This window comes from Zootoca vivipara, chromosome 10, assembly GCF_963506605.1.
Source record: "Zootoca vivipara chromosome 10, rZooViv1.1, whole genome shotgun sequence".
In the NCBI taxonomy this organism is placed as follows: domain Eukaryota; kingdom Metazoa; phylum Chordata; class Lepidosauria; order Squamata; family Lacertidae; genus Zootoca; species Zootoca vivipara.
The window spans coordinates 1,698,188-1,954,337 of NC_083285.1; the positions used below are offsets into that span (position 1 = coordinate 1,698,188).

At 44.5% G+C, this 256,150-nt stretch overlaps 7 protein-coding genes across 12 annotated transcripts; 5 read left to right on the forward strand and 2 right to left on the reverse strand.

The window, feature by feature from the left end:
- Positions 1-7,553: 7,553 nt before the first annotated feature.
- Positions 7,554-32,634, forward strand: SEPHS1 (selenophosphate synthetase 1). Of its 4 annotated transcripts, XM_060279478.1 has the most exons (10): positions 7,555-7,692; positions 10,620-10,754; positions 11,020-11,288; positions 17,696-17,799; positions 19,266-19,373; positions 20,633-20,787; positions 23,788-23,878; positions 25,701-25,800; positions 26,184-26,396; positions 30,450-32,634. In XM_060279478.1, exons 3-10 carry the CDS (start codon positions 11,096-11,098, stop codon positions 30,662-30,664), a joined length of 1,179 nt encoding a protein of 392 aa, XP_060135461.1. In that variant the 5' UTR covers positions 7,555-7,692; positions 10,620-10,754; positions 11,020-11,095; the 3' UTR covers positions 30,665-32,634. The 4 variants fall into 4 exon arrangements, with proteins under 4 accessions (XP_034983889.1, XP_060135461.1, XP_034983888.1 ...); XM_035127998.2 differs by lacking the exon at positions 10,620-10,754 and having other exon boundaries at positions 7,554-7,692; positions 30,450-32,633; XM_035127997.2 differs by lacking the exons at positions 7,555-7,692; positions 10,620-10,754 and adding an exon at positions 7,874-8,744.
- Positions 32,635-35,310: 2,676 nt separating this feature from the next.
- On the forward strand, positions 35,311-54,984 carry PHYH (phytanoyl-CoA 2-hydroxylase). Its single transcript, XM_035128181.2, has 9 exons — positions 35,311-35,498; positions 40,756-40,811; positions 42,226-42,336; positions 43,753-43,921; positions 44,455-44,536; positions 50,722-50,903; positions 51,580-51,729; positions 51,964-52,098; positions 53,444-54,984. Exons 1-9 carry the CDS (start codon positions 35,358-35,360, stop codon positions 53,495-53,497), a joined length of 1,080 nt encoding a protein of 359 aa, XP_034984072.2. The 5' UTR covers positions 35,311-35,357; the 3' UTR covers positions 53,498-54,984.
- An 18,785-nt stretch (positions 54,985-73,769) lies between these two features.
- Positions 73,770-80,582, forward strand: LOC118091093 (phytanoyl-CoA dioxygenase, peroxisomal-like). The gene is made up of 6 exons (XM_060279414.1): positions 73,770-73,790; positions 74,629-74,710; positions 75,847-76,028; positions 77,349-77,498; positions 77,748-77,882; positions 80,496-80,582. The coding sequence occupies exons 1-6, from the start codon at positions 73,770-73,772 to the stop codon at positions 80,580-80,582; spliced, it is 657 nt and encodes a 218-aa protein (XP_060135397.1).
- A 9,414-nt stretch (positions 80,583-89,996) lies between these two features.
- UCMA (upper zone of growth plate and cartilage matrix associated) lies at positions 89,997-99,851 on the forward strand. The gene is made up of 5 exons (XM_035128134.1): positions 89,997-90,064; positions 90,440-90,508; positions 90,669-90,764; positions 95,079-95,177; positions 99,085-99,851. Exons 1-5 carry the CDS (start codon positions 89,998-90,000, stop codon positions 99,180-99,182), a joined length of 429 nt encoding a protein of 142 aa, XP_034984025.1. The 5' UTR covers position 89,997; the 3' UTR covers positions 99,183-99,851.
- Positions 99,852-101,911: 2,060 nt separating this feature from the next.
- Positions 101,912-137,072, reverse strand: MCM10 (minichromosome maintenance 10 replication initiation factor). Of its 3 annotated transcripts, none has more exons than XM_035127655.2 (20): positions 135,732-137,072; positions 133,352-133,398; positions 132,608-132,925; positions 131,402-131,506; positions 130,452-130,580; positions 129,405-129,576; positions 128,635-128,800; positions 127,889-128,056; positions 125,786-125,902; positions 124,629-124,828; positions 124,033-124,133; positions 115,467-115,577; positions 115,263-115,380; positions 112,135-112,363; positions 110,907-111,045; positions 109,806-109,924; positions 108,126-108,239; positions 105,931-106,076; positions 105,030-105,072; positions 101,912-104,155 (listed from the first exon to the last, which is right to left on the reverse strand). In XM_035127655.2, the coding sequence occupies exons 2-20, from the start codon at positions 133,356-133,358 to the stop codon at positions 104,072-104,074; spliced, it is 2,586 nt and encodes an 861-aa protein (XP_034983546.1). In that variant the 5' UTR covers positions 133,359-133,398; positions 135,732-137,072; the 3' UTR covers positions 101,912-104,071. The 3 variants fall into 3 exon arrangements, with proteins under 3 accessions (XP_034983546.1, XP_060135464.1, XP_034983548.1); XM_060279481.1 differs by having other exon boundaries at positions 133,352-134,721; XM_035127657.2 differs by lacking the exons at positions 101,912-104,155; positions 105,030-105,072; positions 105,931-106,076 and having other exon boundaries at positions 109,682-109,924.
- Positions 137,073-137,250: 178 nt separating this feature from the next.
- OPTN (optineurin) lies at positions 137,251-153,234 on the reverse strand. Its single transcript, XM_035127658.2, has 14 exons — positions 153,080-153,234; positions 151,663-151,824; positions 150,004-150,206; positions 148,889-149,053; positions 148,382-148,458; positions 148,106-148,234; positions 144,432-144,513; positions 143,324-143,439; positions 143,031-143,183; positions 142,347-142,440; positions 141,479-141,637; positions 139,949-140,079; positions 139,666-139,739; positions 137,251-137,600 (listed from the first exon to the last, which is right to left on the reverse strand). The coding sequence occupies exons 2-14, from the start codon at positions 151,811-151,813 to the stop codon at positions 137,476-137,478; spliced, it is 1,659 nt and encodes a 552-aa protein (XP_034983549.1). The 5' UTR covers positions 151,814-151,824; positions 153,080-153,234; the 3' UTR covers positions 137,251-137,475.
- A 39,000-nt stretch (positions 153,235-192,234) lies between these two features.
- Positions 192,235-243,089, forward strand: CCDC3 (coiled-coil domain containing 3). The gene is made up of 3 exons (XM_035127661.2): positions 192,235-192,614; positions 195,859-196,033; positions 242,143-243,089. Exons 1-3 carry the CDS (start codon positions 192,241-192,243, stop codon positions 242,416-242,418), a joined length of 825 nt encoding a protein of 274 aa, XP_034983552.1. The 5' UTR covers positions 192,235-192,240; the 3' UTR covers positions 242,419-243,089.
- Positions 243,090-256,150: the final 13,061 nt, after the last annotated feature.

A 256,150-nucleotide genomic window follows, 5' to 3' on the forward strand; every position in this document is an offset into this window, starting at 1 on the left:
TGCTCTTCAACTATTGCCATCTTGTGGCTTCTGGCCTGTTACACACTTTCATTTTATCTGTTAATGGTATTAGTTTGAATTGGAAACACACACAGAGGCAACCTTAAAATTAAAAGTACTGTAAATGAATTAGAAACGCCTACAGGAGATGCATTAGCATAAATCCAATCAAGGAAGTTTATTTAAGTTGTTATAAACAGCTTAAAATTTTAGTGTGTGTTGGGGGTGCTAAGTAGCTTTTGCTTATGTTCCTTAACTTTTAGAGTCACCACTGCCTCTAGCCAGGACATCTCTGTGTGTTTTTAAAGTGTGCTGCATCCAAATAAAAATGCTTCTGAAGTAATACATCATATTACAGAAACATATTTACTCATATAGGAGGATCTGTGTTGATAACACCGGCCCCTGGTAAACAAAACAATTAATAAGAGTAACCAATCCCAGGTAATAGAGTAACAGTATAGGATTGACAACACCAAGTAGAGCTTGCTGGGAAGCCCTCTGGCAGTAGCTTGCTTCCACCCACTGTTACAGACACCCACTTTTCCCTAACCCCAAGCACAGGCCCTTCCATTTGATGGCATAGTTCTTTCCTAAACTTTCACCCTGCCCCTCAGTCAAGGCCACATCTTTTTCCTGCTCCATTTCTGATTCTAGACTTTTAATCTCTTTTGTATTTCACAGAACTTCAGGTTAACAGTACTAAACCTTATACAAAAGCTATAAGGAACACAACTGCAAGGTAATGAATCCCAGTTTTAACTACTGTATATGCTTTGTTTGTTTGTTTGTTTTTACAATATGTTGCTCTTAGTTTTCAGTTTATGGTAAATCTTTTCACAAATTAAGGTAATAGCATAAAACTATTGCATGCACCGCCATTTTCTGAGTTGTAAAAAGTTCCAGGGGCAACAATATTGGTTTTAATTTCTTTTGGATAATAGAGCATTGAATACTTAAGGCACCTTTGAAACATTTGCTTGATGTGCAGAGCTAAAAGCAGAGCATAAATGAATGTGAAAGAGCAGTCCTACAAGGCAGATACTCCTAACTATTAGCACCCTTTGATGAAACATCAACGGCCATCTTTGATTCTTAGCCAGCAATCTGCCTAACAAAAGAACAACAGTGGTACCTCTGGTTAAGAACTGAATTCATTCCGGAGGTCCGTTCTTAACCCGAAACTGTTCTTAACCTGAGGTACCACTTTAGCTAATGGGGCCTCCCGCTGCCGCCGCACAATTTAGGTTCTCATCCTGAAGCAAACTTCTTAACGTGAGGTACTATTTCTGGGTTAGCGGAGTTTGTAACCTGAAGTGTTTGTAACCTCAGGTACCACTGTATTGGTCAACAGTCATAACAATAGTTAGACCTAAAAAATAAAAATAAAATCATGTCAGAAAATGCCTAAATAAGAATTTGTTACATATTATGTTTCAGAACATAATATCATGCAGTAATATTTCCAAAACATCTCCCTCATAAATGTTAAGCATCTTAGCATATTTGGAAAATGGATTCAGCATTCTCAAATCCTTTAAGAGGGGAGGGGACTATTTGCTTTTAGTTTAAAAAGTCCTAGGTTTCTGTTCAGGTTAGTTTAGGGGGGGAAGTTGTTTTTATTTTTGGCATTGAAGAAAGACTGAGAAAATAATGACTAAAACTTGCTAAAAATGTCATCTGAAGCAGGTGGTTTAAGCTTACAGGAACACGAGATAGATTCTCAAGCAGTTTGCAGGGAACTGTGTGTGATTATATAAAAAAGAACAAAAGAAGAGCAAGGCAGATGTTTTGATGGCTGCCAGTGACTGCAATATGACACCTGCTTTATGACACCTCCCTTGCTACTTGATATGGTAATTCAGGAAGCTAATGCTGGACTTGAATCCTCAAGAAAGCGAGGCCACAGATCAGGTATCAGCAGACCTGGTGGTAGAACTAAAGCTCCTCCCTTCCAAACAAAGGTCGGAGCAGGAACTCTTTCTGACCAATTTCAGAGAAAGAAAATATTATGGTACATAACTCTATACAGAGCACAGGCTGGGTGAAAGAAAAGTCAAACAGTGAACTCTTCAGTAAAATAAAAAAAATCATTCAGTAGCACCTTAAAGACCAACTAAGTTTTTGTTTTGGTATGAGCTTTCGTGTGCATGCACACTTCTTCAGATACAGTGAAATAGAAGTCCCCAGGCACTTATGTAGAGAAGGGGTGGGGATGGGGAGGGGAGGGGGGATCACTCAGAAGGGTGGTGGAAGTGGGTGATTGACTGACTGATAGCTGTTGATGACCGAAAACGACTGCAAATGGTTTTGCATTAAAAAGCAAGGGTTGAGATGGCTGAAGATCGCTTATCATGTATAATGAGATAAGAATCCGATATCTCTGTTCAAACCAGGTCCCTCCATGGTTTTGAGCTTGGTGATAAGTTGTAATTCAGCAACTTCTCTTTCCAGTCTATTTCTGAAATTCTTTTGTAGTAAGACAGCTACTTTGAGATCTTGTATAGAATGTCCTGGGAGATTGAAGTGTTCTCCTACTGGTTTTTCTGTCTTCTGGTTCCTGATGTCAGATTTATGTCCATTTATCCTTTGGCGTAGGGTTTGGCCTGTTTGTCCAATATAGAGAGCTGAAGGGCACTGTTGGCATTTGATGGCATACACAATGTTAGAAGATGAGCAATTAAATAGTCCTGAGATGGTATGTTGGATGTTGTTGGGGCCAGTAATGATGTTGTCCGGGTGTATGTGGCAGCAAAGTTGGCATCTGGGTTTATTGCAGGCTCTGGTACCAGTGTCCATGTTAAGTCTGGTGGTTGTATTATTGTGGGTGAGGAGTTGTTTAAGATTGGGTGGCTGTCTGTAGGCAATGAAAGGTCTTCCTCCCAGAGCTTGAGAAAGGGAGCTGTCATTGTCCAGGAGAGGCTGTAGATCTCTGATGATGCGTTGTACTGTTTTAACTTGGGAGCTGTATGTGATGACTAGTGGTGTTTTGTTATTTTCTTTTTTGGGTCTGTCTTGCAGCAGGTTCTCTCTAGGTATCAGTCTGGCTCTGTTGATCTGTTGTTTAACTTCATCAGGTGGATATTTTAGTTCTAAAAAGGTTTGCTGTAGATCTCTTAGGTGAGATTCTCTGTCTGTAGAGTTGGAACAGATGCGGTTGTAACGTAGGGCCTGGCTGTATACGATGGATTGTTTGGTATGTTTGGGATGGTAGCTAGAAGCATGTAGATATGTTTGTCGGTCAGTTGGTTTTCTGTATAAGGTGGTGTCTATACGTCCATCCTGTATTTTTATAGTAGTGTCCAAAAAATGTATTTCTTGCATAGATTGGTTCATTGTTAGGTTGATGGTGGGGTGAAAGTCATTGAATGTCTGGTGGAAGGTTTCCAGGGTCTGTTGTCCATGTGTCCAGATAATAAAAATATCGTCAATGTATCGCAGGTACAAGAGAGGTTTGAGTGGGTAGGAGTTTAGGAAACGTTGTTCTAAATCTGCCATGAAGATGTTGGCATACTGTGGGGCCATGCGGGTGCCCATGGCTGTGCCGCTGATCTGGAGGAACAGGTCATCACCATGTTAAACTGTCCATCACCATGAACTCTTCAGTGAGCAATCTGATTCAGGAACTATTGAACAAGCTGCTAAAAAAGTGAACCTTCTCATACTCGGGTATAATAAGCAACTAATACAACTTGGGTCTTTCAGCTGGCAACCAAGTGTTTGTATACACTGGTATAAAATATCAACACCTGGGGAGGTAGAGCAATCCTAAAAGGGCAGAGACAGGGCAGAAGGTGGAGGGTCCAGAGACTGGGGGAGTTGGTTGATTTGCAGAGCTTTGCCTGGTGCCCTGGCCTGACCCTGCAACACACTACTTCAGGACTTTCTGTTCTGCTCAGATCGCCTCTGCTTCTAAGCAATATGTAGTAAAACATTTATTTCAGCAATACAACAAATATATATTAAAGTCTTTTAAAACCGTAGTGATACAATAATAACAGTTTAACAATTATATATTTTTAAAAGGTATCCCCTGGTATTGAAAAGATAGCCAAGGAGGCACCAGGCAAGCTTCCTTGAGGAGAAAATTCCAATAATGTGGTGCTACAATTTAAAAGACCCTCTCTTCAATCACCACCCCCTTCACTTCCAATAGTGGGGAAACTTGGAGATGGGCCTCTGATGATGAACTAAGCAAGCACAGGCTGCTTTGGCGGCAGGCATTCCTTCAGGCATATTGATCCCAAGCTAAGAACATGTTCAAAAAGAGAATAGCAACTAATGCCACTACTTAAGATTAAGAGAGATGTGTTCCCACCTATGGATCCCAATCAACAGCCTTGCAGCTGAAGCTTCTGAGCAGCATTCAAAGGAAAACCCATAGTCTAACCTGGATGTTACCAGAGCAAGGATAACTGCATCTAGGCAGCCGGCACATAAGCCTTAGCTAAGGGAAGGCGCTCTAGAGGCCCTGTCACCACTTGCACCTGGAGGGCCAAAGGTGGATCTAAAAGCACCTTGACCCCTCATGTTGGGCGTGGTTGTTTTGGAGAGCCAGTGTGGTGTAGTAGTTAAGAGCGGTAGACTCGTAATCTGGGGAACCAGCTGCTGGGTAACCTTGGGCTAGTCACACTTCTCTGAAGTTTCTCAGCCCCCCTCACCTCACAGAGTGTTTGTTGTGGGAGAGGAAGGGAAAGGAGAATGTTAGCCGCTTTGAGACTCCTTAAAGGTAAAGGGACCCCTGACCATTAGGTCCAGTCATGACCGACGGGTTGTGGCACAGGTCCAGTCATGACCGACTGGGGTTGTGGCGCTCATCTCACTCTATTCGCCGAGGGAGCCGGTGTACAGCTTCCAGGTCATGTGGCCAGCATGACTAAGCCGCTTATGGTGAACCAGAGCAGCGCACGGAAACGCTGTTTACCTTCCCGCTGGAGGTAAGCACTTTGACGTGCTTTCGAACTGCTAGGTTAGCAGGAGATAAGGTAGTGATAAAGCGGGATATCAAATCTAAACTCTTCTTCTCAGGGCCAGTGCAATCTCATCCACAACAGATTGAACTCCACCTCCTTGTCACCTCCTGCCAACAGTTCTTACACAGTAATACTTCAGTGTGTTCACAAGACTAAAGTTTCCCTTATATAAAAGTTAAAGGGCAAATTTGGACTTTCATTAAATTAAAAAACTAACAGCCTACAGAGAGAGAGAAAGCAAAATGTGTCTTTAGACGTTTTCCAACATTTCCATAATTTTATTTTATACTAGCTGGCCCTGCCACGCGTTGCTGTGGGTTATTTGTGTGTTTTCCCCTACCCTGTGCCGATCCATGACGTATCCCTGTGATTCCCCCACTCCTCCCCTCACCCCCCGGCTTATCCCTGTGATTCCCCCCTCATCCCTGCGAATCTCCCAACTCTGTCCTGATCCATGACCTATTATGCCCCCTCTTCCCCCCACCCAACTTACCCCTGTGATTTCCCCCCTCTCCTCCACTAACCCCCCCACTTACCCCTGTGATTTTCCTCCTCTCCTCCGTCCAACCCCCGTGACCCGTTTATTTTGCACACAATCATTCCCCCAATGCGCGTGTTCTGTAAAATTTTGCCCTGTCCCAACCCTGACTCCCCTACCCACGTGTGTTATGTGAAATAACATTTATTATACCCAAAGGCATGGCCCTGTAAAAGGCCCATATTCAGTTGATTCTATGCTGCGGCCTATTCGGGGCCCCCCACCCCCCACCCAGGCAGGCCCCTAAATCCACTCAGCCTAGTCTGCAAAGCCGAGGCGAGATACTGTGGAGAGGGCAGGTTTCATCCCTGTGTCCCCCCCCCCCGTTCTGACCCATTACCTATCCCTGCCCCCTATTCGCCCCATCCCCCCCCAGGCAGGCCCCTACCTCCACTTGGCAATGTTGGGCCTTGTTGCTGCAAAAGGCCTGTTTTCAGTTGGTTGCTGTGGAATTTTGTGATGTCATCTGGTGGTGCGGCTTTGGAGGCAGCAGTGTGCGATCTGCCTTTCTATTGGATGCTGCTGGAGTCTTCAGAGCTTCTGCTGGTGACGTCTAATTTGGGCGCCACTTTTTGTGTTTAATCATTATTTTAGGTATGAAAGGTTTGCTTTTTTGGAAAAAAAATTATGCCAGATCCCTCACTGATGGGCATGGAACGTTGTGGCCAAATTTGTTACATTACAGTTCAGCGGTTACGGAGAAAGGCTGTTACATCTGCGCGCGCAATGCCTACATTTTTATATATACAGTACTGTATAGATAAACTGATTTCTCTTATGTGTAAAGTATCTTAAATTAAGTTTCTTTGTTCCGCAACTGAGATGAAACATTGTAAAAGGAATTTTGAAGCAGTTTGTGAGGAAAGTAAAGCAATAGTCACTCCAAGTTATTGCTCAATAAATCCACAACTGAAAGGGGAAAAATCAGTCCTACTAGCAACAACATGGTAAGTGGCGTCCATACTTTGTGGGTCCTCATGCAAAATACATTTTACATGCACACAGCCCATTTAGTCTGATTATACATCAGCATCTAATCAATACCTTCTGAATGGAGATGAAACATTATTTCAATATCTTCTAGTAAGACAAAGAACATATCTTCAGAATGCATAAGAATTATACATGCATGTTTTTTAGACATTATAGTATATATTGTATATTATACACTTTGCCCATGTTCAGAGGCGATTTAAAAGCTTTGCCCAAGATTCTAAGACACACATAGTATGCAGTGCTACATTAAAAGAAAGAGAACAAATGGCATCCCTACCTCTCCAGATACACCTCACAGATGTACAAGCCCTTGCTCTCTCTCTGGGTGTCTTTGGAGAATATACAAGACTTTAATGTCTGCCCGTAAAGCGCCATTTTTTATATAAATATTTTTTATTAAAGGTTTCTTGAATTACAAAGGTGTGTGCAGTGTCTCTCATATTTTAACATGTATCATTTTTGCAAATCAGTTTCATTTGTTAAGACACTAAAGTGTCATTTTGTGCTTCCCACGAGACTGGAGGCAGGCATCCTTGGGAAAGGGGGGGGGGGGAAGACGGGCAAATCTGCCTCAGGGGCAAATATTAAAATACACCCCCCCCTACACACAAAGCCCCTCACCCTCTTCTCGCACCTTGGCACAAAAGGAGGCGCACCTTCCCTCCCTATCGCACTTTGGGGTTAACTCGGGGGGGGGGGGAGGGATTCAGCTTCGCACTCGGTTTGGGCGCCACCTGCACACCTGGGGAGCAGCCCCTCGTTTCCCTCAGCCATGATGGGGAGGGGGGAGGGGGGTCCGAAGGCCCCTCTTGGGCCAAGACCGTGACCGGGCTGAGAGGGGGCGGGGTCTGTGTCCGGCTTCTCCCCCCCCCCACCCGAGCGCAGGCGGAGCGCGAGGCTCCCTCCCCTTAAAGGCAGGTAGCGGCCCTCGCTGCTCGCCCCTCCCCTCCCAGGTTCCCTGGCGGGCGGGGCCGAAGCGGCCGTTGAAGGAGGCAGAGAGGAAACGCGGGAAAAGGGGGGTGGCTTAACCCTCTCGCTGCCGCGGCGGAGCCTTCTGTGCTGAGAGAGCGAGCCGGGCCGGCCAGACGCCCGGTGCATTGTGGGACTGGCTGGCTGGGCTGGGGGGGCGAGGAGGTGGAGGGGAGTCCCGTTCGCGGGCGAGCGAGGAGCAGGCAGGGAGACGCGGTAAGAGGCCTGGGCGGGCGGACTTAAAGGGGAACGCGGCCCCCTTCCCGCAGCCGCCACCAAGCTGGAGGGGCTGGGCAGGAAGAAAAGGCCTCTCCGCGGGCTTGAGGGGCGCGGCGGCGGCCAAGGCAGAGAGGGCCGGGCGGGCAGGCGGCGGAGAAGGATGGCTTCGGGCCGCTGTGGCCCAGAGCGGAGTCTGCGGGGAAGGCGGAGGAGGGGATCTGCGGGCGCCAGGGCGGGGAAGGGGTTAACTTTACACCCGCCGACATTTTTCCTTGAGAGGAGAAAGAGGGAGCGCTCGCTGGCCCGCCGGCCGGCCGCGTGGAGCCCGAGTCCCCTCCCTTCCCTTCGGAGAAGCCGCCCCGAGGCCCCTCAGCCCGGCCGCCTTCGCTTCCCGCCCGCGTCGCGCTTCCCCGCCCCCCCCAAATGCCTTTAAATTCACCCGGCGAAAGGGTTAAACCTTTTCCTGAAGCGCCTCGGCGCGCGCACACGATGCCTGCCTGCCCTCCCTCCCTCCCTCCCACCCACCGCGGCCCCTTCCCTTTTAACTTCTTTTAACTGCCCCATAGATGTGTAGGGCGCATGGCGGCGGTGGCCCTTCCCCGAGGATTCCCTGTTTCTGTTCGCCAAAGGGCAGCGAGGGAGGCGGGAACCCTGCCGCCGCCTCTGCACAACAGCCAGTCGCTAAGGGCCCGGCGGGCATTACGGGAGGGTGGGCGAGCGGGTGGGCGACGTGAAGGTATGCGGGAGCCGGGGCTTCCTGTGCTGCAGGGCAGAGTCGCCCTCTCCGCTCCCCGGGCCAGGCATGGTTGTGAGCCCTTTCTGCACGTGGCTAGGTTTCCTTCCTGATAGGCGTGTCGGCCTAAAATGTATGTCCCTGCGCAGAATCTCAGAAGGGGGGTAGAGTTGGAAGGGACCGCGGGGGTCACCTGGCCCAAGGCCTTGCAGTGCAGGAGTCTCTTGCTCGACGTGGGGCTTGAACCCACGACCCTCAGATTGAGTCTCGTGCTCTACCAACTGTGCTCGTTTGCCAGATCTACGGTGAAGCAAAGGTTAAATTCTCTGAGCAGTGTTGATTTTTGAACTAATGGAAACTGGGAGCTTCGTTTTTTCCGGACTGACTTAATGCAGAACTTTAACTCTGTGTTTTCAAAGTTACAAAACAAAATTGCAAGAAATTGTCCTAAAGTGGTGGATAAAGTATGGTATTGCAAACACTATAGTTGTTTGGAACACCTCTGCGCTCTTCTTTCCTCATTTCAGAAAACAGAAAAAAACATGTTCAGTCGAGATTCAGAATTTTGCATCTTTCCATTATATAGGAAGCTGCATTAAGTACTCCCAACTCTTTGCGTGGCTTATAAGGCTTATAGTTTTCCATGGGGAAAATAGGTGTCTGTTTCTCATTCAAAATCACTGAGCCTAGGGCTTGCTGATCAGAAGGTCGGCGGTTCGAATCCCTGTGACGGGGTGAGCTCCCGTTGCTTGGTCCCAGCTCCTGCCAACCTAGCAGTTCGAAAGCATGTCAAAATGCAAGTAGATAAATAGGAACCGCTACAGCGGGAAGGTAAACGGTGTTTCCATGTGCTGCTCTGGTTTGCCAGAAGCAGCTTTGTCATGCTGGCCACATGACCGGAAGCTATACGCCGGCTCCCTCGGCCAATAATGCGAGATGAGCGCGCAACCCCAGAGTCGGTCACGACTGGACCTAATGGTCAGGGGTCCCTTTTCTCATTCAAACTAGGATGGGTGGACTTGGTTTGCATTGTTGGACTCCCAACAACCCCAACTGGTTTGGCCAGGGAGGATGGAAGTTTGTTGCCCAACAACATCTGGAGGGAACAGAATGAGGAGAAAGCTCCTGTTTTGTTTGTGGGTTAAAGTTCAGTTCTTAACAGGAAACGTAGAGGAATCCATAACTTTTTACTGTCTATTAAATACAGTGGGCACAATTCCATTGAAATTGATTTGTTGATGTTACTGTTTCATTTTCGTAGTGTCATAGGTGCTTAACTTTGCTTGGGACTGCTTCAGACATAATGAACTCAGCTACAGATTTTCACTAACAGAAATTCCCTTTATGAAGTTTACAGCGGGTTAAACGAATCACTTTTTTGATGTGTCTAGATCCAGCCAATGTTTATCTTCTCAACTGCATCCCACACAAATGTCCCATTTTTTCCTGGGTACCCAGAGAGCGCAAAATCAAAATACATGTGTCTTTTTGTTTTACGCTCTCTTGGTTCTGCACCTTTGCTGGCCACCACTTGCTACGCACATATGAGGAGGGCTACAGCTTCTGGAAGAACGGTGCCACTTCCGGAAGTATGTCACTGTGGCCCTTCTCTGTGTGGTAGCAGGCGGATGCTTAGGCAGCAATGGGGAGGGCGAGCAGGCAGCAGCAGCAGGATGGTGTGTGTGTGTGTGTGATGTCCCAATTTCTTCTTGGGAAATGTTGGAGCATATGCAACTAAGGGTGGAGCAAAGTGGGACATCTTGGGCTGAATACACAGGTCAATTTGCTATAAACATAGCTGACCTTTTAACGCCCTGGTTTTCTGTAAGCCTGTCGGAAGATCATGTACATGCTACTATTATGCACTGAATTCAGTCCAGTTGGCTCGGCGCAGCACTTCTAAACTCATGTTTGGCATGTCATTAGAGACATAAATTGAATTCAACCATGGTAAACGTTCCCTTAAAGTCGTCCAGTTGTGGACAACTCTGGGGTTGCGGCACTCATCTCGCTTTATAGGCCGAGGGAGCCGGCGTTTGTCTTCAGACAGCTTCTGGGTCATGTGGCCAGCATGACTACGCCGCTTCTGGCGAACCAGAGCAGCATGCGGAAATGCCGTTTACCTTCCCGCCGGAGCGGTACCTATTTATCTACTTGCACTTGATGTGCTTTCGAACTGCTAGGTTGGCAGGAGCAGGGACCGAACAACGGGAGCTCACCCCATTACAGGGATTCGAACCGCCAACCTTCTGATCAGCAAGTTGAGACCACAGCGCCACCCGCGTCCAAACGTTCCCTTGCCACTTGTCAAAGTGACCTAAGGAGGGTGGGTAGTTTTATATCCATCCCCTGCTACAAAACTTGCAAGAAAGTGATTATGCAGGGGCTTTATATGCAAAAATGAATGTTGCCTTTTTTAAAAAAAAAAAATGTCAAGAGCTGGTAGCCTTAGTGAAGGAGGCATCTGTTCTTGCAATGTATGGTTGCAGCTCAGATTTTTACATAGAAGGGAAAAGATATATATGAGAAACTATTCTGCATAACAAGCTGAGAAAGTCTATATTGTATTAATACTTCTTTCTTCAAACTAGGATAATTACCAGGAAAGCATACCAACAAATTTCCTGAAGAAGAGAAAAAGCTTCTGGTACTTATTGTGTGGGAATCATGTCTGTCCGGGAGTCCTTTAACCCAGAAAGTTATGAACTTGACAAGAGCTTTCGGCTAACAAGATTCACTGAACTTAAAGGCACTGGCTGTAAAGTGCCTCAGGACATTTTACAGAAATTGCTTGAATCTCTACAAGAAAATCACTTCCAGGAAGATGAACAGTTTTTGGGAGCTGTTATGCCTAGATTGGGTAAGCAGTAGTTCTTCAATGATATTTAATGGTTGTACCATGTGTTGGAGAATACAGAAAAGTAATGTACTCTGTGTGTGTACAAGGTTTATTTCACCAACAACAAGGTTAGTTATTTCACCAATCAAAAATGCGTGGTCAATGGTGTATTTACTGCATCTGTATAGTCGCCCCATAACAGTTGCCCCATAACAAATTTTCTGGGCTGCTCCCAATGCAAAACAACAGTAGCAACATTAAAATACAGTACAAAAGAATGAAAATCATAACAGATTAATTAAAAAACAGAAACACAAGTAAAACTTCAAACAGAGAGGCTCAAACTGTGAAATGCAAGTTGTTTAAAGGGTTTTTACATTTATTCTTATTCTTTAAGTTTTGTATATAACTTCCCTTAGAGGTATGTAAGTGAAGGCAGAGCATAATTTTAAAAATAAAAATAAAATCAAGACACAAACAAGAAAGAGAAACAACCCGTGTAGAAGGGCAAACAAAGGGGAGGGGGGAACCCAAAATTATATACAGTGGTACCTCGGTTTTCGAACGTCTCCATTGAACGTTTTGGGAACTCGGACGCCATAAACCCGGAAGTAAATTCTTTGGTTTTTAAACTCGTCTCAGAAGTTGAACCGGAAATGCGGCTTCCGTATTAAGTTTTGAGTTCTCAGTTTTCGAATGTTTTGGAACTTAAATGGTCTTCAGAAATGGATTACAGTGGTACCTCGGTTTATGAACACAATTGGTTCCGGAAGTCTGTTCATAAACTGAAGCGTTCATAAACTGAAGCGAACTTTCCCATTGAAAGTAATGGAAAGTGAATTAATCTGTTCCAGACGGTCCACGAGTACTTAAACTAAAGCGTTCATAAACTGAAGCGAACTTTCCCATTGAAAGTAATAGAAAGTGGATTAATCCGTTCCAGTCGGGTCCGCGGAGTACTCAACCTGAAGCGTACTTAACCCGAAGCATGGGTGTAATTGGTTCCGGAAGTCTGTTCATAAACTGAAGCGTTCATAAACTGAAGCGAACTTTCCCATTGAAAGTAATGGAAAGTGAATTAATCCATTCTAGATGGGTCCGCAGCATTCGCAAACCGAAAATTCGTAAACCGAGGTGTTCATAAACCGACGTTCCACTGTATGTTTGAAAACTGAGGTACCACTGTATTTTACAAGGTTGTTATTGTACTTCACCAGATCTTAACCTATTACAGTATTTGTAAGAATGGACTCCAAATATCATTGAATTTGTCCATTGTGAGTCTGCGTTTATATCCAAGTTGTTTATATGTTGTGAGTTTGTATATAAGGCTTCAATCCAATCATAGAAGGGAGCCACATTCCCCCCTCCCATCAGTCTTTTTGCTGTGCTAAGGGCATGGAGAGTCCACTCATATTGTCCTTTTGTAAGATTCCATGTGCTGGGTATATAACTCAAGAGGATATTTTGCTCTGTAAATGTAAGGTTGTTCTATACATTTATGTTGATGGTTTGTTACCTTCTGCCAAAAACCTTTCAATGTAGGACAATGAAAAAACATACAGTATGTTTTAGAAAAGCATTATCCCTATTTCATCTCCAACAGCCCCATTTTTAAAAAAACAAATGTAATGGGGTCCAGTATATTCTAAATATTATTTTTTGTTGTATGAACCTCAAATTAAGATCCAGAGACACCCTTGTTATACCAGTGAAAACCGTTTCCCACTGTGTGGTTGAAATGGAGACCTCTAATTCTTTATTCCAATCCTCCCTCAATACCTGTATATCAAAATGGTTTGCTAATAACAAATATTTATATATGTTGATGGCCGTTTTTTTGGTTCCGTAAGAATTAATCAGCTGTTTCAATATCTCTGGGGTCTCTGAGGCTGTAAAAGCTGCTGGTCCGTAGATGGTGGTTAGCAAGTGTTTTATCTGGAGATATTGCCATTGAGCATTTGTAGGTAATCTGTATTTGTCTCTAAAGATGGAATATGTATAAAATTCATCCTCTTCGTTTATCAACTGGTCTGACGTTAATGTATCCAAATTCATCCACCTCTTCCACACGACCCTTTCCCCATTTTTAAAGACTGGTTTCCCCACAAAGTGGACATATCTGTTGTGCCATAATTACAAGCCTCAGGACTACTACTACAGCTCCAGGATGAAAAGAGGTGGGGTTGGCAGCTTATCAGCTTGGCTCGGCATTTCTGAGGTGCTCAGAGTGCTTTGGAACTGCATGGCCAAAACAAGTCCTAGCCCCATTTTGCAGCTCAGAACATTTTGCAGCTCATGCTTCACTTCCATGTTGTATGATCCCCTTCTGCAGCTCCTCATAATGCTTCTAAGTTGGTGAAAAAAGGATGGTAGACCACAAAAACAAAAATGTATGCTTTTTCTGCCAAAGGGTACGTTTGTATTCTTTTAATCTTTGGTTCCTGAGTATTTTACTTTTTAATTTTCAGAACTCTTGTCATGTTATGCGATCAATTTCAGAATGGGAGCACCAACATTTTCATTGACTGAGATTTAAGTATACATGCAAAAGCAAATTTAGAAAGCTAATAATTTGAATCAACAAATATCACCATTTTCCTTTGGGTTACAAGCCTGTACCATTCTTTCCTACTTTGCTGGTGCACTTACTACTGCTACCATCACACAGAATGCTCAGAGGCCATTTTTGTTATTTATTATTAAAAAAATTTATACCACCCTTCATCTGTAGATCTCAGGGCTGTTCACAGCATAAAATATAAGATTTTGTGTTTTTACACAAAATACATAATAAAAAGAAAGCAAACCAATAACCCCACCCCCTCCCAAATAAGTTTTTGGGGCATTCAATACTTTACATGGCTGGATCACTCAGGCATTCCAAGCCCTGTTTAAAGTTCTTTGAGAGTATCAACAGGTATGTGGATAAGAGTGATCCAGTAAACTATGTACAGTATACTTGAATGTTCAAAAAGCTATTGATAAAAGCCTTTGTTGAGGAAATTTAAGTAAATTTGGCACAATGGGATTAGAGGGCTGGCATCTTGTGAATTTGTAACTGGCTAAAAAAGAGAAAGTAGACCACAGGAATGAATATAGTTTTCACAAGAGGGGCACAAGAGGATCTATATTGATCTATATTGAAACTAATTCTTTTTCGCGTGTTTATAAATGATCTGGTGTTAGGCATGAGCAGTGAGGTGACCAAGGATGGACGAAATCAAAAGAGTGTCTCCAAATTGGGTGAAGGAGCAGCAAAATGGCAAATGCAGTTCAGTATAAATAACTGTAAAGTCTTGTACATTGGAACGAAAACTCCTAAATTTACATGCACACTGATGGGATGCGAACTAGTAGTAACCAATCAGCAAAGAGATATTTGTATTGAGGTGGACAGCTCACTGAAAAACCTGACATAATAATAGAATTTGAGGCCATTCAGTGAAACTGATCTTTAGGAGATTCAGGATAGAAGATACTTTACACAGTGCACAATTAATTTATGAAATTTGATGCTGCAAGATGTGATGATTACTGTACTAGAATAGTTAACTCTGAAAGGGGATAAGATTTTTACTCATGGGTTATATAGCAATATATTGATTGATTTTCCAAAATGCAAACATATATTGCCTACATTGGGTTCCAAAGTATTGTACTTGTACATTACATTTTTGACATGAAGAAGAGTAACAAGAACCTGTTAACCCTCCCTAAACAAGTCAGGTAATCAATGTAGACATGTTGTTGTTTGTTTTACTTTTTTGGTATTGTATAATATTTCTTTTTCCAGTTCATAGGTAATGTTATAAGGACAATCCATAGCCGTCCATGTGTGGCTGGTGGATTATTTGGATGGTCATGGTTTATGTGCTGAATAAAGGAATACCAAGTACAGTGGAACCTTGGGTTATGTACCGTCCTCCTTACGAATGCTTCGGGTAACGAGCTCCGCTAACCCGGAATTAGATTCTCCTGGTTGCAAATTTTGCAAGCGGATGTTGCGCAGCAGCAGCAGGAGGCCTCATTAGCGAAAGCGCACCTCATGTTAAGAACGATTTTGCGTTAAGAATGGACCTCCGGAACAAATTAAGTTCATAACCAGAGGTACCACTGTATTCCTAAGAATTACGTTCCTTAATCTCAGTCTCAACAGCAGGAGAGAGCTATTACCTTCACTTCTTGCTTGTGGGTTTTCTTCAAATGCCTGATTTCACTATTGCAGAAGCAGAATGCTTGGCTTGATGCACTTTGTTCTGTTACTCTGCTGCAAGCAGGGCATGATGAGGCAAGCCCAAGGGTGGTACTGGGCAGAAAAAAATGGCATAGTTGTTCACAGATTTCCCTCCTAGCTATGAACTGAAGTGGCCATCTGTCATGGATGCTTTAGTGGAGATTCTTGCATTGCAGGGAGTCCGACTTGATTACCCTGGGGACCCTTCCAACTCCTACAGTTCTATGTTTCTATGACTTGGGTGAGGAGTAATGCATATCTTTGTGCCACTGCTCCTTTGGTCTACAAAGAGAGTTGAGCTGGGAGTGTGTGGCGCCACATTTAACTTTTTTCCAAGTACCTCATTGATGGTGTAGGTACAGCAGAACTGGATTCGTGTGTGGCATTGTGCATTTCTGTGAAATTTTATAGACATTTTGATTTTCAACAAATTATAAATATAACAAAAATTACCCTGTTTTCCTCCTTCCCAGAAGAGATGATCAGTCTATCAAATCTTGCTATAAACTTGTTTGTGAGCCCAGTGGATGGCAACCTGAAATTTTATTCAATAATTGCTTCACTGTTTCTTTTTGTTTTTTGTTTGGGGAGTTGTCAGCTGCTTTGGGGATTTTATGGTTGAAAAGTGGAATAAAATATAGATACAAAAGAAGTTTGTAAATTTGGGAGACTTACTGAGAAACTGGCACTGTGTGCTCTTCAAAGGTTCTTGGAGCCAGAGAGTAGTCTGATGGAACATATTTGCTAAAATTGTTGAAGCTATACTGGTCTTGTTGAAGACTCTTTTGGTCAGAACACTGCAAAAGTATCTCTAACTTTTAAGGAAGATCAAGGGGGAAATGGAAAATAGGGGTTAGAAAGAGGTCCCAAGTCCTGGTATCATTTGGTCTTTAAAGCTGAGAGAAATGTATGGAAAACCTTTCTGAACAGAGCAGGAGACTTGGTCTACTACCTCCCAGTGGCATCGCAATGGGGGAGCGGGGGGAGGCAGTGTGCTCCCGGTGCCACGTCTCTGGGGGTGACAAGGCGGCACCCCACCGCGGCAGTGCGAGCAGCCATCACACAGCTGCATGCGGAGGATCCTCCATTCGCGGCTGCAGCCACGAGCAGAGAATCCCAGCACCATCAGTACAGCGCTGGAGTGGCGCTGTGGTGCTATGTAGCGGTTTGCCGGAGGTGGCGCACCAGTGCCGTACGAATGGTGCCAGGATCCTCTGCTCACGGCTGCAGCTGCATGTAGAGGATCCTCCGCAGCTGCAACTGCGAGCAGAGGATCCCAGCACCATTCGTACGGCGCTGGTGCGCCACGTCCGGCAAACCACTACTGGAGCAGTGCCACCAGCAAACTGCTATGTAGCGCGCATGTGCGCCGTCGCTACATACGGCACATGTGCAGCGTATGTAGCGATGCCACACATGTGCGTTACGTGGTGACGCCCCGTCCCCGGGTGCATGTCATGTTTGCCGCTCCGGGTGCCTGAGTGGCTTCCTCCGCTATTGCTACAAGTTTATCTTGGAGGTCATGGGGGAATTTATAAATTCTGTGGGAGATTCACCCTAAATTATATGGTTGAAGCCAAGGAAGTATCAGAGCACCCATGTCATTTGTTCCTGACAGTTCAACTACAAGTTTCTATGGAAGCTCTGAATTCAAAGGACCAGTCTTGCACAGCGCACATTGCACGCACTCTCTCTCTCTCTTCCTCCCTCCCTCCCTTTGTTAAATCAAAAGTATGAATGGCAGCTTTTCATCTACCAGGTTCTTATCCACTAGAGAAGGCCACTGTATTTTTGCAAGAGAGATAGTAAAAAGCTCTTAGGTTCTGCAGCAATTGGATGGTCAGGCAGTCTTCATAAGGCTGCACACCACAGGAGGAGACTGAACCTCATGAATGGCTGCTGGCTAATGTGCAGATCTGCTATCATTATTTTGTCCTAATCAGCTTGTGTGTCAGTCATTTTCTGTAGGCAGACATGCTTTAAAGACTAGGGTTCTGGGCTGATGTTTAATGAGGAGAAACAGACTGATGTACGTATCTGCCCAAACCTCACTAGCTGTTGCTTCCTTTTGAATTTCATTGGTGCGGAAGGAGTCTTTGGGTGAATGGGGTGGGCAAGGATAGAATATACTTTGAGAAATTCAAGGAAATGACTTTTATTAATTGGTAATTAACTGCCATTGTCTTTACAGGAATTGGAATGGACACTTGTGTTATTCCTTTAAGACATGGAGGCCTATCTCTGGTCCAGACAACAGATTACATTTATCCTATTGTGGATGATCCTTATATGATGGTGAGTTGCCTAAACATATGTATGGGGCGGGGAAAGGTGCCTATTGGCTACCTAAATTGTGATGGGCTAGCATTGTTTCAGGCTGTTCTAGACTTTCTCAGTTGTGATTGGACAGTTGACCTGCCGGTTTTGTGAAGTCTTTCTCCTGTTAGAGGCAGAGCTTTGTATTCCAGTTATCTTGGGTTACTTTGAATCAGAATTGTACAGTGGTGCCTCAGGTTAAGTACTTAATTGGCTCTGGAAGTCCGTACTTAACATGAAGCGTACTTAACCTGAAACGAACTTTCCCTTTGAAAGTAATGGAAAGTGGATTAATCCGTTTCAGATGGGTCTGCGGAGTACTTAAATTGAAAGTACTCAACCTGAAGCGTACTTAACCTGAGGTATGACTGTAATTGGTTCTGGAAGTCCGTACTTAACCTGAGGTATGACTGTACTGTATTAGGATCACTCTTGGACTCTTAACTAAATACCTGCTCTCCATGAAATTTATTGCCCAAGGTACTCCAACCTACTGTATTGATACAAACACATTCAGAATAGCAAGTATGAAGTCTGCAACTGGGTGCTGCAATCCAAAGAATCAGTATATACATATGGAATATATCTGCAGGTACAATCACAAGCGTGTATGGTGTTTGTGCTACAGCTGTTCCTATTACTGAAAAGATGAGTTGCTTTTTAAATGAATATCATTATACTGTATCTTGCTTATAATGGAAACTGCTGGATGCTGACATCAAATGAAACTCCAGCTGTATGTGCAGTTTTGTGTCACACATGCCTGTTGTTTCTTTATATTGCAGACAAGCTTTCTGGTGTTCTGTTATGCTTTGTGGGGCTAGGTTTTTTTTTTTTTTGCAGATGTGTGTAACTTGAAAATTACCAGTAACAAGCAATTTGTGTCCAGTTATGCCTGGGACAATTTAAAAGTCCTGGTTTGTGAGCAATGGCCACATTCTTTTTAAAGGGGGGGGGGGTGGCACTGCCACTTTCACTTAACTCTGATACATTGACAATTTGACACTTCAGCCTAACTCTGAAATGTTGACACTGGTTAAATATCTTCCTGAGCTTGTCTGCTGCGTCTCTTAAAGGAAGAAATACATAATCATTCACCAATGCAATATTAAAATGTTTATTGAAACAAAAGAATTCTAATTGTAGTAGACCTGACTGCAAATGTATATTTTTGCCTGGAGGTGGTACCACATATATTACAGAATTCTGGACATTATTGGCAATACAGTACACTAGAAGCATGTTTTAATATAGTTGTATATTCAAAGGAAAAAAATGTTCCCTTTGAAACAGAGAATAAAAATCTTTAGTTCATTATCACTGCCTTCCTTTCCATTGTTGAAAAGTTTGGGAAAAGGATGTATCTTTTCCCCCTACCTTATTTTGTAAAGCAGCACATGAATTGATGATGCGTTGTAAATTCAATATTTTTTTTGTGTTTTTAGGGACGTATAGCCTGTGCCAATGTTCTTAGTGATCTTTATGCTATGGGAGTCACTGAGTGTGACAACATGTTGATGCTGCTTGGAATAAGTAATAAAATGACAGATAGGGTAAGTACTGTAAATACTGCTATAGGAATGCATCATGCTAACATATTGCCTTGTGTCCCTGAAAATGAACACCAGCTTTCATAGAGAACAATGCAACTTTTATTTCAAGCATCTACAAGAGAATCCCATGTTTGTTGTTGAACATCTATCAGTTATCCTAGGATAACAAAAACCATTTTTTTCAGCTTCCGTTGTTTCATGCTCAAAGAAAAAAAAAAGAGGTCATTTAAAAAATAAATTTATATACCACCTTTTCCTCTGAGTTCAAGGCGGGACACACAGTTCTCCCCTTCCCATTTTAAAATAGTTGTAAAAAGAGTAAGCAAGCCTAGGGGAGATCAGAGGCTGGCTGAGTGTTGTGTGAACTGGGCCAGTCTGCAATTACCAGGGCCAGGTGAGACCAGACAATTTTTACAGTCAGACTAAAACATGCAAAAAGGCTTTTGCGGTTCATACCACAATTGAGGTACAGCAAGGTGCTTAAAGGTAGTTGGAATGCTTTTTCTCACACAACACTTTGGCGAGTGCATAATATCAAGCAATATATAATTTCTGTTTAATCTGGAACTCACAAATATGGGATATTTACTTGCCCAATCTTTGTTTTGCATTTTCATCTCATTATTGAATGGCACAATGTGTGGGAGGGGTGCTTTTTTGCTTGGCATGACTTGTACCATACAGAGAAGTGTTCTGCTTTTCACAATGTACATTTGTATTGTTTTGTGTTCTCCTGTACATACCTTTCTGTATGCTTTTTATTAAAAGTTTTTGATTCAGTGGTACATAGAGGAGGCAGAGCTTTTTTTGGTCATTTCCCCACATTCCCCTATACCACCTCCCAAGCTGCCCTGAAAGGTCAAGCAGCTCCCAAGTGCAAACATTTTAGGGGTGGGGTAGAATGAGGGGAAAGAGAAAAGTTACAGAAATCTCTTCCCCTCTCCATTGATGGCAGTTGAAAGCCTCCACTTTCACAAGTAGAGCACTCCAATCTCTACATCCAACCCGTTTAAGCATAGGTTTTGAATCCAAGAAATTGTTCTTAATTGTACTTGTACTTTTAAGTTTTTGGAAAATGTGTCTCAAAGACTTTAAAATAAACTGTGAAACATTCTGCTCTGGTTTTAATTTGACCAGTAGCTCCTATGGATGGTTTGTAAGCTAAAAATGGATTCAGCAGGTGCTGGTTTGCACGTCCAGACTGGAATTTTTAAAATTGATTATAGAGTTTTTCTGCTTGTGTTGTTTCTGATCTCTAGGAAAGGGACAAAGTAATGCCTCTAATTATCCAAGGTTTCAAAGATGCTGCAGAAGAGGCAGGAACATCAGTGACTGGTGGTCAGACAGTATTAAACCCTTGGATTGTTTTAGGAGGAGTGGCCACAACAGTCTGCCAGCCTAATGAGTTTATAATGTGAGTTGAAGTATTTAATCCTATGCGAAAGGGGTTGCAAAATGTTAAAAGGGGTAGCTACTGTTGAAATTCTGGCTATTTCCGTTCTGTAACGTTATCTGTAAGAAAATTTATATTATTTAGGCCTTTGGGTTCTTGGATATTAATCATACATGTCTAACTGTAGAATCCTATACATATTTTCTTGGACATAAGTCTTGCTGTGTTCAATGAGGCTTACTCTCTAGTAAGCGTGTTTAGAATGGCAGCCTCAGAAACCTTTAAAATGAGTTACCCTTTTCATTTGGAGAAGAATGAAAGGTAAGCTTCTGTTTTTCAAAACTAAGAACTCTGGTGTCACATTCTAGATTAGAATGTTAATTGAATGTGAACATTACTGATTTTTTTAAAAGGTCCTTGAATAACATGTATAAACACTGGCTACCTTGTTATATTGTACCCTACAATGTAGAATGAACATGCTTGGAGCACTATGTGGCTGTAAATCCTTCCATGATTGCAGTTGTTGGCTTTGAAGTCTGCTTACTATGTTTCTCCTTGATACAATAACTTATGCTGAAGTCCTAAACTCTTGAAGTAGGAGGAATGAGATTTCCTTCTACATACAGAACTGAGACCAGGATCCTGCTATGGAAGCTTGACATAAGATCTACAGTACTATTATAGGTAGCATGAGTGGCTATTTCTCATCATTCAGCACTTTAAAAACAATCCTCTGAAACATGAATCAGTGTCGCACAACTTATTTATGCCACCTAAACAAGCACATTTCATGGGGTTTCAAAAAGTATTTTTGTTATTTAAAAATATAATCTTTGACCTTTTCTTTTACTTTGTCTTTATGATTATATTCTTTTTTAAAACAAACACGCACCACAGGTCTAGTATTTGTGACTGATTCACAGTATAGTTCTGAAGATGTTTTTTCATTGGTTACTTATACAGTGAGGGAAAAGTATTTGATCCCCTGCTAAATTTGCCTGTTTGCCCTTCTCTGACGAAGAAATGACCAGGTCTTAATTTAAATGTTAGGTTTATTGTAGCTGTGAGAGACATAATAACAGGAAAACCCCCAGAAACCCAGAAGACAAAAGTCAGAAATTGATGTGCATTATAATGAGTGAAATAAGTATTTGATCCCTTTGCAAAAGATGACTTAGTACTTGGTGGCAAAACCCTTGTTGGCAATTACAGAGGTCAGACGTTTCTTGTAGGTGGCCACCAGGTTTGCACACATCTCAGGAGGTATTTTGTCCCTCTCCTCTTTTTAGATCCTCTCCAAGTCAGTAAGATTTTGAGGCTGATGTGTACCATAGCTACTTGAACCTTCAGCTCCCTCCACAGATTTTCAATTGGGATTAAGGTCTAGAGCGGGGTCCCCAAACTTACCTTGCCGAGGGCCGGTGCTGCCAGTGCCAGTCGCGCTGCGAGCCGGAGCACGCATCCATACGCGTGCGCACAAGCAATTTCCGGTGCACTTCCAGGTTGCTGGAACGCCGGAAATGTCTCATGCGCATGGGCCTCCTCCGGCCTGGAAGCGCACCGGAAATGACGCTTGCACATGCGCACAAGCTATTTCTGACGCTCCCGGCGACCTGGAAGTGGGCAGCCGCACCGGTAAGAGCAGGCGCCAGGGGTCGCATGAATGAGCATCGTGGGTTGCATCTGGCTCGTGGGCTTTAGTTTGGGGAACCCTGGTCTGGAGACTGTCTAGGCCACTTCAGGACCTTAATGTGCTTCTTCCTGAGCTACTCCTTTCTTGCCTTCGCCATGTGTTTTAGGTCATTGTCATGCTCGACCCATTTTCAATGCCCTGGCTGAGGGAAGGAGGTGCTCACCCAAGATTTGACGATGCATGGTCCCGTCCATTGTCCCTTCGATGCGGTGAAGGTGTCCTGTCCCCTTAGCAGAAAAACACCCCCAAAGCATAATATGTCCCCCTACATGTTTGACGTGGGGATGGTGTTCTTGGGGTCGTAGGCAGCATTCCTTCTCCAATCACGGCGAGTTGAGTTGATGCCAAAGAGCTCGATTTTGGTCTCATCTGACCACAACACTTTCACCCAGTTGTCCTCTGGGTCATTCAGATGTGCATTGGCAAACTGAAGATGGGTCTGTACATGTGTTGTCTTGAGCAAGGGGACCTTGCGGGCTCTGCAAGATCTCAGTCCCTCACGGCGTAGTGTGTTACCAACTGTTTTCATGGTGACTATGGTCCCAGCTGCCCTGAGATCATTGACAAGTTCCCCCCGTGTAGTTCTGGGCTGCTTCATCACCGTTCTCCTGATCATTGCAACTCCACGAGATGAGATCTTGCATGGAGCCCCAGACTGAGGGAGGCTGACAGTTATTTTGTGTTTCTTCCATTTGTGAATTATTGTACCAACTGTTGTCACCTTCTCACCAAGCTGCTTGGCAATAGTCTTGTAGCCCAGTCCAGCCTTGTGCAGGTCTACAATCTTGTCCCTGACATCCTTGGACAGCTCTTTGATCATGGTCATGGTGGCAACTTTGGAATCTGCTGGATTGATTGCTTCTGTCGACAGGTGTCTTTTGTACAGGTACCGTAATGAGCTGGGATTACAGGTAAAACATCTCCCTTACAGCAGGTGCTTCTAATCTCAGCTTGTTACATGTAGTGAAGATACCAGGTAGCCTGACATCTGGCTGGTTGATAGGGGATCAAATACTTATTTCACTCATTATAATGCACACCAATACAGTATCTGACTTTTGTCTTCTGGGTTTCTGGGGGTTTTCCTGTTATTCTGCTTTATCTTTCCATAGCCTGCTGTAGGTGGACAGAGGGCTACTGTTACTCAGTTTGAGATGCAAATTTCATAAAAATTGTGGTCTGGCATTTCACTTCTCATAGTCCTCAGTTTTAGAGTAAGCTTTTTTGGTGGTTGAGCATTGCTGTACCGGTATATATTCTGTGGAATTGTGATTGGGAAATAGTCACATCATAGGTATCTTTTTATATGGGTGTCTTGTTTGCAGGCCAGACAATGCAGTGCCAGGAGACGTGCTTGTGTTAACTAAACCCTTGGGAACGCAGGTTGCTGTAGCTGTCCACCAGTGGCTAGATATTGTAAGTAAATGCGTCTGAATGGGGTCGGAGTAAAGGATCAGAGAAATAATATGTGTAGTTTTTTATCTGAGGCAGCTATCTTAACCTTGAAAATATATACCTGTTTAATCAGTATTTGAACCAGTGAATAGGCATAGGGTTAAACCTATTTACATAAACTGCTAGCAATTTGCTATTGAAATCTTTGAAACGGGGGTTTTGCTCTGCAAGTATAGATCAGTTAATTATCTAGAAATTTTAAAACATATCTCTGAAATGCAGTATTAGTGGTAGTATTGAAACTTTTCACTGTAAAAGCACATCTTTATGTATATTTAAATAGGGCATCTATTTTGATAATGTGCTTTGCATTGTGCTTGATGAATACTCAGTTTATTATTATTATTATTATTATTTAATTATTTAATTAATTAAAATTGGTATACTGCCCTTCATGCAACGATCGCAGGGCAGTTCACAACATAAAAACAAAATGAGAACACAGAATACATAACAAAACAAAAAGAAACCAATAACCTCCTCCCACAAACACATTTAAAAGGCCGTAGACTGTGTTCAATCAGTCAAAGGCTTAAATATATGTGATGATGGCACTAGGTGAGCTTTCCTGGGGAGACCATTCCACAGGGGGGAGCCACTGCAGAAAAGCCCCATTCTCATGTTGCTGCCTCTTGTGGAGGTGCCACATGAAGAAGGGCCTTAGATGGTAGTTGCAGGGTTGGTAAACCACTAGTAAACTATATATTGACTGTTTTTTTAGGTGTGTCATCTTTTTAAAAAAGGTAACATATAAATAAAAGCAAGTTGGGCTATCATGTATGTTACATGCAAAGGCCAGGAGTTTTCTTGGCACATTTCCTACCGTCTTAGGATGAGGAGACATGAAAGAACAATTCGGGAGATTCCTTAGTTATTTGAATGTGGGATATTCCTTTTCAGATCTTACAATCCCATTTGAGTATTCAAGTACTCACAACCTAATTGAAAATGAATACAGATTGTTTAGAAACCCTTTGCTTTGAGGTGGATTAGGGCATTCATTAGACAGATTTACTGTCCTCTGCCCACACTGTTAGGCAGACTTGAAATGCTTCTTGATTAATTGTTGCACCTGGATTCCCAGGTTGCATCCGTAATTATGTGTGAATTATGTATTGCGGTTCATATTTGTTAACTCATTTTAAATATTTTTGACATTAAGGCTGCAACCCTACACACTTACCTGATAGTAAGCCCCATTGAATACAGCAGAACTTTCTTCTAAGTTAATATACACAATAGGCCATTATTAAGGATGGTAGAAAGCCAAGCAAACTGTAAAGAGCTCCAAAAGCAGTTCTTTAATGTGGGTGAATGGATAACATTATTGCAAATGCAGTTCAGAGAAAGTAAATGTGAAGTGATGCACATTAGGTGAAAAAAATCCCATCTTCATTTCCACTAGCTTAGACGACTTTAGAAAGGAATTTGCCTTGAGATATGTTTGGAAGGCAACAAATAAATGACACTTGACTCCTGTTGGAAGCAAGATGCTGGACTATATAGACCTTTCGTCTACTGCACTTTAAACAAACTACAGTGGTGCCTCGGTTTAAGTACACAATTGGTTCTGGAAGTCTGTACTTAACCTGAAGCGAACTTTCCCATTGAAATTAATGGAAAGTGGATTAATCCGTTCCAGACGGTTCCACGGAGTACTTAAACTGAAAGTACTCAAACCGAAGCGTACTTAAACCGAGGCATGACTGTAATTGCACCACATGCAGAATTCATGTAGTTAAAACATAGAGAGTTTGATCTTGTTTCTTCTTCAACATACTAGCCAGAAAAATGGAATAAAATCAAGCTGGTCGTTACACAAGAAGATGTGGAGCTAGCCTATCAAGAAGCAATGATGAATATGGCAAGACTCAACAGAACAGGTATGAGAATGGGGTATACATGCTTCACGATAAAACTTTTTGGAGTTAAACATGGCTAAATAAGTCACTAAGAGGCAAACAGTTTTTGAAAAGCATGGACACTGTATTAGAGCTAGAAAAATATTAGTGTTGCAGTAAATCAGATTTTCAAAGTCCTCCAAGGACAAGTTACAACAGTTTCAAATTCAATTTGGAAAATAATTCAGATAAATTACAGTCACAGGAATAGGGTGGGTCCTGAAACCACATATCTTGGGTCAAAGTTCAGAGTAAAGTGATGAGTCTTGAAACTTCACAGTACATAACTCTAAACTGGTTCACATAGTGGTGGAAAAGAAACTCCAGAATTCATCGTAACGTTTTCTCCTGTTTTCCATTTCCAGCTGCAGGACTGATGCACACATTCAATGCACATGCAGCCACAGACATCACAGGCTTTGGAATCCTGGGGCATGCACAAAATTTAGCCAAGCAGCAACGCAATGAGGTTTCTTTTGTTATACACAATCTTCCTGTTCTTGCCAAAATGGCTGCAGTCAGCAAGGCGTGTGGCAACATGTTTGGCCTTATGCATGGGACGTGTCCTGAGACTTCAGGTAAATCTCCCTTTTTAAAATCGGGTATTTTCTCCTAAGAATGTCATAACATACCATATCTATAGGAGGAAACTTAATATGAATTTGTGTCAGCAGTGTCTTGGCTAGGCAAATGCTTTCTTAATGTGACTGGGCAAATTTCCAAACTTTGTGCACTGCATTTTTAACAATATTTGAATCATTGCATGGAGAGCATAATACATATTGCTGAGATTTATCTTTATAGAATTAAATGGCATTTGTATATTTGTGTTAAGTGCAGCCTGCATTACAATTGATGGAGACTGCGAATCAATTCTAGGTAGGTTGCATTTCTGCAATTGCAAATATGCCTTCAGTGAGACAAATAGAAAGGAAGGTTTGCCAAATTGTAGGGGAAAAGACAGGATCCTGATTCCAAGTTTTTAGGGCTTTGTACACCAAGTCAAATCATTTTCTTATGATCAATGACCAGTATCAAGACAGACACCAATTATAAAATATCACCATCAGGGGCATACCCAGGATCAAAACTGGGGGGGGGGGGAGCATAAGAGAAAGAAAGAGAGGCGAGTAGTTGTAATCGGTTTCCAGCTGCTGTTGGACTACAACTCCCATCATCCTTAGCTAACAGGACCAGTGGTCAGGGATGTTGGGAGATGTAGTCCCAAAACACCTGGTGGGCCGAGTTTGCCTATGCCTGCCCTAGAAGTTTGCTCCTATGTCCAGTTCCAGCAGAGGTGCGTTAGAATGCCTTCTCTGCCCCGCCCCTCCCAGTCCACCCGATGTCCACATCTCTCTCTCTCCAGCCAGAGTTGCCCGCTCGGTTCCGGGCCGTGCTTCGCTTATTGTTCATTAATCCGGTGGCATCCCTGCCTCCCTCCCCTGCGCCCGGTTTGCCTTGCGGCGGTGGCGTACCAGCCCTTTCCCCGCCGTCGCCTGGTTACCAGCACTGCAGCGCATGCGGGCACCGTCAAGTACCCTGCCGCGGGTGGCTCCTCCTCCCTGGAAAAGGGTCCATACCGCCTGCCTGCCTGCCTGCGGAAGACCCCTCCCCATCCTGCGGTTATTTATCTTGGCTGCCCCCCTGCCAAGGCGCATGCTCCCTGCCCGGGAGGAGGAGGCTTTCTGCTGCTCCTCCACAAAGATCAGTAGCAAAGCAGCAGCAAGTGCCATTCTTTCAGTGGCCTATTAGGATGGTAATATTCTGCCCCATGGAGCTGTCCAGCTGTTGCATTTTGCACCAGCTGCAGCTTCTGGGTCAGCCTTGAGCAGTCCTACACAATACATTGTAGTCATCCAATCTTGTCTCCTGTGCATCTTGCCACCTGCACGAAAATGCTGGGAGAAGTCACCTGGGAATTTAGAGTGGGTGCCATGAATACAGTGATTACGCTCAACACTCACTCAATCTCTCTCCCTCCCCCCCCCCCCAAGTGGGTTGAGGTAGTGGAAGAAGTGCAGAACCAGTTTTCAGAATTGGCACTGAGCCAGATGCAGACCAATAAACTGAATCAAACTCCTGACAAATGAGGTTCTATCAGTACTTTAGTTGCTCAAGGACATGATGTTCAGTCTGCTCTAGACTGAGTTACACCCTCCCAAAGGATCGTGTTTGCAGTTTGGCGATACTGTTGTGCCAGAGGTGGGTCAAACTTGGCCTGCGAGGCTCTTTTCTTCAAACGCTGCCCACCTGCCATCATATGTCACATCAGGTGGAGCCTTGGGCACAATGGGGCACTCCTGGTCATGCACTGGCAAGTGAAAGCAGCTTTGGCTCTATTGCCCCTAAGCTGATGGACAATTGAGCCAAGGCACGCTGGATCAGGTGTGGGAGCAACTTCCCTGTAGAGAGCACCCCTGCATGCCGCAAGGCTGGGCTATGCATGGTGTTTGGAAGTCCTGACTTCAGACCGCAAGATGCCCAGTCCCCCAAGGTTTAATTTTGCAGCAAAGAACTGTTGAGAAGAGCACGCCTGGCAGTACTGGGCAGCACAATATGGGGTTAGCCCATTGGCATACAAACACTGCATTTTGCACAAGAATTACTTAAAGAACTTCTTCCAGAGGTCAGTAGATGGTGCTCTTTTCCCAGAGAGCTCAATTAGCTACTGCTGCTGTGTGTTTCGTGCAAGTTCTAGTCTGGAATAGTCTCCCAATGTCCACAATGTCGTGGCTGTAGACCAGATGTGTGTTTTGCAAATTACACAGAAGGGTAAGAAAGCAGTATTATGTAGGGAGAAAAAATATTCATGGAGTAACATTTCTGAGTATGCACTCCTAAGAGTTGGTTTCTCATGTTGGCCTGCTTCACATGGTCACATTAAACACCCTTAAAGTAAGCACATATGAACGCTAATGTGAACAAGCAGTGTGCTGGTGCACACTGCCAAAATTGTGCTTCACTGTTCCCCTGATGCTGTTGTGCTTCCAGGAAAGAAGCCATACTCAGGCTTGTTGTGTGGGCTGAGCATGGGCTCCTGGTTTCTTTCCTCGTAAGGCTGGGCCGTTCAGACAACACAACAAGCCAGACTTGCCTTCTTGGCAGCCGGGGAGAACAAAGTGGGCATTCCCATTATGCCATAGTTTATTTTAAGTATGGTTTGATGTAACATAATTCACACATCAGGATAAGTTAATAAAGGGTAGCTTGCACAATTAGGTACTGTTTTTGTACATACTCATCAATATTAAACGTATCCGTTTACCTGGAGTTCTTTTAGGTCATGCTTTGTACATCTCTCTGTAATGTGTAAATAACCGCACAAATTAGCCTCCAATTTTCAAACACCTTCTGAAAGGAACTTTCTGAAGATCCTTTTGGAAATCGAATTTGAATCAAATCAGGAAGAATAAAAGGCTAGGACAATATTTTCCAGCACAAATTATTGAGACTGCTTTTACCATATGCATCAGGGATGGGGAACCTGTGACTCTCCAGGTGTTGGTGGACTCTAATTCCCATCAGTTCCAGCTAGTATGGCCAATGGAAAAGTATGATGGGATCTGCCATCATCCCTGGTACCCACTAACAGTATCCCTAATTAATGAACAACATTCATTGATATACGTCAAAATTGTATCTGGATTCTTAGTTTAAAAAATGGAGTAGAACTCCTTCATGGATCACTGCCTTGTCATGGCGAAGGGGCTTGAATGCAGCTATGAGCTATGCCGTGCAGGGCCACCCAAGATGGACAGGTCATAGTGGAGGAATGGTGGGGGCAGAAGGGCAGGGAGGTGACCAAATAAAATAGGATTAGATGCCTGCAGTATATGTAGGCAAGACAACCTGCATGTGGATGAATCCCCATGGAGAGCATTCTTGTAGAAATTTTATAGTGTGCTCTGTCTCCAAGCACCATATTTGTCATCTTTATTTTCTTCACCACAGAAGTTCTTGCTCACACTTGGTAGGAAGGATGCTGATAAATATAAATAAATTTTAGTTCAAAAGGTTTTGCTGACTGATAACCATGTATTGTATAGCAGTGTCTGTTGATTTGGCATGCTACTCACTCCAAAGAAGCTGTTTTTCGTTCTGGAGTTGATGATACAGTATAAGGACCAGCATCTTTGATGCCATTGGGTTTCCTTTATTCATTTATGTATTTTTAAAAAAATACATATAACTATGTCTGAAGAGAACTTGGTTGAAAAACTGTTATATCAGATTTGTTTAAGAGCAGGAGTTCTCAAATGGTTTTCATGGTGAGCCTCCCCAAATAAAATGCTGAGCTTTTCCTATCTTGACGCAGGGAAAATTGCTGGTGGCTTAGGTCTATTAGAAGGCATATGAAATAAAAGGAAAGAATCAGAATTACATGGAAGAGTGTTTGAAGAACCACAAGACATAGATGGGGAGGGAAGCAAAATCTCATGGAAAATACGAGCCTACCGGTATTCAATTGTACACAGGCATCATCAGTCAACAAGGATGCCCAGACTTGCATCCTTTGTAGCTGAAATAACTTTTACCAACTTCCATTTTAGGAATGATGGGATTTAGATTGGAGTAATTGAGAAGGTTTGTAGTGACTTCTGACCTGAACTGTCAACTCTTCTTCCTTTCAGGAGGACTCCTTATTTGTTTACCACGTGAACAGGCAGCACGTTTCTGCGCTGAAATCAAGTCTCCAAAATATGGTGAAGGTCACCAGGCATGGATTATTGGGATTGTAGAAAAGGGCAACCGCACTGCCAGGATTATAGACAAACCTCGAATCATTGAGGTAGCACCACAAGTGGCTACTCAGAACGTGAACCCAACGCCTGGAGCAACTTCTTAATCTAGATGAAATAGCTTTTTTTAAATAGATCTATTCCTTTACCATTTTACAGCCTAAAGAACTGTAAAAAAGAGAAAAAGAAACACATTGTGTCTGAAAATCTGGTGGCCTTAGGTCAGTTTGAGTGGATGCGTTTAATAAAATAAAACCCATTGCCTTTTTTCCTGTTACATTAACTGAAGATGCACCTAATCTTGAGGCAGCTTCTGAGTTGAGAATTATATTGTTATCCAATACTGTTGATTCATTTTGAATCTTTAGACACTTATCTCTCGCCGCATAGGCTCTTTTTAAAAAAGGTGCTTTCACGTAGCACAGACATTACCAATAGTGGTGTCAAATAGCAGTTTATGTCCTTTTTCACTATGTGTATATTTATCATTAGGTCTAATTTCAGATGCCTTGAATGAAATTCCAGGAAGGCAATAAATTTGATAAAGTGATGCACAGAGCTTTTATCCATTAGCCAAGAGGGTTGCATGTCTACAGTCAATCTTTGATTTGTAAAAGTCTTATCCGTGCGCATCTAAAACCCTGGACATTGCTTGGTTATACATTCTGCTAAAAACAAGCAAGTGCTGACTTTGCATGGAAGCACTTCAGAGTTGAAGGGAAAAAATAATTTTCTTCTTTGTAGATCAGACAATATTTACCTGTATTATCAATAATTGTTTCCTTTATTGATAGCATAAATGACAATTCTCAGTTTTGCAATGTGATTGGGTGTGCTATAGAGCAACAAGGTATCGCCAGCCAAACAGGTTATTGTATAATCATTTACAATTCACTATATGATTAACTACACAAATAATTTTTAAATATAACCAATTTAAAAAACTGTTTTGTGGATGGTAGTGTTTAATACATTTTATATTTTGTATAGTGATTATTATAAATCTTTTTGTTTTTTGTTTTCTTAAATCAGCTGTCTAGTATAATGCCTAGTATTTTTGTTCTCTGCTCAAAATTCATTTTTGTGCACGCTTTTGTGATGTGTTTAATATCTGCATTGCCAACATTTCAGCCTGAACTTAAGCTTATTATTTGAATAAATATTTAATTTTTTTACTGCTCTTGTACAAATCGATGACTTTTAACATTTTATGCCTAAGCTTACTGTGGGTGAAAGGTGGCGAGTAGGTTATTATGCCATTTAGAATTATGGTATTGACATTTAATAATCCGTGAGAAGTGAAAGCAGTTATATCCAATAGCTATTTTGGAGTTAAATTGCCTGTAAAAGTGCAATCCTATACTCGTTTACCTAGGAGCTCCAGTGAGCTCAGTGGGACTTGTATTCAGAAATAGACATGCATTGGATTATAAATTCTAGAATGCGGCATCTAAAGGGGGTTCATTTCTTTTCAAGAGAATGAATGTGGAAGCCATAGGGCTGCATACAGTTATGGGTGAGTTGGCTAAATTACATCCTGCCATTATAAAGAGGGAGGATGGAGAGTAAGTTCTATAGCTTATGGTTGGAAAAATAAATGATTTCAAAGGAGAGGTAAGACTGAGGGTGATTGGTGCATGTGAGTGTGGTTTATCTCACTCACTACTGGCATGCAGCTCTTTTGCAAAGGCGGGTAAGTAACCAATGTTTTAAAAATATTCTATATTGAATACCATATACAGTGGTCCCTTGACTTACGAATGACTCGACATCCGTAGGTTTCGACTTACGAACGGGACAAATGGCCGCACGCTTACGAATTTTTCTACATCCGAACGGAAACTGTTGGCGGTTTTTTATGCGGTTTCCTCGACTTACAAATTTTTTCGAATTTTTTTTTCCTATGGGAAGCCGCGCTTTGACTTACGAACTTTTCAACCTATGAATGTGCATTCGGAACGGATTAAGTTTGTAAGTTGAGGGACCACTGTACAGGACAGTTAAAAGAAAACTACAAAATGGTGTTGGAAAGTATTTCCTAAGACCCAAGCCCCAGAGGAGGCTTTAATTTTATTCTGTTTTTCCCTGTACTCTAGCACCCTCCCCCCCCCATCATACAGTTGCGTGATTTTTATTTCCAAGATAGCCTATCCAAAGGTCACTCATGTATTGCGGCTGGCTTTAGTGAATTAGGTTGCAAAGGTCCTACCATAGTTTGTTAGCCACATCAGCTTTTCATAAAAACATATGCAAAATGCGAAACTTAATTCTGCTCCCCTTTCCTAACCACAGCCACCAAAGTGTTACAGTACTTACCTCATTGGGGAAAACTAAACATAAATTCATATACCATAACTGCAGCATGTTGGGCAACTGTTCATTGAGATGGAGAAGCCCTGTACAGTGGTACCTCAGGTTACAAACGCTTCATGTTACAAATTCCGCTAACCCAGAAATAGTACCTCGGGTTAAGAACTTTGCTTCAGGATGAGAACAGAAATTGTGCGGCGGCAGCGGGAGGCCCCATTAGCTAAAGTGGTGCTTCAGGTTAAGAACAGTTTCAGGTTAAGAACAGACCTCCAGAACGAATTAAGTTCTTAACCAGAGGTACCACTGTATATTGCAAGAACTTGGGGTGAGAGTACACCCCTTTTCAGGATCCCTGTCACTGAAGTTTGGGCCCACCCATATCAGATATTTGTCTCAAAAGTCCAAAGGTTCTTAACCTTTCTACCCCCAGGGCCCACTGGGAATGGCCAAAACTCAGAGGCCCACCAGTCACAAATTGACAGCAGATAGTGGCAGGGTTTGGAATAATCAGCTGGCAAACGTTGACATTATTTTCTACTTCTGTCTAATCCCATTTCTGGAAATGGCTGAGTTATTTGCTACAGTGTGGTAGGGTGTTATGTTACCTAGCTTTCTTCAAGCCAAGTACAGTCCTTTGCCATGGAGGTATTGTAACTCGGCCTCCCCTGATGCAGAGGTGCCCAAACATTGTTCAGAGAGGGGCAGATTTGATGAAGCGAACATGTGTGAGGGCACAACCAGAGTTGTAGACTTTTTAGGATTGAAGTTGTTGAGCTTTGGACTTTGGACATGCCTGCTCTAAGTGGGAGCTTTTTCTTTTGCAGCTTCTAGTTCCCACTCCTTTCGGCCCCTCAAAAGTATGTTTACCCATCTCCTGTAACTTACTTCCCCCAACTGACAGTTTCTTCCCCTTGGGTTCCTTTAAGCTCACTTCCTCCTCTAACAGCTTTCCACTCTTACCCCTTCCAATTCCCAGTTTTCATTTGTTTCTTAGTAATGACACTAACCTTTCACTTTCTGATTTCCTTTAACAACCTCTTGCAAGACAGTTACTAGTGCTGGCATTCGTCTGTCTGTGCCATGGATGGCGAAGGGACAGGTCAGGCAAGTGAGGAGGCCACTGGGCAAGCTGTAGCCACGAGGGCCAATGTTTGGGAAATGCTGCCCCCAAGTGTATTGGTTTACTTTCCCTCATAGGAAGGAATGGCATGTACTCTACCAGTGCTCATTTTCTGGTTACGGAAAAAGGAAATCTCACTGAGTTCAAGGTGAGTTGGTCCCAAATCTTGTGTTTTTGGCTAAGAGGAAGGCTAGAAAAAGGTTACCAGTCCCCATTTCCCGGGGACAGTCCCCGGATTTACAAATCAGTCCCCTGGCAAAATCCATCCCCTTCAACTGAAGTTGGATTCATTGAAAAAAAATCTGGTAACCTTAGGCTAGAAAAGTTCTAACACCAGGCAGCCTGTGGCCCTCCCCAAATTGGTTGGGCTCCAGCATAGCCTGGGGTGATGGGTGTTTCAGAGACCAGTCATCAGTACTGTAAGCAAGTTTGAAAGCAGATTTGTTGTTACATGATATTAAAGTATATTAATACAAATAATGAAATTAATGGCTGATTAAGCAATCTGGCCTTTTTGCATGTGTCGGTTACCTTGTGAGATATTCTGGAGAGAAGAAAAGGCTCGGGAGTAAACCCTACGCAAGTGGAGTCCCTAAGGCGGTTGGATGGTGCCTTTTGGCAACTCCTGCAGCCAAGCTGGTGCTAGACGTCTTGCTCTGCTTTCCTTTGGACCTCATCAGAGGGGCTGAGTCTTGCCGTCTGGCCAGCCCAGGACCCCCAGACCCACTGCCGGGGCTTGCGTCCCAGAGAGGTCACTTGGGTGCTGCTGGCGCAGCAAAAGCGGACCGGGAGGCCGGTGCTGCGATTCTCCAGTGGTTTGCCTTCCCCCTCCCGAGACAGAAGGATGCCCGCTAGTGTTGTTACGGTAATTTTGTGTTTTTATGTTGTAAACTCCCCTGCGACCTATAAGTTTAGCAAATCTTGATAATAACCACACCAGTTGTATGTAGCTTGCCAGCACTATTCTCTAAAACGAGCAATACTTTCCCCTTGGGATGGAAATGTGAACCTTGTAAAACGTGCTGCAGTTCCTAATTCCCCCGCGGAATCTCAGGATGGGCGACTGGGGAGGGTACACCGGGGTCATCTAGTCCAACCCCTTGTTGCAAGTCATGACTCGGAGCGGTTTTTTCACACGTGACGCCTTCGAACCTCTGCCCGCCTTCCCTGCCTGCCACGAAGCGCTTGCTAGTCGCGCCGGGTCCTTCCTTCCGGTGGAGAGGAGTACGGGGGGGGGCGGCCCTCTCTCCCTCCCTCCCCCCCCGGTAGGAGGAGCCCCGCAGGGCCCGGCCTCTTCCCCGCCCTGGGCGGCGCTCCTCCGCTCCCTCAGAGACACCGAGGCAGAGGAGGAGTCCGCATTTGAGGGCGCCATGGCGGAGGCCGAGGCCGAGGGACCCAGCCGCGCCGACCCCGCCGCCTCCACCGCCTCGGTCCGGCTGCGCGCCCTGCTGCGCCACGTCCTGCCCTCCTCGCTCGGCGCCCGGCGGGCCTGCGCCTCCTCGCCGCGCCCCGTATCCTTTGGGCCGAGCGGGCAGCCGGGGAGGGAGCCGAGGCCGGCCGGCCGGGAGGAAAAGCACCTGCTCCGCATAGCTGCCAAGTTTTCCCTTTTCTCGTGAGGAAGCCTATTCAGCATAAGGGAAAATCCCTTAAAAAAATGGATAACTTGGCAGCTATGGCTCGGCGGGCGCCGGAGGGGAGGTCTCGCCCGGCTGGGCCGGCCCGGAGGTTGCTCCTCCTCGCCCAGGTCCAGGAGCCGTGGGGTTAAATGGTAGAGCTGGAAGGGACACCCGAGGACCATCGAGTCCAGCCCCCTGCTATGCAGGACTCTTTCCCGACGGGGGACTGGAAGCCACGACGCTCAGGTCCAGAGACTCGCCTGTTTCTCGTGGGGTTCATTTCTCGGACAAGCTTTCTAACTCCATCTGACCCTCATACAATCGAGAGGGTTGGAAGGGTCCCGAGAGGCATCTAGTCCAGCCCTCCTCTGCAAGGCAGGAATCTCAACTGAAGCCCCTCTCTCTCTCTCCTTCGCCTTTCTGTGCTCAATCACTTCCAGGTAGCTGCTCCCTTAACCTGCGTTTCCCTTCCGCGTCTGCAGACAAACAGAGCCATTGAAACTGGGGCTGGACACAATCTCTGGAAGACTTCTTGAGCATATTGGACAACTGCATAGCAGCAGAACTTTTTTTAAAAACCCCATATTTTCATCACATTCAAATGGATAATGGGAAAAAGCTTCACCTGTCAAATTGCTGCTTTTCTGACACTTGTTAGAAGTGCATAAACCTCCTATGGGGAGAGGGCAGAGAAGACCTTGGTAACCGCCTCTCTCAGACATGGCTGACCATGGCTGACCTGGGACTTAATTCTATTTCCCCGACCAGGTGCCTTCTCAGGCCTCACCACTTTTTGGGTTTTGTTTGTATACTGATTAGAGAGCTATGTAATTCTTTCATAACTTGATGGGCCACTTGAATGGCTGTGTGTCTATCATGCAAAGCAGCCCTTTTAATTATAAATCAAATTATCCTGTATCTAGTCAAGATTGCATATGTCTGAGCAAGGCTTGTACAGATTTTAGCCCCGGTGAAGCTGAAACTATTTAAACGTTTGAAGCATTTCAGGGGTTGGACTAGATGACCTTCAGGGTTCCTTCCAACTGTACAATTCTGTGTTTATATAATTTTATCAGTGGGTGACAAATTACTGCAAGTGTGTTTAAGCAAAATTGTGCACAGCACAAAGAATTCTGCAGGAATAGGAAAATACCTGCAGTGGCCTTTGCCCGCCCCCCCATCCTGATGATTTGGACATGTATCAATCTAATTTCTGTTGTCTCTCCATTGTTATTCACGACTTTGCAGGGATATATTTTGACGGAAGAAACATTTCCCTATATTGCATATTAGATCTACAGCTCTGATTGCTGCTAACCTTTTTATTTATTACCATTTTTTTAACTACCAATCTTGTTTTTGACCTTTGTACCTGGTACTGTTACATAAGGTATATGTGATTATCTAATACTTTTTCCTTGATTCTGTTCCTTCCCCTCTTCCCCACTATTACTAATGTGTTTCAAGATGAGGAACAATAGAGAAGTCTGAGCATTTTCAAGGTTTCCTGAAATTTCTTCTATTTGAATACAGACTTAGCAACTCCCTTTAATTCTGTCACTAGTTATGTGTATACAGTGGTACCTTGGTTTACAACCACAATTGGTTCCGGAAGTCTGTACTTAAACTGAAGCATACTTAACCTGAAGCAAACTTTCCCATTGAAAGTAATGGAAAGTGGATTAATCTGTTCCAGACAGGTCCGCAGAGTACTTAAACTGAAAATATTCAAACCGAGGCGTACTTAAGCCGAGGTATGACTGTAGTATTATGCATCCATATACAAACCAGGGACAGTTGAATCAGCACCTGTCCTGGCCCTTCTACTTTGGAGAAAATACTAAAAATGATCAGAATATTGATAGCAACAACAATGGATGTTTCCCTGTTAGAAGTTCCTATTGATGATCATTCCAGACTGAATTCTCTGTGAAAGAAATGAACATGAAATGAACCATGATTGTTCTTTCAGACTGGGCACCAATTCTGGAAAAAAATAGATTGAAAGAGTAGCATGTATGCCTTGGTCTTTTGACTCGTATTTTTGTAATTTTTGTAGATTGGAATGTGTGGCACAATGCGTTTAATGTTGTTGCAAAAATACTTTTTAAAACTGAATAGCGTTAATATCACAAATGGGTTCATCAGTAAGCTATGGTTGTCCACAGTTACCAAAATATACATACTTGCAAAACTGCCTGTGTGGAATGCCTTATTGGATAAATGAGCTTACTTGTATTAATATAAAACACTTTTTTCATTAAAAAAAAGAATGTCAAAGTCAAAATGCATATTTACATTATTACAATCATGAGCATCATAGTCTTGGAATGGATTAATAATTTTGTTGTTGTTGTTCAGTCGTTTAGTCGTGTCCGACTCTTCGTGACCCCATGGACCCCATAATTTAACCAAGTTTAAATAAAAAGGGGGGGGAACCCCAATGTTCTTCCCCTGCTATTACGGCATTTGCAACAAATGTATTTTCGGAATTACATAAATGGCATTTCCATTCTAAAATATATCTCCAGTTGCTATGAAAGACTTATTTACTTTTATTTGGCCATACCAAAGCTGCAACTTCAGAAAGGCCTTCAGTGAAATTAATTGCACTACTTGAGTATGGAAGAAGTCTGATATCCATTTGGAATCTTGCTCTTAAGGGAATACTTCCTGCTGTCAATTCAGTTTTTGCACAGTTCTTTGATATTTCCAACTAAAATTGTTCTATGATTTAGTGGAAGTGCATATCCAGTTCAGCTTATTTCTTCATTGAATTATTTCTTATTTCTATATTTCCATCCAACAAACCTTCATTTTGAAAGTGTTATTCCTACAGTTGTTTCCAACAGTTTCCTTTTTTTATTCTGTAGATTTTTCTGACAAAATGTTATATCACTGGTATTTTTTCTTAATTTTCTTGGAAGACACCACTTTGTGTTTGGCAATTGTTTTCCATCTGGTGTTTTTGTTAATATTTAGAAAGTACAAATATGGAAGGCACTATTGTAAAAAAAAAAATGCTTTCCCCAAATACTTTTCCATTTGTCACTTTAAGTTGCCACCAAGGTGAGAAATAAAAACTTAAAGCAATCAATGTTTGTTATCTAAACTCTGTTAACTGTAATATTTGTTATAGAGAGTTTAGAATGCAGTCTATGGGTTACATTAAAATTTCCCCTTCCTATGCAGTTAACTTGCATCAGGGAAGGGAACCTTTGGCTCCAATCCTGTGCCTGATAAACTTCTTGCATTGCACAAGATGATAGATTGCATAACTCAGTTTAAAAAGAGTGAAAACAATGGGGAGTGTGTATGAGGAGAATCACTTCTTTTGTTACAATCTGTGGAGCGGATCCATCCATACATTCTATTCTATCTTCATATATCCATACTGCATCCCAGGCTTAATAATTTGCCAGTGTGGTGTAGTGGTTAAGAGCGGTAGACTCGTAATCTGGGGAACCGGGTTCAGGTCTCCGCTCCTCCACATGCAGCTGCTGGGTGACCTTGGGCTAGTCACACTTCTTTGAAGTCTCTCAGTCCCACTCACCTCACAGAGTGTTTGTTGTGGGGGAAGAAGGGAAAGGAGATTGTTAGCCGCTTTGAGACTCCTTAGGGTAGTGATAAAGCGGGATATCAAAGCCAAACTTCTTCTTCTTCTTCTTCTTCTTCTTCTTCTTCTTCTTCTTCTTCTTCTCTTCAATTCTTATTTCAGCAGAAGGAGCCCTATCCAATGCTACTACTATTCTGCTAGCACAGCAGATTTCTACTGGAACTAAACTTTCCCTCTTCTCCTCTCTTTCTGGCAGTCCCCCTTGGACCCTCAAAATCTGCTCCAAAGGGTTGCAGAACCCTCCTCAGTAGATTGAGGGTGTGCAGGGAGGTCCTGTTATGTCACTGCAGCATTGGAATGTATCATATAATCCAAATATTCCTTATTTGCTCTCCCCTCCTTTCTAATATCATAGTAAGTATTTCAATAGGATAGTTCATCTTCTTTTCTGTTTTTAACCAGCAGGGTTTTTTCATTTCTGAAGGGCCATAATAATCCATATTTGTGAGAGAAGACACAAAGATCATAAACTTTTTAATAGATGCATCTTGTTTCAAATTAAAGTTGTTTGTAGAATCCTTTCCTCAGGTTTCTTTAGAAAAGAGAAGTGGTATATTTCCGGGGGGGGGGGGTATTAATAAAACATTCATTTTCAAAACTACAGTCTTTCCTTTCCAGGAAACTTGTAAGAATAGCAGTTTGCCAGGAAACAGGGAATTATGTCCACATGTTTAAATATGTACTTTTTTTTGCAAAGGGTGTTTAAGGAGATAACAAATCACTGGATTAAAGCTGACCAAAAGTCCAGAGATAGCATTATTATCAATATTATCAATTTATGATGGGGTGGAAGGTTCACAGGCTATGAAGGACTTGCTCACAAATTTATTGACAGCTGTTGCGCAAATTATTATAGGTAGGAAATGGAATGGGCAAGCAGAATATAAAATGGAAGAATGGTATAAAGAGGTGTGGGATATAGCTATTAATGATAAATTAAATTGTCATTAAGGTAAGACGGGGAATATTTTGAGGAGATATGGAGGGTGTTTGTAGAATTTGTACTGTTAAATCTGAAATGGGTCAAACCATCGCAAGAGGTGTTGAAATTTTGGGAAGTTGGATAGTTACAGTAGAATGGTCTCAGTGATGGGGTGCACATTTCAATTCTTATTTATTTATGATTATTGCTTTGTCAAAAAGTGGCAGTTTTCATAATTATCTTACAATTAACATGGAAATTTTTGTTTTATGTCAGGAGGGGAGATAAATGCTTAGGTATTTGATATTGGGTTGCATGAAAATCCCCATGTCTTACTATTTTTTTTAAAATCTACCTTTTTCAACTGTTGCTTAAAATAAATAATAATAATAATGTAGAATGGCTTTCTTCCAGTTGTGCTGCATGCAGATTTAAATTATTAGGAAAACTTGGGAGGTTAGTGGTATACATCAGAATAAAACTAATGTACATTATATTTCCTCCTCCATGTTAATAGTTCCTATGATTCAAAACAAGTTCTGAGTTTTTATTTCACCCCATAAGATATAATATCTATTCAAAACCGTATTTAGGTTCCTTAACTTATGCTCAAGACACAATTTACTACTTCAGCCCAAGTAACTACGGTGAAATATCCAATTCAGTACCGGTAGGTAATTTTTCTTTTTCTGTGTAAACAAACAGATGTGTTATGGTGATCATGGCAATGCTAGGAAACCATATATTTATTTTTGGCTAGAATTCCAAGCTTGGATTTGGTGAAGTTTTGATAATTTGGGGTGGATTAACCATCACATTGCTCTGAATTCCTGCAGATTTTGCAGTCCTGAAATAGTAGACTAGCAAATGTTGGGATGCAGGATTGCCCTCTGTTCCCCAGTATTTTGCTATCTTTTTTTTTTTTACTCCTGCTTTCCCAATAGCTCCCTGCAACATCTTTGTGTGAAGTACAGTAAAGATAGGATACATAGTATAAACTAAATATACTAAATAGTTCAGTCTTGTAACAAGTCCCTTTGCATTCTGTGAGGGACAGGGGATATCGCGAAGTCCCTCCCCTCCTGAGTTCCATCCCATCCCCGAGCGCAGGGGAAAGCAGGGAGAGCTCCGTCTCAAGTGGGGAAGCAGGAAGTGGGGTCCGAGGCTCAGGCAGGGTAGCGGAGCCATCGTCCCAGGTGGGACAGGAAGAGGGAAGAAAGGGGGGCAGACCTATTCCCCCAACTCCGGAACTGCGCCGAAAACGTAGGGGGAAGAGGATGGGTCTCCCCAAGTTGTTGTGTTGGAGGAAAACGCGCCAAACGCCATTCGGAGGTTCTGATTCTAGCGGATAAGATGTGTCTCTGTAAATAGCACTGCCTTCAGCACTGTAAATACGCAGCACCAATAAAAAGATAAAATGCAGAGCGGTGTAGAGTCGTTACTCTGAAGTAGCCCACTCCAGCCACTGTGACACATTCATTATGTCAATGCTAAGGATATTTGGATTGCAACCTAAATAGTTTTATTTCATGCAAATATCCCCTTTTTGTTTGTTTCAGATGTTTATATGCCAAATTATCTGTCTCAGCAGCACTCAAAAGGGGCATAAAACATGAAATACAAACATATTTTGCTGATGTGGTTGTTTCTTACCTACTTTGGGGGGCAGGTTACAGTTAGCAATTGCAACACCTAAAACTTAATTTAAAAATATATACATTTATTATTTTGTAAATATGTATTTTTAATTTTATTTTTGTAATGGCATTTCTGGGCATGATTGCATCTGTGCATTTCTGAATTAGTAGAAACTTTTGTGCCTCTATTATCAAGAAGCAAACAGCAAACTAACTTTGTGCTGATTTCATGGAAATAAATACTTTCACGGCACTGCAGACTTTGAACTTCAGGGGACCCCCCCCCCCAAAAAAAAATGGACCTGCCTGTTTTCCATAGAGCTCCTCTGTGCTGCAGGAGACCCCAAGGTGTGTTGTAGGTTGCATAAGAGTTCCCAGGGAGCACTTGTCTCCTAGACCTCATCCTTGTCCTGTGAACTTACCCAGTGTCTGTTCTTATCTCCGCAGTTACACCTTAGATAATAATGTTCTAAGCCCAGAGCAAAGGCATTTCTATGAGGAGAATGGCTATCTCGTCATAAAAAATCTGGTTTCGGATGAGGATGTTGAACATTTCAGGTAAACTGTAGCCATGTGTCCTAATCACATATACTATAGTGATAGGTATCTGAAGAAGTGTGCATGCACACGAAAGCTCATACCAATGACAAACTTAGTTGGTCTCTAAGGTGCTACTGGAAGGAATTTTTTTATTTTGTTTCACATATAGTGAGATTGTCTAAAACAAGTATCTTCAATCTTTTCAGACCCAGAACTCACTTTTCACCCTAACATGCATTCAGGACCCATTTCTTAATCTCTTTTTCCATATCTTTGCAGGGTGGTAGTGCTCTTGTTACAACCCACCTTGGGTCAGTCTTGACCCCCCCCCACTCCCAGTTGAAGACCAGTGATTTAAAACACACTGGTTGCAGTCCAGAGGTCTCTCTTTCTGGAGGTGGGCCCAAGAGCTTGTGTTTGCCAAGTAAGACCTGAAAGCCACAAAAAGGGCCCCACTCCATGAAGGAAATGAAAATTCCCCCTGGATTTACAAGAACATTCAGCCATTCGATACGAGGCATAATTCATTTCCAGCTTATAAATATAAACCCAAAGCCTCACAGAGAATGAATTATGTGGATCTCTAGATTCTAGTTATAGGGACCCAGGTGGCGCTGTGGTTAAACCACTGAGCCTAGGGCTTGCTGATTAGAAGGTCAGCGGTTCGAATCCCTGTGACGGGGTGAGCTCCCGTTGCTTGGTCCCAGCTCCTGCCCACCTAGCAGTTCGAAAGCACGTCAAAATGCAAGTAGATAAATAGGAACCGCTACAGCGGGAAGGTAAACGGTGTTTCCATGTGCTGCTCTGGTTTGCCAGAAGCGGCTTTGTCATGCTGGCCACATGACCTGGAAGCTATACGCCGGCTCCCTCGGCCAATAATGCGAGATGAGCGCGCAACCCCAGAGTCGGTCACGACTGGACCTAATGGTCAGGGGTCCCTTTACCTTTACCTAGATTCTAGTTATTACCCATAAACTTCATACCACTGCTGTCCACACACTGCTTTGTCACGGGAGGGGGGCAGGGAATCAAGGCCAAAATTTGACACACACACACACCCAGATAAGTGAGGTGCTGGACTTCAGGAAGGAGGCAGAATGCTCTGGCAGAGTTCTAGAGCTTTCCCACCTCTTTTCCAAAGCTGCGATTGTGCTAACTAGGCTTTGGGAATGAGGTGGGAGGACTTTAGGACCCTGTCTGAACCCTTATGCCTTCTTCCCACAGCCCGAGGCCTCTCTTACCTGAGTTTGGGAAGGCAGTCCGAGGGGTGCTGAAAAAGGCCTTAAGGGCTCTTTGTGCTCCTCAGGCTGCGCTTTGAACAGCCTTGTTTTGCGCTATGCAGTAGAAGTATCCAGTTCATTTAGCAAGGGCAATAACATGGTTAAATAGCCTAGTAAACTTTGCCGAAGTAAATTTTTAAAATTCCCTCTTCAGAAATGAGTTCGTGAAGATCTGCAGACGGGAAGTGGTCGTCCCTGGACTGTTGGTCATGAGAGATGTGTCAATTGCCAAGTCTGAATTTATTCCAGATCAAAAAGCAGTTTCAAAACTACAGGATTTCCAGCATCATGAAGAGCTCTTCAGATATTGCACATTGTCTCAGGTTAATTTTTTTTTTAAAAAAGAATATCCTCATCCCATTGAATGAAAAAGTCATGGGCCTCTGGCATCATGTGTCATTTTATTCTCAGGGTCTCTTAAATTTTGATAGATGGTGCTGTTCAATGCCATCCTATGTTGGCAACGTAAATAACGAAGGTGTCTGTTTAGTGCAGGCTTTGCCTGTGGCTAAAGAGCCGTGCAGCAATTTTCTAGAGCAGCATAGTGCAATATCTAGTAGATTGCATATAGAGCTTACAAGTTTCTTCTGAATTAATATACTGTAGTGTGAAGGACCACATATTAAAAAAATGCAGATTATTTGTGTCATAGGGAGACATTGCTGGTGGATTCTGTCAGTAACTTGGATAATGGCAGTTTTTGCACAGGGCAGCGATTTTGCATAAAACTGGTTGCTTCTTCAACACTGGTGTGTGATCATCCGTATTCACTTGAGTCTTGCCCATGAAATATAAGGGGTAATATGTTTTTAGCATGTTTAAATATGCATCTCATGAGAAACTTTCTTCACCTTAGATATTGAAATATGTCGAATGCTTCACAGGACCAAACATCATGGCCATGCACACCATGCTGATAAATAAGCCTCCCGATCCCGGTAAGAAATAATTGAACAGACGAGAAATAAAATACTCTGTTCAAGAATGCAAGTGTGTATTTAAATGCTGTTGGACTCGCCCTTTTTCTTTTTCTTCTGCAAGGTCCGGTAGGTATAATTAGCAAGTTAGCTGCTGTGATGCAAGTCTAAATGAAGATATATACCACTAACATGGTTAATATACATCAGGTTTGGTATTGATACACTCTAAACATTGGGACCTTTTTTCCTGTTTACGGCTTCGTTTCCTCAAGGTAATCTGTGAGCATAGAATCATAGAGTTGGAAGAGACCACAAGGGCCATCCAGGTCATAGAATCATAGAATCGTAGAGTTGGAAGAGACCACAAGGGCCATCCAGTCCAACCCCCTGCCGAGCAGGAAACACCATCAAAGCATTCTTGACATATGCCTGTCAAGTCTCTGCTTAAAGACCTCCAAAGAAGGAGACTCCACCACACTCCTTGGTAGCAAATCCCACTGCCGAACAGCTCTTACTGTCAGGAAGTTCTTCCTAATGTTTAGGTGGAATCTTTCTTGAAGTTTGAATCCATTGCTCTGTGTCCGCTTCTCTGGAGCAGCAGAAAACAATATTTCTCCCTCCTCCATATGACATCCTTTCATATATTTGAACATGGCTATCATATCACCCATTAACCTTCTCTTCTCCAGGCTAAACATACCCAGCTCCCTAAGCCATTCCTCATAAGGCATCGTTTCCAGGCCTTTGACCATTTTGGTTGCCCTCTTCTGGACACGTTCCAGCTTGTCAATATCCTTCTTGAACTGTGGTGCCCAGAACTGGACACAGTACTCCAGGTGAGGTCTGACCAGAGCAGAATACAGTGGTACTATTACTTCCCTTGATCTAGATGCTATACTCCTATTGATGCAGCCCAGAATTGCATTGGCTTTTTTAGCTGCTGCATCACACTGCTGACTCATGTCAAGTTTGTGGTCAACCAAGACTCCTAGATCCTTTTCACATGTACTGCTCTCAAGCCAGGTGTCTCCCATCCTGTATTTGTGCCTTTCATTTTTTTTGCCCAAGTGTAGTACTTTACATTTCTCCTTGTTAAAATTCATCTTGTTTCCTTTGGCCCAGTTGTCTAATCTGTTAAGGTCATTCTGAAGTGTGATCCTGTCCTCTGGGGTGTTAGCCACCCCTCCCAATTTGGTGTCATCTGCAAACTTGCTCAGGATTCCCTCAAGCCCATCATCCAAGTCATTGATAAAGATGTTGAACAAGACTGGGCCCAAGACAGAACCCTGTGGCACCCCACTAGTCACTACTCTCCAGGATGAGGAGGAGCCATTGATGAGCACCCTTTGGGTTCGGTCAGTAAGCCAGTTACAAATCCACTGAATGGTAGCATTGTCTAGCCCACATTTTACCAGCTTCTTTACAAGAATATCATGGGGCACCTTGTCAAAGGCCTTGCTGAAATCAAGATAGGCTACATCCACAGCGTTCCCTTCATCTACCAGGCTTGTAATTCTGTCAAAAAATGAGATCAGATTAGTCTGACATGACTTATTTTTCAGGAACCCATGCTGACTTTTAGTGATCACAGAGTTTCTTTCTAGGTGCTCACAGACTGTTTGCTTAATGATCTGCTCTAGAATCTTTCCTGGTATTGATGTCAGGCTGACTGGGCGGTAATTGTTTGGGTCCTCTCTTTCCCCCTTTTTGAAAATAGGGACAACATTTGCCCTCCTCCAGTCTGCTGGAACTTCGCCTGTTCTCCAGGAATTTTCAAAGATTATTGCCAGTGGTTCTGAAATCACCTCTGCCAGTTCTTTTAATACTCTTGGATGTAGTTCATCTGGCCCTGGAGACTTGAATACATCTAAACTAACCAAGTATTCTTGTACTACCTCCTTACTTATTCTGGGCTGTGTTTCCCCTGCTGAATCATCTGCTCCATATTCTTCAGGTCAGGCGTTGTTTTCTTTCTTGGAGAAGACTGAGGCAAAGAAGGCATTGAGGAGTTCTGCCCTTTCTCTGTCCCCTGTTTGCATTTCACCATCTTCTCCTCTGAGTGACCCCACTGTTTCCTTGTTTTTCCTTTTGCTACGGACATACCCATAAAAGCCCTTTTTGTTGCTTTTAACCTCTCTAGCGAGCCTGAGTTCATTCTGTGCTTTAGCTTTTCTGACTTTGTCTCTACACGTGCTGGCTATATGTTTGAATTCCTCTCTGGAGATTTCCCCCCTTTTCCATTTTTTGTACATATCCCTTTAAAATTTTAACTCAGTCAAAAGTTCTTTAGATAGCCAGCCTGGTTTCTTTAGGCACCTTCCATGTTTCCGTCTCATTGGTATTGCCTGAAGTTGTGCTTTTAATATCTCCCTTTTAACAAACTCCCAACCATCATAAACTCCCTTCCCTTTTAGTATTACTGTCCATGGGATTTCACCCAGCGTTTCCCTAAGTTTTCTGAAGTTGGCTTTCTTAAAGTCTAGAATTTGGACCTTAGTATGCTTGGTTGCTCCTTTCCGCTGGATAATAAACTCCAGAAGAGCATGGTCACTCCCACCTAATGATCCTGCCACTTCTACCCCACTAACCAAGTCATCACTATTGGTTAGGACCAGATCTAAAATGGCTGATCCTCTTGTTGCTTCTCCCACTTTCTGGACAATGAAGTTGTCTGCAAGGCCAGTGAGGAAATCTGTTCGACCTTATGCTCTTGGCTGAGTTTGACATCCAACAAATATCAGGATAGTTGAAATCCCCCATTACTACTATCTCACTTCCTTTGGAATGCTTGGCCATCTGTTCCAGGAAGGCATCATCTGTGTCCTCAGTTTGGCTTGGGGATCTATAGTAAACTCCCACAATGAGATCACTGTTGTTTTTCTCTCCCTTAATTTTGACCCAGATACTCTCAATTTGGCTTTGAAGTTTTAAATCCTGGATCTCTTCACAGGTATACATATCCCTAACATATAAAGCTACTCCTCCTCCTTTCCTGTTTGGTCTATTTCTCTTAAATAGATTGTATCCCTCTATTACTACATTCCAGTCATGAGACTCATCCCACCAGGTTTCAGTGATGCCTATTATGTCATATTTAGTTTGCTGTACCAAGAGCTCAAGTTCATCTTGTTTATTTCCCATGCTCTGTGCATTAGTATACAGACATTGAAGACCGTTGATCATTCCCCCATGTCTCTTATTTAAGGATATTTTCGTCCCACCACTAGGTCTGCATGCTGCTTGCTCCATTTGGTCCTTGACATTTGGATGATCATCTTCAGCATTTGATAGACTCCTACCTTCAGGACCACTGTCTCCCTCCCCCATATAAGTCAGTTTAAAGCCCTCCTGATGAGGTTTTTGAGTTTCGTGGCAAAAACATTCCTCCCAACTTTTGTGAGGTGCAGTCTATCACTTGCCAGAAGTCCATCTTCAAGAAACTGCAGACCGTGATCTAGGAATCCAAACCGTTCCTGTTTGCACCATTTGCGAAGCCAGTTGTTCACTTCCCCTATTTTTCCCTCTCTCCCTGGGCCATGTCGTTCAACTGGGAGGACAGAAGAGATGACAATTTGTGCATCTAATTGCTTCAACTTCCTGCCCAGAGCCTCATAATCATTTTTGATCTTCTGTAAGCTATGGCTTGCAGTGTCATTGGTTCCCACATGCACCAAAAGGAAGGGGTATTTGTCGGTGGGTTTTATGATTCCTTGCAGCCGTTCTGTTACATCTTTGATCTTGGCCCCAGGTAGACAGCACACCTCTCGAGACATCTTGTCAGGCCCACAGATCACTGCTTCTGTACCCCTCAGTAGGGAATCCCCTATCACCACTACACGCCTCTTCATAGGCTTGGTTGGGATTCTTCCATGTGCTGTCCCTTCCAAGGTTACCTGCATATTCCCGGAGGACTGACTTTGCTGCTCGTCTTCATATTCCTCATCAACTGTGATGAGGGAGAGATCCTCAGGTGGAGTCTGTTCCTCGTCTTCCATGAGCACTTCAAAACGGTTGTGTAATTCTAAGCACTCAGAGCGATCCCTGGGCCTTCTACTTCTATGAGTCACGTTCCTCCATACATCTGGCTGCTGTGTTGGGGAACTGACCTCCTCCTCAGGGAGGTCCCCTGTCTCCTCCTTGGTGCAGACAGTGTGCTCTGCTGCATCCAAGTAAAGCTCCAGTTCTTTAATTCTCTGGAGCGTAGATACACGCCCCTGAAGCTGCTGCACCTTCTATTCCAGAAGGGCAACCTTGTTTTCTAGTAGGGCAACCAACTTGCAATTGTTGCAGGTGTAGCTACCCACATCATTTGGCAAGAAAACAAACATTGCACAGGAATTGCAGGTGACAATGGTTGTTCCCTCCACCTCCATCTTGAAAACCTTGAAGTCAAGGGGGAAAGAGGAAGAGGCCTAGGTCCCCCCTAACAAACGTGTGAGACTTGCTGCCCTAGATAAAAAAGATGGGTCAAACTGCGCGCGCCACTAGGCGCGCGCCGCTGCACTCCAAGCTCTGACTAGCTCCGCCCACAGCTAATCACCTGACCCTCCTGACTCACACTTCTAGGTGAAAGGTCACAGCCAGAAACAAACAAGGTCACAGCCAGAAACAAACACCCACACAAGCCTGGACAGTCACCCAAATCCAAGAGGCAGCAGCCCTAGAAAACCAGCACAAGCACACAAACAAGTAAGAAAACAAATAAGCACACAAACTTACTCACACACAGCCCCAAAAGACAAAGCCACAAAACCTACAGAGTGTCTCCCAAGCTCAGCTCACCTTCTGCTCCTTCCTCAGTCGCTGCACTCCAAGCTCTGACTAGCTCCGCCCACAGCTAATCACCTGACCCTCCTGACTCACACTTCTAGGTGAAAGGTCACAGCCAGAAACAAACAAGGTCACAGCCAGAAACAAACACCCACACAAGCCTGGACAGTCACCCAAATCCAAGAGGCAGCAGCCCTTCTGCTCCTTCCTCAGTCGCTGCACTCCAAGCTCTGGAGTTTCATACCTTACAGGCCTTCAAAGTAGGTCCCCTCTGATACAATGCACCATTGACAATGTTTGTTGAATTATTGGAAACTTCTGGAGAAGTCTTCTTTCTGCTTTCAGTTCCCTCATCACAGCAGCTTGGACGTGTGAAATGTTGGAAAATCTGTGCCCTTTCAGCGCAAATTTCAGTTTTGGAAAAAGAAATCCGATGGGGCCAGATTGGGAGAATATGGAGAGTGGGATAACTCAGTAACCTTAGTAACAATTTCACATGGAATATGCAGTTATTCCGCCATCATTCGGATGGACAGACGCCGATCCCGCATCTGCCAGACCGAGGGTCATCTTTGATGGTTTGCCCACCCTTCACGGAAACGCTTAAACTACTCATACACTGTCTTTCAAGTTACAGCTTCATCTCCGTACACAATTGTGACCATTTTGTGGGTTTCCGATGCCGATTGTATGTTCGAATATTTCTCACTGTCCAATTTCTGTGACCATTCACCGAACTTTCCAGTCATACCTTGTAAAACATTTAATGTAGCTTATTCCACACCTGCCCACAAAAACAAGCTGAAATGCAGCAATCGTCTAATTGAGTGTGGTTTAAAACACGCCCACACATAGCAGTGCTATTGCAAATCCCAAACCGATATAGTTCACTGTTCCCATATTGCTGGTTGGACGGATAATGTATTATGGCAGCTTTGTGGTATAACCATTTGAGCATCTTGCAACAATCCTGCCATGTTAATCCATTGTTTTTTCTCTCCACTTTGTGGATTAAGAAAGAGAGTTGTGCACAACTGCACCCTATTGCAGGCATGAGGACTGTGTTGTGATAACAGCAGTCCTGCCACAAAGTCCACTGTTAATATTGAAGGCCAGAGGCAGGGCTGCTTCAGTCTTATCCTAGGCAAAAGCCAGAACTCAGCTGCAAGATCAACTTCACATTTCATGCAGGTAGACCAGATACATTTTGAAATGTAAAAAAAAAATTAAAAATTGCACACAAAGAAAAACAAGTTAGTGCAGCAAGTCCTGTTTGGGATGCAAACTTTTGTTCTGTAAACCCCCAGCTATAGACTCAGGTAAAACACACACAGCAGGGCCACACTCTGACAATTTTTTGTCTCATTGTGCTTGTATTTTCTTAACTAATTCTGCAGCTGTACTATGAAAGCTAATACAAATAATTTTTGCAGGAAAGAAGACCTCTCGCCATCCAATGCACCAGGATTTGCACTATTTCCCATTCCGACCTGCAGATCGCATTGTTTGTGCCTGGACTGCCATGGAGAAGATTGATCGCAGAAACGGATGCCTGGTAGTTTTGCCAGGAAGTCATAAGGGGTCTCTGAAACAGCATGATTATCCTGAGTGGGAGGTAATTTCTTTATGACTTCATCACAGGGAGGAACGGAGGGTGGAAGTATCTGCAAATTTGGAGGTAGCCAATAGCAGTTTTGCTAACTGAGTAGTATTTTCAGTGTCCTTACAAATAAATAAGAGGGCATTAAATTGAACTCGGCTGAATGGGGAGCCAGGGGATTTGAGTTACATTCCGAACACCAGGAGTAGGAAAAGCAAAGGCAAGAAAAATTAATTTCCCTATTTGGGAAAACCTGCAAGGTTTGGAATGGGGAAATCATGTTAGCTCTGAGTCTGGAGTTGCTGTACCACCAGGTGTGGGGAGGGCCATGAGCTCAAATGGCTTAGACAAAATGAATTAGACACGATCCTGGGAAATAGGCTTCTTAAATGCTGTGATAGGAAGCTAGGACATCCATGTTTCATTGCGGCATGCATCTCCATGCAAGATGCAAGGGAGAAAAGAGGCAGGGTGGCCATCAGCTTCACATTCAGCTTGTGAATTTCTCAAGGAACATTGCTGTCCTTTGTTGGAAATTGAATCCTGGGCTACATAGGCCTTGCTCTCATGTAGCTATGGTATGTAAACCTTTTGTATGAAAATAAGTTCTAAAAGTTTTTGAAGCTTGGATGATTGAAAATATTAAGCTTTTTAGGATAAAGAATATAATTCAATGCATTGATTTTTCTAGGGTGGTGTAAACAAGATGTACCATGGAGTGCGTGACTATGATAAAACTATTCCGAGGGTTCACCTTGCTATGGAGAAAGGAGACACAGTGTTCTTCCATCCCTTGCTAATCCATGGCTCTGGAATGAACAAGACTGAAGGGTTTCGTAAGGTAAGCACCTAGTTAAAGTTGCAGGTGTTGGAACACCTGGATTGTGTTCCTCAAGCAAAGTCAAGTCAAAGCTTCCCCATGTTTTTAATTAACATTTGATGTTTCTTAATCCTCTTGTTTAATTTGTTTTCGAGAGTGACTTAGACCTACATATTTTTAGTTTAAAGCTGGTATACAAAATTAGTGAAGTGCTTACAAAAGAGAAAAAAGTAAATAATTTGGGTCTTTTTACAGGCAATTTCTTGTCATTATGCAAGTTCTGACTGCCACTATATTGACGTGAAAGGTACAATTCAAGAGAACATTGAGAAAGAAGTTGTGGAAATTGCAAGAACAAAGTATGGTATAGACTCTCCTCTTCCTCTGAAGGTATTGTTTGTGAATGTCCTGTATCAAAAACTTTTCACGTCATATGTCGGACATAATGGTATTGGGAATAATTATTCCATTGGTGGTAGTCATGTACAGTGGGACCTCGACTTATGAACTACTCGAAATCCGATGTTTTCGACTTACGAGCGGAAAAAGTGGCCGCACGCTTACAATTTTTTCGACATCTGAACGGAAACTCGTTCGCGGCTAGATGCGGTTTCCTCGACTTACGAGTTTTTAGATGCGGTTTCCTCGACTTACGAATTTTTCCGTTTCCAATGCATTCCTATGGGAAACCGCTTTTCCTATGGGAAACTCGACTTACGAAGTTTTCAACCTACAAGTGTGCATTCGGAATGGATTAAATTCGTACGTCGAGGTCCCACTGTACTTTGATTTTGAGCAGGTCCACATATTACAATTCTCACTACCATACCACACCATTGGGGGACAAGCACTAGGCATGCTGTGTGATTTGTGTTGCTGGCAGTGAACTGAGGTGTTGCCTTGCTCAGAGAGATTATTGGATGAGTACAAAGGCCTCTAGCTGGAGGGTAAGATGTTCCTCCTCTCAATAACTTCTGCCGCACTCCGTGCCAAGAATAGACATTTATCGTTCTGCATGAAGGTCCCTACTGGATCCATAATCAGGACAGTGGAAAACATGCTTTAAAATGGCGTTCTGTAATGAATTAAATATATTGCTATTCACTTGTTCTCTTTATGCAACTGCCCTAATATTTTTTTTACTGATGGCTGGCATAGAAATTTCTGCAATTGTATCAACCTGTAATACTGGTTGTTCGTGGAATTACATAGTAATTCTGCTCACCATGAAGAAAGCAGTGTAGAGAATTAAATCACCACAACCCCCAATATGGAAAATTCAATTCAGCTGCCTCTTTGGCTTCTAAGATTTGAGCATGCATTGCTCACCTTTTTTGAAACCATATTTCTGCATGGTACAGAATGTAGAAAATCGCAATGTAACCAAAATACACTGGTTCTCTCTTCACTGAAGCTCTCGTTTCCCCTGTTGAACAGAGGATCAGCACTGTCCGCCCCTGAAAGGGGGAATAGGCGCCTTGGGCAGGGCAGGAGGCTCCAACTGTGCCATAGTTAGCCTGTTTGCTGCTGCTGCTGCTGCTGCTGCTGCTACTACTACTTTTCACTGAGATCTTGCAAAGCCTTGTACAGAACCCAAACTACTGGGTGTTGTGGGGTGTTTCTTCCATATACATACAGCTGTTTCTATGTACAACGGGAACGATGTACAACGGGCACAAAACAAGGTTTTTCCTGTCCCACACCATAACTTTATTTCCTTTTTTTCGGTCTTTAGGATGTTTGGATGTTGCGAAGTCGTCTTGTTAAAGGAGAAAGGAGAAGTCTGTAGAATGTTATCTGGATGCCAAGGCTTAGTTCATGAACCCAGCATATCATTTTCTAACTGGGAGAAACCATGATCCTTTGGTTGGATGTGTTCAGAATTTTTCTTGCACTGAATATTTTTCAATTACTATGCAGTAAAACAGTTCTGAGGTATGTTTACTTAGGTATGATGCTTAGGCGAGAATTCTAGGCACACCTACTTGAACACGCCTACTGTTCTGAGTAAACAATATTGTTAAATTCAAGAATAGTTTTAACTATTTTAAATGATGCACTTTATGATCTACCGTACTTTATCCAGTATTGAATGGTAGACAGCTGCCTTTATGCAGTGATTTAGAATCTTCAAGCCATATCCTATATTCTTAGTAGCGTAGCATTATTCTCTCCAAACTAGGTGAATAAATGAACAAAATGGCAAATGCAGTTCCATGTAAGTTAAAGCAATATACTTTGGGGCAAAACTAACTAAATAAGAACTTCATGTATGCTGGTAGACTTCTCCCTGGCAGTGACTAATCAGGAAAGGCCTCTCCATTTCCGAATGCCCCATCTCGAAAGGCTGTGGCAGAGTTGGAAGCCATGTAGAAAAGCCCCCCCCCATGACCAGAATACTGTCTTGTGTGTTCTCCTCTCACATTCTCCACTGAACAGAGCTAGGCTCAGCCTCCAACAGTGTTTCGCACCAATGGGATGCACCAATGACATACACAGGCTCTGCATAGGGGCTACATTTGTTACCAAAGCCGTAAAGGTAAAGGGGCCCCTGACCATCAGGTCCAGTCGTGTCCGACTCTGGGGTTGCGACACTCATCTCGCTCTATAGGCCGAGGAAGCGGGCGTTTGTCTGCAGACAACTTCCGGGTCATGTGGCCAGCATGACAAAGCTGCTTCTGGCGAACCAGAGCAGCGCACGGAAACACCTTTTACCTTCCCACTGGAGCGGTCCCTATTTATCTACTTTCACTTTGATGTGCTTTCGAACTGCTAGGTGGGCAGGAGCTGGGACCGAGCAACGGGAGCTCACCCCCGTTGCAGGGATTCGAACCACCGACCTTCTGATCAGCAAGCCCTAGACTCTGTGGTTTAACCCACGGTGCCACCTGGTTCCCTTACCTAAGCCGTACAAAGCACAAACTAAAAGCTGTGTATTAGACTGTCAAAAGCCTATTGCAGTCAGCTTCATCGGTTTTTTCAAGAAATGACTAGTGGATTTAATCTCATTTGGAAAGTGCAATGTTACCCATATGACAGACACATAATGTAATGCATAGAGCACAACATTTTTAAAAATCAACTAAAGAGATTCAACTTAAATAGAAAATTAAGAAAGACAAATGACTAAAAAATAAAGTAATTACAATAATGAAAAAGAAAACCAGCCTTATGTCGTTTGGAATTATGTGTGAAAATAATATATAAGATTGCGTGCTTTCTTGGTTTTTGTTTTGTATTCTCAGAGTTAATAAATAAATGTTGTGCTTCAATGAATATTTCTTGTGCTTCTCCTTTCCTTCATTTATAGTATGTAAGCTTAGTCCAAAACACTACCACCCAGACATGTTCATAACAGTTCAAGGGAAATAGACTTTGGAGTTTTCCATTGCAAAGCTATTTGTCTTACTGCTATGAGTTAAGAGTAGTCAATTCCAGTTCTAAATCTTTCTTATTAGCAATATTTTCCAAGTACACAATAAGAGTTGGAGGGATATTGGTCCTAGTTATATCTTTTATAACTGCAAGTGCCCCTTTTCCAAAGTTACAGTATTTAGGTCAGGGCCAGAAAATATGAACTAAATCATCTAAAGCTTGATGCCTCTCATCATCTCTTCTGTTGGAGGCTGTAGATTTAGTTTAAGTAAATTCTGATCGATCTGGGCGAAGGATCTTGAAAGCCTTTTTGGGGACAAGAGTCTCTTCCCCCCAAAAAAAGATGATAGAATAAACTTCATGCTAGTACTACACCTCAACATTGTAGTGCTCCCCTGCTGTGTGCTTTTTACTAAAAAGCATTAGATTCAGTAGAATGGAACCCTTTGATTCATGGCAAGGGGCTTCAGTCTAGGGAGGGTTCCAAAAACAAAAGGAGGGGAGCCATTTTTTGTCATTTCCCATTCATTCTGCTATACCCCCTCTCATGTTGTCCTGGAGGGTCAGACTTTTTGGAGGTGGATGTGAACAAGAGGTTCTAGGGGGAAGATGGAAGTTGCAGAAATCTCCACCCCACTTTTTCCATTTCCTTGATTTATTCTGAACATTTTGTAGATGGCCTCACCTATTGTACAAGAGGAAGTAATTGTTCATGCTGCAAGGCACACAAATGATTCAAACTATTGGCAAATCAATGACCCTTGCTGCTTCTGTATGTGTGTGATGCATAACTGTTCTGTTCCTCAACAAAACTGGACGTAAAGCATGACCTATTCTTGGAATCGGGATAAATGAAGGGCCGGTTGCTTAGAGGGGAGAATTTTCTAATCCATTAATAAACATGCAGTCCCCCCTTTACAGCTGATAAAAGACTGGATCAATGAGATAAATAATGTTTAAACCAAATTAAGTTCACCCAAACATCCTTTCTCAAGCTGTTGTGATTTTGATTTAGGTTGTTGATGCCATGATATCAACATCTACCCCACCTACAGAAGGCTATTTCTCATCACCAAACACTTTAAACATATTGTGAACAATGCTTGGACACGAATTAATGTCACAGGAATTATGTATATTACCTAAACAAGTGCATTTTATGGGATTTCCTAAAAAGTGTTTTGTTTTTTTAAAAATGACCTTTGAGCGTTATTTTACTTTTTTAAAAAGAATATCAACACAAATAATCTAAATTACAGGCTAATAATAATAATAATAATAATAATAATAATAATATAATTTATTATTTATACCCCGCCCATCTGGCCGGGTTCCCCCAGCCACTCTGGGTGGCTTCCAACAAAACAGAAATTCTAAAATACAGAAATCCATCAAACATTAAAAGCTTCCCTAAACAGGGCTGCCTTGAGATGCCTTCTAAAGGTCTGGTAATTGTTGTTCTCTTTGACCTCTAGTGGGAGGGCATTCCACAGGGTGGGTGCCACTACCGAGAAGGCCCTCTGCCTGGTTCCCTGTAACTTGGCTTCTCGTAGTGAGGGAACCGCCAGAAGGCCCTCTGAGCTGGACCTCAGTGGCAGAACGATGGGGGTGGAGACGCTCCTTCAGGTATACCGGACCGAGGCCTTTTAGGGCTTTAAAGGTCAACACCAACACTTTGAATTGTGCTCGGAAACGTACTGGGAGCCAATGTAGGTATTTCAGGACCGGTTTTATGTGGTCTCGGCGGCCACTCCCAGTCACCAGTCTAGCTGCCGCATTCTGGATTAGTTGTAGTTTCCGGGTCACCTTCAAAGGTAGCCCCACGTAGAGCGCATTGCAGTAGTCCAAGCGAGAGATAACTAGAGCATGCACCACTCTGGAGAGACAGTCAGTGGGCAGGTAGGGACTCAGCCTGCGTACCAGATGGAGCTGATAAACAGCTGCCCTGGACACAGAGTTGACCTGCGCCTCCATGGACAGCTGTGAGTCCAAAATGACTCCCAGGCTGCGAACCTGGTCCTTCAGGGGCACAGTTACCCCATTCAGGACCAGGGAGTCCTCCACACCCGCCTGCCTCCTGTCCCCCACAAACAGTACTTCTGTCTTGTCAGGATTCAACCTCAATCTGTTAGCCGCCATCCATCCTCCAACCGCCTCCAAGCACTCACACAGGAACTTCACCGCCTTCACTGGTTTTGAAAGAGAGGTAGAGCTGGGTGTCATCCAGCATGGGGGAGAGGACAGAACCCTGAGGCACCCCACAAGTGAGAGCCCAGGGGTCTGAACACTCATCCCCCACCACAAGTCCAGTCTCTGTGGCTAATGCACATTATAATTCTGAATATTTTCTCTCTCCTCAGTGGGTTGAGGTAGTGGAAGAGCAGAACCAGTTTCCAGAATTGGCACTGAGCCAGATGCAGGCCAATAAACTGAATCAAACTCCTGACAAATGAGGTTCTATCAGTACTTTAGTTGCTCAAGGACGTGATGTTCAGTCTGCTCTAGACTGAGTTACAAAGGATTGTGTTTGCAGTTTGGCGATACTGTTGTGCCAGAGGTGGGTCAAACTTGGCCTGCGAGGCTCTTTTCTTCAAACGCTGCCCACCTGCCATCATATGTCACATCAGGTGGAGCCTTGGGCACAATGGGGCACTCCTGGTCATGCACTGGCAAGTGAAAGCAGCTTTGGCTCTATTGCCCCTAAGCTGATGGGCAATTGAGCCAAGGCACGCTGGATTGGGTGTGAAAAGTTGGTACAAAAAAAATGCAGTCTACTTTTCAAACACCATCTAAGGAACTTTCTGAAGATCCTTTTGGAAAGTGAATGGGATACCAACTTGATACCATCAACCTTCTGACGCGCCTGTCTGAGTTAGGGGAGGGTGGCATCACTTTACGGTGGTTGCAGTCCTACTTGGATTGACGTTGCTGGATGGGTGGTACTTTGGGAGTGCTCTTCAACCCCAAGCAGCCTTCAATGGGGGCGTTCCTCAGGGTTGGATTTTATCCCTTATGCTGTTTAACATCTACATGAAACTGCTCAGTGGGCTTATGAATGCATTGTCAGCAATATCCTTATGGCACACAGCTCTGCTCCTTTACATCTGCACACAGTGAATGGCTTGACTGTTGTCACGCTTCAGTAGTAGACTGGATTATTGCAGATACTAATAGTGTGCCGTTTGAAATGATGGGATGCTTTAAAAACTCTTCCTTTTGGAACGAAGCATTGTCCAGACCCATAAGTTATTATTCAAAATTTTACTTGCAGAACTTTCTTTTAAAATAATTAAAACATCAAATGTACCTCAAAAATATGTCCAGCACAGGCTTAGCATATTAGAAAATATGAAATAATCCAAACAGACCTATAAGCAAAGGTCTTTCTCCTTCAGAATTCATTTTTCCCAAAGCTGTTTTCCTTGAGAGCTTCATTTACATCTTCGCTCCACAGAGTTTGAGACAAAGGACTCCCTTCAAAATGGAGATTTGCAACCAAATCCCTTTGTCACAAAATCTAAGGTTACTTACTGACAGTTTAGCTACTAGGAAACAACAATAGTTAATTATCAACTAGTTAAAGCTCAGAGACTCTTTAAAGCTCTTTTTGCTTTTAATATAGTCCCATGGGAAACCTCCATGTGTCAGGTGTGGAGAGTCCTCCTCTCCTTTTGGTAACTTCACAGATAAGAATTAATGCGCAGTTGATACATTTATAGTCCTTTTATTACAGATTCAATGTTATTACTGATTCAATTAGCAGATTATTTTATCTCTCCTAGTTCAGAGAATGCCTGTTAATTAAGTCTGAATTTCATCTTAAAAACAGGTATCCTCCACTCATGGGAACAGCTTTGGAGAGTTGCCAAAACGCTCAGTGCATTGCACCCAGCTCCCCCTGCCCCCGCATTCCTTTGGGGCAGGTGGTAGGTATCACACGATCTGCAGGTGAAGCAGCCCCTTCCCAACCCTGATTTTTTTGGGGGGGAGGATAATTACTCCCATATTATCCTCATTAGCTGCACGGAAAGGCACTTATGGGTGCAGCTGTTCGCCATGGCAGTCAGTCCCGCCTGTCGACATGATTTAATTGCTCCTCCAGCAATTGGCGTAATTGGAGAGTAGCCAAGCTGTCAGGCGTGGAGAGTCCTCCTCTCCCTTTGGTAACTTCACAAATAAGAATTTACCTGCAGTTGATACATTTATAGTTCTTTTATTACAGCATCACGTTGCAAGCACAAATACACAGCTCTCCGCAAGGACAGCATTTGGCTACTCTAAATCCTCCTTCTGACTTCTGCAGCATTTTAGGTGCCAACGGAAGTTCATCCCTCCCTCTGACTCCTTTTCTCTCTGACACGTTTGGACCTCCGAGCCCAGGGGGGGGGGGTTCCCCACACTCTCAAGTGATGTCTCAACTACAGGTAGATGCCCCCTCCCTTCTGGTTCCCTTGTCATGATCTCTTAACTGGGTAAAGGTAAAGGGACCCCTGACCATTAGGTCCAGTCATGACCGACTCTGGGGTTGCGCACTCATCTCACGTTATTGGCCGAGGGAGCCAGCGTACAGCTTCCAGGTCATGTGACCAGCATGATAAAGTCGCTTCTGGAGAACCAGAGCAGCGCACAGAAACTCAGTTTACCTTTCCGCTTGGAACAGTACCTATTTATCTACTTGCACTTTGACGTGCTTTTGAACTGCTAGGTTGGCAGGAGCTGGGACCGAGCAACGGGAGCTCACCCCGTTGCAGGGATTTGAACCACCAACCTTCTGATCAGCAAGCCCTAGGCTCTGGTTTAACCCACAGTGCCACCTGCGTCCCTTCTTAGCTGGGTAACTCCTCCCTAAGCTGTTCAGCTTCTGCCTGTCTCTCTGCTTCTGAACACACTGTGTCAGGAGTATGGGCAGGAGTCAGGCTCTGGGGCCTGTAGTGCTTTGCAGGACTGGGGCATGCCTCAACTTGTGCTGGAGAAGCAAGGCGTGGCCACACAGGTGAAGTCCTCAGCTTGTTCTGGAGAAGCAAGGAGTAATCACCCAGGTGAGGCCACTTGAGATCTCACTGCACCTGGTGGCAGGAGCTGGGAGGGATAAAAGCCCAGCATTTCCCTTCAGCTCTTTGCCACAGCAACGCTATCGCTGCGTGGTTGCATCTGGCCTCCTGTTCCTGGGACCCTTGCCTTGTTGCTGCCGTGCTTCTTGGACCCCTGCCTCGCCTTCGCCTTGCTCCTGCCCCGTGGACCTTCGCCTTGCTTCTTGTTCCTGGATCCTTCGCCTTGCTCCTTGCTCCTTGGACCTTTGCTTCGCCTTCGCCTTGCTCTTGCCCCGTGGACCTTCGCCTTGCTTCTTGTTCCTGGACCCTCGCTTTGCCTTCGCCCTGCTTCATGCCCCGTGGACCTTCGCCTCTGCCTTCGACCCTGCTTCTTCACCACCATCTTGCCTCTGGTCCTGACGCCCGCCGACCGGACCGTGACAGTTTGCTGTGGCCAAACCCCGTCCCGGCCAGGGTGCAAGATGGACGAAGCCTGGCCTATAGACCTCATCGCTGTGCTGCAGAACCTCCACACACAGGTAGCTACACTTCAGGGGGAGGTGCAAGGACTTCGAGCGGCCCTTGCTGCAGCCCCAGCCCAACGGGCTCCCCCAGTCCCATCGCCAGAGAGGTTAGGGGGAGAGCGTGGCGCCCTGCGGGGTTTTGTAAATCAGTGCCGGTTGTTGTTCGCCACCTGTGCTGCGGACTTTCCAACTCAACGGAGCCAGGTGTGCTTTATGGTGGGTCTGCTCACGGGCCCGGCCCTTGCTTGGGTTACACCATACCTTGAGGCCGATGACCCTCTGCTGGGGCATTTGGACAATTTCATTGCCGCCCTGGAAGGCATGTTTGGGGAACCGAATCGTGCTCAGACGGCTGAGATGGCCCTGCAGAAACTCCGGCAGGGGGCCCGCCCGGTGGCTGAATATGCCGCCGAGTTCCAGCGCTGGGCTGCGGACACTCAGTGGAATGAGGCAGCCCGTCGGTTCTATTTTCATCAGGGACTTCATCCCCGCATCAAAGACGAACTGGCGCGGGTGACCTCCCCGGCAGCCCTGGCAGACTTTATCACGTTGTGTATTAATATTGACACCCGCCTTTCTGAAAGGGATTCTGAATGCGGGTTCAGGAACCCTCCGGGGGCTAGCGCTGCAGGGGGGTTGGAAGAGGAGCCCATGCAACTAGGCGCAGCCCGCTGTTCCCTCTCCTGCCAAGAGAAGAGTCGGAGGCGGACCCTTGGACTATGCTTGTATTGTGGGGAAAGGGGCCATTTCGCAGCAGAGTGCTCGGCGAAGAGGTCCGCACCGAGAAAATGTCAGGCCCCGGCTGAACTAGGAGGGGTTCAGCCAGGACCCAGTCTTCGCGCACCCCACTTCCTGCTCCGTTTGCTTCCTCCTTCCCCAGGGAGGCACGCTGACCCTGGAGGCGATGATCGACTCTGGAGCCTCTGGCGTTTTCATGGACATAAATTTCGCCAAAAAATACCAAGTACCGTCAGTGGCGAAAGCCTCGCCGTTTCCAGTGGTTGGGTTGGATGGAACTCCCCTCGCTTCCGGCCCCGTTACCCGTGAGACCTGCCCGCTGGCCATGTTAGTGGCACCCCGACATCAGGAACTATTAGTCTTTGACCTGATCCAGACGCCTAATTTCCCGGTGGTCCTGGGTAGTCCCTGGTTGATCCGGCATGACCCCACCATTTCATGGGCACAGCGGACACTGTCTTTTTCATCATCCTTCTGCCAGGATGTCTGTGCTCAACCCCCAGTGTTACCTCCATTGCCACCAGCGCCGGGGGCATCTCACCAGCCGACTCTTACTTCTTCCACCTTACAGGGGACTGCCCCTGACGGAATAGCATCTCCGGATGTCCGGTTAATCCCGGAGCCCTACCAGGACTTGGTGGACGTGTCTGAGAAGAAAGGGGCCGAGACTTTGCCCCCCCCATCGGACTTATGATTGCCCCATTGATCTGCAGCCGGGAGCAAAGAGACCCTTTGGCCGCATTTATGCCTTGTCGGCCCCTGAACTTGGGGCCCTCCGAGGGTGCCACCCACGCACTCATCCCTGCACCCCCGTGGCTTCTCTTGTGCCTTCCGCCAATGATCGGGTCTCCCACATCCAGGAGACACAAGCCGACCTGGCACAGCACCTAGAGAGGGCCAAAGCGGACTATAAGGTGCAAGCGGATCGACTGCGGTGGCAAGGGCCTGCGTTCCAGGTTGGGGATAAGGTTCAGTTGTCCCTGGAACGATCTTGGGAACCAGCTGACTTTGTGCACGCACCCGCCAAGGTTCGGGCCTTCCATCGGAAGTTCCCAGATAAACCTGGGCCATGACCGGGGGTGGAACCCCGTATTCCTATGGGGGGGAGTACTGTCAGGAGTATGGGCAGGAGTCAGGCTCTGGGGCCTGTAGTGCTTTGCAGGACTGGGGCATGCCTCAACTTGTGCTGGAGAAGCAAGGCGTGGCCACACAGGTGAAGTCCTCAGCTTGTGCTGGAGAAGCAAGGAGTAATCACCCAGGTGAGGCCACTTGAGATCTCACTGCACCTGGTGGCAGGAGCTGGGAGGGATAAAAGCCCAGCATTTCCCTTCAGCTCTTTGCCACAGCAACGCTATCGCTGCGTGGTTGCATCTGGCCTCCTGTTCCTGGGACCCTTGCCTTGTTGCTGCCGTGCTTCTTGGACCCCTGCCTCGCCTTCGCCTTGCTCCTGCCCCGTGGACCTTCGCCTTGCTTCTTGTTCCTGGATCCTTCGCCTTGCCCCTTGCTCCTTGGACCTTTGCTTCGCCTTCGCCTTGCTCTTGCCCCGTGGACCTTCGCCTTGCTTCTTGTTCCCGGACCCTCGCTTTGCCTTCGCCCTGCTTCGTGCCCCGTGGACCTTCGCCTCTGTCTTCGACCCTGCTTCTTCACCACCATCTTGCCTCTGGTCCTGATGCCCGCCGACCGGACCGTGACACACTGTGGACAAGGGGGGGCACTCTCCCCCCCCCAGCTTTCCATCGGAGAGAAGCTGGTCTGCCATAGAATGCATTCCCCAGTCCCGTCTTCAGACCATTCCCTGACACCATATTAAAACCGATTCCCCAATACACAGGCATTCTCATTTTCAGTGTGAATTACGTAAATCAATTATACTTAACATGGATGACAGCCAATCTACTGAAGCTCAATCCACATAAGACGTTGTTAGACTGGATGGCTGGGAGGTTGCCTGCAGTTGAAGGGGTGCCACTCCCTCTGAAGGAGCAGAGACGTAGTTTGTGGGTCCTCCTGGATCCTCTGCTGTCCCTTGAGGCTCAGGTGGTGTCAGTGGCGCAAAGTGCCTTCCTTCAGCTGGTGGCTCAGCTATGCCCCTATCTGGACAGGGATAGCCCAACTTCTGCTGTCTCTGCTCCAGTAACCTCTTGGTTAGATTCCTGCAATGCATTAAAACCAGGGCTGCCCCTGAAGATGGTGCAGAATTCAGCCGCCAGGTTGCTCACTGGGACAAGATGGTTTGAGCATGGAATGCCACCCCTGGCCCAACTGCAGGGGCTGCTCATTAGTTTTCAGGCCCAAATCAAAGTGCTGGTTTTGACCCATAAAGCCTGTCATTAGTGTGCTGCCAAAGGTTTATGTGGCTGCTATAGGGGGTTGCATTGTTATAGGAGGTTGTGTGTACAAGCACACATTGACAGTACATTTACCCCCCCCCCCAAAAAAGAAAAAGAATACCAGAAACTGTATTCTACAGTTACAGGGCTACAATTCCCAGAGCCCAACTACAGTTCCCAAGATCCTTCTTTTGAGGCAGGGATAATATACTTTAAATGTGATTTAAATGTACACAGCCTTGGTTTTCAATTGTGTTGTCAGTCACTTGTAGACCTTCGGGACAAGTATAACAAGTAAGAAGAAGGACATAAGAAGAACCTGCTGGATCAGGCCAGTGCCCCATCTAGTCCAGGATCCTATTCTCGCTTGCAGTATGTGTGTTCATGTGTGCTAGGTTCCATTAGCCCTGGCTGAGCCAGTTGTTGTTTAATGTGGCGAGAGAGAGGCATTATCGCTTATGTATGAAAGGTCAGGATGCAACCCTGTGACATGGACGAAGGACTTTGTTGGGCTGGACGCCAAGTTCTCAGGCTGTCTCTGTTTTTCTCCCTCACTTGTTTTACTTTGTCTGTTAATGGAGCTGCTGGCCAGTGTACCTATCTGCAGGGACCAAGCACGTTTAGCAAGGGAGTCAGAACAAATACAAGCAAGAGCTCAAGAGAGGACAGGCATATGACTAGAAATCCGTTTCATCATTTAGGGTGGACGAACCATCAATTTCACTTTCTGTTTCTCGCTTTCCTAATTGTTAGCATCACATTTCAGTATCAACTAGCAATTAATTTTTGTTTTTAATTCTCATGGGACTCTTTCTCTCCCTAGCAACATTATTTGGAGCAAAATTCTAATACAGTAGTACCTTGGTTTTAAAACAGATTAGTTTATGAACAACTTGGAAACCTGCAAACCTGGAAGTAGGTATTCTAGTTTGTGAACTTTGCCTTGGAAGCTGAACATGTTCCGCTTCCTGTTGAGTGTGTACCATTTGTAAATTGAGTCCCCTGCTGCTTCCTGTTGAGTCTGTTGGCTGCTGAGTCCCGAGCACCCACACAACACAGAGGTGATATTTGGAGCTTTTGTTTTTGCTAATTTTTTGCATTTTGTTTGTGTGGCTTTTTCGGTTTTTTGACTGTGACTTGTTCTTTGTTTTGTGGGACTAACTTGTGACTGTGGCTTGTGACTTCGTTTTTGTGACTTGTTTTTGTGACTGTGTGGAACCCAGTTCAGCTACTGATTGATTGATTGATTGATTGTGTGACTGCAGAAATGGATAAAAGCAAACAACAACTATCATCAGTGGACGTAAAAAAAATTTTGAAATTATTTTATCATCTACAATACTGTCTTATTCATTTTATAGTACAGTACATTGATTATTGCTTTCATTTTATGGATCAATGGTCTTGTTAGATAGTAAAATTCATGTTAAATTGCTGTTTTAGGGTATTTAAAAGTCTGGAACGGATTAATCCATTTTGCATTACTTTCTATGGGAAAGTGTGCCTTGCTTTTGGAACGATTTGGTTTTGGAACAGACTTTGGGAATGGATTAAGTTTGGTAACCAAGGTAGCACTGTAGATCTGTACAAAACCGGACCAACAAATGCAAAACTCTTACCATCACATATGTAATGGTCATGGATGTCCTTAATTATGCTATGTATTTTTGTTGTATGTTATGATTTTAATCGTTGATTTTAAAATAATGATTTAAAATCAATGATTCAAAATACTGATTTAAACATATCAGAGATTTAAATCATGATTTTGAAATCGATGGTTTGAATCGTGATGATTTTGAAATCAGTGATTTTTTAATGGTTTTTGAAATCTGATTCCCCCCCAAATAATTTTTATTCGTTTTCCAATCTTGCCAAAATACAAAAACAACATTGCAAAAGCAAAAACACACACAAAAAACTGCTGCGCTGGAGCAGTCCCCCCCCCTCCTCGAAGGCACCGTGTTCTCAGCCGAGGAAAACAGCGCCCACCATTGCTCCGCGGTCGGCCGGAAGTCGCTGATTTTAATCATGATTCTGAAATCGATGCTTTAAATCATGATTTCTGAAGTGATGATTTAGAATTTAATCGTTGATTTTAAAAGCATGATGCTTCAAACCATTGATTTTGAAATCATCATAATTCAATTCCTCGATTTCTAAAATCATCATGATTTAAATCACTGATTTTAAAATCATCATGATTTAAATCACTGGCTTTAAAAAACACCACGATTTAAATCACTGATTTAAAATTACAGTGATTAAAATCATTGATTTTAAAATCACAATGATTTGACATGATTGATTTTTAAAAATATTGATTTAAAAATCCCCTTCGCTATGCCCATGACTAGGAACCCTAGGGAGCTGCTACCAAGGCATATCCATATGGGTCAGTTGTCTTACTCAGTAAAAGGCTTCCCCCTAGGGGCCCTTGAGCCTTTGGCAAAGAGCCGTATTGGCATCCTCCCCACCTTGCCCCCCCCCAAATCTGAGACACAGTCCAGGTTGCTTGTACAGGAGGAATGCGTCCTCATGCCTGGACGGGATGCCTGCACTGGTCTCTTCCTGGAAGCTGCTCCAAGGACCACTTTGTTCCCACTCTTGCAGCAGATCTCAGCAGAGTCCTTCCAAGAGCAAAGCAGGTGCTGGAGTCCTGAGCTGGGGGATGACAACACTCCAGGTGTTGTGGGAGGGTGCCGATGCCTGATAGGTGAATTTTGCATCCCTGGCGAACCCCTATGCAGCCACCTGTGTTCATGAAAAGCATCTGTAGCTCAGTGAACATCTGCCTCATGTGTGGAAGGCCCAGGTGCATTGGACAAGTGGTCTGATTCTGTACAGGGAAGCTTCCTGTAAATGGCTCAGGATCACCTCTCCCTATATGAATCGGCCCAGACCCCGTGACCATCATATGTTGGCGTCATTCGTAAGGTGCCTCCTATGCCAAAGGTCTGGAGAGCAGCAACACAAGACAGGCCTTTTCTGCATTCCTCTTCTCCTAGGCCTTTGGCTATTTAAACAATATATGGTCTTTTACCCTCGTTTTTGTTAGTTATTGTGTTATGCATTTTTGTATTTTTATACTGTAAACTGCCCTGTGATCCTTGGAGAAAGGGGAGAGAATGATGATGATGATGCCTAATATTTTTGTTCTCTGCCTCAAATTCATTTTTGATCAAGCTTTTGTGATGTCTTTAATATCTAAATAATTATTTCAGAATATACATGCATTGGATTGTCACTTGTAGAATGCAGCATCCTAGGGGTTTCCATATCTTTTCAAGAGCATGAATGTGGAAGCTAAAATGATAGGATTTATAGGGTTGCAGTGGGTCTCTGTGCTACGCATGAGGGAGGATGGATAGTAAGCTCTGTGGTTCATGGTTAGAAAAAAGGTTCAATGAACTGATTTGAAAACTGGCAGTGTAGGAGAGGCAAGTTTAAGGGGAATATGTGCGTCGAGTGACTTGGGAAAAGTGAGACAGGAGGTGTGTATTTTTCTTCCATAGCCTTTGTTGGAATGGTTTGGCAGGCATTTCTCCATTGGTACTGTGCCTTTGGGGCAACTATTGCATTAGGTTGAGGAGAATGGCATATGCCATAAATTATGTAATACATTTGCAGTTTTTATTTAAAATGAATTTATGTGACCTGTATTAACCAGCCAGATTTCATGTCCCACCCACATGTATGAACCTGTTGTGAAAAAGGTGAAGCAAAGGGGGATGGTAGAACGTGGAGTTGAGTGAAAGTGAGTGATGGGGAGAGAGGTAGCATTGCAAAACAGCCAGGAGTGTGACTATGTGAGGGACTGAAAGGGGGCTTGGTGGGCGGGGAGAGAGAGAGGGAGCTGAACCGTTGTCCGGATCAGCAAACTTTTTCAGCAGGGGGCCGGTCCACTGTCCCTCAGACCTTGTGGGGGGCCAGACTATATTTTGAAAAACATATATAAATGAATTCCTATGCCCCACAAATAACCCAGAGATGCATTTTAAATAAAAGGACACATTCTACTCATGTAAAAACATGCTGATTCCTGGACCATCCGCAGGCTGGATTTAAAAGGTGATTGAGCCGCATCCGGGCCCTGGGCCTTAGTTTGGGGATCCCTGTTTTATTCCTAGCACAACTTTCGTCTTACGGATCTCAAGGTGGCAAACATGGTTCTCTTCCTCCACATTTTATTGCTGTAATAACCCTTGGAGGCAACTTGGGGTGAGGGGCACCCTATGAGTTCCGTATTACCTGACGGCTTTACTTTTAAGTAGACATGCAGATGGTAGCACTTTTTGTCTCAAAAATCTTAGCAAACTTTCCCCAGGCCTTTTTATAACATAAGCCATTTCAGTATTTTTTAGTGTGCAAAGAGAGAATCAGAACAAAATACAAGCAACAAGCTGGGCAGGGGCAAAAGTAGAGTAGAAGATTAATTAAATAAACGTTTGACATTGATAATGTTAGAATGAAGCAGGGGCAGAGCATTGCCGTATGTGATGCGTATAATGAATATATAATGAATCTCATTCTGACAATATAACCAGGAAGTGGGGGGGGGAGGGTCATTTCTCTCAGTTCCTCATAGGCTCTTCAGGAGGCAAGATCTCAGTGAGGCTTCTGGACTGAGACAAGGCTTCGTCGGATCAAGGCCTCCAATCGAGACACTCAGGTATTTTGATAATATTACTATTACTACTTGTATTGTGCTCTCCACCACCTTCTGGACAGATACTATTGTAAATTCATAAACAGTTCCTTATTATAGAGAACAGCTATGCATGCAGAACATATTTTTGAGCAGCCATTTTGTGTAGAGACTCAGTTAGCCTCCAATATATGTACGGTATCATAACAGAAGATACTAAAAAGAACTTTGAAATCGGCCATGACCGTTTTGTCATGGAGGACAAATCCTAACCCCCACTATGATAATAGGGATGTGCTCAGCCCCTTCAGTTATGCTGTCCGTGATGGAGAGAGAGATGGAGGGAGAATTCAAAAAACTTCAGACTTTAAGGCAGAGCTTTCTAAACTTTTCATGTTGGTGACACACTTTTTCAACATGCATCATTTCATGACACAGTAATTCAGTTTTACTGGCAAATCGGAGGTTAAACTAGCTCCTTTCCAGCCCCGGGAGGAGAGTGAGGAGCATTCGAGGGACACACCTACACACTGTGGCCGACACACTAACACACAGTTTGGAAAGCTCTGGTTTAAGGTGTGGACTCTTCAGCATCTTCATCAGAGTTTGGTTCTTTATTTTTCACTTCACAAATTAGCCACTTAATTAGACATAAGATAAATTGCATGTGGCCTCATATTCACAAAATTCCATGCCTTTAACTTCCTGGTGTGTTGCAGCTTGAGGGAACCCGGACTTAACACATGCTCATGGGAGCCAACGGGGGGGGGGGCTGAGGTCCCTTTGGTCCCCCCAATAAAATATTTCAGGGGGCTGAGGCCTCCCAAATTGATGGGCACCGGTTGCCATTCAAATGGTGTGCATGTGCCACATCTTGTGGTTGATGATGCAGGGCGGGGCTTACACACACCCCAAAAATTTATTCGTTGGCACCCCTGCACGTGTTAAACCAAGAGGTTTTAAAAACAGTATTTTAGTTCCTTGTGTAGAAGTAATAATTAAAAAGTGCCAGTACTGGTATGTAACCCATTTTCCGGGATGCCACCACCTGAGCAGGCACACCTGTAGGGTAGTATTTGGGTCATGCGCTAGAATGTCTCAGGCCAGAACTCTAGTTACAGGTAGGCAGCCGTGTTGGTCTGCCGTAGTCGAAACAAAATAAAAAAAATTCCTTCCAGTAGCACCTTGAAGCTCATACCAATGACAAACTTAGTTGTTCTCTGAGGTGCTACTGGAAGGATTTTTTATTATTATTTTGTTTCATACCATAAGGGCCGCCTTATGTCTCTGGAGCAGTGTCGCCTTGGGCTTCCTCTCTTGGTGGGGATTTCTCTCTCTCTCTCTCTCTCTCCCTCCGAAACTGCTGCTGCTTCTGCTGGCGGCCCCTGTCCGTCGCTCGCTCTTCTTTCGCCCGGCAGCCCAGCGATGCCTCTCTTATTCTCGCCTTCAGAGACGCACCGAGAAGGAAGGAAGGAAGGAGCCGCGAGAGCCACGCCGGCCGGGCTCATCTCCGGGGCCTCCTCGCCATGGCCCGCGCCACCATCTCCGCCTCGGTCCGGCTGCGCGCCCTGCTGCGCCACGTCCTGCCCTCCTCGCTCGGCGCCCGGCGGGCCTGCGCCTCCTCGCCGCGCCCCGTATCCTTTGGGCCGAGCGGGCAGCCGGGGAGGGAGCAGGGCAGACAGAAGTGTGGAGAAGCCCTCAGACTTGCCTTTGCCCCACAGCTTCCCCCCAGGAAAACCTGATCTTTACAGCTGAATTGGAGCAAACACCAATCAGGTTTGCTTTTCCTAATGAAAGTGGCAGGACAGGGGCAGACTGCTCAGCCCCGTGCCTAAAAAGCTTGGAACAAGCAGGAAACTGCTCAGCCCCATGATTTCTTGGCACATGGCAAGCACAAGCCTGTCGCTCTTCTCTTCTTGCACTGGAATCTCCACATGCATTAATAATAAGCACCAGCTTCCCAGCTCTCCAGGTTGTGTTTACTGGATAGTTTCTTTACCCCAGAAAGTCCTCAGATGCCATTGTGGCCGTATACATATCTATATATCTATATGTCAAATATCTTTTTTTTAAAAGACAATTTATTAAATTTTCCAATTAAACACATTAAACAAAAACAAAACATTCAACCACACACACAACAACACATAATAAACACAAAATTTCCTCTTTTTAGCATCTAATCAATTATTACAATTTACTTTGCTCTGCCGAGCTTTGGCTTCCCTCCTTCCCCCCAATCGGTTTTCTTATCCACTCCTATCTCACAGTTTCTGTATTCCTTCTACTTAAAGTCAATTCGTAGGATTTATTTCAGTCCTGCAAGTGATCTATATGTCAAATATCAAATAATGCAGTACAACCCAATACAAGGGAAAAAGGAGGAGTGGAGCTTTGGTCTGTTCTAGTAAAACAATTACATCAGCCATGTCTGTCTTTGAAAAGTGTCCTGTCAAAGGTTTCCATGAAGCACAGTGGTCTATATCTGGTTCTGTAGTTGCTGCATAAGAAATAAAACCTGTCTAAATATTCTAAGTATTTCCAGAATATTTAGAGTTAGCTAAATTGACAGATATAGTAAGACAAAAACCAAAAAGTGAAGTGAAAAGGGAATAGGAGTGCCTAAACGAATATCTTAAAAGTCAAGGTTTGAGGACAGAAATCTGGCTGAGTCTGGAATAGCCTTGTGAAGTGAAAGGATAAGAAAGAGGGATTTATATCTAGATGTTCGGATTGAGAGGATAAGGAAAACAGAAAAACAGAAAGATACAATGAGAGGTAAAGGAGGAGCTATGGGAATGATGGAAATCAATGTTTGTTTTCTTTTTAAGTGTTTATAATATTAATTTGTAAGACTTGGATTTGTTTTTCATATGTGTGTTTTTGTATTTGGTGTATTGTGATTTTTCTTTTTTCTTTTTCTTTTTTTGTTATGTGGGAAATATTAATAAAATTTACTATTAAAAAGAAATAAAGAAATAAAACCTGTCTAAATAGCTTAAAGAATTGTCTGCATCTTTCTACAAGCTCAAAGCTAACAGGTTGATTATTCCATGACTGCCAAGTCCCAAAGTTGCCGATACCAGACATCCATAAAATCAGAGTCCCAAGTTCTCCGGAATCTAGTTGTTGTGAGTTTTGTTGCAATAATTAATGATGTGATTAAGCCCTGGTGGCCCATTCCAAGGCTATGATGCTCATGACTGTAATATTGTAAATATGCCATTTGACTTTGACACTCTTTTAAAAAAAAGTTTTTAGATTAATACAAATAAACTCATTTATACAGAAGGGTATTTAATGCATCACACAGGGGCAGTTTTACCATTATTTGTGGCTTCCAGCAGTTTCCATTTTTGTTTTGTAGATTTTTCATCTCAGTGTTACAGTATATCACTGGTATTTTTTCTTAATTTTCTGGGAAGACACCACTTTGTGTTTGGCAATTGTTTTCCATCGGGTGTTTTTGCTGATATTTAGAAAGTGCCAATATGGAAGGCACTATTGTAAAAATATTTGCTTTCCCCAAATAGTTTTCCATTTGCCATTATAAATTGCTGCCGGGGTGACCTTCGGAGTTTAATAAAAACTTAACAAAGTTTTGATAACAAACATTGATTGTTTTAACTCTAATATTCATTATACAGAGTTTAGAATGTAGTCTATGAGTTACATTTAAATACCCCCTTCCTATGCAGTTAACTTGCATCGGGGAAGGGAACCATTGATACAAAAGCTTGGATATAAATTTGAAGATTAATTTAAGCATAATATAGTACAGTACATTAAATTTCCTCTACCATATCAATAGTTATTATGATTCAGAATCAATTCTGAGTTTTTATATCATCCCATAATATATAAAAATCTAAATAAAACAAATGTAAGTTCCTTAACATGTGGTCCAGACACGATTTCCTACTTCAGCCGAATTTACTACAGTGAAATACCCAGTTCAATACCAGTAGGTGACGACTTTCTTCTATTAAAAAATTAGATATGTTGGTTAATTTCTTTAGAATTCGATCATTGAGTGTGGTGAACCTTTGAGAATTTGGGGTGCATTAACCATCAAATTGCTGCCTCACAAGAGTCCTGTAAAATTTGCTATTCTGAAGCAGTGGCTGCTTCTGTGTATTTCTGGATTAGTAGAAACTTTTGTGCCACTATTCTCAAGAAGCAAACAGCAAACTAACTTTGTGCTGACTTCATGTAAATAAATACTTTCACGGCACTGCAGACTTTGAACTTCAGGGGACCCCCCCCCCAAAAAAAATGGACCTGCCTGTTTTCCATAGAGCTCCTCTGTGCTGCAGGAGACCCCAAGGTGTGTTGTAGGTTGCATAAGAGTTCCCAGGGAGCACTTGTCTCCTAGACCTCATCCTTGTCCTGTGAACTTATCCAGTGTCTGTTCTTATCTCCGCAGTTACACCTTAGATAATAATGTTCTAAGCCCAGAGCAAAGGCATTTCTATGAGGAGAATGGCTATCTCGTCATAAAAAATCTGGTCTTGGATGAGGATGTTGAACATTTCAGGTAAAGTGTAGCCATGTGTCCTAATCACATATACTACCGGTATACTGACAGGTATCTGAAGAAGTGTGCATGCACACGAAAGCTCATACCAATGACAAACTTAGTTGGTCTCTAAGGTGCTACCGGAAGGAATTTTTTTTATTTTGTTTCACATATAGTGAGATTGTCTAAAACAAGTATCTTCAACCTTTTCAGACCCAGAACTCACTTTTCACCCTAACATGCATTCAGGACCCATTTCTTAATCTCTTTTTCCATATCTTTGCAGGGTGGTAGTGCTCTTGTTACAACCCACCTTGGGTCAGTCTTGACCCCCCCCCCCACTCCCAGTTGAAGACCAGTGATTTAAAACACACTGGTTGCAGTCCAGAGGTCTCTCTTTCTGGAGGTGGGCCCAAGAGCTTGTGTTTGCCAAGTAAGACCTGAAAGCCACAAAAAGGGCCCCACTCCATGAGGGAAAGGAAAATTCCCCCTGGATTTACAAGAACATTCAGCCATTTGATACGAGGCATAATTCATTTCCAGCTTCTAAATATAAACCCAAAGCCTCACAGAGAATGAGTTATGTGGATCGCTAAATCTATGGATGATGGGTGGTATACAAATTTAATAAATTAAAGAAATAAATTTATTACCCATGATTTTGCACAGTAGAAGCATCCAATTTTATTTACAAAGGCAATCACATGGTTAAACAGCATAGCAAACTTTGCCATGAATAACTTTTTTAAAATTCTCTCCTCAGAAATGAGTTCATGAAGATCTGCAGACAGGAAGTGATTGTCCCTGGTCTGACGGTCATGAGAGATGTTTCAGTTTCCAAGTCGGAGTTTGTTCTAGATCAGAAAACAGTTTCCAAAATACAGGATTTCCAGCAACATGAGAAGCTCTTCAGATATTGTAGATTGCCTCAGGTCAAAAAGGGGGGGCAGGGGAATATCCTGAAGACCACAAGTAGTCTGCATTTTTTTCATATGTGATCTTTATATGTCTTCTATGTTGCTGCCGTGCTCTTCAGCCACGGGGAAGACCTGCACGAAATAGGAACCTTCATTAGTAATTAACTTGCTAGCATAGTAAGGCAGTCATTTTCTATCAGTAACAGCACAATATAACAAAAGTTAAGTGACACCAAGGGTGAAATGATGCCAGAGATGCATGAACAGGATGTCCCATGGCTCCTTATTTTTTAAAATAAAGGTTGAAAGCAGCCAGAGGTGTGAAATGAAAAAACCAAGCAACTTCCTCCTGGTACCAGAGTCCTTCCGTATTTACCTCGCCCCCTGTGTAAAGAGATTTACACTGAGAATATGGCCTGGGGAGGAGCAAAGTATGACACCCATCACTTAGTGCTGCAGTCCTATTCAAAATATGTCCTCTTCACTTCCATATGGTTGCTTTTAAATTAAGGAAGCAAAAACTGCAGTAGATTTGATCTCCTATTTTGTCTCATTCAATAGATGCTTTTAAGCAGAGCTTAACTTTTGCAGATTGTACCCAATGTCTAGTGAAATTAGGCATCTATGTAGTGATGATCACTGTGTGTGATATTTAACCAACTTTTTGTGCTAGCTCAAGGATTAGCATTAGCCCAAGGGAAGTGCATAGCACTGTTTGCTTCTTCAACACTGGTGTATTGATCATGTGTATTCACTTGGGTCTTGCCCATGAAATATAAGGGGTAATATGTTTTAGCATGTTTAAATATGCATCTCATGAGAAACTTTCTTCACCTTAGATATTGAAATGTGTCGAATGCTTCACAGGACCAAACATCATGGCCATGCACGCCATGTTGATAAATAAGCCTCCAGATTCTGGTAAGAAATAATTGAACAGATGAGAAATAAAATATTCTGTTCAAGAATGCTAGCGTGTATGTAAATATTGTTGGACTTGCCCTTTTTCTTTTGCAAGGTCCTGCAGGTATGTATACTTAGAGAGTTAGCTACTGTGATGCAAGTCTAAACAAAGAAGTATAGTTGTATACAACATGGTTCATTCTGATATACATCTTGATTTAACTTCTCTCAGATTTTGTATTGGTACTCACTACATTAGAGGTGGGACCTTTATTTTTCCTGTTTACTGCGACTGTGGCACACTTTTCTCCCTTGCCATCCTCTCTTCCCCATTCCCCACCTTTCTGGCAGACCTCTGCCTGATTTCATTCTTTAAAAGGTTTTTATTCATTTTCCATTGAATATCACATGTACTGCACATGTCACAACACACCAACCACAATGTCACAGAAGATCAGATCTTTTAATGTTCAACAAATTAGTGTATTTTAATGTTTCTGTTGGAAGCTGCCCAGAGTAGCTGGGGAAACCCGGCCAGATGGGTGGGGTATAAATAATAAATTATTATTATTATTATTATTATTATTATTATTATTATTATTATTATTATTATTATTATTATTCACACTGAGAATCTTCCTGAGAAATGGAAGTCCGAGATACCCAGATGCACTGTGGAGAAAGTCCCTCATGCTGCTGTCCACAAAAATGAACAACAACAACAAACCCAAAAGGGAGCAAAGAGGAGAGTTCCTCCTGTAATTTAGTGTGGTTTAAACACACACAGCACTATTATTACTAATTCCAAAGGAGATACAGCTCACTGTTTAAATACTGCAAGTTGGAAGGGGAATATATTGTATTATCACAGCTCTGTGGTGGAGTTCACACTGAATATAACAACCTCGTGTTGTTCTTGTAGTAGTTGTAGTAGTATTTGGTTAGAGGAGATATGGTATAAAAATTGCACACAAAGAAAAACAAGTTAGTGCAGCAAGTCCTGTTTGGGATGCAAACTTTTGTTCTGTAAACCCCCAGCTATTGACTCAGGTAAAACACACACAGCAGGGCCACACTCTGACATTTTGTTGTCTCGTTGTGCTTGTATTTTCTTAACTAATTCTGCAGCTGTACTATGAAACAATTTTTTGCAGGAAAGAAGACCTCTCGCCAACCAATGCACCAGGATTTGCTCTATTTCCCATTCCGACCTGCAGATCGCATTGTTTGTGCCTGGACTGCCATGGAGAAGATTGATCGCAGAAACGGATGCCTGGCAGTTTTGCCAGGAAGTCATAAGGGGTCTCTGAAACAGCATGATTATCCTGAGTGGGAGGTAATTTCTTTATGACTTCATCACAGGGAGGAACGGAGGACGGAAGTATCTGCAAATTTGGAGGTAGCCAATAGCAGTTTTGCTAACTGAGTAGTATTTTCAGTGTCCTTACAAATAAAAAAGAGGGCATTAAATTGAGATGAATGGGCAGCCAGGGCAACTGATATGGACCTGATGTATTATAATTAGAACAAACACATCTCCAAGCATCTTGGTGACTGCATTCTGCACCAATAGGAAGTTTCCAAACTCTCTTTGAAGGCAGCCTCACAGATAACATTTTGTTGTTACTGGGATCCACCCGTCCAGGAGACATACACAAGTCCAACCAAAGTTCTTGAATGTCCATCATGAAGTTAACTATGAAAAGTCTCAGCTAGAGATCAGTGCACTTACAGGCAATTGTATCATGCTCTCTCCACAAGTTGCATTTTTTTAAAAAAGTATTTTTAATGATTTCCCCCCCATATAACCAAAATAAGAAGAAAAATTGTGAGACAGACAATTTAAGGTAAACCTAATCAAATCAGGGCAAGCATGGGATGTTACATTCAGAAGACAAATGATAAAGCTGGTTAGCGAGATTTTCGTGACAAAATAAGTGGAGAGTACCACAAAGTGCAAGTAGATAAATAGATACTGCTACAGCGGGAAGGTAAACGGCATTTCCATGTGCTGCTCTGGTTTGCCAGAAGCGGCTTTGTCATGCTGGCCACATGACCTGGAAGCTGTACGCCAGCTCCTTCGGCCAATAATGCGAGATGAGCGCTGCAACCCCAGAGTCGCTCACAACTGGACCTAATGGTCAGGGGTCCCTTTACCTTTGCCTTTACTCTACCATAGAGACAATGTTTTCTATCTTTGGGTAGTCAATATACATGCAACAATAAGGGTAACGTAGCAAATCTTTTCATTTTATCATTTTATTCTCTCCCTTTGAAAAAGATACCAACGTGGGTATGAATACAATATTTTCTTTTAGTATCTTATTTATTTAATCAAATAAACATTCTCTATTTCAGCGCCACCAGTTGGGGGCAGGGCCATAAGCTCAAATGGCTTAGACAAAATGAATTAGACAGGATCCCGGGAAATAGGCTTCTCAAGTGCTGTGATAGGAAGCTAGAGCATCCATGTTTGGTTGTGGCATCATGCATGCATGCTCCTAGAAGATGCAAGGGAGAAAAGAGGCAGGATGGCCATCGGCTTCACATTCAGCATGTGAGCTTCTGAAGTTCTAAAAGTTTTTGAAGTGTGGAGGTTTCGAAAGATTAAGTTCTTTAGGATAAAGAATATAATTCAATGCATTGATTTTTCTAGGGTGGTGTAAACAAGATGTACCATGGAGTGCGTGATTATGATAAAACTATTCCGAGGGTTCACCTTGCTATGGAGAAAGGAGACACAGTGTTCTTCCATCCCTTGCTAATCCATGGCTCTGGAATGAACAAGACTGAAGGGTTTCGTAAGGTAAGCACCTAGTTAAAGTTGCAGGTGTTGGAACACCTGGATTGTGTTCCTCAAGCAAAGTCAAGTCAAAGTTTCCCCATGTTTGAGCTATTAATATCAAAACCTGAAGTTGCACCTTATTATTTCTATGTTTCTTTGTTGGAGGGCTGGAGGTGAGGGGTAAAACCTATCCTCCATATGGGGTGCATGCCTTTGCAGAAAGGCACTTACAAATGAAAACAAATAAGTTATATTGGTCTTTTTATGCAGACAATTTCTTGTCATTATGCAAGTTCTGACTGCCACTATATTGACATGAAGGGTACAATTCAAGAGAACATGGAGAAAGAAGTAGTAGATGTTGCAAGAGCAAAGTATGGTACAGACTCACCTGTCACCTTGAGGGTATGTATTATTGCTTCCCCTGCCCCATAGTTTTTATTAAAGTTTGGAAAAAAGATATATAAAGTAAATATTGAATATAACGTTAATATTGAATGCCCTATGGGACCTAGGTGGCGCTGTGGTTAAACCCAGGTGGCGCTGTGGCTTGCTGATCAGAAGGTCGGCGGTTTGAATCCCTGTGACGGGGTGAGCTCCCGTTGCTTGGTCCCAGCTCCTGCCAACTTAACAGTTCGAAAGCACGTCAAAATGCAAGTAGATAAATAGGAACCGCTCCAGCGGGAAGGTAAACGGCGTTTCCATGTGCTGCTCTGGTTTGCCAGAAGCGGCTTAGTCATGCTGGCCACATGACCTGGAAGCTATACGCCGGTTCCCTCGGCCAATAACGAGAGATGAGCGCTGCAACCCCAGAGTCGGTCATGACTGGACCTAATGGTCAGGGGTCCCTTTACCTTTACCTATTGAATGCCCAATATACACAAAGAAAAAGAGGAAAAGAAAAAAAGAAAAAAGAAACAAAGGAGAAACTTCCGGGGGAGGGATGATGGCCGATGGACCATCTCCATCAGCTCATCTGTCTCTGATATGGTAGTTGTGTGGTGTTTGATAATTGTTGTGTTTAGTCGTTTAGTTGTGTCTGACTCTTCATGACTCCATGGACCGGAACACGCCAGGTACTCCTGTCTTCCACTCACTGGTGGAAGAAGAGGAGTGCGGGGGGAGCCCACCGCCCCCAGCAGGGAAATCCCGGTGGGGTGCCATCGCGGCTGGGCCCCCACCCGCACTGTGTGCCACGCCTGCGCGGGTGGCGCACCACACCCCCAGGATGCGCGTCACGCCCCTGCGGGTGGTGTGCCATGCCCCCGAGCAGTGCACCAGCCCCGCCCCTGCCTGCTCTCCACCCCCCACCCCGGTGCTGGAGCATGCAGCTCCGCCACTGCTTCCACTGCCTCCCGCAGTTTGGTCAAACTCATGTTCGTAGCTTCGAGAACACTGTCCAACCATCTCGTCCTCTGTTGTCCCCTTCTCCTAGTGCCCTCAATCTTTCCCAACATCAAGGTCTTTTCCAGGGAGTCTTCTCTTCTCATGAGGTGGCCAAAGTATTGGAGCCCTCAGCTTCAGGATCTGTCCTTCCATTGAGCACTCAGGGCTGATTTCCTTCAGAATGGATAGGTTTGATCTTCGCGCAGTCCATGGGACTCTCAAGAGTCTCCTCCAGCACCAGCACTTCCTGGAGGCCCTGGTAGGTTGAGAGACTTGGAAGCTGAGGAAATTTCACCTTGCCCAAACCATACAACAACAACAACAACAACAACAACAACAACAACAACAACAACAACAACAACAAATTATTATTTGTACCCCGCCCATCTGGCCGGGCCTCCCCAGCCAAGAAAGATTTAAAATACATTAACATGTCACAGATTAAAAACTTCCCTGAACAGGGCTGCCTTCAGATGTCTTCTGAATGTCAGGTAGTTATTCATCTCTTTGACAGCTGATGGGAGGGCGTTCTACAGGGTGGGTGCCACTACCGAGAAGGCCCTCTGCCTGGTTCCCTGTAGCTTTGCTTCTCGCAGTGAGGGAAGAAGGCCCTCGGTGCTGGACCTCAGTGTCCGGGCAGAATGATGGGGGAGGAGACGCTCCTTCAGGTATACTGGGCCGAGGCTGTTTAGGCCTTTAAAGGTCAACACCAACACTTAGAATTGTTTACAGGTAGGTAGCCGTGTTGGTCTGGGTCGAAGTAAAATAAAAAAATTCCTTCAGTAGCACCTTAAAGACCAACTAAGTTTTTATTTTGGTATGAGCTTTCGTGTGCATGCACACTTCTTCAGATACAGTGAAATAGAAGTCCCCAGGCACTTATGTAGAGAAGGGGTGGGGAGGGGTGGGGATGGGGACTTAGAATTGTGCTCGGAAACGTACTGGGAGCCAATGTAACTCTTTCAGGTGTTATATGGTCTCGGTGGCTGCCCCCTGTCACCAGTCTAGCTGCCGCATACAACAGCCAATATGGACACTGGATCCTCTTTCTTAATTATTTTTGGAATAAAATAATTTACAACTTAAGTGAGTTACTTCATCTGCCAGTGAGAACTTCTATCCAGTGAACTAGCTACTTTCTACAACTTAGAAGGGAGGAGGACTGCTGTTTAAGCTGTTGAGTGCAAACAAAAGGCTTGATTTATGGTCTGAGATAAGAAAGCTTTAAACAGACAAAGGAGTTTCTGTGTTAAGTTCTAAGTGGATTATTTTTATTTATTTATTTATTTTCTTGACAAAAGTGTGCCTAAGAATATAAAAGCTACTTTGCCAGTTGAAATTTCCTCTGTGAGAATGGAATTGGTTTATCTTATATGGGCTACATTTATTGATGCTGCAGCCAGAACAAGATATCTGGGGAAGCTGTCCTGTTGCTGAAGTTTTTATGAGAGCAGTAAAGAGACAGAAGGGCTGACATTCTTATTAAGCGAAGCAGAAACAGCTGGTGAAAATAGAAATTGGCTTTAAAAGAAAGACGGTTTGTTTTTATACTCCCAATACTCAGCAAGAAAAAGGCAGCAGAGGAAATAAAAACATCTTTTGATACCTTTTGACCCTTTTGACATTTTTCAGCAGATGATGGCAGAACAAACAAAATCTCTAAAATTAGAGACAAATGAAATTAAAAACAATATGGACCATTTGGATAAAAATAGATGAAAAACCGGCAACATTTAGAAGGAACAGTTAGTAAAATAGAAGAATCCTATACCCTGTTGTCTGGAGAAATGAAGCAATTAAATGAAAACGTGTAGGCTTTGGTGTCAGGGGCTGGTCTGACTCAGATGCCAGAGATGCCCTGACTCTGAAGATGAAGGAATGCAGACACAGACAGAGCAGCCTCTGACAGAAGAAGAAGGGGAGAGTTTGCCCCCCCCTTTCTTCAACTTTCCCAGCAGCTGATTCAGAGACGGCACAGTCGGGGGAAGAGCTAGATAACTCTGAGTCAGAAGCTAGGCAACCAGGAGGGAGCGACCGCTTGGGAAACTCTTCCTTCGAGAGCGTCAGGGGCCTCCCTCCCTCCTCTTGTACTAGGAGGGTTGAAAGGGTGAAGGCTCAACAGAAGCACCGGGGTGGGAGAGTGGTGCGGTGGTGTGCTTCTTGCTGCAGAAGGGGCGGGATTCAGAGTGAAGAACTGAGATCCTGAAGGAGGGTGGCTCCATGCCTCTGTCTAAATAAAATGGACTATAAACTTGTCAGAGGCTCGTTGATTCTTATCGGAAGCTCCCAGAGAGAGGGGGAAACTCCCATGTCTGCCAACATCTGGAAAGTAGAAATGAAGCTGCAAACAGATATTTGGAGAATTTGGCATTAATGGAGTTGAGAGAAAAAAAGATCTATCTACAATTCAGAGAGATTCCAGAAGAGGATAGTAAAGATATTAGGGGTAAAGTCATTAATTCCCTGACATGCTTTTTGAAAAAGGATGTGCTTGATATGGAGGCAGAAATAGACAAAATAGACAAAATTAATACATGTTTTGCAAAACTAAGGTTCCAAGAGATGTTTTGGTCCAATTTGCTAGAAGGAAAACTAGAGACGAAGTCTTACAGTAACATTTTCAGACAAAGTTGAAAATTGATGATATAGATGTGATTGAAATGAAAGAAATTCCACTGAGGGTACTGCAAAAAAGAAAAGGCAACTATTTTTTGACAAATAAACCTTAGCAGAAAAGAATTCAATCAAGATAGGACATACAGGAGGGAGTGATTTTTATCTTTAAGCAACAAACATTTCAACTTGATTCAATACAGAAAGCAAGAGACTTTGTGGAGAAATTTAAATTTGAAATGGAATAAATACAAATGGATGAGACTAAAGAAACAGAAATGGGAGCTGTAGGTATGACAAAATAACCTTCTCAGCTATGGATTACAAGTACAGTCGTACCTCGGTTTACGACCCGCTCGGGTTGCGAACACTTCGGGTTACGAACTCCACACCCCCAGAAGTGTTTTCGGCGCGCGTGCGTCCCGCGCATGCGCAGAAGCGGCGCGCACGCGCAAAGCGTGAAATTCACGAAAATCGCGTTTTGCGCATGCGCAGAAGCGGCGCTCGGTTTGCGACCTTTTCGGGTTACGAACCGCGATCCGGAACGGATCGTTTTCGTAACCCGAGGTACTACTGTACTTAACATGGAATATAAATGGAGTAAATGCTCCTCAAAAGAGAAAAAATATATTTCTTGAAAAAAAATTGGATCTAATTTGTTTACAAGAAACACATATTAGTGAAAAGGATATAAAATATTTGACAAAAAAATTTTTGGTGAGGAATTGATCTCTGCAGGATTGAAAAAAAAATGGAGTTCTTTTGCTCAAAACTGATAATCTCTGATGAACAATGTAGATATGTTGGGGTGGAAGTTAATATCCAAGGCTGTAAATTTTTTTTATAAAGGACTTGTGGGCTTGTGGTTGATGAACTTTTCATCTGAAAACTGGTGCCTCATGGGAGACTGGGATGGAGTGGTCTTTCCAATGCAGGACAGAACTTCAAAGAAAAATATTAAAACTCCCCAGGATAAAGTACCTAAGGTTTTCTTTGAAATGATGGATAATTTGGAACTTGTTGTCATCTGGAAATATAAATATTTCTCTGAAAGACACAGATGCTTCTCAAGAAAAATATGATTTGGTTGACTAAGACATTGGCAACTCCATAGACATATTACCAAAGACTTTCTTAGATCACAATTCAGTAATTATGACTTTTAAAAAGAACCTCCTGCATCAAAAACTTTTCACGTCATATGTCTGACATAATGGTATTGGGAATAATTATTCCATTGGTGGTAGCCTACTCAATCACGTGCTTTGGTGTTGAGCAGGACTGATCCTGATCTCTCTCCCAGCTTCTACATATGTAAAGGTAAAGGGACCCCTGACCATTAGGTCCAGTCGTGACCGACTCTGGGGTTGCGACGCTCATCTCACATTATTGGCCAAGGGAGCCAGCGTACAGCTTCCAGGTCATGTGGCCAGCATGACTAAGCCACTTCTGGCGAACCAGAGCAGCACATGGAAACGCCGTTTACCTTCGTGCTGGAGTGGTCCCTATTTATCTACTTGCACTTTGACGTGCTTTCAAGTTGCTAGGTTGGCAGTAAAGAATGTGTTTTCATGCGGAAAGTGGTAAGACAATGGGGGAAAAGTTGTCAGACCTGGAAAGCTCAGACCTGTGGCTAGAAATTGAGCAAAAGTGTGGATGAGCCCTCAGTTCAGAAGCAAAGCTTCATGCAGAACCAAAACAGCTGGGCGTGGTGGGTTTCCTTCCATATACAGCTGCTTGTATGTGCAGTGGGAATGAACTTGTGCACAAAACAAGGTTCTTTTCTGTCCTTAGGATATTTGGATCATGCAAAGTCGTCTTGTTAAAGGAGAAAGGAGAAGTCTGTAGAATGTTATCTGGATGCCCAGGCTTAGTTCATGAACCCAGCGTATCATTTTCTAACTGGGAGAAACCATGATCCTTTGGTTGGATGTGTTCGGAATTTTTCTTGCACTGAATATTTTCAATGACTATGCAGTAAAACAGTTCTGAGGTATAGTATGTTTATATTTGATAATGATGCTTAGGTGAGAATTCTACTGTTCTGAGTAAACAATATTGTTAAATTCAAGAATAGTTTTAACTATTTTAATTGATGCACTTCATGATCTACCGTACTTTATCCAGTATTGAATGGTAGACAGCTGTGTGATTCAACAAGGCACTGAAACAGCTGCCTTTATGCAGTGATTTAGAATGTTCAAGCCATATCCTGTATTATTAGTAGCGTAGCATTATTCTCTCCAAACTAGGTGAATAAATGAACAAAACGGCAAATGCAGTTCCATGTAAGTTAAAGGAATATACTTTGGGGCAAAAATAACTAAATAAGAACTTCATGTATGCTGGTAGACTTCTCCCTGGCAGTGACTAATCAGGAAACGGCTCTCCATTTCCAAATGCCCCATCTCGAATGGCTGTGGCAGAGTTGGAAGCCATGTAGAAAATGGGGCCCCCAATGACCAGAAGGCTGTCTTGTGTGTTCTCCTCTCACATTCTCCTCTGAGCAGAGCTAGGCTCAGCCTCCAACAGTTTATTGGGGCTACATTCATTCAACAGTGAAATGGACCCCCTTGGAAGGTAGCGGACTCTCCTTCCTTGGAGGTTTTTAAGAGGTTGGATGGCCATCTGTCATGTATGATCTAGTTGAGATGCCTGCCTTGCAGGGGGCTGGACTAGATGACCCTTGAGGTACCTTCCAACTCTATGATTCTATGATTCTGTGCTTTGTTACTCAGCCTTATAAAATTCTTTTTAAAAAGTTTTTATTGAACAAATTTAACAAAATACATTATTGATCATTGTAACCAATTACATTTCCCCCCTTTTTTATACCTTCCCACCCTCCCGAGACTTCCCTCAGCTCCCCCCTCTGGTTTGTTTGCACTTGATATTCTCTGCATGTTATGTCAGCCTTATAAAACTCGACCTAAAAGCGTTGTACTTGACTGTCAAAACCCTATTGCAGTCAGCTTTGTAAGCTTTTGTAAGAAATGACTGGTGGATGTAATCTCATTTGGAAACTGCAGTGAAACTAAACAGAAGATCAACTTACATAGACGATTAAGAAAGAGACATGACTAAACAAGAATGTAATTGCTATCATGCAAAAAGAGAAAACCAGCCTTATGAACTGTGTCATTTGAAACTGTATGTAAAAATATATATTATTGAAGAACACGCAATTAAATATCTGTTCCAAAGAGTGTCCTGCTCCCAGACCCTCTAGGTGGCGCCCTTGAGCAACATCAAAATATAAAAGTCCATAACCAGGGACGTGGCGCGTGTGTTTTGGTAGCGGGCAGCCGCGATGGCACCCCTGGGATCGCACTGCCCTTATCTTCCTACGCTACTGTCCATAACAACAGAGTACGGTACCATCTACCATTTTCATTGAAATTAAGAGGATGTAATATTTTTGAGGAATTGCTACCCTCCAGTTCCAATCCCCACTAGAAATCCATTCTCGACCAGCCCCTGGATGCTCAGGCTGCTCTTCAGACCTCTCCGCCATGAGGAACCTGGGCAATACAAAGTGCCTCCAGCAGAATGTCCTGGCAGGCAGGCTCAACCCACCATAAGGAGAGAAGCCAGCATACCTAGCTGGGGGCAAGGCTTGCTTGTGTCTCCGTGCCCTGGCCACATCCATAGTGTAAACATTAATCCTTTGGGTGCTCAGACTGATGTCTGAACCTTTGTGGTTTCTTATGGCAGAAAAACGTGTTAAAAATTTGTTTGGAACAGTTTCCTTCCATGTCTCCAATATATCTCTGTCATGTTTTAGTGGCAAAGTTAAGAGAACAATTTTATCTTGAGCATGCCAATTTTAGTTAGCCAGCATAGTTAGCCAGTGATTCAGCTTTCCTAAAACTCCCAGCTGCTCCCAAATAATAAATTTGGATTATTACTCTGTGCTATGAGATCTAAATTATTATGGAGCTGAATCCCAAGTTATTGAGTTGGTTTACAGTGCAATTCTATACACGTTCACTCAGAAGTAAGCTTCACTGGATTCAGTAGGGCTCCTTTTAAGGTAAGATGGTATAAAATTACAGCCTAAATATTATTTGGGGCAGAGTATTCTTTAAAAATACTATTTACCACAGGTTTTTCTATATTAACACCCATCCATTCAAAATGGTTTTGTCTTGTCTTGTAACCGGAAATTAAGCTGAATTGAGAGAGAAAATTTGAAACAGTATTGAAAATGATTTTTTTCAGGTGGGTTAATGCAAGTGTCACATTATCAACAGACAGACAGATCTTCATATCCTGTTTTACCAATAGAACCTCAGTAACTTCCTTATTTGTTCCAATTTAAATTACTATGAGTTCAAAGTCTAGAGCAAATAATGAGGCCATCAAGACCCGCCCCCCCCCGTTTAATTGCACAACCAAGTAAATAAACACCATAAGATCTACGGATGAAGGGTGGTATACTACTGTTAATGCTAATGCTAATGCTAATAAGTCCTAACTGAATGGTCTGTTGGTTGATGCTTCATTTCCTCTTGCCATGTGGCTGAGGAGCTCCTCCATGTGAAGGAATAATTAACACATATATGAACTTTGGCTAAGATCATGAGAAAAATAACATCCTTAGGTTGCAAAAAGCATTCTTCCATTGTGTCCTACCACTCACTCTATAAAATTATCCCTTCAAAATCCTTCACCAGCTTCCCCTGAAGACGGTTGTAAAGGTAAAGGTAAAGGGACCCCTGACCATTAGGTCCAGTCGTGACCGACTCTGGGGTTGCGCGCTCATCTCGCATTATTGGCCGAGGGAGCCGGCGTATGGCTTCCAGGTCATGTGGCCAGCATGACAAAGCTGCTTCTGGCAAACCAGAGCAGCACATGGAAACGCCGTTTACCTTCCCGCTGGAGCGGTTCCTATTTATCTACTTGCATTTTGACGTGCTTTCGAACTGCTAGGTTGGCAGGAGCTGGGACCAAGCAACGGGAGCTCACCCCGTCACAGGGATTCGAACTGCCGACCTTCTGATCAGCAAGCCCTAGGCTCAGTGGTTTAACCACAGCGCCACCTGGGAAGACGGTTGTAGCTCGTGCTAAATCCTTGGATGCAAGGTCACTTGTGTTCTCCCAATTCTTCATAGTGTAAGTGTAGAATAATTTGGAAGCTGACACACATTACGGCATAAACTCTGTAAACTCTGGTTTGGGAATCACCTGGGGATAGGTGCACTTTAAGAGGACACAACCGACCACAACAAAAATAACAGAAAAATACTGAAGGGGCAGAAGAGCCCTTGAAATCTCCATCACAGGGTGAGAAAGCAATGCTGTTTAGCATTTTAAATTAAAGCTTAAAATGAAGAGTTGCTATCCTCTTCAAGCGGGACAAGCAGCTGCAATGAAAACCTTGGTTCGCCCTCATGCTTGAATACAATGTGTTGTTGCAACACAGCAGCTAAGACAACTTCAGCTTTAATCAGAAGCCTCTCAAATGCTCTTCCACTTCGTGGCCATATAGTATGAAGACATGATGAATAGCTTCCTTATTGGTTCCAAGGAAAGCAAAACCACCCTGGTCCACCCCAGTCAACATAGTTCCAAGAGCCACTCAAGTAGAGAAGGAATAAGGTTAATGACTAGATGACCCTCTGGGTCCCTTCCAACTCGACAATGCTATGAAGGTGTGTCAATTTTTGTTCAGTGTGGGAAAAATATCCTTAGACACTTACACATTCAGTAGTTTTATGGTATCCTGTGTGGTACATGAAGGAACATCATGTGCTGTTTGTGGCAGAAGCATCAGAAGTGGCAAAGACATCTTCAGGGCATAAACCCCCATTCATCCGATTCACAGGCTACTCTGCCAGGGGAACAAACTCAGTATTTACTTTCAAGCACTCCTGTACATTCCATAACTTGAGTGCTGCCAAAGCAGCATTTCAGGACTGAAGTGGTAGTTTTGAACATGAATGTTTACACCTCAGTTCTGCAGCATTCAGATACAGCTTCTCTTTTAGACTGCCCTCTTAACCCAGTCCTTCTCCAATCTCTTTCCACTAGCTTTTGGTTATTTTCTGTTAAAACAGTAAACTTGAATGAATGACACTGAATCTTCACTGGAATTACTTAATGGATAAAAGCCTCATCAAATCCAGCATTCTTTTTTGTTATGTGTCCCAGTTATTGAATGCTCCCCCAGGAAGGAAGGGACCTGCCTGGAACACTCTTGGATGTATTTTTGGCACCAGGTGAAGATATTTTTTATTTTCTTAGATCTCCCGCCCCCCCCCCTTTGGATTCTCTGCTACTTGATCATTGATTGTTTAGTTTATTTCATTGCTTAATGTTGCTCATTCCACAGCTTGCTTGGAGGGAATATCTATCTGTCTGTCATCTATCAATCAATCAATCATCTATCTATCTATCTATCTATCTATCCATCTATCTATCTATCTATCTATCAATAATCTGTCTGTCTGTCTGTCTGTCATCTTTTTAGTTACAGGTAGGTAGCCATGTTGGTCTGGCGTAGTCAAAACAAAATAGAAAAAAATAATTTTTTTTCTTCCAGTAGCACCTTAGAGACCAACTAAGTTTGTCATTGGTATGAGCTTTCGTGTGCATGCACACTTCTTCAGATACAGACTTCTGTTTAAGTGTATCTGAAGAAGTGTGCATGCACACGAAAGCTCATACCAAGAACAAACTTAGTTGGTCTCTAAGATGCTACCGGTACTGGAATAATTTTAATTTTTTTAAATTTTGTTTTGTCATCTTTTAAAAAGAGAAGTTATTTTACTCTCACCACCACAGATGTGCTTTGAACACATATTTGCTGCTTTGTTTTCAGGGCACCTAAAATGGAGCTTAGGTCTTCACCCTCAAGTTGTCTGAGAGCAAAGTGCCCACCTGGACACAAGTTTCTCTAGCCCAAGTGAAACATCATCAACCTCACTTGTTCCTGTTAAGAAAGATACTTAACTCTTAGTTCAACATTCATTTTTGACATAAAAAATGATAGCTATAAATACCAGTAAGTCAGCTGTTGAGGAGGCTTTAATAAGAAACATTCACTGAATGGCATTGGTAGAGTGCACTAACATCACAATGTGATTTTTTGTTGTTTAGTCGTGTCTGACTCTTCGTGACCCCATGGACCAGAGCACGCCAGGCACTCCTGTCTCAGGGCCAGCTCTAAGGCAAGGTGGCGCAGGGCGCCAGGGTGCCGGGCTGTCAGGGGGGCGCCGTGCAGCTGCGCCCACTGTGGTGAGAAACGGGGCGGGCGGGGGGCGCCGCCGGAGCGACCATCGCACCACGGCGCCCGGGCGCTTGATATGCTTAAGACGGCCCTGTCCTGTCTTCCACTGCCTCCCGCAGTTTGGTCAGACTCATGTTGGTGGCTTTGAGAACACTGTCCAACCATCTCGTCCTCTGTCGTCCCCCTTCTCCTTGTGCCCCTCAATCTTTCCCAACATCAGGGCCTTTTCCAGGGTGTCTTCTCTTCTCATGAGGTGGCCAAAGTATTGGAGCCTCAGCTTCAGCACCTGTCCTTCCAGTGAGCACTTGGGGCTGATTTCCTTCAGAATGGATAGGTTTGATCTTCTTGCAGTCCATGGGACTCTCAAGAGTCTCCTCCAGCACCATCTACATTACTCCATCAAAAAAGGAATCAGGTCTTCATAAAGAATCATTAGCAAAGCATCATCAGCATCGTCCATATGGGACAGACATTTACTCCCAGTCTCTGCTGTTTGCCTCCTCCAAGAAAGTGCATCTTGATTGTACTAAATTGCAGTAAGGCTCTACCCCTTCCACCTTCTGCCTGAAAATAGTGAGCTCACGAAACTCAGTAACTTACTTTCCCATTCACCAGGTGTGTTCTTTTCAGCAACTGTGCCTGGTACCTACCTTTTGCCTTAGGCACAAGTTCAAAGATGTGATGGGGTGGGGGAGAGGGAAAGAAGTTACCTTCATGCCCTGCCCTGGCTGGTCACTACTGGAAACAGTTGGAAGCAGAGTACTGGATTCGGTGGTCCTTTGGTCTGATGCACAAGGTTCTTCACATAGTGAATTCAGTTGCTACTGAAAACTAGATGCAATCAGACACATATATTAGTTCTGCCACCACCCTAAAGTTGCAGCTGCTGCTACTGCCCTTGCCACCCAGGTGCCCTTCAGCATTCAGACTGTTTCTTGCTTAAATCTGTACTTCCCTGTCACCATTTTTGCAAATAATATGTCTCGTTTCCATGAATCTCCCCACTTTGCCTGGCTGTTCACAACTCATTCCCCGCTGGGCACAATGAGTGTGTGTCACAGAGCCAACATGTTTGCTACACAATAGTTCCTATGCTGAGTTTTCCATGCTCCCTTGAACCTGTCTATACAGCCAAGTCAAGTGCCATCCAAGGTTCCTCCTCTCTCCCTCCCACCCTAAGGGAAGAGCATCACTTTCTGCTTCATTTCCTAGAAAGAGAACAGGACTCTTTTTACTCTTTTTTCTGTGTGCAAAAGTCGCTGGGACATTCATTACTGTGCCGGCTGGAACATGGCAAAGATGAACTGGAAGCAAGTGCTTTTTCGTTCCTGCCTCGTGGCTTTAGTGCTTCTGATTGGTATGTATGATTTGCAATAATAACTACAAGGAAAGGTTGAATTTCAGCAAGGAATAATAGGGCAACAAATGGGAGCATTTGTCAGTTAATGGGATGAGAGAGGCTGCAGTTTCCCCACCAAATCACCAAATGCTAAAAGATACTCAGTTTCCAGCTACTACACCAGCAATGCTGCTTTTAAGCTGTGTCTAGGATATAGACTGGACCTTAGTGCATTGGCATGTTAAGAAGAACAATTACCTTTGCCAGGTTATAATATAAGGCTGGCACGGCTTTAGCAGGTAACAGTTTTAAAAAATTATCTGTGATTTTCACCAAGATTCTGTACTTACTCTCACTAAATCCAAAACTGGCTTTATACTTCACCTTCTCTAGTTATTGAAGAAGGTGATGCTGTGGCTGTGGAGTCCAAGAAAGCAGCAGCTGGAGAACTCAGCAAGGAAAGTAAGTGGGGAGATTCAATATTATTCATTAACTGGCTTTGGAAAGGGATAAGATAAGATAAACTAGACACATACTTACTTTAAACATTTTTGAAAATAAATAACCCAATAGCCCATTTCTCACCAGTGGTCAGACTCCCCCCTTTTTTCCCTACTTCCAGGTGTTAAAAAAAGAGTCTTCGTGAAGGAATCAGATGCATCTAACTTTTTCAAGAAAAGAGGCAAAAGATCTACCAAATCGAGAGACGAGCTCAATGGTGAGACTGTTTGGAAGTTGTTTACGGAAAACTGTGATTAATTTAATGCTCCTTTAATCTCGTGTTTTTTGGGCACATTCCTAAATTGTCTGCCACGCTGTGAAAGATTTATTAACTGATCAGAGAAGATTAGAACAGGCTCCTTACTCTTCTGATTTTCATATCGAAACACATGTATGCAGTGGTCACCACTATCCATTTATCCAATTGAATACGACTACTCTAGAGTAATAGGCAGTGGGATGTCAAAGACTGGCACAAGGGTGCGGAGGAGTGATAGCAGGAGGCAGCAAGAAGGAAAAACAAGAAAGTTTGCTTGTGTAAGTCAGCATTGGAAAAACTCTTCGTAGCTGGGGGTTTTCATTTAATTTCTTAATATGCATATTTATTGGCTGCATTTCTAAATTAGCTAAGTTGTTGCTTTGGAAACTGAAATGTATTTGAAAGTATGAGATGTTTCTTAATTAGTTTAAACCACATGGTGGTCCAGGGAGTGATTAGGAGGACAGAGTGGGAGGTGCAGGGCATCACGGTGAACGAAAGATACCTGCGTGCAATGCAGAGACCTGCTCTGTCTCCTTTTGCAGTTTAGGGAAGAAGCTGAACAGGCAGCAGGTCTGAAGCACAGGCTTGGCCACATTCAGATGTTATTTAGCTGTTAATCCTCTTTGCCCTCATTGGAATTAGACCAGACCAGATTTTGTATTTGTATATGGGGAGCAACTTTGGCCTTTTTGTGTTTGTCCCTGCCTTTTAATCTGTTGCCTTCTAATCTAATACGCCAGTTGAGTACCGACAGGCTGTGCGCAGATAGCTTTGCGTGCCCCTTGCATTCTTAAGAAAAATCCTGACCCAAGTCGTATGCAAAAGCATGCAGCCAGGCAATTGAAAATTTGCTTGTGCACTTTCCTGGTTCTGTAAAAATGTGCAGAACCAATATGTATATAACTAGACTGCATCATTCAGGAGTGTGCAGTTACACGCACATTCAGAAGTAATGGGTGTGGAAAGGGGAGTGACAGGAAATGATGATTGATCTACCCACTTAGGAATACAGAACAAACCATCTGCAAACATGAGTAGAGTGGTTTGGAGCCCAGTTCACCCCAATTTACTAGATTATCTCTGTTTTGGTTTTCCCAAAACCAAATCCTTTCTGATTTTACAGAGGGGGAAAAGCACTGAGAAGACATCTGAAGGCAGCCCTGTTTAGGGAAGCTTTTAATGTTTAACAGACCAGTGTATTTTAATATTTTGTTGGAAGCCGCCCGGAGTGGCTGGGGAAACCCAGCCAGATGGGCGGGGTATAAATAAAAATTATTATTATTATTATTATTATTATTATTATTATTATTATTATTATTGGATTGGTGCTGTTTGATAGTCATGTGGACTATGCAAATTAAATGGAAACACAGCTGCAAGCACACAGGAAACTCTGGGGTGGACAGGCCCTGCAAGACCAGTTTCACCCCTCCTTGGTAGAACTGAAAACAGCATTCAGTTCTGGGCTGCATCAATAGGAGTATAGCGTCTAGATCAAGGGAAGTAATAGTACCACTGTATTCTGCTCTGGTCAGACCTCACCTGGAGTACTGTGTCCAGTTCTAGTCACCACAGTTCAAGAAGGATACTGAAAAGCTGGAACGTGTCCAGAAGAGGGCAACCAAAATGGTCAAAGGCCTGGAAACAATGCCTTATGAGGAACGGCTTAGGGAGCTGGGTATGTTTAGCCTGGAGAAGAGAAGGTTAAGGGGTAATCATAGAATCATAGAATCATAGAGTTGGAAGAGACCACAAGGGCCATCCAGTCCAACCCCCTGCCAAGCAGGAAACACCATCAAAGCATTCCTGACAGATGGCTGTCAAGCCTCTGCTTAAAGACCTCCAAAGAAGGAGACTCCACCACACTCCTTGGCAGCAAATTCCACTGTCGAACAGCTCTTACTGTCAGGAAGTTCTTCCTAATGTTTAGGTGGAATTTTCTTTCTTGTAGTTTGAATCCGTTGCTCCGTGTCCGCTTCTCTGGAGCAGCAGAAAACAACCTTTCTCCCTCCTCTATATGACATCCTTTTATATATTTGAACATGGCTATCATATCATGGAGAAGAGAAGGTTAAGGAGGGAGGGAGAAAGGTTGTTTTCTTCCAATTCTATGATTCTATGCTTCATAGAAATGCACACCTGACTTAATTTAAAGTAATTATTGAAAAAGTATGGACTAAGATAAATTTTTTTATCTGTAGTGTACACTGGAAGCGGTATTGTCAGTTAGCGATTGGCTTTGCCTTCTAGCAACCAGGGCTGGCTCAAACTGTTTTGTCACCTCTGGGCAGGCAGCATTTTGCATCCCTGCCTCCTGCATTTTTTGTCACTAGCTTAATAACACAAAGTGCATTGTGTGCAGGCAGCACTTTCCCGGGGCTAGCATGCAAAAACATGCCTAGAGTGCTTGTGGGCAAGCAACCAGACTTGCCCACAAGGGATATAACGGTAGCTGGCACACAGTCTCAGACACATGCAGGCAGCATGGCACCTCCTGCATTTCATTTTCTCACCACTCCCAGGAAATTTAACAGCTGGAAGTGACCACCAAACATGACCCCTCTCAACATAAAACTTGACTGAGACAATAATAAAGACAATACTATCTCTTTCCTTGTGCATCACGTTGATGGAGCACTTAAAATACAGGAAATGAAAGCCAAACATGGTTGATCCAATGTGTGTCGTGTCTTTCCAAAGCCAGAATTCCTTTATTGGCATCTCTCCGCCACTGCTTGCTACCCTCAACTCAACAAAAATATATTTTAATACGGTACCCATAATACTTAAACTGAACAACAAAAAATACACAGGGTCCTTGCTTCTTGGCACCCATCAAAAGATAATGGAGTGTGCCTCCAGGGCTGAAACCAAACTGCTGGATTTGCAACACCCAAGTGACCTTTCTGGGGCACAAGCCTGGAGGTATGGAGGTCCTGGGCTGCCCAGATGACAAAACCCCCCTTTCAGCCTCTCTGATGGGGTCCAAAGGAAAGCAGAGCAAGTCTTTTGGCACTAGCTGGGCTGCAGGAGTTGCTGGAAGGAGGCACACAAGGCGCCATCCAACCGTTTTACACAGGATCCCTGAAACAGTGTTAGTTCTCCTTTTGAATACTTTTGACTTTACAGTGTGATGCTCCTTGATTAAGGGGCAGCTGAGTGATGCAGCTGGGTGCAGTGCCTTGGACAGGTCAGAAATCCTCATCCTCATCTATCTTCCTACAAGATAGTGCAGACTAGCAAGAGAGGAAAGTTTCCATTCCCTCTTCTGAGAACCTCACTCAGAGCAGAGGTGAGTCTCTCCATTGGGCAGTTAATGCAATCTACAGAATCCAGTGGTAAAGCTTTTTCTGGACTGTACTACTGCAGAATACAGGTCTGGGGCTGTGTTTATTACACCCCTCCCAATCCTTTTTACTTAAAAACACAACAGCCCCTAGCATTATCAGGGACTCGGGGAAAAGGTTAGGCTGAACTTTTCTCCCTGAAATGCTACTTTTCTACACATGGAGTGTTTTCTGTGGGGCAGCATGCATCAAAATAAACAAAGACCTTAGAATATAGAACAGCAGTGAACTTTTATGTTGTTAATTGCACTTTCTGTTAATGATCAGCTGGGAAGATGCAGGGCATGCGTAGATTTCTTCAAGTGCAGGTATTCCAAACTCACAGAAACACCATCAGAGGCACCAAAAGGCCATCCAGTTCTAATTCCCTGACTCAGAGTGGAACCATTCACACCCCAAACTCACTCAGGTTACCCCCCCCCCCCAGCCTAGAATAAATTATGTTGATATCAGAGCAAGAACCTCATGAGGATGAAAGTGAATAATGCAATCTAGCTGCTTGCTGCAAGCAAAATAAGGTAACTAATTTTGAGGGTATAAAACATCACCAGTTTGGATTCTTTTTGCCTATTTAGTCTAAAAAACACGTTAATTCTTGCTACTTCAAGGGGTGGGCTAGGGCTTTTGCACTCCTTTTTAGCTGCTGGATTAACTCTTAAATAGTTGGGGTTAATCCAATAATTGGATAGCATTAGTAAATGTTATTTTTCCGTTTTAAAATAGAAAAGCATTTTGAGACTTGCAGGTGGCATGTGAGCTGGAGGCTTTCCATTCTTGCTCTATGGTTAATCACTCAAAGGGTTACAGTCAAGGGAGATTTAGAGGGTATTTATATTGCAGTGACTCTGTGCAACAAGAGCCAAGCATCCCTCAGTCCTTTTTCAGGCCTGCTGGCTAATACTCTGCTCATCTTTCAATACAGCCGAGACCCGCCAGATGCTGGCTGCTGACGAACAAAGGAGGGAATACTATGAGGAGCAGAGGAATGAGTTTGAGAACTTTGTTGAGGAAGAGCGTGATGGTAAGACCAGAGGGTTTAGCAACAGCAGCAAAAGGGGTGTCATGTGTTTTCCATGCTTTGGGTGCACACTTGACCACTGCAAGCGCCACACTCCACAGCGTAGAGAAATGCATGTGCTGGTATCCTCACAATCTGCGGGGGACGATGGAGAAACAGCCAGGTTTGGGGAAGTGCCACTGTACCCTTTGAAGCAGAGGTGGTGAACCCCTGGCCAAGTCTGGATGGCTGCAGTTTAGCCACCTGTGCCCTAAATAAAAACCTCATGGAGTCTTCCTTAGCTTGTGAATTCTGGCTTGCAGTGACGACAGAAGGGTTCTTGTGAAATACAAGCAATGCTAAGAAAGAAAACATTCTTTGCTTTCAGGATACTGTTGCAAAAGTCTCCATTTCATGAGATCTTATCTATAGTTTTGAAGAGAATTGTTCTTAACATGTGAGTTACTTAATACCGCTAGGACACACACAACAAGCTCCTTCTTGTCTCAGGTTGCCAATTGTTCTGATTTTGTGAGCGTCGTTCAGCGGAGGACAATCATGTATTGAATATTTTTTTTTAATAAAAACAAACAAACCCTGAAAGCATATTCAGAGGGAGGCAGAAACAGTTTGGGAAACGCACTAAATATGGGAATTAACTTTCTAAACTATGGCACACTTTGCTGCTTAAGAGCCGTTGGGTCCCCGGATCCTGTGCATAGGCTGGTAGCCACTTTGTCAGCTAAGCAGGTGTGGAAGCTCTGATTCAATTCCCTTTCAAAGCAAGTACTGTATTTGGATGGAATTTCGAATGTAGCCTTTTTTCAGGCCCCATAACAAAACGCTTTGCATTTCCTGCCAGCCTCCTGCCCTAGCATGGCACAAGCCCTCCAACATTCCCCTGATGAAAATAAGGACATTCTATTCTACATCAGTACAACTGCTAGTTAGTTGTATTTATTGATTTGGGGTTTCCATTCCCCCCTCAGGCTTCCCTATAAATGCACTTCATAAGTTCAGATTTCTGTGCTTAAAATACTGCAGTCTTGTGTGTTTCCTCTAATAACTTTTGTACTTGACCAGGAGAAAATGCTTAAGCAATGATTCTGATGTAGAATAGAATGTCCCTATTTTCATCTGAGAAATGTTGGAGGATATGATAAAAATCATGCTATCAATTCCATCTTGGTCAGTGCTCAGCGCTGACAGAATGCCTCACCATTACTTTTAAATGCATAGGAAACCTAGTAGGAAAGCAAAAAAGACCAAACCTGAGGTACCCAACAAGCCAGAGATGCCTGTGTAGCAAATCCTGGCGAAATCCTGGTGAAATCCCCAACGCACCATCTAGTTCCACCTTTGGAGATCGGTTTGAGGATGTGGACAGAACACAGCTTAACCACAGTCCCTCTTGACAGATCCCCACTTCTTTGAAGGAGGCAAGCCCTCTCTGAGCCCAGGGGGTATTAGATAACTCTCTCTCAATTGTGGAACTTCCCTTTTTTTTGGTGTGTGTGTGGGGGGGAGTAAATTGCTTGAGAGGGTGGTGGGTGGACAATTGCCCCTTGGATGAAGCCGAGTAGCCAGATACATTTAAGCTTCTCATTAAAATGGCAGAATTAAATTCATCCGACTAACTCTTTTTAACACAAGTCCAACATATGTATACCCAAGGGTGATTTTGGGCTGGCTTCCTTTAAATGACCCGGTCCCATTATCTGCTTTGGAAACTTCCCTCTGTTTCAAAAGTAATACATTGTGCAGCATGTTGAGAAACTCAGTCCAAAACCTTCTTCATTGCAAAGAACTAAGCAGGTCTGTGTGGTTTTTTGGATTCTGATTTTTTAATGTAATAACAGTTATTCAAGAAATACAAGTTACATCATGGATTCTGGCATAACACAGAGGGGCTTCAGAAACCCTGAAGAGCAAAAAAATCAGTCTGAATTGTTGCCTTGTGCTTTGCTTGCTCCTCAGGCACAAATGAAAGTACTTCTTCCTATACATATTTTTCCTACCTAGTAAATCATGTTGCTTTTAACCATTCCACCACATCATTTCCTACCATATCCGCATTCAGCAGGGAACGCAAATATGGAAGTTTTCCGTCAAATTTTGTTCTCTGGAATTCCTAGTGGAGCCCGAACTGGAACGCTGCTCTTTGCATCAAGTGTGTCTGCCTGGTGTGTCACTAAATCCAGATATTTTTCCAGAGGTGCCCTTTCCCTGTAATGGTGGATACTCTTGACATATGCTGATACTGCCGGATTTCTAGATATTCTGAAGCTGGGAAAGGGGAGATTCATTTTACTCTCAGTTTTTACTTCTTAAACAGCCCAATCCTATGCTTGTCGCCTCAGATGTAAGCTCCACTTAGTTCAACGGGGCAGGAATTGTATATGCAAACCTTAGAACATGAAGGCATGTACAAATTGTAATGTCTGCTGTTCTTATTGAAAAGGATAGTTTGAACTTGGTATAGAATAGTTAAAGATTAATAATGTAAAATCTCAAAATTGGAAGACCAGGAAATCATAAATAATCAAGAACCTCATTGGTTTGAAGACCTACAAAAAATGTATGTTAAAAAGCTTCAAGATTTCATTTAGAAAAAAACAAAACAAAATGCACCACTGGTATTATTCTTTTTTCTAATTAATATATTTCTATTAGAACTTTCAGTAAATGTAGTAAGTGAAGCATTTGCGATAAAATGTGTGCACATTTAGAGAGTAACCTATTTTGGGAATAACTTTGTACAGTATTAATTTGAAGGTAAGTTTGCTACATATTACAGAAAGCCAATATAAAACACTTCACAGGTTGTTTAAAATCACAAGTGGTTGTAATCAAACATTGTACAAAGGAGTAAGGAGTAAGAAATAACTTTTGATATTTTATTGTGACCTTACCCATATAGAAATATTGAAAATGTTAGATATTTAATTTACAGACTCACAAATATTTATAGATTCAGAACCTGTGATACTTTAATTGACCTACAAAATATCTTCGTTAGAACCTATCAGGAGTTATTTTCTTACATGATGAGTACTGCAAGGATGCTAAATATTGGAGATCAGAAATTCCATTTTAGTTAGAATAAAGATTAGGTCTATCCCTATTGGAAAAACAAACTATATCTTTGTAAACCCTGTATGGGGATTTACTATAAAAAGGTGCTAGATAAAACCCAGTATAAAAAAAATTCCTTCCAGTAGCACTGAAACAGAAGTCACCAGTGTATCAGTGTTTCTGAAGAAGGGTGCATGCACACGAAAGCTCATACCAATAACAAACTTAGTTGGTCTCTAAGGTGCCCATTGCTCGGTCCCAGCTCCTGCCAACCTAGCAGTTTGAAAGCACCTCAAAGTGCAAGTAGATAAATAGGGGAAGGTAAATGGCGTTTCCGTGCGCTGCTCTGGTTTGCCAGAAGCAGTTTTGTCATGCTGGCCACATGACCTGGAAGCTGTACACCAGCTCCCTCGGCCAATAATGTGAGATGAGCGCCGCAACCCGAGTCGGTCACGATTGGACCTAATGGTCAGGGGTCCCTCTACCTTTAAGGTGCTACTGGAAGGAATTTATTTTGTTTCGACTACGGCAGACCAACATGGCTACCTACCTGTAGAAAAAATCCAGACAATGTTGGCTAAGAGAAGAGGTGTCTTTGGCATGGGAGACTGCAGGCTTTGTGACCTCCATTCTGCAGGAAATTTTCATGGATCCCCAATCGTTCCATCCCAGAGCTGAGATCACACTCCCCCCGACTCCTGATTTCCCCCCTCTACACCCCCCCTTGAATTGTCCTTATGAATATACAAAAGGAGTCTCCCCCTGAGGTGAAGAAGCAACAAGCAAGCCAAACCAAACCTGAACGTGGGTCATGTTCACCACTAATGATTTAATTTTACTTCTCTTCCCTCTACAGAGCAGGACGAGAGAAGCCGAGAGCAGATTGAGCAATGGCGCCAGTACCATTATGACGGTCTCTACCCACCGTACCTATATAACCGGCACATCGTCTAGAGCGCAGAGGAAGAGAGGAAAACACAAAACCATGAAAATGGGAAATCCCTGCTGAGCGTGCGATTGGCAGGACGGTCAGAAAGGCAATGTAGATGAAGTCATGGAAACATGACTGATCCCCTCTCCATGGAACCTGTTTCACCAGGGCTTCCGCTAGTATCGAGTTGTCTCATAGGTGCTGCTTTGCTTTGTTTCATGAAGCGCTGGTACGCCGCCACCTCCAGTCCTTGGAGCAAAGGCCAAATCACTGCAGGCAAAACGGGATCTTTCAGACCTGTGCATATCTGAAGAAGGGAGCAAAGGGAAGCGAAACCCCTGCTTAGTCCAGCACCCTGGCAGGAAGACTAACCACCTCCTCAGCCATCAATCTGATGTGTGGGGAGGTGGCAATAACCCTCCCTCCCCTGCTGATCTGCATGGATCAACTGCTTGGGTGCTTTGTGCTGGTTTGGGTGTGTGTCCTGCAAGTGTGTGCTAAGAATGCGGAGTGGGCACTGTTGCTTGCAGCCCTGGGCTGGTCCTTGGACCAAAAAAGGTTGACCAAACTTTATATTAGAGCAAATGCATAAGCAGTATTCTAAAATAATCACTGTATTTTGATAGGGACATTGAAAAAAACAACCCCAATGCCAGCTTGTGCTGTATCTATTTCAAATGATTTTAGAATATGGAGCAAAGAACACTGTATTTGTTTATTAAAAATATATTAGCCTCTTGCAATCACTTTTCTTAGTTTATATATTTATTTACTATTACATTTATTTCCTGCCTTTCCTGGCCGGCATGGTTCTTCCCCATCTTATCTTCACAGGCTAGGCTGAATTCCATGGTTCCCCAGGGTTTCCCCAGGTCCAACACTCCAACTACACCACTAGAGTCGCTGCCAGTTAAAGATTTTACAAATAAGGATGTGAGGAATCTTTAGTTTTGCACTTGACATACTGATGGCAAGATTAACTTAGGATTCAAATGAAGTATTTAAAGTGATTTATCACTTCTCCTAGGCTAGGGGACACTGGTGGCGCTGTGGGTTAAACCGCAGAGCCTAGGGCTTGTTGATCAGAAGGTTGGCAGTTCTAATCCCCGTGACGGGGTGAGCTCCTGTTGCTCGGTCCCAGTTCCTGCCAACCTAGCAGTTCAGAAGCACGTCAAAGTGCAAGTAGATAAATATGTACCGCTCTGGCGGGAAGGTAAACAGTGTTTCTATGTGCTGCTCTGGTTTCGCCAGAAGCGGCTTAGTCCTGCTGGCCACATGACCCGGAAAAACTAACTGTGGACAAACACCGACTCCCTCGGCCTTTAAGGTGAGATGAGCGCTGCAACCCGAGAGTTGTTCGCGACTGGACTTAATTGTCAGGGGTCCCTTTACCTTTACCACTTCTCCTACAAACTCTAACCTAGCCCTCATTTTCTATATGCAGCCAGGTTCTCTGGATGGAGGCGCATTCTGTAACCTGCATCATGGTTCTGCAGAAAGAAAAATGTCAAAGCAGTTCTTTTTCTGTTATGCAGAAAGATTTGTTTTCAGTTGCATAATTTACCTGTCCTCCTTCTATGCAAGTCCCTGCAGTCCCACACCCCACCAAATGACATAGCTGCCAAGTTCTCCCTTTTTTTAAGGGAAATTCCCTCATGCTGAATAGGCTTCCTCGCGAGAAAGGGGAAAACTTGGCAGCTATGCCAAATGAGCTCGAGGGCAGCTTTGAAGTTTTCGCAGGGCACATGTGAAAGCCTGTGTCTGTTGTCCTAAGGGCTAGAAATGTCATTTATACCACATCAAACACAAAAACTCTCCACTTAATGTCTTTCTCCAGCTAATAACAATCAACTTATGTGGCTTTTGGGGAGCATTGCAGAGTGCACCCAATGCCTACCTAGGCCTGGGCACAGCCTGCTCAGGCCAACCAAAATTGCTCCCAGCTATCCTACCCCGTCTTCAGCCAGGGCTCTTTGAAAAATGAGAACCAAAAAAACAGCTGACTTTAAGATGGCTGCACCATTTCAAGCAAGCAAACACAGCAACATTTCCATTTATTTATGAAGGCAGCCTTTGATGAAGCAAACTGTTTGTAGTGGAACTGCTGACAACCATGCGTAGGCCCCAACGTGAGTGGTTTCGCAGTGTCTCCTGCCAAACGCCCCATCATCGTGACTCACCAACAACAGCGCCAGCCAAGCACGCAAAATTAGACACTATTCACTGCGATATAGAAGTGTCCTATGAAAATGTTACGTTTTACTACAGGTGCTTTTAGATGCTGTCCATGCACATACCTACATTTCCAAGAGACTTTTTATTATTATTTAACACTTAATGAGACAGAGCAAGTGCGTGAAAAGTTAAGACTCTTAGGTGTTCCAAGAACAACAGAAAGAAATCCACAAATCCAGGGCAACTGTGGAGCACCAAATGAAAACAAAGTTGTTAATGGAAGGGTTAGGATTCCTCTTTGCTTTCAATAGGGGAGCTTGGCAGTTGGCGTCTGGAAAATAACCCAGTGGATAAGCAAACATTTCTTACCTAGGAATTCCATTAGCAGCTGGCCTGCTACTTCTTCCAGCAAGAAAACAACGCAACCCTTTACAAAGCACATTTCTAACATACTGCATCAAATTCCAGTCACGTTTATCCTAATGGTTTGAAAGAAATGCCAAGCCAGAAACTTCAAAGGCCTTTATATTACTCTCAAAAGCAGGCACATTGCTCTTCCTTCACTAGAACATTCCCCCAGGCTTGAGGATCTCCACCTGCCATTCATCTCAGTACCTTGTTTTTCATGATCTCCACTCAAAATCCTCTTAATCCCAATGTCTTCTGCAGCAACACCCCTCAGGCAACTGCAGCCACAAGAAGAAAATCAGAATCAATGGCTAGTGCTGAATCCTGCAAAGTGCATGACTAGACAAGCTGGAGAGCGATTTTAAAATCGTCCACCTCCCAGGGCTAATTCAGTAGGTTTTTTTAAAAATGGGTTTGTAAAGTATAGGAAGAGGCTCTTTTTCATCTCTGTATCTTAGGTGCCTGTCTTCTTTCCTCCTCCTGAGATTAGACACAAACCAGCAGTTGCCTTAATGCCTCCTCACTGTAATTACGATGATGTTGGATCTTGGAGAAAGCCCTTTTTAATGATGGTGTTGCAGATTTCAGATTTGCTCAGAGATTCCACCAAAAGAGATCTGACATAGTCAATAAAATGAGGCTAGTGGGAAACTTCTCAGCTGAAATCATTCAGCTGTGGTATCACCTCTAAGCAGTGAATGCCTTATGACTGCTGACGTATATTGCCCATAAAACATAAAACCAGGGCCATTCCTCCTTTCGCCTCTTCACGCTTGCTGAAGACTTGCTGCAATTTTTAAGCATGATAAGAAGGATGATGTTATTAAATTCTTGGACAGTTAAGTGTCAAACTATCAGCCATAGACAAAAAAAATCCCACCCCAGTCTTCTAAAGCCGACAGCCAATCATGGTACTTGAGGGCAAAGCAAGTCATTTTGCCTTGTTCAAAACTTCCAAAAGAAAGAGGGAGGGGAAATAAGAAACTCAAAGCACCTCAACACAGATTTTTATGAGTGTTTATTGTAAACAATATATGTTGGGCTGTTTAGGCACCCTCTGTACATTTTACAATGCTGCATAAACACAAGGCTCCAATACAACCTGGTGACATTTTCAATCACAGCACTGCAGTTAAGATATTTACAGTTTTCAAGAGATTCCAGTAACAATAACATGCCAAGAAATTGTACCCCACTGGTTCACTGAACAAAATACACTAGTGATTGAAGGAAACACTTTTGATATTCGCAGTACATATGGGCACAACTGAAGGGAAGCAAATTAATTGGTGGTAAACTGGTGAATAGATAAGAACGTTTCTAAGCCACATCTCAAAGTACCTCTCTACATAATGTCGCAAGGGAAGACAGAAGAGCCAACTTGGCACACATTCAGAAAAAAAGCCCTTTGTTTTATGAGGTTTTAGCTCCATTTCACACAGCCGTATGTTCTAATTTTTGGGATTCCATTGTTTCTTGCTGTGTTTAATAAGAAACCTTATAGCCATTTGGAGAGAAGAAATACAGGTTTTTCTGACTGCTTCAACAGAAGATCATGTTTTTGCAGCAGACCGTTCACAGTCTGAAACAGCCCGTACCCTCTAAACTATTGATAAAAGATTCCAGACCCAATTAAAAATTCCAGAACAATTTTTAAACATCAAGCTAGATAAAAACAGATTTAAAAGCAAAGGCAATAAAAACAAGGCAACTTGCCTCATTAAAAATCACAAACTACTTTCCCCTTCAATAGGAAAATTATTCTAGGTGGGTATTTGGGAAAATACATTAGTGTGGAGAGCATATTACAAATATATAAACAATCACACAGTTGGTGTAAGTTATAGAAAGAAAAAGGGCTATTTAATGCTGATATCACTCTCTAGACCTGGGCCTAGCCTGGTCAATATTTATTGTGGCACTTCTGAGGTAGTGTCAGATAATACAGCTGAATTTGGCTACAGTTAGATTAGCAGAAACTGCAGTTTGAAAGAAGCACCCTCTAATTCCTTGGAAAACATACAACACGCAGTCTAAGAAAATAGCTCTCTCTTCTGACATCAAGTGACAAGCAAATCCTAAAGAATGACTGAGCAAAGACAGCCCAAAGCAAAGGATCATTCAGACTTCATGAAGGAAAGATGGCTGGGGGTCTCTAGAGCTGAATCCTACCCACATCTACCTCACTGAATTCGATGGGGGATACTCAGTCTATGTCTTTCAGAAGGAACTCCTCATTCATTCTGAAACGCAGAGCTACTTGCACCTTACCAGATATGAGATATTAATTCAAAAGGCAAGCGTAAAGGAGAGAAAGAACTTTTCATAGCTATTTCATACTGTTGAGGAATTGAGGTTGTTCTTCCCCTCTTGGTAAAAGAGTTTCCGCACCAATCTTGGGACCTTTCTTCTCCTGGAAAGGAGAAACGTACAATGAGGTTGTGTGTCCAATGTGGTAGAATAAAAGCCAGCTCAACAAATAATTCTCAATAAATTACCAAGAAGCAAACCACAGGGATATAATCTTCCTCAGGTAAAACTCACCAGAAAGTTCACCTACTATGCAATCCTCATTCATTTCATTTCAGTGAGGCTCACACAGGATAACATCCCAGGGGATTAGAGATATAAACCAATAAAAGCTAGTATAGGAGGACAATTCCAAAGATGGAACTCCGCTCCCAGCCTAGTCCCAGTGGAGAGGACTATTCAGGCTCTTCCCTCACTCGTTTCCCCTCAGGCCTAATTGCTGTGCACATTCCAGGAGTTTTACTTGAAAAGCAATATATAAAGATAAGTTTCTTAGGATGAGTTGCAGCCTGCAGGGGCCACTGGGGTGGGGCACGGAAGTGTATGGGGCTATTTTCGGGAGGGTCCCAGCACACAGGGAGGCCTAATCCTTCCCTCCTCAGCTGCAATTAGGATTCCCCCCCCGGTGCCAATCAAGCTTGTAAAAGTTGAGCTCTCAGAAGCATCATTGGGTCCCAGGAGGTTTTTCTAAAAGCTCAGTTGCTCTGGGGCAGGAGTGAGGAGAAGAAACAGTTGAGGGAAGGAGGGGAAAGGAAAATGGAATGGATGGGATGTGTGTGTGTGTGTTAAGAGAGGGGGGGGTGACCGTCTCTGGCTCCACCCTCACCTGCCACTGGTATGCCACCCCTAGGTATGTTCCTAATGAGGGAACCTTGGGCTGATAAAAGGGACCAAGTTGGACCAAATTAAAACAATAAAAATAAACAACAGCTTCCCCGGCTTCTTAACGTAGGTAGACAGCCTTGGGTGACTCTTACCTTGAGCATTCCATCACGCTCCCATTTAAAGAGACCACAATTGCTGAAAAGGGAAGACAGAAAAATCAGGGTTGCTTCAGTAGCTGTTGGTAGCGGTGCTGCACCCAACTGTTTTAAGGTTTCATTTCCTACATGAACGTTGCCATTTAAGTGTCCAAGAAAACCCCCCACATTCCACTGCTCTGGGCATTATCTTCATGCCTCTTCATAGCCATTTCTCATTGGAAAGGACTGCCCAGACCACTGGTCTCAAACCTTTCTCTCTGGGCCACACTTTCAGAATAAAAACCTGCTTGCATCACATCCAATGTTTTATTGACAAGAAAGATAGTTGGAAAACACAACTAGGATTGTCCACGGTATCACTTGAGGCTCTTGCTCTCATTTTAAAAGGATCTCTAGCCATATTCTGCATATTAAAAAATATATATTTTGATACTACACTATACTGCACTGAAATATTTAAATGTTTCTTTGATTGTCCTTGAATCCTCCAGCCACTCTTGCCATCCTCTCCTGCCACACCAGGGTGGCATGCTGCACCCTTTGAGGGCCACTGGTCTAGACAAACGATGAAGTGAGCTCTTGCCCACCAAACAAAAATGAATAAAAATAAACAAAATGAATAAACCACTATTATTTAGCAAGTCTTTTCAGAGTCTACAGCAAAGGATGAGAGATGCACGTTGACAAACCTTTGCAGATAAAATGCAGTAGGGTTTAGAGCAGGCATCCCCAAACTGCGGCCCTCCAGATGTTTTGGCCTACAACTCCCATGATCCCTAGCTAACAGGACCAGTGGTCGGGGAAGATGGGAATTGTAGTCCAAAGCATCTGGAGGGCCGAAGTTTGGGGGTCCCTGCTTTAGAGACTGAGAAAGAGGGAATGTAGCTCCTCTTACCTGCAGTGTTTTTTGGGCAGCTTGTCAAGAGATATGGCTCTATTTCCACACTGACACTTGAAAAATCGTTTTACACCATCATGCCAGTGATAGTCATGGTTTTGTTCCTTACATGAATCCAGGAGCTTGAAATAGGTATACTTGCACTTGTGTAAAAGGAAGAGAGAGGGAAATAAAGAGTCACACACACGTTGCCCAACTTTTTCAAAGTCACAGTTGTGGTGGAAACCCAGTCCTCTGCTGCGCCAGAAGAGCAAAATACTCTGCGAACCAGGGGGAAGCAGCTATATTATATACCTGAGAGGACATCCCCTTTGAACTCTTTGCTTCTGCTCCCCCAACACTGGCCCCTCTTCCTCTTTAAGACCACCTCTGCCACCAGTGTAAATCCTGGCAAAATGCAGATCGCATCAATGGTGAAACTCAGCAAAGGATCAGGGCATTTTAATGATGGAAAAGAGGCCCACCTTCTGCAGGTCTTAAATACAAATATGTAGCCACATCACCAGCAATTAATACAATGAAATGCTATGTGATGGGTTTGTTCTTGTTCTTATGGTGTATTTTGTGTTTTTATGCTGTGAACCGCCCTGGGGAGCTACAGATGAAGGGTGATAACTATTCTGGATTATTCAGAAGGACAGGCTACCAGTGTGAAAAATACAACTTGAATCTGCTTATCAGGGGGTTGGACTGGATGGCCCTTGTGGTCTCTTCCAACTCTACGATTCTGTGATCATTGTATTCAACAGGACTTGGCTACAAAGTTTTAGATGGTTATAAGACTGGAAATGCTGGATTAGGACCTAGGAGACCAAGGTTCAAAGCCCACTCTGCCATGAAGCTCCCTGGGTGGCCCTGGGCCAGGAACTATTGCTCTGCCTACCCTCTCTCACAGGGTGGTTGGGAGAGGAGGAAAGGTGCATGTCACCTTCAGCTTCTTGGAGGAAAGCTGGGGTGAAAATGTAATAACAAATAAGTAAGAGTGGGCTTTTAACTGTGAATATTTCTTTTTGGAGAGCAAACTGACCTGTGCATGAATCCAACAAGGACATTCTCCCTCCCTGGGACTTCGTGTGCTACGAGAGGCACAGGAAAGCTAAAGCTTGTTTCTTGGCACCAACCCCCCCTCTAATGCTATTATTTTTACATGGGAGGATCGCTTTCCACTGACCTGGGGCTGCCTTCAAAACTCAGGTCATGTCGCGATATGCTTGGGAGGTGCAGTTTAAGCCCCTAGCAGGATGCGCTGTGTTTTTGCAGGAGTGTGAGAAAAGGCAGTGTGGAGCGTGGAGTCCTTGACATGTCTGACTGGGGGTGGGGAGGACTGCAGTTCACTTCATACTTTGGAACATACCTACCTATTTTGCCTGCCCATCAGACCCATGCATGGATCAGAATATAGATCTTCAGGTTAAGCCACATAATTGATGAACCGATTCATGCATGCATCCATATGTGACCCTTCAGATGCTGCTGAAGTACAACTCCCATCAGCCCTGGCAAGCATGGCCAATGGTGGGGAGGATGGAAGAAGAGAAGAGTTTGGATTTGATATCCCGCTTTATCACTACCCAAAGGAGTCTAAAAGCGGCTAACATTCTCCTTTCCCTTCCTCCCCCACAACAAACACTCTGTGAGGTGAGTGGGGCTGAGAGACTTCAGAGAAGTGTGACTAGCCCAAGGTCACCCAGCAGCTGCATGTGGAGGAGCGGAGATGCGAACCCAGTTCCCCCGATTACGAGTCCACTGCTCTGAACCACTACACCACACTGGCTCTCAGTGATGGGAGTAAATGCTGTCCAATAATATCTGGAGAGTCACAGGTTCCTCATCCCTGGACCATACTTAGGGTTGCCAGGCTCAATAGTGGACAGGACTTCTGTGCCTTTAATTGCCCTGCTCTCTTTTGAGTCTGGAAACCTTAAAGAGAAACCAGCAGACCCTTTGTTTAATTTCCAAGCAAGGGACAGCATCTATGACGTAGTCATTTCAAAGCAACCTTTTTTCTGTGCAGCCATGGAGGATGTTATTAGCTGTTTTAAGCAGCTGTAATCATTAAAGGAAAAAGGCAGCCCTGGATCCCCTCATGAGCAGATTTCTCTAGTAAAGGTTCCCGAGGGTCAAAATGAACTTTTCACCCAACACTGATCAAGTGGGACTTTGAGCCATCTTCAAGCGGCTGCTTCACTCACCGATTTGCACGTTGCAACACGGCATTTTACTTCTCGGATGCTCCGCATTTTATCTTCCATTTGCTCCTTCTTCACCAGGGGCTCAAAATAGCGTTCCTGCAGCTCAGCCTCAAACTGTGGCAGGAGGAGAGATGAAACTTTAATATAGATGTGAAAACAGCTAACATAAAACTTGTTAACACTGTAAATGAAACTTAACCCCCCCACATATCTGAAAAGAGGATTTTCAGAAGCAATAAGCTATTAATTTCAATTGAATCCCCATCCTGAAATTATAAAAAGATTTTTAAAAAAAATCAAACACACAGTTTTTTTAGCACGTTCAGACCTCTTCTTGAACTAAGAGATTCTGATGCGCTGCTTGGAAACATTTTCATCCCTGAAATGCAGTCGCTCTTAGAGCCAGTTCAAATATATTATGTAAAACCACTTGATCTTTCATCACTCAAAAGCCCAACATCTGACAATTTGTAGCTGAACCGTTCTCCCTCAAAAGACATTGCACCTGAGGAAATCCGAAAGCTCTAGCTGTGGTAACTAACTAACTAACTAACTAACTAACTAACTAACTAACTAACTAACTAACTAACTAACTACACAATGTCTCATTTGGAGGCAGCTTGTAAGGTAGCCAAGTGTTCAACATGTATGGGTGCAAAAAGGGCGTGGACACACAAAAGACCGCAGAGAATATAGACTTAAACAGGGCTGTCAGGACTCTGCTGGCTGATGCTTAAGGCATCCTGCATTTCATTTCCAAAAGAACAGAAGGGAACTGACTCAGAGGAAGAGTGCCATCTACTGAACAAACAGCAAAACCAGAGGCCTTGTGAAAAGACAAGGTTCGGTTGTTCAAGATGAAAAGCATATATTGGGATATTTAATGGTACTCAAAACTGAATAAAACAAATAATAAAATAAATCAGACACCTGCTCCTCCCACTGCAAACATCAACAAATAAGGTGAACGCCTGAAAACAAAAAATGAAGTTGTGTAATCTTTTTCAGCCTGTGGGCCACACTCCCTCACAGGCACACTTGCCCAGGCCAGAGGCAAATACAGCAACAGGCAACTCTCACCCACCCACCTCGCAAACAAGAGGCACGGTTGCAGCTTAAGAACACATTCCAGCCAGGAAAAGCCACTTGAGGGGGAAGAGCAGGGCCACTGAGGGGGTATAGTCTGGGAAGGGTCCCAAGGGCCAGACAGAGAGCCCAGGGGCCCTCATTTGGCCCCCTGGGTCTGAGGCCCCCACCCCTGCTTTGCAGATTTATGAAGAACTCATATTTTTGCCTTTGTCAGAAAAATGTTTCTCTGCATTCAGACTCTTCTTTGGTCAGCAACTACATTTCCCAGAAGTCTGCTTGGCCTTGCCACATTCTTCAAGCAGACGTCTGGAAACGCAGTTGCGGGGTCAGATGTGAAGCCCACTGCAGTTTGTTCTCCTGCATTGAAAATGGTCAATGCTGAATTTCTGGTAGTGAATTCTGACACAAAATGCAGGTCCGCAGATCATATCATAGTGATGCCTCTCTTGCAGAACTGTTAGGCATACCTCTTGAAGGTGACACAGTCCTATTTTCTGCTGCTGGGCAGGATCCTTTCCTCTTTATCCGCTCCCAATAGCACCCACATGCAGGCATTCCTAGCCAGCTCCCTTGTATACGGGAGATGCTCACCTCCTTAAGGACACCCGTATGTTTGGATCTAGCATTCAAGATCTCTTGAAATTCATCAGACTCCAAGTACGCAAGCTGCTGGCATAGTTTCTTTCTGGCAGGTTCTGCTGCATCAACATCTATAGAAACGGAAGAGAACAATATACGTGCTTAGCCATTATTTCCAAAGGATATTCTGCTTCAACAGAAACTAAAGTAATGACAGTAGGTGTTGCATAGATAGTGTGCCATCTCACAGATAGTGTGCTTTTACCTGTGCCTTTCTAATGTGCAGAATTTTGATTTGTTTGTGTCACCCCAGACAAAAAACAGGGCAGGCCTTCCTCCACCATGCCCCTACTTACCAGATTCCTCAGGGTCACCTGGCTGGGAACTTCTGGAGACAAGGGCTACCCCAGATGGGCCTTTGGTCGGATCCAAGAGGGAAATTATTTCAACAATATACAGTGAACCTATTACATAACCTGCCAAGGTCCTTCATTTCCCAGTCATTCCAAGGAGCAAACTCTTGCTGCTGTGGGGGTTTTTTTGGTCATGCATCTCAGCTGCAACTCTCAGGGTAAACTCAAGAGGCTTGCCACTTGACAGCCAATGGTTGACAACAGAGGCAAAGGGAACGAGATCTGCTCAGAGGTAAATGGGTCTGTCGGCTAGTGGTGGGAAATGAATTTCTAAAAATGGATGAGGAAGAGAGAATTCAAAATTTGTATAAATATCTACTGGCAGGAATATTGAAGCCACAGAAGGCAGTAAGTTATCTTGAGGGACTTTATACAAATGTTATGAATCAAGTCAGGAGAAGTCAGGAGAGCTACCTCAATTCTGCTCGTACAGAAACCAGGGATTTTCAGCACAGAAATCTCAGGGATTTCCACAGAGCAGGCATGTAGCCCGTAACCACACATTTAAGAGAGAAAGGAAAGATGGACTCCTGTTGCCTATAGTCTGCACTGTTTTCTGCCCATTGTCTCAAGGTAGCAACTTCAAGCCAAACCATTCAGCTTGACACCAGCTGGTTGCAACACTGGGTTGGACCCAAGCGACTTAATTCCAATGCAAGTCTGTGGTTATCTTTGTAAAAAGGTTCTACACTTTCCATACCTTGGGAGAGAGGGGTGCTTTTCTCAGCTCTCTCAGAAATCTCTGGAATGTCTAGACTGGATCGTTTTCTTTTTATGCTGTTTGGGTCCACTTTGGCGAGGATCCGGCCTTTTGCACGTAGTTTCTTTATAGCTGCCATCTAAAAGCAACAAAAGAAAGACTCAAGACATGTAGCAAAAGCCAGCAATTAAAACCAGTATGAAAAGCCAGCAAGGATCACTGGAGCTGAATGTCAGTTTGCATTTCTTAGTGTAGAAAGTATTGATCCGATGTGTAATTAATTCAAGAGGGTTCTGGGAGCCTCTGGAAGATTCTCTGTGTGAAAGAAGCAAGCATAAGGTTCATGATGTTTGGGTTATTCCTTCAGAGAAGCTGAGTACAGCTGCTTAAACTGGGCCTGTTATCTCTTCCTCTCAAAGTCATGCGGACTATAATAATAGGCCAGAAGGAGCCTGGCTTTCTCTTTCTCCTGGCACGATGTTCTGTACATAGTATGCTTCGTGTTAAGGTTTAGTCTTATTATGTTGTAAGCTTAAGTTAAGTCTGCTGCGACTAGATTTCTTATGGACAGTGCCAATCCTGAAGGTATTGGATTTGTGACCATTATGTTCATTTGCCTTCAGTAGCAGTAAAGCTCTGCTAGATGAAATATAATTGCCTCTGGTCTATTTTTTGGGAACCCTGCAACGTGTTTAAGTTTTTACTCTGCTAACTATACACTGGAATCTGCTCTGGATCAATACTGAGTAGACTTTAAATGACACTGAAGACCATATAACCTTCTCACAGCTCTACTGTGCTTGTGGAAACTAGGCCAATGCTTGTTCTCCGTCACACAAAAATATCATACACCCACAAACACTCTATTGCACAGATCAGACACACACACACCCCGAATCCTGGGAACTGTAGCTAAATTGGCTAAAAGTCTATTACAACTGAACATACACATTAAAAGCTACAATTGAAATAATCAGTTTTTTTAAATAATAAAACCCATCCTGTTATTGTCTTTTAGCACAGTGTATGTCCAGTCCTGAAAACTCCCATAGTCCTTTGTGCTGGGCTAAAAAGCTGGCAACCTTATCACAAATCTTTGACAACCCAATGGTTGGTCTCCAAGCCCATCTGGAATGATGAAGTTACAGGCTAATAGAAGCTTGACTGATCCTTGCCTCTATACTCTTACCATGGGGCAGCAGTTAAGGAGAATTTGAGGAGCTGATACCTTTTTAGCTTCTGCCAAGCCATTCAGTTTGGGCACCGAAGGAGGCAAACTATCGAAGAAGAGAACATCGTCTCCTTCAGAGAAGCCTGTGCCAAGTCTAGGAGTTTTGGGGCTTGACAGTTTGGCAGCTTTGGGAAACTCTGCCCCGGGAGTTGGAGAGCGCAGCACCGCTGGTCCTGAGGAAGGTGGCATTGCTGCCACAGTTGCATGGCATGTATTTTGAAGAAACCTTAAACAAAAGGACAAAATCCATTATAATCTTGCTTGGGGAGGTGGTGCAGGAAAACAGGATTCTGACCCAAAAATCCTGTTAAGATTCTGCTAGAGCAGGGGCTTTTCAGACTGTTGTGGTGAAACCGGGAGCCCTTCAGAAGCTCACCAGGGTTTCTCAGTGAGAAAATCAGTAATGACAGACAAGCTTTCCTGAAAGACAGCTGGGCCACATATGCAAGGTGAATCTACTCTATTAGGCATGCCTGGTTTGGAGGCCACGACCTTTCAATTCACACATGCTACTGAGTGCTTTGCAATGCATGGAGGTTTCATGGAAGGTGAGCAGGGTGTAGGAAAGTTCACTAAAGGTAGAAAGTTTGGAAACTACAATGCTAGAGGAAGAGGTTTAAATACTCAAGGTCAGGAGACATCCTGCTTTCATACAGCCAAATAATCTTTTGGCTTAGCCTTCCCCCAACACATGTCGGGGGGGGGGGGAGTGTCAACCAGGCAGCACATAAGCCTCAGGCCAGCTTCTAGGTTCATGGCATGTAGGCAGAAAACGACAAGACACCCTGCTTGCCTCCTCAGCCAAAGACAACATGGTGAGAAACAGGACTTTCCATCTCCACCACCAACTGCACGCTCCTCTCTCCAGAGAATTTCATCTGCAATGATTAACAATTGACTCTATTTTTTTTCAAATAATATTTATTAATTTTCAAACATTTTAACACAAAAACAAAAAAGCAAAAATAAAGCAATCAAAAAAGAAAAAGAATATCAATTCATTACATTAACTTGACATTGTGGACTTCCTCGATGCCCCCCACGCTGGGTCCATTTATTAAATCTAAATTAAGCAATTTTCCTTTATCATCTTAATCATTCTGACACAATTTTTCCATTATTTCCCAACCAATTCTAATCTACTAAAAAAAAAGACATTGACTATCCTCAATTTCTAATTCATTAATTAATCAATCTAAATCTAACTTTATTTTCCCATCCATCTCTAATTTTTCCTTTAGCCTCACAATTTGTACACCAAAATTTTTCCATACATTCAAATGTTATTTCTTCTATCATAATAACCTTTAACCACATTTATCTAATTCTACCCCCCTTCCACTGGACTCCGGATCTCCCAGATGTATCAACCAGCTCCATAAAACGTTCACGTTTTGGACCATTTTAATCAATCAGAAAATAACCCATTGTTACTCCTCACCCTATTCCCACTCTTTCGCCACCTGTCCACCACTCTCCCTTCTTTGTTCCCTGCTGCCCCCCAATTTTCTAACTGTAGCACAGTACCATCCAGCTATTTTCCCACTTTTCAGCCCTATCTCAATCCCCCCCAACAGTTAAGCTCATTCCCCAGCATGGATCCCACCCTCCCTCTCTCACTGGGAGGACATTATTCCATGCTGGTTCTTCTTTGAGGACTCCTTGAATCAAACATAAGTCTTGTTCACCCTCTCCCACTGGGGGAACAGTATTCCATACATCTTCCTCCTCTTTTTTAAGTTCAGTTATATTGTCCAGGACTGATGGGTCTTCCTCCTCTTCTGCAAAGTCATTTACAATGCCCCCGGATGATGCTTGTTCATCTTGCTTCAGTTTTCTTATTTTGCGAATCTCTATATTGTTCTGCTGAAATTCATCTCTCACATCCAAAATCAGTTCAGGAGTTTTTGATAATCCACAAAGTCTGAAGAGCCAGATGATGTTGTGTCTACTGACATCCTGTTTGTCTCAAATTCCATGGGAGCTGCAGAAATTACAATGCAGGAAGTGGCACTGTTCGTATTTCCAAACCTCAAAAACAAAGTTTACATCCGATCTGGTTATCAGCTCTCATTTTTAATTCTTGTTCATATTTAAAAAATCTTGTGTCCATTTCTGAAAAGAACATTATCAAACTTCTTGTACACAGCCTTATATTTGCTCTCTCTTCAAAGTTAACAGTTCTCAGCCTCAAAGAGGTAAACAAATTCCTTCCTATTGTGATGTCATAATGGCTGCTGGCTGATCCCTTCAGGGACCCGACTCCAGTTCCAGGGGGGCTTCCCCCACTCCAAATTAAAAATTTTACAGGGATTTTAATGTTATCAATCCTTCTCTCCTTTACCCTGCCTCAGGGGGAAGGTTTTAAGTCCAATCCTTGGAAGTTGTTAAAGTTCTGTCAAACTCTCCGGCTGCAGGCAAGTTAACTGCATTGCTGTTCTCTCAATGGGGGAGACCGACTTCCTGTTTAAATCTCCTCCCATGGCCAATTCTTTTCAATTGATTTTTTTTTAAAAAAAATCTTTCTGTTACTCATGGTGTCCAATGTCTTCCAAATCCTTTTTTCTTCTTCTTCTTTTTTTTGGAAAATCCACCGCTCTCCGCTGCCGGCTCGGAGCTTCGCTCTGTGAGGATAGCAGTAGACTCGAAAATGGCACCCACGACTGCAACTCTGCTCTAACTTGGAGCTCTCAAAGAGAGCTTGCTGGTGAGCAGAGGAGTCACCTTTGGGCGCAGCCGAGCTCTCATGCCCCCAGAAAGCTCAATCTGGGGTTCTTAGGGGAGCCACAGTTGTTCAGCTTCTTCGGGGGGAGCCAATGATCTACCAGTGATCTACTTCAGACACCCAGTGATCTACTGGTAGATCACTATCTACCTGTTGGACATGCCTGGCTTAGTTGGTAGAGCATGAGTCTCTTAAATGTCAGGGCTGTGCGTTCAAGCCCCACATTGGAGAAGATTACTGCATTGCAGAGGGTTGGACTAGATGGCTCACATGCTCCCTTCCAACTCTACAGTTCTATGATTCTAAGTTACTTAGTATATCACACCTACAGTGAATAATACTACAAAAGAAGCCGTTTGAACTACTGAACCATTTCCTCACATGACCATCATGGTGTTACCTCTTCTGCATCTCTTCAGACTTCCTTTTCCTGGCTTCCAGCATTTGCTGCTTCTGTTGCTTAATCAGTGCTGAAGCAGAGATGGACTGGAATGCTGGATTTTGCTTCCCAACAGATACTGGAGGGGACATAAAGAAAGTTGTGGGTGAGTCAGATGTTGCTCAGCAGGAGTCAAATAGGTTGCTTCCCCCCCCCCCGACATACCTGGTGCACTGGCTTTGGCTAGGTGTTTATTCAGGTTCCTTGCTCCAAAAGAGGGCGTTGACAATAGTTCTTTGAATTCCTCTGAACATGGCAAAGGTTGTTTTGGCAAACCTGAAACAGAACATGCAATGTAACAATGCAGCAGACTCGCAGGCTAGTCCCAGGCGGTTGATGACCCAGAGTCCTGCTTGCCCTTCAAAGAAAATCCAAAACAAATGTCTAGCCCTTAGGAGACATTAAAAACTGGACAAGTGAACAATCCCTACGGTACTAAAACTGCAGAAGCCTGTGAGATAGCTAAATAAATCTCCACTGGTTGGCAACTCTAAGGGCAATGCAGCCTCAAGGAACACAATTCGTGTGTTGTGACTAGTCAAAATTATACTACTCGAAGCACACACAAAGAAGCCTAAACCTGGGATGAAAGCAGCGCACAGATTAATAACAGCCTAGGCCAGTGGTGGTGAACCTATGGCACGCATGTCAGAGGGGACATTCAGAGCACTCTCTGTGCGCAGGCGTGCGGTCGTCCAGGAGCTCCTGGCCACTTCCGTGGGGGGGGGGGGAGAGGAGGAATAGAGGAAGGCTCCCGCGATGCAGGAAACTGCCGCTCTGTCAAGCCTGCAGCTCTGCCTCCCAGCGATCAGCTGTTCCGCGGGAGTGGGAGAAAGAGAGGAGGGCTTGCAGGGCACCCCATCCAACAACCAAACCTGACAACCGCCTCTTGGCTGGCTCCTCCTCCCCGCCATCAAGTCTGGTTGTGCCCAACCTGCCTTCCTGCTCTGCTCTTGGGTGCATTTAGAGCTGCGTGACACTGGCATGTGAGTGAGGTGCTGAGCGGGTGTGACTGTTTATGCTCCGTGGCTTCACTCCAGTCTGTTCCTACTCAGGAGTAAGCCATCTTCAGTTCAACAGGGTTTAACTCCCAGGTCAGTCAGTAAGCATATAAAGATAGCAACCTAAGAAGGGACTGATAGGTTTACACGTTCGCTGGGCTTTCCTGCAGAAGCCAACAAAGAAATTCATTCCGTGGAGGCTGTGATCAAACGACAGCTGAAGAAACAGTGAAAATAAAAAAAATTATAATAATACATTATTTTAAACCTGCCAGTCTGGCTGGGTTTCCCCAGCCACTTGGGAAGGCTTCCAACAGGACATTAAAAACAGGAAAAAAATTCAAATGTAAAATACTTCCCTGAACAGCCCTGCCTTCAGATGTCTTCTAAAAGTCAGATAGTTGTTTATTTCTTTGACATCTGATGCAAAGAAAGGGCTCATGATGAAGCTCAAGCCTTCTTTCTTGAGGGGAATATTTATTTATTTGTGTGTGTGTGTGTATGTGTGTGTGTGTGTGTGTTAGTATAGCCCTCCAGTGTACACTAGTCTAGTGGCCAAAATGGTGGAACCTTCTAGAAAAAGTGTATTTCCGAGGCTCATACCACCACTTTTTGGGGAATAATATCAGTGCTTTTTTCTGTGGGGACACAGAGGGACACATACCCCTAAACATTTTGTGAATATAACAGGAGAAGAAATTCACTATATTTATTTTTCCCAATTTGAACTGTATTTATTTTTCCCGATGGTGATTTTCTAGAGTCAAAATTAGAGTACTCCTAAACATTTTTAAAGGAAAAAAGCACTGAGTTATACCATAAAATTATATATAAATGGAAAGATAAATTTAATGAAGAATGTAATGTAATAACTTTTATGAAGGATTTTTTATTACAACAGCAGTCATGAAGAAGAAACGTGAAACACACAGAAAAATGAGATACAGTCATACCTCTAGTTACGTACTGCTCTGGTTACGTAACTTTCAGGTTATGAATGCAGCAAACCTGGAAGTGTTTACTTCCGGGTTCACCATGCAGTTTGCGCAGAAGCGATCTGCACACTTCGTGCACATGCAGTAGTGACACTCTGAAAGGTAAAGGGAACCCTGACCATTAGGTCGAGTAGTAACCGACTCTGGGTTTGCGGTGCTCATCTCGCGTTCTTGGCCGAGGGAGCCGGCGTACAGCTTCCGGGTCATGTGGCCAGCATGACTAAGCCACTTCTGGCGAACCAGAGCAGAGCACGGAAATGCTGTTTACCTTCCCGCTGCATCGGTATCTATTTATCTACTTGCATTTTGACGTGCTTTTGAACTGCTAGGTTGGCAGGAGCTGGGACCGAGCAAGGGGAGCTCACCCCGTCGCGGGGATTCAAACCGCTGATCTTCTGAACGGCACCCTGGAACGGATTGTGTTTTTAAGTAGAGGTACCACTGTATACAGGTTAAATTGCCGTCTTGGCACTTTGTGATAAGTAAGTGGGTTTTGGGTTGCAGTTTTGGCACTCAATCTCTAAAAGATTCACCACTGGCCTAGGCATACTTAAAATTGAGTGCCTGCCTTGGAAATATACTTGTTCTTCCTTAGTCAGTCTCTGGAACATGTCCTCCTTCTCTTCCCTTTGAATATTAATATTATTCCCTTTGAGTATTAACCATGCTTTCTAGCTACCTGTGAACCGAAAGTAACATCATGGGCAGAATACGGGAAACAAAAAGATGGCGCCGAGGTAAGACGCTCTTATCGGAGCTCAAAGAAATCTTTTAACTAAATGCCTTTGTTGCTGGCTCTCCTCCTTCTTTTGGATTTTATTTCCTTTCACTACTTCGTTGTGCTTTTGAACATCTTATCTTATCCACCTCGGTGCCGGGACTTAATGAAGTTAATGAAGTTTTAACGAAGGCTCTCAGACATTCCCTCCCGGGCATTAAGGCACTCCCTCCCAGTTTCTCGTTGACTCCTCGTGACAAACTTATTCCGAGGATCTTTAAGGACTTCTAATGGGCTTTTAACCCCAAAAACTACAAATTCATAAAACCACAAATTTCTCCCACCACCTCTAACTTCGTGGACCCCCAAACATCTCAGTTGTTTTAGCAAACTGAGAAGGGGGGGGGGGATACTTCAAAGGAGTGCTCTAATTGGACCTGGTTTTAAACTCCTCGCAGCAGGCCAGCCAGGACTGAATGAGAACTGAATGAGATTGCTACCTAAGAACTTTATCACTTTATCACTCTATTTAGAAGTCTGATCTCATTGATTTAAGAAGAATCTAGCAATGAGAAGAGCCAAAAGACTCAGGTGTCCTGATACGGAAACTGACGCAGAGCCCTCTGGTTTCAAACAGAGTAATCTAGATAATTACCTGCTACCTCAAAAACAGCACATATCTCCTCCCAAAACCTTCCTCAACCCTTTACATGGAAAGACAGTTGAAGAGATATCCCTAGGAATAAATGAGGACAAGGCTACTACTCCCATAATCGAGGCACAAGTACTAATTGATAGAAAGGTGGAGCTGCTGGAGGAATGCTGCCTATTGACTGCTCAAACAGTTCAAAAAATCTTTGAACAATTACAAAACATCTCCAAGAAGCTGGATAACCCAGATGAAAGGAGGCAACTCACTCCCTTTTTGCCATCCTTAACAAGCCCTGGAGATAAACAGAACAAATACAAATTTATACCTCTAAACCAGCCAAAAACCAGAGGAAGCCCCCCTCACTCAGTCAACCTGATACTGAGGCCATGTGAGATTGTTCTCCACATTTTTCCATATAGAGGGCCCCTACCTTACTGGGAGTCATCCTTCTGGGCCAGACATCATCTAAATCTGCTCCTAGGCCTTGAGGGTGGAAGCATTGACTTAAAAGCAGTCAAGAGGCTCACTAACGATGGATATTCCAAAAAAGTACTACTAAGATTTGGTAGTCATAGAATTCCAACCAAAATCTTAAGGGAAAAGGCTCATTTAGCCCAGAAAGGAATTATTCCGCATCGACACTTTGAAGATATATCACTCAGACCATTGATTGCATCTAAAAGACAGAACAAGATGAACAAGGCCATTCCACCAGAAGCCGACATCTGCCCTACTCCTGTGGAAGAACCCAGTAGATGGGAGAAACCACAGCCAGCTACCCGGGAAATCACGCAAGAAAAATCCAAGCTCCCAAACCATGTGACTGTAGCATCAAATAACAGCCTCGCCCTCGACACAATAGACTGGACAGTCCCAGAAGAAGAAGATCTGCTGAGTAACTTTATCAAGCTACCAGATAAAGAACAAATAAACATACTCAGTAAATTGATGAAACTACAGGCCAGATTGACCGAAATACACCAACAAGGTCAACAAAATGCAGGAGAAACAATACACAATCAAACTTTACATTTACCAGCCTTCTCCCCAAAATGCATAGTCAAAAAGAGAGCTACTAATGGAACTTTTAAATGTATAGATGCAGAGCTTCAAATCCAGCCTCCTTTAGAATATGAAATGGCAAGGAAAAACTCCAGTAACGAGACCACAAATTCCTGGCTGAGATATCAAATACTAGCTCCAAACGAAATAGGTACCCCTTATTTAAGTACCACAAAGGACTCTAACATTGTCGAACAAAAGACGACCTCCAACAGACCTGACACACTGAGCTCAACATCAAATGAGGCCAAAGAAATGGAAGTAGAGACTGAAAACAGTCCTACTGTCCATAACAGTCCGCCAACCACAGAAATTTCTCAGGAACAAGGAACAGTTAAGGAAGAAAATCAAGAAAGGGAGGAAATTTTAATTTCCCGCACTTTAAAAAAGAATCTAGAAGATCCACCAATATGTTCCCCACCGAAAGCAGCGACAAATGGCTGTATCTGCACAAGACAAAATCTCTCGCTGGACTCAATAACAGAACTAGAATGACTAAATGCCGTCAACCAGCCACCAACTCAAAAACGGATCCTACGCTTGCTGTCCTGGAATATTGCAGGGTGGGGAAACAAAGACGGAGACCCAGACCTAATGAACTTCTTTAAAGATTTTGAATTAATACTTCTACAAGAAACATGGTCAACTAGAGATATTAAAATCAATGGATTCACCTCCTATACGAAACCCGCATTGAAAACAAACACAAAGGGCCGGCCGAAAGCAGGGTTCTGCTGTATGATCAAAGACAACTTAGGGTTTGAAATCAAGCAGCTAGAAAAATGCTTACCACTTGCACAAGCTCTACTTTTAACCCAAAAAGACGATACTTTGCTACTTGTAAATGTCTATATCCCCCCAACCAAAAACAATAGCAGCAGTGAAAATTGGTCACAACTAACCTTTTATATAGAAAATTTGACCGATAAATACCCAAATGCCTCACTGATAATAGCAGGTGATTTTAATGCCAGAGTGGGAACCAACAATGAACAACTATGTAGCAAACTAAATTGGAATACTGATAATGATATCGCACATGCCCTGAAAATAGGACGATTCTCCAGAGATAGGGTTGTAAACAATGAAGGCTTACACCTACTTGAATTATGTAACAACTTTAATTTGCAGATTGTGAACGGTTCAACAAAAGGCGATAGAAGCGGGGAGTTTACATACTTCTCCCCCCGAGGATGCAGTGTCATCGATTATATTCTTGTCCCTTATAATATTATAAATACGATCATGGACCTCAAAATTGGAACGCGTACTGAAAGTGACCATCAGCCATTATCGTTGTCTATTAACTTAAAGGATGAAACCAAAATAACCAAGTACAATATCATAGAACCTTCTCAATACAAACAAATGACCCAATTAAAATGGTCCCAGGAAATGAGTGCAGCAGTGGGGCAAAAACTTACAGCCAACCTGAGAAAACAAGTATTATCCAACTTAAAGACCACTAATTCCCACAGTGATATTCCGAAAATTTATAATGAAATCTTCCAAATGTTCGTAGAGCTTAGTACTCCACCTAAGGTTTGGGTACTTAAACATAGCACTAGCCCTTGGTTTGATGATGAATGTTTCCAGCTAAAAAGAAAACTGCGCCAAACATTTAAAAATAATCGCAGTAAACTAGAGCCCTCTTATCTTGATGAAAAAAGAAAATATCATTACATTCTGGCCGAAAAGAAACAGAAATATGCAACCCAAAAATGGCTACAATTATTCGACTCAATTCAGAGTAAAAACAACAAAGCGTTCTGGAACCTAGTGTACGGAGGACTGAAAGCCGAAAATCAACTAACTCTTCCACCAATTGCAGAATCCAAATGGTCCCAATACTTTACATCTGTATTTAACAATCTACACAGTGAACTTAAAGGAAATGAGACCACTAAAAATAAAATCAATAAACTCCAGGAGTGGCCAAGGGTAGAAGAAGAGGAAATTAGAGAGATAGTTAAAAATTTCAAATCGGGGAAATCTCCTGGGCCAGACGGTCTACCGATAGAATTATTCAAGACCTATATAGATTGGTGGGCAGAACCCTTAGCTCAATTGTTTACTCTCATAGATAAATATGGGATCATACCTGAGATATGGTTAAGATCAATAATTATCCCAATCTTTAAAAATGGCGACCCAAAAGAACCAAGGAATTATAGACCGATAAGCCTATTATCAGTGATAGGGAAAATCTACGCTAAGCACCTTTTATCTAAACTCCTTACCTGGATGAAAAATCTAAATTTACCAGGGAAAGAACAAATAGGTTTCTCTAAAGGTTGCTCTACTTTAGACCACTGCCTTATACTTATGCATTTGGTTGAGAAATACAGATCCCAAAGGCAATCTAAGATATATGCTGCTTTTGTAGACTTTCGTGGTGCCTTCGACTCAATTGACCGCCCAAAGCTGTGGAGGAAACTCGCAGAATTAAAAATTGACCAGCGCTTATTGATTCTAATACAAAATCTATACTCTTCCAATACCAGTCAGGTCAAACTTAACACCAAAGGTCACCTTTCATCAGACATCCCAAACTCGAAAGGGGTAAAACAAGGGTGTATTCTTGCCCCCTTTCTATTTAATTTATTTTTATCAGACTTGCCAGATCACCTCCAAAAAATAGAATCACATGCCCCTAAACTTAATCAGAACCCAGTTCCTCTCTTATTATACGCAGACGATGCTGTCCTACTATCATTAACGAGCTTGGGTCTGAAACGTCTTATATCTTCTCTGATCCTTTACTGCGAATGTAACAAACTCTCTATAAATTATGAGAAGACAAAAATTTTGGTCTTCTCGAATGGTTGGAAATTAGAGAAATGGAAAATAAGAGGGCAAGAAATCCAACAAGTGAAAATCTATAGGTATCTGGGAATCTTATTCCAGAGCAATTTAGGGTGGGCAAATCATCGCACAAATGCCATAAAACAGGCAAAGTGCACCTCATCAGCAGTTGCCCGTTTTTATTATCAGAAAGGTAATCAATTTATTCCTGCGGCCAATCAGATATTTCAAACAAAAGTGCAATCCCAGATATTCTATGGAATCCCGCTATGGGTCCAAGCATATAACAGTGATTTAAAAAAGATTCACTCCAGCTTTCTGAGACGTATTCTTGGACTCCCAACTGTGATCAAATATGAAACAATGTGTGCAGAAATAGGCATACACACAATGGAATATTGGGCCTGGACCACCTCAATAAAATACTGGTTACGCTGCCATTTTCGCTGCCCCCCATCAAGTCTGCTCGCTGATTTGCTCAAAGACTCCTATAAATCAAGATGGTATCAGTACCTTGAAAAAAAGATTGAATCTTTAGGCATCGAGCTGGAGCCCCTGTACAATTCTAACGAGCAATACATTTTCCATAATATCCTAACTAGACTAAAGGATGTCGAGAGACAAAATATTATGGCAGCTGTAAACAAAATTTGCTCCCCCATATTCTATGATTTAAGTATCTTAGATAGCAGAGCCAATTACGTCACTAAGTTAATAATCCCAGCCCAACGTAGGGCTTTTATGCTGGCCCGTTTGAATGTTTTTCCCTCGGCATTTGTCAGGGGAAGATACCAAAACATTCCTAGAAACAAAAGATTCTGCAGATGTTCTATGAATGTCCCGGACACTGTAGAGCATATTCTCTTTCATTGCCCATTGTACAGTACGCTCCGTCAACGTGTGCTGTCCCCTCTTTTGGGTGGTCTGGAACCCCAGCAAGGTGAAAGTGTGGGATTCTGCCTATCTGACATTGACCAAAGGGTAACGGCGGGGGTAGCCGAGTTTTTGGTAGCAGTCCTCCAAGGAGCAGGTTAACTAGGAAAACCACTGATTCTGTATGTATATATATATATATATATATATATATATATGTATGTAGCCAACTGCTGCCTTTTTATATATATTTCAAGGCTTTTATATGTTATTTTCTCTTTTATGGTTTTATTTGCATAATGCCTAATAAAGGTTTGATAAGTAAGTAAGTAACATCATGAACACCAGCCAAGTTCCATTCATGAGCCACAATTTGAAACAGGTCATGAGGAAACGTGGTTAGGGCTGGCCATGGCTTGTGCCAGTCTTCAAGTAACACAAAATCCTGAAGCTGACAGAGAAAGGGAGAAGGTGAAAGATTATACATTCCCAAGGCTGGCTCCCAGCTGCAAATCATGGTTTACAGAGTCTCCTGCACAACTGACTGAGCTATCCATGTTTGATGGAAGTTAAATACATTTTACAGCAAGGGGACAGTTTAAGAAAACAGAAGAGAGTGTGTTACCCAGTTTCTGCTTGGTCTCCTGTAGAATTGCATCAACTCCCCTTACAACCAAACTGGACAGAGTTGTTTGGATTTTCTTCTTTGGAGCAGCAGCTGCTGCACTGAAGAGGTAAAAGCAGAGCACAACTCAACAGAGGGAATGACATCACCCATATAAGTCCTGGGGGAGGGGGAATTACCCTGGTTGTGATTATAGCAGGGTAGTTAAAAACTGCGTCTAATTATCTGTTTTCTACTATCCAATTGCGTTCTGTTGGCCATTCACAGCATGTAAAACCAATAAACCAACCACTAAAAACCCCAGCAACACAAAACATTTAACACAATTTGAAACAGCAGTTAAATGTTTTGCACCAGCACAAGTCCACGGAGTCTTCCATACAAAGGGAAAATTTACTTTTGTCTCAGGCCTTGCTCATTGCCAATTTGTGGCCCCAGAAGGTTGCCCATGTGGTCCTCTGGCTGAAAAGGTCCCCTGCCCCTGTTTTAAACTGATCTAATAAAGTTAAATTCATAAAGAAATGCAAGTGAACAACATTCACAATCATCAGGAGGGGAACTTCCACAGAAGGACACTGAGATGTAGTTTCTCTTACGCTGAAGCTGCATAAGCAGCTGAGGAAACCCCGCCATAGTAAAAGCCCTCCTGACAAAGCCTCTCTTTCAAGCCAAGGCTCTTCTTTGCTGTCCTTTTTGGAGCTCGGGAATTTGAGAAGGTAGACTGCAGGTCCGCCCGCTTTGAACTGAGCCGCCGGTACTGGGACTGGACATGATACTGGCAATATTCACATTCATTCTGAAGAAAGAGAAAGACAGAGGGGAGTTCGTCCTAGTGTACTTGTCACAACAGAGCAAAATATGAGAAAAGGAAACATGCTTGTGTTTGCAACTAGCATTGGGCTCTAGTGGGAAAACTGGGAAATCAGAAGTTTCCAGCAAACACTAAGCATAGAAATGTGAGGCACCAGTTGTCTCTGAGATGCCTTCAAAATCTGGGTTGATCAGGTGTTTGGCTGACAAAAGGGCTATCCTACAAACAACACAGGAGGCCTCAATACCAGCACTGCCCCAACCTCCATTAGGTTAGCAGAACTGGTATCCACGTGTGCAGAACCAGGCTATCAGGGCAGGAGGCCTGGAGGATATAGTTGGCACATCTGGGGAGACACTTGGAATGGAGATGCAGGAAGCAGGAAATGCCAAGCCCACATATTTGTACATGCAAATGGAAAAAGAGAAGAACCCGTGACTGAGGAGTGGTATTGATCAAGGGATTTTGGCAGGCAAAATATGGAAGGGGAAATCCTATTACTGTCTTCTCTTGCCCTTTCCCATCAAAACCTGGTAAATTGTCAGTGGGGAGAAAAATAACAGGTGTGCCTTTTGGCCATTTGCTGGTTGGACAGTTTGGCCCTCTAACACATGTGAGGTCAACACCTCTGCTCTAATATAAAGGGCTGCCAATATGGTGGCTGCAGACACGTACGGTATGTGCCAACAGAGCCTTTCCTGGTGACCACAGGGTTCCCTTCCCACTCTGAAATCAAGCTTGGAAGTAGCATTAGACTCTATGCAACACAGCAGGTTGTGGTGCCCACACCAGCATGCACATGTGCCCATCAGCCACCAAAAGTCAGCAACTTCTGCTATAAATTGTGACTAGCACAATCACAAAACTAAACCGTAAACCCTCAGGTGACATCTGCACAACCTCACACCAAGCACAGGGTAATGTCAGACAAGCTATACATACCAGGTTAACCATCTGTGCACAGGGCTCACCATTTTTCTTCCTTGCTTTACAGGTTCCCAAGTCCATGGCCTCACCCAGAAGTAAGATCTTCTGGGGATGATCGACAGACACACACACCTAACCAGAAGAAGTACAACACACTTCAGTATTCAGAGAGAGATGAAGGGACTCGTCTCAGTCAGGGGCATTAGCTTTCACTGGAGGTGGTAGTGCTTTAAGTGCCATTATCAAGGGAAAATTTGTGTTGCTGTGAGAAGTCAGTAGGGGTCCACAGATTTTGACTCTGCTCGGTCACCAGTTGTTTCTAGCAAGCACCAAGGCTTGGCTTTCCCATTTCCTGCTCAGAAAAGATACAGGAAAATGTGTGTTCCTTTGGTTTGCTCCCCAGCAAAGTTGTTGTTGTTGTCTTAGATACAGTGGTACCTCAGGTTACAGACTCTGCTAACCCAGAAATAGTACCTCAGGTTAAGAACTTTGCTTCAGGATGAGAACAGAAATCGTGCGGCAGCAGCGGGAGGCCCCATTAGCTAAAGTGGTACCTCAGGTTAAGAACAGTTTCAGGTTAAGAACAGACCTCCGGAATGAATTCAGTTCTTAACCAGAGGTACCACTGTAGATAGATAGATAGATAGATAGATAGATAGATAGATAGATTGATAGGGGGAGAATGGTAGATAGGCTGTGTATATTTGTAACATTGCATCCCCCTCTTCAAGCCATGAGAGTCCCAGCCAAGATGCTGCCTGGCGCTATTTTGAAACAGGGACTTCTCTGCCTCTTTTTGTTGCCAGCAAGGGTTTCCAAATTTTTTTTCAGTCAAATAGTGGACTATACTGGCAGGCACTTGCATTTCCTCCACGCCCTTCGCCCATGGCTTGATAGCTGCCATCAGGTGAAAAGAATGCAGCATTTCCTCAGCCTTGAATAGGGTCTCATTGAACAGGGCACCTGGATGTGACTGGGATGCCCTGCCAGTAACCATGTGAGATTTAGTCCGAGGACAAACACCATTTATTCTTTTTCATCAACGTTATCCTTTTCATGCACAGCATTCTTTTGAACTGAAAATAGCCAAGCATTCAGTCCAGGGCTCAAATTAACATCTTGCTATGCCAAGGATTCTGTGCCACTTCTTCCTTAAAAACTTGAGAAGTGGTGGGAGGATTTTCCACACACAGCTGCGCAATCCTTCCTCTGTGGGTCTATGACATCTGAGTCCCTCCCACTGCCTCATTGCTACACATCATGGTCAGGACAACCGCCATTTCCTAACAAGCCCCATACCCTGCTCAATAAAAACCTCAGCAGTGAGGCTGGATCAGGTCAGATGAGTGAGAGATCCAATAAAAAAGCAGAGAGTGAAAGCGACCTCTGGATCTGTAGGGCGAGGCATTTGCAAGTAAAGAGAACTGCAAATTGTCTGCAAACTTGTGACAGCTCTATTTTCTCTTAGTGAATCTCACCAACTGCTTCCCTCAGCTAACTGCCACCAGGTCTCATCTCCCGAACAAAATCTGAACTTGAAGCCAGCCAATATGATCAGAGGTGCACTGTTCAGCTATGCCAGGCATCCCCAAACTGCGGCCCTCCAGATGTTTTGGCCTACAACTCCCATGATCCCTAGCTAACAGGACCAGTGGTCAGGGATGATGGGAATTGTAGTCCAAAACATCTGGAGGGCCGAAGTTTGGGGATGCCTGAGCTATGCTATTTGCCTTTACAGGTTTCCACAGTGATATGTACCCTCCGCAAAGGGGATACAAAGGCAGAGCCCTTGCTTCCCTCGTCGTCAGAGACCCTCCAGGGACTGAGCAGCCACCAAGAGAGGCAAGGGTCTGCTACTTCAAGACGTAGTTAAAGAGAAGCCTTCAAAGATTTCCTGTGAGACAGATGCAACTGTGGCCAAGGAGCAGGAATATTTATATGGGGAGACAGAGAAAACAAAGGATTTCCTCATCTTTTCTACACTGATGTCTATGCAAAGCATGTTATGCAATATGCTTGAAGGAGTTCCCTATGGAGAAATCAAGAAAATGTATGTCAAAAAACCCAAATCACCTGTTTTTAAATATATATTTTATATAGAGACAGATCTACACACACCTCGTCTGATCCTTCTCTCGGTTTCATGAGATTAGCATTGAGTAGTCCAATGACCATGCCTTGCTCTGTCTTCCAGTGATCTTTGTGAACATCACCAAACAGAAACAATGAGACACAGCGGCTGAAATTACGCAGGTCATTCAAGCGCCAGATGCTGAAGGTTCTACCCTGGATATGCAGAGCGGGAGCAAATAAAAAGAATAACAAAATAACGACAATCCTTCGAGTCAGCCTTAAAATAATTACCATCACCAGCGAACATTATATACACAGCAAGATGTCTGCTGTAAAGCTGTTTAATAGCACAATCCTATGCATGTTTGTGCAGAAATCCCACTGTGTTCAATGGAGCTTGCTCCCTAGTAAGTATGCTTATGGTGACCTGCTTTGGGAAGCAGCTACTTTGAATGCTTTAACCATAGCAGCCACTATGGTTTGTTTTCAGCCAAGCACTGCCTATACTCCATATACTGACCAATCACTGTGTGCTGCATGAATAAGTACAATAAGTACTTTCTTTTATCTGCCAACGTTCAGCTTCATCAGGAATGTGGAGAGGACAGCCCTACCTGTGATGGCGTTTACAGCAGCAGTACTGCAATAGGGCAGAGGGCAACATTCAAGGTGCCCAAGAGGACTGTAGGCTTATCCATACATTAAACAAAACAAGAATTTTGAGATGGGAACCGATTTTTTACTTCAACAAAATGTCGTACTTGAGGACATAATATCATAAAACTATTTACGTTATTGGAGCTCTGAGGCGTGACTTTCTTTATGATGACTCCAAACGTCACCCAGTCTGTTTCCTCAAGGTTTAATGAAGCAAGCTTGTCTTGCAATTGAGAAAGCTGAATAAACTTTCGGCCTGTCATTTTTCTTTCCATCTCAACAGAGGACACCCGGGGTTTTCTGCAAGGAAAACAAGGAGGAAACTATTAGAATGACAAAGGGATAGGGAAACTTCCACCAAATCCCCGAGGTAGAGCTCAACCAAATACCCTGTACTCAGGGCAACAAGAGGGGGTTCAGCACTAGTCTGTGTAAACATTTCCAGCCCAGGGAAAGAAGAAGTGTGGAGTTTCAAAAATACACAGAGCTCAGAATTGGTATGGGATGCAAAAATCAGCTTCCTGAGCATCTCCACTTTCTTTTTGAAGTATATATATATATATGTTGTTGTTGTTTAGTCGTTTAGTCGTGTCCGACTCTTCGTGACCCCATGGACCAGAGCACACCAGGCACTCCTGTCTTCCACTGCCTCCCGCAGTTTGGTCAGACAATTCAGTCTCAGAAATTAGCTTCTAAGCTTTTCAGTGGCTGAAATTCAATGAAGTATGTTTTTTAAAAAAATATTCAAAAGAAATGAATTTGCACCTTTCATGCAGAAGTCAAAATCCATAAATTTGTGGTGCTTTTTTTTTAAAAAAAATTTTTAGCAAGGTATCTAAACAGTTTTAGGCGACAAGCTATAGTCAAGGAACAAACCCACCATTTCCCCAATAAGCTTGCTGACCTTAGCCTCAGTCCAGAGAAAGTTTCAAAGGAGACTTCTTGACTATTCACACTGGCATTCTTTGGCCCTTGGGATCTCTGACTGGGGCCCAAATCAGGTCTGTTCCCAGTTACGGACTTCAGAGGCTGAGGCGACAAACCTGAAGCTGGCTTTGAAGCATGTCTTTTATTCTCTGTAAGAGGAACAGGGGGGGAAAGGAACAATAATAACTTGTGAAAAGCACAGTTGGTGAACTTTTTTCAGAAAAAGAATCTTTGGCAAAAGCTGTGCGTCATGTCACAGAGCCAAGACAGACAACTAATTCTGCATTAAAATGTTTTCACCTTCCCATCCCACTGCCAAAAGCTAGCCGTTTTGAGCAACAGAGGACAAGCGAGAAGCAGTGGCTGACACAAGAAGTCTTGGTGGCTGTGTCCTCCCAGGAACCTGAGAGTACCAGTTGCTGGGAAGCCCAAGAAGGGAGGGCTGCTGTGCTCATCTCCTCTGTGCAATTTCCCATAGGTAGCCGGTTGGTGAGAACTGGATGCTGGACTAGTTGGGCCTTAGGTCTGATCCAGCAGGGGTCTCCAGTGTAAACACCATCTCCCTCAGCATCAGTCCCTCTTCAGCACACATGCCTGTAATTCACACATGTACAGGCTCCCCATGCTCAACACATCTCAAACTCTGCAGGCAGAATTATATCCAGCCTGCCTGCTACATTCTTGCTGCAGGATTCACAAGAAGAGTAAGCCCATTTTCTTTAGGGGTGACCTGCGATTATGTGTGACCTTCTCTATTAGAGCTCTGTTCCAGAGTAAGTGGTACTAAGCACCCAGTGTAATATTCGGGGTTGTTTTCCACTGAATTGCAATTCTTAGTCATGCTGCCAAGACAATACATAAGATCAATTCTTTTGACAACATATCCACATTGGCAGCATCAAAAATATTCGGCAACATTAATTTCAGAAAACAGGCAAAGTAATATTTATCATTTCTGTGAAAATGAAATTCAAAACATTGTGTACCAACTGACGTGACTGAGAACAAATATTGACTACTATACCTGACTGTGTAGGTTTCAGCTTCTGGCCCTGGCCTGTGTTCGGGGTCAACGCAGGACAGCTCAGCTGGGCTGAGAAACAAGGTGACTCATGAAGCTTTCTTTGCTTTAAGGGGGCAGCAGGAGACTCACCTGGTTAAGAAATGGAAGAATATTTAAAAGACTTACAGTGACTTACAGTGCATTTACAATATGTAATGGGGTTACTCCCCAGTTAAGTGCATTTTAAAGACTGCAGCCCTAATGGCTTCCTTGATAATAAATTATGAACTGACCCAGACGGTGAAACAGAGTGTGCAAACTCAAGTTAGGGTCAGGGTGGCCTTCCAGCAGTTTGTTGGACTCCAACTTCCATCACTCCACTCCCAGCCAGCATGGTCAATGGTCAGGATGATGGTAGCTGGCGTCCAGCAACATCTAGAAGACCTCATGGTTGAGTCAGACACAGCTTTACATTCCCCAGAGAAGAAATAAGCCTCTTAAATAAAACATCCTGTATATGAATAGCAAACTCAGTTCTACTCCTTATGCAGCCAAAGCAGCAATACCTATGGAGGGATTAGCATGCAAGTTTTGCTGGTGTACAAAAAGATTATATTTACTCCCAAATGGAGATGGTACGTCCTCCATTTTGAGGGATGAGAAGCATACGTTTCCATATTTTTAAATGGGGATTTTTTGGGCCATCAATGCACCAAGCTTCAAGTTCATGGGTAATATGGAATTCTGGTTATTATCTTGATATTCCTAGGAATGCACCAGCAAGCCTCTAATGTAGTGAGTCTAACAACTTGCTCAGGCTGGCTTTTATAAAAATCCACATAATCAAATAGAATGTTTTGATATTAAAGACTCCAAAGAGATACGGTATCACTAAGGATTACCACAATAACCAAAACAACAAGCTTGAGTTTAGATGCTCAACAGCTACATAAAACAAATAATCCAGTTACCAGAACTTTTCTTGCTAGGGACTAAGTTAGCAGGCTGCCCTATTGCTGTCTTTTGCAGTTGCTCCTGGAGTGTCTTCATCTGCTCCCGCAATTTCCTCAGTTCATCTAAGATGAAAACAATAAATGGACATTTAAATACATGGTTAATTAAACAGCCATTTTTCATCAATAAAAATAACTTAGGTAAAAAGTGAAGTGCATAACCAAAACTCGAATTTTTACCATGTTTCTTGTAAAGTGCCCAAATCTCACTCCCCAAGAGCCAGACTTTAATAGGAGAGATCGCCTGTGATATAATTGGCTCCATTTAACACCGCACCATACTGGATTTCTCTCTGATCCCAAACCATCATTTCTGCCGCCTTGAACAATGTGAAATGCTTAACACAGTGGTGTCCAAACTTTTTTCAAAGAGGGCCAGATCTGATGAAGTGGAGGGCCATGAGGGCTGACCAAAGTTGTTAAGCTTTTTTTAAGGATTGAAGTTTTTGAGGTTGTTATTTTTAGGATTTTACCCCAGGAAATAAACTGCCACAGGGGACAGATTAGGCCCCCAAAATGGACTTTGGACATGCCTGGCCTAACAAGTGTCATCACAACCACTACTCTTTCTCTAGGTCTATCCTTCCTAATCTGTGCCATGACAGAACACAGGGATGTTTGAGTCTAGAGGTCTTATTTAATATTTTTAATTACTGTTGTGTTGATATTTGTGTAAAGGCATGGTCCTCACAATAAACGGATTTGATTTGATTTGAGTCTAGAGGTCCTTGATTATTTCCCTATCCTCCCACTTGCTTTCAAATCGAAACCTTCAGCTAGAAGGCACAGAAGGAAATCTTCCGAGAACAGAGGAGCTGAGAGCACAGCACAGAGGTCCTTCACACGATCCAAGCGTATCATCTCTAGGGCAGCTCCAAACAGATCCCACTGCGCCACACTTGTGGAGTCCTGTAAAATCCATTCTTTCTTCCATAGCCCCAATTCGGTCAGTTAAAAATCCATATGAACTTAAGCACTGAAATCAGCACAAACCTAAGAATCCGCTTTCCAAATCCAAGGAAAAAGCCAGTGGGGAGGGAGGATTTGGCTAGATTAGATTAAGCATTGAAATTTTTTTGTATTAATAGGTATGGTTAAGACAAAAACCTCAGGTTTGCAAGGTGAGCAACTTTAAACCATCCAAAATGAAAGAATGATTTTTACCTTGCAGATGTTGATTGGTCTTCTCCTTTTCAGCTAGAGAATGAGATGTTTCCTGCAGAGTTTTCTCCTCCTCTTCCTCTGACAGGTCACCCACATCTCCAAACAACTCAGACACATTTTCTTTGCAGCTACTGGACTCTCCCTCATCAGCTTCCACTTCCTCAGTATAGGATTCATCATCTTCTGCATCAAACAGCTCATTATAATCATCTGGCTCTCCATCTGCAGCCACATTAACACCATTCTCCTCACACTCCAGTCCCATAGCTGCCTCATTCTCTTCTAACAGGGAGGCTAGCAGGTCCAAGTTATCATCACCTGGAAGAAAATAATTAAAAAGGACCAACTTACCAGGGCTCAGATGACACACAACCCCCAGCCCCAATACAATGCAAGTGTGCATCTAATGAGAGCCACAATTAGAAAACAGACAGTGCTTAATCTAGTTCCAGTATTCAAGCCAGCTCAGAAATGATGTTCCAGAAACAAATGGGGATGCAGTTCAGCAGCAGAGCACATCAAATAATTCTGCACAGGAATTCACAAAATTCAAGTTCTTCAAGCATCCCTCCACGTGCCATTTATCTGGCTGAAAAGAACAGAATGGGACTGCCTCCAAATCAACTGGCAACAACCTTCTCTTCCTGGCTGGTCTGTTCTACCTTGCGTAAGGAGTAGTGACAACATTTTCAAGCCTGGAAGAAACTGAATGGCTTTAGAAGATTAGAAAAATTCAAAACTCACCATCCATATTTTTTCCAGCAGAGACTTAACTGAAGAATTCACGTACCCTAGAGACACATAAGAACAATACTGTATAAACATGTAATGTCTAATAAATGAAGCTAATTTCTGTGGAGCGCCATAAAATTAAAAGGCTAGCAGAAGGTTAATGTATCACTAATATTCAAAGCGGTAGAGAAGCCATGTAGCACCTGAGTGGAGAAGCAGAAGAGAGTATATAATCAATAACTGCTGGGGCTCTCATCAGCCTTGCATGGTACAAGACAGGTGTCCCCAGACTATGGCCCGGGGGCCACATACGGCCTGCAAGACTCATTTATCCGCCCCCCGGCAACCCCTGCTGCCCGCTCTTATCGGCGCAGTGTGACTGCCCACTTCCAGGTTGCCGGGAGCGTTGGAAATAGCTTGTGCGCATGCGCCAGTGTCATTTCCTGTGCACTTCCGACTTGGAGGAGGCCATGCACATGCACACAATTTATTTCCGGTGTTCCGTCAACCCGGAAGTGCATCAGAAATGACGCTGGCGCATGTGCACAAGCTATTTCCGATGCTCCCAGCGACCTGGAAGTATGCCGGAAATCGCATATGGGTGCGCGCTCGAGGCACTGGCCCAAGGCCAGGTAAGTCTGGGGACCCCTGGTCCAAGATAACCCTTTCCAGCAGAATACACCCCAACAGTCCAATACCCAGAAAGTATGATTAAGTACTGCTGCCTCCACAGCAATGCTGGAAACCTCAAGAGGGGAGAGATGCTCTTGTGCTCGGATCTGCTCCTAGGTTTCCCATAATAGGAATCTGGTTGGCTGCTGTGACAGTGATTTCCCCCCCCCCTTGCCTTTAATATTCCAGCTGATCATAGAATCCTTGAGCCGGAAGGGATCCCAGGGTCATCTAGCCCAACCCCTAAGATGCAGTAATCTCAACTAAATCCTAGGGCCGGCTGGTCACCCAACCTCTGGATCCAGAAGGAATGCTGCTCAATGGCAAAAAGCATTACTGCTACTGACCTGATAGATACAGTATTAGATAAGATAATCTTTATTGTCATTGTCCCCTTGTGGGAACAACGAAATTACTGTTACCACTTCCACTCAGATCCACATAATCCAAAATTTCTACAAAACCTAATTAAAACAGTGCAATACGATACAATATAACAAGTAAAATAAGATGACTTCAAAATTCAGACTTCCCATTTAAGGCCAAAATTGCTCTAGAGAAGAAACTGTTCATGAGACGGCTCGTTCTTGCTTGCATTGTTCTATATCTCCATCCCGATGGCAGGAGCTCAAAGAAATGGTGACCAGGGTGCGCTGGATCTCTTGATATGTCTACTGCTTTTCTATGGCACCTGGTGGTGTAGATTTGTTCTAAGGTAGAGAGTGAGCAGCCAATAATGCTCTCTGCTGTTTTAATAATTCTGCACAGCCCTGCTCTATCCTGAGAAGTACACCTTCCGTACTACACACATAAACCGTACGTGAGCACGCTCTGTATGGCACAGTGATAGAAGGCAAGCAGCAGCTGGTTTTTCCTTAAAATTCTCAAAAAATAGTCTCTGCTGCGCCTTCTTCACAAGCCCCATTGCATTAACACTCCAGGACAGATCCTCCTGTAGCTCAATGCCTAGAAATCTGAACGTTGTTACCCTTTCCACACAGATTCCATCAATCAAAAGTGGCTGGACCTGGTTCTTCTGTCTCCTAAAGTCCACCACAAGCTCCTTTGTTTTCTTTGTATTTATGAGCAAGTTATTAACTGTGCACCAATGTCAGCCGCTCCACCTCATCTCTATAGTCCGTTTCACCCTCCTTACCAGAGATGAGCCCGATCACGGTTGTGTCATCTGCAAATCTGACAACCCTATTTCTGGCAGGAGTGCCTGGCGTGCCCTGGTTCATGGGGTCACGAGGAGTCGGACACGACTAAACGACTAAACAACAACAACAACATTATTTCTGGGGTGAGCTGCAGCGACACAATCATACTGTAGTATAGAGAGTATAAAGGATTAGATCCAGATGCCACTGGGCCCTCGCTTTATTTCTCACAACGGCAGAAAAGAATCACGCCTGACCCTTTGTGGATTAATCCATGGATCTTAAACTGTATTTGGCGATGCTGCTTTGTCTGGTGGTTATTTGCTGTTTGAGCCGCTTTGGGATTTGAATGAGATTTCCCACCCCGGGCAGGACCCTTGCCCTCCATCTAGGAGAGACACGCGAGATCCCAGGGCAGCGGGCCGGCGCCTTCGCTCTCTCGCCCGGGGCCTGCTGGCTGGCGGGAGCCTCGTGTGGCTTCCCCCGGCGCTTCTAGGCCTCTTTCCCGGCTCTCGGGCGCCTCTCGCCTTCCTGCGCGTGGCCTTTGGGTGCCGCCTCACCTTTTCCCTCCGAGGCTGCCCCTCGCTCGCCGGTGCGCAGCTGACCCGGCCCTCGAGGCTCCCGACCTCCTTCGCTCCCGCGGGAATCCGGCACCGCCCGACCGACCTTCGGCCTTCTTCGTCTTTCTCCGCGTCGCGCTCCCGCCAGAATTCCAACTCGAGAGCCCGCCCGCCCGCGCCCGACGCTCCGCCCCGATTCCACGTGGGTTCGACTCCGGAAAACTAAAACCTGCGGCCCCGCCCACTCTCTGCCGAGCTCTCTCGTTAACGCGCATGCCTAAGAAGGGAGGCTTCCTCGTCCGCTCCGTGGGCCACGGAATCCTAGAGCTACAAAGGGGGCGAAATAATAAGAGTCGCTCTTCAGGTTTCTAGAGAGAAACCTTCCTGTCTCCTTAGGGAGCATTTTAAAATAATAGTAATGATTTTTCAAAAAAATACTCCCCATGGCGGCAGTGTCCACAGAAAACAATGGAGAAACCCAGGATTATTACAGAGCGTTTCTCACCTACCGCAAGGGAGAAGGGCTGACCCTGCGCTGGAAAGACTGTTAGCATCTCTCTTTTTCTCCTCAAATGTTTAAAGTGTGGCACTCGCTGTAACAACTTGCTCTGATTCTTCAGAGTCTCTTGCATAAAAGTTCCTGCTGGCAAATGTACAAAAATGGAAAAACCCCCACATACAAACCAGTTTTTGCAACGTAATTTTATTTTTGTTGGATTGCTGTTAATTATGAGAACTAATTGAGTATCTCTTCTTCAAGCATAAACTTGCCTCTTTTTCAAGGTTAGGTGAATTTTTTAAAACATTTATTTTTATATTTATATTAAACCGGATACAACATACCAACATGATGTTTCTAGGACCAATTAATCTTAGTCTATAGTTTAAAAGAAGCAAGATCAACAAGCCCCTGAAAACTTTGCATCATTAAGGTGCCTTTGGAGGGACAACAGGATTTCCTCTTCAAGTATTCAATTACTAAAATATACTGTATTATTAAACCAACAATTTAGTTTCCCCGAATAGAATTAAGTGAAACGGCAAATGAAGTCAGACACACTTTTGCCTCCTTGATATTTCCTAACATAGTTCTCCATTCCATTCCAAAGCTACACAGGTAATAGCCTTTATCCTCTTGAAAAGTGCTGGGCATGGGCTGCCAATGGTCCAGACCAAGAACAGCCACATTTGAGCATGTAGAAAGCATGAGTTTTATAAATGGGACCTTCGTAGCTGTTGAAGTCAAGAACCAAGTTCTCTAGACCCATCTTTCTTCCCAACTGTGAGAAGAAAAACCCATCACTTTCATTCACCCATCAGATATGTATAGGCAGAGAACATGGACTCTCATGAAGCACCTGAGCTTATGCAGGCAGGCAAACAGCTGCATAGGCTCAGTTGCACTTACAGATGCCCAGAAGACTTCTAAAATGGGCACACACATGCACATACATAAATGCACATCCTTTCGATTCTCATACAATTCTACCTCTTATAAATATTTTAGTTCAAATAATCATTATGGTGTTGGCATCCTCAGCTTTAGCCAGCTTTTTTTTTTTTTTTTTTTAAAAAGCTAACTGGCTAACCCAAGGCATAAAATGAAAACCTAAAAATTCCTGTTGAAATAAATAGAAAAAGACTATTAAATTTCAAAAATCAGGCTCCTTGCTAAGGAGTGTGAATTGACATATTCTGTTTAAAAAGTGCATTTCTCATCTTTGAGAATTCTTGAGGCCAGTGCTTAGATGATACAGTCCATGACATGAATCTGAAGTGTGTCCATATCAGGAAGAATTGTTCCACACTTCGGACAAGAATGTATTGGGACACTCCTTTGTTGCTGCTGCCAAACCCGATCTTCTGTTCCTGCAGAGACAAATTTCATTTTTGAGAATGAAAGGAAGAGATATAATATAATAATCAAGATGGTCAGGTCCTCTTGTTGAAAAGTCAGTGTTGCTAATCTTTTTGCACTTGTGGGCACATAGGGAATTTTGAGAGACAGCTGTGGGCACCAACCCCTCAAGTAACTTTTCTCCTCTCTCCCCCGAGAGAACACACACACTTTGCTTTTTTCCACTGGGTCTCAGTAAAAGTCAGATCCAATAGAACTGAAATGGATCCTCTTGAACTTGCATGATTTTACATCATATCCCCCCCCCCAAACACCACAATAACAGTGACCTATGGAATGAGTCCTCATGATTCCCCCCCTCCCGAATGACAATAAAGCAACCAACAAATTGCAGAAGACATTTGTAGATAAATAAGCGGCCCAAGTGGGTTCTCAGGTGGATTTCAAAGCCAATCCCTATGCCCACAGAATTCTGGAGAAAGTTCCTAAGAGAAAATATGGGCCATCTAACAATTGCAGCACCCTTAACAAACTACAGTTCCCAGGATCCTTTGGGGGAGCCCATAACTGCTTAGAGTTCTATGATGCTACTTTAAATGCACAGTGCAGATGGGTCCCGAATGCTGTACCATACAAAAGTCCTTGCATATAGAAACGATCTCCTATATGTATTTTGAAGCTCAACATAAAAAAAACCAAGATCATGGCCACTGGTCTCACCACCTCCTGGCAAAAAGAAGGGGAAGAAATGGAGACAGTGAGAGATTTTACTTTCTTGGGCTCCTTGGTCACTGCAGATGGTGACAGCAGTCACGAAATTAAAAGACACCTGCTTCTTGGGAGAAAAGCAATGTCAAACCTAGACAGCATCTTATAAAGCAGAGACATCACCTTGCCTACAAAGGTCCCTATAGTTAAAGCTATAGTTTTCCCAGTAGTGATGTATGGAAGTGAGAGCTAGACCATAAAGAAGGCTGATCGCCGAAGAATTGATGCTTTTGAATTATGGTGCTGGAGGAGACTCTTGAGAGTCCCATGGACTGCAAGAAGATCAAACCTATCCATTCTTAAGGAAATCAGCCCTGAGTGCTCACTGGAAGGACAGATCGTGAAGCTGAGGCTCCAATACTTTGGCCACCTCATGAGAAGAGAAGACTCCCTGGAAAAGATCCTGATGTTGGGAAAGATGGAGGGCACAAGGAGAAGGGGACGACAGAGGACGAGATGGTTGGACAATGTTCTCAAAGCTACCAACATGAGTTTGACCAAACTGCGGGAGGCAGTGGAAGACAGGAGTGCCTGGTGTGCTCTGGTCCATGGGGTCACGAAGAGTCGGACACAACTAAACAATGTATTTTGAAGCCACATAGCCCAGGAGTAGATTTATCTCTTAAACTAGGCTTCCTCAAACTCAGCCCTCCAATTGAGACTACAATTCCCATCATCCCTGACCACTGGGTCCTGCTAGCTAGGGATCATGGGAGTTGTAGGCCAAATACATCTGCAGGGCCGAGTTTGAGGAAGCCTGTCTTAAACTGTTGTGTGAGAACCGGACCTATGGAAATCTCAACAGTTATGCCACATGAGGAGCTATTTTTTGGATGTGTCTAATAATCTTGCAAGGAGGCATACTCAATGAGCAATTACAGTCTATTCACAGCTTCTGGAATAGGTAGGTTTGCAAAAAGTAAGTTTTGATGGCAAAAATCTGAGGGTGGCATTCCATTATGTTTTACTCGGAGGTGATCCACTGAAGTTATTACTTGGAGTAATTCCTGGAAAAGACCCTGATGTTGGGAAAGATTGAGGGCACAAGGAGAAGGGGATGACAGAGGACGAGATGGTTGGACAGTGTTCTGGAAGCTACGAACATGAGTTTGACCAAACTGCGGGAGGCAGTGAAAGACAGGAGTGCCTGGCGTGCTATGGTCCATGGGGTCACGAAGAGTCGGACATGACTAAACGACTAAACGACAACAATTTGGAGTAAAGGTTAGTTGGATGCCACCCTGAGTTTGTTGTGTGAACCAAGAGCTGTGGTGTGACAAGTTTCTCAGTTTGACCTTTTAATTTTACCTCCTTGAGAAAAGTGAGGCTGGCCTTGATCTGATGGGAGTCTGTGCCGAGTTTGCATTTCTGCCAGCATATTCCTGGAGAGAGAGAAAAAGATTGCTAATGCCATACCCTCATTTTTATGGCTCCCCCCCCCCAAATCAGCACGGCAGTGAAGAACTGAAAATGGAGAGAAAGGATGCAGCCCAATAAACTTAATTTTTTAAAACAGTCACACTGTTCTCTCCTCTCACAAAATATTGAAGACGTTTCAGTATCTAAACATTTCCTCTGATCCATTTCTCACCTCCCAAGATCTTCATGGTTTTGCTTCTCTGCCAGCAAGTATGCTAGCTGGGCAGCTAATTGCTCCTTTTCCTCGTGGATCTTCTCCCGTGCTGCTCGTTCAGCGTGGAAGTCAGAACAATAGAGCTCCATCTAATCAGGGAACAAACAGGAGTAAAGATCATGGCATGCTTTAAAAGGAGATAAATGAGTCAATTTGAGTTAATATGCTGCCCTAATCCTGGTTGTACTAGCTAAAGGATCCTGCCTCACCAAGCATCCTCAGCCACCACCCGCCATGAACCACCATTGGCAGCAACAGCTGCAGGTATGTTCTATGCTTACGATAATATTTTATTCTCTTGCTAGTTGTGCTATTTAAGTGTGCATTTTATACTTGACTTCCTCTAGTAATGTTTTCTCTTGAAATCTTTTAATATAATATTTTAGTTTTTTGTTAATTATGTAGCTCTGAATGTATACTTGTTTGTCTTCAGTATTGTTTTATTTGATCCTTTAATGTAGGTTGTAAACTGGTTTGAGTTTTTTTTTCTTAAAAAATAAAGCAGTATAGAAATGAAAATTAACAACAACAACAACTTATTTGTTTACACAATCAAGACTTCAGAATTTGGATTACAATCATAGCAGAAAGACAGAATAATCTTAGCACTAATCAGTTGGATTTATCAAAAAGCAGAAAACTGCAATCAACATCAAATGCCTAATTAATTGCATAAAAATATTACAGTCAAACCAAGAACAATAAGTAGTTATTTTCCCCAATGTGTAAAAAGCTTTTGACCATGTAAAGTGGTATTTCTTATATAATACTCTTGAATCATTGCATTGTTAAGTATAATAAAGGGTCACAGTTTAAAAACTAGATTACTTTAATGTACTACAAACCCTCAAACGTCTATGTAAATGGTTCACTCTCCTCCCAATTTAATTTACAAAGTGATATACGCCAAGGATGTCCATCCTTATGTACTGAATTATTTAATTAAGTGGCACACATAAAAAGGTAAAGGGACCCCTGACCATTAGGTCCAGTCATTACCGACTCTGGGGTTGCGGCGCTCATCTCGCTTTAATGGTTGAGGGAGCCGGCGTACAGCTTCCAGGTCATGTGGCCAGCATGACAAAGCCGCTTCTGGCGAACCAGAGTAGCACACGGAAACGCCGTTTACCTTCCTGCTGTAGCGGTACCTATTTATCTACTTGCACATTGAGGTGCTTTCGAACTGCTACACACATGCATATGATCGATTCCTATATGCCTGTTATAATAAATAAAACTTTTTAAAGGGGAAAAAATAAACAATAACAATAATTTTATTATTTATACCTGGCCATCTGGCTAGGTTTCTCCAGCCACTCTGGGCAGCTTACAAAATAAATGGATTATCTTCAATGTTAGTCATACTTAAGAGCAGACCCACTCAAATCAACGGGCTCAAGTATTTTAAGTCAATTGATTTCATTCTCTCTGCTTAAGAGTGGAGCAGGATTTCACCCAACCACCACATGACAGGTGTCCTTACAATACCTGAGCTCGGAGGATAGCCACGGTTTCCAGTTCTTCCTCTTGCCTTGCAATGGTCTGCTTCATTTCATCTATCTGGAACTGTTTGGCAGCTAGGGCTTCCTCCGCCATAGCCAGTCTGTGAATAAGTTCCTCAGCTGTAGCCTTATTGACCCTTTCAGCCTGCAGCAGGTTTAATCAGGGTGAGGAACAAAGTGCAATCAGAGACATCTTATGGTTTCTGGTGGCCTGGCAGTCTAAACCTGTGAATGAGCCACATCGCAGTGCAAGCAGCTGCTCCCAGTGCAAAAATCAGGAGGGGGAAACACTGTGGTCACAGCTTGGTTATGTGGGGCTCTGCATCCTGTTCTACTTCCCCTGTCTGGAAACCTGTACTAAAGAATGGAAAAGTATGGCTGCACTATGTTGCCGGTGAAGGAGACCATGATCTCTCCTTAGGACGCAGTCATCCCTCCCCATTTTCTGCTCCCATACCAATAAATGCTCTAAAGCATAAATGCATATGTCATGACCCACCTCTCCCACAATTATCGTTTATCAATTGCACTTCCTCTTTAGTCTTCTTTCTTTTTTCTCTTCTACACTACTTAAATTAGGGAAGTTTTTATTAAAGCTGGGCTAAACCTCAGTACTGTCTAATGTTGCCATTTTTAGTCATTTTTGCTGTTGCATTTTATTATGAAAAATGCAAATGGAAAAAAGCAGCTTGTGCAACACAGCTGGAATCATGCAGAACCACTGGGAGATGTGGGCACCTCCTGCATGTTCTGAACCTATTGAACCCCGAAGGAACTTTCACAAAGGGGGTGGAAATGCTAGTCATTCCACTTCCTTACATAGCACTGGGACTATTCTTCAGAGCAAGGCTTACCTCTTTGTCTTTTAGTTCTTCAACTGTCTGCTTTGCTTTGGTCAGTTCAGGTACAAGCTTGCTATAAGCATCCTGCAATGTGTTAAATTTCTGTCTGTTGGAAAAGACAAGTAAGACAGATAGGAAAATAAGCCTTTCTTCCTAAAATTGCTTATTTGACGACTTTCTGCTTTGTTCACTTGTGTCCTTCAATGATTTCAGAGTTCCTCAATAAAAGAGAGATAATTTCTGGGTGTATTAAATTTCAACAACAAAATACGTATAGACTGTGTGCCAGCCTTAGGACCGTTTCACATATATTGCACTTCAACAAACAGAATGTACACCAGAACAGGGATCTATGGCAAATCCTCTGATAAGTGTATCATTTTATCATATTCACATTTTCTCTACATATATTGGGGGAGAGGGGAGAAACTGAATGTATCCTTGTAAAATGCAATGCATGAAGAGGCCCTATACCTTTTCTTCACACAATGAATTACCAGGGTAGGGCAATTTCAGTTGGAAACCTAATCAGCACCACAGCTTTCCCTAAAGAGAAGGATTTTTTTTGTCAGATTTGCAAGCTCAGTTTAGCTGAACAGTACAGTAGTGACAAACATGGAGGCGGAAATAGAAGGTGCACACCGCAGCCGCATTTTGAGTCTCACTTTCACCACCCGCTCCTGAGCCTATACTCACTGCTCTTCGTTTGCTCTGGCTTCCTCCAGCTTGATTTCCGACTGCATGCTCTCCACTTGAAGCTCCAGCTTCTTAATGGTGTACAGCAGCTGCTGCTTCTCATCCAAGTCTCCAGCACTTCCGCCATGCTGCTGTCTCTCAAGAGCCTGGCACCTGCGAAGGAGATCATGGGGAACTTCACCAAGGGAGGGAGAGAAATGCTCCGCCGGAAACTGGTTGCCCCCCTTGAGGGATGCTCTGCCTCAAGAAAATATAAATGCCTGTTCTGATAGGTAATTTAACAGCACTCTTACTTTTCTTGCAGCTTCTTCTGGATTATCTCAGCATCTTTTAATTTAGCATGCGTCTCCTGAAGTTCTTTGAACAGGGCAGACACTTGTAGGTTTAGAGTCTCTATTTCATCACCCACCTGCAAGAAACGGGCAAAACCACCTAAAAACACAGGTTGAGTCCATACACTTACTCCAAACTGAATTAACAATACAGCCCTGCTATTATGCTTCTAGTTTTTCGCATAACTAGTCAGAAAAGAATGTCACTAGTAGCAGATTTGAGTTTAAATAGTCTGAACGTACAAACAAAAAGGAGCCTCTTGTCTGCAGCAGAGGCAGGATAGGCACAAGAGCCATTTCTATAATGGAGCAAGGGGCTTCTGCAAAACCAATTTGCATTCCCAACTGTTTCTACCAAGCAAACAATTGTTCCTCTCTTTGAGGAGGCCACACAGACCCTGAGCTGCAAGGGATCCATGCCAACTCCCCTGACCTCCCTCATTTGGTGTCTACATGGGTATGGCCAACCCATTGGCGGTGTCATCTCCAGTTCAATGAGGCCATGGAACTCTGCCTGTCAAGTTTCCCAGAGGCAAGTTTACAGCATGCGTGAGATATTCTGAGACACAATGATGGTCCAGATCAGCATTTGCATTAGTGGGCAGTTGTGTGCAAATGAAGGCATGAGAAACTTTAGAAAGTTCACTCTGCCCATTGGGTGACGAGCATTCTAGAGCCCATCCGTAGGAAGGACAATTCTACCCAAAAGCTACCAACAAGCATGTGCTGCTTGGCTGCCCGGGGAGGTACATACGCAGACTGCCCTGGTGCGTGCGTCGTGACGTCACGACGCGGCCTGACGCATGCATCGTGCCATCACGACGCACGCACCAGGCCGGACTGTGCATGTCCACACATATGCAGTCCATCCGCAGCGGTGTGTTTGGGCGGCTGCGGCAGCGGCCAGTGTGCTCAGGCGGCGCGCTCGGCCGGAGGAGGCGAGGGGCGGGCCAGGGGCTGGCAGCGCTGCCCCGTGAGCTGCCCCCACCAGACTGGGGCCAGGGGCACCCCGCCCCTCCCTTGCTATGCGCCTGCTGGCATGGTGCATTAATAAATGAGCCACACTTACGCTTTCTGCTCTCTCTTTTCCTTCCTCCTCCTCCTGTTCCGTCTGAGTGCCTTTCTCTGCAGTTTTATTTTCTAACAGAAGTCTGTGAAACACAAGAATCCAATTCCAATTTAAACATACTAGTACGTAAGTCATATTGCTATAGATTTGATGGGAAAGGTCATGAGAACATGTGACAGTCAATGATATTTTCCAGAAGCCCTTCTCCACTCTTAAAGCAAGTGGGATTCATTGCAGAATCTCTTCACTGTCAACACAAGAATACAAGATTGCTGCATTTGGGGGAATGTGTAAATGCGTAAGTAGCACAGGTCAAAACTACTCCAGCCACAGGGCATTCTCTCTTGCAGAGTAGAACAAACAGTTGCCAGTGAACTAAGAGCATAATTGTTTTTTTCATGCTACTAAAGTATTTAAATTTTTTTTAAAAAAAAGTTTGTAAGTACAGTAGTATAATGGGGGACGCGGGTGGTGCTGTGGTCTAAACCACTGAGCCTCTTGGGCTTGCCGATCAGAAGGTCGGCAGTTCGAATCTCCCTGAAAGGGTGAGCTCCCGTTGTTTCGTCCCAGCTCCTGCCAACCTAGCAGTTCGAAAGCACGCCCAAAAGTGCAAGTAGATAAATAGGTACTGCTACGACGGGAAGGTAAACGGCGTTTCCGTGTGCTGCTCTTGTTTTGCTGGCCACATGAACCAGAAAAACTGTCTGCGGACAAATGCCAACTCCCTTGGCCTGTAAAGCGAGATGAGCGCCGCAACCCCAGAGTTGTCTATGACTGGACTTAACTGTCAGGGGTCCTTTACCTTTTTATTTTTTATTTTTATTTTTTTTAAAGAGATTTTTATTAATTTTCAAACAAGAAATACACAAACAAAACATATAATATAACACTGTCCCTTCATTTTCCCTCCACACACCGGTCCACTTCTGCCACCAGTAGGACCCGTGTGCTTTAGGAAACAAAGGGGTCCAATTGTGAATTGAGTTCTGCTTCCCCCCTCCCTCCTCCCTCCATATCCCCCCCCTGCCACTGAGAGAACAGGGAGGAAGGGGTTATGGGGATCTGCATCCCCCAACTCTTTCATAATCATAATTAATTAACCTAAAAAGAAAAAAAAAGAAAGAAAGAAAGAAAAGAGAAAAAAAACAAAAGGAAAATTGGGAAGAGTTCAAACTTCCCAGTTCTTATTATTTTAACATCTTAATTGCGACTCCCTCGATAGTCTTCCTTATGGTTTTCCTGACAAATTCTGATTACTTATGGCGAATTTTCCAACTCAGTTTCAAATCTTAATCTTATAATATTAACTCAATCCTCCTCCTTTTTCATGCTGCCCTCCCACAGGTCCCCTCCTGCCACAAGAGGTGCCTGCAGGGCACAGCACTTCCAAGGTTCCATTTCCTCCTCACCCCTCTGGGCACCCCCTGCCACTGAGTGCCTCAGAGTAAGGAGAGGGGGGCAGGCAGCTTTCTGCCTAAACACCTCACTTAACCTGCAATAATTTACAGTAACTTAAAAATTCTTTCCCAACCATTCTTATACTCCCTTAAGGAAACATAACTTTTTTTTCCCTTTCTTTCTTACATTCCATCTCCTCTCCCTAAGTCTTTTTCCCCCAATTGGTTCAGCATTTCCATTGTCATGCCAAGATTTCGAAGACCGTCTTTCAGAAACCAAAACAATACCTTTTAACTAAAGTTTTTACCCCACACCCATTCTTTCCCAAATCCATCTCCAGGCCTTTGCCCCCCCCTGCCCCTGTCCTTCCCATCCCTCAAAAACCCCACTCCACATTTTAACCCCTCCAGGATCTTCAAATCCATTAAACTTTAAGTCCCTTTGTCTCTCATCTTCTTGTTCTAGTTGTTTTTCTTCCTTTTGGAGGTCATATTTTGCTTCACCCCAAACAAATTTGTCATAGTCCAAGTCCTCTTCCAGTTGTTTCTCCTCACACACAGTCTCAGAATCAGCAGTCTCCAAATTTAAATTATCCTCTAAGTCCTGGACTTGGACTTCAATCTCAACTGGTGGTAAGTTGGGATGTTGCCGTTCCTTGTAAAAATCTTCCCATGACAGCAAGTAGTTCAGCACAGTCTCCTGGAAGGCTCGAGACAGCTTTGTTTTCATACCTCTCGTAACCGCAGATAAACAGGGGGTAGGGAACAATGGGTACTGGAAAATTCCTTTCTCAGACGATCGACTCCATTTTGGCTGTTCTTTTTCTTAATTCTTAACTCAGTCCCAAATCCATTCTTACTTCCAATTTAAATAGTTCTTTCACATTTTCAAACAATTTTTCCTGTTCACAGCAGTACAATCAATCCACCCGGTCTTTTGACAGTTTGACAGCTTTTGACAGCTGTCAAAACACTCTTCCCCTTAATGCCGCTGTACCTCAAGGGGTGCCGGACTCAGGGGCTGAGATGGTTCCAAAAAGTCTTTTTCCCCTCTCGGGTCCACAGTTTCAAATTCTTTCGTTATTCGGCTTGGGATTTTTTTTTTCCAAACGCCTCCCAGTTTCCCATTAGGAAGAGACCGGCTTCCGTTTCTTTAAGTCTCTCCTATTTTCCAATCAGCAAATTTAGGATCCAGATCAAAGTTCCACTTACTTCTTTAGGAATCTTTAGTTTCAAATCGGAAGAATCCGCCGCTTGCCGGGTCAGGACTCGGAGCTTCGCTTCCCGGAGGTAAGATGTGGCCCAAAATGGCTCCCGCGGTTCAACCCCACCGGCTCACGATCGCTCTATTGAGCTCTCGGGCGGCGGGGGATCCGCCAAACGGAGCAGCCGCTGGACGCCTGAGTCATCGGAACTCTCGATCCGATGCTTTTACGGGGAGTCCGCTCGCTCTGCGGACTTCCCCCCCCCTCCGAGAAGCCAGGGACTTCGGCACGCGAAGTCCCTGCGTCCTTCTCACCGCCGCGACGAACCGGAACCCAATATTCAAATAAATACCTTTTTAACTAGTATAATGGTTAGAGTGTTGGACCTGGGGGACCAGGGTTCAAATCTCCACTCAGCCTTCATGAAACTTACTGGGTGACCTTGGGCCAGTCACCGCGTCTCAGTCTAACCTACCTCACAGGGTTGTTGTGGAGATTAAATGAGGAGGGGGAGAACCACGTACACCACACCTTGAGCTCCTTGGAGAAAAAGGCAGCATATAAATGCCATAAATATAAATATTAAAATCCCAAACACTTTAGATGCAACTTAGGTTATTAGGGGCTTACAAAAACAGCATTAATGGCCTTACAGTGTAGCTCAGGCACCCCCAAACTGCGACCCTCCAGATGTTTTGGCCTACAACTCCCATGATCCCTAGCTAACAGGACCAGTGGTCAGGGATGATGGGAATTGTGGTCCAAAACATCTGGAGGGCCAAAGTTTGGGGATGTCTGGTGTAGCTGAACAGATGGTAGGGACAACATGTGTGAAATGCTTAGGAGAAACTCTCAGAAATACGATTGTAAGTTCAGGACTTAACAGCCTTGTTTGAGATCATGTCTATACATCAAAACACTGAAAAATGGATTGTATTCAACGTTAGCAGTGCTTAGAGCAGACCCACTGAAATTAATGGACATGACTACCTGAGGTCCATTAACTTCAGTAGGTCGCCTCTGAGTAATGTTGGATTCAACCCAATAATTATAAGCTATAGAAGGTCGCCACCTTTCCTTCTGCTCCTGGAGCTCCTTTTCCAAGCCTTCTCTCTTCTGGATCTCGCTCCTGAGGGAATGAAGAAGCTGGCTGACAGTCAACGCTTCGGTTTCCAACTTTTTTTTTGCTTCATCCAGAGATCTGCAAAACAGAAGAGAGCAGTGAGTGCCGTGGCTGGAGTGTTGCACTTCACTCTTCTTGTTTTAATTCCCTTTCTCCAACAGAAGACTAGGAAGAGTAGCACAAATCAAAACCTACCCTTAGGAGCAGCCTAGGAATTCTACTCACACACTGGGAGCTGCATCCCTCATTGTTTTGCCATGAAGGTCTTGAATTTCTTTCACACCTCCGTTTAATTCTCCTTCCTGTGGAAAATTGGAAGGGGGGAACATGGCAACTCTGAATCTGACATGTTGCAGTTATGTGATGCATTGCATTAATCTCCCTCTAACATAATCTAAGAAAATACACACGGAAGACACTAGGTCAATAATAATATGAACCAACAAAGCCCAATCTACAACTCAGTTAAGCCAGAGTGCTGAGATTTCTAGACAGTGGTGATCAAAAGCTCAGGGCCCCCGTCAGCTGGATGAGCCGGATTCTCCCCCCTCCAACACCAGTGGGCTAACTTCCCACATTTTGAAATAAGTGAATAATGAACATTAGCATCTAAAGTGGGGGGGGGCACACCGTAAGACTATGAAGCCCAGAGATTACCCAACTGCACAATTGGCTCCAGGCCCACCTCATCATGTCTTTCTTTCTCTGGGGGAAGGGACAGCTCTTGCTTACGTGCATCCTGATCTCCACAAATGAGTCCTCAGTTCCGATGTTGAGTTTAAGCTGTAGCTCTGAAATGATGGCAACCAGATCAGCCTTCTCAGCCTGTAGCTTCACCACTTGCGTCCTCAGCTGCTCTAGCTCCTGGGCCATCTCCTTTTTGGAAACCGTGCATCCCTAGGAGAAGCAGTTTAGATGGAGAGGGTTAGAGAAGCCAGGAGATACAGGAGGAGAGTGTGAAGGACGTGCCAAATATTAACTATGCCCTTTTAAAATGTGGTTCTTTTTTGGGGGCGGTTGTTATTGGGTTGTTTTTATTTGGATTTTATATATTGTGGTTTTATATTTTGATTTTGTTCTGTGAACCGCCCTGAGACCACCGGGTATAGGCCAGTATATAAATGCAATAAATAATAATAACAATAATAACTGGACATTGAGATCATATAAGCCCAAGCTCTCTGCCCCTGCCGTCTTATTTATTCGTATTAAAATTTGTATTCCAGACATCTAGTGCCTATGTGTTTATCTTCCCCTTTTATAATATTGCAGATTGTAAATCTTACTGTTTTATTCCTTTGATCCGTTTTAAACTTTTGGCATATACAGTTGTACCTTGGTTCTCAAATGCCTTGGTACTTGTACGTTTTGGCTCCCGAACACCAAAAACCCAGAAGCAAATGTTCCAGTTTACGACCGTTTTTTGGAAGCTGAATGTCCAACACGGTTTCAGATTGAGTGCAGGAAGCTCCTGCAGCCAATTGGAAGCTGCGCCTCGGCTTTTGAATGTTTCTGAAGTTGAATAGACTTCCAGAATGGATTACGTTCGAGAACCAAGGTGTGACTGTGTGACTGTGTGTGTGTGTGTGTGTGTGTGCGCGCACACACACACACACACACACAAAACAACAACTGCAAGTTATTTTGAAGCATTTTATGTAGTTAGTGACAAATCAATGTAATAAAGAATATGAACTGCACCTACGACTGCAGCCTTAGACAGTTAGCTATTCACAGTGTCCTCTTTTTTTTTTTGTTTGTCTGGCAATTTAAAAAAAGTTTCTCTAGCTGTATCAATTTTTATAGATGTGCCCCAGGCATGCACACACGCTCATAGTTTTATTCACCTTTGTGGACCCTTCCTCTCTCTCTTCTAGAGTCTGGAGTTGCTTTTTCAGGGCTTCATTCTCTACACATTTGGTTGCCAAACACTGCCTGGCTTCCTTGAATTTAGTTTCATAGAACTCCCGCTCTTCCTTCAGCTTCTCTCTCCACGTGGAAAGCTCTTCAAAGCGATCCTTCATAGCTTGATTACGCTGCCTCATGGCTTCTGTTGGGACACGCCAAAATACTGCATTAACAGCATGTATCAATCTACTCCTGCTACTCTCCCTCCCCAAACCTGAACTTGGATACAGTATAGGCAAAATACACTGAAGAAGGCAGGGCTTGCCCGAGACATTTTGGCACCCGAGGCAAAACACAAACGGGGAAGGAGGAGTGAAGATCTACATCAGGAACAAGTGGGGAATAAAGCTCTACTTTGGGATCTGCTGCCCCTGTGGATCCTGCCACCTGAGGTGGTTGCCTCACCTTTCCTCATGGCCCTGGAAAGTTTCATGGATGAAACTGCACTTTTTTCAGTGCTGCCTGGCCCACTGGGGCGAAAGGGGCACTGCTCTGCCAACCTCGGTCTGCCTTTGGCCAGCCCCCACCTGCCTGCTTTCTTACTTACTTACAACCTATCCAGGGGGTGGCACTGGCTGTCAGCTCCTACCTCAAGTTTTGTAGAACTCAGCAGGTGCGGAGGACAACTGGAATTGGAAAAGAGAGTGCCTCTGAGCACTCACACAGTGCTTTGCTAGTGAAGTAACTACAGTTGACGGTCTAAGCATCAAGAACTAAGGGAACACAGACTCATAAGCTAAGACCCCTAGGTCATTTTCACATGTACTACTAGCAAGTCAAGTGTCCCCCATCTTCCTGCCTAAGTGTAGAACCTTACATCTGACCCTACTGAAATACATATTGTTAGTTTTGGCCCAGTTCTCCAACCCCGATTCTGTCTTCTGCAGCACTGGCTACCCCTCCCAGTCTGGTGTCATCTGCAAATTTAATGAGCACCCCCTCAATACCGTCATCGGCCCAGTATACCTGAAGGAGCATCTCCACCCCCATCGTTCTGCCCGGACACTGAGGTCCAGCTCCGAGGGCCTTCTGGTGGTTCCCTTACTGTGAGAAGCAAAGCTACAGGGAACCAGGCAGAGGGCCTTCTCGGTAGTGGCACCCACCCTGTGGAACGCCCTCCCATCAGATGTCAAGGAGATAAATAACTACCTGACATTTAGAAGACATACGAAGGCAGACCTGTTCAGGGAAGTTTTTAATGTGTGACATTTTAATGTATTTTAATTTTTTGTTGGAAGCCACCCAGAGTGGCTGGGGAAACCCAGCCAAATGGGTGGGGTGGGGTACAAATAAATTATTATTATTAATAATAAAGATGGGCTGTTTGTGAGGTGGGAAGAAAGCACATTGTTCAGGCTACCTTAAGTCCCACATATATTAACAATCATATCATGCATCTCTCTAATCATGCCACCATAGAAGCAGGCAGTCTCCACGGACTAGACCCAGATCTGCTTAGCTTCAGCGTGTGCCATGTGCCTCATGCCCCAAGCTGAGCACTCAGGACTCAGTCAGAGGGCAATTGGCTCAAACAAGCCGACCATTCAAGGCCATCTCCATGAAGCCATGTGGAAGTGCATGCAATGCAAATGGTTTACCTTTAAGCTCATTGTTCTCAGTAATGAGCTCTTTCATCTGCTGGACCATCTCCTCAACCGTGGATGTGCCAAGGGGGGGAGGCGACACACTTGGGTGCCCATTTTCCACCTCAGTCTTGCTACACTGCCCATTTAATGGCTTCTTGGACATTGCTATAGTTACTTTGTAAAGAAAGAAAGAATAGATAATTATAATAATATACCTTCCAATGATAGATCGTGAAGCTGAGGCTCCAATATTTTGGCCACCTCATGAGAAGAGAAGACTCCCTGGAAAAGACCCTGATGTTGGGAAAGATTGAGGGAACTATGAGAAGGGGACGACAGAGGACGAGATGGCTGGACAGTGTTCTTGAAGCTACGAACATGAGTTTGACCAAACTGCGGGAGGCAGTGGAAGACAGTAGTGCCTGGCGTGCTATGGTCCATGGGGTCACGAAGAGTCGGACACAACTAAACGACTAAACAACAACAACAACCTTCCAATGGGCTGTGGTTTATATACATGAGGAGGAGTTATCTAGACTATGGAATTTTGATGAATGAAAACATTTTACTAATTAGTACACCTAGTTCTCATCAGCACTTCTGTAGACATTGGTCAGGCCAGTACGATGTTTAGAAGTTTCTGGACAAGTGTGCCAAGGGGAGGGGAGGAGAGCAGGAACACACCGACTGCCCATGCCCCACCAATGCAGGTATTGGATGTTAATGAGAAAGGGATTGGCCCCGATTGGCCCAGGCTTTGCAACTGCATGGAAGATTTCTCATTAACGTTGTACACACAACCACTGGAGAGGCACAGCCAACAATGGAGTGTGCCTCTGGGGGTGAAGTCTAACCACTGTTAGCAGCACCAAAGTGATCTCACTGGGGTGCAAGCCTGGCCTGGGCAGTGTGCCTGGAGGTCCTGACGACAAGACCCCCCTCTAGACCTCACTGATGTGGTCCGGTATCAGCTGGGCTGCAGGAGTTGCCCAAAAGAGGCGTACAGGACGGCATCCAACTGTCTTAAGGACTCCACTCTGAATTTGTGTAGGGTTTACTCCCGAGCCTTTTCTTCTCCTGAAGTTCTCCCGCAAGGCAGCGAAGGTTTAGGATCAGAGCTCTCCTCCTCCTCTGCGTCATGGCAGAAGGGGCGGGGCTGAGCCCTTGTCTCCCTCGGCCCGCTCCCCTCCTGCCCCTTCCGCGCAGGGAGCCCCCCAGGGCAGACACGGCGCTCGTGCCGGGACGCAGGACGGGCGCGCCCCCGTCTCCTGCAAGGACGAAGGACCGCCTCGCGCAAGCGGACCCGCCCTGGGCTTGGCGGCCTCTGGTGGCGGCTGCCCCGCCTTCCCCCGCGACCGAGGGGCTCCAGGGAAAGCGCTGCCACTCAGGGAAGGCGCTGACCCCCCGCCCGCCCCGCCGGGCCACTCACCGAGGCAGCAGCCCCGGCAGCTTCTCTTGCCAGCCGGGGGGGGGAGGGAGCGGTCGGAGTTCCTCTTCTCGGGCGCCGGTTCCCGCGGCGGCGGCGGCGGCTGTGGTTTCCGCAGCTGCCGGCGCTCCTCCTCCTCCGGCCGCGAGCGAGCGAGCAGCGGCGCCGCGAGGAGGCGCTGGGCTGGGAAGGCCGGCCTTTCCCCCTCCCGGCCAGTCAGCTGACGGAAGCGGCGGCCTCCTCCGCTCAGGTGCCTTTCGGGGAATCCCCGTGCGCGAGGGGAAGGGCGTGTCGCCTTTCTCAGGCTTGCTTCAGTTCTGCTTGTCCCTTGCATTGCTGTGACCTGCCGGCGGCTCCGTTTAAAATGCACCGTTTTAAGGAAACGCGCCTGTGCTCTTCGGTGCTTTCGCATTGCGTTCCTACTTTGCAAAATCCATCTCCCGCTACCCGTAACTGGCGGCATTTTATGCCCAATGCGCCCACTCTCGGCGCCCCGGGTCACCATTCCTAACACTCGACTAAGTGGGAGTCGGGCTGTTTAAAGCCCGTTTCTTCCCCCAAAGAATCCGGGGAAGTTAGGCGACCCCCGAGCCAAGGAGGATAAGTAACTAGACAACATTAAGAAGACGCCTGAAGGCAGCCCTGGATAGGGGAGGTTTTTTAAAAGGCGTTTAATGCTTTGTTATGTGTTATATGTTGGGAGCCGCCCAGAGTGGCTAGGGCAACCAAGTCAGAGGGAGCCGCTACTGCTTAATGCAGGAGGATTCTGCTTCAAATGAGAAAATGGGGCCTGAGTGTGTGGGCTAGCTAGGGGTGCAGCCTCAATAGCCTCCTGGGGCACAGTGTTGCACCCACACAGACTATGGCACCTTGAGTTCCTTGGAAGGAAGGAAAGTAGTATAAATACAGTTGAATAGTGGGTTGACATAGCAGATGACCCAGCTATTTCTCCAAAGCAGCTCTTTATTTGGAAGCTGGAACAGAAATGACAGAACAGCTCAGCCGGCCTCCTCCTCCTGATCGCCGAAGAATTGATGCTTTTGAATTATGGTGCTGGAGGAGACTCTTGAGAGTCCCATGGACTGCAAGAAGATCAAACCTATCCATTCTTAAGGAAATCAGCCCTGAGTGCTCCCTGGAAGGACAGGTCGTGAAGCTGAGGCTCCAATACTTTGGCCACCTCATGAGAAGAGAAGAATCCTTGGAAAAGACCCTGATGTTGGGAAAGATTAAGGGCACTAGGAGAAGGGGACGTCAGAGGACAAGATGGTTGGACAGTGTTCTCGAAGCTACGAACATGAGTTTGTCCAAACTGCGGGAGGCAGTGCAAGACAGGAGTGCCTGGCGTGCTATGGTCCATGGGGTCACGAAGAGTCGGACACGACTAAACGACTAAACACAAGGCTGGCAATAATGCAACATTGTAACACAACAACAACAACCACCTACGGTTTCCCGCCTAAACTAACTGAGGAGGAGCTGAGTGGAAACTATATACAGTATCCCCCTGCTGGCCCAGGGTGAGAACTTCAATACATAACACCCCTCCCCACCGAGATAAGGTGTTGGTTACAATCGTAATGGTTTCATTATATACAGCACTACTTGTGTTGGTTCAGTTAGGCACATAAGCATATTGGTTTCATTATATACATACGTCCCCTTAGTAATGCAGCATTGCATGTCCAACAACATAGTCTTTTAAATAAGTTGGCGTTTGGAAACCCTTCCGGACCATCGAGGACCAGTGCCAGAGTCCGGGAGGCCGCCCGAGTCTTGTTGAAGCTGCGGTGCATCCAGAGGTGGTGTAGAACCCAAGTTCCCTGGATCCACTGGTGTGGACGGAACCACCACGAGCGGATTTGGCAGAAGGTCTGGCACAGCAGTGGTCTGAGTCTCTGGAGAGTCAGGCAGACCCTCCGAAACTGCTCCCTACACTTGAGGGAGGTGTAGGCTGAGCCTCACCTTCTGTATGCGTCTGTTCTCGAGCTAGGGGCGCAGTTGGGGTCACAGCGGTAGTGTCCAAATCCCCAACCCTGCGCCTAAGCTGTTCAAAATGCCAGTGACACAAACGTCTGTTTTCGAGCGCCACCTGGTACGAGAGAGGCCCAGTGACTCCCACTACTGTGGCTGGCACCCAAGGAATGTCCCTGACAAAGTTCCGGGCAAAGACCTGATTCCCTGGAACAAAGGACCGTGGCGTGTTAGCACAGCCCGGGGGTTCAGCCACAGTAAATTCTGCGTGAAGCCGGTCGAGCGGAGATCTGAGGTGGCGGCCCATAAGCAGTTTGGCAGGACTCCGCCCAGTGGCCGCATGAGGGGTGATGTGTTGCACGAGCAAGTATTCGGCCACCCGCTCGTGCCAGTCTCCCTGGTTCAGGTGTGCCAGTGCCTCTTTAGCCGAGTGCACCATTCTCTCCGCTTGCCCGTTGCTGGATGGGTGAAATGATGCCGTTAGGGCATGGTGGGTGCCCAGTCCCCAAAGGTACCGCTCAATAATGCCTGATGTGAACTGCGGTCCGTTGTCAGAGACAAGGGCATCAGGACACCCATGCATTGCAAAAAGACCCCGCAGCACCTGGATGACGGTCTCAGTAGTGGTGGAGGGCATCAGGGCCACCTCCAGGCATTTGGAATAGGCGTCCACCACTACCATAAAGGTCCAGCTGTGAAACGGGCCGGCAAGATTGATGTGCACCCTCGACCAGGGTGTCTTGGGTGTCTCCCAGGTATGTCCCTTGGCTGCTGGCAGTGCAGGCCTCGATTCTTGGCATGCTTGGCAGGTGGAAACCCAAGAAGTGATGGCATCGTTCATATTAGGCCACCAGACATAACACTGAGCCAATGCCTTCATCTTGACGATTCCTGGGTGGTCAATGTGCAGAGCCTCAAGCCTCAAGGACACGTTGACAGAGTCTTTGGGGAATCACGACGCAGTTTCACCACAGCAGACAGCCATGATGAGATGAGAGTTTGTGTTGTCTGGTTGCAAATGGCTGGAACTCTTGATGCGAAAGGCCCTTGTGGCCACCCCCTCCACACCCAGTTGAGCGCACGGCTGATGGTGCGGTCCTGGACAGATGCGGAGGCCACATTGGCAGCCGATACTGGTGCTGCTGGATGCTGCTGGGTGAAAGAGGAGAGCGCAAAATATGGTCTGAAGCTCAACATCAAAAAAACCAAGATCATGGCCACTGGTCCCATCACCTCCTGGCAAATGGAAGGGGAAGAAATGGAGGCAGTGAGAGATTTTACTTTCTTGGGCTCCTTGATCACTGCAGATGGTGACAGCAGTCACGAAATTAAAAGACGCCTGTTTCTTGGGAGAAAAGCAATGACAAACCTAGACAGCATCTTAAAAAGCAGAGACATCATCTTGCCGACAAAGGTCCGTATAGTTAAAACTATGGTTTTCCCAGTAGTGATGTATGGAAGTGAGAGCTGGACCATAAAGAAGGCTGATCGCCGAAGAATTGATGCTTTTGAACTATGGTGCTGGAGGAGACTCTTGAGAGTCCAATGAACTGCAAGAAGATCTTTAAGCAGGTCTTTAAGCAGAGGCTTGACAGGCATATGTCAAGAATGCTTTGATGGTGTTTCCTGCTTGGCAGGGGGTTGGACTGGATGGCCCTTGCCAAAGAATTGATGCTTTTGAATTATGGTGCTGGAGGAGACTCTTGAGAGTCCCATGGACTGCAAGAAGATCAAACCTATCCATTCTTAAGGAAATCAGCCCTGAGTGCTCACTGGAAGGACAGATCCTGAAGCTGAGGCTCCAATACTTTGGCCACCTCATGAGAAGAGAAGAATCCTTGGAAAAGACCCTGATGTTGGGAAAGATTGAGGGCACTAGGAGAAGGGGACGACAGAGGACGAGATGGTTGGACAGTGTTCTCGAAGCTACGAACATGAGTTTGACCAAACTGCGGGAAGCAGTGGAAGACAGGAGTGCCTGGCGTGCTATGGTCTATGGGGTCACGAAGAGTCGGACACGACTAAATGACTAAACAACAACAACTGGTGCTGCAGGAAGGTCCTCAATCAGGAGGAGCGATGAAGCAGGAGCCGGGTCTTCCACAAGCGCTGGAAGAGGGCAACGGCTGAGGGCGTCGGCATGGCCCAGTGATTTCCCCGGGCGATGGACGAGGTGGTAGCGGTAGGCAGCCAGGAAAACAGTCCATTGCAGCATGTGTGGCGAGAGGACCAGTGGAGTTGGTCGATCACCGGCTTGTGGTCGGTGATGAGGTCGAAAGTCCTGCCGTAGAGGTACCGTATTCATGGAACCTCTTCACTCCAGCCACAAGTGCCAGTGCCTCGTTGTCGAGCTGGCGGTAATTCAGTTCAGCTGGAGATAGCATCCTGGAAAAGTAGGCGAGCATCTTCTCTTCCGTCTGGAAAACGGTGACTGAGGACGGCGCCGGTGCCAAAAGGTGAAGCGTCGCAGGCAAGGACCAGCGGCCTGGCTTCACCAGCACACTGTCCAATGAAAGGAGAGCCTTGACCGCATTGAAGGCCGCCGTCTCCCGATGACCCCAGGACCAAGGTGTCTTCGTGCTGAGGAGTCGGTGGAGAGGCTCAGCTACAGTCGCTTTGTGGGGCAGCAACATGTTATAAAAGTTCAGCAGTCCCAGGAATGCCTGCAACTCCGTTTTATTCTTTGGGATGGGGGCCTGCTGGATGGCCTGGATCTTGGATGTCGTCGGGTGAAGGCCGGAGGCGTCAATAAGGTAGCCCAGAAACTCCACCTGTGGAACGACGATCTGGCACTTTTACTTCTTCACCTTGAGCCCAGCCTCCTGGAACCTGGTCAGCACGGCGTGGAAGCGTGAAGATTTTGCTCGGTGAGCGTCCAAATCTGGCTGTGCTCTGATGTCCATCAAATCCCATCCTTGTCGCCAGTGTTGAATAGTGGGTTGACATAGCAGACGACACAGCTATTTCTCCAAAGCAGCTCTTTATTTGGAAGCGGGAACAGAACTGGCAGAACAGCTCAGCCGGCCTCGTTTTATAGGCAGCCGGCTGGCAATAATGCAACATTGTAACACAACAACAACAACCTACGGTTTCCCGCCTAAACTAACTGAGGAGGAGCTGAGTGGAAACTATATGCCCCTGCTGGCCCAGGGTGGAGAACTTCAATACATAACAAATACGTATAATAAACAGGTAAAGGGGCCCTGTAATTTGAGCACTCTGCAAAGCAAGGCAAATTCCCCTTCTGGTACCCTTCAGCCAAGATAGCCTCTGATGATGCGCAGAGCAGGGTGGAGATGAGAAAAAGTTGTTGTTTAGTTGTGCGATCCTTCATGACCTCAAATAAGCCTATTTGGTCTCTCTTGTTATGAGTCCTGCCTGCCTTCAGGCCTTTGCAATGCAAAACTGCCGGCTTTCATCTTGAGGTTGTGCAGCCATTTCTCTGGCTTCTGCAATTTCAGCAGGCATTGCTCCATTGTCAAGCCTACATTTTAAACAGTAAAAACATGCTGTTAAAAAAGAAAGCAGAAACTAATTTTGTGGCAAGTGCTTCATGCAACATCATGCCACATGCAGCCCCAGATGGAAGGCACGACTAGCCTTATACTATGGCAAACTTCGCTCTGCATCTATGTCAGCCTCCAACAACCGTGTTTTGGACCACAACTCCCATCCCTCTCGGCCACTATTCCGTAACACTGGAGGGCACCAGGTTGGTGAAGGCAGAGTTGTGTGAATATTAGCTTTGCTCTTCTATTAAAATGGAATAATCTGTTAGGAATTGTATAACATGGAGGATGTTTCATTGCTGCAAACTGAATGTCCTCCAGCTTACACAATCCCTGCCAGCTCTGCAGTGCTATGATTCTTTGTTTGAGACAGGGAGCTGTCACACACTTTCTGGGAGCCTTGACTTAAGGCCATCATTCATCTCTGCCGCAGTCTTCCTCTGCTACTTCTAGTTTTTGGTCCAATGCCATGACCTCTAATCGTCAACATCAGTGCTGCAGTAAGTTGCAAATTAATTTTACCAATTTATGAGAAATGCATTGCTTTTCTACCGTGTTTCCCACATTTTAAGACACCGTCTTATATTTATTTTACCCAAGAAAACAAGCCTATGGCTTATTTTCGGGGGGTGTCTTTTTTTTTTAAAAAAAAATACTGTACACGTTGTTGCTGCTGGGTCCCACGGACTCAGGGCTCAGGACGTGCAGCAAGCCTCCTTCTCCTTCTGCCACGTTGCTGCTGCTGGAGGCGGCCTGCCAGGTTGGCGCCCAGCTGCGCTGGCACTGGGCATGGGAGAGAGCAGGAGACTGATCAGCCACTGCGGCATCGCGCTGCCAGAGACTCGCAGCCACTGAGGAGCTCGCGGCACTGGGGCTTGAGGGCGGCTCTCGCCTTGCCGCCCTTTCTCCCGCTCCCGGGGGAGACGCGGCTTCCATCCCCCGTTGCCAAGGAAATGGCCCAGGGGAGAGACGCCAGAGCGGAGGGGCCGCCCGGCTGTTGCCACCGCCAAAAACGGCAATGCTTAGGGCCGCCTCCTCCTCACGCGAGATGAAGTAAAGCCCCTCGAGCGGTCTAGGGCTCGCTTCCGAATGCGCAGGGATAGGGCTGCGCCATTAAACTGCTTGCAAACTCCTTGGAAAAAAGAAACGTGTCCTGCAGAGCGCCAGATCAAGGAGGTGGCCTGTGGGGTTGTCGCCGCTCAGCACCGCGCAGAGCGCCGGATTGAGGAGCCGGTCTGCAGAGTCGGCGCCCAGCAGCGCGGCGCTGGATTGGGGAGGCGGTGCTTCGTGCGGAGCTGCTGGGCACCGACCCTGCAGACCGGCTCCTCGATCCGGTGCTCTGGGCGGTGCTTCTGGGCGCCGACCCGGCAGGCCGCCGGATCGAGGAGCCGGTCTGCAGGGTCGGCGCCCAGCAGCTCCGCACGAAGCACCGCCTTCCCAATCCAGCGCCGCGCTGCTGGGCGCCGACTCTGCAGACCGGCTCCTCAATCCGGCGCTCTGCGCGGTGCTGAGCGGCGACAACCCCGCAGGCCACCTCCTTGATCTGGCGCTCTGCAGGACACGTTTCTTTTTTCCAAGGAGTTTGCAAGCAGTTTAATGGCGCAGCCCTATCCCTGCGCATTCGGAAGCGAGCCCTAGACCGCTCGAGGGGCTTTACTTCATCTCGCGTGAGGAGGAGGCGGCCCTAAGCATTGCCGTTTTTGGCGGTGGCAACAGCCGGGCGGCCCCTCCGCTCTGGCGTCTCTCCCCTGGGCCATTTCCTTGGCAACGGGGGATGGAAGCCGCGTCTCCCCCGGGAGCGGGAGAAAGGGCGGCAAGGCGAGAGCCGCCCTCAAGCCCCAGTGCCGCGAGCTCCTCAGTGGCTGCGAGTCTCTGGCAGCGAGATGCCGCAGTGGCTGATCAGTCTCCTGCTCTCTCCCATGCCCAGCGCTGGCAGGCGGCGGCATGGCTTATTTTCGGGGTATGGCTTAAATTTTACAAAAGCTTTCAAATCCTGCCATGGCTTATATTATGACTACGTCTTAAAAAGGGGGAAACACGGTAGCAGCCTATATAAAGAGCAGCTAGGGTACTGCAGAGAAACGGGCACAGTTAAACACCTTTGTCTTCTTGCCAAGATAAGAGAATGCTATGCATTCAGGCTATCTTAACTTTTATTCCAAGCAGCAGGGAATTTAAAGCACCGTGAAGAACTGCCCCTTCCAAATTTAAGTATAATTTTGAAAGCTGGGTGCTTTTCCCAGCAGTATCACAGAATGAATGTCACATCATAATTAATGCATTAAAAAATCATTGTCAACTGCTGTTCAGCTAGTGGAATGAACTAGGACCTATTATTGGGTTTTTAAAGGACAAGTCTAAATGTTAGGAATCTTTTTTATTTTATTTAAAATATACATGTGTTCATTGACCATGGGGAAGGACCATAGCTCAGAATCCCAAGACGGGCATAAGTACAAAAACACTTTAGGGGGGAAATCTGGGAGTAGGGAAAAGACTCAAAAACAGCCTGGTGACGACTGAGCATGCTCAGTGCTAATGGAATCCTGAATGAATGTTGGGGATAATGGCAATAATGGCGATAATGGCAATAAGTAATAATAATAATAATAATAATAATAATAATAATAATAATGATAATAATAATAGTATATTATTTATACCCCGCCCATCTGGCCGGGTTTCCCCAGCCACTCTGGGCGGCTTCCAACAGAAACATTAAAATATACTAATTTCTTAAACATTAAAAGCCTCCCTAAACACGGCTGCCTTCAGATGTCTTCTAAAAATCTGGTAGCTGTTTTCCTTTTTGACATCTGATGGGAGGGCGTTCCACAGGGCAGGTGCCACCACCGAGAAGGCCCTCTGCCTGGTTCCCTGCAACTTGGCTTCTCGCAATGAGGGAACAGCCAGAAGGCCCTCGGAGCTGGACCTCAGTGTCCGGGCAGAACGATGGGGGTAGAGACGCTCCTTCAGGTATACAGGACCAAGGCCGTTTAGGGCTTTAAAGGTCAGCACCAACACTTTGAACTGTGCTCGGAAACGTACTGGAAGCCAATGTAGATCTTTCAAGACCGGTGTTATGTGGTCTCGGCGGCCGCTCCCAGTCACCAGTCTAGCTGCCGCATTCTGGATTAGTTGTAGTTTCTGGGTCACTTTCAAGGTAGCCCCACGTAGAGCGCATTGCAGTAGTCCAAGCGAGGGATAACTAGAGCATGTACCACTCTGGCGAGACAATCCGCAGGCAGGTAGGGTCTCAGCCTGCGTACCAGGTGGAGCTGATAGACAGCTGCCCTGGACACAGAATTGACCTGTGCCTCCATGGACAGCTGTGAGTCCAGAATGACTCCCAGGCTGCGCACCTGGTCCTTCAGGGGCACAGTTACCCCATTCTGGACCAGGGAGTCCTCCACACCTGCCAGAAAAAGACTGGAGAAAGGTAAGGTTCTTTGGTCAGAATCTTGAATAGGGTCACTTCCAAACTAGCCTGTTTATTGAGGATTCATCCTGATATATTTGGACAAAGTTTGGGGGAAGGTTAAAAAATGCTGGCTGTTTATTGAGCATTCCTTCCTAATAATTTGTTATTCCACTTTAAATTCTGCAATCTGAATTTGCTAAGATGTGACTGAATCCCACCTGCCAAATAACACCAATCTGGAAACGCCTGATGAGCACTTCAGCTGCAGCATTTTTCTGCAGGGCACTGTGTTTTACTCATTTATTTTTGCCTAAAAGAATAAACACTGTACTCTGTTTGCTTACATCACTGCAGGAGAGACTCTTGAAAAATAAAGGAATACAGCAGTTGCTGTTGATTGTATGTACATTAGCCAGTGATCCTTATTGAGCTGATAACTACATGAAGTAATAATAATAATAATAATAATAATTTATTATTTATACCCCGCCCATCTGGCCGGGTTCCCCCAGCCACTCTGGGTGGCTTCCCAAAAAAAACAAACAGAAATTCTAAAATACAGAAATCCATCAAACATTAAAAGCTTCCCTAAACAGGGCTGCCTTGAGATGCCTTCTAAAGGTCTGGTAATTGTTCTCTTTGACCTCTAGTGGGAGGGCATTCCACAGGGTGGGTGCCACTACCGAGAAGGCCCTCTGCCTGGTTCCCTGTAACTTGGCTTCTCGTAATGAGGGAACCGCCAGAAGGCCCTTGGAGCTGGACCTCAGTGTCCGGGCAGAACGATGGGGGTGGAGACGCTCCTTCAGGTATACCGGACCGAGGCCGTTTAGGGCTTTAAAGGTCAACACCAACACTTTGAATTGTGCTCGGAAACGTACTGGGAGCCAATGTAGGTCTTTTAGGACCGGTGTTATGTGATCTCGGCGGCCGCTCCCAGTCACCAGTCTAGCTGCCGCATTCTGGATTAGTTGTAGTTTCCGGGTCACCTTCAAAGGTAGCCCCACGTAGAGCGCATTGCAGTAGTCCAAGCGAGAGATAACTAGAGCATGCACCACTCTGGAGAGACAGTCAGTGGGCAGGTAGGGACTCAGCCTGCGTACCAGATGGAGCTGATAAACAGCTGCCCTGGACACGGAGTTGACCTGTGCCTCCATGGACAGCTGTGAGTCTAAAATGACTCCCAGGCTGCGCACCTGGTCTTTCAGGGGCACAGTTACCCCATTCAGGACCAGGGAGTCCTCCACACCCGCTCGCCTCCTGTCCCCCACAAACAGTACTTCTGTCTTGTCAGGATTCAATCTCAATCTGTTAGCCGCCATCCATCCTCCAACCGCCTCCAAGCACTCACACAGGACCTTCACCGCCTTCACTGGTTCTGATTTAAAAGAGAGGTAGAGCTGGGTATCATCAGCATACTGATGGACACCCAGCCCAAACCCCCTGATGATCTCTCCCAGTGGCTGCATATAGATGTTAAAAAGCATGGGGGAGAGGACAGAACCCTGAGGCACCCCACAAGTGAGCGCCCAGGGGTCTGAACACTCATCCCCCACCACCACTTTCTGAACACGGCCCAGGAGGAAGGAGCGGAACCACTGCATGACAGTGCCCCCAGCTCCCAAGCCCTCTAGACGGTCCAGAAGGATGTTATGGTCGATGGTGTCAAAAGCCGCTGAGAGATCCAGCAGAACAAGGAAACAGCTCTTACCTTTGTCCCTAGCCCGCCGGAGATCATCGACCAGTGCGACCAAGGCAGTTTCAGTCCCATGATGAGGCCTGAATCCTGACTGGAAGGGATCCAAATGGTCCGCTTCTTCCAGGCGTGCCTGGAGTTGTTCCGCAACCACTCGCTCAATCACCTTGCCCAAGAATGGAAGATTTGAGACTGGGCGATAGTTGGCCATATTGGCCGGATCTAAAGATGGTTTTTTAAGAAGCGGTTTAATAACCGCCTCTTTCGGACTTCCGGTTCCCGCGGACATCTTAAGGGAGCGCAGGACAACCCCTCGGGGAGTCCTGAGCTTTTTGGGGGCGCACGGAGGCATCGCAAAGGCTCTGCGATCCTCCTAAACCACAGGGGGGGTTACCCTGTGGGTCGTGGCACCCAGCGGCGTCCAGCGCGCTCTCCTGCACCCCGGTTTTTCGCTGTTAAGAGCCGAGGAAGGGATCGAGCTGCGGGCGCGAAAGGGAGAAGACCACTAGCCCCATCAAGCGCAGTCTCTGGCTCCTGATGTGAAGCGGTGAACTTCCAAAAAGAACAAATTCGTGGTGTATAGAAGGAAATTAAGGATTACCTGAGTTATTTGGCGAATTTGGATGGCTGAGGGCGCAAAAAGGGAGTCCGTCCCAGCAGCGGTGTGTCTATGACGCAGTTGTGAAATCGCAGGAATGGAGAACTCAAAAGTGAAACTGCCTGCTGAGTGAGGTATGCCAAAGTCCTTTGTTACTTGTAACGAGGCAGCTGTTTTTTTTTTCTTTGTTTAAGAGCTGAATGGGAGTCTTTTAAAGAGTTACTTTGTCTCCTTGCTGGGAAAACGGACCCTGCTGTGAGCCTCAGGCTATAAGTGTCTGATTTCAGCTCAAAGACTTGGCTGTCTGCTACGCAGCAACGTTTAAACTTGAAGGGAGTGAAAGGTGGAAAAGATCTTAAACTGTAGCAACACTGAGGAGGGGAAAGAGCTTATTTAACTGTATGTATTAGCCGGTGGGCTTTGCATATATATATATACATACATTTTTATTTTGTTTGAGAGTGCAGCGAAACCCGATCTCTTTGTCCCTTTGAGATCAGCAGAAGATCCAAGTGGATTAAGCCAGTAGCGGCTGAAGAGGATTCATCTTCTCTTTTGTGTTATATCCCCTCCCTCCATTGATTTTATTGTCTGGATTTTCGACGCCTGATTTCTCCTGTGAAGACCTGGCTCTGACCTGCTTTGGCTTTGGTGTTTTAAGTTTATATTTCCCCCCCAAAATTTTGGATTAGGCCATTAAGAGGCTGAAGAGTTGCGGGACTTGGCTTCTTTTTTACAGGTATCGTGGTGGATTAGGCCAGTGAGTGGCTGAAGACGAAAGGGAAACTAACTAGTAGAACAATAGACAAAACTATATCTGTGTATTGTATTGTTTGAGTGGTAGATGGAAAAGTACTGAGAGGGGAGAAGAGGGATAATTGGCTCCACCCGGTGGGCAGAAAATTATTGCATGATTATTTGGAAAGTATATTGGAAGTGTATTAGAGCGCCATCTGGGGGTTAGCCCAGTATTGCATGCATTTACAATTTTGGTATCAGAGCTCCACCTGGCGGACATTGGGGTATTACATCTCTTTAAATTTGTAATATTTGAAATAGGAGCGCCACCCAGAGGATAAAATTATAATTTCAGATATAATTTGAGGAAAATGGCAGGAAAAGAGAGTAAAGATGGGAAAAAGGGATCGGCAACACCATCAGAGAGAAGAGGATCAAAGCAAGAAGAAGTCAAAGATCTGGACGTTTTATGGCAGAAAATCAAAGATGAATTAAGACAAAATGAGAAACGTATGGAAAAGAAGCTAGGGGAAGTACAGGATAATCTAGATAAAAAATTTGAAAAGGTGGAAGGGGCAGTGGGGGACCTCACAACAAAAATAAAGGATTTAACAGTGAGATCCAAAGTAACTGATGAAGCGGTGAAGAAAAATCAGAAAGAAATTAGAGATGTCAAGAAACAATCGGATAAGGTGAAAGAAAAAGTTGATAAATTAGATAAGGCCCACGAACAGATGTTGGATAATTTGGCAATGATGGAAATGAAACAAAAACAATTAAATCTGAAATTAAGAGGTATACCAGAGGAACAAGATGAGGACATTAAAGCAAAAATCACCGCAGAACTAGCGAAATGGATGGAGAAAACAGATGAAGAAGTGAGTAACTCCATTGTCACTGCATTTAGGATCAGAGCAAAATCGGCCAAAGCCAGAGCAAGAAAAGCACCAGGAGACTGCTTGGTGATCTTCAATTCAATGGAAATGAAGAATGAGATTCTGAGATTAAGTTTTACTAACAAGTTAATTATCGGAGGAAGACCCATAATCGTCTTTAAAGAAATACCGGGAAGGTTCCTTCGCAAACGGGACGCGTACAAATCAATGGTGTCTTTACTGAGGAAGAACGGAGTACAACATAAGTGGGAATATCCCGAAGGAATAATGTTCTACTACAAAGAGAAGAAACACATATTGACGAGTATGTCAGACATCGGGAAATTTCTAAGGAAATACGAGAAGTTCCTGGGGCCGTTGGAACCAAGTTTAGCAATTTTGGCTGCAGAGACGGAAGAAGAAGAAGAAGACGTTAGACCAAGGAAGAAAAAAGAGAAAAAAAGAGAAGAAGAGGAAGAAGATAAAGAAGAAGGAGAATCGGGGGAAGAATCTAAACCAGAGGAGGAGGAGGAAGAGGATAAAGATAGTAATAAAATACCCATCCAAGACTAAACTAGATCTTGTAACAGAATTTGAACATGGCACTCAAGGTGTTGTCATGGAATGTAAATGGACTAAATGATAAGAAGAAAAGAAACAAGATTGAACATATTTTGAAGAAAAGGAGTTTGGATGTGATTTGTTTGCAAGAAACTCATGTAGCGAAGAAGCACAGTCATATTTTAATTAATAAAGGATTAGGAAAAGAGTTTATAAATTCAATTGCTAATAAAAAGAGAGGAGTAGTCTTTTATGTGAAAGAGAAATTGGATCCGAAATTGATCTCGAGGGACGAGGAGGGAAGAGTGATCGTTGTGCAGATAACATTTTATGGAGAAAAAATGTTTTTGGTTGGAATTTACGCACCGAATGAAAATAAGGCAGAATTTTTTAAGAAGTTGGAGGAAGACCTAATGGAATACATGGATCAAAAGATTATCTTGTTAGGTGACTTTAATGGAGTGGCGATACCTGAATTGGACAGAACAAAAAAGAGGAAGTATGATGGAAAATTACCTAAATCGTTCTTTGAACTTACGGAAAATCTGGGGCTAGTAGATGTATGGAGAGTGAAACACCCGACGACGAAACAATTTACCTTTTTTTCAGAACCAAATCAAAGTTCGGGAAGAATTGATCATATGTGGATTTCTAAAGAATTAGTACCCAGGACAACAAGAAGTGAAATAACGCCACGAACATTGTCGGACCACAATCCAGTATTTTTGGAAATGAGAGGGAAAGAACAGAATTCCTTTAGATGGAGAATGAATGAAGAAGTGTTGGAAAATAAAGAAACTGCTGAAAAAGCAAAAGAAATCTTGAAGGATTATTTCCACTGGAATTTGCATAAAGAAACTGGAATAGATATAGTATGGGACGCAAGCAAAGCAGTAATGAGAGGCTATTTAATACAAAAAAACAGTCATTTAAAGAGAAATAAAGAAAAGAAGAAAGAAGAAATTCTGAGACACCTCATGGAGAATGAGAAGAGGCTGATCGACAAACCGTACGATCAGCAAATTAAGAACAATATAAAGATGTTGCAAACACAATTCTCCATGTTGGTGAATCAGGAAATAGAGTGGAAGATAAAGCAGATGAAACAAAAGAATTTTGAATCGGCAAATAAAACAGGGAAATGGTTGGCCTGGCAATTGAGGAAAAGACAAAATCAAAATATAATAAATAAAATTAAAGTTCGGGAAGAAATAATTGAAGATCCAAAAGAAATTAGAAGGGCCTTTCAAAATTATTATAAAAGTCTTTATAGTAAAGGAAAAGAAGATGCTAGAAAGATAAATGAATATCTGGAGAAATATAAGTTAAAACAAATTATGGGAAAAGAGAAGAATAAATTGAATGCCTCAATAACTGCACAAGAAATCCTGAATGCGATAAAGAAGATGAAGCAAGGAAAAGCACCAGGACCGGATGGACTATCGGCAAAATATTATAAAGTACTGAATGGACAGTTGACCCCTGTATTAGTGGAAGTAATGAATAATATACTTCAAGGAGGAAAGACCCCAAACACATGGAAAGAAGCTTATATAACTCTGATACCGAAGCAAGGTTCAGATGGTTTAGATGTAAAAAATTATAGGCCAATTTCGTTATTGAATAATGATTATAAGCTTTTTGCAGATATAATGGCAACAAGATTGAAAGAAATTTTGAAGGATTTGATTCATAAAGACCAAGCAGGTTTTCTACCTAACCGACAATTAAAAGATAATGTAAGACATATTATAGATGTGATAGAATTTTTGGAGGTTAGAATAGATAAACCTGCGGCGTTGATGTTCATTGATGCAGAGAAAGCTTTTGATAATATATCTTGGCATTTTATGAAAAAGAACCTTGAAAAGATGAAGGTAGGGGGATGTTTCCTGAATGGGATCGAAGCAATATATTCGGAACAAAGAGCAAAATTGATAGTAAATAATGTTTTGACAGATGAATTTGAAATTACAAAGGGGACCAGACAGGGCTGCCCATTGTCTCCGTTACTGTTCATCACGGTCCTGGAAGTGCTACTAAATAGAATTAGAGAAAAACAATCCATCAAAGGAATCAAATTAGGTGCGAAAGAATTCAAACTGAAAGCATTTGCAGATGATGTAGTTGTAACATTAGAGAACCCCAAAGAAAGTGTTGCTGAAGTGATAGAAGTGATTGAAGAATTTGGACAATTGGCAGGATTTAAAATGAATAAACAAAAGACGAAAATGATGATAAAAAATTTTGGTAAAGAAGAGAAGGAAGATTTGCAGCAAAGACATGGTATCGCGATCGTAAAAAAGGTACAATACCTTGGAATATGGATGACAACCAAAAATATAAATCTGTTTAATGACAATTATGAATTGGTATGGAAAGAAATAAAGAAAGATTTAGAGATATGGAATAGGAGGAAGTTGTCATTCCTTGGTAGAATTGCAGCTGTAAAGATGAACGTATTGCCCAAAATGTTATTCTTGTTTCAAACAATACCTATCATAAAGGGGACAAGACAATTCAAAGAATGGCAAAAAGATTTACAAAGATTTGTTTGGCAGGGGAAGAAACCAAGAATAAAATATAAAATATTGGTAGACAAGACAGAAAGAGGCGGATTCTCCATGCCAGACTTGAAATTATACTTTGAAGCGTCATGTCTCTGTTGGATAAAAGAATGGATAACATTGGAAAATACGGACTTGTTGGACTTGGAGGGATTTGACAACAGAGCAGGTTGGCATTCATATCTATGGTATGATAAGAAAAAAACCCATAAAGGATTTACGAACCATGTTATAAGAAGATCGTTATTTGAAGTATGGGAAAGAAATAAAGCCTTGTTAGAGACCAAGACGCCATGGTGGATCTCACCAATGGAAGTGATCATAGTGAAAAAAGTGAATATGGAAGGCGAGAGACCAACATATGAAAATTTTCTAAGACAATCGGAACAAGGTTGGAAATTGAAACCATATGAAGAGGTTAAAGTATATTTGACGAGTTGGCTGCAATATCATCAAATTAATGATGTATTTGTGAAAGATAAAAAAATTGGTTTTGAGGAGAGAAGGTCCAAATTTCAAACAGAGTTGCTAGGGGGCAGAATAAAATTGTTGTCCAAAATGTATAATTTGCTGGTAGAGTGGTATACTAAAGATGAGTTGACGAAAGAGGTAATGATAAAATGGGCTAAGGATTTTGGGCATAATATTGAATATGATGCGTGGTTGAAATTATGGAACCAAACAATAAAATTTACAGCATGTACTGCTTTGAAAGAGAATGTCTGGAAGATGATGTATAGATGGCATTTAACCCCAGTGAAATTAGCAAAAATGTATAGAATGAGTAATAGAATGTGCTGGAAATGTAATGAAAAGGAAGGGGACTTTTATCATATGTGGTGGAAATGTGAAAAGGTTAAAGGATATTGGGAAATGATATATAACGAACTGAAAAAGATATTTAAGTATACCTTTCCCAAAAGACCAGAGGCCTTTCTGTTAGGACTGATAGGCCAAGAGATAACTAGGGAGGACAGTACCCTTTTTTTGTATGCGACAACCGCGGCGAGGACATTATTAGCCCAGAAATGGAAGACCCAGGACTTACCGACAATTGGAGACTGGCAGACAAAGATGATCGAATATGCAGAATTAGCGAGACTGACTAGCAGGATTCGAAACCAGAGGGAGACAAGGTTTCTAAGGGATTGGAGTAAATTTGTGGATTATATGGAAACGAACTGTAAAGGTTTAAAGACACTTGCAGGCGTGAAATAAATCCTACGAATTGATTTTAAAGATTAGATAAAAAGGAACTGCGAGATAAGAACTGATTAGAAAACCTTTTGAGGGGAGGGAGGGAAGTCAAGCTCGGCGGAGCATGTTTTTTGGGATGTATGTATTTTTGAATGTTTGTTTGTTTGTTTGTTTGTTTTGTATAATGTTTTAAATGTGTTTATTTTGGAAAATTTAATAAATAATTATTAAAAAAAAAAAAATAATAACCGCCTCTTTCAGCGGGTCTGGGAAGGCTCCCTCATGGAGAGAAGCATTTACCAACCCGCGAAGCCCATCGCCCAGCCCTTCCTGGCTAGCTTTTATAAGCCAGGATGGGCAAGGATCAAGGAGACAGGTGGTTGGTTTCATTCGTCTAAGCAGCCTGTCCACATCCTCGGAGGTAACAGATTGAAATTGATCCCACAAAACTTGACTAGACAGGACTCTAGCACTCCCCCGCCCCGGCCCTGCTCCCACGGTGGAGTCTACCTCTTCCCGAATCTGAGCGACTTTATCTGCAAAAAACTTTGCAAAATCATTGCAGGAGATCATGTGGCCCGTACTGGGCCCGGATGGAGCAGGTGGTTCCGCTAAATTGCGAACCACCTGGAAGAGTCTCCTGCTGCTGTTTTCTGCAGATGCGATGGAGACGGTGAAGAAGGTCCTCTTCGCCGTCGCCATTGCCACTTGGTAGGCTCGAAGTTGAGCTCTAGCCCGTGTCCGGTCTGATTCAAAATGAGTTTTCCGCCACCGGCGCTCTAGCCGTCTCAACGACTGTTTCATTGCCCTCAGCGCCGGGGAAAACCACGGGGCTGTCCGGGCTCCATGCAATCTGAGAGGGCGCTTCGGAGCCAGACAGTCAATAGCGCTGGTTAACTCCGCATTCCAGCGGGCCACCAGGGAATCAGCTGAAAGGCCATCGACATGGGATAAAACATCCCCTACCACTCTTTGGAAGCCAATTGGATCCATTAAGTAGCGGGGGCGGACCATCCGAATCGGTCCCACCTCCCTGCAGAGGGAAAGGGTTGCGGAGAAGTCCAGTTGCACCAGAAAGTGATCTGACCATGGCACTTCTTTTGTTTCGCTTTTACTTAATGTCAGATCACCAACATCCATAGAGGTAAACACCAAGTCCAAGGCATGTCCGCGGCTATGAGTTGGGCCAGACTTATTCAGGGACAGCCCCATGGTGGCCATGCTTTCCACGAAGTCCCGAGCGGCTCCTTGTAAGGTCGTATCGGCATGGATGTTAAAATCCCCTAAGACAACCAAGCTAGGTGTCTCCAGGAGCACATCCGACACGACCTGAAGCAGCTCGGGCAGGGAATCCTTGGTGCAGCGGGGAGGTCGGTACACCAAAAGGAATCCTGTACTGCCTCTATTGCCCAACTTCCAGAACATGCACTCAGAGAACTGGGTCTTCCCAATAGGACGCCTGGTGCAAACTAATGACGTCCTAAAAATCACTGCAACCCCCCCTCCCCGCCCAGATGGCCTGGGTTGCTGTGCATAAGAGAAACCTGGTGGGCAAGCAGCGCCAAGAACGGGCCCATCGGCTTCCTCCAACCAGGTCTCTGTCACACATGCCAGGTCAAATCCTCCATCCACAATCAGGTCGTGAATGGCGGTGGTCTTATTCATCATCGACCTGGCATTGCACAGCAGCACCTTCAGGTCATGTGGGTATCCCTTGCTGATTCCAATATCCGTCCGGTCAGGACCAGACCTGGAGGCAGGGATAGTCCTCAGACAACGACTAAGTCTGCCTCCTCGGTAATGACATGGTCTGGTCTTAGCGTAACTCCTCCTCCTACCCGTGACCACTGAGATCGGTTGTTCCAGTGCACACACCCCTGTGGAATCTGCCCCAGCCATTTTGCTTGCTGGGACCCCCTCCCGGGCAGCCCTGACCCCTCCCCTTAAAAACAAAATAAAACCTCTGTAAAAAACAGCAAAGAACTCAACAAAAGAAGAACACAAAAAAGACAATAAAACAATAAAACCAAAAACAATAAAAATTACAAATACACTAAAATTTAACAGATTCCCCCCCAACTAAAAATCCCTCCCACCTACCACCCCAAACACAATAAAACAATAAAACCAAAAACAATAAAAATTACAAATACACTAAAATTTAACAGATTCCCACACCCAACTAAAAATCCCTCCCACCTACCACCCCAAAGAAGATAAAAACATTAAAAATTCTTTAAAAAGCATTTTAAAAAGGACTCTGTGCTGTTTCAAGTTCCCCTGGGCAGCACCAGCAGCAGAGCGGCGGCAGCAGTCCTTTATGAGGCCTTCCAGGCCCCGCCCTAGACCAGGTGGAAGGAGGCAGGGACAGGGCCTGTGGGCACTCACAGCAGGAGAGAGTCCTGGGCAGCACCAGCAGCAGAGCAGCGGCAGCAGTCCTTTATGAGGCCTTCCAGTATAACTTCTTTTTTTAAAAAAGAAATCATCTGCACAGTGTTGGAGGGTATGTCCCAACATTCAGGCAGTACATGAAGGCTGCCAATGTGCATCCAGTCTGCTTGCAAATGACCCATGTCATTTGTCTTCAAGTGGTAAGGCAAATTAGTATTCTGTAAAAATAAGGAAAATGGAGGGAGGGCTGATTAGCTTGTGTGCAGAAGATGCAGACTCAATCCCAGGAATAGCTGCATCATATGCAAAATATTTCAATTATCATGACAATGAAAGAACTTCAAGTCATGTTTGCGTGTCTCCAGCAGATGGCACTGACATTCTAGCTAGCTCAAGCAGATAGGTTGGATTACACAGGTTGACAATATTCATAGCTGTCAAGGTTTCCCTTTTCTCGTGAGGAAGCCTATTCAGCATAAGGGAATTTCCCTTTAAAAAAGGGGGAGAACTTGACAGCTATGACAATATTGAATATACAGTGGTACCTTGATTTATGAACTTGATCCGTTCCGGACGTCTGTTCTTAAACCAAGGCGTGCTTTCCCATAGCAGCGTTAGACTCAATTTACAAATGGAACACACTCAGCAGGAAGTGAAGCGTGTTCTTATTCCAAGGCAAAGTTCACAAACCAAAACACCTACTTCCGGGTTTGCAGCGTTCTTAATCCAAGTTGTTCATATGCTAAGCTGTTCTTAAACCAAGGTACCACTGTATTAAGATGACTTGTTCAGGGCTGTTCCAAACGTTTGGAGGGCACCAGACTGGCAAAGGTTGCATTAGACAATATAGATCAGCTGGAGCAGTTGCCATCATTAAGTTAATATACTTTGTGTGTTGGTCCCAGCAGAATTTCCCATCCAAATCTACAATTTGTTCTATTGGATACAGTATGTAATGCCCTTCCAGGTTCTCCCTAATGGGGCAAATTCAATGGGAAAACTGTTCTACAGATCTCATCTGAATTGCCCACTGCCTCCCATGGCTGCTATTTCTGAACATTGAAAGAAATGATCTTAACACAGATCTCAGTTTTCTGTTAAGGCCTTGGCTTGGATGTGTGAAAATTCTCTAAATTGAACACAGTCCAAGCTAAGGAACAAACAACCCATATAGTGAGAGGTATGTGACAGGCTAGCCTATAATCTAAACAGCAGCAACAACTAAAACCAAAGCTTATGATGAACGGTTGAGGGAATTTGATATGTTTCGCCTGGCAAACAGGAAACTGAGAGGAGATATGATAGCCATCGTCAAATATCTCAAGGGCTGTCACGTGGAGGATGCAGCAAGCTTCTTTTCTCCTGCTCTGGAAGGTGGGATTTGAACCAATGTCTTCAAGTTTCAGGAAAGAAAATTCTGACTAGACATATGAAAAAAACTTTCTGACAGAGCTGTTCCACAGTGGAGGGGTCTCCCTCAGGAGGTGGTGGACTCTCCTTCCTTGGAGGTTTTTAAGCAGAGATTAGATAGTGATCTGTCATGGGTGATCTAGTTGAGATTCCTGAATTGCAGGGGGTTGGACTAGATGACCCTTGGGGTTACCTCCAACTCTACAGTTTTACAATTCTCCAACTCTAAAACATCTAATTGGTGAGACTCTGGCTTTGATCAGAGCAGTGGTGCTGAAGGAGAGGACATTCTGCATTCGTTCCCACTTTCTAAGAAGACTTCCACCCTAAGGTGCTATTTATTAAGCCTGTTGGGCAGGAAATACCTGCATGATATGTAGCTCTAGTGGGGCTAATAGCCAGAGAGAGGGGGAGAGAGAGAGAGAGAAAGAGAGAGAAAGAGAGAGAGAGAGAAAGAAGGAAGGAAGGAAGGAAGGAAGGAAGGAAGGAAGGAAGGAAGGAAGGAAGGAAGGAAGGAAGAGGGGTCAATTTAGATCAAGGGGGAAATGATTCAATCTTCCCACACAGTACAGCAGCTCCAATTAAAATCTGCCCCCTTCCTCACCGACCCACCGGTGCTTTAAAATAAATCAAAACAACAACATAATGGGCATCTGATCACAGTTCTGTGTGGCGTGTTGTTTGACCCTCTCAGATACACGCTTAAATATAAATAAAGGAGAAACAGTTTGATGTTTGAAAGCAGGACTCGGTAAAACCAACATTAAAGAAGCAACACAGGTTAAGCTAAGAAGACAAAAGAGCAACTGCTGCTTTTCTAGAGCTGCTTTGTCAGTTACCTTGAACTGTAATGCTGATGCTCCTTTCTAGCTGCCCATTCCTGATGACAGCATGACATGACCTAGTTGGGTGGGGTATAAATGATAAATTATTATTATTATTATTATTATTAGTCAAAACTCATTCATCCTCCTGCGGATCAGAGGCAACACTTTTCACAACATCACTTTATGGTCCCTTATTCCTTTGATGCTTCCTTGAGTTTAGCTGGCAGATTCAGTTAAATGTAGTTTGCAGTTGTTGGTTAGAATCCCTGTGACGGGGTGAGCTCCCATTACTTGGTCCCAGCTCCTGCCCACCTAGCAGTTCAAAAGCACGTCAAGTGCAAGTAGATAAATAGGGACCGCTACAGTGGGAAGGTAAACACTGTTTCCGTGTGCTGCTCTGGTTCGCCAGGAGCAGCCTGGTCATGCTGGCCACATGACCCGGAAGCTGTACACCAGCTCCTTGGCCTATAGAGCGAGATGAGCACGCAACCCCAGAGTCGTCTGCAACTGGACCTAATGGTCAGGGGTACATTTACCGTTACCTTTTATGCTTGGCCATTGAGAGCAGGCAATAAGTACTAATGAGCAGTTGCCTATTTGAAACACCAGGAACTTGAGTCGCCCCCCAAGTGCCAGGGGCTGGGGCTAGTTTTACCAGCAGAGTATAGGCATGTAGGGGAGGGGGACAGATACAGCTTGGAATCTGGGTGGGATACACATTGGGGGAGGACTTTAGGGTACTGATGTTCCTTTGGGGTTATCAGTGCTTTTTTCTGCGCTCATTTCCATGCCTATTCAGCAGTGTATTTGTAATTGATGGCATTCTAAGTAAGACTGCTATACCTTGCCAGGCACAGGATGCCTCTTTAGTGCCCTGAAATATCCTATGTGCTGCTGCAGGTGAAACAGATTTGTAGAACGTGGCTGGCAATTCTCTCCCAGGTGTCTGTAGGCCATTCTGACAAGTACTTAATAATTGATTTTAAATTTTCTGATATTTCATAACAGAGCATCATATAAGATCTTTGTAAGGAACTTTTAGAGCATCGCATATCAACATTTCATATATAAATGGCAGAATAATGGCCGTTTGGCTGGCTTTTAGCTTTTGTAGCTGGGCTGAGCTTCTTGGATTGCTTGCTGAGGTTTTGTGTCTGCTTCTGTTGCGTTTTATAGCAGAATTTGGGGTTGGTTTTATTAAGTTGTTGTATGGGCTGTTTTAATATTGCCTGTTTTACTGTAGCTGAGAGAATAGTTTGATTAGGAGACTTATAAATTGAACAATGATTTTTAAGTTTATAATTATTAATGGTTTTTATTAGGTTGTCTGTTTTAAGTGTGTGTGTGCGCATGTCCATTCCACTAGGTTCAGACCAATGCTGCTGGTCTGAAATTACTACAGTACAGTACTTAAAAAGGATCTAACTAGTAGAACATTTCTTCCTGCTTCCTGTGGATTAATCTAATTATAAAAAGGAAAAAAAACCATACATGGTTTAGCACATAGTGGAGTCTTTTTCTTTCAGACCAAACGTTTAGGTTTTGTCAAGAGCTCATGCCTAACCATTAAAGATGCATGGGCCCTTGAGTCCTTCCTCCCCTGGAGATGGGCCCAGAGACAAAGGCTGGGCTATATTAGGCTTGCTCAATTCATGGTAGTACAACTCTTCAAATATGAATATTAAATGCATTTAAATGCTTGCAAATAAACATGTTAATTTGGTTTGGGGGACCAGAAGGAAATTTTTCCCTTCAGGAGTAAAAAGCAGATGGAGGATATTTTTAAGGTGCTGGTTTGGGTGGGAGGAAAAGGGTGAAGTAGCAGAAATAGGCATACACAGGGCTGTCTTAAGCGCCTCTGGCGCCGTGGTGCGCCCAATCCCTCCGGCGCCCTCCCACCCCGTTTCCCAGCGCGGTGCACGGGTGGGCACCGCGCACAGCGCAGCTGCCACAGGTGCTGCTGCGCGGCGGACCGGCCGGGCAGCGGGTGGGCGCAGCTCGCGGTGCCCCTCCTGGCGGGCCAGCGCCGTGGTGCCCTGCGCCACCCAGCTTGCACGTAGGGCCGGCCCTGGGCATACACACAATGGAATATTGGGCTTGGACCACCTCAATAAAATACTGGTTACGCTGCCATTTTCGCTGCTCCCCATCAAGTCTGCTCGCTGATTTGCTCAAAGACAAAGATAAATCAAGATGGTATCAGCACCTCGAAAAAAAGATTGAATCTATAGGCATCGAGTTGGAGCCCTTGTACAATTCTAGCGAGCAATACATTTTCCATAATATGCTAACTAGACTAAAGGATGTCGAGAGACAAAATATTGTGGCAGCTGTAAACAAAATTTGCTCCCCTATATTCTATGATTTAAATATCCTAGATAGCAGAGCCAATTACGTCACTAAGTTAATAATCCCAGCCCAATGTAGGGCTTTTATGTTGGCCTGTCTGAATGTTTTTCCCTCGGCATTTGTCAGGGGAAGATATCAAAACATTCCTCGAAACAAGAGATTCTGCAGATGTTCTTTGAATGTCCCGGACTCTGTAGAGCATATTCTCTTTCATTGTCCATTGTACAGTACACTCCGTCAACGTTTGCTGTCCCCTCTTTTGGGTGGTCTGGAACCCCAGCAAGGTGAAAGTGTGGGATTCTGCCTATCTGACGTTGACCAAAGGGTAACGGCGGGGGTGGCCGAGTTTTTGGTTATGGAAATGCTTTATAAACTAATGAATGGTGCAAAGAGAGTAGGTAGAAACTTTAGAAGGGCATCAGCCAAATTTATGAAGGGCATGTATTTCTGTGTTCACACCATTCTTGGTGTCCCTTGCAATCCAGAATTTCCATTCGTACCCTACAAGTCATACTCAGTCCTCACTGGGCTGTGTTAGGAGTCACTCACCCTAGCTTCTCCCTGTCTGCCCAAGTATTTTTCATGCTTCTGCAAACCTCAAAATGTGCCCAGTTCTGGGTCTACCTCCATTTTGCCTGTGGGTGGTTTTGGCTGCATAAACAACAGCATTCACAACCTGAGCAATGGGAATATAGAGAATGTTTGATGAAAGCCTTCTCCATTTTCAAAGGAGGTATCATTGCTTTTGAAGGCCAGTTGATAGGGAACAAACTATTAAGAGGGAGAGCTTCATACCTGCTTGAACACCTGGAAAGGCTTTTCTTTTCTTTAGCGATGATAATATTTATCTACAAAGCTTAATCAAAGCCTAAATAGAGACATGCCCTATGAGTGTTCATAGATGTGTGTCCTGCCATATTAACAGGGCTTGCTCTCTAGTAATTGTGTTTAGGGTTGTAGCCTAAATGCTTTGCATGCTTTAAAAAAATCTATAAAAGACCAAAATTAGGCAAGGAGTATGTGACATATGGAAGGTAAGAGAATGGAGGAGTTGATGATTAGGGGGGAAATGCCTGAGAATAATAGTGGGTGTGCTGCCACTGTTTAAATCTAGACACAGATTTTCATGGTGGGAGCAGTGCTATTTTTCTAGCAAAAGAGGTGCTGGAGCTCATCCTGAATACCTCACTTATTCTCTTAGAATGGCAATGGTGTTGGAACTGAGTCCCTGCAAGTTCTGGCTGGAAAAAAGCCCTGGATGGGAGGCAAGTGTTCCACAGGGATGGAGAAGAGAGAACATTAGGATGGAGAAGGGAAATGGAAGAAGAGTAGACTTAGAAGGGAGGCAGCGATGAAGAACCAACATGAGGCATCATGGAACAAGACAGCAAGCCATGGATTAAGAAACCAGAATTGCTGCTTTCCAACTCCCACCAGCCACCAGGCCCAATGGTCAAGGGTGACAGGAGCTGCAGATTTAACAACATTTTGAGGGCCAAAAGTCCCTTGTCCCTCATTTAAGCATCTGAAATAAAAGAGCAGATGTTGCTATGGTATTTCAATGCCACAGTTTTTGCTGTGCACTGCATGCATCAGAGATTGGGAACAAATAGCTGGGGCGTTTGTGTGGTGTTCAGGAAATCAAATGCAGGTTGGACTGTTTCATGTGGGTCTTGACATGGGGCTGTTGCATTGGGCTGCACAAGCAGGGACCATATTAATCAAATCCAATGTGAAAATTACCCACCCATTAAGACACTCATTGGCCTGCTTTATAGGCATTTGTCACATTCATGGTCTGAAAGACACATTCACGGTCTGAAAGAAGGTGAAAAAATCCAGCCAATTCTCCCCATTTTCAAAGATTTCCCTTCCTGATTACCTGTGTATGCCATTTGCTCAGCATGGATGACCTGGCAAGCAACCGTTTACAGTAATATTTGCCTGCTGACCTTCATATTCCTAAACTGGATTCCAATACAACAGCATGCCCAGTTGTGATATGGGATCTGTCAAACAACTTTCACCAATATTTGTGGGCAGGTGTTCTTAGCCATGATTCTAGTACCACAAATTGTGGTTGACCCCACTAAAGGATCTTTCACAACGGTGGCACCAGCTTGCCCCCGCGACTGCAGGTGCCCAGGGCCATACTTTGTGGGTGCCCTGCCCTCTCATTCAAAACGTTGTGGGAGCCCCTGGGACCTGGTGCCTGTGTTTTACACTAAAATGTCTACCATTGCGAATGTGGCCTTTTGGCTCCTTTCTTGGACAGTCCTGCTCTGTCAACCCCTCACTGCACACGCTGCTTGCTTACATGCTGCAATACACGTAACCTTTGAATTTGCAGGATCTCAATGGCCCAGCATGCAGGAGGCTTTTCAAAGCAAGAGGAAACTGAGTTAACCGAGCCACTGGTGAGCTGAGTGCATTAATGTTCTGGAAAGACAGGGCCACGTATGGGGAGCCTTGTGCGTAATGAAGGGTGTCACAGCGGGTGACAGAAAGCAAGATTCTGAAAGCTTCAGCGGGAATGGTTTGTCTCTTGCAGAGAGGTAACAGGATCCCCCTGGGAGATGTGGGAGTTAAATTTTCTCAAATTAAAGAACCATTTTAAAAAATCTTTTAAACCTGGCAAAAGGGAGGCAACCATATCAATTTCATTTTATGTGACAACTAAAAAAAAGTCAGCATACTGAGCATTAGTTTGAGAATATCAGGAATATTTTTTATTCTAATAGCATACCTAATAATAGAGCTGTGGCATATTCCAGCTGGTATATACAATTCTACAAGTTTCTAAAATCTGTGGGGATCTTTGGAGTCAGCCACATATTTGCAGTTTGCCTTTCCCCGCTTTTTTTGGAGAGCACCATGCTTGCCTCTCTCAGATTGGCTGCAGTTGCCACAGAGCATCAATCTGCAGCATAATGTGGGGATCCTGACCCAGTCAGCCCCTTTTCTCATGCCTTCATGGTGCTGGGAAGGATAGCCTCCCTGCTCAGCACCAGAGACCTCAAGAGACATAAACCACAGCAATATACTGGAGCCTCTCATCTGATCTTCCTACTTCCAATTCTAGATACTTCTCTTAAAATCAGCCCATTTATTTTATCCAAGTCCTATGTATTGGACAAAACTGGATATGAAGCATTCTGTTAGGCACTGCTTATCTGCGTTTCTTATCCTTCCTTTCCTGTGCAGCAGATGGCAGAGTGGAGAAGCACAGGAGCCGATGGTCTGTAGCCATGTAGAATGATTCCAGGAAGACTATTTGTATACCGGTAGGAAGACCTTGGGCTCAGGCATTGGGTGTTTTCCTTCCCCAGTCCTCAGCTGGGGATCTGGGGGACTTCAGGGTTATCCAGAATGTATGGGGGTTGGGCTAGCTCTGGAGAACATATGTTCAAGCAGAGAGAGCCTGCCCCCGTTCGCCGCTGCTGGAGAGGGAAAGCAATGACAACCACTTGGTGTATGGCCAATGCTTCCCCCCAAGACCCCTTTAATGGGGGGAACCGACTGCTGCTTGCAGGTAAGATTCAAATTCTATTGTGTGGGCTGGACAGTCCCTCCCCTTACCTGGCCTGCCCCCTGGCAACACCTCCCCAGGTGGGATTGGACGATAGGCTGGTGTAGGCGGAGACCCCAGGTATCCAGCCTGGAGAGGTGGTGGCCAGATCCGAACTACCAGGTAGCTGCACTGTGGTCCAGGGGGCTGTGCACGACCACACAAAATGCCCCCCCCCCCGGTTTAATGTGGGGAGTGGTCATTCTCACGATTGCGGCTTGAGAATGTGAGGTGCAGCTAAAGGGAAAAAAAGAGGCGGCACATTAAAAAAAACTTATTGGTGATGTTTACACAGCAGATACATAAAGGCTAATACTTTTGAGGGAGGCATAGTATGTTGGCAAAATCTGCTGGGGGTTTCAAAGAGAGTTAGCAACAATTAAGCACGTTTCTCAGTGTTTTGTTTGCAGCTGATTTATTGAAAGCATATAAGGATGCTGGGGAAGGACTGACTTCACTTTTTCTTCCTAGAATGTTTATCTATGAACAACAAAAATCATTGTGTAAAAGGTCTGACGCAATGCATTGTGCATGAAGGGCCTTGAATAACTCAGAGTCGTCAGTTTGAGCCCCACAATGGGCAAAAGATTCCTGCATTGCAGGGGGTTGGACTTGATGACCCCCATGGTCCCTTCCAACTCTACAATTCTATTATTCTAAGGGTTGGAGGAGGCAAGGATGTAACAGGCAGATGGACAACTGGGTCTCTTGTGTGAGATGCATTTAACGTGAGGGTGCCAAAATGTTTGGACACAAAAATGTTTACAGCCCTAATTGCCCATGGGAAATCCTGAAGTGTTTATATGCAGCATTGCCGTTTCAGGGGTGGCTGTGCATAAGATACTCCTCAGCTTTGGACTATCTTCAAGAATGTGATTTAACCCATTCATTTGTAGGGAGTTCTATGAATTTCCCATGGAGAGCTCTCCCTCCCTCCCTCTCTCATTTAATTTCCATGCTAATTATCTAAAACACATTAATTTTGTTTGACTTCTCTTTGAGCTTTGGCCTTTTAGCTTTTCCCTCATATATTCCTTACTTAGGCAACTTGGAGGGATGAGGGAAGATGACCTTCTGGGCCAGACTACTTCTTAAGTCTTATTATTTCTATATATAAACATGAGAACATTCTTCATCTTGATCAAGAAAAAAAGTTGGCATATTCTGGAGTTTCTGTTTAAAGAGGCTGCCAAAGAGCCAATATATTTTGGAGGTTTATAGTGCCTGATGTCAATATGTTGGTTGCTTGGCAGCCTCTTTATACAGAGGTATGTCATTCAGATTGACGGAGGTGAGCTCCTCTCTCTCTCTCTCTCTCTCTCTCTCTCTCTCTCTCTCTCTCTCTCCCAGACCAGCTAAGACAGGCATCCCCAAACTTCGGCCCTCCAGATGTTTTGGACTACAATTCCCATCTTCCTTGACCACTGGTCCTGTTAGCTAGGGATCATGGGAGTTGTAGGCCAAAACATCTGGCGGGCCGCAGGTTGGGGATGCCTGAGCTAAGGGCTGGCTTTGCATTTTTGCACCTGAGACAAGCCACCAAATGATGCTCCCCTGCCAGGGAAGATCTACACCTGGAACAACAAAGGAAGGAAGGAATAAAGCTCTAAGTGTGTTACCGTCTGCTGAGCGTAGGGGGCATATGCCATGATTTATTGGCCCATATATGGTCTTTGTGGCTTTAAAGAAACTCTGTGCATCATGAGTGTTGGCTAAGTGCTGGATCTCTTGAGCTTTTTTTATCCACCTGATGTTTTTTAGTTCCATTACCACAAACCTCCCCTTCATGGATCAATGCCTTGTCGTGGCGAAGGGGCTTGAATAACTCAGAGAAGCTATGAGCTATGCCATGCAGGGCCACCCAAGATGGACAGGTCATAGTGGAGAGTTTTGACTAAACGTGATCCACCTGGAGAAGGAACTGGCAAGCCACTCCAGTATCCCTGCCAAGAAAACTCCATGGACAAAGACAACAGGCATATAAAAGTTATGACGCTGGAAGATGAGCCCCTCAGGTCGGAAGGCGTCCAACATGCTACTGAGGAAGAGCGGAGGACAAGTACAAGTAGATTCAGAGCTGATGAAGTGGCTGGGCCAAAGCCGAAAGGACGCTCAGTTGCGGATATGCCTGGAAGCGAAAGGAAAGTCCGATGCTGTAAAGAAAAATATTGCATAGGAACCTGGAATGTAAGAACCATGAATAGAGGTAAGCTGGATGTGGTCAAAAATGAGATGACAAGAATAAATATCGACATCCTGGGCATCAGTGAACTAAAATGGAAGGGAATGGGTGAATTCAGTTCGGGTGACTATCATATCTACTACTGTGGGCAAGAATCCTGTGGAAGAAATGGAGTGGCCCTCATAGTCAACAAAAGAGTGGCAAAAGCTGTGATGGGATGCAATCTCAAAAATGACAGAATGATCTCGATACGAATCCAAGGCAGACCTTTTAACATCACAGTAATCCAAGTTTATGCACCAACTACCGGTGCTGAAGAAAGTGAAATTGACCAATTCTATGAAGACCTACAACACCTTCTAGAAATGACACCAAAGAAGGATGTTCTTCTCATTACAGGGGATTGGAATGCTAAAGTAGGGAATCAAGAGATAAAAGGAACAACTGGCAAGTTTGGCCTTGGAGTTCAAAATGAAGCAGGGCAAAGGCTAATAGAGTTCTGTCAAGAGAACAAGCTGGTCATCACAAACACTCTCTTCCAACAACACAAGAGACGACTCTACACATGGATATCACCAAATGGGCAGCATCGAAATCAGATTGATTATATTCTCTGCAGCCAAAGATGGAGAAGCTCTATACAGTCAGCAAAAACAAGACCTGGAGCTGACTGTAACTCAGATCATCAGCTTCTTATAGCAAAATTCCAGCTTAAACTGAAGAAAGTAGGAAAAACCACTGGGCCAGTAAGATACAATCTGAATCAAATCCCTTATGAATACACAGTGGAAGTGAGGAACAGGTTTAAGGATTTAGATTTGGTGGACAGAGTGCCTGAAGAACTATGGATGGAGGCTCGTAACATTATACAGGAGGCAGCAACGAAAACCATCCCAAGGAAAAGGAAATGCAAGAAAGCAAAATGGCTGTCCAACGAGGCCTTACAAATAGCGGAGGAGAGGAGGCAAGCAAAATGCAAGGGAGATAGGGAAAGATACAGGAAACTGAATGCAGATTTCCAAAAAACAGCAAGGAGAGACAAGAGGGTCTTCTTAAATGAGCAATGCAAAGAAATAGAGGAAAACAATAGAATGGGGAAAACCAGAGATCTGTTCAATAAAATTGGAGATATGAAAGGAACATTTCGTACAAAGATTACCATAATCAAGGACAAAAGTGGTAAGGACCTAACAGAAGCAGAAGACATCAAGAAGAGGTGGCAAGAATACACAGAGGAATTATACCAGAAAGATATGGAGGTCTCGTACACCCCAGGTAGTGTGGTTGCTGACCTTGAGCCAGACATCTTGGAGAGTGAAGTCAAATGGGCCTTAGAAAGCACTGCTAATAACAAGGCCAGTGGAAGTGATGATATTCCAGCTGAACTATTTAAAATTTTAAAAGATGATGCTGTTAAGGTGCTACACCCAATATGCCAGCAAGTTTGGAAAACTCAGCAATGGCCAGAGGATTGGAGAAGATCAGTCTACATCCCAATTCCAAAGAAGGGCAGTGCCAAAGAATGCTCCAACTACCGCACAATTGCGCTCATTTCACACGCTAACAAGGTTATGCTTAAAATTCTACAAGGCAGGCTTAGGCAGTATGTGGACCGAGAACTCCCAGAAGTGCAAGCTGGATTTCGAAAGGGCAGAGGAACCAGAGACCAAATAGCAAACATGCGCTGGATTATGGAGAAAGCTAGAGAGTTCCAGAAAAACGTCTACTTCTGCTTCATTGACTATGCAAAAGCCTTTGACTGTGTCGACCACAGCAAACTATGGCAAGTTCTTAAAGAAATGGGAGTGCCTGATCACCTCATCTGTCTCCTGAGAAATCTCTATGTGGGACAAGAAGCTACAGTTAGAACTGGATATGGAACAACGGATTGGTTCAAAATTGGGAAAGGAGTACGACAAGGTTGTATATTGTCTCCCTGCTTATTTAACTTATATGCAGAATTCATCATGCGAAAGGCTGGACTAGATGAATCCCAAGCAGGAATTAAGATTGCCGGAAGAAATATCAACAACCTCAGATATGCAGATGACACAACCTTGATGGCAGAAAGTGAGGAGGAATTAAAGAACCTTTTAATGAGGGTGAAAGAGGAGAGCGCAAAATATGGTCTGAAGCTCAACATCAAAAAAACCAAGATCATGGCCACTGGTCCCATCACCTCCTGGCAAATAGAAGGGGAAGAAATGGAGGCAGTGAGAGATTTTACTTTCTTGGGCTCCTTGATCACTGCAGATGGTGACAGCAGTCACGAAATTAAAAGACGCCTGCTTCTTGGGAGAAAAGCAATGACAAACCTAGACAGCATCTTAAAAAGCAGAGACATCACCTTGCCGACAAAGGTCCGTATAGTTAAAGCTATGGTTTTCCCAGTAGTGATGTATGGAAGTGAGAGCTGGACCATAAAGAAGGCTGATCGCCGAAGAATTGATGTTTTTGAATTATGGTGCTGGAGGAGACTCTTGAGAGTCCCATGGACTGCTAGAAGATCAAACCTATCCATTCTTAAGGAAATCAGCCCTGAGTGCTCCCTGGAAGGACAGATCGTGAAGCTGAGGCTCCAATACTTTGGCCACCTCATGAGAAGAGAAGAATCCTTGGAAAAGACCCTGATGTTGGGAAAGATTGAGGGCACTAGGAGAAGGGGACGACAGAGGACAAGATGGTTGGACAGTGTTCTCGAAGCTACGAACATGAGTTTGACCAAACTACGGGAGGCAGTGGAAGACAGGAGTGCCTGGCGTGCTATGGTCCATGGGGTCACGAAGAGTCGGACACGACTAAACGACTAAACAACAACAACAACCACAAACCTAAAAGATCAAAGTCTCTTGGGCTGCTGTCGTACATATACAATGACATCTCCTGAGGGACAGACTTGGCAATAAAATCTGCCTTCAGAGACTGCACTTTGTCTGTTGGTCAAGGGGCATTGCGGACCATGGAACCGAGGAGTTCGTGGCCTCAATAGCCAGAGGAGCACCATTTTTATAAAAATCAAGTAGGCGAAACAGTTTATGCGATTTCCAGAGCTCAACATTGCATGCCATATTCTTGTTTTTGAAAATAAGAACATCCCAGGTGCCAGGACTGCCACCCATTTAATCCAGATTTTGCACAGCACTAATGAAAAACAATTTCCCAAGCAGCACAGAGGGTGGGATTTATATTAACAAAAGGAAAGGGCACTCTCTCATTCTCCATAATAAGACAGACCATGTGACTGAGTTGGCATACATTAAACTATAATGCAAGATTTGGTGGCTGGATTTTCTAGACATGGGCTGAAGAAGTGAGCACTGGCAATTTTCACTCCTGTTTCTGTTTTTGGCAGAATTCTCTGACATCTCTACTTGCAACCCACCAACCTGAGCACAATCCACCACTCCTGTAATGTGGCCTGTCCATTGCTTGATGACCCTCTGTCACATCCTGTAGGCACCTGTAGCAGACGAAGGTGAGCTTCCATACATGACTGGTGGAGCAAGCAAGGTGTTGGCTATAAACATCATCCTGAAGTATGACAAGTGAACATACTTTTTTTGTTCACTGAAAGGTGCAGTAATTCCATAAGGACTGGTAATTCTAGTTTCAGCAGGGAGCCAGACAAGTGTAAAGGGACATAAAAGGGAATCAAACAAGGATCTGGTTGTGAAACCTGAGCATATTCCTAGTTCAGTCATACAGAGTGCAAGTTCTGCCAAAACTGCCTTTAATCAACACTTCTTTGCAGTCTTTAACAATTCACTGCCAAAATGCACAAGGAGATAACTGGCTCATGTAATAATTCACAAAGTCACTCAAACCATATTTAATAATTTATTAAACTCTTTCATAAATGGGGGGGTTGGGGTGTATGTGTGTGTTATGTCAGTTGTGACTTCACACAGTGAGAGGGAGCCCAGCACACACTCCAAAAGGCCCAATGGGGCCTGCCACAGCTGCGGCTAGGCCCAAGGGAGGACCCAACAGGGCCCACCCAGCTGTGGAATATTGAGGGGGCCCAGCCCCCTCACTGAAAATTTGGGGGCCTTGGCCCCCATGGCCCCACATAGATGGCATACCTGTCCTGGTCTCAATTGTACTACCACAGAACAGGGTACATTCAGATGGAACTATATTCTGTTTCAATAATAACCTTAAGTCTATGAATTCACAAGTTCAGAATTGCTAGTTTACACATATTTGGGAAAGTTAAAAGTTTGTTATGCTTCTGCCAAGGAAAACAGGATGTTAGAAAGTTGCATGTATAGAATGCTCTACTTATCTCCCTGGGGTTGGGGTTGCTGCCCTGTGGGTCCTTGGCAAAGGAACACATATTTCACTACAGAGGTTATCAAAGGGAAATTAATTAGATTTAGCTTCCTGTGGATGATGAACAACACCACAAGGTAAGTATTTATCACTTTGTTTCACATCTCTCTATTAACACAACAGTTGTTTCATTAGTACAGTTACTGTGCACTCCCAACTTTCTTGAATGCCAAGAAGTTCCGGGGAACTTAGTTTGTTTTGGATTAAAGCCAGCCCTGGAGACTCATGATGTCTTCCTTTGTCCTCACTTTCCGCTGCTTGCATACTTGTAAATAAGCAGGCTCTACACCAGGCACCCCCAAACTTTGGCCCTCCAGATGTTTTGGACTACAATTCCCATCTTGCCCAACCACTGGTCCTGTTAGCTAGGGATCATGGGAGTTGTAGGCTAAAACATCTGGAGGGCCGCAGTTTGGGGGTGCCTGCTCTACACGAAGTAGCACAACTAGCAATCCTGAATCACATTCCTAAAGAACTACACTCTGAGGGCACTCCAATTTTAGCCAACTTTGAGCTAAAATTCTGACCAAACTGAAAGTGCAAAGTCCCTCAGATTAGCTGGGCAAAACCATTGTGATAGGCCCATTCACAATCATCAAGGCAGCCAAACTCATAAGATGGCAGACAAAAAGTTGACAGTGCTCCCTGTTCTTAAGGTACTGTGAAATAAATTATATTGCTTGCTGGGTGGCAAAAGGTCTTAGACAGGCACCCCCAAACTTCAGCTCTCCAGATGTTTTGGACTACAATTCCCATCTTCCCCAACCACTGGTCCTGTTAACTAGGGATCATGGGAGTTGTAGGCCAAAACATCTGGAGGGCCGCAGTTTGGGGGTGCCTGGTCTTAGACATGGATACTTTGCCAAAGGCAAAAATTAAGACCTGTCTGATTTTACAAAGAATCATAGAGTTGGAAGAGACCACAAGGGCCACCCAGTCCAACCCCCTGCCAAGCAGGAAACACCATCAAAGCATTCTTGACATATGCCTGTCAAGCCTCTGCTTAAAGACCTCCAAAGAAGGAGACTCCACCACACTCCTTGGTAGCAAATTCCACTGCCGAACAGCTCTTACTTTCAGGAAGTTCTTCCTAATGTTTAGGTGGAATCTTCTTTCTTGTAGTTTGAATCCATTGCTCCGTGTCCGCTTCTCTGAAGCAGCAGAAAACATCCTCCAACATTCATTGGTCTCAAGACACGTAATGCGGGGGGGGGCATCCTTTGGTAACTCCAGCATGATTTGCACCTGTGTTCTCTGTGCTGAATGCTACATCAATGCAAGGGGGAGAGGGCTGGCCATATGAGAGTGGTTAGGACTGCAGCTCATTTCACGACTCCTCTACCCCTTTCATCACCCACTTCTGTGCTGAGTAAGGCTTTGGGATTTACAGCCAGCACAATTGTGTGGTCCAAAACCTTTGTGTTGACAGCGTCAAAGCCCTTATTTTGTGCTGACTGTGCTGTATGACAGATGTGCCAAATCCTGGAGGAGCTGAGCCCACAGAAGTGTTGGAAGAACAGATTTTCACAAGTTATCTGGGGCAGCTGGGGAGGCTACTGACCAGCAATGTTCAGTTGTGGGTCAAGAAATCAGGAAACAAGGGCAATCAGGAGACAGGTCTTTCAGAACCCTGGACAGATCTCACAGAGCAGACAACTTGTTCCAACAACTAGTTTCATCTGAGTTCTTATATGTCATAAACTCCACCCCTTTTCTGAAGAGTAGAACTTAAAAAGAGCATTCCATTAGACACCGGCTAGTTCTCACTGGGTATGTGATCTGCACTCATGTATGAACCCTGATCATTGTGAGACTCTGGGTGTGTGTGTGTTGCAGTCTTGGGAGGTTATAGCAGCTGGATTTGGCATCAGAGTCCATGTCCAGAGCATGTCCAGTCTGTGCCACTGTCCCTTCCAGCTCGAATGATCTCTCTCTCTCTGAGGTGAGGGGCCCTGAAACAGCCCTATCCAATTCAGGGTTTCTGGAGAACAGGCTTGCACCCTTCTAAATCACACTTGAGAGTTGTAAGCTACTATTCATATCCTGATATTTATTCTGAGGTCCTTTGTATATTTTCTCAAAGGAAAGAACTCTTTACAAGAAGGGGCTGTTTGGTCCAATAAGGAAGTACCACCAGAAATGGATAATATGAGAATATTGAAGTACATGCAACAAAAATATTAGGAGATGACTTCTAAAAAGAATTGCTTTCTTTTCCAGCTTTGTAGATTCTCAGGTTTAAAGCTGTTGGGGTGGGGGAATTTGTGCTTGATATCTTGTGCCCCAGACTACAAAGGAATGGGTGCGGATATGGAAATGAAAGACAGCTGGATCACAGTTTCAGGTCACCTATGCCCATCAACAAGTTCCTGAATACAGTACTGTACTTCTTTTGTTTGGTACCTGGTCCTAGTGGTCAACATCATGAAGGCATCACAGGCAAAGTGGCATTCACATTCTGAAATCACCTGCATTACCATAGAAACAGGGAAGGAAATGTCAAATCCCACCTGGGGAAAAGAATTTTTAATTTACATGTCTATAAAGAAGTGGAAGTGAAAGTTTGGAGGTGGGGGGGGTCTATTTCCCACTTATCTGAGAAAAGGAAGTCAAGGCGGGAGGGGCAGACGACCCACTTGCATGAATGGCTAAGAGCATGGGCCCAGCAGTAATGGGCTCTATTGAGTTTATTCTGATTAGCTAGTTTTGGCTACAGCTGCTTTGTCAGATCCATGCTGAGTTCAGATGTGGGGGAAGGATTTTATGCAAACTACTCAGAAGAATGTTTCAGATCAACCTTCAGATCCCCTGTGAAGAAACAGCAAACACAGGATTTGAAAAATGTGAGCTTCTCAGCTGGGTTTTAAAAACCACCACTTTATATTACTGATACCTTGGTGTGCAGAGTTAGAAGACAGTTAAAAGAATCCAATGAAGCTCAATTCTGGAGGATTAAGGACAGAAAGCAGTTCTCCTCCTCACTTTGCAAAGTGCACAAACCACAGAATTCACTCTCACAGGAAGTAACCTTGGCCATCAGCAAGCATGACTTCAAAAGAAGATCAGACCAATTCATTCATGGCTTTCAGTGGCTTCTAGCCAGGATGCTTCCGCTCGGCCTCTGCTGTTGGAGTCACTATGCCTCTGGGAATCCCAAGCGGGGGAGAGTGCTGTGGTGCTCATCTCCTGCTTCTGGGCTTCCCACTAGGGTGGCTGGGGAATGGAATGGTGGACTAGAGGGGCCATTAGTCTGTTCCAATAGGCTCTCCTTATGTTCAGAATCCAGTTCAGAACCTGGAGAGCTTTTTCCATTTCAGTGCCTTGACTAAGGGAGGAAAGTGGATGCCTAGGATGTGCACATGGAACCTCCATGCCCAAACACAGCATACTATTGAATGCCAGATGCAAGGGACAAACCAGAGGAGGCAGCCACATTCCTGTTTTGCTGGCTAGGGCACAGAGGCATCTTGCTGGCTGCTGATAGAAACAGAGTGGAAGAGACTTTCCTTTCAACAGTAATGGAGCAAGAATCAACTGCCAATCCAAATGGCTTCTGCACATGCCTTAGGGGAGGGCAGCCAAATGGGAACAGGATGCTGGGCCAAATGACCTTTGGTCTAATGCTGCAGGGCTCTTCTCAAAGCCTTTCAAGGAGTTTCTCCTAGGATCCCTGGTTAACATGGGGGTCAGGGAAGGAAACAGTATGGTCTGCTCTATATGTGCTGCGGAGATAGCTCCGTAGATATCAGAGGGTTCTGGGGCCATCTTAAGGAGAAACAAATGTATTTTGATGAAGAAGATTCCATTTTATAATCTTGTGAACAAAACTTCATTCCACAATGCATTTAGGTCTTTTGCACTTGTTTCAGCAACAAAGCTTTGGGTGGGGGGGGGGAGGAGAGAGAGAGAGAGATCTCATTTTTTTCTTACATACCCCTGCAATACACATAAGAATTAGCCCACCACGTTGCCAGATGCTGCTGGACCTTTGGCATCTGCAATATATATATTTTGGGACCCACCTTATTCTCTTGATTGCAACCTGTTGTAACTGTTTTTAATACTGTATTTTTAAATAGTTGCAACCCACTGTCAGTTCCAGTTAGCTAGCATGGCCAGTGCTTAGGACTGACACAGCCGTCATAATTCAAAAAACATCTGAACGGAACCACTGAACCATCAAACCTTGGACTCTACCCATCCCCAATTCCAGCAACGTTTTGCTCATGAAATTTGTGACATGGTTGGGCAATCAATGCAATTCCATCTCCCTTGCTGACTCCTAACTGTGCATCATCATCACCTTGCCTCTTCTGTTTTTAAAGCAGTGTCTGAAACTGCGTCTTTGTCCAAATGGCTTTCTCTGGCCTCCCTCTCTTTCTGCTTCTCATCCATCCCTGTCACTCTGACAGCCTGTCAGCAGGTCCTGACTTCTTTTCACGGGCATACGGTGCTTAGAGCTTAAGTGCTACAAGATGGTGATGAATATATAAATAGGATGGTGATGAACACTACCCAACAAGCAGCTTCACAAGATGCTCTTCTGCTGTTGGAAACTTCCCTTTCTTTTCAGTTGCACAAGCAGGGCAGAATTATTTCCTAGCCCTTGGCTCCGGGAGTTTACAGTATTAAGTTTGGTCATGCAGATGCCCTGCACCTCTAACTCTGCTGCAGCTACTGCAACAGTTTGCTGCTCAAGTGAGAGTGTGTATACAGCAGAACTCTCCTTTCTCTGGTTACTGCTCCTCCCTCCCTTTGAAGAACTTCTCCTATTGGGCAAAATCTGAGCCACTGATGAGCCTTAGGCCCCAGCTTCTTGCCAATCTGTTGATTCATTTCATAGGGATCTTGTTTCATAAACCTAGCCTCAGGTTTTGTGAGTGTGCTGCGTTTTTTTTTTAAAAAAAAGGCACAGGGGAAACTTTTAGCATCCAGTGTGCGAAGCCTGCATCCGCCTCCTCTCTAATCCATCATGCTGCAAATCCGGCTGCTCTTGCTCCTGTGCCTTGGGAACCGGCTCAGTCCCAGCCTGGGCTGTCAGCTGCCGTCAGAGTGGAGACCCCTCAGCGAGAGCTGCAGGGCTGAGCTGGCAGAAATCATCGTCTATGCCAAAGTCTTGGCGCTGCATCAGGATATGTACAGCATGTTCAACTATTTGCCCTGGCAATATGAAGCCCCAGAAGGGGGGCTCTTTTACTCAGCCGAGATTGAGATGCTCTGTGATCAGGCCTGGGGAAGCATGCTGGAAGTCCCTGCGGGATCCCGGCTCAACCTGACAGGACTGGGATATTTCTCCTGCCACTCTCACACAGTCATGCAGGATTACTCCTACTTCTTCTTCCTCAGGTGAGTACCCCTAGAAAACTCACCAATACCTCATAATAATTAATATGGTAGTAATAATGATGTTAAAAAGATAATGTTGCCTAATGTTGCTAAATGACACATGGATTTAATATTACTAATGCTGGGCATGTTGGTAGCGCTCTAGAATGTTAAAAACACCTCACATACCTTGTTGCAGTAGTCCTTACAACAACCCTGTAAGGCCGATCAATATCATCTCTGCGTTGGAAATGGGGGGCTGAGAGAGTGGCTTGACGGGGGTGGGGGAGGACACATGCATGGTGAGTTAGAACTATGACCATATTGCGCAGGGCAAGGTGATAGAATGATGGACTGGGCCACTTCAAGCTGCAGGTGTGTGTGTGTGTTGGGGTGTTGCAATTTTTAAACATTTCTATGTGTAAACAGCTCTTTGTGTGTAATAAAGCCAACATACCAGGGAGAGCTCTGTCTTTCTCCTCGAGGGTCAAGTTTTACTACAGGTAGTGAGGTGTTTGTTTTTTAAAAACATAATGGAGCATTCCAAAATAGGATATGCACAACTGTCCTCTTGTGTGACAGACTCTGCTTTTACCACTTTAGTTTGCATCTCATGCCATGTGAGATGCAGAGCTGATCTCTCCATGGCTCTCCATGTCCAGCCACCATTTGGTTTATTTATGGATGTACTTAACTATGAATACAGATATCCCACTTTTCCTCCCAAGAGATCAAGGGGGTATCATCCCCTCTGCTGAAATGGCCACAGCAACCCTGTGAGATAGGCCAGGCTGAAATATTGTGTCTGGCTCATGTTTACCCGGTGAGCTTCCCAGGGGAGGGGGGCAATAGGCACCCTGGATGTGCCCACTGCTTGACCCCACTTGCTTACTCTCAGCCTTACCTAACTCCCTGGCTTTTTGGGAGGATAAAATGGGATTAAAGATTTATACTGCAAATTTTATAGGATATAAATGAGATCCACAAGAATCCACCATTTTGCTCTCCTTACCCAACTTGCCTATAGAAACAATTAAAAAAAATAGGTCAGAAGATTAGGAAGTTTTGGCTGTCAGGACCAGTCTAGGCAAGTCACTTCAGCTTGCCTTAAACTAAGTGTGAGTAAATGGGTGTCTTTGAGCAGGTGAAGTGTGCCTTTGAACATGTGCCGAGTGTAATTGTTTTATGAAACTGTTTCAAATGAGGTGATCAGCTGCAAAGGGAACGTCTCCTGTCTCTTTGCTAACTGTACTGAATTCGACACCACCATCGTAGTTCCACACCATTACAATAAGGATTTCCAGTGCTTAAGGCTAACAAAAGCAGGCTTGGGACACAAGACTTCTCTTGTTATAAATTCATTTCAGTGTTATCATTGCGTGAGAGAGTATTTAATAAATACAACTTATTCAAGTTTGTTTAGTACAGTTGTAGTTTTTTGTGTCTGGGAAACATTTAAAAATGGTCAGTCTCAAAAAGTTGTTGTATTCATCATATATTTCACTTCAAACTTAAGCTCAGTACAGTATACTTCTTGTTCTCCTAGGAAGATTGTATACTTAGATTGTATTTATTATGTATTCATTAAATTTATTATAACCCACCCTTTCTCCCAAAGGAGCCCAAGGTGGCAAACCTTGCTAATTTTAATTTCCTTATCCTGCGTTTATTAATGGGCCAGTGGAGATGCAGTATTTCAATACATAAGCTGACTCTGGGAAATGGTTCTGTGACTGCCAGCACATGGCAGATGTTATGTCACAGTTGGTCAACCCATGCAGGGTTTTTATTGGTTTGGAAAGGAATGTAGGACCCCATGACTGGGCTTGTCCTTCAGCAAGCTACGTGAATCGCAACTTCCCACCAAACCATTTCTACTGTGGTGATCAGCTGCAAAGGAAGACAGGACTCCTGTCTCTCCGATGGTTGTGTAAAAGGATGAATTAAAACAGGTGCCTGGTTGGTTTCTTTTCTTTTTTCACCTGCTGAGCGTCATCTGTCCAAACCCTCTCTGCTACGCAACTGTTGCAAGTTAGCCAACAGATCAGTGGACGAAAACACAATTCCTGAAATTCTTGTAGACTGCAGTGAAAGGAAAAGACAGTAACTAGATGGTTATCCACGTAAAGCAGCTCTTGCTCACACATGGAATTCTGTGTTTGTGATGCCTGGTGACTCAACAGCAGCATTTCCTTTTAAAGATTATCTGAGGTGATGAATGTGTTCTTTAATTGTAGTTTGAGATGTTCCATGACAGAGTTTTGCAACCGGGCATCTAAAAACAGTAAGCCACCACTGGCTGATCCCAGACTGCCTGTTTATTGGATCATCATCCTTATTTCACATAATCAGAGAATTGTATACTTAGAAGGGACATCCGAGGGTCATCTAGTCCAACCACAGCAATGCAGGAATCTCAACTAGATAATACACAACAGATTTCTTTGTGGAGAGATTCATGTTGGCTAATGAATAAGCATTCCCTCTGATTTGTTAGTGGGTGTTGTAGTCTCAGGGAGGTACTCGCCTGGTGGCAGAGTCCGTATGCAAGGCCCAGTCCAGTCCAAAGGTCAGGAGTATCTCAGTTCATGTAGTCAGGTGATCCGGGGGTCAAGAAAGCTGAGGGTCCAAGGTTACGAGAAGCAAGAAGCAGCAAGGTCTGGCCAGGAAGAACGAAAGTTGTTTCCAGCAACTGACTGAGGCTAGAAACCCTGCTTAAGAAAGATGGAGCCAGCTGGTTCTCATCAGGAGCAAGAAGGCTGCAGCTGATCAGCAGCAGGTGGAGTCACTTCGCCTTCTGCTCCTTCCAGCTGCTGCTCAGCAGCTGAATCTGACTCCTGGCCCAGGACACTCTCCTCCGGCCCAAGGTGCCCCTCGACCCACCGGCTGTGTGTCAGCTTATGGGGGAACCGATGGTGGAACTGTCAGACCAACCAATGGTGGAACTGTCAGACCACTTCTCACCTGAACCTGGACTGTGTTGTGTTAGTTTCAAGCAAACCACCAGGTGCAAAACAGAAATAAATCAGGAAGAAAACAATTTGGGTTGGGTGACACAGCAGACCCTGCACAGAGAGGGGTGGGAGATACACATTCACAATAAACCATGGTTTCAGTCATAATGGATTATCATGATGTGTCAACCAGGGCAGTGTGTGCCTTGCCGAAAGTCAATCTCTTGAAATAAAGCGCTCATTAGACTATCTAGAGATGGATGACTTGTGCTGCAAGTTACTTACTGTTTATCCTTGGTTTTCTTTTTCAGAATGGATGAGAATTATAACCTCCTTCCACATGGAGTAAATTTCCAGGATGCAATATTTCCAGATACCCAAGAAAACAGACGGATGTTTTCGAGCCTCTTCCAGTTTTCCAACTGCACTCAAGCACAGCATTCCATGGCCTTCTCTAGTGACTGGGAGATACAAGAGGACAGCAGGGTAAGATATTTGGGTGTTGTGTTCTCCCAGGAGGTGACTATGATCAGTTGAGCTGGCTTTGCTTTTAGTCCTGTGTTGGAAAGGAACATCTTATTAGTCAACTTCCACACTATCTTATGACAGGGAGCTTGAACACTGGCCCATGTACACCATGCATTTTAGGCAGTGTTATACCACTTTAAACAATCATGACTTCCCCAAAGCATCATGGGAAGTGTAGTTTGTTAAAGGTGCTGAGGCACCCCTCCCCTCACCGAGCTACAATTTGCAGAGTTACCTGGGAAAAGGAATTGAGAATTGTAGCTTGGTGAGGGGAATGGGGTCTTCTCGTAACACACCTCAGCCGCCTTAACAAGCTGCAGTTCCCAGGAGTCTTTGGGGGAAGCCACACCTACTTAAAATGGTATGATACTGGTTGAAACGTAGAGTGCAGGTGGCGCCACTGGCAGAGGAAGGGGGATGCGGTAGGTGTAGTCCAGCCAGGTGTCATCCCTGAGGGGGGGTGACATCGCCGCACCCCCCGGGGATGCTTGCCCCGCCCCCAGGTGCACAGCACCGGAGCAGCTAGCTCCTTCTCTGGGTGGCGCCTCAGTCTAACCACTACATCGTACTATTGTTACAGCGCCTTAGCTTACTTTCAGAATGCTGGGGTGTGTGGCATGACTTGGGAAGAGGTGGAGCTTTTGGATTTCATTCAAGGCTACCTTACTTTGATCACTAATTCGGCATCATTTATTTTGTTACATTTGTTGTTGTTGTTTTGTTGTATTTATTAACTTTGTATCTGCAGATTTCAGGGTGGTTCACAAGATAAAAATACAAAATAAAAACACAATTTATGAAGTTTCTGATTTTGCTTGTCATGGCTGGGAAGGGGCAAGGAGCTACATAGGACCCTTCCTCAGCAGCTTATGTAGCCACTTCTCTGGTTTGTGAGATTTCAGTATACATTGCCTCATTGTCAAGCTTTCCTTTTAAACAGTAAAAACGCGCTGTAAAAAACACAACAACGATGAGAAAAGAAAATGGAGACTAATTCTGCTTTAACATGTGTTGTGCAGATAGGGCCACAGTGAATGGCAAAGGGTCCCCCTTCCCTTTTATCATCTCCCCCTTATTGTGGCTGCTCCCGGATGCTGTAACCTTGAGGGTTGCAGACATCGGATGTATTTTTTCATCAACATGTTTTTGGAACAGATACCAGTTGTGGGAATGTTTATACCATCTGATTTCAATATACTCCCCTCTCCCCCTAAATCAGGGGAACCGAGGGTTCAGAGAAGTAGGGAGAAATGCTTGGAATTGTAGTGAAAGAACTGTTGTGGTATGCTTATTTGTAAAACTGCATCTGTTCCAGTAAGCATGTTCTTATTTATATATAGCACCATTTGTGTCAGAAGGCACTTTATAGTATGTAGTACAGCAGCAAAAAAAGACATGTCAGGTTCCTTGCAGTCTAAACATTTAGACAAGGTGTGTGGAGAGGAAGAAGAGAATATTCTTCACCTTCCCAATTTAAAATGAACCTTAGAATTAATAAACCCAGGTCTGCTCATTATTTGTCATCTGCTGTCCTCCAAAGCCCTCCTGGGGAAATGGTACCTTAAGGACTGAACTGTATCACAGTGATGGCTCTGTACTAGTAATGAATCAGGCATACTAACTCTCCTAATAGAAGGACACATGTCAAAACTCCCAATGGCAACCTTGGAAACTGAGTAACAAATGTGTTACAAGCTGAATCGCAGCTGTCTTCCTCCCAGATCTCTTGCAGCTGTGAGCAGATTATAGAGCAGCAAAACGGCTGTTTGAATTGATATTTAAATACATCGTAGTGGGTTTGAGGCACATATTTGTAGTTCTTAAAGCACATTGGCCATGCTCCTTTTCCAAATAGTTTCCTTGAATAATGAAATATTAGTGCTCACTTCTAAACGTGTTATGTCCTGCACTCAAGAATATTTTCGCGCCATTTTAAAAGTGGGTTCAGTGTATGACTTACCATAAGTGTTACCATCATATTTCCCAGGGGCAGATTCCAGGGTAGGGTTGGTAGCACACTGAGAACAGTAATTTAAGGGTGTTGGGAACTGTAGCTCTGTGAGGGGTAAACTACAGTTCCAAGGATCCCTTTTTCAGCAGAGGAGAAGTGTGATTCAAATGTATCGTTCCCAGCCCAAAACTCCTGTCAACCACAAACCTCCTGTCAACCTCAGAGAGACAATAGTTATTTCAGCCAAAGCATTCCATCCACAGTATTAGGAATAATTGTACTTTACAAGGCTATTGTAAGAATTACCCCTGACCATTAGGTCCAGTCGTGACCGACTCTGGGGTTGCAGCGCTCATCTCGCATTATTGGCCGAGGGAGCCGGCATACAGCTTCCAGGTCATGTGGCCAGCATGACAAAGCCACTTCTGGCGAACCAGAGCAGCGCACGGAAACGCTGTTTACCTTCCCACTGTAGCGATACCTATTTATCTACTTGCACTTTGACATCATAGCTGCCAAGTTATCCCTTTTTTACAGGGATTTTCCCTTATGCTGAATAGGCTTCCTCGCGAGAAAAGCGAAAACTTGGCAGCTATGTTTGACATGCTTTTGAACTGCTAGGTTGGCAGGAGCTGGGACCAAGCAACGGGAGCTCACCCCATCATGGGGATTCAAACTGCCAATCACCTGATCAGCAAGCCTTGGCTCAGTGGTTTAACCCACAGCACCACCCACGTCCCTTTTATGCATACATTCCCCTAATTTATGCATTTGTGTACATGCTGTTGGATTGGAAAACTGCATCACAAAATTTGGAGATGGGTTTGGGATTGCTGTGTTTTAGTTTGTGCAGTGTTTTGAAAAGTTGAAAGTAGACAGGTGTTCTGCCAAAGGGCATGGTTCTTTCCCTGATCTGGAGGCAATAACCACACCAGTGGGTGAAGGAAGAGCAGTTTTATTTGTATAAGGTTAACAAACAAATAGCAGACATGCAGAACACAACATAAAACATACCTAACAGGAGCTACCCAATCTCTCCACCAGCTGCCTGGGGCTCCAGAATAGAGCAGCAGGAGAGACCCCGACCTTCAGCCCTGCAACATCAGGTACCTTGATCTGCGGAGAAGCCCCCTGAGCCCCTCCCACACACAACCTTTATAGCCAGCTCTGCTATAATTGGGTACACCTGGCATTCAGCCCAGACTCCCAGGATGTAATCACTACAGTGTAGCTGAGAGCCTCCCATTCCCTGCAACTGGGCATCCAGTCAACACTTACAACACACGAGACTCCTGACACAGGTGTGTGGAACACAGGCTATCAGCAGATCTTAAGCCAGGGATGCTAAAGGGAAAGGAAAATGTCACCTAACTCCTTGGGATCACAATTGTTGTTGTTTAGTTGTTTAGTCGTGTCCGACTCTTTGTGACCCCATGGACCAGAGCACGCCAGGCACTCCTGTCAAACTCATGTTTGTAGCTTCAAGAACACTGTCCAGCCATCTTGTCCTCTGTCGTCCCCTTCTCCTTGTGCCCTCCATCTTTCCCAACATCAGGGTCTTTTCCAGGGAGTCTTCTCTTCTCATGAGGTGGCCAAAGTATTGGAGCCTCAGCTTCAGGATCTGTCCTTCCAGTGAGCACTCAGGGCTGATTTCCTTCAGAATGGATAGGTTTGATCTTCTTGCAGTCCATGGGACTCTCAAGAGTCTCCTCCAGCACCATAATTCAAAAGCATCAATTCTTCGGCGACCAGCCTTCTTTATGGTCGAGCTCTCACTTCCATACATCACTACTGGGAAAACCATAGTTTTAACTATACGGACCTTTGTTGGCAAGGTGACATCTCTGCTTAGTCTTCTGTATTTCCACTACAACAAGGTTGCATCAGAATCTGCACAGAAGCAAAAAAGTGCCCCTGTTCTTAGGTGAGATGTCTTGTTAGAAGATCCAACTGGAGAGAACTGGAAGAGATTGGTTTGGTAGAAGTAACCTTGAAATGAAATAAATTAGAAATCAGACTGCATCAGCCCTGCTGGGAGAAACTTTTTTGGTTCTTGGAAGGAAGGTTTGGTGAGATCTGTTTCCTAAGGCTGGGGGTGTCCTCTTCTGAGGCCCCTGTGAGGCAGGGGGAGGAGGCGCTTCTCTTTGGAGCAGGGCAGGGGCAGGAGACCAGGGGGGGCAGCAGTGGCTGCTTGGAGGACAGAGGAGGCTGAAGGAACACTCCTCACCCGAAAAAGGGTGAGAAGCTGCCAGCTCGGCAGGCAAGAGGGGACATAACCGGGCTCCTGAGCCTCCCAGGGGTGCTGCAGAAAGAATGTAGTTGGTCAAGGGAGCCATGGACTCAAAAAAGTTGAAAACCTCTGCTATAATGAATCCAGCCATGAAACGTTTATGTGTATCAGCTCTCTCGTGAGCTCACAGATCTCTATTACCTAATAAGTATGAGCTTTGTAAATGGCCCAATGAGCTTCTCTGACCAGGCTGCTAATTCTTTGCCATTTCCCTTGACTTCCCACTGCCCTGTAGCTTATATTGCTGCTCCTCATGGTTGCTGTTTCCAACCACAATATTGCTTTGCTACACTGCACATACATGAAATTGGAGAAAGTGTCTTTTCCAGGTGTGGGCAACCTAAGGCCGCCTCAATCCAGTCTGCTAACGGTCCGGGAATCAGTGTGTTTTTACATGAATAGAATGTGTCCTTTTATTTAAAATGCATAGGAATGGGCGGGGTATAAATAATAAATTATTATTAGTAGTATTAATTATTATTATTTCAAAATATAGTCTCTGGCCCCCCACATGGTTTGAGGGACGGTGGACCAGCCCATGGCTGAAAAAGGTTGCTGACCCCTGGTCTTTTCCATTGCCTATCCTTGTCTCTAAGGCTGCACTCTGAACCCCTGACCTACCTTCCCTGGCCTCTACCTCTACCTATCACCACTGCCCCAGCATTAAGCCTCCCCTTTTTCTACTCGATCCCACTGGCAGTATCCTGCTGAAGGTCTAAAAACGGGGAGTTCCCCGGCAGGGCTGAGGCAGCACCGCTCCACTGTCATTATTTGAGGGGATCAGGCTGGTATAGCATAAAGCAGGGTTTTGCCTGCCCCCTGCCCCCCCCAGCAGCTTTTGACCTGACTGGTGTGAGCAGATATGGCAGTGGATGTGCTGTTCCACTACACCCCCCTCCTGACCAGCTGGGGTTAGGATTTCTCTGTAAGAAGATGTTCTGAATGGAAAGAGAGCATCTCTAAAGTGCAGCATTTGCTTCAGTAGCAGAGGCTGGCTTGGTCTTTCCAGATGCTTGGGCAATACCCCGTTGGCCAAACCACCAGGCAAAGCCTGAAAACCTTTTTCTCTCTGTTCATAAATATGCTAACGGTCTTACTGATGTTCTTTTGTCTTCTGAACTAAACAAACTTGGCATATGTGCTGTCCAATGGATCAAGGGCCAGTGCATTCATGCGGCAGTTCTAGGGAGACCTTAGCTTTCACAAAAGTAAAAACAGCTAGCTTGAAAAGCCAAAAGCACAGCAATGATGTAGTATTAGCAAAATTGCTGGCATTAGCTCCATTATCCTTCTGATATGACTTTGACTTGATGCGGTATCCAAAATGCTTCTGTTGAATTTTTCCAGTAAGAAACACCCCCTCCATTAAATTTTGGTTAGATAATCTATGTATTAACTAAAAGCAATCATTGCCTTGTCCAATATGTCCATGCAATTCACCCTTTCAAGAAGCTTCTATCCATGCATGAAATGAATGAGTCTTCAACACTGTGGCTGCATAGACCCACCGATCAGGGAGATATCATGCAACCAAATCCTGTGCATGATTATTCAGAAGTAAGTCTCAGTGAGTTCAATGAGGCTTCCTACCAAGTAAGTTGGTATTGCCTAAGTGTGCCATCCTGTACGTGTCTCTTTAACAGTTCAATGGGACTTGCTCCCTTGGAAGTACGATTATTTAGGACTGCAGCCTACAGTAAGTTAACATTTGCAATGATATAAAAGATTGCCAAATATAGTGTTGTGCTCCCCCTATTGATTGAGCTACGCCAGCATTTGGGTCTGCTCTGGGTCTAAACCTCTTAGGTTCCTCTTAGCAGAGGCTTGACAGCCATCTGTCAGGAATGCTTTGATGGTGTTTCCTGCTTGGCAGGGGGTTGGACTGGATGGCCCTTGTGGTCTCTTCCAACTCTATGATTCTATGATTCTATGATTCCTGCCAAATTTCTTTGCCTTGCTGCCTTGCCCTTCATTGCCACTGCCACCTGTGTGTGTAGCAGGCATTTCCTCTTTGGCTCCTGCTTTGAAAGAGATGCAGAGAGATCTCCTGATCCCAAAGCTTGGCTCTCTCTGGACTAGATTCCTAGAGAGGAAGGGGATTTGGGGAGATGGGGAGGGGTCCACTGGAGCAAAAACGATGCCCTGCAAAGCCCCTTCCTATCTGGATTCTCACATGGATGGGGAAAAGGCATTGAGCTGAATTGGTGATGACTTCTGAAATCTGACGAGTCTCCCTATTTTGTGCATTTGGGTGAAGGGGAGTCCCAGGGGAGAGGATGCCTGGGACTGGGAGGGAGGTCTGTGCAGCTGATCCACACAGGATTCACCACAGCACCAGGATGCTGCAGTTGCTTGCACGTTCCTAATTTGCTCAGAAGTTTGAAACTCAAAAAGGGGGAAAAAGGGGAATTTTAACAATAATTGAATGACATAAGGAGAAGTGAGACATTCTGGGATCAAATCAGAAACCGGGATGGCTTCTCTAAATCAGGGATGTCTCTGGAAAATAGGGACACTTGGAGAGTTTTCACTCCCTGGGCTCTTAGCTCTTGACCTTCTTCCCACCATTCCTCTGCATACAACCAGCCCATGGCATATGGGGACATGGCGGTGGGTATGCACAGCTACAGTCTCCTGCCTCATGAGATGATTATTCCATGTATTCAGCATGTGAACAGGGTTAGCTCTGCATAGGACCCCAGAACAGGTTTTTAAAAGCTCCGGCACAAATGTCTGGAGAATCTAACCATATAAGAATAGCCCTGCTGGATGGAAGCAAAGACTCATCTGGTCCAGCATTCGGTTTCCCATAGTGGCCTAGCAGATGCCCATGAAGCCCAAAGCAGGGCCTGAAGGCAAGAGCTCTCCTTCATAGCTAGGTCCTTCTGTTCTGCCCCACATTCTCCTTGACATATGTTTGCTCATTCATTACACATCTTCTCACATATGGGTACTGATAATTGGTAGAGATGCAGTAGACAAGGGACCTTTTATATTGTGAAAGCCATAATTACTGACAGCCGAATAATTGGGTGAGGAAGTTCTTAGATGTATTGATAACCAACTGGGAGTCAACTTTGGAATGCAAGGAAGGGACAAAGGACAGCAATCGAAAAGCCAGTGGCAAGATTTTGTGTCAATGGATAGCCAGAATCAAATCTGGCATGGGTATAAAGAATATGGAGAATACACAATGTTAGTGTCTTCCAGAAGGCTCAGAAACCACAAGGCAAATAAAAGCTCCACACATTTAATACCATACATTTTATAGCTTGTTATGCTTTCAAAACCACCACCATCAATCTGAACTCTTAAGATGTGGCAATACCAGTAGAGGAAGAGATTTACAGAGATGATTACCTCCTTCTCAGAAAATAAAATGCTACATATCCTAATTCTATTTCTTTCTTTTTCATTTAAAGGTCTGGGATTATGTGCATTATTCTGCAATAATTTCTGTTCTAGATATTAAAGGTTACTATTTTCATTTTATTCAAATTGTGTGTGCAAATTACATGTTGTGGCGCAGAAGAGGAGCCAAGGGCTACATAAGATATGATCTCTTGCAGCACCATGATCCAGTGTCTTTCCTCCTCTTCATTTACGGATACGTACATCTATATTTTGTTTATTAGTTTGGTGCTAGGATACGTAATTACATGATTGTTAATAGCATAATACATTTTTAGTTGCAAGACTGCAAAAAATCCTGTTTTACATTGCCAAATTCTGCTTAGAACCTCTTTGATTCCCCGAGGGTACTGTGGGTCACTTACACAGAATTCCCAAAAGCACCTCAAACAAACACCATGTAATTCCCAGGGAACCCATGAAAGTTAAGATGACACAACATCCCTTTAAACTGGTTGTGTAAATGTATTATATTACTGGAGTGTGCTTGCCCTTTCTTCCATAATTAAAATAACCTGCTTTTCATGAGCTATGCTTAACTTTAGAAACGTAGCCACTTAACATTAGCAAAAATGGATGCCTTCTGATGAATGTTTGGAATCTGCATCAAGCCCCAAAGTAGACCACATACGAGTTATATAGTTGGATGTTCCCTTTTGTGAATGCTGCATTTATTTATATCTCCATCTGCATTCACAGATGGAGATAATTAAAATTTATGGGATTGCCCAAGCTGATTCTTCCTACACAATGCTGCTGTTTTCAGAGAAGGCTTTGAAGTGCTCTCCTCACCTTGTAATACAAATGTAAAGTCTCTGTTGACCAGAAGGCTAATTTGCATTACAAATGCCTTCCGCACACTTTCTACCCTGCATGTGTTCCTGTATTATTAATTAGAATTGCATCCCACTTTTTCCTCCAAGGAGATGCTCAGAATGACAGTGGTACCCCTCTAGCCTCCCAGCAGTTCTGTCAGATAGGGCTAGCTAGCCTTTCCCAACCTTCTCTGCTCTGTGCTGGCTGATGGGAATTGTAGTCCAAAAAAATATGGAGGAGACCAAGTTGGGGAGGGATGGGTGTGATGCCATTTCAATCAGTTTCATGGTCAAGTTGGGATTTAAACCTATCTGTCTCCTTGGCATGAACTGTGATCAGACATTTATATAAACAGATACCACAGAAGAAGCTCAAATGCACCTTTGTGTGAGATGCTACTCAGGCTGTCTCTAGTATTTCCACCTGCTTTGCCTCCAGTGGACTCTTGCTGCAGGTGACATTGGCCTGACCCCTTGCATCCTGTAGCTTCTTGAGGCACTTTCCCTCAAACCAGCCTCAATCCTATTGGAAAACAGAAGCCATGGTTAAGCTGAAGTGTGTACATTTCAGGCGGTTGTTGAGCATGTGCAGATGGCAGTGTCAGTGAACTGGAGTTCAGGGCTGGGAAGCAAATCAGGTAATGGACATTGGCGGAAAACATCCTCTTCCATTCTCAGGTGTAAGAAAGTGGCTTGAAATGTACTGGTGGGGTGGACAACCTCACTGCATTGCAAGCCACTAATGTGTACACAGCCTCAGACAGGAAAACTAGTTATTAATGGTAGTCAGATATTATTCATGTCCATTTTTGCCCCCACTCCTTACATTTGCAATGCCAGCCAGACTCAAATAGTATCCGGCAGCAAAAAGCTAACTGAGGAACTGGAACGTTGGTATTTCCAATTTGTGCCCTTCATTCCTCATGGTTCTTCAACCAACACGGTTGCAAGCAGTGCTATATTATTCCTGAAATATAAATATATGGATGATATCATGCAAACATAGTAGCTGTTTATTCAGGATTGGGATGTGCTTCCTATACCCTGGACTTCAAAATGCAGGACAGTCAGATCACAGTCAGCCAGATCACCTCTTACTTATATGCCTCTTAACACTCTCAGAGATCTCAAACAGGTTTGTCAGAACCTAAAGTAAATGCAATTAGGATTAAAAAAAACATTTCTTAAGTGAAAGGCACTAAGATCACTGCTACCCACTTCTCAAATGTGGCTGAGCAAAAAATCTGCAGCCTCCTTAGAAGTTAGCCTGCAGGCACAGCACACTAAACAATGCTTCGCTTCTGGAATGTGTGCAATTTGCAGAGCCAGCAGCCAAAGAGATAACATTGTACAAATGTTAGGCGCTCAAATGCACATAGCAGTGCAGCAGCTCCAAGGGGTTAACTGGGAACTATTTCATAAGCCAGGGGGGACTGGAGACACTCTGCTTCTTTGCTTAAGGCTGCTGCTAATTATACAGAGCTGCAGTTTAAACACATCCTGCCAAATGCGCACTAGGGCTTACATATCTCATTCACACAGAGCAGGCTTCCTTTTCACAACCACAATAGTTGGGGTAGCTAAGCTGCAGATGACAAGGGATGTTCCTACTTTAGTTTCTAAACATTCGATATCACCCCAAATTTAAACAGAGACCAAAAGTTCTTCCAGCCCTACACTTTATCCAACAGTAGCCAACCAGATAACCTAGGGAAGCTGACAAGCAAAAGCAGGGACCCTCAGATCCGGCGGCCAAGGCCACCTGTCAATCTTCTTTATCCAGCCCTTGAGACTCTCCCTTGGCCACACCTTTCCACCAGCTCTCCTGGAGGCTGGAATGCAGGCCATGGAGAGAGAGAGAGAGAGAGAGAGATACCGAGACCTTCATATTTTGTATGGATATTTTAGATGTTTCATTTGCTGTATTCTGCTTTCTATTCCATTTGTTGAGAGCAGTACATGTGAAAAGGATCTAGGAGTCTTGGTAGACCACAAACTTGACATGAGTCAGCAGTGTGATGCAGCAGCTAAAAAAGCCAATGCAATTCTGGGCTGCATCAATAGGAGTATAGCATCTAGATCAAGGGAAGTAATAGTACCACTGTATTCTGCTCTGGTCAGACCTCACCTGGAGTACTGTGTCCAGTTCTGGGCACCACAGTTCAAGAAGGATATTGACAAGCTGGAACGTGTCCAGAAGAGGGCAACCAAAATGGTCAAAGGCCTGGAAACGATGCCTTATGAGGAACGGCTTAGGGAGCTGGGCATGTTTAGCCTGGAGAAGAGAAGGTTAAGGGGTGATATGATAGCCATGTTCAAATATATAAAAGGATGTCATATAGAGGAGGGAGAAAGGTTGTTTTCTGCTGCTCCAGAGAAGCGGACACGGAGCAATGGATTCAAGCTACAAGAAAGAAGATTCCACCTAAACATTAGAAAGAACTTCCTGACAGTAAGAGCTGTTCGGCAGTGGAATTTGCTACCAAGGAGTGTGGTGGAGTCTCCTTCTTTGGAGGTCTTTAAGCAGAGGCTTGACAGGCATATGTCAAGAATGCTTTGGTGGTGTTTCCTGCTCGGCAGGGGGTTGGACTGGATGGCCCTTGTGGTCTCTTCCAACTCTATGATTCTATGATTATATGTTTATTATGGTTATAGACCAGCTCGAAAGGCACATCTAGGACAGCTTTCACAAGAATAAAATATGCATTTAAAACAATATACAGTGAAGAGCTTAAGAATTAAAATTAAGTTAAACACGTAGACACTTGAGAAACTAAAATTTAAAGTTTGAGATACTATATAAATTGGCCCTGTCACCCTGGAGGCTCACTTCAACTGTTTTCCCAGCAGACTAATTTGTTCCAGGAGGATGGTCTGTGCACAGAATCTGGCGACCATCTACAGTAGATTGTCTTTTGATCTTTGCCTAAGAGGAGAGCATTAAGTTTAGGCTTGTCCGGAAGGTCAGCAAGCCTCTCCAGTTGGGGGGCAATGGTATCTCTGCGTACCTCGTCATAAAAGGGGGATCTAAAAAAAACAAATGTTTGGGGCTTCCTATTTCCCCCTAGTGGGCAGGCACAAAGTCTCTGGGCATATGGGACTTTTCCAAAAGATCCTTCCAAAACCAGCAAGGGCAACACCAAACTTTGGGCGAGAGTAAAGGCCCTTTTTGTGTTTCTGGATTCAAGGAAATAGAGGTATGCTGCCGGGGCAGCAACGTACCTCTCGTTTTCTGCGATTATAAAATCAGGGGCCCTCAAGCAGTCCTGTTGTCTCTTGGAATCCGTGATTCTTTGCCTGACCTCAGATCTTGCTTGACCCAGGCCCAAATTTAAAAGGGGTTGAGGAGCAAAGCCCAATTTCTGGAGAGTGTTCAGGACTTCTGTTTGCCAACCAGACTGGAACCGGTCGCATAGGATCAGTGGGGCTATGCCTTGGGGGGGGGGGCAATTTCAGTGCCAGCCATTTATAGATTGATGTTACGCTAATGTAAGCCTCGACTCGACTCCTTTAAACCCTGTTTCTTGTCCGACCCATGTGTTTGAAATGCATCTGGGGACTTGGAGGAGGGCTCTGAGGAGTTTGGATTGAACTCTTTCAAGGGGAGTGAAAGAAGAGGATGGCGGGCCCAAGAAGGATCCATAGAGGAGCTGAGCCAACGTTTTGGCCCTGTATAATTTTAAGGCCATGGGGACATAAAAGCCTGCTTGGGTTCTAAAACATTTGAGGATACAGTTTGCAGATCTTTCCCCAACACTCCCAATAGAATTTATATGGATTTTGTTGGATCCTGAAGCCATTCCTAGGTATTTATAGTTCAAAACTTGTTATAATTTGTGGCCTTGGAGTTCCCAGTTTTTGATCTTTGGTTTTTTCCCAAAAGCAAGAATCTTTGTCTTCTGATAATTTATTTTAAGGCATTCTGTTTCACAATAGGCTGCTAGTTTTCTTAAAGCTCTTCTGAGCCCTATGGGGGTTCTAGAGAGTATTACCGCATCGTCGGTGTATAACAGAACCGTGATAATATGCCAATTTGCTATCTTATCTAAATAAAATAATTTTTGTCTAAATAAATATTAAATAGTAAAGGGGCCAAAAGCCACCCTTGCCTAACTCCCTTATAGGTTTTAATCAGGTCTGTTAGGTGCCCTAGACGGCTACACCTGACTCTAAGAGCTGCGTTTTAGTGGATTGCCTGTATTAAATACAATAGCCTTCTGTCTATTGTAGTGGTGGCACAAAGTCTGTCCCAGAGTCTGGTTCTGGAGACTGTGTCGAAGGCTGCTTTTAAATCTACAAAGGCAGCTGTTATGTACTGAGCTGAATCCTAGAACAATAGGATTCAGAATCAGCGGGAGCTACCCAATCCAACTCCAGGTGGAAGTGAATCCGCAACCTGATTGGCCTGCTGGAGCAGCCAATCAGGCGGCTGGCAGAAGTGAATCTGCTACCTGATTGGCCTGTAGGAGCAGCCAATCAGGCTGCAGGCAGAAGTCAATCCATAATATAATTGGCCCACAGGTGTAGCCCTGAAGTAGCCAATCACGCAAGGCCCATTGTGTAAATAATGTATATAAGCAGATGGTTTGGGGAAAAGAGCCATTCGTCTTCTCTTCTCCTCCTTGATGACTATGAGCTGAATAAAGAGCATGAAATTCACTCTTGACTCCGAGTATATTTCAGCAGCGTAGAGTGAGGCCTGTCCCCGTGAGTTGTATTTTTCTATTAGGTGTTGTAATGTTAGACAATGGTCTATCGTGGACCTGCCGGATCTAAAGCCTGCTTGTTCTATTGCTAGGATGTCTTCATTTTCTAGCCGCTCTGTGAGCTTTTCAAGTAAGTGCTTTGTGTCAAGTTTACTAATCACACTTAATAAGCTGATCGGCCTGTAGTTTGATGGATCCTCTCTGTTGCCCTTTTTAAAGAATGGCACCACTATAGCTGTTCCCCAGTCCCTTGGGATGCGGCCAGGATCGTCTATATGGGTAAAAAGGGTGGCTAGGAAAGGAGCCCCCCAATCCGCCTGAGTTTTTATCATTTCGGGGAGAATACCATCTGGGCTTTGGCCATTTTCAATTGCTTTATGTGTGATTTCACTTCTGTTACCTAGACGGCCGGCCATTTGGCCAGCTGCTCTATTTCATGGTCCTGAGTGGGATGTTCAATGTCCTCGTACATAGATTGGAAAAAGTAGACCCAGCGGTCAGGCGGGATAGAAGAGGACCCTGTGAGAGCCAGAAGTAACCAGTCTCCAAAATAATGTCTGATTTTTTTGCTTTTGCTGCAGTATTAATTCTGACCAGCATTTTCTGCTGTAGACGTTCTTTTGGCGGGTTATTAGGGCTTTGTATTCTTTTTTTAGGGCATGGACCGAGAAATAGGCTTGCTGCCTGTATACTGCTTTATTTCAAAGAGTTCTGCCAGTAAAAGTTTGGATAATATTGTTATGTGTTTGGACAATGATTTATTCCAAAAGGAGTCAGTCCTTACACTTCCAGTTGCTTCAAACTGTGCAATATTAATATCTGCAACAGGGGTGCAATCTCGCCTTTCACCTCAGGCAACCAAACACCCTGCGTGCCACTAGGGTAGGCTTCCTCAGCCTCAGTCCTCCATATGTTTTTGGCCTACAACTCCCATCATCCCTATCTAGCAGGACCAGTGCTCAGGGATGATGGGAATTGTAGTCTCAAAACATCTGGAGGGCCGAGGTTGAGGAAGCCTGCACTAGGGTGACAAGAGTACTGGGCCTCAAACATCCGACATGAGTAGCAACGGCTTCCTTTCCTGTTGTTTCTGGTTCTTATGTGAATGTGGAAAGATCATAGAATCATAGAATCCTAGAGTTGGAAGAGACCACAAGGGCCATCCAGTCCAACCCCCTGCCAAGCAGGAAACGCCATCAAAGTGTAGAGAGTGATTTGCAAATTGTATTATTGAGCTACATCTGATCCTATAAGTTTGCATTGCCTGCATTGTATAATTCTGACTGTGTGGCTTAGCCCTATCCATCGTGGATATCCTATCCACAAGGATGGTGGAACCGAATGTGGAGGAGTGATTTGCTAATTGTATTATTGAGCTAGATCAGATCCTATAAGTTTGCATTGCCTGCATTGCATAATTCTGACTGTGTGGCTCAGCCCCATATTCCTGGGATGCTTTCCCCCCCTAAAATGCTTTTCAGTGCCTCTGTGTCTCTGCACCAAAGTGTGTCAAAGTGCAAAGCCAAAGGAACAGGATGCCCAGCTCAAGGCTGGATGATGGCTGGCTATGTCTGATGCGTAGTCTTACTCAAGGCTGCTAGTTTGACGCGTAAACTGAAGGCTAAATGCTTTGTTGAGCCAGCATGTGTGTAGAGTCTACACCCAGAGATATGTCCCCTATAGCCCTGTTTATGTTACCCCTGCCTAAGCCAGCATGTGTTTACGCACAGGACGTGTACTAGTGACCCCCTTGCATGCGTGACCCCCTTGCGCGCGCACTCTTACAGAGGAGGGGGAAAGAGCCCAAAAGAAGGGTATAAGAGAGCTTTGCAATTTGTGTTTCTTTACTCTTGTCGTGGAACTAGCCACCTTGAGTCTCTTATTAATAAGAAATAAAATTCTTTCTCTGGAAGAACTCAAGCCCGGTGTCGTTTTGACTATCTCTGTCCTGCTTGGGGCAACTTAAAGGACCCTTAGTAGCTGATAAGGCTGCAAAAGCATTCTTGACATATGCCTGTCAAGCCTCTGCTTAAAGACCTCCAAAGAAGGAGACTCCACCACATTCCTTGGCAGCAAATTCCACTGCCGAACAGCTCTTACTGTCAGGAAGTTCTTCCTAATGTTTAGGTGGAATCTTCTTTCTTGTAGTTTGAATCCATTTTTTCCGTGTCCACTTCTCTGGAGCAGCAGAAAACAATCTTTCTCCCTCCTCTATATGGCATCCTTTTATATATTTGAACATGGCTATCATATCACCCCTTAACCTTCTCTTCTCCAGGCTAAACATACCCAGCTCCCTAAGCTGTTCCTCATAAGGCATCATTTCCAGGCCTTTGACCATTTTGGTTGCCTTCCTCTGGACACGTTCCAGCTTGTCAGTATCCTTGAACTGTGGTGCCCAGAACTGGACACAGTACTCCAGGTGAGGTCTGACCAGAGCAGAATACAGTGGTACTATTACTTCCCTAGATCTAGATGCTATACTCCTATTGATGCAGCCCAGAATTGCATTGGCTTTTTTAGCTGCTGCATCACACTGCTGACTCATGTCAAGTCTGTGGTCTACCAAGACTCCTAGGTCCTTTTCACATGTACTGCTCTCAAGCCAGGTGTCTCCCATCCTGTATTTGTGCCTTTCATTCCCCCCCCCCCAAGTGTAGTACCTTACATTTCTCCCTGTTCAAATTCATCTTGTTTGCTTTGGCCCAGTTGTCTAATCTGTTCAGGTCATTTTGAAGTGTGATCCTGTCCTCTGGGGTGTTAGCCACCCCTCCCAATTTGGTGTCGTCTGCAAACTTGCTCAGGATGCCCTCAAGCCCTTCATCCAAGTCATTGATAAAGATGTTGAATAAGATTGGGCCCAAGACAGAACCCTGTGGCACCCCACTAGTCACCACTCTCCAGGATGAGGAGGCAGATGCCTGCCTTGCCCCACGTTGAGAGGCCCCACATATCTAGACATCTCCTCCTCCATCCCAGCCATGTAGGAGAAGAAGCAGAAGTCAGTCATGCTTCTTCTGTTACCACTTCTTTACTTGATCTCCATTCTCACTTGATGCAGACGATTGGAGCAAGGGAAATTTGTACTGGTTTAAACACATACATAAACACATAATGAAACATTTACAAACTTCCCTATCCAGGGCTGCCTTCAGATGTCTTCTAAAGCAGTGTTTCCCAACCATGTGCCTCCAGATGTTTTGGGACTACAACTCCCATCATCCCTAGCTAGCAAGACCCGTGGTCAGGAATGATGGGAATTGTAGTCCGAAAACAGCTGGAGGCACAAGGTTGGGAAACACTGTTCTAAAGGTTGCATACCGGTAGTTACTTATCTCATTGGCTTGGGGTTGCATAATTCCATACTGTCACAGTGGCCGGAGTGGACTACTTCAGAGTAACGACGCTACGCAGCTCTGCATTTTATTCTTTTATTGGTGCTGCGTATTTACAGTGCTCAAGTCATTGCTATTTACACGGAGCGATGTTGTCAGTCGGTTTCAGAACCTCCTAATGGCTTTTGGCGCGTCTTTCTCCAACACAAAAGCTTTGGCAGACCCATCCTCTTGCCCCTCCTCTTCCTGCGTAATTCTGGAGTTGGGGGGATGGGTCTTCCCCCCTTACTTGCCCCTTCCTGTCCCACCTGGGACCCTGGCTCCTCTACCTTGCCTGAGCCTCGGACACGACTTCCTGCTTCCCCACTGGAATCGGAACTCTCCCTGCTTTCCCCTTTGCTCGGGGACGGGCTTGAACTCAGGAGGGGAGGGACTTCGCGATATCCCCTGTCCCTCACATCCACCCCCCTCCCAAGCTCTCCTTCACCCCTCCCCAGGCCCCCCCCATGTGTCGGTGACGACTGGAAGCCTAAAAACTCGGTGCTCTCCGAGCCCGTTGGTGTGAACACCTCCCCCCAGTCCTGCGAGCCCCCCCCTTCCGCCTGGGAGGACGGGAATCCCAAAAAGTCCGTGGCGTCAGAGCTGGTGGGGGTAAAAATGTTTTGCCAATCTGCTCCTTCCTCTGACTGGGTGGATCTTGGCGACACCCATACCTCATCCTCTGGTTCCTCAAACTCCGCTTCCCAGCGCCATGGTGAGCTGTTCTCCCGTGCCTCCTCCTCCTCCCCCTCCCTTTCCATGTGCCAGGGCTTGGGTCTGTGGGGAAAGAGGGCGTGAAATTCTTCCACCAAGAATTCCTCCTGTATCTGAGTGGCGGGAACCCATTCATTCTGGGACGGTGGAGCATCCTCCCATGCCATGAGGTACTCCAGGCCCCCCACCCCCCACCTTGAATCCAGGATGGCCGTGGCCTCATTGAGTTGCTCCCTGCTTTCCCTCTCCCCCCCTCCCTCGGGGGTTTGTTCGCTGTCTCTGAGCCTGCTGCTTTCCCTGTACGGCGACAGCAGCGATCTATGAAACACTGGATGCACCCTCATGTCCTCTGGCAGTGCCAGCCTGTATGCCACCGGGTTGACCTGTTGCGTGACCGTGAAGGGGCCCAGCCATTTGGGTGCCAGCTTTTTGCACCTCCCTCTGGTGGGAAGGCCCTCCGAGGACAACCACACCTTGTCCCCCACCCTGATGACCTCCCCTTGTCGCCTGTGGCGATCTGCCCCCTTTTTGTACGCTTCCTTGGCCCTCTCCAAGTGTTCTCTGAGCTGCTGGTGCACCGTCTCCAGTTCCTCTGCCCAATCCTCAGCCTGTGGGCCCTCCTCCTCCTCCTCCCTCTCCCTCTCTGGGAAAGATCTGAGGTCGCGCCCGTAATTGGCCTTAAAGGGCGACACCCCTGTGGAGACGTGCACTGCATTGTTGTAGGCAAATTCTGCTAGTGGCAAGCGATCCACCCAGTCCGTTTGCCGCTGGCTGACGTAGCATCTCAGGTACTGCTGCAGAATGGCGTTGACCCTCTCCGCTTGTCCGTTGGTCTGCGGGTGTCTAGCCGTCGACAAGCTGACCTCCACCTGCAGGAGGTTCATGAGCCGCCGCCAGAACCTGGAAACAAATTGGCGGCCACGATCCGAAATAACCCTTAAAGGTAATCCATGCAGTCTGAAAATGTGATCAACAAACAGTTTGGCTGTCTCTTCTGCCGAGACTGCCCTGGCACACGGTATAAAGTGACACATTTTGGACATGAGGTCCACCACCACCAACACTGCAGTCTTACCCCTGGACGAAGGCAGATCTGTGATGAAGTCCATGGACACCACTTCCCACGGCCTGTGTGGTGTGGCTAAGGGCTCCAGCCACCCTGGTGGCGCTGCTCTGACCACCTTCGCCCGCTGGCAGGTGGTACAGCCCCTTACATAGTCTCGAACATCTTCCCTCACCCCTGGCCACCAGAAGTGTCTCATGACTAGGTGAGTGGTCTTGTCCCTTCCAAAATGCCCCGCTGTAGGGTTGTCGTGCATCTGCTTGAGGACCGTACGTCGAAGCTGGGTGGTGGGTAGGTACAGCGCACCCTTGTAGAAAAGCAGCCCTCTGCGTTCTGCAAAGTCTTTTGCCTGCTCCCTCCCCCCTCTCAGTTCTCTGAAGATGCGGTTGGCAAATTCATCCGCTGCCGTCAGTGCTGTGAGTTCTGCCTCGCTCACCCCTGCTGCTCCGCAGGACCATGTCGACGGGGGGAAAATGTGCCTTGGGGCTGGTGGCGCCTCCTCCTCCATGTACTCTGGCTTGCGGGAGAGGGCATCCGCCCTGACATTCTGCTCTCCTGGGATGTAGTGTATGGAGAAGTTGAAGTTCGAGAAGAACTCCGCCCACCGTATCTGCCGCTGGTTGAGCACCCTGGCAGTTCTCCAGAACTCCAGGTTCTTGTGGTCTGTGCACACCTGGATGGGGTGCTTGGCGCCCACCAGGAAGTGTCTCCAGTGCTGGAACGCCGCGTGGATCGCAAGAAGTTCCCGATCAAAAACTGTGTAGTTTCGCTCGGGCTGGGTCAACTTCCTGGAGAAGAAGGCACAGGGTCTCCACTCTCTGTTGGCGTCCAGTTGCAACAAAATGGCGCCCACAGCCTTATCAGAAGCATCTGTTTCAATGCGTAGGGGCGCGTCCTGAACCACGTGGAACAGGTTCTGGTCTGAGGCGAACACCCTCTTGAGGCTTTCGAACGCTGCTTGCGCCTCTGGTGTCCACCTGAACTTCTGCTTGCCTCTCAGGCAGTCAGTGATGGGAGCCGTAACTCGAGAGAAGTTCTTGATGAACTTCCTGTAGAAGTTGGCAAAGCCTAGTAGGCGTTGGGCATCTTTGCGCGTCCTGGGGCTGTGCCAGTCCAGGATGGTCTGCACCTTGTCCTTGTCCATTGCCAGCCCCTTGTCTGACAGCTTGTAGCCCAGGAAGTCCACCTCCTTGGTGTGAAACTTGCACTTCTCCAGCTTCACATACAGGTGGTTCTCCTTCAGGCGCTGTAACACCTCCCTGACGTCCTTCACGTGCTGCACTGGGTCGTTGGAGTAAATAAGGATGTCATCCAGAAAGACCAAGCATTTCCTGAAGAGTAGGGACCCCAGGACGTGGTGCATGAAGGCCTGGAAGCATGCTGAGCCCCCTTGCAACCCGAAGGGCATCACCAGATATTCAAAAGAGCCCAGAGGCGTGAACATCGTGGTTTTCCACTCATCGCCTTCCCGGATCCTGATCAAGTTGTACGCCCCCCTCAGGTCTAGCTTGGTGAAAATCTTGCCTCTGCGTGCCGCTGTCAGGAGATCATCCACTCTGGGCATGGGGAAAGCCACTGGCTCTGTCACCGAATTCAGCCGTCTAAAATCCACCACAAGACGGCGCTGTTGCGTGTCTTTCTTGTCCACCCAGAAGACCGGGCTGCCCCCTGCTGCCTTGCTTTCTCTGATGAACCCCCGCTTGAGGTTCTTGTCGATAAAAGCGCGCAGATCCTCCAGTTCCTGGTCTGACATGGCGTACAGCTTGGCTGGGGGTATAGTTGCCCCAGGCACCAGGTTGATCTGGCAGTCAAAAGGCCTGTGTGGGGGCAGGTGGTCGGACTCCGCTTCACTGAAGACCTCCTGCAGGTCCCAGTATGGTTTGGGTATCGCCTCACCCCCTTTGACGTGCATGGTGGCCACCGTGGCTATTGGAGGCCCCTCCCCTGGTTGGTGCTGCATGCAATGTTCCAGGCAAAAGTCCGATCCAAAAGTGATGCATCTCTGATGCCAACTTATGGAGGGGTCGTGGCGCGCCAGCCAGCTCATGCCCAAAACGATTGGGGGGTCTGAGATGGTGGTGACGTTGAATGCCAGTGTCTCTGAGTGCCTTCCAACCGTCATTCTCATGGGGGGGGTTTGATGAGTGATGGCCCCTCCCAGCAGCTCTCTGCCGTCAATGGTTGCCACGTGCAGAGGAAAATCCAGCTGCAGAAGCTGGATCTGGTGCTCTTCTGCAAAGTTTCTCGAGAAGAAGTTGGCTGAGGCACCACTGTCAATTAGGGCGAGGACCGTCAATGGATAGCCATTTGGGAGCGTGAGCGTCACTTCTAGAACCACTCCTGCTCTGGGAGGGGTGGGCTGGCTCTGCTCCTCTCTGTGCGGGTGGGTGGGCTGGGGCTGTTGTCTGCTGACTGTGCCTGGCTGCCGCCCCTTGTCTCCTGCAGCCAGGCTTTCCCGTTTCCCTGCTGTGGTGCTGCGTCAGTGGGGGAGGGCACAACCGTTCCCGCCTTTCCTTGCCACTCCCTGCGATGTGGGCAGTCTCTGACGAGATGCTGGGGGGAGTTGCAGAGAAAGCAATTCCCACCCCTTCCCTCCTTGCGTCTTGGCGCCGCTGGGGTTTGAAAAGCCCGCGCGCGCGCGCTATCAATCTGCATGGGTTCCTGGTCCTGACTGGCCCCAGGCGTGGCTTGAAAGGGTTGTTGAGGGAGTGGCTTCTCCTGCGACCGTGGGAACCAAGCCCGCTTTGCGCGCGTTGCTTGCTTGTCGCTCCATCTGGATTCCTGCCTCACCCCCACCGCCAGAGCCGCTTTGCTCAGTTGATCCATATTACTGGGCTTTGGACCTCTCGAGAGCTCATCCTTCACCTCCTCATGCAACCCCAAGTAAAACGCCGCTTGCATTGGGGCAGACTCCAGATCCCACCCCAATCTGTGCACCAGCATGGTGAATTTCGCCCAATACGCGCGAACTGTCATATTTCCTTGGCGTAAATTATGAAGTTCCTCCTTAGTCTGGTCCATATGACTATCGGACGAATACATCGTTTTCAAACCTTCTAGAAATAGTTTGACATTCTTCATGCAAGGATTCCTTGTTGCAATTAACGGTCTTAGCCACTCCCTGGCCGCCCCTGTAAGGTGCTCCACAATAAACGCTACTCTGTGCTCATCATCAGGGAACTCATCGTGGTGCAGCTCAAGAGCATACACAATCTCAGTCTCAAAGCCCTGAAACTCCTTCGGGTCTCCATTGAACTTGCTTACTAGGGTCCCGGCTCTCCTTCCTGGCAGCACTTGGACTTGGGGTGCCCCTCCCGCCTTGTTTTTCTCTGCATCCAGCTTGTTTTGGAGGTCTACCGCCACCGCCCTTAAATGCTGCTCTTTTTCCTGGAGCTCTCTCACCTGTTCCGCAAGTTGTAGCCGGTCGTCCTGGACCTTCTTAGTCTCCTCTTTAGCTGCCTTCAATTCTCCCTGCGCCTGCAGCGACAGCTGTTGCAGTTCTAGCTGGGCTTGCTCAGCGATCTGCCGCCACTTCTCCGCCTCTGACACGCTCATCCCGGCAACTCCAAAGTAGCCCAAAAATGATTAGGAGGTTGCTGTCACAGTGGCCGGAGTGGACTACTTCAGAGTAACGACGCTACGCAGCTCTGCATTTTATTCTTTTATTGGTGCTGCGTATTTACAGTGCTCAAGTCATTGCTATTTACACGGAGCGATGTTGTCAGTCGGTTTCAGAACCTCCTAATGGCTTTTGGCGCGTCTTTCTCCAACACAAAAGCTTTGGCAGACCCATCCTCTTGCCCCTCCTCTTCCTGCGTAATTCTGGAGTTGGGGGGATGGGTCTTCCCCCCTTACTTGCCCCTTCCTGTCCCACCTGGGACCCTGGCTCCTCTACCTTGCCTGAGCCTCGGACACGACTTCCTGCTTCCCCACTGGAATCGGAACTCTCCCTGCTTTCCCCTTTGCTCGGGGACGGGCTTGAACTCAGGAGGGGAGGGACTTCGCGATATCCCCTGTCCCTCACACATACCATCCAACATTTCTCCACTGAAAATAGGGACGTCCTAAGGAAAAACGGGACATTCTGGGATCAAATCAGAAACTGAGATGGCTTCTGTAAATCCAGGACTGTCCCTAGAAAACAGGGACACTTGGAGGGTCTGTAAACAGGCTTGGTGTATTGCGATATACCTGTGCACCAGTATCCACCTGTGGCTGAAACCACAGACTGTATTCCACATTACCAAAAGGATACAGGGCAGTCGGCCACCACTCAGACTGTGCTGATTGGACAAGCATCCATTTTGGCACTGGGCTATGGAAATGTGAATTGCATGATCCAGTCTTAGGTTCAGTCAAACTTATACAAGCCTGGTTCTCATTTTATTTTGTATAGTTTCACATAGATTTATGTAAGAAGAAGAAGCTCCTCGTGATATGTCTATTTAAAGAAAAGAACTTGCTTATTTATTCTTTTAACAGATTGTTAGGAAATAACAGAGATCTTGGAAAAACAAGATTGGCACAAGTGGCAAGCAGAAACACACATATCCCACTATTCCAGATGTGAAAATAAACTGGGATTCCACTAGACTTAAAATCCCAGTTACCACAATCCCCGTCATATTTTTCCATGATTTGCTTTGCCCTTTTTAATGTGCCGAGAATTTGGAGATGCAACGAATGCAGCCAAGATCATGGAGTTATGCGCCTTGCTTTTATCTGAGGACATTAGGAAAAGGAAATTACTTTGGGTGAATTTGGAGCCATTGTCCTCCAGTGAAGTGTGCTCCAGGTTTTAAGAGGTTCCGTCTGTATCTTCCATTAGCCATTTCACATGTTTGCCAAACTGGATTGTGAGAGGTTTATATAAATGTCAAAATACATAGAGCAGGATAAAATATGTCTGGGGTTGAAAGATTGCATCTCCCCGAAGCCACAAGAAAATGATTGGGTTACAGGCGACACTGCAGGTCTTGTTTACTAGCAACTGGCAGGATTTCAGTAGTTTTCAGAGACATCGTGTCCTGCTGGTTCCCGTGATGCAGGCAGAAAGGACAAAACAAAGACTTGAACTGAAGGACAGCAACCGCAAGAATTACGCATCAACATTTGTGCATAGGAAAGCATACTTTGCCATGTCACTGAGACATTTGGGGCATTTTACTTAGAAAAAAGGCAAGTACCCTGTTTCCCTGAAAATAAGACATACCCGTAAAATAAGCCATAGTGTGTCTTCTTGAGGAAAAATAAATATAAGACAGTGTCTTATTTTCGGGGAAAACAGTAAGGCATGGGGGGTGGCATGATAGAAATGTATATTATTATGCCGAGGGTGGATAAGGTAGATATTGGGGTATTGAGAACCTTTTCTGCCTCTCTCAGAATACTAGAGCCTGGGTTCACACAATGAAGCTGAGTATTGGAAGAATCACGGCAGACAAAAAGAAGTACATGTTCATACTGTGCCTAGTCAAAACTACCACAAGATGCAGTAATGGCACCAACCTGGATGGCTTTCAAAGTCTTTTAAAAGGGATTAGGGAAATTCATGGATGATAACGCTATCAGTGATTGTGTACTATCTTCAATATTGGAGGCGGGGGGCTGATGGGCTCATAAACCTGGGAGGGTAGTCTATCTAGATTCTAGAAGAAGGAAAACTCTGGTCCAAAACCTCTGCTAGCTTGCGGCTAAACCCATTTGTGAGAAAGGCTTTGGGAGTAAATCCTGTGGAAAAATCTGTACCTGATACCTTGCAGGACGTCTTTGGGAGAAGAAAAGGCTAAGTAAGGAATAAACCCTAAGACAAATCTAGAGTGGAGTCCCTAAGGCGGTTGGACTGCCACATTTATAGTGGTTAAGAGCGGTAGACTCGTAATCTGGGGAACTGGGTTCGCGTCTCCGCTCCTCCACATGCAGCTGCTGGGTGACCTTGGGCTAGTCACACTTCTCTGAAGTCTCTCAGCCCCACTCACCTCACAGAGTGTTTGTTGTGGGGGAGGAAGGGAAAGGAGAATGTTAGCCGCTTTGAGACTCCTTCAGGTAGTGATAAAGCGGGATATCAAATCCAAACTCTTCTTCTTCTTCTTCTACTTCCCTTTGGACCTCATCAGCAAGGTCTTGTCGTCTGGGCAGCCCAGGACCTCCATACATGCTGCCCAGCCTTGCTACTGCAAGCAAAGACAAGGCAGGAAGCAGCAGGTAGGCGTTACCAGTCTCTGCATCCACAGCAGGTGTGATGATTCTCCAGTGGTTTGATTTCACCCCAGGTCCATGCACTCCATGGTCTCTTGAGGCAGACGGATGCCAACAAAAGGGCCTCTCAATACCAGCTGCTAGGATCACAAGTGGGGAGAATGCTGTTGTTGCATGTATTTTGTACACATTTCCCCCCTTTTCTATAAAGAACCCACGGTGGTCCTAGATACAGTGGTACCACGGGTTGCGGACCTGATCCGTTCTGGGGTGCCGTTTGCACCCCGAAAAGTCCGCAACCAGAGTGGCGCTTTTGCGCATGCCCGAAAGGCGATAGAGCGCTTCTGCGCATGCGCGTGCTGCGAAACCCAGAAGTAAACACTTCAGGGTCCGCCACGTTCGTAACATGAAAAATGCAACCCACAGTGGACGCAACGTGAAGTATGACTGTAAAATAGTTTTTACAGCTTTTTAGAGACCCTTCAAAACTCTGCAGAACCTGCTGACTAGAGAGTAAAGGAAATTTAGAGAAGAGCATTTACATCTTTTTCAGTGTCTCATGCACAGCTCAAAAAAGCCCAGGCATGGACGGTATAAGAATGTAAATCCCTTTTCCTTCTATACATGGAAGACACACGCTGGAGAATAGTGGCTCAAAACCTGACTAAGAAATTTCCCATATGTTACTTAAAAGTTTGACACTTTTAGGTTCTTAGAAATCCCTAAGCTATTTTGCCTGAAGATTCACTTCAGATATATTTGGCAGATATGTTTGTACATGGGTGGTCTGTGGCTGGATCTACACACAGGAAAAAACACTATAAATAATTTATAAATTAAATTGTTATAACAAAAGAAAAAACACCTTAATGTAAAACTGCATAGTTTTGTGCTCTACAGTGCTATATGGTGTCGGATGTTTTTAACACAGTTATAACGATATAATTGACTGAGCGTAGCTGAGTCCCAGGTCTTCAATGCCATAGGATTTCATGACTCTATGGAGATGGCTGACAACTGTATGTAACTCAACTACATTGCATAGTTGTGTGCTGACCGACTTGTCCTTTTAGTAGTCTTAAAAGGGTGAAGGAAATCGCTTACAATGGCAAGTACAAAATTGTAATGAGATTAGGCAGACCACTTCCCTGCTTTGGATGGCTTTTGTAACATAAGAAAAATGGTTATTAAGCAACACTGTCATCCTTCTAGGCTGCCCTCTTAAAGCCAAAAAGTTTTTGACATATAGTTTGTTATCCACCTCCTGCGCACTCATTGTTTTCATGTTGCAATGAGCCATTACAATAATGTTGACTTGCTGAGGATGTTTTGTCAGAGAGAAATAAACCACCATCCCAGTTTGGACATAACAACAGAGTGGGAAGGGACCCCAATGGTCATCTAGTCCCGCCCCCTGCAGTGTAGGAATCTATTGCCCAAGGTGGGGCTCAAACCCACAACCCTGAGAGTAAGAGTCTCATGCTCTACCAACCGAGACTTGTTGATCCTGATTGCACTGGGGGAGAATGAAGTGGGAGGGAAGGGAGTGGCTGAGCCATGCGCATTAGCAAGCTCCCCAATCCTGCTAATAGAATGAACCATAACTTATCATTCCATGCAAACTGGCTTCAGGCCAAATGAGTTTGTACTTGGAAGGGAAGGTTATATTAATTATGCCCCCGCTTCTGAAGTTGCAGGAGGTGGGAGGGTTATCTTCCTGCCCCTTCTATAATTATACTTTGCTCCCCTTCCATCCAACTTGAAGATTATACTTAAAACTGCAGAGAATGTGGTTATAGGATGTTTTTCTGCAAAGAAAAAAATATACTTTTTCTTAATGCTTTGCTACATTTCAAGACTGGGGCTGGATATTAGATATATCCACAGAACAGAGTTTTATATTCACTCTTTCCTTCTTTAAAAAACGTTCAAAGTAATGCTCCCAAACAAAAACCCTTCTATATTAAACTAAACTGCTGACATATGAACATGTCAAGCCTTCATTCTCTCCAAGTCAGTGGCATTCTTTCGCCACCGGAATCCATCTCCCCCATTATAAATTATCTCTGCTTTTGAAAACACTTAACAGATGTGAAGGAGATGAAGAAGTAAAGTGCCCTCCCCCATTGTACTCAAGATAGTTATAGAAAAATCCCCCAAGGCATTCTCACGGCTCTACAAAGATGATTTCTGCTTTAGATTTTTCAAACACAACTCACTTTCTAACTAGCTAAATGCCTGTCATTAATATGACAGGCTGCGTGTCTGCACATCTGATTAGTGCTTGAGATGAAAACACGTTTTATTTCCTTATGGGAAACTGTGTCAGAGGAGCAAGGCATTGTGTCAGAAGACAAGAGTGTCAGAATGCAGCACCTTCCTGTTTCCATTAGAGTGAGTGGACAGCCTGTGCCCGGGGGGGGGGGGGGGGAGGCACCTGGGCACGGCAGCAGCCCTGCGCACCCACAGGCCTCTTTCCCCAGCTCAGGCTGCCCTCTTTTTGCTCTTCAAGATATGGCAACTCTAATATATATATATATATACCGTATATATATATATATATATATATATATATATATATATATATATATATATATATAATTTTATAAGCTTAAAAATAAAAGGGGGGGGGAACCAAAAGCACAAACCTGAAAATGAATACAATACAAGCATACAAAAAAATATAGAAACCAAAACAACAACAATAAAAAAGGGAAAAAAGAAAGAAAGAAAAAAGAAAAGACTCTAATTATCTATGATATGTTCTTACATTGTTGACTTCCTCCAGTACTTCCCAACTGCATTACAATGTATATCATCTTTAGTACTTTCTACATCTTGTTTCCAATCTTATTTATAGGTTATATAAACATATTCTTCTCTGCTTAACTTCACTGTCAAATAATATCGCAATCAATTTTACCTTGACATTTATATCTAATGCTAACTCAACAATATAATTATAACACATATTTGAATTTTAATATCTGTAAATTCTCAACCAATCCTCCTCTACAACCTCCATATACTTCCAGATCTTATATTAATTATTTCCAATCTTACATTTATTTTTTAAATAAACTTTAAATTTCTTCCAATCTTCTTCCACCGACTCTTCCCTCTGGTCACAAAGTCTCCCGGCCAGCTCGGCCAGCTCCATGAATTCTATCATCTTCAACTGCCAATCGTCCACAGTAGGCAAATCTTCAGTCTTTCAATTTTTTGCTAATAAAATTCTCGCTGCTGTTGTGGCATACAAAAAAAAAAGTAATATCTTTTTTGGGTATTTCATCTCTAACTATCCCTCTGGTTTCTTCATAAATGTGTTTTTCAACACTTTTTTCATTTCATTATAAATCTTATCCCAGAAGCTCTTCACTTGGGGACAGGTCCACCACATATGGTAAAAGGTTCCTTCAACATTCTTACATTTCCAACACTTATTATCTTGTTTATGATAAATCTTGGCTAGTTTTACTGGTGTGAGATACCATCTATACATCATTTTCATAATGTTTTCTCTTAGAGCATTACACACAGTAAACTCCACATTTTTCTTCCATAACCTTTCCCAATCCTCTATCATTATATTATGCCTCAGAAGATATGGCAACTCTATAGTAGAGAATCTAATACTAGATGTTTTTTGGTGGTGATCTCGCTAAGGATAAACAAAAAAAGATTGGCTGATGTTTTCTCAACAGGACATTAGAATAGAATAGAATAGAATAGATACTTTATTGTCATTGTACATAGTACAATGAAATTGAATGCCATCCCATTAAAAAACAATATAAAATCACAATTACAGCCACACACATACACATACATCTACATATACACCCATCACAACTCCCGGGATCATATTATTTAGTTACAGCATTTAAGATGCTTATAGCTCTCGGATAGAAACTGTTTTTTAATCTATTCATTCTTGATTTAATTGTTCTGTATCTCTTGCCCCAAGGCAACGGTGCAAAAAGACTTCCCAAGCTTCCTAAATGGGGTCTCAGATCCCCTATGTAGCAGGGGAAAGTGGGTTCCCACCCCCATCCACCGCAGTTGGAACATAAGCTGGAGAAGGAAAGCGGACTGCAGCTGACTTAAAAGTAAGAATTTTGGTACTGGAGGGTTTCCAAAGGCCTGCTGTTTGCTCTGGAGATGCCACTTCACTGACTAATGCTACCTGGCGGTGTGCCTGCTTTTCTATGCTCAGCTGGTAGACACAGATATACAGAAGGCCCCCTAAGTCCTAGGGCTTTTTCCTCGCAAGGAAACAAGCCCTTTGGAAGGGAAGGAGGACCCCACTGCTTGGGGAAATGGGGTGAGCAGCCCTGCTGCCAAACTATCGGTACTTTATCTTAATCTACATTCATCCAAGCAGATAGATGGATTGGAGGTATATTCCACCAACCTGGTGGAACGCTCTTTCCCAGGAGACCAGGGCCCTGCGGGATTTGTCATCTTTCTGCAGGGCCTGCAAGACAGAGCTGTTCTGCCTGGCCTTTGGGTTAGACTCAGCCTGACCCCTGTGTTTTTCTCCCTCATGGCTTGGATTTATGGCCTACTTGAAATGAGGCTGCACTTTAAATTTTAATACTGTATTTTAATCTGTATTTTAATTAATTGTTTTTATGATTTATTGTGGTTCTGTTGGTGTCAGCCACTTATGGCCTACTTGAAATGAGGCTGCACTTTAAATTTTAATACTGTATTTTAATCTGTATTTTAATTAATTGTTTTTATGTTTTATTGTGGTTCTGTTGGTGTCAGCCGCCCTGAGCCCGGTTTTTGACTGGGGAGGGCGGGGTATAAATAAACATTTATTATTATTATTATTATTATTATTATTATTATTATTATTATTATTATATTCATCCAAAAGTGGTACCTCTAAAAAGGCGACTTGACCACGAAACTCATGGCATTTCCTATGCTTATTGGATAGAAATGTGTGGAACATAGCATGTTTAGACATGGTTATTTCCCCCTTGTAGGTGGTGAATGCCACTTTAGTGTTCGTGGCAATGAAAATACAGGTATGTATATAAAAGGAGAATTCCTGGAAGCCAAAACCTAGCAGAGATTTAAAACCACAAATCATGCAGCAAAGTAAAGCATGGAAATATAGGCTGTTAGATCTTTAAAATATGCCCCTGTACATCCTAAAAATCCCCTCTTACACATTAGGTAAGTTAAAAATGGTTTTCTTACAAAGTCTCCAAAGGTCAGATCCAGCTTTTCTGTACAGCAGAGGTGGCCAACTCCCAAGAGACTGTGATCTACTGGCAGTGATCTACCCCCTTTTGGGGGGGTTCAGGTCAAAGTTGTTGAGCTTTTTTTAGGGAGGAGGAAAGCCCCATTTTGGGGGGGTGCAGGGCAAAAATGTTGAGCCAGTGATCTACCACTGATCTACCTCAGATGTTCAGTGATCTACCTGTTGGATGTGCCTGATGTACAGCATGCAAAAAAGTTGCACAGGCAGTAAAACTTGGCTTAGTTATTTAGTTTAGGAACTCAAGAGTGGCTTGTAAGAGCCATGTGCTTAAGCTGGAGCTGGAGCAACCAGTTCAAGGTTCAGCATGTGATATGCTGAGCTTCTCAGGTAGATTGAAAAGGGAACAAAGGGTTGAATCCTCAGTCCCTCCCAAGGGAGCTAAGCCTGGCAGGACAGCTTGCTCTATGGCCTTAACCCCTTCGTGCATTGATTAGACTTAAGAATGTCAATTGAAGCAAGATATAGGAAATGCTGTAAATTGCTTTTTAAAAACCCTCAGATTTTTAAAAGCATTAAAAGCAGATATTACCAACATTAACATGCAGAAAATACTACCATTCTGAGAGACAATATTCCTTTTTTCTAGAAAAATGTTTTGCAAAGAAGCCTCCAAATGGAATAAGCTTCTCCTGGAGGAACATAGAATATGAAAAGAATTACACAAGGCAAGAGTGATATGTTATAACTAATTTAAGGTCTAACTACTAAAGTTGTACGTCATGTTCACTTGGGGAGTGGGGGGTTGAGTTTATCAAAACTACTGTGTCCCACTGCAAGAAGGATATTGTATGTTTTGAGATGCTCATTTTTATTGTAGAGGGGTTGTTGTTGTTTAGTCGTTTAGTCGTGTCCGACTCTTCGTGACCCCATGGACCAGAGCACGCCAGGCACTCCTGTCTTGCACTGCCTCCCGCAGTTTGGTCAAACTCATGTTTGTAGCTTCGAGAACACTATCCAACCATCTCGTCCTCTGTCGTCCCCTTCTCCTTGTGCCCTCCATCTTTCCCAACATCAGCGTCTTTTCCAGGGAGTCTTCTCTTCTCATGAGGTGGCCAAAGTATTGGAGCCTCAGCTTCACAATCTGTCCTTCCAGTGAGCACTCAGGGCTGATTTCCTTCAGAATGGATAGGTTTGATCTTCTTGCAGTCCATGGGACTCTCAAGAATCTCCTCCAGCACCATAATTCAAAAACATCAATTCTTCGGCGATCAGCCTTCTTTATGGTCCAGCTCTCACTTCCATACATTATTACTGGGAAAACCATAGCTTTAACTATACGGACCTTTGTTGGCAAGGTAATGACTCTGCTTTTTAAGATGCTGTCTAGGTTTGTCATTGCTTTTCTCCCAAGAAGCAGGCGTCTTTTAATTTTGTGACTTCTGTCACCATCTGCAGTGATCATGGAACCCAAGAAGTAAAATCTCTCACTGCCTCCATTTCTTCCCCTTCTATTTGTCAGGAGGTGATGAGACCAGTGGCCATGATCATAGTTTTTTTGATGTTGAGCTTCAGACCATCTTTCACCCTCATTAAAAGGTTCTTTGATTCCTCCTCACTTTCTGCCATCAAGGTTGTGTCATCAGCATATCTGAGGTTGCTGATATTTCTTCCAGGAATCTTCAATCCTTTAATTGTAGAGGGGGATGTACCTCAATTATATAGCACCTGGTTTGCATGCAGAAAGTCACACTTTCAAATGTTGGCTACACTACATTAAATGATTTTGGGTAGCAGATGATGGGAAAAACCTATTCCTAGACACAGATCCATTGGTAGTCAGAGTACTAGCCCTTCTCAGCCTTGGGCCCCTGGATGTTGTTGAGCTTCAGCTCCCATCATCTCTGACGCCTCTCCTTTCTAGCCAAGGATTGATTGATACTGGGATAAACACAGCAGTGGAGCAGGGTGGAGGACCTGTGTCCCTACATATGTTGTTGAAAGCCAACACCCATCACCCATGACCATTGGCTGAATTCCAGTCACATCTGGAGGACCACAGGTTCCCAATCCCTGATCTAACTCAATTTAAGTCAGCTTCACCCATTTGCTCTCCAGGGGGGGGGGGGGAATCATATATGACACATCCAGATTACAATTGTAAAGGAGAAGTAAGCATAAACTTAAAAGGTCATTCAAGTTCAGAAGGACTGGGGAAAATAGACTTGCTCACTGGAGCAGAGAGAGAGCACGTCTCCAATATATTCTTGGAGCAGATTGTCTTTTGCTTGGTTTGCAATTGAAAACAAATGCACTTGCTGAGTGAGGTGAGCCATCAAAATTATGCCTCATAAATTCCACTTGCAGAAAGCAGGCTAAGGACCGAATTTGGTGTTTGCTCCCCGCTCCCCCCACCTAAAGGGAAAATGTATCTCAAGGCCATTTTGCATGATAAACGTGCAGTTGTTATTTTAGTTATCCCAGGTGATGCAGATGTTTTCCTTTGAGAAAATGCTTCTAGAGTGGGTAGATCACATTTCCCCAGCATTTAAAGACATATTTTTGCCAGCATGCTCTTTGGATATGCTTTCAAAGCATCTGTATAATTGGCTATCTGAAGGTGCTCCCAGCCAGCTACAACCTTTGCGGCATATACCTTGTCCAGTCTGCATGGCTGGCAGCTGAACTGAGCTGTGGCTCCTCGAAGCTGTCAGCATGTGACAGCAGCCACACCCCAGGAATGGTTTGAATTCCCACTAAGCCAAAAAACTCACTGGGTGACCTTGGACCAATCACTATCTCTTAGCCTATGAGGATGAAATGAGGAGGAGAACCAGGTGGTCCTTGAGCTCCTTGGAAGATAAGGAGTTGTAATAAATCAATTAAGTATTCACTGTTAATTGGCCAGTGTGCTTGCTTGTTGCTTCCTGGCTGGGATCTGGATTGTCCTATTAGTCTGACCCAGCAGGACTCCTCTTACAGTCCTCTTACTTCTATTTTTAAAAGCTAGGCATGAAGACACCCAGTTACGCTGGTGTATGTGCATCAGGAGGAGACAGAGATAAGCATTTCTGGGCTACAGACACTTGCTGCTAGCAGGTGCATCGCAATAGGGGGCGGGGCGCCCTGGGCTCCACTCTGTGGGGGGCAGCGTGGTGCCCCCTCGCCCCCTCCACCAACAGCTGCCACTACCGAACCCTGATCATGGCATCCAAACACAACAGAACCCCATTTTTTATGCATGTGGTGGTATTATTTATTTATTTATACAATATTTATATACCTTGTTGGCATCTGGGGGTGAAGCAAAATAAAAAAATTCATTCAGTAGCACCTTAAAGACCAACTAAGTTTTTATTTTGGTATGAGCTTTCGTGTGCATGCACACTTCGTCAGATACACTGAAGAACTTCTGGGGGGTGAAGTTAAACTGTTGTGTGACCAGCACTGAAGTGATCTCCTTGGGGCGATAGCCTGGACAGGGTGTATGGAGGTTCTGGGCTGCCCAGAAAACATTGCCTTGCTGACATGGCCCCAAGAAAAGCAGAGCAAGACGCTTGGCTGCAGGAGTTTCCAGAAGGAAGTGTATAGGGTGCCATCGAACCATCTTATGGATTCTCCTCCGGATTTATTTAAGGTTTACTCCTTAGCTTTTCCTTCTCCCAAAGAGCTTTCCTTCTCCTAGACGGGCTCCCTTCCCAGGTGGATGAGCCCCACCTGCCCCTCACTTCCCTCCACAGTATGTGCAGAAAACTCCTTCTTGACCATTGGGCCTGTCACAGTTTACGCCCCAAAGACCCCAGGAGCATGTCTGCTCGGTTGTTAACAGAGTAGCAGCTCCAAAGAGATGTGTCGCTCTAAAGAGGACTCAGGACATTAGTAAGGTTTACTAAGGCAAAAATAAACTTAACCGTTCAATACCAGATCCATGGATTGGCAGTTTCTTAATAATCCAGTTGCGGGAAAATACAACAGTAAAATAAAACTTAAACATACTATATACACCGAGCAAGTAAAAATCAGTACAGAATGAGAGAGAGAAAGAGCTGGGAGAGAGAGAATAACATGAGTTGGACTGCAACTCATGGGGCAGTTCGGCCTTGAGGGAAGCAGATAACAAAGTGCATTTAACAGGGAAGCAGATAACATTGCAGCTGCAATTCTGTTCCCTTGGGAACTTTCCAAACACACTAGAATACACTAGAATAATCCTGTTAATTTCTGTGCACTCAGAAATGCCATAATACCTGACAGGACGAACATAGAATCATAGAGTTGGAAGCCTCTGCTTAAAGACCTCCAAAGAAGGAGACTCCACCACACTCCTTGGGAGCAAATTCCACTGCCGAACAGCTCTTACTGTCAGGAAGTTCTTCCTAATGTTTAGGTGGAATATTCTTTCTTGTAGTTTGAATCCATTTTTTCCGTGTCCACTTCTCTGGAGCAGCAGAAAACAATCTTTCTCCCTCCTCTATATGACATCCTTTTATATATTTGAACATGGCTATCATATCACCCCTTAACCTTCTCTTCTCCAGGCTAAACATACCCAGCTCCCTAAGCTGTTCCTCATAAGGCATCATTTCCAGGCCTTTGACCATTTTGGTTGCCTTCCTCTGGACACGTTCCAGCTTGTCAGTATCCTTGAACTGTGGTGCTCAGAACTGGACACAGTACTCCAGGTAAGGTCTGACCAGAGCAGAATACAGTGGTACTATTACTTCTCTTGATCTAGATGCTATACTCCTATTGATGCAGCCCATAATTGCATTGGCTTTTTTAGCTGCTGCATCACACTGCTGACTCATGTCAAGTTTGTGGTCTACCAAGACTCCTAGATCCTTTTCACATGTACTGCTCTCAAGCCAGGTGTCTCCCAACCTGTACTTGTGCTTTTCATTTTTTTTGCCCAAGTGTAGTACTTTACATTTCTCCTTGTTAAAATTCATCTTGTTTGCTTGGCCCAGTTGTCTAATCTGTTAAGGTCATTTTGAAGTGTGATCCTGTCCTCTGGGGTATTAGCCCCCCCTCCCCATTTGGTGTCATCTGCAAACTTGATCAGGATGCCCTCAAGCCCATCATCCAAGTCATTGATAAAGATGTTGAATAAGACTGTGCCCAAGACAGAACCCTGTGGCACCCCACTAGTCACTACTCTCCAGGATGAGGAGGAGCCATTGATGAGCACCCTTTGGGTTCGGTCAGTAAGCCAGTTACAAATCCAATGAATCGTAGCATTGTCTATCCCGCATTTTACCAGAATATCATGGGGCACCGTGTCAAAGGCCTTACTGAAATCAAGATAGGCTACATCCACAGCGTTCCCTTCATCTACCAGGCTTGTAATTCTGTCAAAAAATAATCAGATTAGTCTGACATGACCTTTCAGAAACCCATGCTGACTTTTAGTGATCACAGCGTTTCTTTCTAGATGCTCACAGACCGTTTGCTTAATGATCTGCTCTAGAATCTTTCCTGGTATTGATGTCAGGCTGACTGGGCGGTAATTGTTTGGGTCCTCTCTTTCCCCCTTTTTGAAAATAGGGAAAACATTTGCCCTCCTCCAGTCTGATGGGACTTCGCCTGTTCTCCAGGAATTCTCAAAGATTACTGTCAGGGGTTCAGAAATCACCTCTGCCAGTTCTTTTAATACTCTTGGATGCAGTTCATCTGGCCCTGGAGACTTTAATACATCTAAACTAGGCCAGTATTCTTGTACTACATCCTTACTTACTCTGGGCTGTGTTTCCCCTGCTGAATCATCTGCTCCATATTCTTCAGGTCGGGCATTGTTTTCTTTTTTGGAGAAGACTGAGGCAAAGAAGGCATTGAGGAGTTCAGCCCTTTCTCTGTCCCCTGTTCACATTTCACCATCTTCTCCTCCATTGAAAGTAATGGAAAGTGGATTAATCCGTTCCAGACGGGTCCGCGGAGTACTCAACCTGAAGCGTACTTAACCCAAAGCATGGGTGTAATTGGTTCCGGAAGTCTGTTCATAAACTGAAGCGAACTTTCCCATTGAAAGTAATGGAAAGTGAATTAATCCGTTCCAGATGGGTCCGCAGAGTTTGTGGGCGTGTGGGTGTAGAATCATAGAATTGTAGAGTTGCATGGGACCCCAAGGGTTATCTAGTTACCCCCTGCAATGCAGGAATCTTTGGCCCAACATGGGGCTCAAACCCATGGCCCTGAAACTAAGAGTCTCATGTTCTACCAACAGGGCTAGTGTAGGTGTGTGAGAGAGAATGTTGCCACTCCTGAAAGCATTCTGGAATTGTGTTTTTAAATAAAAATGGTTGTTGTTATTAGTTTTGCAATTAAGAGCAATATTCACTGGTCAGCAAACATGTTTTGCTTTCTCAGATTCCCATTGCAGTAAGAAGTACAGGATAGAAATTAAGTGAACGAGGCTTAGTCCTTTTAATAGACATTGTATGGAAACAGAATGTCTCTTGGGGTCAGCTGCAGAAATAACCTCAGCAAATACTTGAAAAGCACTGAGCCACTTCTCCAAGGTTCTCTCCACTTTAAGGGAGCTGGCCTTGCCCTTGCCCGATGCAACCTGCTTATTGTTATCTGGGCATTCATTAGGAGGAAGGAGGAAGGTTGAAAATATCCACATAGCAACCATTAAGCCCCCTCCCCATGACCCCAATACAGACCCAGAGCCACGTCTGAATTGTTATCAGAGGTCTGAGAAGATGTACCAGTAGAAGAGGCCATCTCTGCGCCTCTTGGCCCTGTGTTTGGAGCGACGACTCCTCTGCCACTTGCCGCCAGATGAAGGGACTCTAGGCACTGGGAGATCTGGATGCTGAGAGCCTCCCTCAAAGGAGCCGACTGAACCTGCACAGAACTAAAAACATGTGAGGAGCTTGGCTGGGAAGAAGATCCCCCTCCCACATGCTGTGCAAACTGAGGCCCTGGACTCCGAGGCCCCAGGGGTGCTGACTGCGAACGAGGCAGTCCAGACTGCAAGGCACACTGCATCATGGCACCCATATGGTGGACGACCCCTAGGGCTGGCTGGGACTGGGATCCTGGGAGGTTGGAATTGGGAGAGCAAGGCACCAGAAGGGTCATAAGCCTTGCTCTCTTCGCTCACATCTGAAGGATCATGAGCCGCAAAAACAGTGGAAGTCGTGGAAAGGCCAGGCTGAGAAACAGGCTGTCTTCCAAATTGCTGAGCCAAAGACTCAAGCTCCGTATTAAATCTTGACATGGCCGCAGGATCTGAACCAATATCAGCCATGATTGCACCCAAGCGATCCAGCGTATGCTGAGGAACCCCTGGGGCAGGCGTTGAACGCAGTGACTGAGAAGGGCCTCTAATCACCCTTTTAGAAGGGAGAGCAGGACTGGGATTCCTCTTAATAGGCATCCCTAACCCTTCCTGATTAAATGGGGTGGGTGGGTACTGAAACGTACAAAATTAAAAGCACCCTGTAATCAAAATGGCGCTCCCGCCAAGACAAGATGGCACTCACGCCAAAATTAGCTGGGGCTAAAGCCTTCCCCCAAATTGAAAAGAAGGTAAAATGGCAATGGGCTAACAAAAAGGTCTGTTCCCGGCTCTAGGAAATCCCCCACCAGCCCACAAGCAGAACAGGAACGGAAATGAAGCAAATCATTCAGAGAGGGAACTCTCCGAGATGCCCAAAGCGATCAGCTGGACAGAACAGCCCAGATAACAAAACTCACAAATCTCCCAATAAATTCAAAGTCCCGAAGCTGCAGCCACAGCCGGAACAGAAGATAAAAAGCCTCTGTGCAAAGAGCCCAAAGGCAAAGATAAGTGGGCAGTGGCAAGCTCCGTGAAGCCCCATGGGGTGAAGGGGAAGGGAAAGGAAGGGAAAGGAATATTTAACCAAGAAGGGGAATAAAACAATGGGAAGGAATTAAAGGGAAAGAAGGGACAATGGAAAGAAATCACCAGGACGATCCTGTTGGATTTTTTGAATAGTCAAGTTACTTTAGAGCCGGTCTAATGTAAATACTGTCTGTTTAAGAGAAACAGGTGCTGGTGTTTCTGTTAATTGCTCACAGGCGTGGGCTCTGCTTCTTGTATATAAGGCTCTGCCAGAAGGCCTTCTGCATCTCTTAGTTAGATCTTTCAGTTTGATTCATCTCTAAGTAGATCACTCTCTCAGTTGTTCTCAGTTTAAGAGATTCCTTAGTTGAATCTTAGTATGATTGCTTAGTTATAATGCTAGAATGCTGTTAATTCTCGGGTAGTTTAATGGGAGTTTTGTGGGAGGTTTGGAATGTGGAAGAAAGCATTTATCTTTAGTTTAAAGTCTCTTTAGAGTCAGTTTGTTTTTCAGTTAAAGAAACCCAACAGTTTGTATTTTCATCTGTATACTTTTACAAGTGTGCAGCTAGTAAGGGGTTTCATATAAGGGAGATAATTCCCTATGCTCTTGGTGGTGTTTTCTTAGCCAGGTCAACTTCTGACTGCGTATACTCTGCATGAAGCGTACTTTAAAGGGCCGCTGTAAAACTGGGATATATGATTTAGGTTAAGCAGGTTTCAATATCCAGTTTTCTCCAATATTATTCTTATCATATATATTATCCAATAGATCCATCGAAGGTAAATCTCTCTCGGCTGCACAGAGGACACACTGTTAGCTTGTTCCGAATGCATGCGCCAAAAGAGGAAGCTCTGGGTCACATGCATGGGTATATATAGGTCCCTTGATCCGTTTGGACTGCGCCCCATTGGCCAGATTGAACCCAACATCAAGGGACCTACCAATCAGGTGTTGTGGCTGACCAATCTTACCCAGGAGGTCGGTCTCCAGGTCTCACTGCAACACGTGCCCTCATTTAGGGAGGATACGGTTTCCCTTCATTTTAATTCCTAGAGATCTTTCTGTCCTGATAATCACTTTTCCTTGTGTTCCTGCCTTCAGATATTGATTGCATAAACAAAATTCAGGACTTCAGCATGCTAATGGGTTGTTGAAACTCCTCGTAAAGCTCCTCTTTCCTTCTCTCCAGGTTTCTCCATGATGTGATAATTGCAAAAACATGCACAAGTGGTGCAAAGCCATCATCCTAAGCCGAAGATAAAGGAGATGCAAGTGCCAGCTTGCTCTCAAGGCAGCTTTGCATGTCGTAAACCATATATGCTCAAAGGGCCATGGCAGGACCTGGGGGAAAGTATGTGCTTTGTACCTGCAGCAAATTAAACTAATATAGTACTTGAAAAGGCTTTTAGGGATGAAATTTGCTCTGTGAAATGGTGAGGCCGGGAAACTATGTTCTACCAACTTGAGATTAACCTAGCACAAATTCAAAATAGGCTGAAAGGGAATCCCGTTGGGCTCTGTGCAAATCAGATTACTTGCTTCCTTTCACATGGCTCCTGAACTATAAACTGGATTTTAAAAGCGGGGGGGTGATCTTCTAATGCCGTGCTTTAAATAGTATATCATTTCACTCTGTACAAAGGTGCTTATTTCTTTTTGAAAGCATTTTTAAGAACAAGAGTTCACCCAGAGAATATACCTCTTGAAGAACTCTCCAGCATTCTGAAGACAACAGTAGCAACATATAATTGGGGGTGTCAGAAATACCCTGCAGGCACACACTGCACACACTGCACACTGAAAGCAAGCTTGAGAGGACTATGGAACCATGCAGGCCACCCCCCCCCTTACAGCATTCATGTACACTTTCTGCCATCTGTGTGCTTTATTAATGTGCTCTAAGCATTTGACACCCATCCATGTGAGGGAGGGTGACTGACTCATTCAGAGCACCCCGCACCAGGCAAAAGAACTGGACATGCATAGAACCCTTTCATTTGCTGGCCACATGTGGCGGTCACTGGGAGCAGGGTTCACAACCCTCTTCCTTCTCACATGTTGTATATCTGTGTGCGGAGCGGGGTCACCAAATCCTCCCTCTCAGTACCCCAGATCTGAGACTTGAGGAGGGCTGTTTCACCTTGCCTAATCATGGGGCAATTGTAAAAAACTCATCAAACTTGTGTCTGGTCTCCCCTTCTGCCAGGATCTGGGCAGAGGCAAAAACAAACTGGCTTTTCCAATGCCATTCTGATGGTGGTATTTATTATAAGGTGTCTCCACAAGACAGCTGTGTACAAATCACTGGCTTAAAGCACTACAAGGTTATTCTTTCCCCCCCAATTTGGACCAAAGCTGGGTTGGGAAAAAATGAATCAAAACATAGTATTTCATTTAAAACATGAAAGATAGATACAGAAAAATGTGGGTTGTGTTTATGTCATGTGTACATTGCAGCAGTTGGAGCACACTGGATTTGGAGTACAGTAAATGGGAGCATGAGCACAGCCTAGGAATGAGAAATTCAACCCTGTAAAGTGGGGAGATAAATATCTGGTTTATGGCTGCTTTTTCTGAGGAAGAGACAGCCTGGGAGAGATCCCTGGAGAGAGTCATGTGAAGATCTGTATTCCCTGGTCCCCAAACCTGGGCATGAAGTCAAAGAGATAATGCAATGTATCTTTTTCTGTCTTGGTTCAAAAAGTGAACTGGGACAGGTTTGTCTCTCTTACAAATACATCTCAAGATTCTACAGTATGCCTTTTAAGCAGTATGCCTTTTAAGCATAGCTGTCAGCCTTCCCCTTTTTTGCTGGAAATTCCCTTATTCCAGCGCCATTTCCCGCTGCTATCCTGGATTGTTAGATATACCGTAGACTGTCCCCGGGACAGGTGAGGCTGCTGATCCCTTATTTTCAAATCCGAAAGTTGACAGCTATGCTTTTAAGCATACTTAAAGGTTTTAGTGACACACAATCTGAAGTTAATGCTACAGTCTAGCCTGTGGCTTACCTCCATTGGCAGCAGTAGTTGCTGGTTGCAGAAAGTCTGTTCCATTCGACTCAAACTGCACAGTGTGCAACAGAGAAGGTAGCTCTGTATGTGTGTGAGAGAGACTACAAAGTACGTGGAATATATATGCCACAATCTAATTGTTCATAACTGATCCCAAACCTTTCATTGCACACGCACACACAAACACAATTTATTTCCCAAGGCAATTCTCGGTTCATGTCTCAACAAATAGGCATCAACCATTTAGCTTCAGACCTAAGCAGATGCACAGAAACACCCTTTCTCATGCCTGGCCCACTGTATCCCAATCACTAAAGTCTCTCAGACTTGCAACACTGGAGCAAAGCTGAGAGATGACAGTTGTTGAGAGAATAAGAATCTTGAGACATCTCAAAAATCAGCTGATTGAAAACTTTTGTGGATTGAGTCCACTTCATCAGATGTTTATATTACAATTAATCTCGTTTACATGCTACAGGATTATTGTGCTGTGTTTCCTCAAGAAAATATGACTACCCCTCTGCAGGGTTTCTTATGAGGCAACCCTAATCCTTACTTGGAAATAAGCATCACTCTGTTCGATGGGGCTTCCGCCGATGGAAAGACTGAGTAAGACTGAAGCCTAAGTGTGATTCTGACTGGAGTAGCCATGGAAAAACAAATGGCACATGACCCCTTTGTATTTAAACTATTTAATGTCTCCTGACAACATTTCTATGAAAATAGAAAAATGACGAGAATAAATTCAGAACCTCTCCCCCCCCCCAATTTAATTTTGATTGTATGCAGTGGGTCTTTCAGCTTCGTTGCAAATAGTCTTACTAACCCTGCTCCCCATTTGAAATTATGTATGGCCTTGGACCATTTTAATACTTCTTCCACATTGAACTCAAACTCACTAGGCACTGAAGTATTCCAGTGAAGCAAATATCATATTTTTAAATGAATTAGTTCTTTTTCTAGAGAGGTTTTTTTAAAAAAACACCAAAAAACCCAAAGCCTGCTGAACACAGTGCTTTTTAGATAATTTCAAAAAGAGTTTCTAGCAAGTTTTTATGAACAGAGGAGAGAGATGAAGGGAGAGTTTCTCCACCCCACAATTTTTCTTTTCTGCTGAGTCAGTGGATCTTGGTAAGCCAATAGGCACGCTAGCCAAAAGTTGCAAATGATACTCACATTTTCCAGCAATATACACAGAAGCAGAAAATTATTGGGAATTCTCCAGCTGGAGAAACCCAGGAAAATGAGAACAACTCTCAAATGTTCCCTTCATTACATTCTTATAGAAAGCACTAGGCCATCCTTATAAATATATGGAACCAATTATTAACTTTTTACATATAACCCACAAAAAGATCCAAAAGCTTCCAGTTGCCTTTGAACTTGATGCAGATATAAATCATCCTAAAGGAATATGGTCTGAGAGAAAGAGACAGAGGGAGATTCCCTGTCTCCCCTGTATGTCAAGGACTGGCTGGATGCAGAGGGAAGAAGGATCACAGCTCAGGTGGGTGGGAGGACAAGAAGGAGTAGTCAAAAGGAGAAAGGGGAGCAGGCTGGGAGGAGGAGGAGGGGCGGGAACCTGAAGAGGTAACAGGGTTTAGTGAGCAGGAAGAGGCTGGGGCAGAGAGCCACCCAAAACCAGCGGTCTCTGAGAACATGCAGAGAAATGAAGAAGGCAGAGCAATGAGAGGCAAGGCGATGGAGCCTTAGGCTGCTGGGGAAGGAACTAGGGAAGGAACCTCCCGAGGGAGGGTAGATCTCAAACCCTAAACATCAGGAGGAACATTCTGACAATAAGAGCTGTTCAGCAGTGGAATGGACTTCCTCAGGAGTCCCTTCCTCAGGAGTCCCTTCCCCAGCAGCCTAAGTCTGAAATTTAGGAGCCTGCTTAAAATCTGCTGACACAAGCTTTCTCTGAGGGGCAATCCAGATATGTTAATGTATTAAATTGATCTGCTGATTTGTGATGTATTTATTTATTGATGCAATTTATTGTTGATTTTATGCTATTCACAATCATGCCATTTATCTCTACGTTGATAGTATAGAGGTTTTGCAAATAAATAAATGTTTATGGCAATTCTTTAAAAAATAGCTTTATAGGGAGAGAACATATGTTTTATGCAGCGGGTTTAGAGGGGGCAAATTAATCTTGTCCGAGTCAGATTTTGCTTGAAATGGGCATGCATTGTTAGAAAATATTTGACAGATACTCTTGCACACACACACACACACACACACACACACACACACACACGTGAAACACCATATCCTTGGGTCTTGCCTTCAAAAGCAGCTGCTGGAAGCAGTGGAGGAAATGCTTTATTTACGCAGAGCACTCAGAACAGATTAGTAATAGGGGCTCAAATTGAAGCCATCACCTGTGGATGGCAGTTCTGGGCAGCCTTTTCATACAAGAGGATTGTTAGCTGATGGTTATTTTTCAAGGTAAACAAATATATTGCCCTCCCCAACCCATTCAGCTTGTAAGAAAATATTGCAAAACAATGATTGAAAAAATAGGCTTAATAACATGCAATTATTCATCATCACAGCAAGAGAGATTTGGGTTGGCACAATCTCTTAGCCAAAGGGTGCCTATCTGAATTGCTGAGAAATTGGTAGGAAGGCAGGCAGGCAGTAAGTGGGGGGCGGGGGGGGGGGAGATTAAACTGAAGTATAAAACTGACTAAAGCACCAGCAGCAGCAATTTTTCACACCTACACAACAGTTGATTAAAATGTCACATGACCAATACAGCTTAATATACTAAGTGTGACTTTCTGTTTTTCACACACACACACTTTTCCAGAAGAATTCTCTCCCAGATCAATCTGGTCATAATGAAAACAATTACTGTAATAGTGATGAGTTCATAGAACGGTACATCTCAAACTATTAAAGGGAATGACCAGGAGAATTTTGCAGAATTTTGCACTTGCCTGTCCCCTTACCTTGAAGTGAAACTCCCCAAACTAGGGGTGCTGACTTGCCCCCACAATTGAGGGGGCCAGCATCACGTGACCTGTTCCACCTCCACCTGGTGCACCTGCCTTTGTCCATCGATGGTGGGGAGTGTGGAGGATGAAAGTCATCCTCCATGCCCCATGGCCGGCGCTCATCTGTCACCAGTAGCGGGCGTAGAGGGAGAGGAGTGGTGGGTGATTTTCACCCACCACAAACGGGCGAGTGCAGGCCTGCCAGATGGGGGCAAGAGGGTGATTAGGAGTGCCAACTTGAAAAAATATTGCGGCGGCCAGGTAAGTCCCAGCCTGCATAATCGATCACATGATATAGTGCATACACACCATTTGAATGGCAATGCTCATCAACCTGGGAGACTGGCCCCTTCAAATATTTTATTGGGGGGGCGAAGTCCCCTCAGTCCCTAGGAGTTGGCTCCTATGGCTGTTGCCCACCCTGGAAGCTGTTGCTGTGGGGGAGGGGTTGGGGTGTGGAACTGCCCCCTCTGATCGATGGCATCAAGACACAGGGCAATTTTCTTTCTATATGTTGCTGGGTAGGAGGGGGAGAATTTAACTCAGAGAATTTAACTTTTGTTGTGCTACCCAAAAGCAATGGCATTATCCAAAGAAGGAGAAGGGGGAAAAGCAGTCGCTACATATGCACGGGTGGCGCTAAGGGTTAAACCACAGAGCCTAGGGCTTGCCAATCAGAAGGTCGGCGGTTCAAATCCCCACAATGGGGTGAGCTCCCATTGCTTGGTCCCAGCTCCTGCCAACCTAGCAGTTCGAAAGCACGTCAAAGTGCAAGTAGATAAATAGGTACCGCTCCGGCGGGAAGGTAAACGGCATTTCCGTGCGCTGCTCTGGTTCGCCAGAAGTGGCTTAGTCATGCTGGCCACATGACCCGGAAGCTGTCTGCGGACAAACGCTGGCTCCCTCAGCCTATAGAGCAAGATAAGCACACAACCCCATAGTCGTCCACGACTGGACCTAACGGTGATCAAATCCACCAAAAACTTCTTATTACACAGAATAAAAAAATAATTCTCAAATAAAATGTGCAAATTAGATCTCAGAGTCCCCTTTGCAATTGACCACTAGAATTTAACTCTGGGGTGCTGTTTACAACAGCAGCCACATGTTCCTTGTAACATGCATTCCCACCTTGATTTGCACTACTATTTGTGTGTGTGTGTGTGTGTACACATACATATTTAACAGGAAACTCCCTGTGGGCATGCCAGAGGAGTGCAAAATAAAAACAGAGAAAGAAATGAATCATGTGGTAATTATAGAGAAAAGTAATACAGAACAGAATGAGTCACAGTAGTAGGTGGCTGCAGAGGTGGTTGCTTTGTGCTTGAGTTACTGCTGAAGTATTTGTTTAATTTCTTGACTATTAATAATCCCTATTTTACTTGCAAGTTGCTCTCAGAACCTCTCCTTATGGTGTAGTTTGAAATACTTTGTTGGCTACTGGCCTGATTTCCCTTTCCAAGCCTCTAACCATTGGGCTGTGGCCTCATGGGTTCCCTTCTTCAGCATTCATTGACTTCCTCTTCTTCCTCTTTCTCCTCCTCCCCTGCTAAGGGGCTTAGTGAATGAGCTGAGAGCCCTGAGGCTGCGCACTGCAGAAGCCAAGCATGGTGCAGAGCTGATCAGTAACTTGGAGGCAGGCCTGGTGCCAGACTTCAGGGGCTCCTCTGCACAATGCTGCCATTTATTTTCCCTTGCTGCTGCTGTCATGGCAGGCACAGCAAACATGTCTATGACCTGCCTTATGTTGTTGGCAACCCTGTCTGTCTTGAGAGACAATGGGAGAGTGGACCTTTGGGGGTGAAGTCAAACCGTTGGAGAGTTTCAGCACCTGCTGTGGCTGTAGAGACCAGTATGGGAGAGACATGTTTTGTTGCAGGTGGGGCAGATGAAGGCGTCCGGTTGTGCTGCTGCAGGTGTAGCATGGCATTTCTTCTCTCTGTGCTCCTCCCAGCAGTTATTCCTCCTCTGGTCACTGCTATGGATACATGACCTGACTGTCTGTCTCCAGGCACTGCTGCCGCCGTCAAGGGATTCCCACACAGCAAGATTCCCTTCACACCTCTAGAGCACATCCTTGGGGATCCTGCCATCTTTCATTCCGTGTTCATGACCAAGTCAGCATAGATGTCGCTGAGACATCTGGGAACGTGGGCTTGGTAGAGCACACCTTCGTCTGAGACCTGCCTTATACAGTTATAAAATCTATAGCTTTCATAGATCTGTGGGCCGGGGCATGACATTTTGGGTAAATTAAAATGTCGAGTGGCTACTGTGGGTTGGAGTGGAGCTTGGCTCCCATTCAAAAATGCCACTGCCACCTTTTCATCACTAAAACGTGGGAATCTACTGGGAGCTGGCTACAGGAGTATAGCAAATACAATAAAAGATCCTCATTGTAAAAGAACAGGGTTGCCAGGATATGGCCATTGGTCTCCCATCAACTGATTTCTGGAATTGTTTCTTTAAAGCAGTCATTCTGTGCATGTCATTTCAGCTCATGTGCTCTTCAGTCCAGAAAGCCTTGTTTGACGAGGAAGAACACGTGAAGAAGCTCCAGCAAAAGGTGGCCAGCCTGGAGAAGCGCAACAAGCAGCTGCGAGACCGAGTCAAGAAAGTCAAGCGGTCGCTCAGGCAATCCAGGAAGAACGCCAGACACATAGAGCTGGTCAACCGAAAGCTCAGTGAGAGGCTGTCCTCTGTAGGAGACCAGGTCCCATATGCTAACTCCTTAAAGCAAGCAAACTCTCATGCTACCTACCTTAAAGTATAAAGCCAGGTTTAGTGCTCCAGGCAGTGTTGCTGGGGACTTCACAGCATACACCTCTCCCTCCCCTCCCCTCCCCTCCCCTCCCTTCTCTTATAGTCCAGAAGAGACATTATGAGTTCAAGACCATTATTGACTGTTCCAAGTTTATGCATTTAAAGTCTGCATAAACATGATTCTGAAAGGTCCATATGCCATGTTCCTCTGAGGGTAATAAACAAAATTCCAGTTGAGACAAATTGAGCGGATATGAAAGCTGCTTGAGTCTGGGCCCAGTGAATGGTCTGGACACTGAACCCCCAGCGTTGTCAGTCAGCATGGTTTGGGCTTGTTTAGTGCTTGGCTGGGAGAGCCCCAGGGAGCTGCATGGAAGCCAGTCTGAGCTTCCCAAGGAAGAGCAGGATATAGAAAAACATGTGCGCTCTGTCCTGGACATGCAGACAGAAGTCTCAGCATGAACACAGTGATTTCAGCAAGACCTGAAACAGGCTTGCGGCATGGTTTCCAGACAAAGATATGGGATTCTAATGTAAAATTAAAATGCAAACTTTCTATTCCTCTTCCAACATTTCCAGAATGCAATCCAACTTTACTTAAATATATGCTGGCAATCAGAATATCTTTGTCTTTTAATAATAATAATAATAATAATAATAATAATAATAATAATAATTGTCCAGTAGCAGCTTATAGACCAACTAAGTTTGTTCTGGTATAAGCTTTCATGTGCATGCACAATTCTTCAGGTATGCACATGAAAGCTTATACCAGAACAAACTTAGTTGGTCTATAAGGTGCTACTGGACCATTTTTTATTTATTTTATTTTTATTTCAGCTGCTACCTACCCAAATCTTTGTCTCTTAGTTTGTTATTATTACCCTTAAATCTAATTGACTGATATACCATGATACCAATGATGAAGGCTACCCATTTTTTCCCCATTCACCTCAGAAGCCATCCACTTTTGCCTTTCATGCCTTAAAATTAAGGGGGGGGACCTTTAATAGTTTTCATAGGACCCAACTCCTAGGGGCTGAGAGGTCTTCGCCCCCAATAATTGAGCCCCACCCCCAGCTAATGGGCTTTGCCATTCAAATGGCGTATGTGTACTGTCTCATGTGATTGATTATGTGGGACAGGGATTACCTGTCACCCCCCAAAAAAATATTTTATTCAAGTTGGCCCCCCTGATTGCTTTAAGGATGGGGTGGGTTTTCCCCTCCCAGTCATTTCTGCAAAGGTTTCAATGCTAATCGATATAGACAATCTGAAATGTTTATATGTTGAAATAAACGTGCACCTGAGTATGTAATTTCCTTCTCCACTGCAAGGAGGGTCACTCCTCTTTTTCAAACATGGCTTTGTTTGCGGTTCTGACATCACGAGGCTGCTGAGCAGCCTCTGCTAGTTACACTGAAGGTGCTCTCAAACTTCCACCAGCAGTCTCTTGAGCTGTGAGAGTCTTTCTGCAAATCTTGTCTGAGCATGCCAATTGATTATCTAATTATAATTCAGTCTGGTTAGGAGAGACCTCAATTGCAAGTGAAATAAATCTCAAAACACTCTAGGCCATCTGGATCTGATCCTTTTCAAGCTGTACCAGATCATTTGGCTCAAACAAGAACATTCCACCTTGGGATGTAGAGACTTCAAAGCTCATCGCCATGTGCAGAAGAGAAGACACAGGTCTAGTCTATGTCAGCCAGAATGCTATATAGTTCTGATTTTGGGATAGATCTGTGCTGGCTGGGTCCCTTCCAGCCAGAAGGGCAATGAACTTCATTCTTGATTGAATGAATGGATCAATGCATAGCCAGACAGCCACTTGGAGATGCTTTTGGCTGAGGCAGTGGGAAAGGATGCAAGGGCTGTAACTCCTGTCTTGTCCAATTTGTCCACTGGTCTCTTCACCCACCTTCTCCTACCTGCTGTAGCATCATGTCTGATGTATAAATTTGCAGATTTATTCCACAGGAGAAGAACTGGTGGAGTATGTCTAGGTTGCAGTTTGGCAAACCTTTCAGGCTGCTGACAAGTGACTTCTATCCAGGCTGCAGCAAGGCCATGAAAGCTCCATTATGTTCTATACACTTGATACCCGTATCGTAAGGGCATTAAAATTAAGGTGGTTTATATATGTACATATTTTTAAATCCTATAGAAAGTATTTTTATTACATATTTCCCGTAGTCTTAATTCCACAAAATATGAAGTGAGCTTTGATTTTTTCAAAATTAAATTTGTGAACATTTCTATGTGCTTTCTTGACTAGGCAATTCCATTTTTCTTCATCGGGCAATTGACATGGATGAGAAATTGTGTTATTACTGGTACATATATGGATTTGGGTTAAGGTAGCATTCCTGATGACTGACAAGAATGCCAGCTTTCTGTATGTTACTTCAAAGCATAGAGTGAACTAATGGGCAGTTAAATTGACATGTGTAAGAGCAGATGCCATGAGCAAGGAAGGAAGAAAGGAAGGAAGGAAGGAAGCAGAAGAAAATGCTCTAAATGTTTTCCCCATTTGAAAAGGTATTTAATGCATACGTATTTGGTTACTTTGATAACCGTTTGACAGGACTTGCATTGCATGTGCAATTTCCAGCTATCCTTCTACACAGAATTCCCCAACACTCAGCTCCAGCATACTGAGAGGCAATTATAATGAGAAATAGGCATTGTGTTCCCAGCACTACAGAGTGGTACCTTCGAGGCCCCACTCAGTGAGCAGGAGGGCTCCCAAATACAACACAGATGGCTTACCACATTTTGAAGTAAGCGAAGTAATACATATTACCATTTAAAGGGGACACCTCCTTAAGACAAAGGGTGGATCTACACTCATGGTTTATAACATTAAAATGCGTTATTACAATGTGACACAAGAGGGTGCTGCAGAGCAGTGAGGCAAAAGGAAACTAGCGTTAAACGTTATAGAAGATCATTGTAGTTCTAGCCAGAATCTGAAATAACTGAACTTCACCCCTAGTTATGTGTGGCATCTGCATGCCTTCAATCCTAATGGGCTGAAGATGACCAGTCTGATGTATGTGTGAACCTAGCCCCAAATCTGCAGCTTTACCTAGGCCAGAGTGAGAATCTCATGGGCCTCATGGACAACACTTAGGCTGCTATTCGAGAATCGGTGGAGACTGAATACTTGGTTTTTTCATACATAGACCACACACAAGCTACTGCATATTTTTGTCACTTCTTCAGAAACTAGTTCCATTCCAAAAATAAAAGCTCATTGCAGATGGATTCTGCATTACCCTGCAGTGTTCCCATTTGAAAACAGATGTGGGTATTCCCAGCAGGGTGAGCTGTATCCGCACCTGCCCAACGGCATTCTGGGTGGGTGCATACTAAGATTGTGATTGCCACTTCGTTCTTCATTCTCCTTTGGCATGGGCAGGGAAGAAAAGACATGGATAACCCAACCTGGGCATGTGGGTTCAAATGCCTACGAAGTAACCCCATCCACCCTTGAGGACAGCAGGATCTAGAATTAATCTAGATTGAAAGCAGCATGTTGAGAATGAGCATGAACGAGTCCAGATTGAGAAAAACATCATTTTGTGCTACAAACTGGTTAGTGTGTACACTAGTATGAATCAGCAGCAGTTTTTTGCAGTATATTCTGAATTTCAGTGTTAGACACTGACTTATTTTAGAGTATGAAGCTTTCACAATTGACTAATTCTGGAATATAAACACTGCAGTTCATTTTCATCACAAGCATCAAAATTGCTTCTTCCTCATCTAGCACAACTTGAGTTGAAACTTTAATTCCTGGGAGTATTGACTTGATGTTGCCTCAACTTGAAACCTGTAAATAGTTTTCACCTCAACAACAATATAATTCACAGAAAACCACTGCCATATTTGGTACTTATGTTTCTCAAATGCTATAAAATAAACTTCTTTTTTGTGCTCATTATTTAAAGAAATTAGCATTAATACTCTCCGTCGTGTCCTTTCCAGTCTCTCTTTAAATGTTTTCTGTGTTGTCCACTGAACATTTATTTTTTTAAAATACATGCAATGGCCCCAATCCAGAAAATGTACGGTAAGTCAGTTGCAGTCAAATCCCATTGAAATCCATAGGAGAAGCTAGTCACATTGAAGGCACTATTGAAGGCACCATCAAAGCATTCTTGACATTTGCCTGTCAAGCCTCTGCTTAAAGACCTCCAAAGAAGGAGACTCCACCACACTTATTGGCAGCAAATTCCACTGCCAAACAGCTCTTACTGTCAGGAAGTTCTTCCTAATGTTTAGGTGGAATCTTCTTTCTTGTAGTTTGAATCCATTGCTCCGTGTCCGCTTCTCTGGAGCATCAGCAAACAACCTTTCACCCTCCTCCATATGACATCCTTTTATTTATTTGAACATGGCTATCATATCACCCCTTAACCTTCTCTTCTCCAGGCTAAATATACCCAGCTCCCTAAGCCGTTCCTCATAAGGCATCGTTTCCAGGCCTTTGACTATTTTGTTTGCCCTCCTCTGGACACGTTCCAGCTTGTCTGTATCCTTCTTGAACTGTGATGCCCAGAACTGGACACAGTACTCCAGGTGAGGTAACAGTGGTAACATTCAGGGGCGTAGGTAGGGGGGCAGCTGCCCCCCCCCCCCAGAAGGCCAAACCGCAGGCCCGACTAGGAAAGCAAATACCCGGCGCAGGAGACCCACTTGTTGACACGGTAGGGGGGAGGAAACGCTGCTGGTGCCGCGGCTCCTCGGCGGCGGCTCCTCCTCTCAGCCTGCCCTGCCTACATTTGCACCAATCCCCGCCCACTAAAGCCTTCGCGCCTCCCAATAGAAAGCCCTGCCGGGCGGCAACCTGTCCTACCTATGAGTTCTGCTGGGCTGGCAAGCGAAGGAGACGCGGCTCCCTGCATTGGTTGCAGCCGCTGGCGCGCTCTGCCTCCCAGTAGGCTGCACAGCGATTGTCGGCGCCACGGCCTGGGAATCACCCCCTTTCCCCCACCTACCCCCCCCCCCTGAGTTAGGAATTGCTACCGAGACTCCTCCTGGGCCGGGAGAGGAAGTGCACCGACAGGAGCCAGTTCAGCCTCGGCGGGCAGAAGCCTGCAAAGGAGAAGCAGGGGGCGGCACGCGAGGCGGAGGCGGAGGCTGCTGCAAGGAAGTTGCGTGGGGGTGTTTGCGCCGGATTGCCGGCGACAGGAGTAGCGCAGCGGCAGCAACCCTTCCTCACTGCCCCCCACCCCGTGCAATAGGAAAGGAGCTGCCTTGGGGGGCGGCACAGCTGTCCGCTCCCCCTGCATGCATTGCCCTCTCCAGGCATTGGCTGCTGTTTCCTTCTTTACAATGCGCCCCCACAGCCACTCTCCCTCGCTGCCCCTGCCGAGAGAGGGGCGTTGAGGGCGGGGGAGCCGTCGCCGTCACCGTAGGGTCGCAGCTGGGGGGGCTCGCTCGCCTGCGCTGCGCCCCCCATCGTTCCCATCTTTTGCTCCCTTGCGCTGGGGAGGCAGCTTCTTCTTCTTCTTTGAGGATCTCAGCTTGGCGGGGGGTCCATAGTATCCTCCCAGGCCACGGGGGGATGGCCCCCCAGGACTAGACCTCTGAGCCCCTTCCTCTCCCAGGTATATAGGGTGGCAACTGGCAAGGCTTCGGGGGGACCTGGAGGAGGGAAAGCGGGGCCCAAAGGGGTTTTTCAGGGGGGTGGTTAGGCCGTAAATGGATGGGAGTGGTGTCTTCAGGGCAGGGGAATTTCGTGTGAGAGAGTTTAGGGGGTTCATTTAGCGGCTGCAGCTGCCGCCACCACGATGTTGTCGGGCTCACTGGCCCTGTAGCCCCACCCACATTGCCACTTTGTGACCTCTCCCCTCCCCTGCCTTGGCCCCTCCCCTGAATTACCATGGCTCCCCCCCCCCCTAGTTTTGATCCTGGGTACGCTCCTGGTAACATAACTTCCCTTGATCTAGATGCTATACTCCTATTGATGCAGCCCAGAATTGCACTGGCTTTTTTAGCTGCTGAAGGTGAGATACACTAGTTCACAGTTCTCTGTCTGTCACCTTTTTTAAAGCTTACATTGAACATGAGGTTTATTTAGAGGGAAGAGATATACACACAATCCAGTTTACTGGAGGGAGAGGAATGTCGAGATTTCTGTACAAACTTTAATCTCCAACATAAGAAATTTGCAACTCACCCAAAAAAAAGTTGGCTTGGCCTGCTCTTCTGCCTTTAATGTAAGTTTGATGTATGGGAAAACAGAAAAGACATTTTTGCTAATATCATTTGCTAATAGCTGCTGATCAAACTACTGCTAAAGACAAAGCTGCAGAAGTGAGTGGGAAAGCTGGCAGCCCTACAGCCTCACCTCCATGTAGGGCAGCATTGTGTTTTCAATAGTAAACAGGTGAGTGCACCTGGAAAATGCCCCTCTCCTCAGCATGGGGTATTCAAAGATGCACTGCTGTTCTACATGGATGTTCCAGTTAGCTATTCAGGTGTCAAGAGATCAATCCTCAATTCATTAGTCCAAGCCATATTTAACCAAAGGGACACGGGTGGCTCTGTGGTCTAAACCACTGAGCCTCTTGGGCTTGCCGATCAGAAGGTCAGCGGTTCGAATCCCCGCAACGAGGTGAGCTCCCGTTGCTCGGTCCCTTCTCCTGTCAACCTACCCTGTTTCTCATATTTAAGGCATCCCCATAAAATAAGCCATAGCAGGATTTTTAAGCATTCAAGGAATATAAGCCATACCCCGAAAATAAGACAGCAGGAGTAGGAGGAAAAAAATAAGACATCCCTTGAAAATAAGCCATAGTGTGTTTTTTTGAGGAAAAAATAAATATAAGACGTGTCTTATAATATGAGAAACACGGTAGCAGTTCAAAAGCACGTCAAAGTGCAAGTAGATAAAGAGGTACCACTGTGGTGGGAAGGTAAATGGCATTTCCATAGTCGTCTTTGACTGGACTTAACCATCCAGGGGTCCTTTACCTTTACCTTTACCTTTTTTATCTCCAATCTCAGCACTGTGGTGTTCTGCACTGCAATTTGGGACTGGGAGATTTTTAATTTATTTTTAAATCCTTCTTCCTGCCCTTTAGAAAGCATTCTGGAGCAAGCAGGCAGAGGGAGCGCTGCAATCAGGAGATGAAGAGCTCTGTTGCTTAAAGATCAGACAGAGGGCTTTATCTTCCCATCTCAACACTGAGCACCACAGATGCTGAGGGCCAACTTCTACCGCTTGCTGTATCTGAGCCACAGGCCTTGGGTCAGCTGCCCCATCACAAGATTGGGAAAAGCTTCATTCATCTCAGTTCAGTTTCCATCTAAGCTTTATTAATCCGCTTTGTAAAAACGTGCCACTCTGAGAGGCCATAAAATCAAGCCCACGTGTTTCCTCTTTCTGCCACTGGTGCCACTGTGTTTTATGGTTTACATCACACCACCACCAACAGGCCTGAATCCCCAACAAATCCCCTCCAGTAGCAGCTGCATAACTTATAGGGACATCGATTTTAGACAGGGTTCTGCTGTCCAGCAGATTCGTATGGAGTGCAATTGGAGCAAATGAGCTGAACAAGTTCTCCACAGGACTTGCTTGTGATGTAAATATCCCACACAGGTAGAGGAGAGATGATCATACAGTCCAGGAAGCAAATGGATTGCAGACAGAGGAGCGTGACACTTACCCACTGGGTTTCAGGACCAAAGGGACTTAGATGAGGCAATGAGTTCCATATGCCCTAATACTCACTGATGGGGAGCTGGGTGGAAATCAAACTCTTTTGGGGAATAGAATTCACTACACTACTGTAGTTGGGCTGCTCCACTATTAGGTGTAATTATCAAATTAACCCAGACAGCAGGTTTTGGAGTACTATGGAACCACAGTAAATGATTGTTTAATTTATTATTATGTTTTCATCACCATGAGGGTATGCCATTTGGATTTTCTGCTCCAGCCACTAACATTTCCCACCTTTTCTGCAAGGATATTGTTACATACCCACCCAAATCTCCAAGCGGTGTGAGATTCCAGGGGCTTCAAGCGCTTACCCAGGGTTTGCTTTCCTTAAAATGAGGGACTTTAGGACATATGGGGACAAAAGGGGGAAGAACACTGGCCTATTCTGATTGGCAGCACTTCTCCAGGCTTCCAGGTTGGGGGGGGGGGAATCCCAGTTCTACTTGGAGATGCCAGGGGTTGAACCTGGGAGCTTCTGCATGCAAGTCAGATGCGCTGGCACTGAGGTGCAGGCCTGCTCTGAATGAGCTTACTGGTTTCCTGTCATGCACAAGAAACCTACTTCTCCAAAGATCAGATGATGTAGGGACGGGAAAATGCACCGGAAAGTGTGATAGCAGTTGTTTTGATGCAACATCATATGGGATTCCCCACAAACAAATAAAAATGAATATTCATTAAAAAGCCAGTGTTGTCTAATCTCCTTGCAAACAAATTAGGATGAATACTCAATAGACAGGTCACCTGGACGTGCATAATAATGAAGTCCCCCAGTTGTCTGAATGGATGACAGGCACAAAGCATTAAATATTGCAAAATAATGAAAAGAAGTATGGTCAAAGCTGAGCCTGGGAAAAGTAGGTAGATGAGAACAGCAAGTGGTCCACCTCTCTTTATTTGATCCATCCTTTCAATACATTTTTCCTTCCACCTGAACAAAGTAAGGAGAACATCTAAATCTTCAAAGCAAAGGGGACTCACTTTCAAGATACCACCAGAGGAAGTGCCTGTTCCCAAGACACATGGGCAAAATCTGAGATGAAACACAGCATTAGCTTTTTGAAATATTTAGAGAAAGATTCAGCCACAACTGAGATGCTCTCCTTATGTGAACTGCATGCTTTTCGAATCCATCTTCAAATGTACATGAGACTAGTTTGGTTAAATTCTTCTTATTGTTTTTAAAATATTGAACCCAACTCCCAGCTCACAGACATCATTTTAGACTTCAGCAAAAAATAAGGAAAAAGACTTCAATAGTAGGGAGATAAAGGTAAAGGTACCCCTGACCATTAGGTCCAGTCGCGGATGACTCTGGGGTTGCGACACTCATCTCGCTCTATAGGCCAAGGGAGCCGACATACAGCTTCCAGGTCATGTGGCCAGCATGACTAAGCCGCTTCTGGCGAACCAGAGCAGCGCATGGAAATGCCATTTAACTTCCTGCCGGAGCGGTACCTATTTATCTACTTTCACTTGACGTGCTTTCGAACTGCTAGGTTGGCAGGAGCTGGGATGTAATCATGCCGTTTGAAAGGGCAGGGAATGAACACCTACCCTAAAGATGCAAAGTTCTGTAGAAGGTGCAGAAGACTAGAATGAGGAAATGCCCGTCCAATAATTGTGTGTGTGTGTGTGTGTGTGTGTGTGTGTGTGTGTGTGTGTGTAAATCATGCCCACCCATTCTCCATAGGTTCTGCCACTAGTGGCCTGATGGTGATGGAAGGTAGTTTTCTAAGTTCTTAAGAAATAAGTTGGGAGAGGGGTTGTGGTTGATATTTTTGTATCTTTATTTTTATATCTTTTTAGATGTATGTGGAAAACGTTCAATTTGTTTACTTTTTGATGAGTTTTATTTATTGTTTATGACTACTTTTGTTATGTGTGTAATTACACACGGTTTTTCATGTAAGCTGCCTTGAGCATGATTTTAACTATGGAAAGGTGGCATACAAATAAAATGATGAATAGATGAATGAATGCAGCACTTCTCAATGACATTTGGATGCTGGCTGCCATGTGGAATCAAGATGATGGACCAAAAGATGACTTTGGAGTGACTTCACCCAATTTTGGATCCGAACTCTCAATATGCACTATCCATTTAAAAATCACAATCCCCCCCCCCTAAAAAATCCTGGGCTGCGCCAGACACTCCTCACTAGTTCAAAATCAAGAGAAGACAATGAGAAGAATTATTCTTCCCAATAGATAGGGGTGAGGGGGGTCACATGCATTTTCAAGCCTTTTTCATATGATGCTCCAATATAACTCAGTTCTGTATAAACTAAAACCCCAATTTCACTAGGGAGCAGTACAGGGGAAGAATCAAGGCTCAGTGTCTCCCAGTTTCCACCCCTGGTTTCTCTAGGTAGGTCTGAGAACATACCCTGCCTGAAACTCTTCTGTGCCAGGTGGACCAATGATCTTGCTGTGTATAAGGCAGCTTCTTAAGTTCCCAACTTTTCAACTTAAACTGTCCCGAAGGATCATACCCCAGTATCGTCATTAAAATTCACAAACTACTTGGCGTTTAGAAGGGGCAGAAGTGAGGCTTCCAGTTCTAGTCTGCCTTAATGGAGGCATCTCCTATGACACATTAAGCCATTAAGAAGCAGTGGTTCTTCTGTTCATTAGATTTTAATTTGGACTAATGTACAGATGTGTGCTGTACAATCAAAACAGCTTGAACTTGGGAAAATGACTTCATTTGGTGTAAAAGATGCTGTGGGGGGAGGGGAGCCATTGGCAACCCTCCCCTGAAATACTTGTTTAAACCATGGATGTACATTTACTTTGCTAAGTTTGAAGTTGAAATTATGTAGGTACAGGCAAAGGTGGTGAAAAACGGATTTCAGATATGGAATATAACATCAAATGGAACTGTGTGTGTAAAAACAATGGGAAAGGGGGAGAGAAGCTTTATTTTTCAAAGGTTTATGAGGGAAACTCAGAGTGGACTATTCCGTACTTTTTATCATCCTCAGACTGAACTGAATAATGCTAACAAGACTTGGAATTTTATTTAATTGGATCAGTAACTGTTTATTGACTGAACAAGAGGGGGCTGCAAGCTTGCCAAAAAAGGTTCATTCCCGAGTTACTTGAAGTTCAATACTGTAGCTGGATCTCCTCAGGCTGAGAAAATGGCAAATACTTCTTTATCCTGCAGCACCAGCAGTGCAGTGCCCATTCTGCTATGAGCCCCCTTCTGCTCTCACTATGACAACAACTACCTCAGGGAATCTAAGTAAGGAGAGGCCACCAATACTATAGCCAGCAATGCAGCACATCTTCCAGAGCCTCCAAGAGTCCCTATTTTCCAGGAACAGTCCCAGATTTACAGAAGCCATCCCAGTTTCTGATTTGGTCTCAGAATGTTCTTCTCCTTGGATGTCCCTATTTTCATTGGAGAAATGCAGGAGGGTATGGAGTTATGCAACCCAACTATACAACCTTTAGAAGACATCTGAAGGCAGCCCTGGATAGGGAAGTTTTTTAATGCTTACTGTTTTATTATGTTTTTATATATGTTGGAAGCCACCCAGAGTGGCTGGGGCAACCCAGTCAGAGGAACAGGGTATAAATAATAATATGTTGGAAGGATGATTTCCAAGCCTCAGAGAAATGTTAAGCATTTTATTATTATTCTACAGGTATCAAGTTGTTTTCCTTCCTGAAGCTTCCAGGAGAGGTTTCTTGGATAACAAAGGACCAAAGCTATTTCCCTCTGTGCCCGAGGCCACTTTTTTCAGAGTAAAGATGTGAGGCTCCGGTGAAAATCTGTTGCACATCCCCCCAACATAATGGAGCACACTTGTGCCATATGCTTCTTGTTTGAATCTTTGTCAATAGCACTTCCCCTACCATTGCTACCATGCAATTCATTCTCTCCAAGTTTCCTGACTTCTCTGTCCCAGTTCAACAGCATATGCAAAGCTTCATTTGCCCAAGCCATCTATGGAGAGAGTTGGTGGAATTTAGTAGGATTTCAAGGACTAATTCATCCTCCATAGTTAAAGAGCTCCATTTTTGTTGCACTTGTTGTGATTTGTTATATGTTTCAGTGTTGGAGGTTTTTGGGGGTGTGGGAAGGTGGCCCATTTGATTGCACTGGATGAGCTCTCATCCTGCACAACTCCCTGGGCTGGTCCATACCTGTTCAACACTCCATTGCTCTGCACTGGTGGCATCGGGTTGGATGCGTGAATGGACTTCACTGGAAAATATAGGTATGACTATTATATCAAGAAGGCGGCTTCTCCACGTGAGGGAAGTGAGGGGCAGATGAACTCAGCAACTTGGGAAGGGAGCTCATCTAGAAGGAAAACTCTGACCCTAACTTCTGCTGCCTTGTGGGATATCTTTGGCAGAGGAAAAGGCTAAGGAGTAAAGGAATTTTGTACAGGTAATTGATTTCATCCCAACTTTAGACCATAAAACATAAACAAATATGGAAAATGGATGACAGCCATCTGTCAGGAATGCTTTGATGGTGTTTCCTGCTTGGCAGGGGGTTGGACTGGATGGCCCTCCAACTCTATGATTCTATGACTGAATTTGCTATAGCTCACAGTCACCATCTAGTGTCACAATTGTATACAGGTACACATTTTTGGGTTGGAGAACTGCACTGCAAAATTGAGAGAATTTTGAAAAAGATCTGCAGCTTGGTTCACATGTTTCAGAAGTACAATTTGCTTTCTACCTGGCATTTTGTGGATCTCTTTTCCTTCTTGCTGTCATTTTTGTTTTTGAAAATAATTGTCTGTCAACATTTCCTGCTATGTGCAGTACATTATTCTGTGGCAGCATTTCAGGCGATCCTGGGGTGGGTGGCAAAGGTGTTTAGTATCCCACAATACTGGATCCTTCTGCTTAGAAAATGGACACTTTTCAATGTGGCTTCTCTCTGTGAGGTAGGCCTACATTGTAGGAACACAATAGCACACAGGGGCAGGGAATGGAAGCTAAGGTATGGATAGAAGAAGTCCATCTTCAACCTTCCCCATGGGATCTCTGATTACATCTGGTTAGCTCTGTTCCAGAAACTAGAAGTCTTGGCCAAACACATTGTGGCAGCTCCACATAATCTGCATTGCTCCTCAGGCATTTTTGTACTACATATGGCTAATGTTGATTTTCCACTTTCTACCCTGGATGCATTTAGAGTTGATTTGTGAGCTTGAAAAATAAACTTCCCTCTGTTGTGTCTGTGCTGCTCCATAGAATGCATTCCTGAAGTAAATGTCATGCCACAAAATTCCCTCCCGCTGAATCACTTCGGTTCATGCTTTCTTAGATATTCTAGTGAATCATACTAATTAACTAAATGACAACTGTCTGCAAGTTAAGGCAATAACTGCAGGAAATATGAAGCTAATAACTGTGGTCCCATTGCAAAACATTTCACAGTCATCTCTTCCTGACTTCAACCTTCCGGATCCATGTGAAACGCTCAAGGCAACCCTGTGTGCAAAGTAGCTCTAGGAATCTCCTTCCAATGATTGCTCCTGTAGGCTGATCTTACTTATGCAAAAGACCCGCTAGAGTCTAGTACAATGTATTTGCTTGCTAAAATGAATAGATGAATGTGAGAGTGTAAAAATATCTCTGGCCTTGGAGAGAGTTGGGGCTCAGCGGTAGAGCACCTATTTTGCATGCAGAAGGTCGTGAACCTTGGAGAGCTTCCACCGGTCAGTATGATGATGGCGATGGATGGAGGAATAAACCTGTCAATTAACATTTAAACCTCCTGTCCCAAGTGTGTGGGAGACATAGCTGCCAAGTTATCCCTTTTTTACAGGGATTTTCCCTTATGCTGAATAGGCTTCCTCGCGAGAAAAGCGAAAACTTGGCAGCTATGGTGGGAGAAATACAAGAGTAATCAGGCTGTGAAGCCCTTTTTAGCAGAGTGGGATCACTTGGGCACTTTTGCAGCTTACTGGAAGCTAAGAATTAAGCAAGAACACCTTTTATCCCTGTTTATTTGTGGTCTGCT

Bases quoted from the DNA above. Each gene is read 5' to 3' on its own strand.
- MCM10 (XM_035127655.2), bottom strand. The intron at 128,057-128,634 runs GTAAATAGTTTT...CTGCATATCCAG, and splicing joins CGCCTCAGAGCTCCAATAAC to GGTAGAACCTTCAGCATCTG. The intron at 106,077-108,125 runs GTGAGTGAAGCA...CTTTTACACAAG, and splicing joins GTGTTGCAACGTGCAAATCG to TGCAAGTATACCTATTTCAA.
- LOC118091093 (XM_060279414.1), top strand. From the start codon at position 73,770: ATGAGAAGCTCTTCAGATATT. The intron at 77,499-77,747 runs GTAAGCACCTAG...CTTTTTATGCAG, and splicing joins AGACTGAAGGGTTTCGTAAG to ACAATTTCTTGTCATTATGC. The intron at 77,883-80,495 runs GTATGTATTATT...GACATTTTTCAG, and splicing joins ACTCACCTGTCACCTTGAGG to CAGATGATGGCAGAACAAAC.
- PHYH (XM_035128181.2), top strand. From the start codon at position 35,358: ATGGCGGAGGCCGAGGCCGAGGGACCCAGCCGCGCCGACCCCGCCGCC. The intron at 42,337-43,752 runs GTAAACTGTAGC...TTCCCTCTTCAG, and splicing joins GAGGATGTTGAACATTTCAG to AAATGAGTTCGTGAAGATCT. The intron at 43,922-44,454 runs GTTAATTTTTTT...TCTTCACCTTAG, and splicing joins GATATTGCACATTGTCTCAG to ATATTGAAATATGTCGAATG.
- CCDC3 (XM_035127661.2), top strand. From the start codon at position 192,241: ATGCTGCAAATCCGGCTGCTCTTGCTCCTGTGCCTTGGGAACCGGCTC. The intron at 192,615-195,858 runs GTGAGTACCCCT...TTTCTTTTTCAG, and splicing joins TCCTACTTCTTCTTCCTCAG to AATGGATGAGAATTATAACC. The intron at 196,034-242,142 runs GTAAGATATTTG...ATGTCATTTCAG, and splicing joins AGATACAAGAGGACAGCAGG to CTCATGTGCTCTTCAGTCCA.
- OPTN (XM_035127658.2), bottom strand. From the start codon at position 151,813: ATGTCCAAGAAGCCATTAAATGGGCAGTGTAGCAAGACTGAGGTGGAA. The intron at 148,459-148,888 runs GTAAGCAAGAGC...AATTTTCCACAG, and splicing joins TTGTGGAGATCAGGATGCAC to GAAGGAGAATTAAACGGAGG. The intron at 148,235-148,381 runs GTGAGTAGAATT...TCTGTTTTGCAG, and splicing joins AGGGATGCAGCTCCCAGTGT to ATCTCTGGATGAAGCAAAAA.
- UCMA (XM_035128134.1), top strand. From the start codon at position 89,998: ATGGCAAAGATGAACTGGAAGCAAGTGCTTTTTCGTTCCTGCCTCGTG. The intron at 90,765-95,078 runs GTGAGACTGTTT...CTTTCAATACAG, and splicing joins ATCGAGAGACGAGCTCAATG to CCGAGACCCGCCAGATGCTG. The intron at 95,178-99,084 runs GTAAGACCAGAG...TTCCCTCTACAG, and splicing joins TGTTGAGGAAGAGCGTGATG to AGCAGGACGAGAGAAGCCGA.
- SEPHS1 (XM_035127998.2), top strand. From the start codon at position 11,096: ATGTCTGTCCGGGAGTCCTTTAACCCAGAAAGTTATGAACTTGACAAG. The intron at 25,801-26,183 runs GTATGAGAATGG...TTCCATTTCCAG, and splicing joins GGCAAGACTCAACAGAACAG to CTGCAGGACTGATGCACACA. The intron at 26,397-30,449 runs GTAAATCTCCCT...TCTTCCTTTCAG, and splicing joins GACGTGTCCTGAGACTTCAG to GAGGACTCCTTATTTGTTTA.